At 41.2% G+C, this 217,779-nt stretch overlaps 3 protein-coding genes and 2 long non-coding RNA genes across 16 annotated transcripts; 1 reads left to right on the plus strand and 4 right to left on the minus strand.

The window, feature by feature from the left end:
- Positions 1-314: 314 nt before the first annotated feature.
- Positions 315-4,465, minus strand: LOC310746208. Its single transcript, XR_014540515.1, has 3 exons — positions 2,867-4,465; positions 1,371-1,428; positions 315-1,062 (listed from the first exon to the last, which is right to left on the minus strand). It is a non-coding gene; the product is annotated as an uncharacterized lncRNA (long non-coding RNA).
- A 367-nt stretch (positions 4,466-4,832) lies between these two features.
- WDSUB1 (WD repeat, sterile alpha motif and U-box domain containing 1) lies at positions 4,833-51,743 on the plus strand. 10 transcript variants are annotated; one of them, XR_014540455.1, is made up of 15 exons: positions 4,833-5,123; positions 6,765-6,881; positions 8,389-8,804; positions 10,275-10,459; positions 15,714-15,806; positions 18,750-18,843; positions 20,260-20,293; positions 22,023-22,063; positions 22,328-22,434; positions 23,328-23,507; positions 28,758-28,898; positions 32,690-32,911; positions 43,188-43,439; positions 45,280-45,479; positions 48,801-51,743. XR_014540455.1 is itself a non-coding variant. In XM_083579351.1 (13 exons), exons 3-12 carry the CDS (start codon positions 8,407-8,409, stop codon positions 32,866-32,868), a joined length of 1,452 nt encoding a protein of 483 aa, XP_083435477.1. In that variant the 5' UTR covers positions 4,833-5,123; positions 6,765-6,881; positions 8,389-8,406; the 3' UTR covers positions 32,869-32,911; positions 48,801-51,743. The 10 variants fall into 10 exon arrangements, 7 of the variants coding, with proteins under 7 accessions (XP_083435477.1, XP_083435476.1, XP_083435471.1 ...); XR_014540457.1 differs by lacking the exon at positions 4,833-5,123 and adding an exon at positions 5,243-5,608; XR_014540456.1 differs by lacking the exon at positions 43,188-43,439.
- TANC1 (tetratricopeptide repeat, ankyrin repeat and coiled-coil containing 1) lies at positions 34,003-163,518 on the minus strand. Of its 3 annotated transcripts, none has more exons than XM_083578475.1 (26): positions 162,679-163,518; positions 117,378-117,459; positions 97,211-97,411; positions 78,669-78,773; positions 70,055-70,185; positions 68,647-68,836; positions 65,732-65,992; positions 61,880-62,005; positions 60,480-60,764; positions 58,915-59,063; positions 55,977-56,208; positions 54,914-55,080; positions 53,222-53,829; positions 50,485-50,593; positions 49,821-49,943; positions 48,782-49,018; positions 48,242-48,424; positions 45,264-45,342; positions 42,636-42,769; positions 41,990-42,113; positions 41,550-41,725; positions 39,787-39,919; positions 39,032-39,123; positions 37,635-37,781; positions 37,169-37,269; positions 34,003-36,604 (listed from the first exon to the last, which is right to left on the minus strand). In XM_083578475.1, the coding sequence occupies exons 2-26, from the start codon at positions 117,436-117,438 to the stop codon at positions 35,176-35,178; spliced, it is 5,583 nt and encodes a 1,860-aa protein (XP_083434601.1). In that variant the 5' UTR covers positions 117,439-117,459; positions 162,679-163,518; the 3' UTR covers positions 34,003-35,175. The 3 variants fall into 3 exon arrangements, with proteins under 3 accessions (XP_083434601.1, XP_083434600.1, XP_083434602.1); XM_083578474.1 differs by lacking the exon at positions 162,679-163,518 and adding an exon at positions 162,160-162,228; XM_083578476.1 differs by lacking the exon at positions 78,669-78,773 and having other exon boundaries at positions 162,679-163,144.
- LOC310746324 lies at positions 82,592-85,853 on the minus strand. The gene is made up of 2 exons (XR_014540630.1): positions 83,137-85,853; positions 82,592-82,674 (listed from the first exon to the last, which is right to left on the minus strand). It is a non-coding gene; the product is annotated as an uncharacterized lncRNA (long non-coding RNA).
- Positions 163,519-183,297: 19,779 nt separating the features above from the next.
- DAPL1 (death associated protein like 1) lies at positions 183,298-196,270 on the minus strand. The gene is made up of 4 exons (XM_083579945.1): positions 195,716-196,270; positions 191,557-191,644; positions 188,983-189,043; positions 183,298-184,581 (listed from the first exon to the last, which is right to left on the minus strand). The coding sequence occupies exons 1-4, from the start codon at positions 195,774-195,776 to the stop codon at positions 184,468-184,470; spliced, it is 324 nt and encodes a 107-aa protein (XP_083436071.1). The 5' UTR covers positions 195,777-196,270; the 3' UTR covers positions 183,298-184,467.
- Between the last annotated feature and the right edge of the window lie 21,509 nt (positions 196,271-217,779).

A 217,779-nucleotide genomic window follows, 5' to 3' on the forward strand; every position in this document is an offset into this window, starting at 1 on the left:
ATTTCACTAGTAAAATGTCAAAGATAATTCACCTTTACTGGCAAAAGTATTTATAGCATCAAAATCAGAAAGCTTTCAGTGGTGCCCAAGCTCTAATACTACTAATGGAATGGTTTTTGTTGTTGTTGTTCCAAGGAAATCTCATAGTGATTTAATTTTTTCTTACAAGGCTTTTTAGAGACTCTTTAGATATGTAGCAGTAGAATAGCTTTATTTCTGTGTTGTATTGCCTAATACATGTGACTGGAGAGTGGATAATTAGTTTCAGTAAATTATTCAGAAATATTTAATTCTATTTTATCCAAATTAGAAATCAGTCTTTTATCTCTAGCATACAAAGGCTTACAAGAAGATTTGTTCTACTTGACTTACTGATATTTATGGCCAAGTTCCGTACTAGAAATTGTAATGAGTGCTTCTGAAAAGTGTAAAGTTGTTAATAGAAAGAAAAAAGTTATTATTTTTTTAATATCAGTTTTTAAAATTCACTTTTGCCATTTCATCTGGCAGAGTAGTAGTAGAACAGTAATAATTGGGTATTAGCAGCCACAAAACAAATTTTGATTATAGAAGCACAGAGGCAATTAACAATTGCAAATCCACCTAAGTAGTCACTGGGACTAGATCTCAGGGATCCCACTCCAGAGAGCAGATCCTAAGTCATATATATCCACAGAGGTAACAATATCCTTTGAGGTCACCAACAGGTCCATAAGAAAAGAAGGGAAACTGCAGGTTCTGCCAAAAGCCTGCCTAGTCCAGCATCCTATCCAGATGCTTATGAGAAGCCTGCAAGCAGAACCTGACTGCAACTTGTGATTCCAACAAGTATTCAGAAGCATACTCTTCTAGCAGTGGAAAAATAATATAGCCATCCTTCTGACTAGTAGCCACTGAGAACCTTTCCCTGCATGAATTTCTCTAATCCTCTAAAGTTGGTGGCTATCACTTGTGGGAGCAAATTCCATAGTTTATGCACTGTGAAGAAGGACTTTTGTTTGTCCCAAATCTTCCTATATTCAGCTTCATTTGATTGTCCCAAGTTCTAGTATTTGTAGGAAACTGTACAAAAAACAAAAAAGACTATCAAGTGGATTTCCTGCCGTCTACCCATACTGTAGCATAAGCTCTTGCTGTGAAAACAATTCACCTTGTTCTCTTTTTTAAACATGCACACATTAAACTTAAATAGATAAGTGCATCACTTTCCAATATACATAATTTATATATTCACAAATGTGTACAGATGCCCTTCCCTTTTTCTTGTTTCTGAAGCATATGTTGCCAAAGGCAGTCAATATGTACTAAGATTGCAATTCTTACTATACATAGTTCTAATGCTTTCACAATTGTTTGTTTTTAATTATTACTTTTTCTATAGCTGTTCTTACTTTTTATCTGTAAGTTCTTATTTTTTATCTTTTTTATCTGCTTTGAATCCCTGTCAGGGAGAAAGGTGAGGTATAATAATAATAATAATAATAATAATAATAATAAGTAGTAGTAGTAAATGCCACTGAACTCAGATGCATGAGTAGGATTCAGACTTTATCTACTCCCTATTGTGAATTTTAAAACAATTGAATGCATCACTCGTTGCTTTTCATTTTGCATAGAAATGAGTTATTTCTTTTGTTACCTGTGTATTTTATCTCTGCTTCTCTAGCTTCTTTGTCAAACTGGGGAGAACCATCTTGATTCAACTACCCATTTTTACCTACCTAAATCCTCATTTTAAAACTAACTTTAAAATTAAAATTCCTTTCATTTTCCTCCCCTCCCCCCTTGAAGTTTCCTTTTCTTATAACTAAACTGTCCCTGCCTGAGTGAAGGCAAGAGATACGTTAAGTTTTTATTGAAATCTGAAATCTCTCTCTATATATATTTATCTTAACATTTTGGTGTGTCTAAGTGGTGTATTGAAGACCCAATATAGTAAAACTAACAATGTTAATAATTCAACTGAAAAGCCTAATAGGTTATAAAAGTAAATGCCAAAATTCAACAGAGTGGGGCCTGCCTAACCTCAGCTGGAAGGGAATTCCACAAAATTGGACCCACATTTCATGGATGTGGTGACTAACCACAGTGCCTAAAAGCAACTTCTCGAAAATCTCAGTGATTGAGGGATACAAGGGATCAGGTAGTCCCCAGGGTATGCAGGAGGGCCTTGTAAATTAATACAGGAATCTTGGACCTGGTTCAGTAGCATATGGGCAAGCTATTGAGCACTGGAGATATGTGCTGGCATTATGCTATAGTCTATCCCCATCAACAGTCTAGCTGCAGTGTTTTGTACTAGCTGGACCCACCCAAGGATAGCACCACAAAGAGTGCATTGTAATAATCAAGACCATTCCCGCCCAAGAATGGCTATAGGTGGCATACCAGCTGTAGCTGGTAAAAGGGACATTGAGGCTTTCTGAACTTCCAAGAACAAAGATGGATCCAAGAGAAACCTCAGACCCTGAACCTGTACTTTCAGAGTGAACGCAACCCCATTCAGAATTGGCCAGTGTCTTGGACATGGGACCCAACAACCCACATTGGAGAACTTATAAAGAAAACTAGTGAAAAGGCTTGAACCACAATTCTGTCACTCAGTATGAGCAATACTGAATAAATGTTAACTTGGCAAAACCAGCGTACTTAATCAACTGATATTTACACCACTGTCAAGCATAATAATAATAATAATTTATTATTAGTGAATATAAAGAACTTTAGAAATGTATCGAAAACAACGTTGCTGTGATATAAAATACATTTATATTGCCATAAAGATGATATATTTATTCTACTGCATCAGCAGAGCCCAGATAAATAAAACAGCTGAAAACAAAGAAGGAAGCACTAGCAGTCAAACTAACCTGATACAGAGGGTATATTGTAGAGTATCAGGTTTGCATCTGTGTGGAGGTCAGTGAAAGTACTATAATACATTTTAAAGCAGCCTTATCAGTTTACGAAATTATTATTGGGCTTTGGTCCATGTAAGCTCATGCCATAATAAATATTAAATACAGTGGTACCTCGGGTTAAGTACTTAATTTGTTCCGGAGATCCGTTCTTAACCTGAAACTGTTCTTAACCTGAAGCACCACTTTAGCTAATGGGGCCTCCTGCTGCCGCTGCGCGATTTCTGTTCTCATCGTGAAGCAAAGTTCTTAACCCGAGGTATTATTTCTGGGTTAGCAGAGTCTGTAACCTGAAGCGTATGTAACCTGAAGCGTATGTAACCCGAGGTACCACTGTATTGAAGGAGCTACAAGACTTTTGGTTGTTTTTCTGCAAAAATATAATAAACCTGTTCCTCTGCAAGTTGTGTTGAAATGTATCACTTACATGGCACTCTGCCCACCTGGAAAACAGAATGTTTTCCCCAAATGCCTGAAGTGACACCACAGGCACCCAGGCAACTGCTTATTGTAGTTGTTTACATACATTGCGGGAACAAAACTTGTACTTGCAGCTCATGAAGTCTGCACAGCTTACTATTGCAAGGTATTGGAAGACTCTAAATGCAGACTTGTTTGGGATCTGGATCTTACAACTCTGGGACTTAATGGACAAACTTAGAACCCATGTACTAGAGTTGAACAAGCAAGAAGATCACTTATTTTTTAATCAGCATGGCATGGTTTTATTACAAGTGTAACACTGACAGAACATGGTTATAGGCCTCTGAGGTCCCGTGGCAATCTCTGGAATGATACCTTGGTTTAAAAACTTAAAATGATTTAAAAGTTAAATGTAATTAAAATTTTGGTGCTTCTTGGGGGGATGGGGGGAAAACAGCTGTGTATGAATAACTGGTGTGTATTACAAATGGTGGGGGGAGGACAAGGACAGACAAAAGGAAGCACTTCTTCACAGCACAAAGTTGAATGCCAACTTACATGGCTTTAAAAAGAGGATTAGAAAAATTCATGGATATGAGGCAATTGCTACTAGTCATAATCACTGTATACTATTCTCCAGGATCATAGGTAGCATATCTCTGTACCAGTTTGGGGAACTATAGTGCGATAGTGCCATTGCTCTACTTCCTGCTTGGGAGCCTTCTCTAAACATCTGTTCCACCACTGTGGGAAATGGAGATGCTAAGGCTCTTCTCCTGTTCTTAATCTAATCAGATCCTAACCAGCCATTTCTTTTTTGCAGATGTGTAACAATTATGCCAAGCCAAAAGAGCAACCCATCTAACAAAAACACATATTATCACCTCCGACAGTGACTTTGGTTTGCTTATTATTCTGTACTCAGAACAGCAATAATAATAATAATAATAATAAACCTTTATTGTCACTACACCACCTGTGTGCGGTGAAATTAAATGAGCCCCCCCCCATACACTCAGTCTTGTTCGCGCTCTGTGTGCTTGTCGGAAGTCAATTGCACCACAATTGCAAGACGCTGGGCAAGCTGGATAAAAGGCTTGAGAGGTATATAGAAAATCGAGTATAGCGGTATGATAGCAACTAGTAAGCTGCATGATGCAATGAATGGTTTTCGATCACACCTGTAGTCAGATCAAACGTGATTGCTCCCCTCCCTATGTACGCATATGGAAAACAACATGGCCATGTTATCATGTGAAAAATATTGTCCTGTATTATCCGGAGATGACAAACCTCCGGCAGGCTGCGCGCTAATTAGGCAGGAAGTTGACCAGGAATGCAATATTTGGCCTGTACGTTAGACTGGAAGACCTTGCATCCTTCTCTCCACACCCAGGGACCCCCAGCAACAGGCGTGAAATGGCGAGGTGGGGGCCAGAGAGAGCAAGGAAGGCGACAACCGGGGGGGTGGGAATGCTATTCCACCAACGCCCTCCTTGGCCGTGTTCAAAAGGAGGCAGCGGTGACATCACAGCGGTCGCCAACTCTCCCCTCCCCCCGCCTCAGTTTCCGCCTTCCAGTTGGAGGCGTGTCACGACGCCGCAGGTGAGCCGGCATTCCAGACACTGAGGCGGCGGGGGCGTGGAATTCCCTTTGCGTCGCGCGCGCGCACGTGACCTTCGCAGGGCCACAGTGGTGTTGTTGTTGTGCTCCGTCAGCTACAAGCTCGCGCAGGCTGCAAGAGGAAGACGCGGAGCCCTCGGCGCAGCCGCAAGACTAGAGGTAAGGAAAATGGGAGAGCGGGCGGGAGAAGGGAGCGGGGCAACTTCCAACCGCCGCCACCGAACGCTCAAGTTTGAAAAGGCGGGCGGGTGGCTGCGCGCGCGGCGTAATGACGGGGAGCAGCGTGGGGGGGGGGGAGAGAAGCCTGGCGTCGTTTGCGCAGGCGTCGCCTCTTTGATTCCCCTCAGAGTAGTTAGGGGCGTTAGGCAGGCGTCGCCTCACTCTCGTCTTCTACGCCCCTCTCCGCCAGGGAGAGGGGGAGCCGGAGGTTTGCGCCTCAGAGTCTCGGGGAGGGGGCTCCTCTCAAACGGATGGCTGTTTTGAGCCCTCTCAAAGCCTAGCCAGTCAGGCTCCAGGTGTGGGGGTTTTTTTGGGGGGGGTGCGCGGTAATGTTTCTATTGGGGTCACGCCGCTGACTGATACATATACTGAATACTGTATAAAGAAGTTGATTTGAGTATCAGCGCGCGTCACAGGTGCTCAAGGTTGGTGAGAACAAATAGCCAGTTCGCACAAAGCACGCTTGTTAAGGAGCTCAAAATGTAGAATGAAAAAAACCCCGCATATTCCTGAAATGAGGACACTAGTAAAGCTTTACCACAACCGGCACAAAGTTTTGTCGCTTGAGATTGTGACAAGTGGAAATCATAGGCTGCAGTCCTGGCCCCACTTATCCCCACTGAAATCAGTAGGATTTCCTTCTGAGTAGATAGGGTTAGGATTGGTCTGTAAAAAAAGTTGCCCATCAGCAGTTAAAACCCGGACAGCAGGTTGAGGGGGAACAGTCTTCCCCCACTGTGGTGGGATGTGTATTTCTGCTGGAATTGTAATTTATTTCTAAATTTGCATCCATCCATACAAACTATCATATGCACAATATATGGAACTCAGTACTATCTTTTTGTCTTTTTCCTCTCTGTGGTATATGGAAATAACCTTCCAAAGTTACCTTTAATGTAAGGTTACCCAGGACAGTCCCTGGATTTACAAATCAGTCCCTGACAAAATCCTATCATCCCTACTGAAGTTGAAGAGTGTCCCCGAATTCATTGAAAAAAAAATCTTACTGGTAACCTTAATTCAATGTGTTTCAGAGTCTTATCATATATTCCTTACAGTTACAGAAATGGTTTTCTGTTTTGTAATGGTAATTTCAAAGCACATGGCTCCTGTAACATAACTGAGGAGGAGGGAGGCTTAGGTGCCATGCAGTGCAATCCTAAGTATGTTTACACAACAGTTAAGTTCTCAGAGTTCCATTTGATTTACCTCCTAGGCTAGCAAGTTTTCTTAGTTAGCTTCAAGACTTACTTTGTCAACATTCATAGGACTGGGCTTAAAAAACAACTTTACTCACAGGTAAAGTTCTTTAAATGGTAGGTAGATGTAAATGATTCTATATGGATCATAGCTGAAACACAGTATTCATGATCAGGTGGTCTGATAAGTACTCATCAGAGTTTGGTATTCTGGTTTTCAAGTTTGATTGGTATTACTGTGCCATCTAAATGTTGATAAATGACTGTACAATTTCATCAGACATACAAGACGTGTGGAACACATGCTGAGTATATGTACAACTGGGTAAGGTACATGAGCCATAATTTGTTTTGAATGTTTATGCTATTTTTATTATTCCAGCAAGGCTTCTGTGACTAAATTTTAACAACATACCAGAAGAATCCAAGCAAATATTTAAGAATTATTTAAGAAGTGTGTGTACTCCAGCTGCTTAGAGGATTCCATTTATTGTCACAGGTATTGAAGATTAAAGCTGTTCTTTTTGTGCTACTGTTCATTATTTTAGACTCTTTTAAAATAAAAATTGTAGAATTGTGTACAGCCATAACTTCAATTCTACTTGCAGCATTCCTGTAAAGTGGCTCAATATTATTCCCACTTCTACAAATACAGAACTGAGAGAAGACCTAGTTATTTTTAGACAGTACCATTTAGGAATGTAAGTGGGAGGGACTCACCTGATTAAACACTCTTTCATACAAAAAAAGGGGCGGGGGGACTAGTATGTGAGGAAGAAGGCTGGGTAGGCAAGAATCCTTTTCCTTTGAGTCTAGGTTTTTATGTGGAAGGATTTTGGTGTGGCTGCAGCATTTAATCATGGCACATCTCACTCAGAATGAGAAATTGGCTTGAGGAAGAACAGTTCAGCTTCTGCCAAAAACTATATTATTCATGTTACTGTCTGTTATGGTTGAATTTAATGTAAATAAACATGTCCTTAATGAAGTCTTTAATTACATAATTCCACACTGTTTCAGTGTAAAGGCAATTTATTTTGATGGGGACAAAATTACAGAAAATGGGGGGAGGGGTGGACACAGTCGTTAATTATGTATCATTTCCAGGCTAAAAAATAGTCAATACTGATCATATTCACATGCCTAATATGTGTTCCTGACCACAAACATGCAGACGGCTGCAATTTCTGCTCCTTTGTCTGCTTAAAGTGGAATTTTCTGCTATCCCTATACATGATACAAAATGAATGAGAAGGAAGGCAAGCAAATTCAGTTACCAGCTCTTGAAATTTCATACTCTCAGCAATACGATCTGATCTAGGCAGGTAGTACAAATGCATAACCCAGCAGCCCTTAGATCAGTGTTTCCCAAACTTGGGTCTCCAGCTGTTTTTTTACAGTTCAATTCCCATCATCCCTGATCACTGGTACTGCTAGCTAGGGATGATGGGGGTTGTAGTCCAAAAAAGCTGGAGACCCAAGTTTGGGAAACACTGTCTTAGATAGATCCAAAGTGTGCTTTCCTTCTGTTCTGTAATTTCATGGCAACTGGAAGTTGGAGCTGAATGTTTTTTTCCTGGAGGGGAAAGTAAATTGCTATCAGCTGCTCCTTCTCTGCTTGATAAATGGGACCCAGCTGGTCTTCCTTTTGCTGTGGTGTTCCTCCTTGGAGGCAGGTGGTATCAGCGGCCCATGGATAGGGCAGGAGTGAGTTTCTTTTCTGCGCTGCAGTCCCAAGAACAAGGGTGTCTTTGCAAATAAGTATTCTGCATTGGTGACAGTGTCTACATTTAGGAAATAGGATTTATGCTGTGCACCTTTTGGAGTCACATGTTCAAGATTCCTTGGGCTGTAAAATACAATTTTTAAAGTGGTTTGTATCTTCATCTTTTTGAATTTTTTGTGGTAAAGATAAATATTTACCTTATAATCATAATGTCTGATAATAAAAGGGAACATAATCTAGACATTTATGAATGCTCATAACTTTTTCTTCTTTATTTCAGGTCACTTTATATGACCAAATGGTGAAGTTAATTTGCACCTTGACAGATCATAGTGATGATGTCAACTACTGTGCCTTCTCTTCTTCTTACTTGGCTACATGTTCCCTGGATAAATCTATCCGTCTGTATTCTTTAAGCAGTTTTGATGAACTTCCTTACTCACCACTAAGAGGCCACACATATGCTGTTCACTGCTGCTGCTTCTCTCCTTTGGGAAACCTTTTAGCTTCATGTTCTACGGATGGCAACACAGTTTTGTGGGAAACTCAAAATGGACTGAAACTGGCTGTGCTGGAGCACCCCTGTAGGCATCCTGTAAGAATTTGTCGATTTTCCCCTAATTCCACGTACTTGGTTTCAGGAGCTGCTGATGGAAGTGTAAATCTTTGGAATGTTCAGTCTTTTAAAGTATACCGGTGAGTACGTCAGGCCCCAGTAACTAGAAAAGGAGTAGCTAACCTGTGGCCTTCCAGATGTTGCTGGACTACAACTCTTTTCAGCCACAGCCAGCTTAGGCAATAGTTAGGGATGATGCACACTGTAGTCCAACAACATCTGGAGGGTCAGAGTTGACATCTGACAACAACATCTGGAGGGTCTGAACTTGACAGACATCACACAAATTTTACATTCTTAAAGTACTTTTAGTTTCCTCTCTGTCTTTGGAGGAAGCTATTAGACTGTATTCTACAGTAGTAAAGATGAAGTCGGTATAATTTCTGTTAATAAAAATGGTGATAACTTACTTTCCTTAAATAGCAATTTAGATATCCGCTACTGGAACAATTACAATAAGCATCCCATTGTGTTTATTGATGAGACACTGAAATTCACAGAGCAACAGGTTTTTTGTGAGGGCTAGCAGAGCCAGAACTTGGGAAAGTTTTTCTAATTTTTAGCACCAGCTTGATGTAGTTATTATTAATATGTTAGGTGTAAGTTCTGTATAGATTCAAAAACCATCTCGGATTCCTTGGTCTTCCCCTCAGCTGCTTTCATGCTATACTGTCCTGTAATTTGTTTCTAAATCCACAAGTCTCAGTACCTTCTGGTGCTTATGGGTCCCATTAAAATATAAATTGCTAGAAATCCTGCATTTTGGAATAATGCATTTATGTAGTTGGCATTTAGCTTGAATCTGTTTTTATTACGCAATTAATATATTAATGATCAGCTTTCTTCTATAGCTCATGTGATTCAGTGGTCTTGTTTAGATATAATGATAAACCTTGGTTCAGCATTATGAGAACAAACCACAGTAAGCCTCACACTTGCATGCTTCCTCCTTCTCTTCTGATGCATGTCCAAATAAGAATTAGGAAGTTTTCCCCTTTTATTTAGATTAACCACAACTTGCTATGTTACCTGACTCCTTAGTTAGTCTTAGGTATGATTTCTTGAATGAGGACAATTTCAAACCATAAAGCCAAACCATAAAGTTGGCTTGTCTCATTTAGCTGTAGCCAGGATTAAACAGCATGTTAAACAGACAACATGCTAAATTGGTTGATTTAAAACTGAAGTTGAAGCTTCCAAAGTCCTTCCAGCTGTACCTAAGGAGGAGAGAAGAAAGGTGAAGCAAGCTCAAGGCTAAGTGAAGCTCATTCTTGTAATACTAAATCATAGTTTAATGTTGCAGCTAAACACAGACATAGCCTACTGCAAGTAAATAGACAACAGGCAGGTCTTGATATTTCGTAGTTAGATGATTTATCTGTGCCTTTGTAGGTGCATGAGGTGCCAGCAAAATTGCTTTGCATTAGATTGTTTATATTCTCCTTTTCAGAATTGGTTTAATTCATGCTTATCTTACTTTATCAGGCATATGTAATATTTTATGTGATTTGCACTTCCAAAGTTCATGATCCTTTATTCTTGTCTTTCAGATCTGGCAGTGTTAAAGATGGCTCTTTGGTAGCCTGTGCATTTGCTCCTGATGCAAGTTTCTTTGTGACTGGATCATCATGTGGAGATTTAACTGTTTGGGATGAGACAATGAAGTGCTTGTATAATGAGAAAGCTCATGATCTTGGAGTCACCTGCTGTGACTTTTCTTCAAAGCTGGCTTCTGGTTAGTTAACTTGATATTTAAATACATCCTTTTAATATATTTTTTCTTCTCCAGCCCTACCTCTCATGCAAATTGGTTTTGTCATCAAGGCCTGTGGTATTGATGCTTCAGAGTGTTCCCCTTTCTCTTCAGTTGCCCTTTTGCTAGGCATGATAATGGGGGTAGGCAGGAGATGTCTGGGAAGCTCTGGAGAACTGGCATAGAACTGGACCATGTGTGAAAGAATGTGATAAGAAGAATTATTCTAAGAATTTATGGAATTTCTCATAGTGCTCAAGTTTAGTGTCATCTATCTCAACATTAATGTTGCAGTCGTCTGGTTCCTGGGAGAGCATCCCAGAAGCCAACAAATCCATTGGATTTCTCTGTGTCTCTGAGGCTGGAGAGAGATGTCTCCCACCAAAGAGGGAGATCTAACACAGCATGTCTCCTCTGTGAGAATTCAGAAAGTTCAGTCAATTCCTATTTGGTGTTGCATCTTCGACTTTGGGGAGAGTAGGGATGTGAAGAGGAGGCATTTTGAGGGCATGTCAGAAGAGCTCTCTTGCTCCCCCAACATGCTCCTGGAACGAGGGACAAATTATACCAGTTCTGTAGCTGGCACAGTTTAGATTCCAATGAGAAGGGAATTGCTTTAAGGGGGCGGCTGAGAAACAGAATAAAAAAGGGGGGAATACTGCCGCCACCCTTTCTGCCCTACTGGCATGAGCCCAACGTGGCATAGGAAAGGCGATTCATCATATTCTGTTCTTCCCGCAACCCCATTTTAGATTGCTCTCCCTGATTGCAGTCTTATGTAGGCATGCTTGGGAGTAAGGCCCACTGAACTTACTTCTGAGAGGTGTGTGTTTGTGTTGTAAAGCTGCAACATTGTATACTAGTATATTGAGATTAAATGACACAAGAGTACAGAAGCTGCATCTCCTGACACTGGAACCTTTTGTGAACCTTTGTGGTATTAATAACATATTGAAATTCATGATTGCTAGAACCTTTCCTTTATTTTTTTATTTTTTGAAACACTCTTCTGTGGAAGAATACCATCTGCCATATTTAAAAAAATGCTGCAAGCTGTAGTGCCCTGATAGAACTTGAAGTTAATGCAGGAATAAGTTGACTTGAATCTTGCTTGGTCTGTTTTGTTTTTTAGTTGGAATTTTCACCAATGTGTTTTATATTTACAAATACTTACTTTAGCCATAACTTACCTGTATTAAGTGATCCTAAATATACTCATGTTTAAGACTATAGTAAGTGTCATTCTGGGGTTTGGGCAATGTGCGGGGTAGCACAGAGGATTAGGTTAATAAATCAAAGAACCTAGGAAAAGAGAGAGAGAAGAATTCAGAGATTTACCTATACAAGAGAACAGGCATAGGCAAACTTGGCCCTCCAGACATTTTGAGACTACAATTCCCATCATCCCTGACTACTGGTCCTGTTAGCTAGGGATGATGGGAGTTTGTAGTCCCAAAAAACATCTGGAGGGCCGAGTTTACCTATGCCTGCTAGAGAGGGTGGGTGATGGAGAAACTCTTCAAGTGTTCATTGTGAGCCAGGGTTTCAGGGATTAGAGTGGATACCAACCTTCTTGGGGCTTTTTTTAAATAAACATAACAGGTACTGTGCCCAGTCTGTACACAAAAAAGTATGGTGCAATCTGGATTCTCCTTGAATACTCCTTAATACTCAGTGTAAAGTTTAGCTGAAAGGGGACAACACAAAGTTGTGTTGTACCCTTTTAGAAGCCTTACAAAAACAAACACTGAGATGAGGCATTGGCATAGAAGAGTGTGGATGTAAGGAAGAGAGGGGCTGTCTGTGGTTGCAACATCCTGGAAATCTTAAAGGTTCTGTTTCCTGTAGTGGGTGCTACGTAGAACAAAGAAATAGAAAATCATAAACTCTAGGATGTTTAAGATACTTTAAGGTGAATTCCTTAATCTCCCATCTGATTTGAACCTTGAGAACGCTTCATTAGTTTCTACTTCAATATTCATACTATTACTGTTTAAAAATGTTGGCAGTTTATCATGGGATCTAACATAGAAATTGAACTTACTATAAGTGAAGTTTGCATATATCCTGTTTTAGATCATATTGAAATGGTGGTAAATTGGTGTAAAGTGGACCCTGTTTAGATTACACCCCCTCCTCCTTCTTGTTGGGAAGACTGGAGGCAGTGCTTTTATATAGCAATGAAATGAATCTGCCTGTTCTCAAGGCATTGGATCAGGCTGCTGCCTGACCCAGCTCTGAGCAACTACTTTTGTGTGTGATGCATAAATGGTGAGGAAAGGAGTAAGCCTCCGCTCATCGTGTGTTGTAGTCCTAATGCAAATTGCTCCCCTCACCCAGGATTAAATAAAAGTATTATTCGATCTACTTTGGCCCTCAGTCTCATTGCATCTGTGGGATATACTTCCAGGTAGTTTGTATCGGATTTCAGCTTTGATATTCTGTTATTTTACAAAGGATTGCTTTTGTCATCGTGTAAAGTTTTATAGTTGTTCTTACAATCTAAAATAATGCTAATAGAATTGTTGGCATATTTACCAGTTATTAATTTCATAAATGCAGTGGTTATCAATGTGCTAAAAACATATAAGGTGTTATTCAAGTAAATAAATGCACAAGCGGAATGACATCTGCTTGTGCAATGGGACTTCCCCCTCTTCCCTGCATGCACACTGTGTACCACCTCAAATCTGCTCCAGAGAGTTGGAAACCCCAGAACGTATCCAGACCCCCTAGTGTTCCTATTTTCCAGGGACAGTCCCGGATTTACATGTCCCGCTTTTCCTTAGGATGTCCCTATTTTCATCAGAGAAATGCTTGTGGGTATAGAGTTATGTGACCCCCAAGCCAAGCAGATAAGTAACTATGCAATCTTTAGAAGACATCTGAAGACCCCTCTGTATAGAGAAGTTTTTTTTTAATGTTTAATGTATTATTATGTTTTTATATATGTTGGAAGCTGCCCAGAGTGGCTGGAGCAACCCAGTCAGATGGGTGGGATATAATAATAATAATAATAATAATAATAATAATAATTTTATTGAATAGAACATCCTTATTTTCATCAGGGAAATGTGGGAGGGTATGCATATCTAGGGAGAGGAGAAGGGGGGAAGTTCTATGGTGTGAGTGGAAGTTGCGCAAAATGCTACTTAGAATGCAACCCACAAAACTGAACTTGTATTTAAACTTTTGATTCAAAGTAATACAAAGATAATTCTTTTATATTATTTTCAATTTAGACAGTTTCCCCATAGTATTTAAATTATGTTAAGTACATATTCTACCCAACTATCTTTCCTAGAAGAGGAATATTTTAATTGCTTTAAAATACTATTTGGGAAGCTATAGTAAGTCTGCAATTGTAATGGCAGTGCAAATCCTGCTCTGCTACTGAAGAGGGAGGCCATTCAACAGAAAGGCATTTATGCTACATGATGCCCCCCTTTTCACCCACAGAAAGCTCTGTAGGCTTAGATATACTACCATCAGGTTTCTGGTGGAGTGGGGGCAGCCTTGGATCTGCGTGATCCAGAGCCCACTGGCATGCATATGATTGGCATGAAACCATGGTACACCTCTAGAACTGATGTAGTTTATTTCCTTCCCATTGGTACCATATCCATTTGACTGCTTTGTAAGTCAGTTATATTCTCTTTATCATGTTTCATTATCTTTGTTTGAAGACTTGTGTTGTAAATATCTGATTTATTATTTTTATTGTAGCTAAGAATCCCTGTATAATAATAGACAGATTTATTTGAGACAATTTTCTCTTGGATCTCCATTTTCTGTTGATAGGAATTTCTTGCTTTTTGCTTGACGTGTATACAGTCATTATATATATTTTTGCCTTTGATTTTGACAGTGATGCACTCACTAGAGATGTGTTTTTCTCACCTTTTGGGAAAACTACTAAAAGCTATTCTTCATTTTTCCATCTTGCCAGCTACAGCAAATCTTCTCCTTTCCCTGCAGTTGTTTACTAATTGGCTTTTTAGAATTTAATGTGTTCTATAAATAACTCTTTCTTCTTTTCATGTCACGTGTTGTGGTTCACTTGTGAAACCCTGTTTTGTTTATGGTCAAATATCCTCTGAAAAAATCAGAAGTGAAGAAAGGGTGGGTTGCAAATTGATTCCAGAAGTGACAAGAAAATCTGCAGAATAGGGCTAGTCACAGCAATTTGAGTACTGATAATGAAAAGTGTGCATAATATAGCCTAAACACCCCAGTTTTAGCTGCTTTCTAATTTGTTTTGAAGCTAAGAGTTATTTCCCATGGGGGATTACTGGAATGAAGTCTGTTTGCATTACAGACTTTCTGAGGAATATTTAAAAATAAACGGTAATCTCTTTCTAGTTGCAACTCTACAAATTCCTGGGACATTTTAACCTACAGAGGTGATTCCCATCCTACCACACTGAGTGGTACCCAACTAAGTTTTACTCAGAGGAGGATCACTGAAATTAATGAACGTGACTAAGGAACTCTGTTAATTTCAACAGGGCTACTCCGAATCAACCTTAGTTGAATGCCACTCATTGTGTGCTCCAGACCTATTTTTCTACAGTAGCTATAGGGCTATTGCAATAACCCTTTGCTGTTAGGCAGCTCTGCTTTCCTTCCAGGCAATCCTCCCAGTTGATGGTAGTCCTCAGTTGCACTGGTGTCCGTAACTTCAAATTCTCAGAAACTGTAGGAATCATGCATATATAGAACCAAGCCTCATTAAAACCAGAAGTTATTTCTAAGTGACAATGGTTAGGATTGGGGTGAATGACATCTACTTGTTCCTTACCATATAGTACTGGTGTATGCCCATTTCTGTGCAGTGTTAATAGTGTATGTGTGGGGGCTGGGAAGTTATATGGGTGAAGTTTCTGAAGATATGCTTAGCCCACATGATTATGAGCAAGCAGTTGGTATGACTTGAATTGGACACAACAAAGGAACTCTCCATATTCTCCATACAGATTACCACCCTTTGCCTCTTCATATACAATTTTCTAAGAGCATGCTTTTATTTGACTACAGACTTTAGGATCATAGTAATGGTACATATATACAGAAGTTTTAGAACATATTTTTTATTAATCCCTAGGAAACATTTTAAAGAAATTCTAACTGTGTATGTCCAATTTACATGTAGACATTGTTTTTTTAAAAAAATGAAATCTTGCTTGCTTTGCTATTTTTCTAATACATTTTTTTAAAAAAAAATTTTTTTAATCAGGTAATAAGCAAGATGTTAACTATTTCCTAATGGCATCTTCTGGTCAGGACAGCACAATTAAGATATGGCTTATTTCACTCGCTGATCATACAGGTATGTATAATAATAACAATAATATTAATCTTCTTACACTAAATTGCTAGCTTTCATGCTGTTTTGCTTTTAAATTGTTTTCTGCTCAAACAGTAAGAAATATTCAGTTAACAAAAAATATCAGTTTAACATGCTGTTTTATGGGATTTCCATGTTCACTCAAGCGCCAAAATGCTGGGAAATTACCGCAATTAAGGGCCATGCCATTAGGCAACATTGATATGGTATGGTATCCTGTGGTTAGTTCTAGCTTCACCACAGACTTGCATCTCAGTAGCTGACCTGAGTTACAAATTTGTCTGTCTGAGTGGAATAGATGCATGCTGTCAATGCAAATGAAGCTAACATTCCTAGTTACAAGTATCCAACTGGCAACCAGTACCATCCACATAGAATGAGAGCATTGGAAGGGACCTTGAAGGACATCTAGTCCAACTCCCTGCTTAGTGTAGGGTAGCCACAGGTGACTGGCTCTGTAATTAGAGTTATGATGGAGGCTACTATACGCACAAAGCTAAAAGGAAAGAAAGGGCACTTCCCAAACAATGGAAAGTCACTTTCTAGTGAACAATGAGTGCCCTAGGAGCAATTGAAGCACTGACTGGGAGTAGTTGGATGGAACTGAGGTGTGACTCTGTGTCTGAAGCCCTGCTTCTCATTCCAGCAAGTGGAGGGGGGGCAGCCATATTATGCTCCTCTCCAGGAAACAAGCTGGCTTTGGGTTCAGCAGCTCCATTGCTTCCCCCATAATGTCCCATTTGGGGGCCTTACTGCCACACTTTTAGTGGGTACAGCAGGGGCCTCTATGTTGGTGGAGCCCACTCCCCAATTCATCCAGCATGGATTGCAGGTTACAATTCTGGCTGTTTACCTGGAAAAAAACCAATGCTAAGTATACATTTCCTTCAGTAAAGGGAGTTTGCTTCTATTGTCTTCAACACCCTTCCACTGTAGCCACAGCGCTCAGGGCAGCTTACAGTGTTATAAAGGCACAAAATAATACCATACACCGAAAGCAGTAAGAAGCAATGAAAACAGTAAAAACAAGGAGGTCTTTTCTAAAGCTGTGTGTTAATGCTGCACCGTGTGCAATGACTGATTGAGTAGCATAATAGTCATTGTTCAGTGCACGATGTCTATTCTGTTGTTTCATATTGTATGAAGATAATTTGAGTCTAAAAAGCTTTCTTCAATATGTTTTCATATATTAAAACAGCTTTTTATATGTTGCATAAACATTAGATTTATAGCATGTGTATAACCATGGTTTACGTATAAAAGCTATGCTGAAAAGCATAAATCTTGTCATAACACAGTGGAAAGCCAGGAAGTTCTTGAAGCAAAGATTTGAATGGCTTTGTGCAATATATTGAAACATATTCAGCTAAACAAAGGATTGTTTGGGTTGTTGCTAATGTAGCTTTGCAGTCTGCCCCATATATCCCATATGTTCCTATTTTCTTTTCTTCCAGCATACTGAAATGTACTATGCTCTGCAAATATTTGCATATTGTTAATATTCTGATAGCACAATATGATTTTCATACCATAAAACTGGGTGTCTTGTGGCTTTAAAACATGAAGCAATAAAATATTCCACAGTAATTTAGTATTTTCTAGAATTGCAATGTGGGAGACTATTAAATTTTACTGTTTCGAGATCTTTGATGTGGAATTTTACAGTGTTTTCCCCTAGAAATAAATACTGTATTTTTCGCACCATAGGGCGCACCGGACCATAGGGCGCACCCAGTTTTTAGGGGGGGAAATCAAGAAAAAAATATTCCCCCCCCCAGCCCCAAAGAGCAGCATACAGGCTGCACACAACCTCTCCCTGCCTCTGGCAGTTGCGCGCAGCTATGGAACAAGCGAAGGCAGCGAGCGGGATCCATCCCGCTCGCTGTTTTGGCTTCCCCTTTAGCCCTGTGCAGCCTCTTCTTGCCAGGAGACGCTGCGCAGGGCTAAAGAATCCATAGCCCCGTGCAGCCTCTCCTTGCCGGAGGGGTTGCGCGCAACTATGGAAGAAGGCAAGGCAGCGAGCGGGATGGATCCCACTCGCTGTTTTGGCTTCCCCTTTAGCCCCGTGCAGCCTCTCCTTGCGGAGGGGTTGCGCGCGACTATGGCACAAGCCTGCATTCGCTCCATAGGATGCACACACATTTCCCCTCAATTTTTGGAGGGGGAAAACTGCGTCCAATAGAGCGAAAAATACAGAACCTGAATATTGTGTATTCCTCAGTCTTTAAACTATGGATACAGTGAAATAAATATTGTTCCAAACAAAACCACTGTAATAGTAAAACCCACTTGAGTGAATCTTTGTATACTCTGTGATACTGTGGAAACTTGTGAGACCTTAGTCACAAATAACGGCCTTTACAAATTGTCTAGCTACCTTTTTAATGGAAAATGTGAAGTGTTACAGGCATAATAATGCTTTCACATGTCTTCTGGATATGTCATATTTCCTTAGGCGATGAACATGCCTCCTGTCTGTGTGTACTAACCCAGCCGTAGAGCATGCTAATGTACCTCAGCCATTAATTCTGGAGAATTAAATAAGAGAATTTTTGTTAATGAGGAACCATCATTTTAGGTTCCTGCTAGCATTTTCCCTATGGTGTGGGGTTAGACTGCCAAGCCAGCACATATGCTTGCCTCTATTTGTTCCTTCTGTCCTACTTCATAGGGGTGTCAGATCCTTTTGGGTGAATGAAATCTGGTATTAAAGTTGGAATAAAAGGCTGCCTTCTTAAAATGTACTGTTTCCTTCCTAGAGGGGAGACTTGTTGCTTGTCCAGGTATGTGGGTCAAGACACAGAATATAGCCAAGCTGTCATAATTTTAAGTAGTTTCATATTTAAAGGCTGGGTGAATGGTAGTATCAAATGACAACCTTTCCAGACTTGAATTTAAAAATTATGTTCATTTTTAAATGTATAGGCCTTGAACTGAAATGTAAATATACGTTAAAAGGACACACTGCCCCAGTTCTGGCTTGTGCATTTTCCTGCGATGGACAGATTTTAGTCTCTGGGTAAGAATATTTGCTTCATTTTTATGATTCAGTTTTACATTCGTTGTGCTCTGTTCACTTGTTTTCTTAGTTTATTTTTGTTTGTAATTATATAGAAGCTTCCTATATAATTTAAAATCCATTCCAAATTAATGAAGATGGGCCTATATATGATGTCATAATGGCTACAGTATCACTTTATGAAAATGTAGGGGTCTGCATGGTGTCCCTGAACGCAGTTCATTTTAACATGTGCCACATTTTCAGGACATACACTATTTAAAATAATGGAACTTGCCATTCTCAATGTGTAGCATTTATACTGCCCTCACAACCACAACAATGGGTCAATTCCCCTACACTTTTTAAAAGGTTTGTAAGCTAAAATATACATACAAATGTCACATTTTTTTCTGGAGCTAAAGGCCACATTTGCACGTCACACTTAAAATACGTTGTGTTGGCTGCAGCCAGTCTCAGACTCATGCGCTCCCCCCGCCCATCTGCAATTGAAAGGAGGAATTTAGAAGTGGATCCACAGTTGTGGTTAGCAGTAACTTTGGTTAATTTCAACAAGCTATCTTCGAAGTTGACTTGTTTAATATTAACCATACTGTTAACCACAGTTGGTTGCTCCGGACAACATGGCAAACCACAATGAAACAAAAGGGAAAACAAAAAGCTGCTAAACTCTCAGTCATGGGAGTGGGGAGGGCTGTGGCTCTTGCACATCATGCTAAACTGAAATTTAGTGAAACGTGAATTCAGTCGACCTTGCTGCTTGAGCTACATGGGTGATACTTGCCTTAAGCAAATTTTTCGAGCTGTAGGTAGTGGATTCTTTAACAAATCACATTCATTCATGATGAAACATCATTCTCTATGCAGTAGTTCTGCACACAGTGAATTCCTATTATGAGACATTCTGCAGTATATTGAGTTGCTTTTGCCAAAATTTGGAGCACAGACATCTCTTTCACTACTCCTCTTCAGCTGAGGATCAGGTCAAAGCTATCCAGAATATAAGGCTAAATGTGAAGTTGAATAGGCAAAAAAGCATTTGGGAAATGTTGTTGCTTCGTGTAGCAGAGGTGATTATGCTTTGCTGATTATTAGCTACTCAGTTGGATCCTTAAGGCATTGGCATTTAGAACAGCTTGCTCCCAACACCGTTCTTATTCTACCAGCCTTTTTTCATTTTCTTGAAGTTTCAAAGGAAGAAGAGCTCCATATGTTAGCGTAAGGTGGAAAAAACCTGAATCACTGTCTTGAGTACCACAGTGAGTTCTAATATGAGTACTAGCATTGCAGCTTACTGAGTTGGTACACGTAAAAGCTGCATATAAAACTGTTGCTTATCTCTGTTGCGAGGCAAATGTTGCTGTATTTCAGTTACATTTCTCTTACATATACACAATTTGATTTATTTCTTCCTAGATCTGTGGACAAAACAGTAATGATTTTTGAAACTGTAAGTATTTAAGATATTAATCATAATTTTGCAAGAATAGCAATGTAGTAAAGGAATTGTGAGCTTTTTTCAGTGGTGCAGGACTTCTTGCAATTAGATGGACGCTTTACTCTTGGAGACAAAACAGGGCATAGGGTTGAACTGTTAACATATTTTTATTCATTTTGAGAAGCTAAGCAAACATAATAAAATGTTTAAATTACAGTAATAGCTCACTGTCTTGTTTACATCTTAAAGTCAGCATAGTAAATGGTGCTATTGTGACCAGCATATCAACCTCTGAAAATTATCAGTATGTAATTTCAGGTTTTTATTTCATAATTTTGTTTGAACCTGAACAATAAATATTCTAAAGGCACATCTTGTAATAATCTTGACCCAAAGAAATTCAAGTGAGGCACCTGATTTTTTCATGTGCTTTCCATAGAGCTGGGCTCCCAAGTATCTTATAATCCAATCAGCACTTGGAAAGATTGAGTTGGAGAAGGAAATACCTCTTATTTTTTTTTTTTTACTAGTTCACATGTCACACTAAACCATAATTTTAAACTTCTACTGCCTTGCTGTGGACATAACAAGCCAGTCTTGAGTTATTGTGTTGTCTGACCCTGGGCTCATGGTTTAGAATCAGAATTGGAGAGAAACAAACTATGAGTAGCAATTAAGATTTGGTCTTAATTGGGGAATATGACCCTAGCACCCAGCAATTCAATTATGCTGGGATCTGCTTCACCAGTGCATTCCTTTGCAGAGAATATGGTGGCAAAGCAGATCCCTGCAGCCAGGTGCATTAAACTGGTGAGTGGAGGGTTCAGTTCTGCTGGGTGCTGCTTCACTAGCATGTTCTCTATGGGGAAAAGCAGACCACTTTCCCCATAGGCCAACTTTGACAGTTGGGTGGGACTACCCATCTATCAGTCACCTGATGCCATCATAGCATCAGATGATTGACAAATGGGAGACTGCCTATCAAAGTTGATCTCTGTGGGTTAGAGGAAGATAAAAATTTGGCTTGCCTGGTCAAAAATGTTCCCCACACTTGTTTTAGAGGGTATGTTCATTAGTCTGTTACAGAAATAATGTTGGCATATGTAGCAACTTAGACTCACAGATTTATTGTGCCGTAAACCTTCATGGTTAAAACATATGTGAAGGCATCACTTAGGGAGGTATATGTCCTATGTTTCTTTTGGGAACTGAATCTTGTGACTTCTGAAAATACTGCTTAGAGATCCTATTTTTATTAAGAGGAAGGTAATTGTTATAAAACAATGTTAGATATGTTTGTGAAGGGTAGCATCTAGTGGCCAAGTATGCTAACCACAAGGTCTTTATTCTGTAGCATAATTCTATTAATGTTCCACTTCCTGCTTTTTCTCATGTGTGGCTTAATTCTAGATAAATAATCTTCAGTGATAAAATAAAATAAAATGTTAAGTGATCAGTTCATCTGTAATATTAAGTGGTAGAATTCTTAAGTGGGAAGATGAGGGATGTCTATGCATTTATAAAAATTTTCTTCTGCCACAGCTAATGATTCTATTGTAATTTCAGGAAAATTGTTCAAACTACCTTGTCCTTAGTTGTAAACATCTGTAAATACATTCCTTACATCTGTCCTTTTTGGGTTGTGAAACTTTCAGTAGACATTTTCCAGTAGAAATTTAGATTATTGCTTATAGTTGTATTTTTGTTTGTCTTAACATACACAATATTTTGTTGTTGGCAGAACACTGGGAGCATCTTACACATTTTGACTCAGCATACTAGGTAGGATATTAGCATAACAGTTTTCATTATATTAGCCAAGGGGAATAGTTAAAATTGTGGAGGGAGGAATGTTAAGGTATATAGAATTGTACATATGGTTGATTTGAATATGTTATTATTGATTATGTATACCCGATGTATCAGCTGCCGGGGGGGGGGAGGGTTTCACTGTTTGTGTTTTGGTGGTTGGTAAAAAAATAATTTTTTTAAAAAATGTGATATGTGAAATGTGAATTGTATCTAACAAGCTACTTTTATTTCTAGATATGTTACAACTTGTGCCTTTGCACCAGATATGCCACTATTTGCTACGGGGTCAATGGATAAATCTGTGAACATCTGGCAGTTTGAACCAAAGCAACATCTGAAAGGTTAGTAAAGGAATGCTTTTGTCATGTGCTTTATAAACTTTACATCAACATTTGTTAAGATACAATCTATATGAAATGTGAATAAACTTATATTGAGTCTGATAATTGGTCCATCTTGACTAGACTACTTTGGCTGACAGTGGCTTTCCAAAGTCTCAAGACAGGTCTTTTCCATGGTGCTACAAGAAATGTAGACTGCAGAAAATCCTTATAAATGTTAAATAAATTACCAATGCAATTCAAGTATAACTGTAATGCATTATATGTAGGGCTGCCTCTGAAGGAGGTTTGGAAACTTCAGCTAGTGAAGAATTCAGCGGCCAGGTTGCTCACTGGAGCAAGACAGTTTGAGCATATTACACTGATCCTGGTTCGACTCCACTGGCTATCAATTAGTTTCTGGGCCCAATTCAAAGTGCTTGTTTTGACCTATAAAGCCTTAGATGGCTGAGGACCGCAATACCTCAAGGAGCACCTTTCCCCATATGAACCTACCCAGACCCTGAGATCATCTTCTGAGGCCCTTCTTCATGTGCCTCCTCAAGAGGTGTGGAGGGTGGCAACACAAGAACGGGCCTTCTCTGCAGAGGCTCCCCATCTGTGGAATGCTCTCCCCAGGGAAGTTTGCCTGGTGCCTTCATTATACACCTTTAGGCGCCAGGCAAAAACGTTCCTTTTTAACCAGGCCTTTGGTTGATTTGATTGACATCCTATGCCCTTTTAAAATAAAGCAGCATTCCTCTCCTCTTCTAACAAGTCAAGGACACTATGTAACACTTTCTAAAACGTGTAAATGTACACTGAGAGTCAAGTTTAGAGCAACGTTTAAAGGCTGGGCTGTTTCACCTGAAATACGTTCTTCTTGTATAAAATCTTCCTTTGATTTGCTCCAGAAAGGTCAGCAATAGAGGAGCCAAAGATATTTGCAGAGAGCTGGTCAGAAGAAGAGGTTTCATCTTGGCTATGCACACATGGCTTACAAGACGTAGTTGAGATTTTCAAAAGGAACAACATCGATGGGAAAGAACTTCTTAATCTTACAAAAGAGAGCTTAGCTGATGATTTAAAAATTGGTAAGAATGTTAAGATAAATATTTGTTAATACTTTTAGGATTTTTATGCTAGCCTTGCCCAACATAGTGCCCTGCAGATGCTATTGGACTCTTAACTCTCAGGGCTAGTAGTCAGGGATGGTGGGAGTTGTAATCCAAAATATCTGGAGGGAACCAGGTTGGTTAATGCTGTTTATTCATCTTGTGAATATCACTCTTGAAAAATTATTTGGCAGTACTAGAGATAACATATATTTTCACACTACTGCATTTGGTGTTTTCCTGTTACTAACGATAACTATAATATAATTTCACGTTAACATGAGATCTCAAAAAAGAGAAAAAATGTTTTTTCTTCTCTTTAAAAAATATGCCAAGGAATCAATGCTGCACAATAACTCTGTGCTGTGCTAGCCATGTGGGGTTATTTTAATTAGTAAATTTGTATTGCAGTAGTGGTTTGACTCTGTTAAGCCCAAGTACACAAATTCACAGCCCAATTCATACATTTAGTGCTTTCTGTAAAAAGAGGCAGAGCTATCTGGCTCTGCTCTTCCTCTCGTCCAGCGGTTCTCAACCTGTGGGTCCCCAGATGTTGTTGGACTACAGCTCCCATCATCCCTGAGCTCTGGCCTTGCTAGTTAGGGGTGATGGGAGCTGTAGTTCAACAACATCTGGGGACCCACAGGTTGAGAAAGGCTGCTGTAGTTAATACAACTGTTTTAGGTGTGTTCAATGCATGTGCTCATTGCCACAACCTGGAAGTGGCCAGAAAAGGGGACGAGGCAGGCTTACACGTGCTCCACTGATGTGCGTGTGGGTCGGGAACGCAACCCCTGCACAAAACAGTTGTTGCCTGGTTTCCGGTGGCTCTGTTGTTCTTGAAATGACCATATAAACTGACCTTATCCAGGCTGTAGTATTAGAAACTGATTCAAATAAATGAGTACAGAGCTCAAAGTCAGGAGGCTTTTAGCTTTTTCATGAACCTAGGAGTTCATTCCCTCTATTCTCTTTTTCCAAGTCAACATAAATAGTTTTGCTTTAAATGGCCTACTACTAAGTGAGATTGTCTGAAGAACTAGGATTTCCCCCCCTTTCCCTAATTTCATGTGAGTGGCAAGAAGTGGGGTGGTGATGGGAGAAACCAAGGCAGGGTGGGGTAGCAGAAAGAGAGGAAAGGAGGTACAGTGGTACCTCAAGTTACAAATGCCTCAGGTTACCAACTCTGCTAACCTGGAAGTGTTACCTTGAGTTGAGAACTTTGCCCCAGGATGAGAACAAAAATCGTGTGCTGGCAGCGCAGCAGCAGCAAGAGGCCCCATTAGCGAAAGCACACCTCTAGTTAAGAACAGTTTCAGGTTAAGAACGAACCTCTGGAACGAATTTAGTAAGTAACTAGAGGTACTGCTGTAGTAGAAAAGGAATGGCCCCACCTTTATGGCTCCAACCCTGCATACTTTCAGCTTTGGTCTTGCCCATTGCCATCATGCAGACTCCCATCAGATTACCACCAAGGGAGTATGGCTATTGACAAGGAGGGAGGAGAAAGTTGTCCACTCATCTTAGTTGAATAGAAGATATATATATTTTAAGGACCATTCCTCATATACACACTGAGTTCAACATGGTTTGCATATGCAGCAGTGAGCTACAGCTGACTGCATGTTTGTAGTATTAGATCTGTATTTTCAAACACCCTTTTGTCTCTAGAGTGTTCAAGGAACATTCTCCAGTCTTGTGGCCCGTAAGTTTCATCTTACTCTGCAGCATATGATTTGTTTTGCTTGCTTGTATAACTTGTTTTGAATCGGGTTCCTTTGTCATATTCTACTTTAAGAACTGTTCTTTGATTTCCACTCTTTAAGTTTTATGAAATAGATTAAATTATGCGTGGAGAATTATGCCATAGGGTACAGCCTTCCTCAACCTGCTGTCCTCCACATATTGTTGGACTACAACTTCCCTTGGCCCCAACCAGCAAGGGACAGCTAGATGGGACAGGGGATGGGCCTATATGATTGCAAGTTGCTTTCACTTCTACTGTGCCATGAACATGAGGGTGGTGACACAAGTTACCAGACTGTTCTAATGTGCCCTTTTCTTCAGTGCTATAAATGTATGTGTGTATATAGCCTTTCAATGGTCTTGCTTATCTCTCTGGTTTTTGCTCTGCCTAGTAGTGGTGGCACAGCCACTGCCTGAGTGGGAAGCACAAAGCTGTTTGAGTGAATGATCTCATTAGCCTTTAAAATTCACTATTAATCCTTACCTTCTTTCTGTATGTCACCCAAAAGTCGGAACCCATAAAAAATTACATGCTGTATCAAACTCTTTTTTAAGAAGTGGAAGAGGAATTGCTTCTGTGTGCATTTATTTATTCAAGGAGGCCAAAAGTTTCCAAGCTTATCAGTTGAAACTAATAAGATAATGCTGATAGTTGGCTTATATGAAAAATAAAAGCAGTGAGACTGAAGATGAAGTCCCTAGCTGGGCTGACCTCTAGCGTACACACTACCACTGTGGAAAAATCAACATAATAGCTTGTTGCCTGAGTACTAGGACTTTTAATGACACCACTGAGAACTAATTATAAGCTACAAATAAGAAAATAATAGAAGATGTGGCAGAGCATGTCATAATGAGACGAGTTATGTGATGTACTGGGTAAACAAAATTTAAAATATTTTAGTTAGCAGAACTCACTGTCCTCCATAATTCATACAATATTAACATAATAAGACAATAGCAGATATTACTTAATGGACTTTCCCATAATGTGATAAATACAATATAGAATATATCACAGGAAGATACAGATATAGGCACATACGTGTGTGTGTGTGTGTGTGTGTGTGTGTGTGTGTGTGTGTGTGTTGGGAATGGTGTTCTGCCCAACCAGATGCTTAATGAAGTATCTGATTATTTAAGTTCTACCCCACATGAAAAAGCTATTGTTATAGCATAAATTATTTGTTTTAAATCACATATATGCCACCTTCCACATAAATGATTCCAAAGTGGTTTACAAAACAACCACCACAATATAATATAGACAGCCATAAGCATTAGGCAGTCTCCTTTGTGGACTCTAGTGGTGTTTGGAAATTAGCAGAGTTGTGCAGACCAGCTGCCTCCTGGCTTCATGGTAGAACAGGACACATGCTGTTTTCTCAGGTGCTCCCTGAGCTCATCTAATGACAAAATGCTGTGGAGAAACTAAAAGCTAAAATTCACGTGTAGTCTAATCTGCCTAGAAGGTGCACCATATTAGCTTAGTTAACTTTATTTGTAAGAAAAAGTATATACCACTTGTAAGAAAACCTCTAAGTGGTTTACAAAAATATTAAGCATTACATATCTGTTTTAAACTATTTAACAAGAATTCAAAAGATGTTCAAAAGATTATTAAAATCAACAGCATATAGAGATAAAACATGTGTAACTTCTACATGTTTGGCTAGGCTCGTCCTGTTACATTAGTTTTTTCTTTTTTAATTGAAAAGGTGACCAGCAGATGGTTTACATAGCATTTCATTAGTCTGTTTGATTGTTTTTGACACTTCTTTGGAACAATTTTTTATTACCATGCAAATAGAACCAGCCTCTCTTCTAAGCTAATTGCCATGTAACTACATAAACATTAGTTAAATTAGGACAGCAAAGGCCATGGAAATAAAGTACAGAATTTTCACATTCATTGAAATTCAATGTGGTTACACATTAGAATTAAGGAAAGGTATGCTAATACACCCACCAGCCACTATCTCTACCTCCTTCTACCTGTTATTTTCTTTCTTTCTTTCTAAAACATCACTAGAATATCAATTCCTGTACAAACATAGTTAATGAGTCCAGCTGCTCTTCTTTTGCACATGTGAAGGAGAATCCACATAGAAAGTAATAAAAGGTTCAAATAATAATGATTGTGGTGGGGCATCTAAGCAGTTTGGGAGTTCGTTAATAGTTTGCTGACTGAATTCTGAGCATTGCTAATGAGTTGTAATGACAACTTTGAAACAGGCTTGTTTTTTATTTGCTTGAATACCTTTATACTGCCGAAGTTGACTGCAATGTGATTTAAAAGGCTCTCCTGTCAGGTTCTTCACTGGATGATATTGGTTGAAAATAGTGTTATGCTGCTGCAGTATCTACAGTCACTCTGACAATATTTCAGCAATAAATCTGCTGGGGTGTGTGTCTTATTTTCCCATCTGCAAGTAGCCTTTTAGTCTTTGCAGTTACATTATTCCCCTACAATTCCCCTACAATTACTGCATTTTTCGCTCTATAAGACGCACCTAACCATAAGACACACCTAGATTTTAGAGGAAAGCAAGAAAAAAAAAATCTGTGCAGAGCGTGTAAGCGGCTCTCACTTTTCTTGCTTTAAAGCAAGCAAACCCGCTTTGCGCAACTCTCACTTTGCTTGCCCATCCCTCCTCCTGCCTCGCTGTAAAGCGCGGTGACTCCGGAGCAAGGAGGAGGTGACACCGGGGCAGGTGCTTTGCTTGCTTTACAGCTTTGCTGTGAAGCCAGCAGAGCAAGAGCCGCTGACAGGCTCTGCACAGCTCTCGCTTTAAAGCGACAGATGGGAGCCATGGCTCTGGCTGTGGAGGCATCCCTCAGCTCACTACTGTAGTGGCAGTCGAGGGATCCCTCTGCCGTCCAGTGCATTTGCTCCATAAGATGCACAGACATTTCCCCTTACTTTTTAGGAGGAAAAATATGCGTCTCATGGAGCAAAAAATACAGTAATTTATGGGAACATGAGGTGCATCAGAGAATGACAGAAAAAGAGAACTCCAGCCTACCCCTACCCTATCCTCACTCCGTAGTCTCAGGACATCTTTAAAGACTATACAACAGCAGCATTTGGGCTATTCTTCTAATATACCATAATGTTTGAAGGGGCAATGTGTGCCCAGGTATCACAATTGGTACATTTAGACATTTTTAGTGTTACAGAAAAAGCAGAGATGAACTTATACCAGAAGTGCTCCATGGCATTTGTGGAAAGAACACTTACAATTTGAATTGTAATACAATAAAATACAATTAAAAGCATACAGCATCTAGCACAGTGCATTACAATTGGTATGACAGACAGAAAAATAATTAAATTGTTCACCAGTGGTTTTAAAATGATCCAGGGGGCGAAAAGTTTGGGAACCACTGCTTTATGCAATATATACATAAGATAAGCATTTTCAAGTTTGATTGTGGCACTAAGAAGTCTCTGAAGTGCCATTATTGTGAATTCCTTTCCAGAATCGTTAGGTCTTCGCAGTAAAGTATTGCGTAACATTGAGGAGCTGAGAACTGAAATGAAAACTGCCTGTTTGGGTATCCCTGATGAATTCCTATGTCCCATAACAAGGGAGCTTATGAGAGAGCCAGTCATTGCTGCAGGTAGGTGTGACGAAAGTGATTTATATGTTTTTATTATTTCAGTTTAGATAAAAAGGCTCAGGTATTAATAATTTATCTTTATTATATAAAACTACTCAGGAAACTTTTAGTGCTCAATATTTTTATAGCATTGCCCCAAACAGCAAGGGAAACCTTTCCTCTGGTAAATACAGCAAAGTCTTGCATGCAGGCTCTTTATGGCTTTGCGTAGTCCCTGTGCCCAAGAATGCCATTTTATCTACACAGTCTAGTGGAGTTGTTCAGATGGTCAACAGCTTGCTGGATATGTCACAGGGACACTGCCATTTTGTCTGTTTTTGCCATCTACTTTCCAGACAAAATGGCAGCCCCAATGAGTTATCCAGAGGCTGGGTTTTGGTTTTGCAACTAAACATTTATGATGATATGCAACAAGGCGTATCTTAAAATGTTTCAGAGAATTCATTGCTGTGAAGTTTATAGTAACAAAACAATTGTAGAGCTGCATGTGAAATTGAAAAAAACGAATAATGTGCTCAAATTTTCTAAGTGCCAGTACAAGTCCCTACAGAACGCAATTGCTCTTATTTGAATGGCCATCATATAACGATATTTGGGAATAATGGGACAGAAAATAAGACATTTACTCTTCTGTTACAAAGTCTAGTTCACAAACTTCAGCTGCATTCCCATATCCACTTGCTTTGGAGTGTTACTGAACCCAATTGGACTTGCTTCTGAGTCGACCTATAGAGAATTGCACTATAGTGAGTGCATATGCTTGATTATTCTTGTGCTGCTGTAAGGTTGCGATTTGATCACTGGTAGATCTCGATATGCGGGACGCGGGTGGCGCTGTGGGTAAAACCTCAGTGCCTAGGGCTTGCCGATCGTATGGTCGGCGGTTCGAATTCCCGCGACGGGGTGAACTCCCGTCTTCGGTCCCAGCTCCTGCCCACCTAGCAGTTCGAAAGCACCCCTAAGTGCAAGTAAATAAATAGGTACTGCTTTATAGCGGGAAGGTAAACGGCGTTTCCGTGTGCTGCGCTGGTGCCGGCTCGCCAGAGCAGCTTCGTCACGCTGGCCACGTGACCCGGAAGTGTCTGCGGACAGCGCTGGCTCCCGGCCTCTTAAGTGAGATGAGCGCACAACCCTAGAGTCGGACACGACTGGCCCGTATGGGCAGGGGTACCTTTACCTTTAGATCTTGATGGCTGAAAGAGGTTGTTAATAATATACAGTGGTACCTCAAGTTACAGACGCTTCAGGTCGTAGCTACTTCTGGGGAGCAAAATTAGCTACTGTAAGTGCTTCAGAGCAGTATATTTCATGGTATCTTGCAATGTTTTATGAATTATCACTTTGCTCTCAGCTACAAACAAAGCAAAGAAGAACAGTGGCAATAGTTTTGTTGCCCTCACCCCCCCCCCAAAAAAAAAGTAGTTGTGGGAAATAAAGGTATAGAAGTGAAGCAGGCTGCTACTGTTTGAAAGCATAGATGTGAACTCTTCCATACACGCCTGCTTTCCCCGTTGTCACCTTTCATTTCTCGCACAATGGGAAGTACTCACTGTCACAAAATGCATTAGATATTACAACAAATGTTTGATTAATATTTTAGTGCCTCTTACTTTTTCTCACTTTGATATGAATCTTATGCTGGAAAGTGCTAAATGCAAATATTGTGATTCATTTCTTCCTCTTATTTCAAAAAGGAAGAGGTAAAGGCAACCAACACACATTTTTTTATGAGTGCTCAGCGAATGTCCAAATAAAACTATGTTCAGGCTTCTGGGGAAAGTGTATGCGACTTAAGCAGAAGTAAACAATGGCTTTTACAATAAAATGGCAATGCATACATTTTTTTTTAAAAAAAAGCATCAGTATTGAATGAGGGCTATTAAAATGCAGATTGTCAATGGCAATTTACTGCCTAGTCACGTCACTGTTTCGGTGCTTCTGTTTTATACATGAAAGGCAATGGGCACAAGGGACCTTGCATAGCAGCTCTGATGATTCTTTTGACAGCTTTGTGATGAACTTTGGGAAACCAATTTTAAAGCTCATATTAAAATAAGTAATATAATAGATGTGCATAGAATCCCAGCTTTCATTCAGCAAATGTTTGGAGAAGGTTGGTGGGAGAATGTTTTTCTCTACCAACAGAAAACAGTGGTTCAGTCTTATCTTTTTATTTTAATTGTAACCCCTATGAGGAGTGCAATTGCAATCATGGTTCAGGCAACATAAACTATGGGTGTAAATGCATCTAGTTATTGATCTTATAAAATAGCATTCATATCGCTTTGCAATATAGTGTCTCATATGCAAAATGAAAAGAAAAATCTAAATTTTACCTATACAGTGGTACCTCAGGTTAAGAACTTAATTCGTTCTGGAGGTCCGTTCTTAACCTGAAACTGTTCTTTAGCTAATGGGGCCTCCCGCTGCTGCTGCCACCGCCACACAAGTTCTTAACCTGAGGTACTATTTCTGGGTTAGCAGAGTCTGTAACTTGAAGCGTCTGTAACCCGAGGTACCACTGTAGTTGAGACAATAGAAAGGGGGCAAGAATAAGGAGTGGGGTCCGCTTTACAAGAATTGTGACTTGGAGAAGTATTTGCAAAAAACATCAGAGTTGCAAAGAGCTCCAGTGCCATATTGAATGTACATGCTGTCGTGATTTCAAGTGTGCCTCTGCCTGTTGTTGGAAATACGGTGAGGGAGTTCTGTATTCATGCTTACATTGTTTACAAAAGCCATTGTTCCCTCCCAATGCTGGGAACTACAGCTTCCATCATCCCTGGTGATTGGTCATGCTGTCTGATGCTGTTCTTGGTCGATTGTGTGATCCAGTTTGATCACCCCCCCACACCCCAAAAAAACTCAACAACTTTGGTCAATCCAATGGGTAGATCACTGCCAGTGTTTTTATAGTGGTGGTAGATCACAGTCTCTTTGAAGCTGGACATCCCTGGTGTACAACAATCTGGAGGGTAGAATATTGGCAATCTCATTTACTGTATCTTCAAGCAGATAGACCCAAGTGTCGTTTTCACTGCACGAAATAGCTTCCAATGTTCATACAGTAACAACCACGGGCTCCAACTAGCCCAGGATACTCTACTGCAGAAGTGGAGAATTATCAGCCTGCAGGGCTTCCCTGTTAGCTCTTTCCCTGCAGTAATTAAGATTTGATTTTTCAAAACCCCTGTGGGTGTGAATGGAAGCTTTGTAAGGCCTGTTGCTGGGGGTTGTAGCTGGGGGAAGATCATCTCTTGCCTTCCTTATGTTCTCCAATACTGCTACTAAACCCCCTTCCTGTGCAGCAATTGACTTAGAAGAAAGCCTTCCACTGAAAGCCTAATTGCTATGTGAGGATTGCAGCTTCCCTCCATATGCACTACCACCTTGCCCACAAAGATCACCCTTCTGGTACTTACACTTTTTTTAAAAAGCATCAGAACTTTTTTCAAGCTTAATTCCTGCATGAGGAGAGGCAAGCGTCTGGATGCATGTGAGGGTTGGCCCTGGCCACTGCAGGCATGCAGTCCCTGAATGGTGAGCCAAATTGTAATGCAGCCCTTGTGCTGAAAAGGGGAAAAGGATTTTCTCCAGTCTTCTGCAACTGGCAGTAGCTTTCCAAGGTTTTGGGCACCAACCTTGCCCAGCTCAATTATATATCGGCCTTTTAACTTTGTATTCTGCCAAGGCAATTTTTTAGAATGTCTTTAAGGTTTTTTTGTTGGTTTTTTTTGTAGGGCATGCATGCATATACCCTTTTCCAGTAAAGTTTGTAATTCTCTTTTCAGATGGCTATTCCTATGAGAAGGAAGCAATGGAAAAGTGGATCACTGAAAAAAGGCATTCCAGTCCCATGACAAATCTCCCTCTTCAGAGACTTATACTTACCCCAAACAGAACTTTGAAAATGGCTATCAATCGCTGGTTGGAAACTCAGCCAAAATATAATGAAAAGCAGTCTCCCTAAACAGTATGATTGTTCTTTCAAATAAGTGGGAATGAAGCTGAAGGTAGGTGAATACAACAGCAAACATCTTTGTGCCGTGGCCTCTCACTGTACCTCTGTATAAATTCAGCCCCTTGATTTAATCTGATCAGAATTCAAATTGCTACCTAACATAAAAAATATAACTTATAGGTGCAAGTATAAATCATGTTAAGCATGATCAAGTTAAAGTTGAAATTTTATATAGTTATCTAGTAACTTCCATTGATAGTTAATGACATGCATGTGGGACATCCAAATCCACAGCATTGTGTGTCCCATTAATTTCAGTAGGAGAGCCAAGCATATACTGGATTATGTTCAATAATATAATTTAGAAATTATGCAGCTGAAACAATTAAGTATTTCATTTTGGGGCCTAATGAGAATTATTGGAAGAAATCATTTTTTAAAATGACCTTTCCATAGGCTCTTGTCTATATCATTTAAAAATATGTAAAGAACTTTGTCAACAAAAGTTTAATTTTGGAGCATGCAGCTAAGTATACTGAGCACTGTAGGGCTTAGTATAAAGGATGAAAAGGCTGAAGAGTTTGCATGCCCTGATTAGATGTGGCATGGGTACTGGTCAGCAGTGAATGGCAGGATCATTTTGGCTAGGAGCCAACATTGACATCATGCTTTCTTAATTAGCAGTTGACTATTATATTCAGTGAAGCATGGTCCAAGAACTAAATGGCAAACTTCTCAAACTAAGGCTAATTAAATAAGCACATCATCTTCAGTGCTATTTTCTACAATTCTGATGTTCATAAATACTCCAAGGGGCTTGAAGATGCAGTAGCTACCTCAGTGAGGACTTCTGGAGAGCCAGCACTGTTGACAGTAGTATTTGGACATGTCAATAACTTTTTATGATATACCTTTGGTGCAGAGAGGTACCCATAGAATAAGGGTGTACTATAGGTCTTCAGATGCTGTTGTACTCCAACTCCCATGATCCTTGACCGTTAGCCATGCTGACTGTGGATGATGGAACATTTGGAGGGCCAGGTGGTTTCCTACCTTATTAAAGTTGCATTAGTGGTGACTGACTGGCACAACAGCTGGAGAAGGTAGATCAGTGAAAGGGTATGTATACTACCCAACCAGAAATTATATTAATAGTCTTTTATTTCATATGGGAAAATACAGTAGCTGTGCAAAAAATAGATCTACAGAACAAGAGAATAAAATAAGATTGTACAAATACCAAGATAAACAATAAATAAGCTAGAGTAGAGAATAACAATTCATTTTTTAAATTGAGAGTTTTTTAAAAAATCACACAAGAATGCTGTTATAATGTACCTACATACTGTACACATGGAAATCACTGTTAAAGGGCAACAGAATACTCCAAGCTTGTATAACTCCAACCTCACAGGAATGTCCTTACAAACTACCCATCTTGAAAACATCCTTGAAATTGAAAAGAAAGCTTTTCCACTGTGAAACACTGAGGAAAGTATTAGATGTCGTTCCTATAAAGTAAATGCACATGCTATGCTCCTCAGACATTTGTTGAGTGTTCTGTAAAAACGCTAGCAATGCTTGTATTCCTCTTTATCCTCCATCTTGTACTGACATAGCACCTCAAAAGGTGTTTGAATAAACTATGTAAAGTGCTGTTATATGTTGTTAACATGTCATAATTATATACTCAGTGCAATAACCAGGATGTTGGACAAAATTCATGCAAAATATCCTGTAATTTACCTCCTAAATTGCAGTAATGAAAGTCAACCTCAGTTGCACATTGGCTGCTGAATGATTTGCACAGAGGTGATAGGTTTACACCTGAATCCTTATGAAACTGGAATACTACTACTAAATCTTCCTGATAAAGAACATTCATGGACAGATTTGGATGTTCTGTGGATCCCACCACCTTGCAGGAATTAATTCATTTCAAGCAGTAACACATATACATGGCTGTACAAAATAATTGTATTTGCCTTTCTCAAAAGGACTCAGCTTGATTTACTGACCAGTCTAGTTAAGCAGGCAAGCCTGTTTAAATCCTCTCTTAGAAAAAACATATCCTCCTACATAAACAAATAGCTTCTTAACTCTATGGTGGCCACTCATCTCTTGATTAATAGTCCCAGGCATGCTGTGGACAGTCTTAGCGTTAAAGAAGTGGCTGGATGATCTGGTTTCTGTTATGCACCCTGTAAAATATTAGTGATTAATATCAGTAACTTATATGCTACTATGCACTAACTTTAACAACCAGGGAGATGGTTCATCACTATTATTAGTTTGTAATAAAATGGCTAGCATTATTCAGACATTAGATTCTACGAAAGATCGCTTTGGCTTTGTAGAAGTCACGTGACTCAAATGAATGTCTTTATTAAGCTGAGTGTGCTGTTTAGAGAGAACTTCCTGGTACAAATGAGCCACAGGCTTACCTATCCTGCTATCTTGTGAGCAGGCAGATGCTTGGCACTGTAGTTCCTCTAGTTCTTTAGGCTGAGTTCCGTTCTGGATACTCTCTCCTGGTATTGAAGAGCAAGCTGCAGGATTGCCATAGCTGCCTGCATGTTTGGCAGAGAACTGCTCACAGCTCAAAGTCAGTGTCGTTCCGGCACTTTTCAGGAACCCTTCTGCAGCTTGGCCATGCCAACTGCGATTTGATAGGTTCATCTGCTGCTGTTGCTGCTGTTGCTGCTGCTGCTGCTGGAACCGCACAGTTTTATCCATGATACCCATGAAGGGAGTATTCCGAGGCCTATGTTCTGCTGTTCCACTCTGACATTGACTACCTTTGCTTTCCTTCAGCCGAATATCTGGACTTTGCCCTTTTATACTCTCGCAGAAGCTGCTGCTTGAGGACAGGCTGCTTGTTGAGCTGGAAGCTACCATGCTAACAGAAAGCAGACCAGGACAGATAGGGTTTTGCTGCCTTAACTCACCAGTTCCTTGAGATTGTAATGGACCTATGTTTTCGATGTTTGCAGGAGCGTGGACAGCTAGCCTCTCATGCGTTTTGGACTTACTCATGAAGGAATGAGGCGATCCTTTATCACTATGCTGCAAGTAGGGAACCTGGACTACTGTCGGTCTTTCACTGAATACTGCTGAGCTGTTATTGCCCGTGGTGATATTTCCTGATAGTGTACTTGTCCCATCCAAATGCTGGCTTTTATTGTAGCTTGGATTTGTGAGGTGCCTGGAGGTCACAGGGCTTGGAGGAAGATATTGAAGAGGCTGAGTCTTTGTGCTGGACTGACTAGATCCAGTTCTTGCCACAGACTGGACGGAATTCAGGTGCTGGTTGGTTTTTACTATCTGTGCTTGTTTTGTGGGCTGCATAGTTAAGCCAGGCTCTCTCAGGAATTTACTGCCTGCTCTGTTTGGAGGGGATATGGGTCTAAATTTCTGCTGGCTGCCTTCCTGAGAGTTTCTGCTGCTTGATGTATTAGCCTGGGAAAGTGGCAGCCTCTGCCCAGACGTACCAGGCTCGTCTTCATGCAAAAGTTCCTCCTCTTCTATCTCTTCCAGACTGAAGTGATCCTGAACAAGAGCTTCCCCCTCATTGTCAGAGTCATTGCTCGGTTGGGCTGGCAGAGGACACTGCTGCTTTTGTTGCTGTGTTCTCTGGAGTTGTTTGCACTCCTCTTCAACTCGAGCTAGAAGCCTCTTTATTTCTTGGTTTCCAGGGCACAACTTTATGGCTTCTCGCAAGTCACCAAGGGCTGCATGAAATTGCCTAAGAAGTTGGGGAGGAACCAAACACAATTTTTTTTTCTATAAAAGATTACCTTTGGGGGAAAGTAGTATAGATGACAAAAATGCAAAAACAGTTTTTAGCAGAACTAAACGTGGTTACTTCATGGCCCTAGCAGAACGACTGCTCCCTTTCCTCTTTTTTAGCACACTTGCAAGCAATCTGATGCGAGGGGAAGGAATTGAATTTAAGCTGAACACCATAGACAAAGTGCTGGTCACAGTAATTGTTCCCTGTTCTGCTCTTGTGGAATGATACTTGTTTGTGTCATTTTTACCAAAAACCACCACCTTGTACAAAATTATCCTATTCCTGCCCCCATTCTCTCCAAAATTAGTGTTTAGGTAATCGTGAAGTTACCCCTCCCCCCAACAGAGATAATCATTTAATAAATATCAATATTTGTCCTACATCTGCAAACCCTTTCCTGGTATTCCACAAGACTGCAGTTTCCATTACCATAAATATAAACATATTGATTATACAATTATCATAAAGAAAATATTACTATGAAATAAACTGTTGCTGCATAGCAACTGTTGGTACCTGCTGTTCCTCTTGGCTCTTGCTCTAGCATAATACGCTTCATAGGATGTGGGTTTGAGATCAAGTGCCTTGGTAGCAAACTCCTCTGCCATGCCAAAATCCTGCCGGAATAACCATAAAACAGTTTCAATTTTAAAAATTACTGCAATGAAACATTACAGTGCAGAGGAACTGCCTGGCCCTTACACTTTTGCACTGGGCAAGAGAGTCCTCATGGTATCATCCTAATCAAATTTCTGCTAACTGCTCTTGAAATTTGTACTGCTGACATGTTTTGATGATGTGTAGTATTAATATTGCTTATTCACATCACTTTAAAAAAAAGTTTAGTCATGATAGCACACACTGACTGAAAAGCTATGTAAGCACTCTTTAGCAGATCTATTCACCTAAATTGGTATCATTTTTTCCTACAGTCTCCATGTAGTCGGTCACAATGCATAAAAACTTGGACAAAAGAACTTACATTTGTTTTTCTGCGGCACCTTGAGAGGTTTAGATATAAGGAAACTCTGAGCTCATTGAAAGCTTTCATTTCTTCTCCAAAACTCTCTCGAGGAAACTTCCGTAAGGCATACTGGTACCGCTGTGCTGCCTCTTTCATCTTCCCTTTCTGCAGGGTGAAGAGCATAGAAGTGTGACAATTTGATTCTTAAATGTTGCTTTCAAATGAAAAATAAACTGACATGTTAACAGGTGCCGCTGGTGAGATGATTAACAAATTTGAATGTTGGATTTCATGGTTTAAAAAAAAGAAGAGCAACGTTTTATTCAGCTATTTCCCTATGTTAGATCTGGCTCTTCTTTTGCAAATAGGACCCGCCCCTCCTGCCATAGCATATACAATGCATAACAGTTTCTTGAACTGGGACTTGGTGTGGAATGTATATCCTGGATACTAATTGTATATTCATTTACTAGTCAATAATAAAACCTAGTGCCTGACTCTGTGTAAGCAAAGATTTGGCGCATCAGATATATAGACCATGAGGGATATAGGTAAATGTATTATTGCAGAAGACGCTAACATAGTGTTCTGGATTTTCATGAAATTTACCTCATGCCACAAGTTTATTTCTTTACAGTTTAGACAGTGTCCTGTCTTGCACCTTACTGTTAAATAGCAGTAATACACAATCCCCTAATGTGCAACTTCCCAGTAAGATAATGTCAGAAACTACTTGGAATAAAATTTAAAGGAACTGTGGAAGTTTAGTTATTTAATGTCTCTATTCAGAAGTAAGTCCCACTGAGTTCCAAGAGTTGGATCCAACCAAGTTGCCCTGTTCACACAGGAGTTTCCACTTCTGCAGCAGAACTCAGTGCATAATTGTCCCCAGTAAAGATCCACAAATCAGTAGCTTTATAGACATTGAGTAAGTTAGGGGGTTCATGTGAATGTGTATGTGTATGGACAGGAACTGGTAAAAAGAGCTAAACCTGAGAGGAAGGGTCAGGGATAGCATACAGTATTCCCTTTCTTATTATTATAGTCTAGAACATTATGTTCTGTGGTGTGCACTTGAACAATTGCGGAGGTATCACTGCAGACACCACTACATGAACAACCATTACAGCAAGCAACTCTGTTCTACTTACACATGAAAGTTTGTTTTCTTTATTTACACCCTGCCTTTTCCTACATTCAGGATGATTTACAAATACAAATTATCATTTGCCCAAGATTACAATCATAAGCACATTTACATAAGAGTAATTACCATCCCTACATTTAAGTAAGCATGCATGGAACTGTGCTGCAAGAGTGGTTTGGCCCCTGAACCACTGGTGTCTGCCATCATGCAACAGTTCATAAAAAACTCAAATTCTTAAGGTTATAAGCAAAAGCAAGGATCCACTTACTTTGTACATCATATTTCCTTCCTCAATTAGCTTTTGTAGTAGGATAATCAAAATATCAGGTTTCGAAGTAGCCATGGCCCATGCTGCATTTCCTGGAATTAGAAGGGTTAACATTTAATGTTCTACTGGACTCTTCAAATGAAATTCAGCTGTGAACAACCAGATAGTTAATGATTTGGACTGAATTTCTCTTCTGTAACAGTGTCACTTAAATATAAATCAGTATTTATTGTGGCAGCACCTACACTTTGGAACTCCCTGCCTATTGATGCCAGGCAGGTGCCTTCACTATACTCTTTATCGTGCTTGCTAGAAATATATTTATTTAGACAAGCCTACTCAGATATGTAGAAGGTTGATTTGTGTTTTTAGTTTATTGAGGATTTTAATTTTTAAAAATGTTTTAAATAGTTGCTTTTAACTATTTTACTGATCATTTTATTGTCTTATTTTTATAAACCACTGTTAGGTTTTTTAACAATCAAGTAGTGCATAAAATTTAGAAAATAAATACTGTACATATTGTTTGTTTTTTAATAACTTGGAAGGATTTGTATATTGAAAGGTGAGCTATAAACAAGTGCAATAGAAAAATATTCTGTCTACACTATGGCTGTTAATATTTCAACATCTCTAAGTAAGCTTAAATTACTACAATTTTAAATAAAAACCAGTTTTGCTGGAAAATGTCAATGTTTTTAGATGGGCATTTTTATTAGCACTAAATGAATTTATATAAGTTATTTTCCACTAACCTAATTTGGCTCCTTTTCGAAGCAGTGTGACCACCACTGATGTATTTCGACATCCAATTGCTCTGTCCAATGGGCGCATCCCACTATTGTCAACATGTTCAATCACTGCACCCTTCTCTACCAAATACTGCACCTATAAATGATCAAATACAGAGAAATTACATTTAAAAATAAAAAAAGCGTTTGTGGCAGTGGCTGCAACACACCAGGAACTTCTCTTGCACAAGCTCTACTGCAATAATACACCCTTGAACTGCTCTTATTTTCCAGCCGATGCAGACGTTCCTAATGGATTATGTCCATTCGTATACCATCAATGTTTAAAGGCTTTTAGTGCAGCTCTTGAAATAAAAACAGTAAGAAAACACCACCTTCAAAGATATGCATAAATTCATACAGCTCAAGTTAGTTCCTGAAATCTGGGAAATCTAGTACAGTTAACCTATAAAGGAACCTTTCAGAATAGAGGGGGGAAGCTTCTGCTTGGCCCCTTGGCAGTTGTGCTGTGTGTGGCAGAGTGCCCATTTCCAGCTGTGGCCATTCCTAAATAGAAATAGTCTGGTTGCAGAGATCCATGCTTTAATAACTTCCCACTTAGATTTTTGCAGTTAGTGCAAAATGCAACCACTTAGGTTTTAGTTTTGACATCAAAAGGCCACATACTTCCAGCTCTTAAAGATATGCACTGATAATTCCTTTGCCATCAAGCCAGATTCAAGGTTTGGTTTTCGCATATAGAGCAATAGCATTCCAGCTGTGCAACACACTTGCTGCCAAAAATAGCCTAGTGTTAATACCGTACAACTTCAGGTGCCGGATGAAGACTGTTCCTATGTTAAAAGCTTTTTGGTTTTTTTAAGTCGTAATGCTGGGACTATATAGTGGGAAACAGGTTCTTGGTGTGATAATTCAATATTTCCTTAGTACGGGTCTCACATGTTTAGCATTTTTCACATTATGATTTTAATTATCCCAACAAGTGACATTCTAGTGCAATTTAAATGCAGGCCGTTGGGAATCTATTCATTAAGTTGTAAGTGAGCACATGTGAGACTACAGTGTAAATTATTGCTTATATAAGGTGCAAGGTAAGCCCAACTGATGGATCCTGTTCTACTTTGAGACAGAATCCATTTATAAGAGCTTTTAACTCTTAAACCAAAGATTTCTTACATTTCAAAATATATTAATACTTATCAGTGCTGAAACATCCCTTTACATCTCACAAATCTTCTTCGAGTCATAGCAGACTAATATAATTTATTAACACTAAGCAGTGTTTTTTGTGACAGTACTCAGTGATACTGAGCAACATCCCCCCCCCCCCAATCTCCTGCCCTGAGCAGCCATTTTGTGCTGGCACTCACAGTTAAGAGTCATTTACCAAGAAAGTAAGGCAGTAGAAAAAGCCATATGCATCTATGCTAGATTTTGATAAATTAAAAAAAAAAACCCACGGTGAAAGATTTTATACTTTGACCAAGCATTGGATATGTTTGTTTAATAGAAACTATTTAGAATCAAAAGGATCCCCCGCAGACTCTTTCTACACAGTGAAGAAGAACAGATACCCAGCATTAGGTATCTCTTACATTAAAAAAAAGTAGTTTTTTCTTGGTGAATCATCTCTAGTGACGCTCTCAAGTGCATGGAAAGGGGAGCTAGTTTGCTTAATTAGCATTCTAGTTGGCAAGATCTCAATGCTCTGGCTTAGTTTCAGAATGTGAAAGCTTATAGCAAGCCCAGTATTTGACTTGACTTACAATATCCGAGTCTCCATAGAAAGCTGCTAAATCCAAGGGGGTTCTTCCATTCTTGTCCGTCTGGTCTATTGTGGCATCTTTCTCAACCAAATACTGGACCACACTCTTGTGTCCTTTGAGGCAAGCCCAACTCAGTGCTGTCAGGCCCTCCTTGTCCAGCAATGAAATGTCTGCACCTAAAACACAAACCAAAAATACGTTATTTTGAAGGGGGAGACTTAAAATATGCCCCACATTAAGCCAAAAATTAAACACAGTGAAAAATTATTGAACTTTCTCTTCAATACTATTGAGATGATGTAATTTCAGCATTAACTCATAAAACTTGCATCAAGACACTTTCAATGTTGAGCTGTCAGGCTCGCTCATCTATCTTAAAAGGCATGAAAAGTGAATAGGGCAAATTAAAAGAAAAAATTCTTGAACAGCGCGTTCGTTACCTTTGGAGATGAGAAATTCAACAGTGCTTAGGTGTCCTTCACAAGAAGCTACCATGAGTGGTGTCCTGCCTTGCTTGTCACTTAAATTTATATCAGCTCCCTTTTCCAGCAGAAGTTTTGCAATCTGAAAAAAGTGAGTATATTCCTATCACAGTACTGTAAAGTCACAACCTTAGAATAAATAATGGCAATATGTAACCTGATCCTTATAAGAGCAATTCACACTTCGACCATACTCCATACCAGAGTCCCAATAACTGCAGGAGAATGCTTGTGGAGCATAAAACACATAGCTTCTTTGTTCTTTAGATTCATCTGTGTGGCTTTAACAGAGCAGCACTCAAGTCAGTACCGCATCTTTATTTGATCAACAAGACTCCTCACAGGCCACTGATTTCATAATCAAATGCCCTAGGGATTAATAGCCTTTTCAAAACAGTTCAAAAACTGTTGCCATCTAAAGCAGAGATGGCGAGCATGTGGTCTTTTAGTTGTCGTTGGGAATGCTATCCCTATCAGCCATGCTGTCTGGGTCTTACGGGACTTGGAATCCCACAACATCTGGAGGCCTGCAGGTTAGAGAAGTGTCCTTCATTTAACAAATTAAGCTGAAACTGGCCATTTTAATCATAACGTTTCATCCTACCTGCCAATGTCCCTGACGCACAGCACAAAAAAGGGGAGGGATCCCTCTCCGATTAGTTCTCATTACTAGAGCACCATGTTGAAGTAATAGTTCACATGCTTCCAGCTTTCCTCTCCCAGCAGCAGCAGTCAAAGCTAAAAAGAAATAAAAGGTTTTAGTTTATCAGATTTAAAGAGAAAACAAGTTTGAGAGAAGACATTAAGCTAAAAGCATTCTATGCATTCCTCCCGAGAGTTATCAGCAGTTAGTCCAACAACCAATAAATGTTTCCTCTTGTACAACCCCCCCCCCTTGTATTCCCAGATACTAACATTCATTAAAATGACATGGTACTGGATACTCAAAATTTTCCTACAGCTCAAGAATGGCAAGACGTCCTTTTAAGAATGTAAGAATAGCTCTCTTGAATCAGACCAAAGGACCATCGAGCATCCTTTTTTTGCCACCGCCCAGGGCCACATGCCAGAGCAATGAATGCAAATTTTACCCTTGTGCAGTAGGCTACTTTGTGCATACACCAACCCACCCACTTCCTCTCTATTATCCACCTAGGCAAACAAGAAGCAAGATCAGTTCAAGCATTCCAGCCAGACAAACCCTTGAGAGCACGAAGCAGGGTCACTGGGAGTCTCAAGAGCCAGGAATAGAGTCCCAGAAGACTATGTCTGACCCCTGGGCCCGAGGTTCCCAATCCCTGGGAAAGGCTGCAATATGCAAAAATCCCCCTAACTGCAACCTGCAATGCTAGTTACAGCAGTGGTTGGATAATTTATTCTCTACTCTCACAACTGTTTAAAAAATAATGTAGGTCACAATCTGTCATGGATGCTTTAGTTTGGATTTTTGCACTGCAGGGTGTTGAACTAGATGGCCCTTGGGGTCATTTCCAACTCTACAATTCTATGATTCTACAATTCTAATCTCTTCGTTTCACTGTAACCCTGGCAGCAAAGACAGTCATCTGCTGGTCCACAGGAAATAAGATTTTTGTTTAATGGCAACTGACACACAAGGTAGCACCATTAATTTAAGGATTAGGTTGAGCATGTAGACCCAAACAAGCGGACAGTTTTGTTTTTGTTTTTAAACAGATTTTCTATAACTGCTGAGAATATAATACGAAGGTTATAGCTGTGTTATAAAAACAAAAAACAGCCCTGTGCCTTATCTCACTATCACCCACAGCTCCTGGGGTCACTTAAGATACAAAAAGCCAGCGTGTCTCAAGTATACCATATTCGGAAATAAGCAGGACTGAAGAATAGCCTGCAGTGGGCTTAAACAAACAAGATCCTCAGGAAAGCCGTGTTAAGGAATGCAGACCATTCCGAAAAGGCCCATCTCTGATATGTCTAATGTACCCAACAATAGCTTGCCCCCGCTTCTAACTTTAAAAAGCAAAGGGGGGAAACACTAAATGAACAGCAAAACTACTAATGGAAAATGGAAAATATGAGGCCGGCCTACTACCCTATAGGAAAACTAATATGATCTTTGGCAGATCTTCGGTCTATTGTCAAAGATGTTGAGGAAAGTGCTAACAGGGGAAGAGAAATTTTGGAAAACAGGGCAAACAATGGTTGGAAATGTGTAACAATGTTAAGGTGGCTAATACATTTTGCTGTGTACAAGGTGATACTTTTAATGTGATTCTGTGCCATAGGCACTTTGTCTTTTGTGCACTGACATCTGTGTGAAGGATTTCTGTAAATCCAAAACACACAGTTTAGGAATATAGGAAACTGCCTTCTACGGACTCTTAGCTCCATATTGTCTGCACTGACTGACAGGGACTCTCTGGTTTTCAGAAAGGAGTCTTCCCCGGGGATTGAATACGGAATGTTTTTGCATGCAAAGCATCTGCTGCACCACTAAATGGCAGTCCCTTTCCAATCCTGGTCTATGATTAAAAATGTAAAGGGGGAGGGGAAACAGAGAGCTGCTTTCTGAAAAATCTGTCCCCAGATTGCAAGGCACAAATCTGAATTTATCAAATTTTCAGGACTTGTAGACCATTTTTGACAACGTGACAATTCATCCTAAGCAGCTCTGCTTAACTATAGGCATTGTGATCTCAGTGCAACCCTCAGCTAGCAATCTCTGCACTCAAAATGCCACTGTTGAGAGGGAAAGCATTCTGTCCAAACTGCCAGAAGGAAATGGCAGCTCAAATGTGTAGCTAGGCATGAACAATCCACAGAACAAGGGGACTACTAGCATTATAAGTACAAGAGGGGAAAACAGGAATATGCCAACAAGAACAACCAGAGAATGTACAGAGATAGAGTAAGGCAAGAGCGCAACAAAAGGAGAAAATGCAAAGGAGTCTACTCTGTATTAATGCATCAGAGACAAAGGGTGGCATCTAATGTTGCACAAAGGGTCGTCTTTGCGTGTCACTTCTCCCTCCTCTTCCCAGTGCAGCTCATTGTAACCTCTTGTATGCTTTGGCCAGAAGGGTAAACTGTCACAGAAGGGGAGGGATAATACAGAAGCCTCTGAAAATGGCTTTATTTCTGCCTCCAAAGAAGAGGAGCATAAAGATACCCCACTTGGTGATGTCCTTGTGGCCCCTGAGAAACCCCCTTCTGATGAGTACCAAAAGTTCTCTCTCTCATACACACATACCTGTTTCTCCCCACAGTGTGTCTGTTTCATTGATGTCAATTTTAGGCTCCTTTTCAATCTGCATCAGAAAATGAATCACCTACAAAGAGGAGGAAAATATCAATCAGCTACCATTTTAAAAAAGAAACCCATCAAGGAAGAACAAGCAATTACATAATTATGGACTTGATTTGCCTTAGCACTCTGTTGGTGGTGCACAATACATTCGTAAACACAGTAAGTTTCAGCTAAGAAATTTATGGTATGTCAAACTGTATGCATTTAAGGTAACAGCACAAGTTGGCATAGGAGAGACACTTTGTTATGTACAAGTCAGTTTCTCTTCAATGATCTAACAAGGAAATATACAGGTTCCATGGAATGGCAAACTATAACTAAATGCTTGTATATTTGCACATCTTCTGAATGCATCTTACTTACTTATTCAAACCTTTATTAGGCATTATACAAATAAAACGATAAAAGAAAAAGTAACATATAAAAGCCTTGAGATATATACAGAAAGGCAGCAGTTGGCTACATACATATATATTTATATACATATAAAATCAGTGGTTTTCCTTGTTAACCTGCTCCTTGGAGGACTGCTACCAAAAACTCGGCTACCCCCGCCGTTACCCTTTGGTCAACGTCGGATAGGCAGAATCCCACACATTCACCTTGTTGGGGCTCCAGACCACCCAAAAGAGGGGACAGCACGCGTTGACGGAGCGTACTGTACAATGGGCACTGAAAGAGAATGTGCTCTACCGTGTCCGGGACATTCATAAAACATCTGCAGAATCTCTTGTTTCTAGGGATGTTTTGATATCTTCCCCTGACAAATGCTGAGGGAAAAACATTCAAACGGGCCAGCATAAAAGCCCTACGTTGGGCTGGAATTATTAATTTGGTGACGTAATTGGCTCTGCTATCTAAGATATTTAAATCATAGAATATGGGCGAACAAATTTTGTTTACAGCTGCCATAATATTTTGCCTCTCGACATCCTTTAGTCTAGTTAGGATATTATGGAAAATGTATTGCTCATTAGAATTGTACAGGGGCTCCAGCTCGATGCCTAAAGATTCAATCTTTTTTTCGAGGTACTGATACCATCTTGAATGCATCAATACTACTAGACTATTTTGGATACAAATTAATTTTCTGTCTCACTCAAGACAAGAGATTAAATGAGTAAGAATGTGTTTCTGTCGGTTTCAATTTTTTTGTCGCAAATTATTTTAACAAGCCGTTACAAGACCCAAATGTGGTTGGGTAAATCAAGGAAAGTACAAGCAAACAAAGCAAGGCAATTCATATGAATCTTCTCAGAATTGTTTCTTTATCTATGCCCAGTAAACATTTCTAATGTTTCAACTGAAGCTGAGGAACATGAATGCATACTTCTTCCATACTCCATTTCTATGAAGAAAAACAGAGGCAATGTTTAAAATGTTGAATTGTAAAAAGGGGGGAATATTCCATTTATACAGGAATCCCTATCTGCCTTCATACTAGTATATAGTGCAGAATTTAACTCCCCCCCCAAACCGCTTCAAAAATGGCAGTAAAACATAATGGAGGCTAATGTTTGCATGCCAAGATTAATTGCATAAACAATAAATACATTAAGAGAGCTGCTGCAGTCTTGTGAGGCAGATGGAAAACAGTACAAATGTGGTTTCAAGGAATAAACCATCTTCTTGTATTCTATTATGGCCATATAATCCTTTATAGCCACATTGTGGAGACAGAAATCCTACTAGCATTTTTCATCTTAAACAGAGCTGCACTTGGCACAAGTACAGAGTATGCTAAAGCTTACAGTATCATCTTGTCTCAAGTACATGGAGCGCAAAACACCACCAAGCAAGTTGGGACCATTCAACTCCTAACCCCTTACAAGTAATCTTTTTAGTAGCAACAAAGGAAAGAGAGATTGGGAAGCGGTGTTTTTTTCAAGAAAAAATGGTGCCGGAATTCACGATGAAATTGTTACAGTTAATTCGCTGGGTGACTTGGTGCAGCCGGTTTGACAACAGCCGTGATCACCACCTGCAGGGGTGCTAAAAACTACAGCAAGCTGTCTCCCAGCTGGTTTGGGGGTCGCCACTGGTTCTGGTGCAGGTCAAATAAATGTGCCCCCGCCTCCCTCGTTCTCTTAAGATTCAGGCGGATGGCATGGGCATCTCAGAAGGGCCCTCACTCAAACATGCACACGTGCAACGGTAGAGGCCTGGCTGGAAAGCTTAAAGCCCGTTGCCACTACATGAAAGATGGATTGAAGAAAAGGAATTATGGACTGGCCCCACCCTGTATCATGGCCAGGAGCTAAGTGGAGTCATAGATCGGAGAAAAGTGTAGACTCGCACACACTTCCATTTTGACTTGAAATGTTCACTTTGGGCTTCTCAGAAGTATCTGAAGGCTATAAGTGGGTGGTGTGAGTGCCAGCCCACAATGGCACCCACCTCTGAGGTGTTGGTACTGAACTCCAGCGCTCTCCAGCTTAAAAAAAAAAGCACTGTTGGATTATATGGCAAGTGCCACATAATTTGTGTATTATAGTGTAAGGGGGTAGCTATTTTGTCTGATTTCCCAATAAAAGTGACATTTTCCTGAGTGGCATGATACAGCTATTCCCAGCTCTTTGGGAAAAATACATGATGTCTCATTTGTTTGAAAAGTACTGCCTGATGGCAGTGAAATTTGATCTTTATTCATATACTTGCCTCATGTTAAATGGGCTTGTAGTAGCCTGACAGACTTTGTTATTTATTAATTAAATTTCATCCGAAGATCACAGGGCGGTTTACAATATAAAAACACAAAAATACACAGTATGATAACAAATAAAAGCAGTATCACCACCACCACACAGTTTAAAAGGCCATCACTTAAAATGTAGACCTTTTTAATATCCCCTGAGGAATAGCAGTGCAGAAACCATTGAATTATTCTAAACACTTTCAAGGAGAGAGGTGGAGCAAGCTACCTGACAATGTCCCATGCTTGAAGATGCTGTCAGAGCCTGCTGAAGTGCCTGTCGCTTTGTCAGTGAATTCTGCTGCTGGGAAGTGCTCCAATCCATGTTCAGCAGATATTCAAGAATATCAGAATGGCCCCTTAGGGCACTATGAACCAAAGCACACTGTCCCTTTTTATCCAAGTGATTGATCTAAAAGGGGAAGCGCAAGGAGAGAAAAAGAATATCATTCATGATAAGCAGGCTGTTACACCAAAGCTTTTTACAAAGTACCAAATTGGCAGATTACTATATATAATTTGGTGATACTTAGTGTGATTCTGCATAACTATGTATTACCTAAAATCAAAGCAGATTCTGGTTTGTTTGTTTTTTAACTAAACCTAGGTAATGTATTTTAGTAATGTGTTCTAGAGTATTACTGATCCAGGACACGCTTCAGTATCTGAGCTGCATCCTCACAGAGAAAGGCGATAGCCTTTATTTGGATCCTTCTGTACAGCTCTATAGCACGCAAATGCTCCATACTGAGTCTGTTGTCAAGCTTACCTTTGCTCCTTTCTTGCAGAGTAGTGAAACTATATGCATGTGGCCTGCAGCTGCTGCACAGCAAAGTGGGGTCATCCCATTCTCAGACGCACCATCAATGGTGGCACCAAATTCGAGCAGAAGGAGGACCACTTCTTCATGATCAAGATGAGATTGAACACACAATATTGGAGCGTTGTTGAGAACTTCTGTCCTGTAGTTTACATTTGCACCACCCAAAATCAGCAGACGACTCACCTACAGGGATTTAAAAGAAAGGAAATATAACTCACCTTCTTGTTTAGAGACTGAAACAGGATCAGTTTGCATCTCCATTATGTAACAAGATTGTATGGATGTTGTCAGATTGTTTCTTAATTTACATAGAAAAAACTGTTTGCTCCATTCTAAATTATGAATACTTGCTCTGTACAGAGAATACATGTGGCTATTCACACATTAAAGAGAGACTTAAAAACTAATCATTTGCATCTCCCCTTGCTGATACCAACAGCCCTCTTTAAATCACTCTTAACAAATGTTTTGGGATTTTCTTAGAGACAGTGGCAGAGATTGACTATTGAATTTTGAAAGTTTGGGGACTTTAACTTTGATCAGTTTAACAGCACCATGAATCGACATGAGCTTTATAAATCGCTTTGAGATTCCTTCGGGTAGTGATAAAGCGGGATATCAAATCCAAACTCCTCTTCTTATGAATGTTATTGGCTAGTTTCAGTCCTTACATTCAATGGCTATAAAGCGCTTTTGGCTAATCTTGACTGGACAAGTTTTCAAAGCAGAGAAAGAACACAGAGATTCAAAGAGAGTGAGCATTTCCCTGTTTGAACACATTCTTGCCACTGTCAAGCCTCCTGTTTTTCCTTTCTTCCTTGTTATGGAACTGACATGCTGTTGTCCTTAGAGAAAAGTTAGTTCCTGATGCCAGCATATAAAACCCCACTTGCCCACAGCCTGTAACAGTGTGGAACTGCTTTCTCTTAGGTTTAGAACTACCACAGTGAAAAAGTGAAGTATAGCTGATACTTAGTTTTCTTACCTTTACATTGGGTGTATAAAGATTTCTCAAGGATGCAAGAGCTGCTGACAAACCATCAGTGCTATAGCCAATCCACAAGGCTTGAAGGTGGCTGGAAGAAATTCCAGTCTTTTTGCTGAGCCCCTAGAAGATACAACAACTAGAGATGAAAAAAGAGGAAGCAAACAGATTTTCAAAATAATATTACTATTTGCACACTGAAAATTGTGATAGCTTTTTTCTTCGAAAATTAAAATCCTCAGACCTTTGCTTGCATAGAAATACTTTAGCTGTGTATTTACATCTGCCCAAGATTTGAAATGTCCCTTACAAACTTCCTGCAGCAGCTCAAAAATACTAGGAAAGTGTGCAGCCTTCCTCCATACATAGTTCTACCTACTGGGCAATGAACATTTTGAGAGTGGCTAGGTATTAAACTCTAAATACAGTGTCATGTGACAGGAGATTAGTTCTGGGTTACTTAAAAAGCTTTAAAACAAGATATTAATAACTGCTGTGAAAATAACATTTATGCACATTGTGAACGTTTTCCAAAGCAAAGTTTAACTTTCCATTTTCTAAAGTTTCTGGATGGGGACAAAAACAAGAGGACATAATGATATTATGGCACAAAAAGAGACAAACTGAACACATACCAGAAGGCAAAATAAAATAAAGGTTTTACCTTGAATATATGTGCTTTCAGAATGTGATGCCCAAGCTCCATTGTTTGCTGACGGTTAAGCTTTCCTTCCTGCCTTGAGAACATGAAAGCCAGGAGTGCATGCCCATTCCTAATCAAAGAAGCAGAAAGCCACACAGAGAGGATTTAAAACTGTACTAATCAATGTTATGTCACCTTTTTGTCCTCTGAATACCTAACGTGACAGATTTCATTCTCTTGCCCCAAAATCTAAATATCAAAATATGTTGAACTAAGGAAGACAGAAGATATTTGCAATATCTCATTCTCAGACATGACCAATCCTTTTTGTGGAAAAGTGTGTGCTGTTCCTATTATGTTTAAATCAAACCAAGTCATGAGAAATGTAAACTAGTGTCTGGTAAGGTCAACCAAGGTCACAGACACAGAGTTTCTGGTTTTCATTATAATGGAGTACGGGTGGTGATTTATATGGTAAGAGTGCAAGATTTTGCAAAACCACAGTGACACTTCCGTACGTTATTCTGAAACAGTGGGCAAATAATGTGTTCAGATGCTTCTTTTTCTGTACAGCAGTCTTCCCATTTCTTTTAAAGTCAATAATGAACGCATCACCATCACAAACAAATACAGTGGTACCTCAGGTTAAGAACTTAATTCGTTCTGGAGATCCGTTCTTAACCTGAAACTGTTCTTAACCTGAAGTACCACTTTAGCTAATGGGGCCTCCCGCTGCCGCCGTGCAATTTCTGTTCTCATCCTGAAGCAAAGTTCTTAACCCGAGGTACTATTTCTGAGTTAGTGGAGTCTGTAACCTGAAGCACTGAAGTACCACTGTATAAAATAATTATCTTATGTTATCACAGTAACTAGAAAAAAGGTCGGCTTCTAATGCTTTTTAATGTATAGTGGTACCTCGGGTTACAGATGCTTCAGGTTACAGACACTTCAGGTTACAGACTCCACTAACCCAGAAAGAGTACCTTGGGTTAAGAACTTTGCTTCAGGATGAGAACAGAAATTGGGTGGTGGCAGCGTGGTGGAAGCAGGAGGCCCCATTAGCTAAAGTGGTACCTCAGGTTAAGAACGGACCTCTGGAACGAATTAAGTTCTTAACCCGAGGTACCACTGTACTATGTTTTTCTGCATGTTTGAAAGTGTAAATTAAAAACAGTGCACGTTATAATACTTTGTACACTAAAGAGCACTGGAGAAATTATTAATAGTAAAAATTACATGATATAATTGTAGGTAGCCAAAATAAATCTACCCAGCACAACTATTATGTATCTTTGGTTCTTTCAACAGGGATATTATTACACGAGTTGAACCTTACCGCAACATTGAAGAGCTTTTTATTATTTACCACTTTCTACAAAAAAATAAAATAGGCTCAAAGCGATTTACAAATCCATAAAATACACAATTGCTTACAGATATTTAAAAACATATGCATTAAAAATGCAATAAAGCCATTTTTATTTTTGGGTAAAAGTGTGTGATGTTGAATCCAACCCAGTAAATTAGTGGATGTACATGTATCTTGGTGGCTTACAGGCATAGAATGAAAACATCTAAAATAGTTTTAAATACAGTACAAAAAAAAACTGTTGACATGTGTAAAAACAATACAAAATGAACAACTAAGTGTGATGACACTCAATGAAGAACAACCACATAAAAAGCCTGTTAAGTGCTTTCATCCACTCAACGAAACTTTCACGGTTTTCCATTGACCAATAACCACCTCCCCAAGCCACATTACAAATTGCTCTTGAAACCAGCCTGTGTTTCAAAAGTTGCTCAAGTGTGTTGTGTCAGTCAGACTACAAAGGTCCAAAGACCCACTGAGTGCATCAAATCAGTCAAATTATTCTCTAGCTGACTGGTTTTCCATTAGTGGTCCCCCCTAAAACTGGATCTCATTCTTCCCATACTCCACTGGTTTTAACCAGCTCCTGCATGCAGTTGACATCTTAGCCTAGCACAATAGCCAAGCACTACAGCTGATGAAAGCATGTTTCCAGCAGCCAACGTATTCCTCTCCCTTGATTAAATTTTGAACTGGTTCTAATTTTAGAATGTCAAACTGCATGATTCCTTAAGCCTCAGATGCTGAATCTCTTCTTAAATTATATGAATGTCAGTGTAAACAGCAATAATCCCATTATAGGGCCACTCCCATTTCTACTTATAGGATTCCCAAATGATTAGTGGGGCAGGATAAAAGACACAAGTTACTGTTGAACAAACAATCTGAAATTTAAGAACATAATAGATTCCCTATGGGTTCCACCTACCACGTTATCATGTCTCTAACAGTGCCCATAATCTCTATAAGCCTGAGAAGGATTTGTTGTCAAATAGGGAGGAATAAGAATGTAAAGAGTTTCCAGGGCTGGATAGTTAATTCGTAAGGTTGCGCCTGCAGAATTATAAAGAAGCTTCATAGCAGATAAATAAAAAGTCACATTCCTCCATAGTGTACTCTCCTACCAAAGTAATGAAATGCTTAGCCCAAATGTTACTGAAAGTAGTAAATTCCGCTTTTTAGATATGCAGTCTCATTTCTGATTTTATTGTAAAATTTATGCTTCAGTGCTAAACAAAATGAAAAACCTTGGCTCTAACAGCATTTTTCCCTTAGCAATGACATGTCCGGTATCAGTACCATCTTCCTCATGTAGCACAATAAAAGAAACAAAAACCATCAGCAATTATTAGCACCCACAATATAATATATACAGCTTCCATTTACCTTGGTTCACACAAGAAGTCCGTGTTTTCACCCTCTGCTCTCCAGACCAGCCACTCCCTGAAGGATGGATGGCAGAACATTCGTGTTTTGTCTCGTCTTTTTATCAAAAAGCCTGAAAGGGACTCCATCCTCTGATGGAACTCTTCCCAGTCCTGTTCACCATATATCTGGCCAGCATTGATGGCCTGGAAAATCTGGTCATCTGTCATTGGGTGAAGTGATGCTAGAGCCACATTCAGCACCGGCAGAGCCCTTTCAAATGATGAGTTCGTCATGAACTTCATGTTGCACTGAAGCAAATAGAGCTCAGAGAGCGAGACCGGAACTACCTTGTAGCTTGCACTTTTGATCACTAGGTGACCCTTCTGAAAGAGATCCAGGGTCAGTTTCAAGTAGAGATAGGATCCCATGCTCCTCATGATCAGATGGTTGCTCACTTTCCCAATTATAGCTGCATCAGCTTTTCCATTCAGAGATATATTGTTTACAATATCCTGGCTGGCACCGATCCTGTACTGAATGTACGCATTCAGATCAGCCTGTATTTCTTTATTTTCAGGGAAATCATCCAGGGAGATTGTAAAGAAAGGATATGAGCTGATTATTTCCTGTATTATAAAAGAACAGAGAGAAGCACTTTACAGTACAAATGCCATAGGTGTACAGATGAAATTTGAGTTTGCAGGAACATCATATTAAAGGTGGATCAAGCTGGACTAAGAGCCAGCATGAATGAAACCTTGGTATAGATAGGTATTTACAGAATGAACAACGTAACTATTTGGTCTAGATAAAGGTAGTAAAACTGCTTCTGGAGAGTTTTGTTTCAGATTATAACCTGGGGTAAGGGGTGGAATTGCCCGGCTGAATGCTTCTCGTGTGTGTGTGTGTGTGTGTGTGTGTGTGTGTAGAACAAATCCCCTCTACATATAAAATTAGTACACCAGGAGGGGAAAAGCTAGCCTAGAGCTTTCCTCCCTGACATCTGGTTTTCTATGTGCAGATAATATTTGTAATATGCAACATTCAACCATACAGTCCCCTCCCTGTGCTCTGAAGTAATAGACTTTCACTTAGAAGGACTTTACGGTCATCACTGAATTCGTCCAGACGCGGCAAAAACGTTTTCTAAAATGTTGGTCAAGTGTCCGGCCACCCACAGATTAAAAAAGAGAGGGGCAGGACAAACAGGGAAATAGCAGCAGAGCCCTTTTGTTATTCACACAAGTAAATAAGTCTGACCTGGCGGCTTTTATAGGGGACAAAGAGCATAAGATGAACTGCTCTGGATACTCTCTGTTTTGTTCCCTCCTTTTGCCAGAGCTGGGAAGTAGTGTAGAGACTGAAATGCTGCCTCCAGTCTGGGCCTGATGGATCTTGACACCAAGTTGTGTTGGCTGACAGTGGTTTAAAAGAGTTTGCTGTTGCGGCTGTGCACTTTTACACCACACATATAGTAGAGCTGCCGCAGGTCTTCAGAGGAGCCTCAGATTACTACTACTTACCTGCCCCCACCCCAACAAAAATGTTTTATTCAGGTTGGTACCCCTGCGCCTGTCTAAGCCACAGCAGATTCTCCAGACTATTTTTTCCAATTAAAATTAAAGCATAAACAACTCCTTGAGACTCTTTCTCCTCAATGCAGCATTATTTCAGAACAACGTTTGAAGCTATACGTTTTCAAAACATTACCTGGAAGTTCGTTCTTACAGTCACAATCAGTTTTAGCCAGGGAGGAAATTTAGAAATAATATTTGTGATGAATGAAGAAACCGTGTCCCCATAATCAGGTTTATGAAATTCAGCCTCATTTAGGCCATCTATCAAAATGATATATTCCTCTTCTGGAATTTTCTGTTCTGAAAGGCAAGACGATGAAATACCAATGAAGTATACATTACACATACACACAGCCCAACTCTGAATTTATAAAGTGGTTTACAGGAATTGAATAGATAAACATAACCTTTCACTTTGTAATTTGCTTTGGATAACTTTTTGTGAAAAGATGACTAAATGCAATATTGCTAATAATGGTATTAATAATGACCCCTGTATTATCCTAAGAAAAATAAGGATAATAATGAAGACTAACAACAAAAGCAGGAAAATAGTGAACTATCTGATTGTGTAAAAAATTATGCAGCGGGAAGGTTTAAGTCCAGGTTTCCAGACCCATAATTGCTACCAAATGTCTAGTTTCACCTAATAAGTATTCTGAAATGCATGGATAGCAACTGCAGTTCATTATTTCTAAATAGATGCTACACTGCTGAAGTCACAGCTTGTGTAGAGCTGTTTATGTTGTTACTGAGCAAACAACATTTGCCATCACAGCTTCCATTAAAAGTTCCATTTTTGCAAATGGATTCACATTGCTTCATGAATAATTAATATATCGTATTATAGAATGCACTACAGATGACTTGTAAGTATATCAGTAAATGTGTACGATTATAACCTAATAATTTTTATTTTATTTTTTTTAAAAATGGAGCAGTTCATTATTTATTTAAGGAAACTACTTCAATATCTTAGCTTTTTCCAAGTGTGTTTTTCATCATACATATAAAATACAGTTGGATTAACACTAGTTTGCAATATTTTATTTTCTTGGATGGCTCTGATACCTTATTTTAAAACAAAACGGCAAAACACACCCTGGTCTGCAAGCTAACTTCTGCTAGGCACATCTAAAACACAGACCTTGTCTTGTAATTGAAGTCACTGTAGAGAAATTTTATTTTTGGCCTACCTTTCCTAAGATTTGCAAGTGGTTCCAGCACTCCTCTTCTGAATGCTGCTACTGGATCTTGAACGCAGGACCTAAGGCTAAGCATACTTTGTAGATGTGGTTCCCTTATCAAAAGTTCTCTGTATGCTGTTAACTGATGAGACCGGCAAAGAAGAGCAGCGATGCTATGCACAAATTCTGGGACAAGGCATGTATAAGTGTTGTCAGCTTGACAGTAGTGATAGGCAACAACCTTTTTGAAAAAGAAAAAGAAATGTTTAGTATTTATAGTAGATGTTTCCAGTTACATGAGTAAAAATAATGGGGTCTATTGAATCATTGTAGATTTAGAGCAGGTATGGGTAACATCTGTGTGGCATAGTGGTTAGAGTGTTGGACTAGAACCTAGGCGACCAGGGTTCGAATTCCCACTCCTCCATGAAGATCACTGGGTGACCTTGGGCCAGTCACTCACTCTCACCCTACCCTACCTCACAGGGTTGTTGTGAGGATAAGATGGGAAGGAGGGAAACTATATAAGCCACCTTGAGCTCGCTGGTGGAAATATATATATATATATATATATATATATATATATATATATATATGAGAAAAGAATTGTTTTTTTTTTTTAAAATGTTGACAGACTGCAATTCCCATCATTCCTGACCAATGACCATGCCAAACTGGGCTGATGGAAGCTGGGAGTCCAACAACATCTGGAAGGCACCAGGTTCCTCACACTTGTAAGGTAAAGGTAAAGGGACCCCTGACCATTAGGTCCAGTCGTGGCCGACTCTGGGGTTGCGGTGCTCATCTCGCTTTATTGGCCGAGGGAACCGGCGTACAGCTTCCGGGTCATGTGGCCAGCATGACTAAGCAACTTCTGGCGAACTAGAGCAGTGCACGGAAACACCATTTACCTTCCCGCCTATTTATCTACTTGCACTTTGACATGCTTTTGAACTGCTAGGTTGGCAGGAGTTGGAACCGAGCAACGGGAGCTCACCCCATCGCAGGGATTCGAACCACCAACCTTCTGATCGGCAAACCCAAGAGGCTCAGTGGTTTAACCCAGAGCGCCACCCGCGTCCCCTCCTCACAGCTGTACTAGAGCACAAAACTCAGGAGATGCTAAGACTCAGTTGTGTCAGTCAGGGCTGACACTGGTGAAGACGTAATGAAAACTTCAAAATGGAGAAGGGAAGAATTGGAGAAATTCACTACTGGAGAAAGAGAGAGAAGCAAAAGGAGAGTATGATCCCTTTGTAGCTTCTGATATGCAAACCATAGTTTACAGAGAACCTCCCTATCCTTACAAGGTATATTATACCTTCCCAAATATATCTCCCAGCACCAAACAACAAATTCTGGAAATAGGTAAACACAGATGTACAAATCCTGTAATTCACATAAATATACCCCTCTCTCATCAATAACTATATCACTGCCATATGCAAAGACTGCTGCATATGGCCAAAACTGGTGACTGTCCTTTGACAAACACAATGCTAAAGACCTTAGAAGACCCAGCAGTTCCAAGGCAGACCAGTGTGACACTATACAGTGGTACCTCGGGTTAAGAACTTAATTCATTCTGGAGGTCTGTTCTTAACCTGAAACTGTTCTTAACCTGAAGCACCACTTTAGCTAATGGGGCCTCCTCCTGCTGCTGCGCCGCCGCTGCATGATTTCTGTTCTCATCCTGAAGCAAAGTTCTTAACCTGAGGTAATATTTCTGGGTTACCGGAGTCTGTAACCTGAGGTACCACTGTACTGGCCTCAACAGAAAGGATTCCTGCCAACATGGCAACGAAACCAGAAAGTTTCAAGTCCATTTGTTAAACACAGGATGCTACAACAGTGCTGCTTACTCTTCTAAAAATACATTTCTTTAATTTAAAAAAAAAACCCCAAACCAGAATTTGTCCCACCTTGCTCCTTTTCTTTCTTTCTTTCTTTTTGCAGATTCCCAAACTGTCTGGCTATATGGTATAATCCAACTATGAGTTCTAGATCTGGAATGTTGACAAGTTACAGATCTGTATTTTATTTTATATTGCACTAGAGAGATAACTATCATGTTCCTCCTCTTGTAAAAGTTAAGTGCACTGATGAATGGGACATCAGGCTTAATTTTGGCAAACTGAGCATATGCAGAAGTATGCACCATCAAGCTCTGTGCAGCTTAATATTCAGTAAGGATTCATAATCTTAAAGTGGTTAGCGTTGACTTAATACATCTTTATTCTATCATGTTCTAAAAATAATAACTGCTTTGATGACGACAACAATATTAGGACAGTTCTTACATAAAGACTGTACCAAGTAATACTTCAATACCAAAGCAAATCCTCTGCTATTTACAACACTCGACAAGGCTTTCCTTCTTTCACAATCCTTCCTGCAAAAATAAATGCATTAGAATGTCCCTAGTGCAATTTGCTGGTAATTCCAGCTTATATAACCGTTAGATACATCAGTGACGAAAACACTGTAAGCTGCCTAGATCAAATGTTTGATCCCACTTCCTCCTCCTTGATACATGCGCTGCAGGAAGGTACGTTAAATAAACGAGCTGATGGGGGCAGACATTTCCTTTGGAATTAGAGATCGCCATCTGCCAAAGTCGGACAGGGGAAAAAATATTCTCAAAATTCAAGTAAAACTGCATCTTTGCCCTTATGCAATCAGGATAAAAAAGGGAAATAAAAAGTGGCAAACAGAAAGAAATCACCACAGATGATGCAATGAGTACCTCCTCACTGGCAATATGTAGATCACTGAAGTGAACTGTACCATTTATTAAAAGCTGAGAAAAAGAAATTAGTGGCACAGAAGCCTGGCCACTTACCCAGTGCTTCTAAATATTCTGAATTCTTGTAAGGGGGGTCAATACACAGGTAGAATGTGTGTGATTTGGATTATGATTAAGAGCTGTTAAATATTAGGGTGTTACCTTTGACGCAAGACGTCTAACAGATTCTGCCATTTGGTTCGGATGTTCCTGAGCTGGGGGGCAGCTGAATGTTTTGCTTGTACTGGTACCCGCCGAGGCAACAGAAGCAGGTATCTGGCTGAGAGGAATCTCTTGACAGGGGTCGCTGCCTGTGAGGAAAGAGACCAGCAGACAACAGAGTTATAACCAGCAGTGATCCATTTTGTGGTATAAATTATGTATCTGCAATGTTGGTGATGTTTAGTCTTCCAGGGAAAGTTAAAACACTGTTTGAAATCCCACAGCCTGCCTGCATGTGTTACCAGTTATGACTTCATCCATGTAGCTGCACATGCTCATCACTTTGAAGATCTGCTCGGCTAATTTAGAGATGCCGTAACAGCAAATGCCCAAATCAAAAACAGAAGAAAAACATTTAAAATTCCTTTGTAGTAATAAACACACCCTTCCAAATGTACCCCAAGGCTATATTTCGTTTCATGGGCCTATGGTAACAAAACGCTAGCATGGAATGACAGTAGGTCAGGATCTCCAAAGGGTTTGGTTGGGGTGAAAGCACCATAGACTCATAGAACTGTAGAGCTGGAAGGGCACAAACACACATTCCTTCCCAATTTCAGTACAGTAAGGCTATTAATTTTGAGAATGGGCACACACACATCACCTGTGCGATAAAATGGAACTCATGGAAGAGGACTTGGGGGAAAAGCCGTGGGGCAACAAAGCAACAGAGTGTGAGTATGTGGGCGAAAAACAGAAGCTGTGTAAGTTAAAGACATACTTACTGCCAGCATTGACGTCAATATAAACATGGAGAATTCAGCAGGGGTAGCCAACATTGTCCTCCAGGTCCACGCTCGCCACCATGACCAATGGTCAGGGGGTATGGGAGTTGTACTACAGCAGCATATGGACACCATATTGGCTACCCCTGTAGCAAATAAAAAAACCCCCAAAACTTTAAATGCAGCTGATTTTTAATCACACACCAAGTATCTGTTGAAACATGAAGTTCTCTGCAATTACTAGTAGAGTTTACTTATAGATTGCTTTGTCCCAAAGTGGTGAACATATTGGAACCATATGCACAACAGAGTAAAATAAAATGCAAATCAGCAAACAAAACAATGTAAGACAGCAAAATTAACAACAATGGTGGGGGCAGAGAATAGCCTTTCCAAGATAGAGGGTTAAATGGTGCTCTTCTCAACCCTACATCTAACGCACTTTGAAAGATGCCTTAGCATCTTTACCGCCAAAACTAAAGGAGTCTGATGGATCTTCTGAAGGGTATTCATTCCATAACATTGGCAGCGCTACCACCAAGGAGGCCCTGTCCTTTACACCTCCAATAGGCCCCTTGTAGCAACTGTGCTACCAAGCAGCTCATTTCCACAGTCTACCAAGAGAGCAACTTGGGAGTGGGGAAGAGGTGCTACCAATGTTAAGAAAAGCTAATGCAACTTATTTGGCAGTTCGTGTAGCACATATGCATGCAAATACAGTGTTGTTTACACTTTTCTGAATTAGCAAAAATGATCTACAAAAATTGTTTTTAAACCTACTTTTGGGAGAAGAATTAGAGCTGGTGGAAGCAATCTGCCTCATGCGACTTCCATGACAGCTAAGTGCCACAAGCTTTGAAATAATAGCAGTCTTCCCAAATCCCACATTTCCAACAACAACAGCTCCCCTGGTTTCTGCCTGCTCTTTATTATTCTTCAACTTTTCCTCTATTGCCTGAAACAGCCAGTCTCTTCCGACAAACACAGAGTCCGTTGTTATGCTTGGCACTTCAAACAATAGTGGCTTAAGCAGAATGTCTTGAGGCTTATAGGGGACAAAACGTGCTGAGAGAAAGGAAAAAACTTGTTAGAAGACAATATTTTAAGCAACGAAAGATCAATTTAAGGCAAAAGCACTCAAACTTTAGATAATGCAACTAATCTGTTTTCGAACAATTTATTGTAAACAAAGCCTTGAATCAATTTACCGTAAACATAGCCTTGAATCATAAGTACATCAGAGCAGAAGCACACAGCTGATTTCATAAAATCAGCTTCTAAACTTTAAATGGCTTCCATTCAAGATTCATACACAGCAAGAGTGTGGGCTACTAAAAAGAAAAATCTGCATAAATACATATTTTTAGAGCCTCAAAATCTGAGATAATAAAGGTAAGCCTGTGGAGGCATTCTATAAGACACAGACAGCTTCCAAAGTAAAGTCCTGGGGAAATGTTGTTTCTAAAAAACCAAAAGGCAAGCAAGAAAGTTAAGGAAATTGCAATGCACCCTACCTTATACCATGTCCCACTTGGTATAAGGTTAAATGCTCTGAGTGGAATTATTCTCTGCTTCCAAATCTGTAGGACTTGCTGGGTAATGTGAAGGGGAAGAGCTGTCTCCTTCCCCACCCTAAATGTCCTGGGGCTGCCACTGTCCTCAAAGCCATCACACCGTACTCTGGAGACACTTTGATCAAGGCTGAACAGACATAATGGTTCTGTGAGCCCTGGGAGAGAGGCTGTATCTCACCAGTAGGGCATCTGTTCTGCATGCATAAGGCCCCAGATTCAATCCACATCTCCAAGTAGTGGATTGAGTATGTCCCTTATCTGCAACCTTGGGAAGCCACTGGCAATCTGTGTTGAAAACAATGAGCTAGATGAACCAATGGGCTCCACATCTCTGGAGAGCTGCTGCTGGTCAAGTATATTTGCTAATTAAGGAACTCTTCAAAGTGTTCTATAAAGGCAGACAAGCCTCTAATCTCCACTAAGCAAGCACCAAAACAAAACACTTGCATCTTCCACTAGGGAATAATGCTATCTCCAGAGCAGGTCAACACATTAGTTATTTATTTCATAGAATCGTAGAGTTGGAAGGGAACCACAAGGCTTATCTAGACCAATCTTTTGCTCAATGTAGGGCTTGAGTCCATGAGTCTCGTGCTTTACCAATACCTTTTATTTCTTGCTGAACTCTCCCTCCAGCAGTATTGTGCCACGGTAAGCGAATTGAGGTCCTCAATGGTGTATTCCTCTGACCATCCAAATAGCTCAGGTCTTCTAGCTTGGTGGAGCTTGTTGCTGTAACAACAAAGAACCTTGTCAGATGGCTGGGCTGCAGGAGGTTCAATATTATGTCTCAAAACAGTAGCCAGTCACAGCTGAGTAACATGGAACAATGCAGAGGTGCACAGCAGAAGGTGTGCCTCTACAAAGCAAACTGTGGTGAACTTAAAAAGCTCTGCTGAACTCATTGGAGACAGAATGCGGTACAAACATAGTAGAGTTTTTCCTTTGCAATGCCACACTAGCTCTTACTGCAGCCCCATCACTTTAAAAAACACAGCATTGAGCTGCCATAAGCTTCAAGTTAGTTAAAAATTAATTTACTTTACCCTCTCCTTTGGATGTGTTAATCACTACACCCTATGGCCATAAAATGCTAATGATTGATTATGCTTCATGTGAATATTTCCCCCCATTGTTAAACATTGAAAATATCAACTTTTCAGGACACTTTCCAGTGTTTCTTAGAAATTCTTATATGAACGAAAACATTATGCAGTGGAAAATAACTCAGTGCATAGAAACAACCCTAAAGTGTGTGTGATTTTGTATTTCAAAAGAAAGACAATTTTTGAAATATCCTCCTTTCACCATAAACTGCCTGTCTCAAGGTTCCAGTCCTCCAATTAATTGTGCTCCTTTGTGATGTATATATATATTATATATGGGCAACAGAAGGATTTAAAACTGCTGATTTACTGTTGGGTAGTAGATAAGAGAGGACAAGGGTCACAATGAATTTTTATGACCAGTTTGGCAGCCAATTTATTTATTAAAGCTTCAATATTTCCATGTCAAAACACAGCAAGGTAGCTAGCATGAATCTTCTGCCCCAATGATTTCATTCAGAGTTATTGGCAACCCAAATCTTGCAAGCAGACACTGTCCAAATCTTGGAAGGAGACAAGCAGGCACTTTGTGCAGTATTTCACAGCATCCAGAACATCAACAATCACCCATTAATGGCAGGATTCTCAGCCTCCCTTTTTGCAAAGATATATACATGACTAGCCATAAAAGCATTTAAGAGGCTGTGAAATGTACTGAAAAATAAATCGGTCATCTCCAGAATGCATTAACAAGCGACACAGAAAGAGAGCTGAAGTTAGAAACAGTAATCCTAATACAAAACTGATGTGTAGAAGAAAACCGTACTATAGTCAGGAGTTTTGCTGATGTTTTTAGAGGCATGATCTGCATTTTAAACTAAAAACTGGCTTGTCTCTTCAGTCCTGTGAACTTATGCAATGGACACATGGAAGAAACCTATTGATATATTTATCATAACCAACCAGGAAAATCTCCCCAACATAACCCACCGAAATGCAAGGAAATAGGGGCTGAAGTGTGTGTGTGTGTGTGTGTGTAAAAATACCATACTTTTACAATACCTGGAAAGGGCTGCAGAACTGTCTACATTACTTTAGCTGGTTTTGAGAACATGTGTACTAAAATGGGGGTTTTCTCCCATTTAGGCCTTTTCCATGCACCCTACCGCTCCACATACCTGGCAAAATTTTATTTCTTAAAAATGTGTCCGATATAAAACCAGAAGCAAAAGTTCATGAACTGAAGAGACCTTCCACAATTGTATGGACACAGGGCTCTCTACATTCTAGTATGACTACCTTAACACAAAGTCTGGGTTCTTATGGCAAGGGCAAATTCCAGCATCCAGCCATTAGCAAATAAATATTTGAACCGAGTGATCTTCTAAATCTAGAGAATATTCCCCCCCCCCAAAAAAACCACACACATTATTCTTTTTATTAGGATATTTGCCCTTTTGAGTCAAATCAGTCATTTTGATCAACGTTCTGAAGATTTATATACTGCTTGATTGTAACAAAAACCAGACAAACCTCAAAGCAGTTTACAAAAAGAATAAAATGAATGTTAAAAAAAATTAAAATAACAATTAAAATTAGTGATAAGCTGGTCACTGATTAAAATACACGTTAAAAGTTTACATATCTGGATAGGCTTATCTAAACAAAAATGGTTTTAACAGGCACCAAAAACAGTACAGAAAGTGCCTGTCTGATGTCAACAGGAAGGGAGTTCCAAAGTGTAGCTGCTGCCACACTAAAAGATTGATTTCTCACAAATGTGGAATGAGTATGATGTTGCATCTGTAACAGTACCAGTTCCACAGCTTGAAGTGCTTCAGTGAGCACATATTGGGTAAGGCATTCTCACAGGTAAACTGATCCCAAGTGGTTAGGGCTTTATATACTAATATTTCATATAAGTGTACACATATAGTACACCTGTAGGCAATTGCACATGAGCATAGCAATTCCCTTGATCACTGAGGTGCCATTGAAGGAGAATGCCATGATCACAGGACTAAGTTTCACCCGTCTCAATAACCACCCAGATCTCACTGGCATTTGAAAAAAGGGGTTGTTCAGTGTGTACTACACTTTTAAATAACAACCAGTTGAGCCTCCACAATGAATTCCTCCCATCCAAAAATAGAAATAGAGAGAAAACTCCCTAAATATACTGAAGAAGAAAAACAGAAGTCACTCAGAAGAAGAAAGCTAAGTAGGCAGGTAGTTGTCTTTTCTCTCAAGGTATTTGCAGACAGGGACAAATCTCTCTGCTTAATAGGATAGCCAGCAGAACTTGGTCTCTGACTAAAGAGTTCTAGAAAGTTACAGTGGTACCTCGGGTTACATACGCTTCAGGTTACAGACTCCGCTAACCCAGAAATAGTGCTTCAGGTTAAGAACTTTGCTTCAAGATGAGAACAGAAATCGTGCTCTGCCGGCGCGGCGGCAGCAGGAGGCCCCATTAGCTAAAGTGGTGCTTCAGGTTAAGAACAATTTCAGGTTAAGAACGGACCTCCGGAACGAATTAAGTACTTAACCCGAGGTACCACTGTATACAGATGCTTTGTGCAGAGACCCAAGTGAAGGACTGAACAGGGACTACGAAGAATAACTGTAAAAATCAGCACCTTCCATACAACAGATAATTTGTTTGGGTTATTAATAATGGTCTTACTACCAAAGATCCATAGAGAGCTTTTCCAGATTTTTTCCTGCCACATAAGAATGAGTGTCTATGGAATATGGCTGTGCAAATATCATGGGGCCCCGAATGGATTATGTTCATCAAAGCGGTAGCAACACAACTTCCCCTACCCAATCCCCATGGGTTATGTTCAATGCTATGGTGAAAGTTCCATCAGCACAAGGATTTCTCCATGCACAATGGAATGTTCTCCCCGTCTCTCCCCCCCCATGCACCCAACCCCCTGGAACAGATTTGGAGATGGTGTCAGATGTGTGTGGGAGACAAGGAGTGAAATCCCATTGTACTGGCTCAAGTATTTAGTTGGACACTGCCCCATGTCTGCATCATTGTATATGCATTTAAAAGCTTAATATAGAGGCTGAGTGCTTCCTGCTATAATCCTTCAAGTCGATGGACTTATATAGCTCTTTACATAAAAAAGCAATGAGCACAAAGAACACTACACTGTCTCTGCACAGCAACATCCCTATCGCTTCGCAGACCTTTGTGCTTCAACTGCTTCTAAAAATTACTTCTGTTAAATTTCATGCACTCCCCTTAACCAGTGCTGGCTCTCTAGCTTGCATTTCCATTACGTGGCGATCAGACACAATTTGATGGGAACTGGTCCATGCAAGAACAGTGCCAAAGGAAAAGTATGCATTAAATAAAGGGCTGGAGCACACACAACACTTGCTCCCATTGGTTGCTCCCTACCTGCAACGGAATTGGGCCGAGGCATTACTAATGAGCCAGAGCTTTGAGTGTAAGTCACAGGGCCATCTCCAGAAGATGCTTCCACTTTTGGCAGACTTTCTGAAGACCCCACCGTCTCCTCTTCTGCAACTGGTGAGCAATTATCTGTTCTCCGTTCATGAATAATTCCTTGATGTGCACCAGCTCTGAGGCTTCCGTCTTTGCTCCACTCCAAACTGGATCCACTACGGTCGTCGTTTTCAGATGAACTTGTTACTGTCGCTTAAAAACAAATAAAAAGGAAACCAATGAATTCTAATGGGAAGAATGCTAGAATAATAAACTGGTTTGCAGTGCTCTTAGACTGAAACTTCGTTCAATAAGGTGATGAGCTCCTCCTACAAGGCACATTAAATTAGTGTTTCCTGGGCTGGTTTTAGCGAGAAGACAAAAACACTCATTGGGCATTGTAGTACAGCCACTACTGTTCATGTTCTTAGTTGCAACTAGGTATGTCTCTCAGAGCATGACCTCCTTGCTTTAAGAATACTGACAACTTAAATAACATAAAACGTCGTAAGGATTTTGATGAAAGCCTTGTAGTGTGCTTCTGTATGGCCAAATTATTAACGTTGATTAAAGGCAGGGGGCAAACTTGGGACTTTTGATGCATCATGAACTAAGCGTCCCTTCTGATTTACTCATTGAGGGGAGTGGGAGGGCCAGGAAAGATTTCCACTCCAGTTTCTAATAGCGAAAAGACAGCATGTCACCAGTCTGCCTCCCCCGTCCTCATTTTGGCCACTAGCCCAGACTTCTCTCTTACTTAGCTCACCGCAAATGATGAAAATCTGCCCTCACCCCCATTATGTCAACGGAGGCAGAGACAATTTCAACTAAGGCAATAAAAACTTTTTTAAAAAAAGAAAGAAAGAAAAGAATAAAAGCCTGACCCAGCAGAAAGTGCGGGTGAAGGAGAGGGAGGGGAAGGGCAGCTTTCCACTCAAAAAACCTACTGGCCCAGAATAACGTAGCAGGGATGGAAATTACAATGGAAGCCTACTTAAGTAGCATGGAAGAACAAGCTATTTTCACGGTTTGGCAAAGTCTGCCAAAAACAGTTACACAAAGAATAATACTCGCCAAACTGTATACTGAATGAGCATTTAATACTCTTCATATATTTGCATGCACACATTAAGTACACACACACGTTAAGGGATGCTTTAGGAAATGCAGTACGTACGCCCTCCAAACTTAAATCCTTCCAAATGAATGCAGAATGATTAGATCTATAAATAACTTGGGCGACTAAGGATACTTAGTAAGATACAAGTTCATTTTAATATCCATTCCATTCCCACCCCCCTTTAGATGAAGACAAATTTGCAATGCATGTGTACAAGCTAGCTTTCAAATTAAATGCTGTCTTTCAGGATTTGCAGGGGAATGCGTGGGAGGGAGTGTTTTATTTTAAGATGAGCATGTTGCACAACAGAAAATTCTATACATTTTCACAACAGCCTTGAGAACAGAAGGCACACAATTTCCAGATCCGTTATCCTAGCTAATGGGTTTCCCAGCGGTTTTCTTCCATGTGTCCTCAAGTCTTCATTTTACCCAGCTCTTTGGGGCTTGATTTCTCCTGTTCTAGTTTTCATTCCCAGTTATGAATTAATCATTCAAACCTCCACATAACACCATCATTAAACTGCAGTTATTATGAAACTTATCAGCCTTTCTTGGTCTAGAACCAAAAGCATTTCACAAATATTACCGCTGTTTGCCATCACTAGCATACCTTCTTCACCCTAACTGCTGTGGATCCATTTCCAGGCCCAACTTAAAATGTGGATCTTAAACTTCAAAGCTCTTAATGGCTTGGAACCAGGATATTTGAAATATTGCCCTTTCCTGCATATACCTCACCTGATCCTCAATATCTTTTTCAGAGGCCCTGTTCCAAATGCCCCACCAAGTGAAGTATGTTGGGTGGCTATTAAGAAGCAGGCCTTTTTAGTAACAGCACCTCAGCCTACTTGGAGAAAGTTGTTTGGAACCATCTCTGTGGTCCTTCCAGTAACAGGTGAAGGCCTTTTTTCCCACTTGGGCCTCTCAGTGTTTGGTTTGCGATTTTCTCTGTATCTGTGTTGCCAACTGGAGTACAGCATAGATCCGTTACTGTTGATTGAAACTCAAATGGCCTCGGTGGCTCTTTCACTCGCACCCCCCACACCAAGCTTGCCTTGTCTCCCCACACTGGAACACTGTGTCATGAACCTGTTTGCAATGAGACAAAAAACTGAAAACTTTCCAGGCAGAGATCTTTGTTTACAAGAGGTGGAACACTCCCCCCAAATGGTAGCACAATAAAAACACTTCCTCGTCCTTAACAAAGTTCTCTATATGCTTCACATGCATTATTTCAGTAAATCTTTAGAACAACCCTGTATGGTCGATCAGTACTGTACTCAAGGATGAGAGATAAATGTACTGCCTAAAGCAACCCAGCGAATTCATGGCTGTAGTGAAATGTGGAGCGGAGGCTTTATGATCAATTGCTCCTGCTCTTAATCACTGCATCCCATTAGCACTGCTATTCTCTTCCCCAGCAGAACTTCCCCAGCAAATATACACTGTAGTGCAGTGAAGAAACTCGGGGTTCCAGCCCTCTCCCAGCCCATGACTAAATGCCCACAGGAAAGACACAAAAGAACTACTGAGAATGACAAAATTATTTCAAGCGAAAGAGCACTTAAAAAATTTCTGGAGCATGGAGACTTTGGAACTGAAGCCAAGTACTAACAGAAATTAACACAAGAGAGTTTCAGAGCAAACTCCCTGTATGCCTAGTGGCTGTATCGGCTGATGCAGAGAAGCAAGATATAAGAGAGACAGCAGTAAGTCAGTGCATTGCTATGAGTTAAACTGCTTACCTATAATTCCACTATCCTTGCTTTCCAACGTGGAGCTTGGGCTGCTAATGGTCCCACAGGGACTACTTTTGTTGGCTGCTGTTTTGCCAGCACAGCTATTCAGAGTTGAGCAGGGGCTGTCGGTGCTTGGCGACGTGGTGCTGCTCGTCAGGGTAGAGCAGGGACTGACTCCTTGGCTAGCTATGGTGCACTAGAAAACGAAGGAAAGGAAGGATGAATACACAGAGCACAGCGCTATCCGTCCATGGCGGAATCAATACTAAGCAGGAAATCAAACAAGCCTAAAGTTAACACAACTTTCCAAGGCTGCATCGTAAGAGGATTCATTAAGCCCCTTTCAAGAAAGAAGCAGCAGCAATAGGACAACAGCAGATTATGGGCCCTTAGTATTTTAACTTGGACCTGTAAAGTTCACAGTCTTATGCATGGAACACTGTTTGTTGAGAGGCTGCAACACAAAACCCAGGACTTGTTTGGGATAATGATCAAATATGCTTCTCTGCAGATTCGAAAAAGAAAGGCGTGGACAAAATTTGGTTTAAAATCTTTTCTCACAGGTGGCTAGAATTCTCCTAGAATAGGTGCCCTCCTGTACTACAACGGAATGCACTGTCTCCTCTCAGCATCTCGCGAGAGTCATACAGATTATTTCCCACGTTCTTATGCCTCATAAACCAAGCAGTAAGGAATGCGCAAGCCAGAAGTGCCTATGGGACAAAAGGCATTCAGTTAAAAATACACATGCGCAAAAACAGATGGGTACAAGCGAGTGAGCCATGGCTGCTACATTAGACAACAGAACAAGAGAAAATGTAACAAAACTCAAATCTGATTCCCAAGGCCAAAAGTAGAAAAATGATCTGCTGTGAATTTTCACAAGAGGGAGATTTTCAGCTCTTCCCTGTATATCAATCAAGTGAAAAGCCACAACTTCAGTTCACTGTGGTGATCTTTATTGCCTAAGACAAGAGTGGGAAATATGTGATGTTCCATATGTTATTGGACTACAACACCTATCAGCTTTGATTACTGGCCCTGCTGGGAGTTGTAGTTCAACAACATCTGGAAGGACAAGGTTCCCCTACCTTAGGAGAAAAGAAGTATCCAAAAGTTGTTTTTAAATAATCCTTCCAGGTCACAACTGCCTGAAGCAGCAGCTGAAAAATAACCATTCCATGATTTTCTCACAACCCCATCCAATGTAAAGAATTTCCTTAGAACAGTGAAGATTAAGCCAAAGCTCTTTTTCTTTCAGTGCTTCCTACAAATGTGCACTGTGTACACATTTATGTAAGTGATTTTTGTTGTCTATTAGCATGTTTGCTATTAAATATATTGAAAGCACAGTACTTGCTGGCATCTCTAGTTTTAACAGATTACTGTTTACAAGTTGTTTCCATTAGCATACCATAGCTTCGCGCTTTTCTTCCACAGAGATATGGGCAGACGTTGGAATCCCTTCTCCCAGTAAAAATCCCAGTCTTGTCATCAGTTCCTGAGCCGCTGGTGAACAGCTTGATTCCTTCTCTGACTTTGTTTCTATGCAATAAAAGAAAATACTGTATGAAGGAGTACAGTGACTTGCTTTGCAAGAGTAACAACAAATTACAAGAAAAGAGATTCTGACTAAACACCAGGAAGAACTTTCTGACGGTAAGAGCTGTTCGGCAGTGGAACCGTCTCCCTTGGGAGGTAGTGGACTCTCCTTCCTCGGAGGTTTTTAAGCAGAGGTTGGATGGCCATCTGTCATGGATGCTTTAGCTGAGATTCCTGCACTGCAGGGGGTTGGACTAGATGACCCTCAGGGTCCCTTCCAACTCTATGATTCTAGAAGAACAAGGCTCATTCAAGTCTGAATTCATTCTTGGGCCAATAGATTTCAACAGAGAGAAACAACGAAATGGATTATCAGGGGATCTAATACTGAAGTTTTAAAACCTATGACACAATCCTGCCACCGTGGGCTCCTTTATGTCCCACTGATTGCAAGGGAGACGGGTCAGCACACATTTCACTTTCACACTGAAATCAAAGGGTCAAATGAGATGTGGCATGTGAAATGAGATCTGGTTCTCCGGTTATTTTCTTTTAAATTAAAAACTTAGAGCAGGGCTGCTTCGAAGATATGGGAAATGGTGATTGAGAAACTTATGTTCACTTGAAAATCTTGAACTAAAGCATGCAGGTAACACATACTATTTGAACAGGTTCTCAATTGGTGGTCTGTGGACCCCAGGGGGTATGCGGAACCCACCAAGGGAGCCTGTGGTACACACTCTGCCAACAGTCTAGGATACTCTGCAAACATCACACAATAGCACAGCGCCCCCAAACACACAAGATTGTGGCACCCAAAAATGTGTGGTTTTGGGCACCATACTCTTGCGTGGGTCAGGTGACTCTTCCGGAAGACACTCGTCCTGGTTTTGAGCTGGGACATGTTGGAGGGTATAGTGGCACCATTCACATAATAAAACCTACTACAGAGATATCAACATTTTCAAAAGTAGGGGGTCCATGGCTTGGATTTGAAAAACAGGGGGTCTGGCTAATTGGGAACCAGTGGAATAGGGGGTGAATATGACAAGTGCCTAAATAATACCTGCAAAACAACAAAAACATTCCACATGAAAATAGCAGGATTATTTAGATAGAATAAATAGCATGGGAAGAACAGGTAAAAAATACCTCCTCCTCCAGTCCCATTTTCTACAGGGCTATTATTAATGTTTAAAAATGAAACACCTGGGATCCATTCACAAATCTCCCATATTGCATCTAGTTTGTCTCTCAATATGCTTTTCTCTGGATGATTTATGTCCCAGGTATTTTCAGAAAGCTATGAAATAGAACAATCTCAGGGAAATGTCAGGGAAATGTATCAGTTCCTAAACAAATGTGGCACAGTATTAATTTTACTGTTGCTTATGACTACCTGTGCAACCATCCCAATTATCTCCCAACTTTTCTGCTTTTATGTTGCGTCATATACTACTTTTGTTGTTACTCTTATAGTTATTGAAAATTCAGTAAGTATTTTAAATTGTAAGCTGACCTGAGAACTTTTTGCTATAGGGTAGCCAATATAAATAAATAATATTGTTCTTTCAGTAGTGCCTTTCCCCTTTCACTTATTTGTGGGTGGGGGCACCTCAAGAAAAAAAAAAGTAGGAACATCAGTTTTTAAGAACCTGTAGCAAAGAACAGAGGTGCCCTTTAACAGGACAAGTTGAACTGCAAATACATTTGAACAACTGGCTCAGAAGGAATTACCGAAACACAATTCCACTAGCTTGTAGCAGACAAGACATCTGCTTAATCTTGAGCTGAACTAACAAACAGCCGCGGTCTTTGATAGAAAAGATTTAAGTGTTTTTCTCCAATATCCTTCAAATGATGAAAACAACTCTGTATTACTCTTCCAATGAGGTCTTCCGTTCAGAGATTTGTTTTCACGGCATCTAATCCTTAAAAGAAAGTAATCTGCCATTTATTAATGTGACTGTGATAGGGGATATTTGCAAGGGAACTATCATTCAAGTATCATTTCTCTATATTAAAGTTATTTGGTTCATACAAATAGCGGTAGCTGGCACTACATTACTCTTAGCAAATTTTCATCCACTTGTCTTCAAGAATATCTGAACAGGAGCAGTGTGTGTCTGTGTGTGTGTGTGTGTGTGTGTGTGTGTGTGTGTGTATGAATGAGAATCTGAATATGATACTTGAAATTTAATTTCCATATGCACTTTTAATAAGAGCTCTGCTATCTTCACAGATTTATAGCTGCTGGATATTCTGCAGTAATGACATTTCTAACAAGAAAAACTTGGGTTCACCTAAAAAGGCGATCGTGAATCCATTATTAATTACACACAGAGGATGAGGTGAACTGGTAGCTCATTTTTACACTGCTGTAACTTTGGCCTGTTTGTAAATAAAGACACAAGAGCTAGGGCATTTTATTCAACTTGAGTAATTGAAGACACCACAAAGTAGTTTGTCAGAATTTCCATATCCAAGCTTGTTTCCTTCCCTCATCCCAGTTCAGGGAGTTGGACTAGATGACTACTGGAGTCCCATCCAACTCTACAATTTTATGATTCTATGAAATAAATATGTGAATGTGCACAACCTGCAGTGGCACAGAGCAGGGCCTTTAGTGTTGTGGCACCCATTTGTGGAATTTCCTCTCAGCTGACATCAGACATGTGTCATGCTAAAAACTTCTATTTCCCCAAGCATTCCTGGGCTGGTGATTTAGTCACATTTTACTTCAAGTCACTCTGTCATTTCTGGCAGTTTTAAATTGCATTCGAAATAACTCATTGTTTACATTGTTGGTTTTTGTACTTGTTTTACAAACGTTTATGATTAAGTAGTCTATTACTATTGAAAAAATAAAATAGCATCTATATCTATACGCACACATAGAATTGGCAACCCTTGTTTCAGTAACGGAAGCGGAAAGATATCTCTCTGGACTTCTATAAAACTGTCAGTCATAAACTGAACAAACAGGCACTTTCCCTTTCTTTGTGATGGTGAAAACGCTAGTAAAAAGGGGAGGGTGCTGTCTACAGTCTCAGCTGTAAGAGCAGCTGTCAAATCATCCACAAAAAAAATCATTTTATAATCAAGATGCTTCGATTCAAAAGCATTACTGTAAATGGATGTTTCCCAACATTGGGAAGATGGATTCCAGGGTTTCTGCTACAGATGAAACAGTTGAGTGGAGTATTCCTATTCTATTCTTCAAACACACACACAAACTACAATACTACAGATGTTTACCTGGAGAAAGCCTTATGGGGGGAGGGAATTCTGAATCAACATGAAAAGTAAAGCATTCTGGGTTTGGGCTAGGTACTGTTATAATACTCCAGAGATTTTGTTCAGGAGGAGGCTGTGAGGGGCAAGTGGAAGCTTATTTGCATTTGTTTGGGAACCACAAGCATGTACAGTGGTACCTCGGGTTACATACGCTTCAGGTTACAGACTCCGCTAACCCAGAAATAGTGCTTCAGGTTAAGAACTTTGCTTCAGGATAAGAACAGAAATTGTGCTCCGGCGGTGCAGCAGCAGCAGGAGGCCCCATTAGCTAAAGTGGTGCTTCAGGTTAAGAACAGTTTCAGGTTAAGTACGGACCTCTGGAATGAATTAAGTACTTAACCTGAGGTACCACTGTATATGACAGGCAAGGGCAACTGCATGAGCCTTTATAATGTTTAAATGTATGATTTGCCTTCATAGAATAATAAAATTGTAGAGTTGGAATGAGGGTCTTCTACATCCAACCCCCGGCAATGCAGGAATCTTCTGACCAATGTGGGGCTCGAACCCACGACCTTGAGATTTGAGAGTCTCATGCTCTACCAACTGAGCTATCCCTGGTCGGCCCTGTGTCCCCCCAGAAAAAAGCACTGCTTAATACTATGATAAGCCTAATTCCAGAGACAAAAAGGACATGGCAGCTGAGCAGCTAAGGAGTTCCTTGTAACTCTGAGCTGATGTTCATGCATGTTTCTCATTTCTCCCTACAAGTACTAACAACAAACTACTTCACCAGACTACAATCCACACCCAAAACCTAAGCTTCCGTTTGGGAATTATTATGTTAGACTATTGAACAAAATTAATGTACAGAGGATGTTGGAACTGAAGCCTTTTAAGTATTTGAAATTTCAGATATTCAAAATACACATATAGGAATCCTCACTATATAAGAAATTGATACTTCCAATAGGATGTGGAAGAACAGAAACTACAGTTTGTTACTTTCCAAGAGCACTAACCCTTTGGGAATTCTGCCACCAACTAAGCAGAGAGGTCCAAGAAATTGCTTTTATAGCTAACAGTAGTAAACAACTAAAGCGCACTTTAAAAAAAAAGTAAACTTCTTCGAGTTTAAAAAATGTTCAGTACACACAAGTGATTATCTTAAACCGAGCTCAAAACATGAAACAGATGCTGTCACCACATTAAGAGTCAAATTCAGCATTTATACTGGTGATTTCTATATAAACAATTGAAAACAATGTGATTTAATGCCTTCAGATACATTACTGGAGTAGTTAAAGAGTTCACACAATACACTCTTGCCCAAGTCCCAACTTTCCCTACACACACATATGAAGACAAAGGTGATACATTATGAAGGCAGTGCAGCGTAATGGTTAAGAGTGTTGGACTATGACTTGGGAGACCAGGGTTCGGATCCCCACTCAGTCATGAAACTCACTGGGTGACCTTGGGCCAGTGACTATCTCTTAGCCAACCTACCTCACAGGGTTGTTGTGAGGATGAAATGGGGAGGAGGAGAACCATGTACACCACCTTGAACACCTTGGAAGATGAAGGTGGTATATAAACGTAATAAGTAAATTATTATTATTATTATTATTATTAATAATAATAATAATAACAATAACAATAATAAATACCCTGCCCATCTGGCTGGGTTTCCCCAGTCACTCTGGGTGGCTTCCAGTACATATAAAAAACATAATAAAATGGCAGACATTAAAAACTTCCCAATACAGGACTGCTTTCAGGTGTCTTCTAAAAGTTGCGTAGATCTTTATCTCCTTGGCATCTGATGGGAGGGCGTTCCACATGGCGGGCGCCACCACCGAGAAGGCCCTCTCTGCCTGGTTCCCTGTAACTTCACTTCTCGCAGTGAGGGAACTGCCAGAAGCCCCTCGGAGGACCTTAGAGACCGGGATGAACGATGGAGGTGGCGACGCTCCTTCAGGTATACCAGGCCAAGGCCATTTAGGGCTTTAAAGGGCAGCAGCAACACTTTGAATTGTGCTCAGAAACATACTGGGAGCCAGTGAAGATCTTTCAGGACCAGTGTTACTATAGTCCCAGCGGCCACTCCCAGTCCCCAGTCTAGCTGCTGCATTCTGGATTAGTTGTAGTTTCAGAGTCACCTTCAAAGGTAGCCCCAAGTAGAGCGCACTGCAGTTATCCATGTGATTACGGATATGGCCACCAAGAGACTCCATTCTGGAAGGCTTTCACATTATAGAAGTAGGAATTCTCCCAGCTTTTTTGACATCTGACTCTCCCATCACTGTATCCAATGCAAGATGGCCACAATGTGTGAGGATGCCAACAGTTTGAAGAGCCACATGCCCTCCCCCAATACAGCTAAGAAAGAGGTACAGTATGAATGAACCAAGAAACCACTAAACATCAATTTGTTTTTCAGTATAAATATTAAAATTTACCTAACCTGGAAGTCAGAATAATCTACTTTCTTGTGGCAGAAACATAGAAACTCTTAATGTGTGATATCAGGGTGATGTTCTGGGAGAATGCCCCCCCCCCCCCATTGCTAGTCATCTATTTGTGATCACTGCCACATCTTTCTAGTTATCTTTTAGTGCAGAGTATCCGTTCCATGTTGTATTATTAAAAATACAGATAAAAGGTTGAGCAGTTTAAAAGAGAAATCCACACATTTCACTTTTTGCTCCTGCAAGAAAACAATCATGTCATTTAGAGACCAAAGGAAGCTAAAGCTGCTCCACAGAAGCGACTTTTTAAGCCAATGTTTCTATTCACTCCCACACAACCACACTCAGCCTGCATTTGAACCTCACACTCTGATCAGCAACCATACAGCAAACACAGAGAACATAGCCTGCCAACAATGAGAAACCAGGGTGACACTTTTCTTGACAGATGCACAAGGCACGACAGTCTTTTTGCCTTTATTGGCCTCTGTGGAAAGGGAAAATAAAATGTGGGCTTTGGTAGCAGACAGAAGGGCCTCGAGTACATACTCTACCTCATTAGGAGGATACTGTAGCCTCTTCCAGCCTCTTCACACAATTGTAATTACGAGGAGGAGGAGGAGGAGGAGGAGGAGGAGGAGGAGGAGGAGGAGGAGGAGGAGGAGGAAGTGGAATAGTGGCTGCAGATCCTGCCCCCACCAGGCAGGGCTGGACTTCCCATAAGGCAGAGTGAGGCTCCTGCTGTAAGCAATAAATGTCCCGCCTAACCTGCCTCCTACTGCCCTCAGGTACAGCGAAGGAAGCTGTCAAATTAGCATTCAATTGCCTGCCTGGCTGACATTTGTACATGGACTCTCTTATGCCTGTCACTCTGCTGATCATCCACAGTGGGTAGGGAACATCTCTCAAGGGAAGCCTGCAATACGGACATGGGCTTTCCCCCAATCGGGAGAATCTATGTGCTTGCAGCAAGGTCCCTTTTAGAGAGGTCTCTTCTGCAAATGAAGGTAAGGAACCTGTGGAAGGAATGCCTGGAAAGAACTTGTGTGCAAATTACATCACCTTTGAAATTTGATGTATGCCATGAAGGAGTAAGCTGTGGCCTTTCTGCTTGTCTGCGACATGCCACAGCATCCATACAAATGGTTGCTGCTGTGCCCAAAAATACCACTTACTGATACATCTGCCATCTCATCAGTTTGCTTTAATCCATTCAGTAAGGATCTCCCTTAAAATTAGAAATAGTCTACTCCTTTCCTTCTGATAATGTTGATTACTGTGGAATAATCAGTTTTGTAGCCAAACAAGAACTATTTATTCACATGAACTCCATACCTAGAGATGTCATTTATTTTATGATTATATTTAGGACACTAGTGGCAAGTCTCATTTAGTCAGAAAGGGCTTAAAACGTTAGGGAATCAGTTTCTTTACCATCTCTGATGTTATTGTTTTAATCATTATGGCAATATAGTATGTGCAGGCTAATGGCAAAATGGCAGTGAAATTTGCCGCCATATGGGAGTGAGAGGATGGAGACTTAAGCCACCCAAACCAGTGAACAATGATCAGTATCTCAGGATTTATAACCTCTCTAGCTCAGAAAGCCTAGATCCACTTTGCTGAAGAGAGAGTTACTAATCAGTGGGGTCATGAGAGGTGATGGATGTATAAAGCAGATATAAAATGCAACCTTTCCACCGCAAAAAGGGGGCTTCCCTATTAAAAAACAAAACTGTAGCAATATTTGACTGTCAATCCTGCATGACCAGTATGCACATGTCTGAAGAAAATAACTGAGTGAAAATAAAATGTTGGAAGAAGAAACCATCCATACAACATGCATATTTTTAAGTGTTCAGCTCCTTCAATTTGAAACCTACGAGAGATGGAACATACTTGAACTTGTTGCTTTGGAATTTGAGGAGGAGGGGGATGAAACTGCAGAAAGACACAGAATTTAAGCTACAGAAGTTAGACTGGCTTGTAGAAGAAATAGCGCCATACACTTTTGTGTATATCCGAATCAAGATATGCACAAAAATGTAGGAAAGGTGCCAGGAAGGAATATTCCTAGAAACTTTCTGCACCTCCAATAAGAAGAGATGATGAGAACTCAGGTCTTAAATTCAAAGCACAAGAAAAACAAGGGAATATCCAATTTAACTTGATGTTATAGGTTGTTTCTGTTGGTGTTAATTAGGCTGTAAATCTAAAACATCACAGTGAATATGAAATCCTCATTATTATACAAATACTTACACAGCATGTTGATTGTCATTTTGCCCTGACATTCTCTGAAACTGCACTTTGTTATGTGGTAGTCAAATTTAATGAACTAGGAACTTTTCAAGAATACCAATTAACTCCAGGGTCGGGCTGCTACCAGCTTTGCCAACACAGTCATCTATTGTTATTGCTGTCTGATTTAGCAAGCATTTTAACGGCAGTGGCAAGACACAGCACTTCAACATGGCATCAGCATAACGTACTCCGTTGTTAAAACTTGAAAGCAAGTCCAGAAACAGAATTCAAACAGGCCTCTCACATTAAAAGTGACCCGCAACTCTCACACTTAATTTTGCTTGAAGACTGTGTATACATCGTTCAAGAATTTTAGACTGCTAGACATGGCACATAACGAACCTATCACAAGATCTGCAAAGCCAAGATCTGCACAAAGGGCTCAATTCTTACTTGTTTTTGTAGCCGCTTCGCTTTCAAGTCGAAGTCCAGTCATTAAGTCGAAAGGAAAGCACTCCGAACACACATGCTTACCATTCTGGTTGGGATCTGTCGGCTCCAACACTTTCCTCATTGGTACGGCGACTGCATCTCCTGGTATCCGGGGACTTTCTACATACTTGGGCTTCCTGATGGGACCTGAAATGCGGAAAGATCTCAAACTTGCCTTTTTCCCACACAGAACACAAATTACAGAGGACCAGAACAACTCTAAAAGCAGAAATGCACGTTGCAGACGGAAACAATACACACACAACACATGCTATAATAAAGACAGTGAACTCTCGTACTTCCACTCTCGCTGTCTGTTGTCAGGGGGAAAAAGCAGCAACAGCAAGCTTTAGTCAGGCTCACTTTTTGGAATGTAAACTGTGCTGTGGAACAAAAGCAGTTTCCTTGCTGCGGTGCTCTTGATTCAGCCTCCAGCCTATGTAAAGAGGGTGACTTTGACATGGTCAAAACTCGCACAGCTCTGGAGTTGGCCTCTCTAGGCAGAGCCTCTGTTTTTCTGCTTCAATTCGAAGATAACCCTGTTTACTAGTATAATCTTTGAAGCTGGGAGGCAAGGATTACAAAGCGGACAGCTTGCAACATTAACACTCTAAATACTCCAGTCCAGCAGCTTTATATTACTGAGTACAGTATTTTTACCCAGGCGAATGACGCACAACGTTGATTGTAAGACGGTGGGCAGGGCGGGAGGAAGAAAGGAGAGAAATATCTGTTCGGCTGCTACGGTAGCTCTTCAGTATTTTCAATAATAATAAAAATAAAAGAGGGAGAGATTTTGCTAACTGGTGGCTAAAATCAAACGTACTATGTAATTTATAAGCGCGTCGTTCACTTTTGAGGTTGGAGTAACTGTTCATCAAAGGAGTTCATCAAATGTAAGAGAATGAATTTAGTACTTTCATTCGACTATTTAAATTATTGATAGCCGTGTGCTTTGCTGAATGCAATTGCAGGAAACATTAAATGCACAACAGAATTTCTAGTCACCAAAACACCCCCCACAATGAGAACAATACTGCCATCTAAAGGTTCTTTAGAGAAACAGAAATTGCTTTTAAGTAAGCCAACAGGCCTTATCCTAGGATTCTGCTTTGCTGGGCCGACCCCAGGGCCAATACCAGTCTTAATGTATCACAGTTCTATTCACTCCTAGTAGCAGAGATTACAAAGGAACAAAAACCATCAGAGATAAGATCTAACACAGCATCAGCAACTATAACCCCTCACACAAAATTCCTGGCATCTCTACCACTACCCACCAATTTTGGCATTTTAACACTGAAAATTCCTCTACAGCACCATTTAAAAAAAACCAAAAAAAACAACAACCATAGACATAAGCAACAAACTGGGTTGCCATCACTACATCATGGGTCTCTGTCATGCTCCCTCACAAATGTAAAACCCTCCAAGCATGCTGCCAAGAAGATCCACCCCACAGGAGAGAACTCAGTTGCTAGCAGACTTGTGTGAAGAACCCATAGGAAGAGGCTCTGGATCTCAGTATGATGCTGATGGTTCCATATAGCTAATATAGTTCAATAGATCTACAGAGCACACACACACACATTTCCATCTGTATGCATGTGGCGGAAAGAAGCATTTTCCCATGGAGAGCTACTACAAAGTCATCTAAGGAAACAGGGCCTGACTTAGATATTGTGCTGCCCGAGGCAGGGACAAAATGGCAACTGTTCCCCATTCCTAACTAAACTACAAACTGAACCTGGACCTCCATTGCACTTGAGACAGCAGGATAGTTTAGGGGACCCAGCACAGGCCATACAGCACCCACAGAGGGGAATAGCCAGGTCCCACATTTTCTGCCCTAGGTGGTTGCCAAATGGTTGGGCCAATCTGAAAAGGAAGGATGCACATACCACAATAGTGGCTCACTGAAGGCCACAGAAGGCACTGGTAATTCAGTGGGAAAGGGCAGCACAATTGGGAACAAAATGCAGCCTCCACAAATCCAAGCTTAGAGGAACTGCTGGCAACAATAATTTTAAATGGAGGAGGAGTTTGGATTTGCTATCCCACTTTATCACTACCCGAAGGAGTCTCAAAGCGGCTAACATTCTCCTTTCCCTCCCTCCCCCACAACAAACACTCTGTGAGGTGAGTGGGGCTGAGAGACTTCAGAGAAGTGTGACTGGCCCAAGGCCACCCAGCAGTTGCATGTGGAGGAGCGGGGAAGCGAACCCGGTTCACCAGATTACGAGTCCACCGGTCTTAACCACTCACTACACCACACTGGCTCGACCATGGTCAGATCCTCCCCCCCCCCTTATTTTTACAGATTCTTCATTGAACTGCACTTTAAATGTAAAACTCTGTAACGGATTGGTTGTTATCATTTTATTATAATCAATAATAGACATATTTAAAGAAACCAGAACCAAAACAGTAATTTTAGATGGGGAAAGGAGAGGTAGCAGAACTGTAACAGATGATCTCATACCACACAGCAACACCCCTAAGCGCAAAGCCACAGAAGTATACAAAAAGAAAACTACAGTATACAAAAAGAAAAATAGGATGGGACTCTTCTAGGGTTCCAGCCTCACTCAGGTATTTGTCTGCAACAGTCCTGCCCTAGCACGCTTGCTTCCATTTTGCCCAGACTCCGTTCATTCATTAGATTCCCACTCTTAACTGTGCCAAAACAATTCTCTCTCATCCAGCTGGTGTAACTTGTGGTTTAGATTGCTCTTGAAATAATAAAGATACCCCACTTTCCAGTAAACTGTAGTAATAAAAAATTCAGCTGGCAAAGTTTGGAGAGCACAGCTTATCTTTATATGGCAAATGACGTATTACAGATCTGTGTGGAATTATAAGACAAAAGATAAAATGGAAGCCAAAGGGTTTTTTGAAGCACATTATAAATGTGTGTATGTATAAACAGAGGGGGGAAATAGGAGAGCTATACATATAGCTAATTACTATAAATCACAAAGTGCCCTTTAACCATTTTTGGATATACAAAGGCATAATACTCCCAAGAACATTTGAGGAACATAAAACCAAACTGGGATTAAGACAGAAGTGGATAAATTTATTAATTTATTAAGGCTATCTTGTCATTTTTATTATACTACCTTAGTTGTGGCTCACTGGATTCAGAAATCAACCACCCTCGTGAATATCACCTTATTCCTTCCACATCAGAAATTAGCAAAGATCAGGAATGTTAGATGATAAAATAAAGGAGGAACAAATCTACCAGTGGTACACGGCATCCTATTGTTAAAGTAAGACGAATGGAACAAGAAATGATAAATGTTGAAAATGTGCACAAACCAAATCTGCTGCCCTCCCTCCTGCCCGCGCCCCTAATGTCTGGTTCAACTGTTCATAGATAAAAATATATGCAAATACTATAGCCCATACAATTGAACTAACAGTAGATTATACCCTTCCTCAGAGTCCACTGCTGATATTACTGCTGCTGATAGTATGTGTGGTATTCGCTATTAAAACATTTATATCATGCCTTTGCCATTCAAAATGTTCCAGATCAAATCAGATAGAAATGAGTCAGGAATGCATCAAACCACGCAACACAGCAGGTAATCAGGAGCATAATATTCAGCAGTGAGATTTAGGAACCAGTCACAACACAAGCTTGGAGGAATAAAAATGTTTTGGTTTTTCATCTAAAGGCTACAAGAGAAGGGGGTGGTTCTGATTTCACAGGACATGGAGTTCCACAGCCTGGGAAAGTGGGCAGGCAGGAACTTATGGGAGGGGGACAGTGCTGTAAGTAACATGGTGCCAAGCTCTTTATGGCTTTAAAAAGGTCATATCCAGGGCTTTGAACTGAGCTTGGAAATAAACTGGAAGTCAGTGTAGGTAGAAAAAACGAGTCACATGCTTCATGTAAAACAGATTATTGTTGTTATGTCATTTATGTTTAAGTTTGGAATTAATAAAATATGGGGTTTTAAAAAAAGACTCTGGTTAGAACTCTTGCTTCCAAATTTTGGACTAGCTTATGTTTCCAAACACTTTTTAAAGGCAGCTGCTTGTAAAGACTTGTCAGGGAACTGCCATCAGAACTGGAGGGAGAGCGCAAAAGCCAGAGGGATTCCAGAGAGCGTCCAGGGATCGGGAGAAGCAGCCCATCTTCTGGGGAAGAGAATCAGCGTAGCACCAGTGGAGAAGGGGGGCAGGTGGGGGAAGTGGCGAGGCGGTCCCATGACTCCTTGCCTGGGACCAGCGGGGAGAGTAGGGGTCCTCCGTTGCCCACGCCCTCCCTGCGCAGAAGGCTTTCGTGCAGAGAGGGTAGGCGGAGACTACGCGTCAAAGAGCTTCTTTGCTGGAAGAAGTTTAAGAAACGCCCACTCACGGATTCTGCCAGCGACTGAGTCAGCCACGGGTGAGTGGCGGTCCGGACAGATGAGGTTCACTTTGGCAGCCCAGCCAGGTGTTTGCACCCAGCCAGGGAGATAGGCATCTGCTTACGCACGAGAAACCCCTTAGAAACCCTTACAAGACTGTTAACAGTAATCCAATTCTTGAAGCAACTATGGCATGCTTGATTACAGCTAGGTCTCACTTCTTGCGCAGCGGCTGCAGCTGGCACACCAGCCTAAGTTGGGCAACAGCACTCCTAGTCACAGCAGCCACCCGGCCATCCAGAAATAAAGCTGTATCCAGGAGCATTGTCAAGTTGTGGGCTCAATTCTTCAGAAGCAGTGAAACCATACCCAAACCAAACTGTATCCTCATCCCCAGGAACAGTAGTCTTGGAACTCAGCACCATTCGTAAAGATAAAGCACTTTATCTGTGACACCACATGGCGCTGTAGAATCCCCTCTTTCACCAACAGGACTTCCCTGTATGACGTTTACAAGGCGTTTAACTGAATCACATTTTTTGATGCGTCTTGATCCAGCCTTGCTCACCTGAAGCATCTGTTTTGCCCTGATTAAGTCTCAGTTTGCTAGCTCACATCCAGTCCACTACCAATTCTAACCACCATTGCAAGACCTTGGCTGCCTTTCTTGAATATGTAGGAAATGAAAGGTAAAAGTTGGGTGTTGATGATGACACCGCACTTCAAAATCCCTAGACAATCCCCTCCTCCTAGAAGTTTCTTATAGGTACACAGGAGACAAGATGGAATGTTGTGGGACGTTATAGGTCATGGTGCCAAGAAATAGATCCTCCAGTGTCACCGTCTCAAAAGCGCCTCTAAAGGAAAGACCAAGTCTATACAAAACAGAACCTCTCACCAAGTCCCATTGTGCCCAGACAGTCCAGAAGAATACCACTAGTCATTAGTTTCAAAAGCTGCCGAGGGGTGCCGCAGAACCAACATGGATTTCATCCTGTTGTGGCTCATCCACAAGTTCCACTAAGATTATCTCCATCCCAAGACCAAGTTAGAATGAGGCTGGGCCAAAAGTTCTCACGAGGGGCATTTTAGCTAAATCAGGGCCTACCAGTCCCCCACTATCCTGTTTTGCAGCTGTTGTGCTTTGCCTGGTAGCCAGTGGCTGTTGCAGCTCAAACAGCATCATTATTTGGGATGTGGAAGCAAAATTACCTGGTGGCTGCAGCACCCTTACTGGTAAAGCAGGGACTGCTCATCCCTCCCTTCCTCCACCCCTGAATGTTCCTTATGACATGGTGGCAATACTTCTGGAATTGGTACCGCTGCGGCAGGAAGGTAAACAGCATTTCCGTGCGCTCTGGTTTCCGTTGCGATGTTCTGTTGCACCAGAAGTGGTTTAGTCATGCTAGCCATATGACCCGGAAAGCTGTCTGTGGACAAATGCCAGCTCCCTCACCTGAAAGCAAGATGAGCACTGCAAACCCATAGTTGCCTTTGACTGGACTTAACCATCCAGGGGTCCTTTAGCTTTCACTGTAGTTATTTGCCGCATCGTGCTAAATAATCCCTACCTAAATCAGACTGACCATATCTGTTACTTCCTGTTTCCTTTAGCCTGTAGTCTATAGTTTGGCTCAATAATTTAAGGACTGTCTTCAAAAACAGCCAGTCATAAAATCAGGGATCTAATATGTTGCACATCAGAGGTTTGCCCTCTGTGGGTTGGAAGGCGACTGGAACAGTGAAGGATGGAGGAGATATAGTTTATTTTCTCCCCCCCCCCATGTGTGTGAAGGTTGCAAGATATCTGAACTCCTGAAGAAGACTCTGCTATTCTAGCATTCCATAAAGAAGTACTTAATATTCATAGTTCAGCTCAGGGAAAAAAAACCCAAATCCAAAACATAAAAGACAAGCTGGAATTAACCAAAGAGGATTTTAAAATTAAATAATCCATAATCCTCCTGTACTCTGAATTCATATTATACAGAACACTGTGTTCTTACATTCTTGTCTATGGCTTTAAAACACACACAGTGCATGGAGGTTTTATTATAACAATCTTCTCCTGCAGGAACTTAAATGTCACCCCCAAGGTGTAAAATAAAACAGCTTTATTCTTTGGGTCAGCTTAGCAGTCAATACAGCTTTATTAAAAAAAAGCCACCTCCTCATATTTCTTACGCAAGACACTAACTAGTCTAAACATAACAATTGCTTCTCCCCCCCCCCCCGACATGAAGAAGAAGGATCAGTTTACAAAAATGTAAGGTGATGCTGGTCACTGATAATACCTGTCTGCTTTGATCTATACATTTTTTTTAGAAGCTCTATAAAGTAGGCAAACTATTGACCCTCGTGCTCTCAACATACTAGTTCCCAAGATAAAGTGCTCAGATGATCTCACAAAAAGGTTTCTTTGGATGAAAACTTTTGTATGTCTTGTTTATATTATGCTTCATGCTATATGTAAACATTTCCGTGTTTATTTGAGGGTCTGTTATTCCAGTTGTATTTTACAATGAGTCTATGACAGGTATAAATAAATAAATCTGACCTGCCTTGATATATCACTTCATCCAAGTAAATAACGTATCATTGAAAATATGAGCATCTCTCATCTTTATCTACCGGAATTAGTGGCTGCAAGATCCACAGTTTTGCATTCTAAGTTTTCCTCTTGAGTTTCAAAGACTGCAGAAACTAAAATATTCACGTAATTTGAACAAGCTTCCTGACTTCACATGTTTTTTCACATGTTAGAATGCTCCTTGAGTCTGATGGTATATTTTAAACATCCATCAATTTAATTTTACTTGATGCAGAAGAAAGAGGAATCTGAGAAACATTAACAAGGAAGAATAGTCAGGGACTACGTTGGGGGGGGGGGGAGAAGGCCTTCAACATGTGGCAGGAACAATATGCCTGGCAATTTCCCAGTTGTACTCCTGGGACAAAACTTGAAGATGTTCTTTGGGACTGATTTGGACACGAACGCAGTAATAAGAAGATGATTTGAATCCCCCTTTGGATCTTGAAGTATGGGTTCCCCCAACAAAATTTAAAAATTTGGCTTTGTAATTTGGAATTTATGTGATGTGATTTAATTTGACGTGATTGGCCAGTTAATAAAAATTATTTATAAAAAAAAAACAAAAACTTGAAGATGTTCTGTATTCTGAAACATTTTAGAGTACTTTTCTCCACATCAAATCCCAAGAGTGCCATTCATTTAGTAATTAAGTCAAAACACAGTAGCAGAGCTATCATCACCAACATTACTACAATTCAATCTTGGGTTTAAGAGATTTTCAGAAGCATGAGTTGGCTTTACAGCATTATTTTAAAAGGACACTTTTTAAAAGTATGTTACTCATCATTCTAAGAAGAAGATATTTCGTAAGAGACTTGTTCGGTGTTTCAACTTCAGGCATCTGGGAAGGCAAAAAGGGGAAATAAACCCACCCCTAGGGTGTTAGCATCTCTCATCAAGCAACTGGCCAATGCTTCCTTTTAGACAGGTGGGTCAGAAGCTATGCAGGCCTGCTTCAAAGGGAAAACAGATCAGCAGGTTTATATACTGGGGCATATGACCCAGCATGCACTGTCCGACCCAGCATGCACGTGGCCGACTCTGGAGTTGCGGCGCTCATCTCGCTTTATTGGCCGAGGGAGCCGGCGTATAGCTTCCGGGTCATGTGGCCAGCATGACTAAGCCGCTTCTGGCAAATCAGAGCAGCGCATGGAAACACCGTTTACCTTCCCGCCAGAGAGGTACCAATTTATCTACTTGCACTATGACGTGCTTTCAAACTGCTAGGTTGGCAGGAGGTGGGACCGAGCAACGGGAGCTCACCCCGTCGCGGGAATTCAAACCGTTGACCTTCTGATCGGCAAGTCCTAGGCTCTGTGGTTTAACCCACAGCGCCACCCGCGTCTAATAGCATGCACAAAATGAGGGTTGGGAACCTTAGACTAGGGGCCAAATGCAGCCCTCCAGATATCTTTATCTGGCCACATCCTCTCTTCCCAGGCCACACCTCTCACTAGTTCTGCTTCACACTCTTAAGTGCTTTTGACTGGCTGCAATATTTCTTTAAACTGAAATAACACCTCTTGATTGTTTCCATGGGGAGAAATGGAGATGTGTATGTGGAAACTGTGACTGTTGTGTGGATGGACTGTAGCCCACTCACAACCACTACCCTGTCCACCTTTTTCTCAGGCTTCACCCTGGATGGCTGTCAAGAAAGAATGCAGCCTTTAGACTGAAAAAGCTTCCCAACTATTGAAATAACCTAAAGTAGCTTTAGAAGTGATGGGAAACCAGGGATCAAAGAAGGAAGCACAAAGCACTTGTGCCATTAACATTTGATGGAGAACGTCCCCAGAACAAGTTGCATGAGCAATTGTCAGGTCTCATTCAGGTTCCAGGTGTTCCAGATCTAGAACCAGAAAGGGGAGACATGGGTATACATCCAAATGGGCCAGAAACAGGTATAAAGGGTGTTCGAAACAGTCAGGGATTGGGCTTCAAGGTAGCAATAGAGGATCAAGAGGGGCACAGGCTAATGGGTTGTCAAAAACCAAGCAGGGGAGAAGATCCAACAGAGGAGCAGCTTAGGTAGTTTGCTGAACAATCTGAGATTGCTACTTAGCTTTCAAAGTGGAAACTCAAACTCAGTATTATTATTGTTTTTGCTTATATTTTGCATATAAATATGGAATAATTTGTACTGTATAGCTATTGGAGAATTTGTATGGCATTCTGTGGTTTAAAGCAAATGCCTTGTGTTTGTTTTATTTAAATATTAATAACATTCTTCTTTAAAGAAAAATAAGCCTAACTGTAGAATTCATGGCAGGCAAGAAGTCGGAAATTTAGATTTGCATTACCACAGTAAGGGGAAAGGGCTGTTTCATTTTCCCATCACTCAGTGTTAAGGGAACTGGGAAGATAACAGTACATAAAGAATGAGTTTCTGCCTCAAGCACAGTCCAACTCTGGCTTACTGCATCCCTTCCAGCTCAGGTGTTGACAACATGTTCCCCCTCCTACATGATGAGTGTCTGATGCTGATGGTATTGTTTATATATGGCCAGATTCTTCAAGATAATAAATCAAGGTGAGCAAATAAGTCTTGCGTTTGATTCTGCTCAGCAAAATTATTTTGCCCTTGGGTTTACTCTTTGATCGTATAAACAAAAGTTCAAGCTACACACATAAAGGTTTTAAAGCAGATAAAACTTTTCACAGAAGTGCTCCTTTATTTTGTAATACTAGAACTGTTTAAGTTAGCTGAGGCAATTAATGCCACATACACACTATCATATGTTTAATCTCCTGATGCAAATTATAATCCCCACCTTCATCCAAAAGCATACACTCTGTGAGCATGAAAGATTAAAAGATGTTAAGAGGCAAGTAATCTGCACAGAGAGATTTTTCAGTTGCGTATTTTCAGTATTTGGACATTCTGATGCAAAGAAAGATCAGTAAAGCAACTCGGCTTTGATCTTTGTACATTTTGCAATGCAATGAAAGACACATGCGAAAAAGACAGGATTTTATCAGCATAAAAAACCAGCAGAGGGTGCTATTCGATACTTATTAGAACATGAATAAAAAGCAGCAGCAAGGCCTGTTTAGAATGAAAGCAACTCCAAAATGCACTCCCTCTAAAATGCAAACCACATCCTTTCAAAAGACAATCGTTCTGGCCTATGTACGGCAAGTAATACTATAATTAGATGCAGTACACAAGAACAATGATGGGCAACCATTTTAAAGCAGGATTACATTAATAAGCAAGAGATGGTGAAAAGGCAATTCTAAAAATGAAAGAGTTGTGATTCTGTCATTTGGAGTTGCGTAGCTTCCCTTTACATGTTTTTCATAGCTGCAGAAACAGAGGAAACACAGTGCTGAGGTCACATTTTCCTTTAGTTTTTAAAAGCAGCCACTAGCATTCTCAAAGGAATGTATAAACACACCATACCAAGAGCTGCACATACTTGGGGACTTCTCAAAAACAAAAAAAGCAACTGAGGAGGCCACACTCTCACAAATGAAAAATCTGAGATTTCAGAACAATGGAGCAATAGTGAAGGGACCTGAATATACAAAAACTTCCAGAATCAGTCATTAAATTCCACCGCTCAGCTAAAAAGTAAACAGATCATTATATCCCATGTAGGATGTGCAAGCAGAGAAAGGTGAAACTTAGGAGCATCATGGCGACTTTGATTAAGCCATTTACTGTCAAGAAAAACTGGACATGTTCATAACTGAATGAACCCTGAGGACTCTTGGTCCTGCACTCTCCCCCTTCTTATGTGGCGATTCTTGACTTCTGATTCTGGTTCAGTGACAACTCAGTTTCTGCTTGCACACAGAGCAATGAATCGGCACAATTCAGTTCATCAAAAGGAAGTATCGGAAATCAGGAAAAGCCATATAAAATGACGAGAGGTGCAGGCAAAGAGGGAGCACGCAAGCACAGCTTAAGAGTTACGTCTGAACAGACCCAAACACCACCCATCACCAGAATCAATCTTTGTGGACTCCTGAAATTGGGAATATAAAGACCAATGGAGTGTGGGGAACTTTTGGCCCTTCAGGTTTTGTCCGAACTGCAACTACCATCAACCACTGGTTATGCTTTTAGGGCTCATGGAGTTCAGCAATATCTGGAACGCCAAAGGTTCCCTACTCATGCTTTAAAAACACATTTACTGTATTTTTCCGTGTATAAGAGTAAGTTTTCCCCCTAATAAATTATGTCAAAAATAAGGGGGCATCTTATACAGTCAAACCTCTTCTTATGTCTGCCTCCTCTTGCGTCCATTTCGCCCAACATCTACAGCAAGCCCGGAAGTAACCTGGAAGTTTGCCGCTGTTCGCACAGGAGCAGCGATCGCTGTTCGCACATGCGCAGAAGCGGGCAATCGCCACCCACGCCTACGCACAACAGCACCTCTCCCAGCGACCCATTTCAACCTCTGGACAGACCTCCAGAACGGATTATGGTCGCAGGTAGAGGTTCCACTGTACAAGGATAGTGCCGAGGCCATTTTCTTAAATCTGAGTCCCCAAAAACAGATGGAAAAATATGGTAACTCACTGTTTAGCAACCAAGTTAATGGCCTGATTTTCACACCATGGTAATCCAAACTATGGGTTACCAGGTAGATAGCATGAATGTTCAGGTTCTCAGAAAGGGTCTTGCAGCTGCCTTGCTCCTTCTCAGTCTTTTTTTTTTTTTTACTCCTGCTCCATGCTGAGCTCTGGTTTGGCTTAACTTGTCAGCAGAACCCTGATGCATGGTTAAGCTCTCTCCTCAACTAACCATGAGTTGGAGCCAAGGAGCAAATTAGCTAAGAAATCCTCTCTGGGAATCTGCATGGTGCCTAACAGTGACTTGTGAACCAGATCAATGAGACTTAGAAGTACTGTACTTAACTTTGACTTAATTAACAATGGGGCTTACTTCTGAACTCATGTATAGAACTGCACTGAATCAGTAAAGATTCAAATTAGGATTAAGATAACCTTACCAACATGGTGAACTGGTCATGTGATACATGTTTGCTTATGCATAGGAATTAATGCAAATAGGATGCAGACATTCTATCTGGTGCAAAGAATGGGAGATTTATCAAGCGGTAAGGTTTCTCCGCATTTTTCACTTAGAAAATAAGCTGTCTGTTATTAATACAGAGGAGACACTGAATGTGAAAGGTGTTCTATAAAGTACAGTCGTACCTTGGCTGTCGAACAAAATCAGTTCCGGAAGTCCGTTCAACTTCCGAAAACGTTCGGCAACCAAGGCGTGGCTTCTGATTGGCTGCAAGAGCTTCCTGCAGGTAATTGGAAGCCGCATCAGATGTTCAGGTTCCAAAGAATGTTCGCAAACTAGAACACTCACTTCCGGGTTGCGGCGTTTGGGAGCCAAAACGTTCGAGTCGCACGGTGTTCAGGATCCAAAGTACAGCTGTACTTAGCTTTATAGCTAGAGCAGTCTTTTTAGGGACTGCTCAGCTTCCCTGCTTTTTCCTCATAATTTTCAAACAAGTATTCAGGTTTTGGCTAGGCAGACAACAAGTTTTACAACTTCTTTTTCTAAAGAAAAAGTGGCAGCTTATTTACTTCAGACTGCTTGACAGGTACTACTTTCTGAAGAGTACACGGAGTGTCTAGTATATTATTTAACGTTTTAGAAATGTTTCTAGGTTCTTGTTGTCCAGTCATGCCACATTAAATGCAATGTAAATATAGTCTGAAGCTCCTAGTGTCCCTTCCTTGGAAGATGAGTTGGTTAGCTACAAGAGAAACGAGTCTTCTCTGTGGCATCCTAGTTGTGGAATACCCTTCCCAGAGAGGCTCTTTTATGATATCTTTTAGGTGCCAACTTAAATACTATTATTCTCTTTGGGGTTTTTCATGAGTGATAGACATAGTATTTTTGTTATTTTGCTGTAGCTGGGTCAATTTCTATCTTACTTTTTCTTTTTTTTACAAGTTGTTAATTTAAATGTTTTTTATTGGATATCATTCTATTTTGTTGTGAGGTGTCCTAAAGGCTTTGTAGTAGAAAAGGAGCAGTTTGGGTTTTGTTACGAAGTATATCTTATGGCAACACTTAATAACGCAAATCCAAATATTTTGTAGATGAAATTCAGCAAGGTTCAGAGACTTCGCCTTTTCCCGGACTGTGAAAGTATATCCTCGTAAATTTAACTACATGCACATGAGCAGTCCCTAATTGACAAAAAGGCTGTTAAGCCATGGAAACCTAAGTGCTAAAGGAAATATTTGCAAGGATAGGAACCCATAACACCCTGCCCGTTATGTGGGCTAGATCTCTCACATCCTGTTTGATTGCAACACAGACCAGTACTCCAATAAAAGCAGAAACAATTTTATCATACCCATGCGGGAAGAAAGGAAGAGTGAACACAACATCTTCCAAGCCAGCAAATGGACCCTTATAACCAAGCCCAGAATATTGCATACATTTTAGCCGGAAGAGTTGGCCAAAAGAAAAGTTCAGTTTTGCCTGAAGGCTTATGCACACAAGTATGTCTAAAAAAGAATATTCAAAAGCTCTTCTTTTCAGAGGTCTGATGCAGAAATAATTCTGCCAATAACGTAAGCATCACAATGAGCTAAACTTGGTGCAATATTAAGTTGGGTGGGGAGACAGCATCAGGATTGTTGTTGTTGTTGTTTAGTCGTTTAGTCGTGTCCGACTCTTCGTGACCCCATGGACCAGAGCACGCCAGGCACTCCTGTCTTCCACTGCCTCCCGCAGCTTGGTCAAACTCATGCTGGTAGCTTCGAGAACACTGTCCAACCATCTTGTCCTCTGTCGTCCCCTTCTCCTTGTGCCCTCCATCTTTCCCAACATCAGGGTCTTTTCCAGGGAGTCTTCTCTTCTCATATGAGGTGGCCAAAGTATTGGAGCCTCAGCTTCACGATCTGTCCTTCCAGTGAGCACTCAGGGCTGATTTCCTTAAGAATGGATAGGTTTGATCTTCTTGCAGTCCATGGGACTCTCAAGAGTCTCCTCCAGCACTAGAATTCAAAAGCATCAATTCTTTGGCGGTCAGCCTTCTTTATGGTCCAGCTCTCACTTCCATACATCACCACTGGGAAAACCATAGCTTTAACTATACAGACCTTTGTTGGCAAGGTGATGTCTCTGCTTTTTAAGATGCTGTCTAGGTTTGCCATTGCTTTTCTCCCAAGATCAGGATTGTAGGAACTGGAAAAGAGAATTTAACTCCTTTTCTCCCTTCTAAAAATCCCCCAATCATCAGGACCACAGTGGGTAGAGGGGTGCAGGAAGCCCTGATGCAACTTTCCCTCTCCCAGCTGCTACTCACATTTCTAAAAACATGCTCATGAATTGTGCCTTCTCTAGTTTGGCCTAAAAGAGCAGGAAGCAGACATGAACTCACACACTCTTTCCCCCTCTGTATTATGAATTTCCTCCTCCTTAACAGCTGTCCACTGAAGTCTGCAAACCCATTTGAATGGCTGGTTTTAAACTATTCTACTTTAAATTATTATTCTTCAGGAAGAATTGTGTATTATGCTATAAGTGCAGACAATGTAACTATCCAACATTTTGACTTCACCCCAAAGGCACACTCCTCTATAGTCTCCCGAGACAGACGGATGCAAACAATGAACTCAAAGTGAGCGAATTAAAATACTACATAAATAAGATGGCATCTTACCCAAACTAATATAGGTTTTTAAAAGACAAACATTATATTTAACTTGTAAAATACACAAGATGAGACTCCAACGTTGCACCAGTGGATCTCCTAGAACTTGCCTTTCTCCTCCTTCCCCGACCTCCATGTCCCCAAATCTACTCCAGAGGGTCCCCTAATCCTCTGGAGCATATTTTTGGGATGCATGAGGGTTGCAGGGGAGGAGCAGAGGAAGGGTAGGTGCAGTGTAGGTGGAGGTATGTGGTGCAAATGGAACATCGCAATCAAATAATATCTCTAGTATTTTATTATGGCCTAAATATAACAGAGTCAGGTATACTAAAACTCATTGCTTTAAATAGGTCTAATAAGCTTACCTCTGCGCTGGATTTAGGCCAATAAAATTAAGAGAAATAACAGTAAGGGTGATTTTTTAAAAAAAACACAAATTAACAAGAGGTGTGTGGGGGGGAATCAAATGTAATGCACTTTCTCTTGGGTGCACACATCAAAAAAGAGAGAGAAAGAAATAGCACAAGTTGGACTTGTCAATACTGGCACCTCAAGGGTGTTGGGATCTGATTTCATCACAGCTATAAATTCTTGTTGACAAGGCCAACTTTTCAAAAGCCAGCAGTTTTTTCCCCACTAAACCGCACCTAATTCAAGTGGGACACTAAAATACAGGTATTAAATATAGTGCTTCCCTTTCATCTTGACTAGAAAAGACCACTTTTATGTTTCAAAACTACATACTTGAATTTTAATATTTTTAATATAAGTGACATTTGCAAAAGTATGCTGATGTAGTTTGTTGGGAAATGCTGTAGAGAGAAGCACTACATGTCCAAAAGAAATAACAACTTATTTATTTCTTATAATAAGTGGTTGCTTAACAGAAATCAGATAAATGAAAATTCAGGACTATATTATGTATAGAGTAATGACTAAAAATTATGCAATCTTGTTAAACAGGGTCCTTGACCCTGGTTGAAAGTGTGAACAACATGAGACAAAGACTTTCAGGAAATCCCAAGTTGTTGGGGTTTTTTAAGTGCTTAAGATACAAGAAGACTCAAATAAGGTCAATAAATAAAATTGATATATGTATCCAAAAAAGTTTTATCGTTAGGAAAAGTAACCAGGGGAGTGAAAATATACTATTGTTAGTGCTAGCCGAAATACAATCCACAAACAGTGAAGGGGAAAAAAAGATTTAAAAGGACATGAAAAATATATAAAACACTATTTTTGAAAAGTCACCTACAGTCTCTTCTATGCATCCTTTCTCCGGTTTCACAATATTTTAATATGTATTGGCTACTTCCTTTCATCAAAACGAATTTATTAATCAAGCAACAAAACAGGTTGCAGCCAAACAGAAACATATGAGCATAAATTAAACCTAAGAATTATACACGGGGAAAAACATGCATAAAAAAACCAGAATCTTAGATCTTGAGGGAGGCCACATGGCCCTGTCTAAGTTGAGTTGCATTCACCGTGAATATAGCCAGACAACAGATATCTTATCCCTATCTCGGTGGGTAGCAACCACTACTAAAGATTGCTTAAAATATTTTTGCCTGTATGCTTCCTGCCACTTGCAGAACATCAAATAGCTTATGGTATCCTCTACTCACGGGCTACTGCAGACACAAAAGTGCAGACCTCTGGGGATTTTCTTAAATCTCCCCAAAATTAGACTTCATAGTCTGAAAATACGCAGAGAGTTGTGGGCACTTTGCAGAGAAAATGTGCGTTTAGCTCAGATAAGTGTTTCTCTTCCCCATGGTGTGATGATTTCAAAGTGGGGAAAGTGCTGGAAAATCTGTATAAAGTAATGGCATCCCTTCCTGTTCTGCAACAGATTTTGGAGCACTGCTTTAATATTTTGTCGGCTAAGTGGGATTTTGGTAGTGAAAAGGGCCTCTGGATCAAATCCGTATTTCCTCGATAATTCCTTGATAATAGTTTATTGTTAGCTAGCTAGGTGTTTGGGGAGGATGATTGAGAGTGTTCCGCCATACATTATTTTACCAGTTTATTTACCGAATATCTCCGTTTAAAAAATAAGAAGATAGTCCTTGAAATGAAATATGAAATTGGCACTAATCCCGCTTCTCCCCACAGGTACGCTGTGGATGTTACTGGTGGGAGACCCAGTAAAGCACAACTATACTACTTCCAACTGTGTGGACTCTGAAATGCCCCCAGATTTCTGCCCCATATATCAACCTTAGCAGCAAAAGCTTTTAGAGCTGGCAGCCCAAGATTCCCCACCCTTCACTCTGGCAAATTTCAACACCTACTGCATTGAACTTTGGGCATTCAGTTTATTTTCCTGCCAATGACTGTTCCATAGACCATTTTGGGCAAACAAACCTCCAGATAATTAAATCTATTAGACTTCTCCAAGGGATGACTGTCTAATTGCCATTTGTTTTTATCTGTTTTATCACCAAGCACCATTACTTTGGGCTCAGAATAGCTGACACATAACTGTTCCTTATTACTTACTTCCTGTCATTGAAAAATTTCCCCAAGGCTAGATCATTTGGAATAACCAAAACTACTTCATGTCTCTACAGATAGCACACACTTGGCAAAGTTCACCAGATACTCAGGTCCCAGGCCTGGTGGAGTCAAAGTGATGTTAGTGTACTGGAATGAGTTGCGCATAGCTGATAAAAAGGAAGGCAGTAGTCACACCTTATTTAGTAAGATATGTACACAGACATTTGCTTGTTGCTACAAACAAAAGCTTTCAGGAGGTGTTATCACAAAGTTGAATAGCCTTTTCCCTCCCTTACTATATCATATTACATTCAGCTTAGATAATAAATGTAAATCAATTCATCTTCAGAATGAAAACAGCGTCTTGAAACCATCTGTAAAACTACAAAGGGTTCAGTCTATTGAGCAATGATGCTTTGCAGAGTTTGCATGATATCAGACCTTAAATCAATAGGCCAAATATGACACTGAACCACCATGTTTCCCCAAAATAGCAATCAATATTTTAATATGTAAAGGTTCTACTCTCTGATGCTGCACACATTCTGTGTAGCAGTCACAAGTTCAATTATGTTCCCCAACTAATGGTGTGAAGGTAAGGAAGGAAACATTCAGGCAGTATCAGGTAAGCTCATCCAGACAATGGCCTGGTTCATACATCATGCTGAGCCAAATCATGGCTTAGCATGAGCATGTGGTCTCTGGGAGGGACGATTTCAGCTACTTTGCTCTTGATTAACTGTTCTGCTGCTAAGTTGAGCAAAACCATCGTTTAGCTTAGTGTGTCACCTGGGCTCGTGGTTTAGCAATCCCCATACAAACCACAAGACGTAGCCAAGGTTTGTCTCATGGTTTACAGCTCACAGTTTGTTCAAAGGAGCTAAACCATGTACCTGGGTTCAGGCAGCACACCAAGCCAAGCTTTGGCTAAGCGCGGTGCAATACTACACAGCAGAATGCCTGGGAAGGAGCCATGCAATTTCTTCTCCAGGGGCCAAATTCAGTCCTCCAGGTCTTTCCATCTGGCCCTCAGGAACCTCCCCAGGCTCCTCAAGTGCTTTTGCTTGGCTGGAATGCGCCCTTGAGCTATGAAAATGCCTCTTGCTTGCCAGGATGAAACATGGAAAGGCATGTTTATGTACAGAAACCTCTGTCTTTTTGTTTGTGTGGCCTTCTATACAAAGTAAGAATCACATCTATTGCTCCACCCACTTTGGTCTCTAATCCCACTCAACACCTGTATGCTGTTTCCCCAAAGGTTGGAAATGTGGTCGACTGTAATTTGGCTTAGCATGATGCTGTCTCCTATTACTTAGAGGTTACCCACATAAGCCATTTGATCAGTGATACTGTGAGCAGGATATCAGGGAAGCAGTTGTAGAAAATGGAGTCTAGAAGGAAATTTATCACTTGACAAAGAACTAGTCATTAACCAAGTAGTCTTTTACTGTACAAATTGAGAATTTTTTTTTAACTTACCTGGAGATTTTTTGCTTGCTCTTGATTGCATCAAGTAGGCGTGGCGAGGCAGCAAAGGTGATGATGGCAAAGACATTGAAACTCCTTTGGCCAAGTTCATTCTGTAGACATCTTCCGGTGCAGGCTGGATACCACTGGGGAAATCTGCATGGTGGCCAGATGTGGCAATTATCTGTAGTGCACTTTCTGAGCATGAATCACCTTTAAAATAAATAATAAAAAAGAGGGAAGGGGATTAAAGTTACACAGCAAATGAACAGAAAGCTGTATGAAAATACGAGAACAAACTCCATTGTATCAAGCTTTGCTGTGACAGCAATGGAGCAAAGGCTGGTTTAAGTGGCATTACAGACATTTGTTACAGAAAGGAAGCACAAACAAAAAGAGGAATAATGGATAAAAAAAGCACAAATGTTATTTTCAGTTATAACGCTACTGTGAAAAGAGCTGCTTTTGGGCTATTCTATGTGCTACTACGTCACCTCCAGTCCTTGCCTGGTGATTTGATATGTGGCCATTTTTTAATATTTTTTTTAAATGGCTTTGAAAAGGGAAGCAAGCAAGTTGTCAGTCTAAGTTCCCTACTGGGAATAGGGGTCTATGGCCCAAGAATAAAATAAATAAATAATGAACGACCCTTTTCTGCTGGACTCCTATCCTGTTCCACTTTAGTAGCCTCTGATGGAGAGAAGGGGAAATATTTAAAGAGACAGTAGGGAGAAACAAGTGTAACTTGCTATAAAATAAAAGTTGTAGATATTTGCTGGACCTTTAAATAAATACCAATATTTGCTGCTTTAAAATAATCTTGTTCCCAAATAGAAAGCCCAACTTTAGGCATAAGAAGTTTTATCCAAATATAGCATCTCGTATCATGTCTCCCAAAGTGGCCAAATCTGTGATTTCTCATAAGAACTCATGGTGGTGGAACCCTGTACGCTGCCTACTTCTGGCAGCTAAATGCCTCTATGTTCCCATTATCACCAGCTACATGCACACAAACAACTCTGTTTAACAAACAGTTTATATGCTTTACATCCTGTACAGTCTGTAACAGGGAAGTCAGACAAGGAGGGAGAAGTATAAACAAACAATTCTCTTAGGAGGATTACATGTTATCCTCAAATAATTCACACATAAATGCTACCAGAGTCAGGCCCTCTGCAACCTTTCCCAGGTCTTTCTCTAGAAGGAACTACTATTAAGAACTCTAAAATATCCTCATATATATGCTGAACGTGATCCTGCTTGAAGAGGGGGGTGTGTGGGGAACTGTAAATCTACATACAAAATATGCATCAACACTACAAAAACAGTTTTGAAATATATGCTTGCGTCTGAAGAACATAGCCCGAATCACATAACACTGTTCACCTTTACTTAATCAGTTTATTTCTACCACTTCCTTTGATCTAAAAGCAACATGCACTGACAAATGAACATGTAATAAGATTCTGCTGTTGCAGTATGTCAAAAAAGGGTGGTTTTGAAGACTATCACCTCATTTGAGCCAGTTCACACACAAAAATATTGTTCCATTGTTTAACAATGGTTAAGGAAACAGGAGCAGCCTATGAAATCTCCCCCAAAATCCTTCCCCTCTTCCCCCCCCTTTTCCGGTAGCAACAATATTAACAAGTTTAAACAAAGTTTACCAAACAAACAACTAGTTTTATTGAAGAAAAAAAGGGGAGTAAGATAAAAGAGGTGTATATGAGAGGTGTAACACCAAGTTTTTTTAAATGGCTTAGACCAATTATCCAAACAGAGCTGCTGGATTCATAAGAAGGTATTTGAGTAAAAACCAATGTGCTTTGACTATTTTTCAAGTATCTGATATCAATTTTGTATAAAGACTTTGAATACACAAAGTGCCAAAGATAGAAGAAAATTGACTTTTCCAAGTTTGAATTTAAGTACAGTGGTACCTCGGGTTACGTACGCTTCAGGTTACATACGCTTCAGGTTGCAGACTCTGCTAACCCAGAAATAGTGTTTCAGGTTAAGAACTTTGCTTCAGGATAAGAACAGAAATCATGCTCCGGCGGCGCGGCGGCAGCAGGAGGCCCCATTAGCTAAAGTGGTGCTTCAGGTTAAGAACAATTTCAGGTTAAGTACGGCCCTCCAGAACGAATTAAGTACTTAACCTGAGGTACCACTGTATTAAAAACTTAAAATACTTCAGAAGTTAGTATTAAAATCCTTCCCCTCTGAAGGAAATTTCATCCATTTCTAACTTTAGATTGGGACATTCCTGTTTATCACAGCAAATCAAGACAAATGCTTTTTCAGGCTTTTTCAATGAAGACCAGCCATACATTGTCCACATTTATATAATATCTTAATAAGCTGTGATGTGAATGAGACTTTTGTCCATGGATGCAGCCTCTTCTCTTCCCTGCATACAGAAACAAAATCTGGAAAACTTCAACTAACCATAGTTTCCTGTTTTGTTCAAACCAGAAAACTATGGTTACCAGGTTCAGAACATGCCAGGATCATAAACCATCTCTTATAGGTTCCATGCATGAATGAAACGGGAAAGTAGTTCCTGGCTAACTGTGGCACTACGAAGAACTAAATGAAAACGGGAGCAACACAAGAATGGAGCACATGGAAAATAAGCTTGTACATATCTCAGCTTATTAAGCAAAGATTTGATCGTTCAAATAGGGCCAATAACCCTGACAGCTGTAAGCAAGCATTTTATCTTCAAAATATAAACAGTATAGCTTGGTGAGATGTATTATTCCGAAAGAAGCAATAAGCCATTAAACCTACTGCAGATTAAACTTTCATTTCAAGTACAAGCTCAATAGACAGCCTTAAACAATCCTCCATTTCCCAACCTGAAAAAATCCTCCATAACTTCAGGACACTTGTGCTCCATGTAGGATTGTTGAACTTAACACGTAATGCATTTTGAGCATCACTGAAAAGCGCTATGCGAATATTAAGTTTATATGTGGGGTTTATATGTGATGACTATACTCATTAGAAAAAACCCTAAATTTGAAAAATACTGGCTCACACAAATGAAAGCGGCCATCCTATACAGAGCAATCCTATACATACTTCCTTGGATGCAAACTCCCTGAGTTTTTGATGTTTCTGGAGGTTTATGTCCAGTCCTTCCACTACAACTGCAACTGCAATTAAAACAACTGCAAAAAAATCTCACAGAAAAATTACAGGTCCAGGATTGCAGCCTGAGAAATACATCAACAATATATTGTCTAATCTAATTTATTTACTTCCTTTGTTTGATATGAATGCCTTTGTCCGCACCCAGTTTTGTCTCTGCTTGTCTGCCAGGGGATTTCCTGCAACAAATATTCACATGCATCTGTATTTGAGATGTTAGAAGAGCCTCAAAACCAGACAAAGGCATCTAAAATATGCCTTTCTCAGTATCTAAAATCACGTCCCTTGTTGCAATCCCCCTCTCGAGCAGGGGTCCAAGTGAACAGGCTATTTTCTGTCCGAATGTCATTTCTGTCAGTGACACTTTTAAATAAAGTGCTGAGAAAGAAGCAAGCTAGATTTGCAATTCTCAGGAAACAAACAGGCAGATTTAGCCGAAGTATTTGAGGGGAAGAGGGTGTTTGTATGTATATTTAATTCATTCAATATGTCTTGAATCTGGCTGTGCCTGAGTGCAGAAAGGCTCCTAATCCAGTGGCTGTGTCTACTAATGGTGAGGAGGGAAGAATTTTTTAAACTGATTTCCCCTTTCTCCTTACAGGTTAGCATGCCACACTCCTCCAACAACCTGGAGAAGGTTGGGAGGGGGAATGTGGAAAGCCAGATCCAGCAAAAATCGCCTCTCCTCCTCTTCTGTTTGTGGAGACAACTCAATTGAATTAAGTCCCTTGTATCTCACTCTTTAGTATTATTCCATTAGTATTCCTGTGGGAATCCCTTGCAGACAACCGCAGTGCCTGGAGACAAGTCAGTCAGGATGTGTATCCATAGCACTGACCATAGGAGGAATGACTGCTGGGAGGAGCACAGAGAGAGGGGAATGCCCTGGTGGGTCTGCAGCAGTAGAACTAGACGCCCCGGCTGCAGCAAAACATGTCTCTCCTGTATCTGTCTCTACAGCCACCGCAATTGCTGCAACCTTCCAACAGTTTGACTTTGCCCCCGGAGGTGCACACCTCCATTGTCTCCCGAGACAGTCGGATGCTAACAAAGCATCCCGTTCAGTTCAATTCAAGAGACTGATCGGGTTGCTTAGCACCAGCAGTACTAGAGGATCACGATATTCTGAGACCACTCGCTATTTTATGGGTAAAACTAGATATAAGTTAATTAATTTAAAAAACAAAACCTGTTCCTTGTAGGCAACGAGAAACATGCAGAATATTTTTATATTTGCTTTGACCTCCACTCCAAACACACACCCAGTTTCAGCCATGACACTGCTACTGCAATGATGGGGAAGGGCTGCACAAAGCTGGACCCGGGTTCAACCCTCAACCCTTTAGCGCTAGAGAACATCTGGAACATTAAAAAGCTTACGAAGAGAGCAGCTGAGCAAAGGTGAATGGAGGCCAGCAAGTATGACACAAAGGGGTGTTGCGTGTATTCCAAGCATTAAAAGCACCAGTGTTTGTACAGTATAACTTTCTAACTAAATCATCACTGACATGGGTTGTGATAACCCTAGCAACAATACCAACACTTTCACGTTACAAGTAGCCATATTGGTACAGTCATACCTCTACTTACGTATTCCTCTGGAGATGGAATCTTCGGGTTATGGCCACGGCAACCCTGGAAGTGCATACTTCCGGGTTTCATTGCGCACACATGCACAGAAGCACTCTGCACACCACACACGTGCACAGAAGCGCACCACTATTAACATTATTTTCAGGGTGCGAAGGGACCCCCAGAACGAATTAAGTTCGTATCCAGAGGGTCCACTGTACACTGCTTACTTGCTTGAAAGGGAAAAAAATAACTTAATGCAAGTTGGGTGTCCCCCCCCTTTGGCAGGAAATACATATGACTGGTCTTAAAATATGCAGGTATTTTAGCTAAAATTGCTGATTAAAGTTAGTCTCTCTCCAAGATCAGTTTTTTAATGGTTTAGCAGCAGGGGTGGCTAGTCGCTTTTTTCTTTTCCTTCCTTTTGCTCAAGGGCTGCATTTGCCCTTGGCCAACCCTACCAGCAGTGGGTTGGGGCCACCCAAGACACTCAGACGGGTGCAGGCAGAAAAGCCATCAGCCTTGACTCATGGTCCATGCAGATCAGGTGAGGAGGGAGGGTTATAATGCTCTTTCTGATGCACTAGTGACAACAGATGCTGAAATACTAGGTGTAATACAAATCATTTAGCAACAATATAGTTTTTCAAATTTGCAGGTTGCTCCTTCTGCTTATTCTGTCTCAACTATCTTACTAAACACATCCCTCCAAAATACAATAATACTCTTGGAAGGGCTACCACCACAGGACTACCACCCCATTCTCCATTCATAAAATGATTAATCTGATGGCTGGGGAGTGAGCAATTTGCATCCCTAACGACAGTAATGACCTCCACCCAACACAGCATAGTGTATACAGTAGTCCCTCGGGTTACAGATGCTTCAGGTTACAGACGCTTCAGGTTTCAGACTCTGCTAACCCAGAAATAGTACCTCGGGTTAGGAACTTTGCTTCAGGATGAGAACAGAAATCGTGCTCCGGCGGCGCAGCGGGAGACCCCATTAGCTAAAGTGGTGCTTCAGATTAAGAATAGTTTCAGGTTAAGAACGAACCTCCAGAACAAACTAAGTTCTTACCCGAGGTACCACTGTATTTTTGTTTTCATTTTGCTGCTGCTACAAAAACCAGAGGTGTCTAAGGCCAGGGGGGAAAGGGGGGGGCTATATCAGGCTCCCAAAATGGTAGTTAGCCACCCCTGATTTCAGCACATTTAATAATTTAGTTACACATAAAAAAGCTGCAACTGAGGAGTATTTTCCTGTCGTTCAGTGTTATATGACCCTTCTGAACCAATAATGAAGTGTCAGCAGTAGTCATAACAACTACCCTGGATGACTGGTTTAAACAAACAAAGCAGCATTTTCTGCAGGTTTTGCAACTTCTTCTCTGTGGCTATACTCAAATTTTAATTCTACCCCACACAATATTTAGAGGATTGCTTCCTTTCAAACTGGAAAACAGGACACAGCAACTGGCAGTTAACACCCAGTTGTAGTTTGGAAGCTATAGCTCAAGAGAATATTAGCTTAACAACGTTATGTTTTTCAGGTGTATTGTTCAGAAGATAGAGGCAGTGTTTGAATTACTGACAGGACAAAAGCTAATAATAGTTTCCCCCTCTTTCCCCCTAAACAGGCAATTCTATTAATATTCAGAATACTGGGTTTGGTTTGGTTTTTGTCCTCCCAGCAAATCTCTCCAGAGTGTCCCATGTGACGCTGCTGTTGAAGTTCTGTTTGGTTCCTGTCTCATCCACTGCATGAACCATACCACTGCCAACTGAAGTTGTCCCCTTTATTTTCTTGTTTTAATGCCTTTATTTTCAACAGTTTCTCCAATGAAGGATATTGTCAAATGAAATTAAGACGTTTTTGCTTTGTGTGTCCATCTTTTGATTCTGAGTTTTGTTAGGGTTGACAGATTCCCGAAAGTGAAAATCTGGACAAGCTTCTTTAGCTTTTTTTCCAGTCAAAGTTGTTGAGCTTTTGGTATTTTTCTTTGATTTTTAAAGATTTTAAAAATAAAAATAGCCCAACTTGCCATACCTTGCCAGGTTTTCCCAGACATTTTGCCGATTCAGCAAAAATCTGCACAGACACCATTTTTCCTAGCGATTCCAAGACGTGTTCTGGAAAACCCGGACGTATAATAGTCCTTGTTTTGTGCTACTGTCTGTCTTACTGCAACTAGGATGTCGTATTGGGGGTCCAAGTAAAAATTTTATATACAGTCATACCTCATGTTGCGTCTGCTGCAGGTTACCTGTTTTTGTGTTGCGTCCTGCAGCAACCCGGAAGTACCGGAATGGGACGGGTTACTTCTGGGTTTTGCCACTCGCGCATGCGGAGAAGCGCTAAATCATGCCGTGTGTGCGCGCTGACACTGCGCTTCAGCTTGTGTCAGTTCCGTGTTACAGGCGGGTCTCCAGAACGGATCCCGTCCGTAACACAAGGTTCCACTGTATCTGGGGAAATCTTGCAAGTCTGCCCAACCCTGCTCTGGAGGAACAAGACTACATCATACCCATTGAACTGTTCATTACCAATATACAAGTAAATTTGTTTCATAAAGCTATTATCTATATACACATTTACCTATATACAAGCGTATACAAATCTCCCAATGTCATTTTAACAGTTTAACAGCTATATCCTCTACTTAATGGTATGACTATTTTCCACCTAGTCATTCTGACACGCTGGCACCCTAGTTGCAAAATTGAACAGTTCCAATTTACAGACTTGCTTTCATTTATGCTAGATTAAACATACTGCCTTCAGCAGTACTTGAGGGCTGATTTCAAAAAATTCCGCTGGAAAAACACTTATGCCCACGTGGAGATGGCAGTATTGAATCAGTAGCTCATGTGCTGTTAGCTTGTACTCTTTAGAAAGATTTGAGGAGTGAAGTTATTACCCCTCTACTATCCATACCAGGCCGCTCAACCATTGCTACTGTGTCTTTTCTTTTAGCAGATCAGGATAATCAGGTGACAGTAAAAACTGCAAATAAATAAATAAATAAATAAATAAATAAATAGCAGAGGCAATTAGAAAAAGATCTATTATTTGATTATTGATGTAAACCTCTAGAATGTATTTTGTATAGCTAAGCCTTTAGCTCTATCTTCAGTACATTCTATTTTATTGCTATGGCTAGTGATTGGTGCAAATAAAGATTCTCCTGATCTTCTACTTAATTTTTGTTTATGCCTGAAAGTATTTCAGATCAGTCACTTACTATCTGGCACAGAGTCCCATTAACCTAAAAGATAAGTGGTGTTAAATGTATTAACACAGAGATTGCTTTATAAGAAGCATGCATAATAACAACCTGCTCAAGGAGTCAAAGGCTTTGGTAGCTACAAAATAAACAGCAAGAGTTGATGTCTGAATTATCTACACATACTCTGAAGTATTATGAATTCAGTTAATGCAAAATGAGTAACCAAGATATACCAACCAAGACGCAAAAAAATTAAGCCCAATATAATTATTGCAACTAAGCCAGAGCGAGCCTTGGCACAGACTGTCCACTTGTATCACTTTTATCTCCTGTCAGTTCACATGCAAAAGGAGAGCAAATCCTCCACTTCTACTTTTAATTAAGCCACAATGCTCCATTATATAAAACTTAGGCATCCATGGTGTGTTTTAAATTTAGCTGAGGGATGGCGAACCTGTGGCCCTCCAGATGTTGTTGGACTGCTGCCTTGGTCACATATGAAGGGCCTCAGGTTCCACATCCCTATTTTAGTTTGATAAAACAAACTATCTAGGAGTTAAAATAAGCCACAGTTACCAGAATTCATACGTAACAGGAAACTGTGGTTTAGTCAAAAGTGAAACTGTGACTCTTTCCTTTGCACGCATGAAGGGATAGAAAGGAGAACACACAAACCTGGGGCTCATCTAGACTATTGTTTAGTGACAATTGTCTAAACTATGCTTCAGAGTTTCATAACATAAGTCAACAACCTGAAGTGCTGAGACCAAGAGTGAATGTCAAATTCTGATTTAATATGCTATTTGAATTTATTTTAAGTGATAGTGATCTGTTAATACTTACATGCATTAAGAAATGTATTAATAAATTAAGAAGTTTGTTGATCATAAACAACCATTAGTAATAGAGATGACTAGAAACAGAAAATAACGGAGTATTTAAGAGAGAACTAGAAGCCTGATTTAGCTATTATTGATCCTCTGAATAAATATAGCTCTCCCACAACTGACCATACACTGAAATACATATTTGTTGTATTTTATGTACACGCTTATTCAGTCAATTATTTATCTGTAACAAAGTAATTATGAAGTGCCTAACATACTGTAAATCCATTTGAATATTCGCAAATATAAATTTTCATATAACTCCTTTATGCTACAATATTCTTTAAAAACCACTGACCTATAAATCTGATAAAACACCACCTCTCAATCCTGGAGCACCTTGATATTCCAGCAATATCAAATAAACTCCATGCAATCTTGCTTTCTGTTAACTTCTGATTTTCTATACTTTCACCATTTTATCTCTGGCATCCAGCATAACCAGTGAACCAGTGATGGCTCTAAAGAAGGGGCATGTCTTGAAAATGTAACTGAATTCCCAATGGCAAATCGGATGCAGCTAAAGGGCTTAATCAGATTAACATCTTTTAAAGAGAGACAGTATAATGATACTACAAATAATCATTCTGTAAGACATACAAGCTTGAAAACAGAACTCGAATCCCGTATCTAATCCATCAATTGAAAAAGGGATAAGCAACATGAGAAACTTTTAGAGCCTCTGTAGTATATGAAAATCAAACATGATGAAGACAACAGCTTAAAATTCACCACTGTATACAAGACCTGAATGCTGCTCTCAAGTTAAGGACATTAAAAAAATGTTCGGGAACATGCAACTCGAAATGCAAAGTCTACATGATTCTATGATTCCAGTTCTTCTAACCTTCAAAGTGGGAATCCAATTTACAGTAATGCACACAATGTCCAACCTATATAGTATTCATGATAAGAATCTATACAAGAGCATTATGTGCTCAAGATAAAATAAGATGGAAGGAGCCTAAGAGCAATATGAAACTGGGACACAGCAGCCATGAAGTTAAAGCAGACAAATGTAGTTGTGAAGCTTGTGGATTTAAATTTTACTTCAGTTATCTACCTCTGCCCCACATAGCTATGAAGTGGAGGGGAAGGGAAGATACAAAACTATTGTGCTAGAGAAGTTAACGTTATTAGCTACTTTGCCTTCATCTGCATGTCACTTTAAATAACAGTTAAACTTAACTATGGTTTAAAAGGTGAATGAAGTGCCAAACCAAATCATGGCTTAAATTCTAGTAGCAACGAAAGCAAAACACCCATGATTTTAGCAGTGTGTATGAGCACAATACAGTGTCACCTGTAAAGCACTGGCTACAAATTAGTTTCTGGGCCCAATTCAAAGTGCTGATTTTGATCTTTGAAGCCTTAAACCGTTAAGGACCACAATACCGCTTTCCATATGAACCTACCCAGACACTGTGATCATCATCTGAAGCACTGCTGTGTGTGCTTCTGCCATGAGAAATCTGAAGAAGGGTGGCAACACGAGAATGGGCCTTCCCCATTTGTGGAATGCTCTCCGTGGGGAGTTTAAGCTGGTGCCTTCATGATACCCCTTTAGGAACCAGGCAGAAATGCTCCTCTTCAACCAGGCCTTTGGCTAATTAACATCCTATACTCTTTTGAATTTTTTTTTTGGGGGGGAGGGGTGTTATTCTTTTATTTTGCTTTTGTCCTTGTTTCATTATGTATTTTTGTCTTGTACTTTGATGCTGAGAACCACCCTGAGACCTGCAGATGAAGGGCAGTGTCTAAAAAAAAGTCTAAGAAACACACACAATTATTAAGGCATCAGTTATTAGACACGTGTAAGGATGCACATCATCTATCTTGACCTGTAGTACAACACATCTCCAAATGCTATAATTAAGAGAAAGCCATATATTGTAAAGCAATATATGTCCATGCATGCATAGCTAAAGGCAGGACTAAGCAACATTTATTTATACCACTGAATAACAGAAGGAAAAACTATGTCCTTCCTTTTTATGAGATCCATTAAACACAAACCATATAATGAAAGAAAGACAAAACATTCAGTTCAGTACTCCCAGCAAGACGTTAGGAAATACATCCTTCCTGTGAGATTCTTTTTTAATAAAAACCATGATGTTATTTAAGAATATTTATCTTCTATCTATCTATCTATCTATCTCTCTATCTCTCTATCTCTCTATCTCTCTATCTATATCTGACATATGTACAGTGGTACCTTGGTTTATGAACTTAATCCATTCCGGAAGTCTGTTCTTAAAACAAAGTGTTCTTAAACCAAGGTGTGCTTTCCCATAGCAGTGGGGGACTCAGTTTACAAATGGAACACACTCAACATGTTCTGCTTCCAAGGCTAACTTCACAAACTTCTTAATCCACGTTGTTCATAAACTAAGTTGTTCTTAAACCAAGGTACCACTGTACAAGAATGCAGAAACAGTGGCCAAATCATTTAACGCACTTCAATGCTCATGATGTGCACACTAACTGTCTGTGTGCATTTTTTTTTTTAAAAAAGCTATATGCAAAGTCCAGAAAGCTCTCTTCCACAGATGCAGCAGCTAGAATTTGCCACAACCAAATGTTTCCATTCACTGTGACGTTTGAGGTTAATTTGTTCTCTTTAGTTAGACAATGTATATCATCTTCATTTTTAAAAATTATCCAAGCAGTGTACAGCTAAAGCACAAGAATTTCTGCTTGTGCAATGGAACTTCCCTCTCCCCCACCCTAAATCTGACATAGGGTTCCCCCCATAACCCTCTGGAGCAGACTGGGGGGCGGGGTAGGATGTGCACAGGAAAGGAGAGGAGGGAAGTTCTGTTGCAAAAGTAGAAATCCTTGGGCTGGAAACTGCCCATCACCATAAAAAACAAAGATGAAAATCTATAAAAATTTAAAACACATGTAAGTAATTAAATCATGCATCTCAGTAGGCTTGTTGAAACAGAAGAGTTTTCAGCAGACGTCTAAAACTACATAGTGAGAATGCTTGCTAATGCCAATAGTCAGGGAATTCCAGTGCACAGGTGCTGCTACACTAGTGTAACAACTCGTCACAATGCTGAATGGACAGTATTTTTAATGATATATATTTTATCATATATATATTTTTACACAAAAATTTACATTATTCAATTACCCATCCTGTTGTATTCCTTTATCTGCTGCCGAAACAGCCATTTTATTTCTTTTGCATTATAACTTATATTTCAATCATTTATTCTCTTTCCCTTAATGCTGAATGGACATTATGAGTACCGCAGATCAAAGTCATTGAACAGGCACATATATTAAGTGATTCCTATCCTCAGGAAGAATTTGGGAGGAGGGGTACCGGCAGGGATTTTAAACGTGGGCTCAGCCTACCTAGTTATTATTGCATACTAAGTCAGACCATGAATCCACTGACACCAGTATATTTTTTTTCTCAGACTGACAACAGCTCTCCAGCAACTAACTCAAAGATGTTTCCCTTCATCTGCTACCAGATCACCTTAAGTGGAAATGTCAGGAATTGAACCTGCCAGCTTCCACACACAAAACATATGATCTGTTGCCCGGTCACTCCCTAAAGCAAAAACACAGAGGCAGTTGTAAGGTTGAATCAAATGCGTAGACGAATTCAAGGAAAAAACTAGGGGCAAGGATGGGAAACCAGAATGCTAGCAAGCAAAATATGTATAAGTTAATGGAAGAACATAAACGAAAGGGTTTTTTGGACCCAACAGAAAGAAGTAGATGGAAGATTATTTGTTGTTGTTATTTAGTCGTTTCCGACTCTTCGCGACCCCATGGAAGATTATAGGAGTTGATTAAAAAGTCACAAAAATCAAAGGTAGCACCCAAGCTATTATAATATGGTATTGTTTTAAAAACAAAACAAAACAAAACAAGAATAGTGTAGATATCTGGGAAGTAAAAGTAGAAACTCAGTCTTATTTTGTCAAAGTAAGGAAACATTTAATGTCATTATAAGAACTGCAGCAGTAAAGTTAGAAATATTTGAAAGAACCATAGGTAAAAGTAAGGGATACATCTGCTTGCTAAGTCCTGATGTTATCTACATAATGTGATACTGAAAACCAAATGAAACAATAATTTTAGCGAAAGTGGAGAAAGGGTGAAATGCACAAAGATGATGACCAAGAACATAATCTAATGGTGACACCAACTGATCAAGAGAAAGAAGATAAAAATCCACTAACAGGAACTTCAAAGAAAGCATTAAGAATTAAACCAAGGAAGGACAGCACTTAAAAAACAAACAAAAGGATGATCAAATAAAAGAACAAAGTGATCAAACATAGAGAAAGCAGTGGAAAACTAAAGGATAACAACAGAACAGCAGCCCTATCATTTAGGGAAAAGATTATAATTAGAAATCTTAAGCGGTGAATTTTCAGTGGAACGTAAGGAACAAAAATTGGATCTGTGCATATCTAAGACTAAAGATGTCAGAAACTGAAAACATGCAATTGTTAAAACAAAATCATGACAAACTTAGAAGAAAAATGGGGTCGCTAGAAAAGAATGATCAAGGAATGGTGTCTTAAGAATGGACGTAAATAGTTCACTCCAACAATATTTTGATTTTTTGTAATTACAGTAGCTATATCCTGGTTCAAAGACAAATGGCATTGGCCTCTAGTTAGAAAAACAACACTAACACACTGCAGCTGATACACTAACGTGTTGCAACACAGAGTTTGGAAAGCTCTGTTCTAAGTGAAAGACAACACAAAGATAGAACTCTGAGACTTGTCTTGTGCAATAGGGCTCCCTATATCCCCTGAAAAGGCACTTTTGAGGGTCAAATGTGATGGAGCAAAGTGGGTAGCAGAGGAATGGAAAAATTGGGAGAATTTTGGCTTGTCCTGTCTTGCGCAAGCAGAAGTCTTCTCACTGATGCAAAACGTCTCTGGATCCAATGCCATAATTTTGCAACAGTATAAATTATTAGGCCTTCCAGTAGCACTTCAGAGACCAACTAAGTTTATTATTGGTATGAGCTTTCGTGTGCATGCACACTTCTTCAGATACCACAGAAAAGCTCATACCAATAACAAACTTAGTTAGTCTCTAAGGTGCTACTGGAAGGATTTATTTTTTTTTTTACTACGGCAGACCAGCATGGCTACCTACCTATAATTATTAGGCCGTTCTGAAGTAAATAATGCCTATGGTTCATTTAAATATAAAACACTAGCGTTGATACTTAAAGATCTCATTGGAGTTAAAAATATTCCCTAGAAACTGTAATTCCACACAAAATACCTACTGCTCAGCAGAAATGCCACTGTACTGAACTCTTTTATACTAACCAAGAACCACAGAAAAATGGGCACAGCAGCACGGAATAAATCAGAAACAGACCCATATATTCAGTATGAAACAAAGCATCTTCTGTTGAGGAATGTATTTAGAAGAATGACCAAAAGTCAAACTGTAACTTGAAAAGATTCCAGCCCAAGTTCAACATTTAAAACTAACAGATCTGAACTTTTCATGCCAGAAAGTTCTTTTCACTTAAAATTCAAAGTTTATCTGAGAAGGCCTACAAAGCAAAACAAAATCACCAACTGGATTAGCCTATTAAGCCTTAAGATGTCAAAATCTATTTTGTGATTTTGAAAACCAAGGCTTATCAAAAAGCATTGGAAGCATATCACGGAAACACAACTATTGCCTTAGTTGGCAACCATGCCCAAATACCTGTATTTAATCAGACAGCTTCAAAGACATGCAAAGGTGACATCTATGTTTCAAATTAGAAGTCTCAGACTAAGATACAATGCCTGGCCTGGGTTTGAACACAACACTAAACCATGGCATACCTATAGTGGTACCTCTGGTTAAGAACTTAATTCGTTCCGGAGGTCCGTTCTTAACCTGAAATTGTTCTTAACCTGAGGTACCACTTTAGCTAATGGGGTTTCCCACTGCTGCCACGTGATTTCTGTTCTCATCCTGAAGTAAAGTTCTTAACCCGAGGTACTACTTCCGGGTTAGCGAAGTCTGTAACCTGAAGTGGTTGTAACCCGAAGCGTTTGTAACCCAAGGTACCACTGTACACCAAATCTGTCTTAGTTAACCAGCTATGGTTGTTTGGGGCCAACAAACCAAGATCTGAAACTACGGTTTGAAGCTGATGTGTGAATCTTGGTTTGCATTGACTGGTTGCTTGGCAGTTGCAAACTGGTTTAATCCTAGTTGTGATGCTCTCCCCCAGATGCCTGCCTGGCAACAGATATATGAGGGAAGAGCCTGTAGAAAAATAACAGCTAATACAAGAGATGATTGCTGACACTTTCATAGACTTCCCTGTTCCCCCACCCTAACTCTGTCTGGCAAAAGGTAAATTTCCCTTTCTACCTCCTCAGTGATAAGCTGTCCCTCTCCAGCCTAGCTCCACAGCAGCCCTTGCATGGATTATATTTTTTTCTTTAGAGATGATGATGATAATGATGATGATTACTATTAGTACAGTGGTACCTCGCAAGACGAATGCCTCGTAAGATGAAAAACTCGCAAGGCGAAAGAGTTTTTCGTTTTTTGAGTTGCTTCGCAAGACGAATTTCCCTATGGGCTTGCTTCGCAAGACGAAAATGTCTTGCAAGTTTGTTTCCTTTTTCTTAAAACCGTTAATACCCAGGGTGCATTGCTTGAAGAGGTGCAGTTCCGTGCTTCGCAAGACGAAAAATTCGCAAGACGAAAAAACTCGCAGAACGAATTAATTTCGTCTTGCGAGGCACCACTGTATATCATTTAAATTTATATACTGTCCTTCTTCCAAAGATCATTGGGCAGATTACAACATAAAAATATAAAATGAGAAAACAAAATACAGTGGTACCTTGGTTCTCTTAATCCGTTCCATGAGTCTGTTTGACTCCTGAAACCGTTTGAAAACCAAGGCACGGCTTCTGATTGGCTGCAGGCGCTTCCTGCACTCAATCAGAAGCCACAAAAGCGGCGTCGGACGTTCCGCTTCCGAAATACATTCGCAAACCGGAACACACACTCCTGGGTTTGCGGTGTTTGGGAGCCGATTTGTTTGGGAGCCAAGCTGTTCGACTACCAAGGTACCACTGTACATAACATATCCCATGGATCAGAAGGGCAAAAACTCGCTTTAGGTGTAAATGTTAAAGGCACACATCTGTCCTTAGCAAGCTATACAGATGCCATTGCACCATTTGATCTAAAAACCTCTCCCAACCACAACCACTGTACTCAGGGGTCAGCAAACTTTTTTCAGCAGGGGGCCGGTCCACTGTCCCTCAGACCTTGTGGGGGGCAGGATTATATTTTGGAGGGGGGGAAATGAACGAATTCCTATGCCCCACAAATAACCTAGAGATGCATTTTAAATAAAAGCATGCGGATTCCCGGGCTGGATTTAGAAGTTGACTGGGCCGGATCCGGCCCCCAGGCCTTAGTTTGCCTACCCATGACTGTACTCATTTCCCACTAAAATTTGTTAATTAAACTCTATTTCGGCAGCAATTCATCCACTCTCTTTTCTATTCTAAGGATGCATTTGTCACTAATACCTATGCTTTTACTTCCTCTTTGGTACTCATTATTGAAAAAAACAGCTACAGCAAGGAGGAGTTTTGTTTAGGAGGTTTGGGTGGACTGGGTTCCTGTTTTGCTCAGGGACTTGCTAAGAACAAGTGATGATCTCCAAGAAAAACAGCATTCATTTTCTCTCCCCAAACCCTTATTTTTTTGCAGATAGCCAGAGGCAATGGAACTGGCAATGTAGTGAGATACCAGTCTTCAGCTGCCCCTTTGGTAAATGCAGGGAAAAGTGGAGTTTGCCATTTATTTTAGGGTATCTACTCCAACAATAGTTGGGTCCATAGACATGAGTGCATACTACACCTGAAATCAATGAAGCACCACAATCGTCATGCTTATAACATGGCAATAAGCACGACATGATTACCAATTAAAAAGACATTTTAAAAATAGTTTTTGGAACTCCCTGATAAATGATAAAATTCTGTTAAGTCTGGTGGTCTGGTAATTATTTAGCAAATCCCATAAATATTAGCCAAGTAACAATTAAGAATTGATAATTTAAATTACAGTGGTACCTCAGGTTACAGACGCTTCAGGTTACAGACTCCGCTAACCCAGAAATAGTACCTCGGATTAAGAACTTTGCTTCAGGATGAGAACAAAAATCGCGTGGCGGCAGCAGGAGGCCCCATTAGCTAAAGTGGTACCTTAGGTTTCAGGTTAAGAACAGACCTCCAGAACGAATTAAGTTCTTAACCCGAGGTACCATTGTGTTTGAAAAACCCGATCTTATGTAAACCACTTTATTAATGAGACCAGTATCATGATCTTAGGCAATTTTATTCAAGTATGAGATTACCGTGTTTAAGAAAGGGGGAATCTCTTACTTATGGAAGATATTTCAGGGTTCTCAGAATAGCTAGCCTTAGCAACTGTAACTCACTTTGCTAAAAACTAAGATGGAAATTAGAGACAAAATGATTTATGTTCCGAAATGAACTTCAGACTTGTCGGTTAGATGAGCTACTCCCTCTCAGAGAGAAATGCAAGGCGTGGTTACACACCTGTTCTGACAACACTTTTAACCACAGTGGGCGGAAGTAATATTTGACCTACGCCCATATAAAGGTCAGGAGGCCACGATGAGATTAGAAATTGACATCACCGTTCATTTCATTTTCATTTTTTTGTTTTAAATCATTTGAGGATCCCAGAGACAGCTGTGAGTGGCTGCCAAGCAAATTATGAGCAGCTACTGTGGTTTAAAGGGGAATGATCATGGCAAGCATTGGGACAATAAATTCTATGAACGGACTTCTTTAAAAAGCAGCTGAATGCTGGACCTTGATATACGTGGTCAAGTTATTTTCTGCCTTGTTTCTGGGGTAATTAAAAGACAAATGTGCTTTGACTTTTGACTTTAAAATTAATAAATTCTCGGTTAATACTTTCATTTAATAAGTCAGAGGTAGTCAACATGGAAGTGCTCCAGTGGTGCCCTCACCATTGGCCAAGCTGTGTGGGGCTAATGAGAGTTGGCAGTCCCAGAGTCTTGAAGGCAGCAGGCCCACTATCCCTTTGCTAAGTGATAAGGACAGTAACTTTAACTACGATATCCTGTGCATCTAAGTATTAAATTAGTGTATTCTCATAATTACATCTAACTTTCTTAGTCTATTTGAATTTGAATGGTATCATTCTATAAGCATATGTCTGTAAAACATGATTTGGCTTTTAGAACCATATGAGAATTATGTATTACATTTTTATCCCATTCTTCCTCCAAGCGGCTCAGCAACCCCTAACCATGCACCACATTTTACCTTCACAATAGTTCTGTGAGGTAGGTTAGATATAGAAACTGACCCATGCTCTCACTCCCTGTGAGTTTCATGAGTGAGTGGGATTCTCTCCCACCCTAATCTGACACACTAACCCAGGGGTCAGTAAACTTTTTCAGCAGGGGGCCGGCCCACTGTCCCTCAGACCTTGTGGGGGGCCGGACTATATTTTGAAAATAAAAATGAACAAATTCCCATGCCCCACAAAAAATCCAGAGATGCATTTTAAATAAAAGCACACATTCTACTCATGTAAAAACACGCTGATTCCCAGACCATCCGCGGGCCGGATTTAGAAGGCAATTGGGTCGGATCCAGCCCCCGGGCCTTAGTTTTCCTACCCATGTGCTAACCGCTACAACACATTTGTTCACATTTGGTTATTGGCATCCCTTGAAACTTAGGAAAGTTATCAAAAATTTAAAGCATTAACACTCCCAAAGATTGAAATCTGATGTTAAGAGATATTCTGCCTGGAAAAGTCTTGCACAAATATTTCGTCTATGCTGAACATTTCACATGTGCTGCTTTCTGTAACCTGCAGAAGAGCTCTCCCTATGACTCATAATCATGGGACTTCCTATCTTAATTGTTATTTGACATTTTAGACATAATCAGGTTGCTTTGCAATCTGCACTGGTGCCAAAATTCTGTGGCAAAGTAACTCAAATGCTGCTATTAAGCAAACCTGAATTCTGTGTACTGTCTATAAAGTGTGTACATTAAGGAAACATGAATCTGTTGTGCATAATTTTCCTGCTTCTGCAAGGAGCCTCAAACAGCATTGAAACCAATTCCCATGAATGGAAACACTTCTTTGCCTGAAATGTTGGTGGACATTGAGCTGGCTTTGGGTGCTATGATGAAGTATGGTTCTTTGTGATGGGAAAAAGCTGGAGTAAACCTCAGGTTTACACACCGCCTTCCCCTCTCAAATAATGGGTCATGAGGTTGGCTTGTTTCAAACTAACAATGGTTAAGATTGCCAGAGTATGTCAGACATGGATGAAACACACAGCTGTAGTTAATCAAAAATGGAAAGCAAATGTGCCCAATCTCCTCCTCATAGTCACTGCAGAGGAAGGGAGAAGTGGGGGAGCACATAATGCAAAGACTTGATCCTGCAGCACTGAATGATGCAACAACTGCAATGTAATTTCTTTCCTTTGAAACTTGGTGCCATTGTTTGACTGTGTACCACTACAGAGTTTTTGTATTACGTTTGGGTTTGTTGAAAATGATATCAAATCTATTTCCCAAAAAATAAATAACTGCTGGGTGCAGTTCATTCTCGTTGGTCATGGGGGTGTCTGAACTAGCCTACTGGGCATGTACATTCAAGCCTACTTTCACAGATGTAAAATCGAGACAATTTTTACATTTATTATAGAAGTGGCGATTCTTATGAAGCTGAATCCTGCCACCATAGTGCTATATCATATGCAAGGTACGTATAGCCTGAGATATAACAGAGCATTTGTTCTCCTACCACTCCCTTCTACTTTCTGTAAGTCACTTAAACAGAGTTCATTACTGGCACAGTAACACTTATGAAGTGGAGTTCAGAAACAATCTCCCACCATCAAATGGATCATCCATTAAAGTAGAAACCAAGACATAAACTGAGGAAATGGGAGGAGCAGAAGGTAAGTAGTGCTATAATGGAGCAGACAGTAGGCAGATCCACACCGTATGTTTAAAGCACACACAACACACATTTTAAACACATGGCTTCCCACAAAGAATCCTGGGAACGCTGGCTTGTTATGGGTGCTGGGAACTGTAGCTATGTGCAGGGAAACTACAGTTTCCACGAGTTGAGTCTTTGGGGGTAGGTACATGCTTTGAATGTGCATTGGATGTCTTTAATGTATGCCCAACATTTCTCAATCCAACCCTGCAGGTATTTTTGGAATCACACATTAATTAAAATTGGTAGCTCACCAACATTTAAATATACCTACCAGATTCCTTCTTGCTTGCCTTTCCACCATCTCTGCTTTTCTTCAAAACGGCTTTTAACATTTTAACACTGTTCTTTTTTTCCTAAAGAAGGGAAACAGAAAGTTCTAAATGACTGTGCATATACACCCAGACACAATGCCAGTGTGTGCAATTTTTGCATGTCACATTCAAAATGAACCTGTATAACAAAATATTAATTCAAAACATGTTATGGGATCACTTTTACTTTACACAACCATGTTGCATTAGTAAAACCAAACAGTGAAGCTGCAAGGAATGTTTTAATACCAAGTGACTAGGGGTTTACTGTCCTGTTATAAAGAAAAACAGCACACAACATTCTCTACATTCCACATATAATTAAGGTTACGAGGCTAAACCTGGATAAGTTACCGTTAGGCACTCTGGCACAAACATGTCTGGTTTTTGACCAGAGTTCAAGAGGAGGGGGAGATAAGCTATACCACCACAGTAGCTACCATAAATTGAAAGAAATCTGATTTGAGACACTGGAAGATTGAAAGAAAATGCTTGTGTGCTTTAGAACTCCTGGTGAAAAACAGAACTAAAATGCAGCCTGTATTAGGTAAGGATACTTTAAAAAATATATACTTTTTTTTGGGGGGGGGGAACGATTCTAGATTCTTAACAAATATGTAACTACTTGCATCATCTGAATGCAAGTCCTGCATAGGAGTGGTCCCTGGCTGGTTTTGAACTAGTTTTGACACCTTGGGAATCTTCTTTTGTTTAAATTTGGAGCTTTAAAATGAGTACATGCTTTCTTCCCTGTTTGAAATCTTAAGAGCTGCCATTTCCAAGCCTGTGGTATTTTACATAGCTCAACTGAGCCAAGTTCTGCCCATTTTTTCCATGTAGCTTTTGCAAATCTCTTGCCTTGCTCACTTCTTCCCCCTTCAATCCACTTTAGCCTGCCCTCATTTACAACATTTCACTTTTCATTGGGCAGCAACAATGCCAGGGGTATGAGTGTTCACACTTCTCTAACCTACAGACTTTTAACAAGGTCCTGTCCTAGCCACATGTCCTGTATAAATTCTTCATATCTCTAAATCTTTAGACATGGGGTGGAGTGAATAGCAACACCATGGTTGCTATTCAAGACATCAAAATAAAGAGTGCTTATCTCCTCTCAGAAAGTAGAAAGACATGGGATCTAACGAAAATGTCTAAGCATTTATTAAAACTTTCACTCTTAAGCATGTTTAATAAAATGAGTGTCTTACATGTATGATACATTCATGAGTATTCACAGAATCTGTAGTATTGCTGCAAAAAACCCCAATAACAAATGCGCAGGATAGCAAAACTTGCACCTTGGGGATACCATAGTGCAGAGGTAGACAATGTGGTGTTATGTAGAACTTGTGGACCACAACTCCCATCAGCCCCAGTCAGCATGGCAATGGTAAAGAATGATGGGATTTGTAGTCCACAATGGCTGCAGGGCACCACATTGCAACAGTGCTTCAGGAAGTTTCTTGTGCTCCCCTAAATTAGGCTTCTTCAGGCAGTATTTGGAACTTCTGGGATTGTCAACATATGGATGAAACTTAGCAATGAACTTTGAGCTCAGGGGCTCCCCCTGTTCCCCTCACTGCATGGACAGGAAGGATGGATAATTCAATGGTAGCCAACCTGGTGCCCTCTAGATGTTGCTGAAGTACAGTTTCCATCATCCCTGAACAGAGAGCGTGTTGGCTGAGGCGAATGGAAGATGGAGGCCACAACATCTGGTGGGCACAAAATCGGCAACCATGCTCAAATAATAAATTTACTCAAATTTACTCAAATAATAAATTTTATTTACTCAAATAATAAATAATAAATAAAGTTACTCAAATAATAAATTTTCTCTGAAGCCAAGATATTAAAAGTGGGTAAAACCAACATGCAGGGAGGCGAGACTGTTTTGCCACACAGAGAAGACAGCACATGGCTAAAGCTGTGCTGCCAGTGTGGTGTAGTGGTTAAGAGCAATAAGACTTGTGAACTGGGTTCGCTTCCCCACTCCTCCACATGCAGCTGCTGGGTGACCTTGGGCCAGTCACACTTCTCTGAAGTCTCTCAGCCTCACCTCACAGAGTGTTTGTTGTGGGGGAGGAAGGGAAAGGAGATTGTTAGCCGCTTTGAGACTCCTTAGGGATATCAAATCCAAACTCCTCTTCTTCTTCATAGGGAAAATATTGGGGGGTGGAAATAATGTCTAGTAAGAAATAATGTCTAGTAAGAAGAAGAGACCTTGAACTTGAATCTCAACTAGGCTGGCATTAGTTATTTCCCACAGAACAATTCCACCCATGTGTTGTCCAGAAAAGCCAGTGAACGAAAGGAGTAGAAAAAGGACATTTGTTCCATTATGCCTCAGGAGTCACCTATAAACTTCTGATGTTAATACAGAGAAACAATATCCTAACATTACTTGTGCAGCTCAGCGATAACTTTAAAAAATGCATATGCATGTACCCTCTTATGGGTGTTTGCCAACCTTAGTATTCTTAATTAATGTACTTTTTGTCCTACAATTATATGTTTGCAAAACTCATATTATATATATTATAATTCTAAATTACAAGAGGAGACCAAATTGTTCCATGTAGTGCAGTGCATATGTTCTCTGCCCAAAGTAGCAGCAGGCTTCTTTGATGTTTTCAAAGTCCCACAGCTGTGCAAGTACTGTAAGTTCATGAGACAGCTGTGATTTACATCTCTTACATTCCAGCCAAAACTACTAGAAGCCTTCATTGTTGCTACTTCCTCTTGCAAACACTGCATTCTTAATCCCCATTGTTCTCTTTTCCATGCTCCTGAACAACATTTGAGACTGCATGGTTCTAATTTTAGGGGGAAACCCAAGGCCCTTTTCACAAGACAGCACTTTTAAGTCAGCCTTTGCATTTTCCCACATCTGTAATCTGAATACAACCCCTACAACAGCCAAAATGCATATTCTGTGTTTTTGTTTTTTTAAGGATGTCTACCAGGTACAAAAGAACATTTAGCCTGCAATCCTAACCTCATTTACCTGGGAGTCAGTAAGCCTACTGAATTCAACAGGATTTACTTCTGAGCAGATTTGGAAAGGATTATCATGTGCAAAGGAAAAAGCGCCCTAAGTTTTCCTTTTGCACTGTGTAATATGAACCCAAGGCAGTACACTGTCCTCCCTCAGAAAAGTAGATTTGCTCCTAACGATTTCCTTCATCTCTCAAACAGCATTTGCAGGTTTGAGCTGATAGAGCCTCCCGCCTCCATTACAAATTTTTCACATGCTTCCAGAGGATTTTTCAGGTATCAGGTGAACTGTACCAGTCCCAGTGTTACTCCCTGCTAGTTCAAATGGCAGACTGGAGATTAGAAGGATCAGTGTGGGTGGCACCATCCAAAACAGCGACTTGTGCAAAAATCCCGGGTAAATCTTCCCAGATGGATTTAGCATTGCATCATGAAAACCAGAAGTGAAAGGGAGCGACCGCAAGCCCTTAATCATCCAAAAGTAAACAAGGGGAAGTTTTGTGCTTTGTGGAAAAATAGCTGGACTGATGACCTTAGAACTGCAAATAATGCAGAAACCTACACAAATTGCAACCAATTGCCCTGTAAAACATTTTCCTGTTGACTTGCTGGTGTTCAGTTCTAATTTGTTTCAGCCAAAATCTGTAACAAGCTGGAACAATATATATATTAGATATAGATAGATAGATAGATAGATAGATAGATAGATAGATAGATGAGAGATGATAGATAGATAGATGGAAACTATTAGTATGCAATTGGTACAGTCAAAACCACAGGGTCTTGCCAATGAATTACATGGTATACAGAAAAGCAAAATGAAAGACTTATGGTTGCTCTTGGGTTATGAATCAGGCTGGAAGAAAAAGGGAAGATTAAAGATGGCCTACAGGTTAGCTTTTTGTCTTCCAATGCTACTGATAGAAAGGAGAGGGGAAACTGCAAAGCATAAAGCAATAAAGAGACTTTATGAACATCAAAACTTCCAATAATCCTATCTGAAAAGAAATGGGATGCCAAGAGGGCATGTCCTAATGTCTGGAAAAATTGAAGCAGGAGGAGCGAACCAACTGGATCTGTAATGATATATCATGTACCGTATCAGCAGTCCTTTAAAATGCACACACAGGATATTATTTCCCATCTTTCCTTTTACTATTAATTTACCACAGGTCCAAAATTATGGGCATGATGGATGTGCTCTATTGGTAGAAAAATCTTTGGCAATAAATAGCATCTACAGTAAGGATATTTTGGAACTAAATGGGGCAGTGATTTATAGTTTAGCATGGAAATATTAACTGATCTGCTGTGAGATCAGGACATGTGGTGAATAATTAATTGGTATTCTATGCAGTGTGCACACTTGGAAGGTGACTTTGAAATAGCAGATGACAGCTCAGAACGAAGCACTGAAAAAAGAAGATGCCCAAATAAAGAAAACTTGGAGGGAGAACAAATATATATTGAGAGTTTAATATAAACAATAGGATAGTAACACTACTGTTTCAAAATGCATATCATAATAAATATTTTGGTGTTTTTTAAAGGAGTGTAAAATTATGCTAGGCAGAAGCTAAAAGTTAAATTAGAAAGCAGGGGTGTACTTATCGGTGCTCTGAACATTTAAAATGGTCTCTCATCCCAAGCCCCTCTTTTCCTCTCCAGGTTTCACTTCTATCGTTTGTTTTCCTGCTGTGAAAAATCATACTCCTGCCAACCCGGTGTGCTGGATGGTGCTGATGGGAGTTGTAGTTCTACAACTTGCAGCAGTCCTTTGCTGTTAGGAAGAGAACTGTCTCCTTCAGAAATGCCAAACCTTAGAAGTGTTCCAACTAGGGCAAAGCTGCCCTCATTTCGAATAGCTTTTATACTCCAAATTCTTTGTACAGTGGAAACTCGGTTGTTAAACGTTTCAGAGGTCAAACGGTCTTCCAGAACGGATTACGTTTGACAACCAAGGTTCCACTGTACCAAACTATTCCCCCATCATCATGACCCACTACCACCACTGAAAGTTTCTTCTTCCCCCCATAGCTAACTGCTCCCCAGAGCATAACTATATTAATAGTATGTTTTGTATATTTCATTGCTGTATCTACAGGCTTAGACTTTTTCTTGAATAAATAAGTGTCCTGAATACCACAAAAAAGAACTGTATTTCCCCAAACTCCTTTGCACTCTCACTCAGTTTGAAGCAATTTCTCCTACGGAGATATCCTTGGTATTTCAATCTCATGCTTTAGTTCTCAAATAGCATCAAACACATGCAACCTTATCACCAAATATAAGCAGGGACCAGAGACATGCTGCATCCACCAGCTGATGAGCCATGGTTGTGCTGACTGCGGATATATCAGGAATACACCACAAAAGGTAGAAGTCCCCAAAAGCACTTCGCAACTATTGGCCATTGCAAGTTACCTTATGAGGGTCCCCCTCTTTTCCCTTCAGTCCTTGGTTTTACCTAGTTGTGGTTCAACTTGACATCCAAATAGGCAAACTATGATTAGGACTTCTAGAAAATGACACCGACCATAGTTTGTCTATCTGAATCGCCGTGGCAAATAAAAAGCAACCAACACAAGAGAGGGGAAGAGGGAGAGTACAAGCCCATGGTACATTCTTGAGCCTCCAAACCATTATTTGGAGGATTAAGTTCCTATCACCTGAATTAGGCCTGTATGTACTTCACCTATTGCCAAAGGCTCCATAGTTAACTCCAAAAGGGGATAACGAGTTACAAGTGTGCTTATATTAGCAACTAGTATTTATCTCTCTTGATCAAAATAAGGATTTCTGCAAGTTATATGTGCACTGTAAAATCGTGGTGCTGTGCTGTCACAAAGGAAGATGGAGACAAAGACATTCATCTTTAATCATATTACCCCCATACTATTTATACACAGCATTACAATATTTACAATTTATATGTGTGCACGCACACCGTCACTGCAAAGAAGTATCAGAAAAAGAATGCTTTTGAATAGAAAATTAACACAGAGAGAAATGAGAGGCTCTTCTGCTCATACGTATATATATACTTCTTCAGAGAGTCTTGTCTATAGGTGTTTTAGCAAATGTTTATAATTGTTTATAATTGATCAAATAAGGTGGCAGTCTCTCTCAAGTTGTCTTTTTAAAATAAACGCCCAACCATCATTGCAGCTCTATTTTATTAAAAATAATAATAAGGAAAACTCGCTAGATAAACTGCTGGGTTAGGAGTAGGTCTCTATCTGTCGCCAGATCAAACCGCTTATTGGATGCCTGCCTAGATATCACTTATCACTTGGCAAACCAGACTGGGTTTAGCAGATTTAAGGCTATATTCTACCACTGACAAACTGATTGATCAATGTTTCCCATTTGAACATGCATGTGTGGATATGTGGGGAGCAAAGGGAAGTCCTCACTCTATCCAATCCCCTTTTCCAGTCCTATGTATGCTAGTGCAAAATGCAAAGTGGGCATACGTATGTATCTTTACAGGCCAGTGTTTGTGCATGCCTATGTGTGGGTGTGTGTGCATACATCTTGTCTGTGTGTGTGTGTGTGTGTGTGTGTGTGTGTGAGAGAGAGAGAGAGAGAGAGAGAGAGAGAGAGAAATGGGAGACTGCAGGCCCACCCCCCTCAATGTGCTCTTTTTCAATAGACAAGCATAAAAGAATTAAGGAGGCTGGGCAGTAGCAGATTTGGGAAACCTTTCCCTTCCTATACCCTTTGGACAACTGCAATTTTTAATATTGTAATGTCCTCTTTTGTATCCCTATTTGCTCCAGCCCTTTGAAATTCAACAGCAGCAATATTTCGGGCAAAGGAGTGACCATTATATTTTATTCATGTTCTCAAAAGAACTTGGAAGAGCTGCTGCTGCCACTGGCCTCTTTTCACGTTGCCTTTATCAAGAGAAAACTGGCAACAGGCCAAAACAGCAGTTAAACATTAAACATTCATACTAACCCCAGAAAAGCAGCAGTTTTACACTCCACTGGGAGAACCAGAGGGGGAAAGTAAAAAAACAAAAACAAAACCCTGCTTTTTTCTTTTTTTAAAAGAAAAAGTCTGCACCCCCTACAAGACAGCTGTCTTGTGGCTTATCAAATCATTTTTTAAAAAACAAAAACAAAACCCCAAATAGGGAAAGTCTAGTGAAGCCCTGGGAAAGTATACAATAACACAAAGGGAGCATCCATAAAACTGTGTTACATACTTCTGAAATCCTCCTTACTCTGTGCCACACATGTTGCCCTTTTCAAACAACTGGCCAAATACTCCTTTGGCAGAACTTTTCTACCCATCTGGGCATCTCCTGCATCTTTCTCTGGAGCAGCCAGTCATGGCATCTACCCTCCCCATTACACTGTGACTCCAGCTGAACATCATCTGCCAATGAATGGTCTTTAATTAAAATCAGAATGATGCTTCATCAGGGTAATGATGAGAACCTACATTTTTTAAAAGTCTGGTGGCCGTTGGAGGAGTGAAGGGGGGAGCAAGTTGGAAACCAGCCCCCTTACAAAATAAGAAAGCCCGTAATCAGTACCCTCAGAGCTATTTCTCTAGACAAAGAGGTTCCAGAATTCACCATGAATGCCTGAGAGGTTCCAGAACCCACTTGAGAGGTGCGAGAGCTGCGTTCTGGTAAGTTTCGTCGGGGGGGGGGGGAGCCCTGAATACTCCCATTTAAAATTAATAATGTATATGTAGTTTGCATGTGGATACATGACCTTCCCACCCTTCTCTTGATTTATTCTGAAAAGAAAGTGCAAGCGGGGCGGGGGGGGGGGGAGGATCAGCAAAGCAAAAAAAAAAGTGCAGAGGACTTTATTGCAAATGTCAAAGCAGTGGCCTTCAACTGGTAGTTCAGCACCCAAGGTGGGTCAAACAGAAGTACTACCACCACCACGCAAATATACAGTAAAACATCGGTAGGCAAACTAAGGCCCAGGGGCCAGATCCGGCCCAATCGCCTTTTAAATGTGACCCGCAGACAGTCCGGGAAGCAGTGTGTTTTTATATGAGTAGAATGTGTCCTTTTATTTAAAATGCATTTCTGGGTTATTTGTGGGGCATAGGAATTCATTCATTTCACCCCCCCTCCAAAATATAGTCCGGCCCCCCACAAGGTCTGAAGGACAGTAGACCGGCCCCCTGTTGAAAAAGTTTGCTGACCCCTGTTAAGTAAAAAGATTAAGCACTTGGTTGTATGTTTAGGTTAGAAGTTGGTCCTGGATCTGAAAAGGTTAAATAAACCTGCTTTAGAGGAAATGGAGAAGTGGTAATGCGCATGGAAAAGGGAGGGACAGCATGAAAGGAAAAAGTTTGCTATGTAAATGGTATTAAGTTTTTAACATATGAAAGCTCAGATACAGTGGTATGTGGGGTTACATACGCTTCAGGTTACAGGCTCCGCTAACCCAGAAATATTACCTTGGGTTAAGAACTTTGCTTCAGGATGAGAACAGAAATCGCGCAGCAGCAGCATGGCGGCAGCGGGAGGCCCCATTAGCTAAAGTGGTGCTTTAGGTTAAGAACAGTTTCAGGTTAAGAACGAACCTCCGGAACGAATTAAGTACTTAACCCAAGGTAGCACTGTATATAAGCCACCCACCAGTTTTCAAAGAAGGCTAATTTGGGAAGGTTTGCAACAAGTAATGGGTTTATTTAAATGGTAGTCAATAATGGGCTGTCCAGACTTATTTATTTTTTAATTTTCCAGGCTACAATTCTCATCATCCCCAACCATCGGCCATGCTGGCTGGGATTGATGGGAGTTGTAGGTACAACACTGGCCTGGTTTAATAAACCATTATCATTATTATAATCAGAACCCAGCAAGGCCTTTATCATATGCTGGTTGATGGCTACAGAGTGCCTGCCAAGGCTTTCTAAGACTGCCTGAGGAGTAAGCTTCATATGGAATCTGTCTCATTACTGAGCAGGTGTTAAGAGTGAAATATATCATTTCACTTTCCAGCACATCGTTCCCACAGTAGATATATGCCTGAAGCAGCAATTTTGAAATAGTATAGCAACAGCGATGATCTACTGAAGATAAAAATCTGCTAGAAAAGTCAACATTCAATCATAGGTTGTTTGTTTCAAGCTGAATTCTCGGGTTTATCAACATCTTGTATGTTGCCTATTGCACTGTTCAAAACTCTCTGGGGGAATTTTAGGAAGAAGAAGAACACTAAGAATAGCTCCACCAAAGCAGACAGGCAATATTGTTGCTCCAGACCCTTCGCCACCACACCCAAACAATTTAATTACAGTGGTACCTCGGGTTAAGTACTTACTTCGTTCTGCAGGTCTGTTCTTAACCTGAAACTGTTCTTAACCTGAAGCACTACTTTAGCTAATGGGACCTCCTGCTGCCGCTGCTGCACGATTTCTGTTCTCATCCTGAAGCAAAGTTCTTAACCCGAGGTAATATTTCTCGGTTAGCGGAGTCTGTAACCTGAAGAGTATGTAACCCGAGGTACCACTGTATTGCCAGAGCTGACAGTCCCAATAAATGGGCAGATATAAATCCAAATTTGGTTCAATGCTAAATGAAACACAAGGCATCAATATTATGTTTTCATATGTGAACCACCCTGAGACCTCCAGGTATAGGGCGGTATGTAAATTCAATAAACAACAACAAGGATATGAGTTCAAAGTGTGACTAGGTTGCAAAAGGAACAAAACACACACTATTCTTCAGAAAAGATACTGTATAAATGCTATTTCCGATTTACACGACAAATGTTTCTAGGATTAATTGACAGTCTTTGCAGGTCTATTATATGTAAACTAAAATTGTTCTAAGTGGTTGTGTGTTGGAAAACATTCTTACATAGATTTTTAAATGGGTTCACAGATTAGCTCTTTTGAAATTGTTCTCAGTATTCGCAATTTCTGTAATAGCAGATACTAAAAATAAGTCGTAATTCATGTCAAAGCTATTTCTTCCTAGCAGGGCTTGCATCTTTCATATTACACAACAGAAAATCACGGGACAGGCAAGAGAATATTTAACTTGGCCAAAAAAAGTGGTTGAACCGGTTAGGCACATTTCAACAAATTGTTATCTAAAAACAGCATCACTTTCTGAAATGCAACACCATGTTAAGCAGCTTTATTCTACACTTAATATAGCAGAGGTCCAATATAGTAACAATCCATTCAAGCTTTGCTCTTGCCTAAACTAGAAGTGAAGGAGTTCCACTAAGTGGGTCATATTCCAGTTTCTAAATTTTACTACAGATTTTGTTTATAGATTTTTCTGTCTTGTTATTACTGTCTTTTGTTCTTTCTTCTATCGGGCACTATTAAGGGCTCAAACAATTGCTCCCAAACACCCTCAACCTAGTCACACGGAGTCACATCAGCTTCTTAGTACAGTGGTACCTCGGGTTACCTACGCTTCAGGTTACATACTCCGCTAATCCAGAAATATTACCTCGGATTAAGAACATTGCTTCAGGATGAGAACAGAAATTATGCTCCGGCGGCGGCGGCAGCAGTGGGAGGCCCCATTAGCTAAAGTGGTGCTTCAGGTTAAGAACAGTTTCAGGTTAAGAACGGACCTCCGGAATGAATTAAGTACTTAACCCGAGGTACCACTGTATTCAGAGGAGCTGATAGTGATGAAAAAGTCTTGAGCAGAAATGGCTAGTGATTTGCAATAAATATGACCTAACACAGTTAAGAATCCAGCTTCTGTCTTATTCTGTGGTAGCGGCGGCAGCAGAGAGAGATCATATTTCTCCATCACCATTGTGTTTGCCCAATATCATGATATAGCACTTTTTCCAGGTGGTGAAGCTTTTCTTGGACCTGATCCTGCAATACACTGGACCCTTAAAAGGGCATTGTGACCAGTATGTCAAGACACTTTGAAGATATCTACAGCAGCATGTATGACATCGTAGTGACAGATGGACAGGACCAGTTCAGGCCTAATTGTTATGGGTATCTTTCAGCTTACGTTGCCTGAGGACATGGACAAGCTGCTTGGAGCTCTGAGGCCTAACACCTATCCTTTGGACCATTGCCTATTGCTGAACCTCAGGGCTGGATACATTATTATTATTACTATTACTATTATTATTATTATTACTACTACTATTATATGTGTTATGTGTTTTTATGTGTTATATATTGTGTGAGCTGCCTCGGGTGACTTTGACTCATAAAAGAAGGCCTATCAATATTTCAAATAAATATTTTCTCCACAAGTGATTTTGGGCATCAAACCTCAGACACCTCTTTAAAAAGCTGCTTTTCTCCAAGATAGGTTTTTGGCACAAGGAAGATAACAGAAATGGCATTCAGATGTATTTAGGCATCGTTTCTAGGACACAAGGCAGAACTTAAAATGCTCTCAATTTGTGGTAAAACAGTACTCATTTTCAAAGTTAAAAGCATGGTTCCACCCTCGTAGTTGGTGTGGCAATATTTTGAAGAAAGAAAGCAACCAGCAGATTACAGGGTTACCGTACCAAATTACTAGCCACTAATAACAGACTTGCAAATTATGGGGGATCCCGATACTGAAAAAAGGTCAGCTAAATAGCAAATCTTTTCAAATGATCTTGTTACACAGGCATGTTTTGCTCTACTCAGCACCCACAGATTAGTTCAATCTTTCCTTCAACTCAACAGCACTCAAAACACCAAAACCCTACAGAGACTGCTTTACAGACTGGTCATTTCCTTAAAGGATTATGGTTAGGTAATACATTAATCCAGCACAATGCTGAAAATGATTAGTCCAAACACAAAATTATAGCCTACTCCTACTCCCAATATGATAGCAACGAACTGAATGATTATTTTACAAACAAAAACAAAACACAAATTATTTACATAGTTGAATTAGCCGGCAGTGAATTTAAAAGTTGTGGAAGCATCAGTGATAAAGCTGGCAAGTGTATCAACATTAGAAACCTCATTCCCATGCCCCAGCCTCTAACAGTTAAGACCATATTATAAATACCTTGTACTGCTTGCACAAAATGTCCTGGTTTGGGTTTTGGTAGACTTTCAAAAGGAGTTCTACGGATGGTGGACAGAAACCAAAGGAATGCTTTATATGACCTACTTGAATTTGGTGCACTCTTAGGAAAATGTGTTCAGTTCCTCTTGGCAAAATAATGGGAGGTAAGAGAGGAGGCATTTGGTGTTTCTTTTCCTTTTCATATTTTTAGGAATCCACTCCCATTTATTCCCAGTAAGTAACAGAGTAAGAAATTGAATAGTATCAGTGACTTTTAGAAGACTCTAAAAGAATACTTTGGCATAAATGAAATTAAAACAAAGAAACTGGGGGTACTTTTACAAATTAAGAGACTTATTGTCACAGTCTTTAGCAGACTACAGCAATCACTGGGGCAAGATGGTTTCAGCATATTACACTGATCCTGGTCCAACTGCACTGGCTACCAATTAGCTTCCGGGCCCAATTCAAAGTGCTGGTTTTGACCTATAAAGCCTTAAACAGCTCAGGGCTGCAGTACCTCAAGGACTCCCTGCATCCATATGAACCTACCCTTCTTCATGTGCCTTCTTCATGAGATGTCCGAAGGGTGGCGACACGAGAACGGGCCTTTTCTGCACTGGCTCCCCATTTGTGGGGTGCTCTCCCCAGGGAGGCTTGCCTGGTGCCTTCAGTAAACCTTTAGGCGCTAGGCAAAAAGTGCCTCTTTAACCAAGCCTTTGGTTGACTGACATTCAATGCCCTTTTTAAATATGGGGGGGTGGGTTATTCAGTTGTTCTTGTTTTTATTTTGATGATGTATTCTGTGTTTTTATATCATGATTTTGTCCTGTGAGCTGCTTCGAGACCTGCAGGTATAGGGCGGTACACAAATTTAATAAATAATAAAATTTGACAAATACATGAAGTTTTATCCTTGAATGGCAGATTTTTCACAAACAAGTACTGTACAGAAAAATGTGTGTCAAAAGTGGGTAACAATGGAGCGAAGAGACCTTGATACAGGAGGTCTGCAATATTTCTATGCAAAACACATGTGGGCTGAAGAAATAGGTTCTACTCCACAAAAGTTTATGCTTTCTGTTAATCTTAAAAAAGGTGCCACAATATTCTGCAGGGGTTTTTTGATGCAACAGATTAAACATGGTCAACCCAACAGAATCTACCAGTTACAGACTACATTTTCCAACATAATAATCCATTTATCGAGATGGATTTTTATTGTGCTCATTCCTCTCTTTTGCATCAACACCACAATAAAAAAGACTTTCCCTTTTATTGTCTATTACCTGATTACATAGAGGGCTCCTACATGAAAAATTTATTAGAAGAATGATGCTCTTGCTCGCTTGTCTAGACATGGCATTTACTGTAAAAAGTGGGACATACTGTAGATACAGGAAAGAGCAAGGAACCCATACACAGTATATATTCAATTTTTTTTAAAATTTAAAAAATAATCTTAATGGAGACGTACATGAAAAGAACATTTTTTATTCCTTCCATCACCCTACACCACCACACTGCTAGTAGAAGCAGAAAGATAACTCCATGGACAGACAAGAGAAACTATTTGCTTTAGACTGGAATGCACATTCCACTTAACCCATCCTCCACTTACAAAAATATCTCTAAAACTACTCCAAAAGCTACTTTGAGCTTTAAATGGACTTTCTCTGGATTCAATACTTCTCTCTGATCTAGGCGTACAAGGCCATCATACAAATTGCTAGATGTTTGTGGTATTCTCAACAACAAAGGTATAAAGATTCAGAAGTTGAACTTCTGGCATTTAAATCAGGAAAAAAAGAACACAGTACATCTATTAAAAAGCCACTTCAGAACTGTGGCACAGTGCAGCTTTCCCCAGACATTAATGGAGAAAAAGCACCAGAAGAAAGAAACTACATACAGATAACAATAAACATTCTGGCTTTTTCATGAGTGATTGTGAATAACAAGAAAGTTCTGGTGCACGTTCCCAAATTGCCTCCACTTTGCTCCTTCCTCACCATGAGCATCCTAAACAAACCAGGATATCTTGGCTCTCCATTGCTAGCCCAACTTGAAGCCATGGTTTGTTCTCAGCTTGCTGACTATGGCTTGTCAAAGAAAGGGACAGAACATGGTCACCAGTTTGAAAGTAACAGAAAGCCAGGGCTTCCTGATTTATTTATCCCTCGTGCCAAGGGAAGAGCAAAACAGGCACTAGCATGCTGCTCACTCACAGTATTTAGTATTGTGTTAATTAAATCATTTATCTATGTATTTATTATTTTAAAGAATAAATATCTACGAATATAAACCTCTATTATATATTTATTATTTTGTTTATTAAATATACCACAATAAGCCATAATGTCTTGGTATTAGACCTATAACAGTTACAGGCTCGGGATGCCTAAGACTGGAATATAGCTGCAGAATTATTTATCTGTTTATATTTGGTTTTTAATTTGCATTAAAATAATAATAATACAGCCGTACCTCGGTTGTCGAACACCCTCGAACTCAGACGTTTTGGCTCCCAAATGATCAAAACCTGGAAGTGACTGCTCCAGTTTTCGAACATTCTTTTGGAAGCCAGACATCTGACGGGGCTTCCGTGGCTTCAGATTGGCTCCTGCAGCCAATCAAAAGCTGTGATTTGGAAGTCAAACGGACTTCTGGAACAGATTCCTTTTGACTTCCAAGGTACGACTGTAATAATAACAATAACAATAATAATGCACTTTTGAGATGAACAAGACAGCTTACGTCCTTCAATTTTACCCAGTGAAGAGTTGTATGTAGCTCAAAACATAGCAGGCATATAATTCTATAAGTTTGCCTCTACGCCCCAATACTGATATTTCTTTGATCTGCATTGTTTTGAGTTTTACTGTATTAATGGACAGACAACTCACTGGTAACAGATCCACTAACAGCTAAGATTTAGGACTTCTCCTGTGTTGCACGTAATCCCAATGGCACCGCTGAAATTGAAAAATGGCTTCTAAGTCTTGACTGCTGCAGTTTCAGTCAAGCTAGAGATGAAATGGCATGAGAATACAGGGTTTTAGGAAGTAGGGCAAGATCCAACATGCAGACTTATATACAATGAGATTTCATGGTGGAAAGGGAAGAGTTGTGTGCAGAAGATCTAGTAAGTCTGAGATGATGAAATTCAATACTTTTGAAAAACTCTTCACATAACCTGTATTATCTGAGCACCATAAGTCCCAAACACATCAACATTATTGGACTTTAAAAAGCCACCATGTATATAAAAAATAAAAATCTATTTTAAAGTAATAACAAATTGATGGCCAAGCAACTTATACTACAATAGTGTAACAATAAACTCTCCATATATTGAAATTTGAGAGGATCTACTAGACCTAGTGATTATGGAGCAAGAAGTATTCAAGAGAAAAGCTGCTACCATTAGGATATAATGTGTATGGAGATTTTAGAGCGCCTTGAAATGTGATTATGCTAAGACTAGCTCACCACATTGTTTTCTCTATTTGAGCATATTAGGTCAATAAGGGGAAAATGGCAAGACAGAACACAACTGGAGAGCAGGTGCTGATTTAGAATTGTTATGGATTTTGCATTAAATGGGAAAGAGATTTAAAGATATGTAAAAAAAAAGAAGTTGAAGTGATGCAGCTCTTTTTAAAAGGGATCTCTATGTTCTTTACATTTCCCCCCCATATTATCTTTTCCCTGAAAACAAGTTAAGATTGAAGGTATTCAAATCAATGTCACTTTTCAGAGTTTTGCAAAGTCTTTATTAAGGGAAGGTTGCAAAATATAGTCCAACTTACAGTTAAGGCAGAAATAATAAAAAGGAAGAAATCACAGTAGGCCTCTCTGAGTGATGCCAACTCAGATAATGTTGGGGGGGGGGAGAAAATCTGAAAGCCAGCTTCTTTCTGGCTTAACAATTGAATAACAGATGTATGTAGCAACAAACTGAACACTTGTTCATCCATCAGTAAGGCTTCAGGCAGGCTGCTCATTTATTTAAAAAAAATAAAAAGCATTAAAATGAATATCCATTTATATCTCTATCCTTCACATTATATAAAAGTACGAAAGTTCCCATAGGGAATGGTAAGTGTATGTATCCTACTGACATCACAGGTAAAAGTTCATCAGCAGGTTATGACTGACAGCTTCTCCTGTAAGGTTTCAGAATTTTCACTGTTTTTCAGTACTTGGGCCTGGAGAAGGAAATGTATGCTTGGACTGACCGCAGTGAGTACGCATTCAAACAGATCACGCTACTTCAAAACAAGGGAGAAAAGGGTGATTTATTTCTTGAACAGATTTTAAAGGAGGGAAATATTAAAATAACCTAGGAAGATGACAGAACACATCAAATGTATAGATTAACCCATCATTTAATCAAGTCATTCATTAATTTTAAATGTATCACTACCAAGGAGCATTCCAGACTTTTATCCATTCCTGTCTCTACACAAGGATGGTTGATAAGCTCCAAAATTAGTTTTCTAACATGCTGGCACAGAACAGATTCCAAGCTCCTACACCTGGCTTGCATTATAGATATGGGGGTATACTTGATTCCTTTGAGAAAACAAAACTTCAAGCGCAATTGGAGCATTAAATCAAAGAAAATTTGACCAAAAGCCTGTTTTTAACCACTTACATAGACCTTACAGAGACCTACCACAACCCTTTAAATGAGAGATCTTCATAAACAAATGCCATATTGTTTCTCAACTCAAAGATTAAATTAGCCAGAAAGATAGCCTGAACACGTGAACAAAATTACTTTCTCTAAGCAATGAAGGCTAGTTAATAAAAAGATTTGCCATGAGCTCCAAACTAATAAGAAATGCCCCTAATCAGAAAAACTATCTCCAACTACCTAGCCATCAAGGAGGCATAAATAATCTTTCATAAACTTTTGCAAGCTGTGACTGAAACTGCAGACTTGCAATAAATCAAATTAAATGATTCAGCTTTATATAGCCTAGTTAAGCTACTTTTAAACAAGAAAAATTCAACAGTTGAGCATGATATTTTTGACCAAAGGCGTGTGCACTATATCAGTTCCCAAGGCCAAGATGGTGAAGATACCACATTCCTGAGCATTTTGTTACACAATGAACCTCCTCTTCTAAAATGTGAAAAGGAGAAAGAACAAAATCTATTTAGAGTTTAAAATAAATGATTTAATATAGCACGGACCACAAAACCTATGTTGAGTATTTTGACCTATAATATTTTAGTATTCTTTGCCTTGACGTTTTCTCAATTGGGGTTTTAATAAACGACAAACCTGTTTGCCTTAAACGTTTCATTCAAATCCTAACATGTCTTTATTGAAATCTTAACATGGCAAAATGGTGGGGGAGAAACTTTATACAGGCGATGACCGTTTTGCCTGGGAGCTCTGTTCCTGGCCCCCACACGCATTAGCAGGCACCCCACACCCCTTCTTCCCACGCCACGCATCAATTGGACGCGCCTAAAATGGTCGCCGCCTGCACCATAATGTTCCCTTTCCAGGAACAGCAACAAAATAATCTGTAAACTTCTTGTGTTTCTAACTTCTTTGCTCAATACATGGGCATACCAGGCTGAACTATGACTTGCTTGCTCTGAATCACATAAAGCCCATTGAATTTTTACCCTTCTGTCTAATGCCACTGTCCCACTTACTGTTTTTAAAAAATCACAGCAGTGCAGGGATATTCAGCTTTTCTGGTAAACACCAAGATAAAAGCTTAAACAGAAGCTCTTGGCGATACCAGCCACCTGTTTCAACAACCTACTCTTGTTCTTTAGCAGCCCACTTGTCCTTATTTTTTTTACATATTCATGCTTTACGATGCGGTTTTAACACGGCAGCAGATACGCAACCACATTTTATCTGTTTGGAAAAACCATTTTGTTTTTAAAATGATAGTGGATGCCATAGTGCACACAATTTTCTGTGTCTGGTTTCAAGGTTTCATTTTTGCAACTGGCCTAACTAACTAACTAACTAACTAACTGTATTTCAGTCACAGACCAGCATAAGAGATAACATACGGATAAACTGAACACATAAGACTTAAAACAGTTAAGGGATAAAAACTAGTAATTAAAAGGTGATTATATCACACATACTTAAAAAGAAAGAAACAAGGACAACCAGTTAAAAGCAACTATAAGGGAGGGAGTGTGAAGGAGCACATTTTGGGCCTAGTTTGTGGCGCAAACCATCCTTCTCAGCCTTTTGGCTACGATCAAGTGCGACGTGTGTAACTGTGTTCATTAACTTTTGCTTCAGTTCTGGCTTTACAAAAGAATTATTGTGAAGCAGGATGACAGGGGATAGGAAAGCATTCCCACCTACTCCAACTACACCACTGACAGTTCTAGCCTAGAACCAGTGTTCGAAACTCCCACTGTCCTAGGAGCATTTTGCGACAGGGAATTTCATTAGCGCGAGCAGTTTCTGAGCTCTGGGGCACAGCACTGTGCCTAAGATTTCAGATTAAAACTGCAGAGTGGAAGGACTCTGCTACTCTCTGAAGACTGGAGAAGAGACCCTCTTAAGAGTATTAGGGGGGTGGGCAGGGGAAGGACTAGACCATGTGAAAAATGAACGTATTATTTTAGCTGCAGTTTATTCATTCATTCATGTGTTCTGGCCTATTTTTTTTTTAAGGCTTATTGCCATGAGCGATATCAGCTTTATATCCAGCTTATCAATGCACATGATCATTCAGGCACACTCAGTCCTAATTCCTACTCTCTCTCTCTCTCTCTGTTCTCCTTCTATTCCCCCCCCCCCCCCGTTACATCTACTATTCAGCTTCCCACCACCAGAACCAAATGAAACACTAGCTCCTCCAAAGCATATTGAATTTGGATTAGATTTACTGTTTTCAAGCCCTCCCCCATCAAGTTCAACCCCCTCCTCCCCCTGGTCTTTACAAACTACCAGATATCCTACAATTCTGCGAAATTTCAACCACTCCCTGACTCCCACCCCCATATTCTTCCTTATATACTTATATGCTATCTGATCTCATAAAGGTATAATGCAAATTCTGTGATACAATGCTAAAAGCAACAAAAGCGTCCAATGGGAAATTTCACAGAAACTTCCGCTATTTAATTAGAAGTCATGTGTGTGTGTGTGTGTGTGTGTGTGTGTGTGTTGTGTGTGTACAGTATAGGAAGAATTATTGTATGTTCTGACAACACCTTGATGTTTTTCTATTGCTAGCAATTCAACTAAAGAACCAAGGGATGCTTCTTGGGTTCTGAATGTGGTGCCATCAATAATGAATGGTGAACATGCTTAAATGGTTGGGCTTCTCTGAAAGAAAATGTGGAAATGGAACTTTGCTCCTCTCCTGCACTGTAACATCATTATTAAAGATGCAAACTATGAAGATGGGGAAGATTAATTCCAGCACAGGTTGACCTCAGAGAAAATGTTAAAGTGCATTTAATAGTTAGAAGGAGATGGCACAATTCTTCTCACACTTGTTTTTACAGCAATTTTGCCGATATAGAAATGAATTTGTGTGCCTATGTTTCAACAAAGTATATGAGTGCCATATTACATTGCTGCTCTGGACAGCCATGTTTCCTCAGATACTCTCCCTGGTCATCCTTGCATTACCTCTACCAAGAGTTTTCAAGGTCCTAGCTGCTTCCAGAGTCTGAAACAACAGCTGGCCAAGAACAGCAGCATTATCTGAGCTGTATGAAGTATATGGGCAATGGTGCCAGATACCTTGCTACTGGCAATCTTACTTTTTATTCACTCAGTAGTTCTGGTCCCCCTGCATCCCTTATTTCTAAGCCTTGTCCAAGTACAGGTCCCAGAAGCACTTGACAAAACAGAAGTCTCTTTGTTGGAATTGCTATAGGAATCTCAGACTTCTTAAATAAATTTTCAGGAAGCCACACACAAAATACAGTGTAAGAGAAAAATCACCAAACAGTGCAGAGCATACCCCACCCTGAGCATATTATTTCTCTAATCTAAACAAACTTCTGGTAAAGTCTCTCTCTCTCTCTCTCTCTCTCTCTCTCTCTCTCTCTCTCTCTCTCTCTGTGTGTGTGTGTGCCTGTATCAATGGTTTTGCACATCTGCTGTATATAGCATGACAGCTTGACAGTCCTGCTGAATTATTGCGAGGAGCAGCAGGTCTGTTTGAAGATGCCATGACAGACATCTAGACTGTTCCAGTATAAACCCCTTGTTGAATTGCCTGAATCGAAATAATCTTGTGGCACCCTGTCACTATTAATCTCTGTGCCGAATGGGTATCCCAACTAGTTGATATAGAATATTAAAGTCAGAGTTACAATGTTGTCTTCTTTGATCTTCATCAATTTAAAGTGTGCAGAAGGCAACCGAGTAGTAAACACCAAAGACACACACAAAAGGAGTAGGGCGGCAAAATCCTCAAGAAATTAAAGGGGGAAATGCTTGAGCCAACAGAAATGGAGTATTGTTAATTGTTGGAAACATACGTTGCTTCATTTCAAAACGAAACCAGATCCACATATTGTTTTTGAATAGCACTGCCATTGTCAGGATTGCAGAGTAGTCCTCCATCAGTATAGCCTCTCTTCATACTGCATTCTGGGCTTCCTCAACAGGGCTTTGAAATAAGCCGAAAAGGATTTCTACACAAAAGTCTTTTTGTGCACCAGAGGGGCAGAGAGAAAGAGAGAGAAATGCAACAGCAAGCATATGCCCTCCCAAAAGATGGGAGAAAAAGGAGAACTGGTATCAATGAGGGATGTAAACTCCCACATTCATTTTGGTGAATTCACAAGTATTCTACTGTACTGTAATTTTAAGCAGTAAAACTTGTATCCCAAACATGTGAAGTGCCATTCACTGAAGCATGCTCTAGGATGTGGTCTTTGTGCGCATGATGTACTCATTACCTTGCTGAAGCTAAGTAAGTTTGGGTCAGGTCAGTATCTGGATGGGAGAATGGCTGAGAACTCCATGCACTCTACTAGTATGAATTTCCTAATGGGGCAAAAGGCAGTACTAGATAAAGGAAATATAAATCTGTGTAAAGCACTTTCATTAAAGCCAGAAGCATCTCAGAAGCTGCCCTTCGCCGAAAATTATGGAACTGGCAGTGTAACTGGCTACAAGTTCATGTCAAGGTGCTCAGTGGCAAATTGCTGAGAGGCAGAGAGAGAGAGAGAGGGGGGGGTGCTGTGCTCTTTAACCACATATGAAAATCTCTGCTCTCTTTAACTGTATATGAAAACCTTTGCATTTAACCAAATTTGGACCTGAAAACTGTGACCTCAGTAATATGTACATTATTAATATTCAATGGGGAACTGGGGAACTAAAAAAACAGGGGCGAGAATGACTCAGGGATACATACTGAGGACAACAGATGGGAACGGTCACTGATTAAGCCTTCTCTTAAAACTGACCTCAGGTAAAATTCAGGAGGTGATATTAAAAGCGATGCAGCAGCACTCACACTAGACATCAACTAAACTGCATCATGTTAACAACTCTGTGTCTCCACAATGTTGGGAGTGGCTGTAATGAGGAGTGGTCCTTTTATCACATGTGGTGGAAATGTGCCACTGTGAAGGAGTTCTGGGAGCTGGTGTTTGCTAGGATTGTTTAAATAAGGGGACATCTTGATCCAAATTCAGCACTGGCATGGTTATCCTTAACTGCTGAGCCTGTTACCAAAGTGATTCATAAAGAATCTCTACGTTGGTGATGGCCAGCATGGAAGCTGTATATCACTGGAAGACCCTTGTAGAGTTGACAGGGCAAGGATGGTTGGAGAAGTCTGGGCTACTGCTCTGCCATAACTTCTGATTCAACATAGTAGAGTGATAAGGTTCTTGGGGAGGAATGAATACTTTCAAAGTACGGTACCAATTCCTTGGCTATATGAACAGAAACACTCTTCATCTATTCTATACACTGTTCATTAATTTTTCCCGTTAATGTTGTTAAAATTGATATAATATTCTTTCTAAAAACACAAGAACAGAGTCCTGGGGCAGCTTACAACTCCCGGCACAAGCTTTCATGAACTACAATCCACGTCATAAGTTACAGATGCATTTTTACCCGTATCCCAATCTCTGAGCATTGAGAGATTTCAGAAGTGCCAGAATACCTGAGGTTTTGCTTCCTTGGAATGAATGTAATTTGAGTCAATGGTGTCTTTGTGATATGTGGCTCCATTTACCCATATATACACAGGCTGAGCATCAGATGAAAGGGCTCGGGCATTAACACCCCAACAGATCTTCCTCCTTCATTAGGTTTCTATAAGAGATCTAATGCCATAAGCTTTACACTCAGCACACAGAGCATGCTAGGCTTCTGTGGCTTGCCCAGCCCCACAGGAAACAAGGCTAGTTCCTGGCCTGTTGTTTCCCTTTTACTCAGGATGAGAGGACTGCCAGCCAGATGAGGAGCAAAGTCCTATCTTCTTCTTCATTTATTTTATTTGTATGACGCTTCTCCACAAACACAAAAACCATGCTCGAAGCGACTTACAGCAAAGAAACAGGGATGCATCATCCAATAGCAAAAATAGCAAGGAAGCTTCACAGTTGCACCTTAGTCCCAGAAACACCCCTCCCATGAAGTTTGCTCACAGTCCCCCTCCTGCAGTAACAAGTTTTCCAAGAGCAAAATGTGAGGTAGCTGCAAACACCCCACCCATGAGGTTATTCCATCAGGAACCATCACTAGGCTAGTTGTTTCTATGGCAACACACCTTAGTGGACAACACTTTGCTCAAGAAACTTGTCTACAGCCAATATCCTAATAAAAAGAGTGGGTTGACCACTTCAGCAGTTCCTTCTACCACAGAATCCCATTTTACAGAAGGGTGGTAGAATGTGGAATGCCCTCCCCAGGGAGACTTGTCTGACTCCATCATTAAATTTAACTGGGCACCAGGCAAAAAAATTTCCTCTATAACCAGACCTTTGACCTCCTTTAACTATCTGTGGCCTTTTTAGAAGTCGGTGGGATGTTTTTAATGCATTTCTGTTTCCTCTTGGTTTTAATGTATATAATTGGGGGGGGGGGTTGTCTGTTCATCTGTTTGGTTGCAAACAAGCTTTGGGTTGCCCTGGGCAAGATAAACCGATGAACAAATTCAATCAATCCAACAGACATGGATGTGATCCACAAATGATATACAGTATAGACTAACTCTCAGACCCACATATCACTATGTATACACACACACACATTGTGCTTTTGTGGGAGGGGCGGCGGCGCTGTAAACGGTGAGGTCAGAGGAAAATGTAGAATGAAATGCAGAAAAGTACAAACAGTGATCATTTACATAACAAGCAGTGATAAGTCACAAAATGGTAGTTGATAACACAGAAAACTTGGCACTAGTAAGCCAACTAATACATAATGTGTTAAATAACATTTGTCTCAGTTCGAACTACAAGTTTTCAAATTCACTCCCCATCAAAATAACTGTGTTTCTGTGTGTGTCACACACAACTGACTGTGGCTCATGAAAGCTTGTGCGACCAACTTTGTCTATTTTCTACAACTGACTGATACCCCTCTAGAAATTACTAAAAGTACAGAAAGCGATGCCCAGATGGCAGCCAATCTTGTCCTACTCTCAAAGTAACCATGTAAAATTCCTAACATATCCTTTTTCCTGATGGAAAAAGCAGTGGAAACAGCTCCAAAAGCTTACAATCACTATTTTGGGGGGAGGTTCCCCCCAAAAAAACTCAACAATTTTGGTGGCTTTCTTAAGAAAAAAAAAAAAGCTAAACAATTTTGGTGTCTTTCTAAAAAAATTACTTTTAGAAATATGGCAACCCTATAACTATGACCTGCTAATTCCCAGGATGATGTTAACTCTCTGTTCTTCTTCCTAGTCAGTCATGCTCTGTTAGGTTTTAGGCACCGTGCCAAACTAGCTGCTTTTGTTTTCGGGGGAATGCTAGGACAAGATTGCAAGTCACAAAGCACTGACTATTCCCAACTGCAACCAAGTCTAAGCACGTGTAATTTGTTCATGTTCATCCTTTCCCTCTGTTTTCTTTCCAAATAGAGACTTTTAATTAAATTGGAAATTCCTTGGACGAGGGACCTGCCTTTTTCTTTTCTGCTTATGATATAAAAAGCACCATGCATACCAATGGTGTTTACGCCTGTCATTTTCTGAGTCCATCAAAGGAAGGCTAGCAAACTCATTTGAGGTATGGAGAATGTAACGAACCAAAGGTAACTGGTATGTCCAGCTATTCCAGGACACAGCAGAAGTGGGAAATGGGATAGCAGTCATGACCTACTTCAGGGGATGAGGTCGGAAGAAGCAAGTGGAAGAAGGAATTGCCCTCAGGGCCGGCCCCAGAAGCACCTGAGCAACTGGGAGCACCTCTGTAAGCCAAGCTTGTGGTACTAGCACTCTTCCAGCCACAGAACATCACATTGCACTTCTCTGGCTCAGAGGACTCCAGCTCAGAAGCTCTAGTACAACAACAGTGGCCTCCAATTCCATTGGAGTCAATGACTGCTAAAGCAGGCTGAGTGCCTCAACATTACAAGGCCCCACTTCAGTGGAAGAGCAGCTAGCTGCTGAGACAGCGCTACAGCTAAAGCAACATCCAAGTACAGCTCCCATGAAGCTTCCAGCCAGAACCCTGCATGGAGTTGTCCAAGGTACCCTGAATAACCTCTGCTGAGGTCAGCATAATACATGTGTATAATCCCCTGAAGTTCTGCAGTTGTGCAGTTCTGTGCCGCCACAGTCTCTACCTAGCTTTTTTTGGGATGGAGGATGCAAATGAAGAGTTGAGAATGTAGAAATGAGCAGGATTAATTCTCACTGCATTGGATCATCAGAGACAGGTAGTAAGCTGAACTTTTATTACATGTCTCAGAGCACATTTAACTATTCACTGTTATTGGGGGGGGCCTCTGTATTTTGGAGCACTGTTGCAGTGAGACAAACCAGGTAAGCCTGGCTCTTGTCAACAGCTACTCTTCCACGTAAGAATGTACACTACCTGACATAATGATAGGCATTTTACTAGTAACAACCAGCAATGAAAGCAGACCCCTCTAGAAGATAGCTCAATATGTACAATACCCTGAAGTGCATTTGTAAAGAACAGCAGGGTTGGGCAAGACAGACAACTATTTACCTAACATAAAACATTCTGCCACAAAGATTGTCTTACGCATTCATCAACCTTTCAGGAAGGCTGACCCATCTTTCCACACAAAAATCTGGCCCATTAACAGAGACAGAGTTTTTCCTTTTTAAAGCAAAACTATTCAGAAAAACAGTTGTTGTTTTTTATAGTACACAAGTGTTGGTGTTTTGACTGCACTTTTCATTTCAGGAGTTTAACAAATCACACCCAGCTTTTTACAAAAAGTTATCATACGGCATTTGTTCTTATATTCCAAAGGCAGTCTTTTTGGTGTCTAACAAATCAGAGCTTTTTATAAAATTTATCATATGAAATTTGTTCTTAAATTCCCAGGGTAGGCGGCACAGGTGTACCTTCCTTTAAATAAATATTATAACTGCATTAACACAGTCTCTCTCAAACACACACAGCAGGCAAGTTAAACACCCAGATATACACAGAGGAAAACCTGTAGATTCATTAGTGGACATACGATTATGCTCTTTATCAGACTTCGAAATTCTTTTTGAATTCTTTCAGGGCCTAAAATGAGTGATGCAGTCCAGCCCAACATAGGCTATGATGAATTCTCAAAGGAATCTGAAGGTGGAAGGTACCATTTATGGGAGCAGATTTTACAGTAAAAGAATCACACTTGATTCTACCCTATGGAGCACTTTCAGTACTCGTAATGAAGCGTGTTCCAAGCACTTCAAACATATTTATCACTCCCAGATTGCATTACTTAATGTCTTATTTAAAGACATTACCCAATACTAAGCACTCTTATCTCTGTGCCCATGTTATTTCCCTCCTTCTGTAGAAAACTGCACACATCTATCCTCAACAAATTCTCTCCAAAAATAATTTTGTTCATCAGGCTCTTGTCGGTGATAGAATGAGACATTAAGCAGAGCATTTTCTTGCCTAAAATTACAAGTATTCTCCATGCCTTGCAGCAGAAGAGTCAAGTTATAAATTTTATTTAACATTCTGCAAATATTTCACACAAGAGACATGAAGTCAAAACCTTTTTTTCTCCTGGGAAGGGACTCAGGCTTATTTTGTAAATGTTAAAGTTCAGTGTACAGAAGAGGCTGGGATATGGATTCTTCTTTTCTATTTTTTCCCCTTCAAATTCAGCTTTAGATTAAGACCTCAACAGGTATATATGACTTTGCTCTGTAGAACACTCAAAATGTAAATAAGTCCCACTACAAAAATTAAACTAAGCCCTCAAAACACTACTTTGACACAATATGAGAACCCAGATCCCTCCTTCAAATGGAATTGGAAAGGAAGGGCCACAATCACAGCAGAAGCTGACCGTTTATAGAGAACCTGTGGTTCTCAGGATATTGTTGGACTCCAACTACCCTCAGCACAGCCAATAGTCAGAGATGATGGGCACTGGAGTTAAGCGGTTTCTTCCGACTCCTGCAGATTCTAAAAGTATTGCTCATACAATCAGGCAGCTGTAGCTGAAAGAGGGGGTGAGGGAACCTTCAGAAACTCTTTTGCATGCACCTAAAAGGAATTCTTTGGATTTCAGCCCATGCACTGGGCCAAAAAGAAAAAGAAATCATAAATATATCAAGCTAATTTCACCAATTTCACTTTTTTAATTAAAGTAGCATTTGTTTTGTCAACAGCTTGTTCTTTGTTTTTCCTACAGTGCCTTGCACAAGCTTTGCCAGATATGTTGAGACACCTTAATTAAGTATTTCAAAGCAAAAAACATATAGCTGCATATGAAACTTTAAGAGGTGCCTGAAGGATATTATTATTATTATTATTAATAATAATAATACTGCCCTTCAGCTGAAGATCATGGGGCAGTTCACAATGTAAAAATACAAAACGAGAACACAAAATACATAATAAAAACAGAAACAAAGACAAAGCAAAAACATTCCCCCTCCACAAAATATTTAAAAGGACATAGTATGTTAATCAGTCAAAGGTCTGATTAAAGAGAAACAGTTTTGCCTGGCGCATGATGATATGTAATGAAGGTGCTGGGTAAGCCTCCCTGGGGAGAGCATTCCACAAATGGGGAGCCACCACAGAAAAGGCCCTTTATCATGTCACCACACTCTGGACTGGAGCAGACACATAAAGAAGGGCCTCAGATGATTATTATAGCACAATCCTATTACGTTAGAGCAGAAAGGCATACCACCATTAGGCTGGCAGAACCAAGCAGCTTAAGCAATGTGCCCCAGTTGAGGGGGGGGGGACACACACACACAGAGCCAGAAAATATAAAAATGGTATAAAAACAGTAGACCTATCTAGAGCATACCTAGAAACTCTGCCATTACCCACCAACCAGGAACTGTGCTGACACCAACACCCATATGCTGCCTCCACACAGACAGCAACAGGGACATGCCCCCCCCCCAGCACAAATCACTGCCCATACAACATACAAGACTACACCACAACACCCTCCACTCACAAGCGCCTTCAATCAGTAGACTTTGACGGACTTTTTTATTATTTCTAATATGCAACTCACAGTTGAAAGTATACCCGACTTGGAAGGTACAAATTTTGACAGAAATCTGTTGACGTTATTAGTATAGAAATAGGATACAGAGGATACTTAAATGGATTTGCCTGGATCCTTTATACACCGTTTACTATACACCTCCCCTAAAATAACAAGTCCAAAGTCCAAAAGGGGTGGCTGCCAATTCCATAACACGCAAATAGCAAACCTATCTGAATGTCGACATAGACATACTTCATCACAAGTAACAGAAATGGTAGAACATTAATCAAGCAATCTTGGCTATACTGGTTACAGAAAGTAGGTGGAGGATAAAGGGATTGTGGATAATGTGTCGTTTGTAGGTGTGTGATTTGTGGGGGCTGCTAGATTTCTCCAGCTTACTGGGAACCCAAGCAGTGAGAGTGGCAAAAAGATTTTCAGATATCTGTGGATGGGAGTCAAAATCTGATGAATTCCTTTTTTTTTTCCATTCCAGGAAAGGGTAAAATGCTTCCCTACTAAAACAACTGGCTGCTGCTCACCTTCTGAGCCTAACGGTTTGGATCCTGCTTACTCTGGTGTGAAACTTTTCACCTACTTAGATCCTGTCGAGGGACTCTCCTCCATTCCAATTCAAAAATAAGACTGGAGACTATAAGGCACAAGGCTTTTTAATGAAGTGTTGCTTTAGCCAACCCAGGTGGTGCACTTGTCACAATCTGCTGTCATCCTTAGGAGGTCTGTGAACATGCTGGGTGTTGCAATTTCAGTGTTTTTATACTATGCTATAATGAAGAAGAAGAGGAGGAGGAGTTTGGACTTGATATCCCACCTTTCACTCCACTTAAGGAGTCTCAAAGCGGCTAACAATCACCTTTCCCTTCCTCCCCCACAACAAACACTCCGTGAGGTGAGTGAGGCTGAGAGACTTCAGAGAAGTGTGACTAGCCCAAGGTCACCCAGCAGCTGCATGTGGAGGAGCGGGGAAGCGAACTCGGTTCACCAGATTACGAGTCCACCGCTCTTAACCACTACACACTACGCTGGCTGAATACAACAATTATGTTTATAGTGTTGTAACTAATGGCTGCTTTTATAAATTGCAATCCAAGTTTCGATCCACTGGCCACATTCACGTATCACAATAAGCCAGGCTTTCTGGCTAACCATGGTTTCTTGAGCACAAACACTAAACTGTTGCATGCTGCCCAACTGCTCCCAGTTCCCTTCCCCAGTAGCTCAAGCAAAAGAAAACAAAACAGGAAGCCACAATGAAGCTTGGTTTCTTGTGACTTCCAAACCTAGGATCATTATCGGTTCCCTAATAAGCCACGATCAGTAGCCAGTTTGTTGTTGGCTTACATAACCTTACTGTGACTTGAGAACAAGGCCAATATATGAAGAAAGGTAAATAAAAATGTTAAATTAACACCTGGGTTCCTAAAACTAAGACTGGAAGTCGAATTTTATTTTTCCATTCTTTGTCTCTAAACCCCATCTCCAAGTCCAACCTTCCAAGGGAACTGGCAAAGAAACCACACACTACTGGCTGTTTTGAAGGCACGAAATCAGCCACTGGTGGCAAAAGCAGCTTTCTCGCAGCTCAGATGGGAACATGACAGTCCAGCTGACATGTGGGTGTTCTTGACAGAGCTGTCGAGGCAGAATGCAGCCTTATGTTTCTTTATGTTCATTTTTCTCCCCCTTACAACAGAATTCTTTTTAAAATAGGCACACAATGTACCATCTCAAGTTTAACCACAGTTCATGGTAATTAGAAAATATGCAAACCATCTGAATTAAGAGATGCTGTAACTGTTCTAACTTGTAAGCAAGAAACATAGGACCAGAATGGTGAAAATGGGGCCTGAATCTCAAGGAAGTAGCATCCAAAACAATACTCCACCACCACCTTCAGTCTGATTCTTCATCTCCTCGGTAGCATATGTGGCTGTAAATTATGTATGCTTGTGGCTGAACATGTTCCTTCAACTAAGTTGGCAGTGAGGTAAGGTCCAGTGCTGTCTGAGAAGAAACTCTGAATTTACAGTGACTCCACATAATTCCCACCTTTATACAGTACTGAGAAGATACGGGATTGTACTATTTGGGGGAGCTCCTTCTCTTTCACCACTATTCTATCTATTCCCACCTAGAACTCAATCTTGAATTCTGTAGAACTGACTCCCAAGTGTGCCTTAATGCCTTTGATCTCAAAAATTCTCCAGGAGACAGAATCTTACGCAGAGGGAAAAGATTCCAGATTTCATGTATCTAATCTACATATATAACTCACATTCCTATCTTCTGTACTGTGAATATCTCCCAAAGAATAGGAAATGGAAAAGTACTCTGTTATTCCAAAAGCAAGTAGAGTTTAATATTTATTTAACATTTCCCATCATGGTGTTCGGAAAATAATAATGTAAGAGTCACATACCCAACTAGAGGAAGGGATTAAGTGTTACATTACAGGTTTGACTAGAAACTTGAAAACATCTGAAACTTGAAAACATCTTTTAAACTGTATTTATCATCTCAAGCACAAGACTTCACCCTCAACATTTAAACATGTCACTCTGTAGGCTGGTTCAGACAGTACTTTGGGCTGGATCCAGGCTGCTGAATGGAGCGGAGTAATATCCTGCCCATCAGCTCTGCACATTCTACATGGGTCAGCCTACATGGATGAACACAAAGGCATAGGCATGTAGTCATTTACCTGGACTTTACGGGGAAATCAGCTGAGCAATTAAAAACTTGTGCATGTTGGATTTTATGTATGTGGGACAACTTACATTCCCATATAAACAGCAGGGCAAGAACAAGCAAAACCTTATTCCATTCTATGGGATGGCCCCAATCAGCCCCAAAATACTGTCCAAAATCTGTAATTGAAGCAAAAGTACATTATTTGTGGTTTATTAAATACCTCTTCTAATGTACTGATATTATACTTTGAGAGAGCTTCCTTTTCACATGAACACTTACCGTATTTTTCGTCCTATAGGGCGCACCAGCCCATAGGACGCACCTCTTTTTGGGGGGGGAATGAATAACACCCCCCCCCAGCCACGGCTGCCGCCCCAAGCCTTGCGCACACCTGCCCGAAGCACGGGGAGCCCTCCGGAGGGCTCCCCGTGCTTCGGGCAGCAGGCTGCCGCCCCAAGCCTCGCGCGCCCGGCGGGACCTCCCACCGGGCGCGCAAGGCTTGCGGACACCCGCCCAAAGCACAGGGAGCCCTCCAGAGGGCGCCCCGTGCTTCGGGCTGCAGGCTGCTGCCCGCAAGCCTTGTGAGCCCGCGGGAACTCCCGCCGGGCTTGCAAGTTTTGCGGATAGCTTCCTGAAGCCTGGAGAGCAAGAGGGGTCGGTGCGCACCGATGCCTCTCGCTCTCCAGGCTTCAGCAAAAGCCTGCATTCGCCCCATAGGACGCACACACATTTCCCCTTCATTTTTGGAGGGGAAAAAGTGCATCCTATGGGGCGAAAAATACGGTAACTTATGTAAGAGGATAAGGGAGGAGAAAAAATGGTCAACTCTTACCATATGACAACTTAGATGCTCTCCAACCCTTTTGTTTCAAAGGCCTATTAAACCTTTTATTTTAGCCAAAGGCAGAAAAGCAAGACTTCAGATTGGAGAATTTTTTTAGAATTCAAAGCAAGCACCACAAAGCTGAAGTAATTCATACCTAATCAAAACCAGCAAGTCTTTCATTTTTTTAGTAATTAAAAGCTCTTCACAGCTGGCATGCAAAATAAGATACAGACCTATACTGGCAGTGCCTTTAAACCGACTTTTGATGTGAAATTGTTTTCTCCTCTAAACTGAGGTAGACTTCCCTATGTTGGAAATGCAATGAACACACCTTTCTTCAGGTTGCAACATGCCAGAGATGTCTATTTTAAGTTTTGACAAAATGCAGTGAGTGCTATACAAATAAGAAAGTTGGAGAAACACGTCTCTTGTCTCCAAGATCCTTGTGACAGGACTTGTGCTAAAATGTCATCACATACCACACTGTATGGCAAATTTGGAAGGCACATAACAATGCAAAATGTTTCGACCTAATGAAGATCAACACCACGCATGGAATGAGAGGCCCTGTAACTTCATCCACATTCCTTCTGACCTTAGAGGTGCAAACAGAAGACTCACAGCAAGCAGCTATGTAACAGAATGCCATTACCAGGGGTGGGCATTCTCTTAGTTGTCAAAAACCCAGCAGGGTGGGTGACACGAGGGAGAACCCAGAAATAGACAGGCAAGGCTCAGACAACTCTGCCCCCTCCAATTTCACCTTCCTCTTCCTCCAGCAAGTTGAAATTGCTGAAGAAGCAGCCTGAATATGCTACATACTTACATGAACAAATTATTGTGGGGCATGTTCTGCTATATACACTAACTGGGAGCCAGCCAGAGCAATGAATTCAGGAGGTGCTCCAGAAAAAGGTTCTGAAAAATATTTAAAGGCCTGCATTTTTGCTTGTAGGTGTTGGAAGCGGTAGGCCTCAAAGGAGGGTTTCTGGCAGTCAGTCTCCAATGCTACAAGTTCGGCACCACTGCATTGTGGTTCCCTAAAAGGCAAGGCAAACCAGGCCTTATGGCTAAAGGGTACCTACCAAGCTGGCTGCAGTTCCAGCAAAATCCAGGTAACAGCAAGGTGGGTGGCACATCTACAGGATCCATGCCCTGTCCCTTTGGCCCAGCACAAGGTACAGACCCCCAGAACTTGTGCCCAAACTTAACTGGGCTCTTGGTGCAGCTTGCCTGTTGACCTTGCTTGGCCATTGCGTGGGTGTTGCGAAGGGCCAGTTTCTGTCAGAGAATTTCAAAAAGGGAAATGTGGATCCTCATGCATTTTTCCCTTCCCTTTAAGGCCCTTATCAAGGATGCTTTTCATCTTACTGCAGCTACTAAATCTGGTTTAAAAATAATAATAATAGAAGAAGATGCACCATCTGAATTTCAGAAGTAACACAGCAGCCCCAAAAAGTCGCTCATAATGTAGCCAGAAGTGGGTGCCTTCAGATCACCATTGTACACTAGACACAATGAAGGAAAGCCATAGCTGAGTGAGCCTAGGAAGCTCAACCTTGTTAGTACTTCTGCTGAGTTTTTCTATGAAAGAAAAACAAACACAACATCACCAATGCTGAAACCTAAATACAGCAACAGGTGGACGCTAGCCAAGCACAGTAGTGAAGAAAACTTTGCAGATGTATTTTTAAGGCACATCATTATGGCTGTCAGTGCTTCCAGTCTGGAATCGTAAGGCAAATAATCTTTTCTTCCAGCACACTGCTGTTGAGAACAAGGAAGCCAAAGAACAAAAGTTCATGTTTGCAAAATGCCAGAAAACTTGAAACAGGCTATGTATATGCTGCACAGCCCATCCTGGCCTCAACTATCTACCCGATGGGGCACGGACAACGACCATGGTGTGAATATTCTGAGAAGTTGGATTGGGAGACTGGAAGCACTATGGGCACATTACATAACAGACGTGAGATGTTCCTTATGTACACAATATACCTTTTACTGCTTCCAAGGTGACTTGAAAGCCTCCTCCTCCAAGTACACAAGCCACTAACCAGTCAAACCAGACTTGTACATACTTGCCAAGGGAACCAGAAAAGTGGCTAAGAACTGTGTCTAGAATAGGAAGCATGATAAAATAGGGCAATAGTTGATTGTTTTTCTCTAAGAATTTTAAAATTTGGGCTTATTAATTTCACTTACATTAAGTATCTCTTAAATGCAAACTAATTCAAAATAGTTGACCATAATACAGTTACAGTGGTACCTCAGGTTAAGAGCTTAATTCGTTCTTAACCTGAAACTGTTCTTAACCTGAGGTACCACTTTAGCTAATGGGACCTCCCGCTGCCGCCATGCGATTTCTGTTCTCATCCTGAAGCAAAGTTCTTAACCCGAGGTACTATTTCTGGGTTAGCAGAGTCTGTAACCTGAAGCGTCTCTAACCTGAAGCGTCTGTAACCCGAGGCACCAATGTATACTGCCAACCTACTCACAAGTTGCAAACCTATATTCACTTACCTGGGAGTAAATTTCACTGGACTTATTCCCATGTAGATATGTATAGGACTGCACTATCATTCTCCTAAAACCAAGTCCATAACTTTCTATAAAATATATTCCCGCTCTCATTGCACATGCCTGCCTGCATTTAGATGTGTATCCAAATGCACATCCAATTTAAAGTAATGCACATAGATAGGCAGCATTTACATTCAGATGAAATTTCCTTCCAATTCGTGCAAGCAGATGCCTATTCATATGCAAATCTTACTTCACTTGCCATCAGTGCATTACTTTCAGCCAGATGCAGACCTACATTACATTACTGGATATATTACTTTCAACACAGACACACAGAGCCAATAACAAACTGTATTCCAGCACAAATAGACACGAGTTCATGCAACCGAATTAGAGCCTGCTTTGCTATGTAAAACAAAGCAGGAACAATGTTTTGAGCTCGGGCATTATAAATTATGTGCAAAGTATCAATATTTAGTGCCAAGTGGGTTTTTTTAATTAAAAAATCATCCCATCATAAGGTGCATCTGGCCAGCCACTTTGTGGGTCTGACACTACCACAACCTGAGCTCTAGCAGGAGGCTATATAGGGAAGAGGGCCTTCTTTGTGGTGGTACCCTGACTGCCAAAGACCTTATTTTATCAAGCTTTTAAATCTGACCTGTTTTATCTCAGCTGGCCATTCTTATGCTACTTTGTATTCTTTATACCACTCTGCATTTCTTGTATCTGAAGCTGCATGTTTTTACATCACACTTCAAAGCTTTTAATGTTTTGGCTTTAATCCGATTTCATTTGCAAGCCACCCTGAAAACTGGTTAAAGGCATGCTGCTAATTTATGTGAAATTACTGACAAAGCTGACCCAACATTCCACTGAAGTAAAAATGAAACCATAAACTGTACTAATTCAAACATACCTCCTTCTTGCTCACCTATCCAATAGATGACACTTCGCCTGCGTGTGCTTGTATTATACATGCATACACACACGCACACTTTCTTTCACAGATGATAGCAACAAAGTATTTGGAGAAAGTGCACCAGAGGAAATTTCCCCCAAATATGTATCTTCAGAGGGTAATATTACCCATGTGAAACCAAAACCCAGAGGAGCAGAGTTATCACATACTTATATGAGGAGGCTAATCTTCCCCTACACAAAATGCAGAGGGTAGATTTAGGAGCTGCAGTTTAAGATGTCTCTATACAAACACAGCTGTATCAAAAGGGTTAACAAATAAATTTTTAGAAACAAAGGGCTGACAACATGTTTGGCACCCTTCCAATGTGCTTACACTACCTATAGTGCCTACCCCTATTAACAATAGGGAATATTCTCTTGATCTGGTAGACAGTTTAGTAGGGCCGGTTTACACAAATAAGTGATATTTAATTTCTCCACAAAATTGTGCACCCACATGAAGCAGCTTTAATATGGACCCAACACTTATACACACACAGCCACAACCATTTCTGAGATCACAGCTACAGTGGTACCTCTGGTTACAAACTTAATTCGTTCCGGAGGTCCGTTCTTAACCTGAAAACATTCTTAACCTGAGGTACCACTTTAGCTAATGGGGCTTCCCATTGCCATTGCGCCACCGGCGTGCAATTTCTGTTCTCATCCTGAGGTAAAGTTCTTAACCCAAGATACTACTTCCGGGTTAGCGGAGTCTGTAACCTGAGGTGTTTGTAACCCGAGGTACCACTGTACTGGGGTTGGGGTTGAGGTTATGACTACTGTAAAAATACATAGGGGTGCCAAGGGGAGATGCACCAATTGCTGCATTATGATGTCACCAAGCCAAAGTATAGCTTATTTCACAAATATCTGCAGTGCCGGAGAACAGATTAGTCTATAAGTGGGGAAACCATTATAAAGAAATTACTTATATTTGGCTATTTAGGCAGCCAATATCAAAAATGTAAAATTGCAAAGCATGATTTCCAGAGCCTGTCAAAACTGTGAAAGAGAAAATCAGAATGTGCAGGCTGTTAAAGTAAGCTATGACTATAAAATTCTGAGATAAGCAGATCAATTGGGGGAGGGGAGGATACAGGGTTTTTCTCTCTCTTCTGAATCAGCCCAGAAGAACAGATAACCTGTCACAACATTTTGTGTCATCACTCACATAAAGGTGCAATTCTGTACTTAAGTTCTGCTGGTTGAGGGGCTGCAGGTTGAGATGGCAGAAGCCCCATAATGCCAGATAAGCTGATGTCACGAAACATACACCAACAAAATACATTATATATGCTGGCAGAATGGCTGAAACGGGACATGGGCAGCCCAGGACAAGGGTACATTTACACCAAATCCAATGCACCTTCAATCTATGATCACACACAAGATTTATCCCACACCCAGTTCTATGCCAGCTAGGAGGGAGACCCATCCTGTGACCAGCCGCAGTGGGGATGTTGTTCACAGCTGTACCTCCGTGGTGTTGAAAACCTATCTGCTCCAGACAGGCTCTGGTACTTTACAAGCTGCATGAGTTATACAACAGATGAAAGGGCCCTAATATAGCACTGGTTCCTTTGCTGTGTGTTCAGCCACTGTAGAAAGTGCTTGTATGTTAGATTATGGGCTGTGAACCCTCACCTGGAGGAATACCTGGGCAGTAGCAGGGTCATTACTGATTGCAGCACTGAGGGGGCTGGAATGGCAGCACTGTTGTCTTGTCTGTTGTATGCATGTTGATGTAGGTAAGACGGGTGGCACTGTGATCTAAACCACTGAGCCTCATGGGCTTGCTGATCGGAAGGTCAGTGGTTTGAATCCCTGCGATGGTGGTGAGCTCCCATTGCTCTGTCCCAGCTTCTACCAACCTAGCAGTTCAAAAGCACACCACTGCAAGTAGATGAAGCGGTACTGCTGTGGCAGGAAGGTAAATGGTGTTTCTGTGCGCTCTGGCTTCCGTCTCTGTGTCCCATTGCGCCAGAAGCTGCTTAGTCTTGCTGGCCACATGACTTGACCTGTCTGTGGATAAACGCCGGCTCCCTCGGTCTGAAAAGCAAGATGAACACCGCATCCCATAGTTGCCTTTGACTGGACTTAACCATCCAGGGCTCCTTTATCTTTTACCTTTACTGATGTAGGGGTGCATCCTGGGGGACACATTTCATGACTTCATTGACTCCTTTCATGTGTGGGTTTGCATACAGGCATCAGTGATGGAACAATCCTCAGTTCCAATGACATTTTAACAACAATTCCTTAAGGTGTTGGCTTCCCCTTCAAGACTGGAAAAGGACGGGATATGGCAGTCGTTATGCTAGCATAGATAACATTAGCTTATCTCCAGTTCCAGCATAAGGCTAATATAGGATTTCTCTGTGAACTCTGTTTTGCAATTCCTCCACACATTGGTATGCTTAATGTTGGACCTTTCAGAGTGTCCAGCCATGACTCTCAAACTCCCCATCACCACACAAACACACAGATCACTTGCAAATTGCTGTGGTCTTGGCAGACCACTTAATAAGCTTTGTCGTTCTACAAACCAAAGGACATACATAAATCACATTTTAATAACATTTCTTCCTTCAGCACTAACATCATTGTCAAAACTAGTGCCACATTATTAAAATCATTGGCCCTAAGCCAGCTGGAATTGAAAGCCCTTCTCCTAATAAATTTTTAGGGGAGAATTTGGAGACTGTACCAGTTTCATAATATAAAAACCACAAGACCTTTATCCTGTTTGATAATCCATCCCTGATCAAAACTGCCTCCTTCCTTAGAAAAAAAAATATTGTTCCTTTTCATGGACCATCTGAACACAGGATTACTGTCTAAAAAACTCCAGTATACCCAAATAATTTAGATTATTGAATCCTTCAGTACAAAAGAACACTCTATATTGTAAAGATACAGGTGTTTTCATTGAAAACTTTATGATGAAAGGGCTGCATCCATCAAATTAAAAAAAAAAAAGGAAAGGGATAAAGAGCCTGGAGGGGAGAGAAATCACACACTTAGAGCAGGACTGTTATAGAGGACCATTATTAATCTGAAATTATTAAAGCTGTCAACCAGTTAACAAGGTTTAATCGAATAAATCCCCTGCTTTGAAAGTTGTTCATACCAAAACCACAATACAGTATAGGTATTTCAGATATATTTAAGGAAGTCTGAAATGTATAGAATTTAATAAATGAACTCTCATTCATTGAAACAACGGAAAGCCATCTCTGCCCTCATCAACCAACTAAAGCTTTAGGTATTTGCAGCACAAATGCCTATTTACTTTGAAGTATTACATCCAACGAAAGTAACTCCCAAGTAAGTGCGTTTAGGATTGGAGCCTTTGGTTATTTATTTATAAACTTTCTATCCTAACTATTTCTTCAAAGAAATGCAATATAGCTACAACACAATCCCCACTTACCTGGGAATAATCAATTAGATTTCCTTCTGAGTAGACATATACAGGCATGTAAAGGACCCCTGGACAGTTAAGTCCAGTCAAAGGCGACTATGGGGTGCAGCGCTCATCTCGCTTTTCAGGCCGAGGGAGCCGCCGTTTGTCCACAGACAGATTTCCAAGTCATGTGGCTAGCATGACTAAAACGCTACTGGCGCATGAAGTACCGTGATGCGGTGTTAATCAATTAACTATTTCTGCCTTACAAATCACGTACATCCATTTAGAACGGAACATTAACAGTAAGTTACGTTGTTATCTAAATACCATTTTTAAAATTACGAAACAAGTCACATTATTCAGCAATGAGCCGCTTGTTCAACAACTGGGCAAACACCAAAAGGATTTTTCACCAAGAGGATTTTGATATTCAAAGCCTGTATTAAATCTGCCTATCATCTGCAGGAACACAATACGGGTGGCAACCATTTTAGACGCGTCCAATTGATGCGCAATTGTTGACATGCAGGTCATTTGGACCCAGAAGAGGGTGGAATGGGGCAGGCTTATGTGTGTTCCGCCAACATGCACTTTGACCTGGAATACAACCCCTGCAAGAAACGGGGAGTTGCCTGTAGGTCTCCTACGATAATCAGTAATGGTTAACTCCAAATAAATAAGCACCATGAGCAGCACTCTGTAACAACTGGATATTTTAGCACATAGTGAGCCCAACTACGAAGCAATCTTTCTCAGAATTCACAGACATATAGGGATAGATGCGAAAGTAAGTTAAATAAGTTCACAGAAGGAAAATTTCCTGTGCCCCCGTCCCCCACTTGAGCTCCTTGAGCAGCTTTTCTGAAGGTGCTATCAAAGGGCATGGAAGAGAGAAGACATACACCTGATTTCAGGAAGTTCAACAGACCCATTCCAGGAGGAGTCCTGAGACCCTCTGGAGAGGATTTTCAGGGGTCGACAGTGCAGAGAACTGGATAGGAAACTTTACTACTTCTGTGAACTTCCTTATTTTAGGAACCAAGGCCTGGGTATAAAATAAACAAGGACCAAATAGGCTTATTATATTCACGACCACGAAAACTAGAAACTTTTCATTTTGCATGCTGTGCTTCCCACATAGATCACCGTTAGAAAGGCTTTCCACTAGGCAGTCATAATACGCAAAAGCCACTAACTACATCTCCATCATGTGATATTACACTGTATGGCATATGATTATGGTTCCTTAGGCTGATGCCTACAAACATCAGCTTTCTGTACGACGCTGCAAGCAATGCCTTTAAAGCTAGTCTTGGGAGTTGATCTCTGCAGCCAACAACTTACTTCATTTCTGGGCAGGATAATGCCAGAGTGGCGGAGGGGGAAGAAATCTGTGTCCCACCAGGCTGCTAAATACCTTGGCGGGCATGAACCCCCTCCACTGTTCATGCAGCATAAAGTATTTCAATCCTAGCATGTTCAGGATTGGGTGGCTAACTTTACTTTATACCATGTAAGACAGGGATAGGAATGATGCTTTGATATCCAATTGTTTTTCTTTTTATTTCTGAGTATTTATAACCTGCTCTTCCTTGACTATTTTAATCCCACAGCAGGGATCAATGAAATAAAGCAATAAAAAATTACAGAATCCATAAAAAGGTCCAATCAATAACAAATTATTGCACTGTTGTTCCTTCTGCTGTGAGCCACTTTGGGCACATTGACGCAGCAAAACAGCATACTAATTAATTAAGAAACAACAAGAGGGACCTGAAATAAAAGGTTGCAGTGTGTAACCAACAGGCATTTAGTTAGCATTATGTGGCTATGAATCATGCTCAGTCCTCACTGGGCTGTTTGGGTCTTTTTTCCTAAGGATACTTTGTGCTTCTGCAAACCTTAAGCTTCCGCCAAACCTGCTAATGCCTCCTGTTTGCATATGGATCATGCTGTTTTTGGTTGGATTGGCCTTTATGTGATGAGTTCTCTATTAATATATATGTGATAATATGTAAATGGATGTCACTAACTTCTATGCAAGGTAAAATGCTGTACCAAGAGACACTAGAAACAAGGGCAGACACTTACCCTCTAGGCCCAGCAATGACAGGGCAATCCTACAGAATGTCCATATTTGTGCAGAATACGCAACATACACACTATCCCTGGCCCATGCTCCTTAGAACATACACAAGTTCTCCCACCTTTACAATAACTGCTAGCCATATACAAAAGGTTTGTTTTCCCATTTGGTCACAGCTGCAATGACACCATCACCTATAAAAGTCTAATGGAACAGACGGTCTTTTTTAGTCCTCTCCTTTCTAGACTGCCTGTGAAACAGTGTTTAAAACGTAGTTTTTTTAAAATAAAAATAAAAAGTCATGCTCTATTGACTAGTAAATGGCTTATCCTATATAACCCAGAAAGAGAGATTTACACTATATTAAACTCCATCTTAAACACACACACACACACACACACACACACACACACACACATATCAAGAGTTCAGATTCCTCAGCTGACTTTAAAGTGATGCCCTCCAATTCGGAGTTGCCATGGCATCGACTGTACAAGACTCTAGTTAAAGACACAAAATGCCTCTTTTCCTAAAGGCAGTTATGGGAAGTTAGCAAGTTTGGAAAAGAACCAAGTATGCTTTGGCTCTGCAGTGGACCTAATTTATCATCATTTGGACATTCCAGTGGTTAGCTAAACCAAGAAAGCAGAACAACTGGCATTTTATAACGTCAAGCAAAGTAAAGCTCCATAGGCACTGCCAAAGTTATAGGCTTGCCCTACATACCAACAGCAATTTTCACAACTGGCCATTTGCTCTCCGATAATAGATTTAAATAAATATCATGACACCCAGTTCCCCACTACTGATACTCAAATCTCCGCAGTTAGGAAAGACTCGGCATAGTTATGTACATGGAAAGAAGAAATAATGTTATTTTTTAAAAATCACAATCAATTCTTCAGAGGAAGTTCTGAAGGATGTAAGATACCATATTTATTTCCTTTACAAGCTGGATATTATGCTAGGGTTTTATTGTTTAAAAAAAATGCAAACAAAACATCTGGCTGACAGAAAACTGTGCAAACAATTGACGTTCACTGTCAAATCTGCTCCCAAGACTTTTCAAATGGACTTGTTGAGTAAAGCATTTTAGGAGTACTATAATGAGTACCTTCATAGCAACTGCAAGTTCCTTTGCTCCTAGCAATCAAAAGAACCCTACTATTAGAAAGAAATGTCAACTATCCTATTGGTATAACAGAAATACTTTTGCCAAGCAGCAAAGTTTTCTTCTCCCAAATATATTACTGAACTGCTGCTTTGTCAGCTGTCACATGGCATAAAGAAATGGGAAGACAGCAGCAAAGGCCACTGAATTAGTCAGGGGTATTTCTCAAGCTTCAAGGCTATTTGAAAATTTGCATCAGTATCACAGAAGAATGGTTTATGCACCAAACTGTGTTGTTTAATGATCCACGACAGTTGGATCCATAACGCAGTTTGTACGGATTTTGCACTGTTGTCTAAAAGAAATTAAAATTTAATTTCTCAACATGGGGTTTTTTGGGGATATGTAAAGGTAAAAGTAAAGGGATCCCTGACTGTTAGGTCCAGTCGCGGACGACTATGGGGTTGCGGCGCTCATCTCGCTTTACTGGCCGAGGGAGCCGGATTACAGCTTCCGGGTCATGTGGCCAGCATGACTAAGCCGCTTCTGGCGAACCAGAGTAGTGCACGGAAACGCCGTTTACCTTCCCGCCGGAGCGGTACCTATTTATCTACTTGCACTTTGACGTGCTTTCAAACTGCTCGGTTGACAGGAGCAGGACTGAGCAACAGGAGCTCACCCCATCGCAGGGATTCGAACCGCCGACCTTCTTGGCAAGCCCAAGAGAGTCTGGACCACAGCGCCACCTGCTTTTGGGATATATATTCGGCCTAATATTAGCAAGTTTATGGTGGTAAGGAATATGTTGTCTGCCCTCCTGGTTACTATCTTAGGTTTTAGGATCAACCTTTGGGTATCAACAGATTTGGATGCAGCAGGTTGAAGAGCAAAACTAATTCCCCTCAAATAGCCTCAAAACTTGGGAAATCTGTAAGTAAATTGCAGTCCCCTTCTTCTGACCTTCATTAACTTCATAGTTTTAGATACACTTACTTCATATACAAATTAATATTAGGAAACACCCCTGGTGGCTATCTGCCTCTTAATTGGCATGTATACATAGACAAGTCAATGAATGGAGTCATAGTTACACACGAAACAGCCCTATTATGTATGATAGAACCATTAGTATCACTGGTGATACACAGAATTAGGCAGGGGGAAATTCCCTTACAAAGGTTAATACTACAGGTGGTATGAAAGCTAGTCACAGGCTGCATTCAGACAGCACTTTGTTCCATTCTGCTGGCATTTTCTTACCTGGCAATCTTTGGGTTTTATTTGATATTACACATGGAAGCAAAAGACACTTCAACTTTATTCTCCTAGAATTCCAGAAGTTTAGCACTCATTCCCACGTTGTTCCCACACAAAAAAAGTTTGCAAACCCATTTTGACTTCGCTGTAAACTGCAAAGTCTCCTGTTAAGCTCTCACTAATGAATTCATGAGGTAGCCTTACACACAAACCATTTCCGCTCAACTCAGACCCTCATCTGAAAACTAGAAGCAGTACTAACCTACCCTTCAAGAGCTCATTTAAGGATTACTCAGGTAATAGATGGGAAATGTTTTAAAGGTTCAACTTGTGCAAACACAAATGCAAAAGATGATTATAACCTGTTACATGCTGCTCATTGGCTACTAATGGTACGCAAGCACATTTGGCTGTGAAAAGTTTTCAAATGTGGTTCTTACTATGTTTCAAAGTGGTTGCTACTTGTGTGATGCTCCATCGTGAATATGTACACAGAAGAATTTAACAACACTAGTTTTGTGTTTGTGCAACAAAAAGCAAGAATGGCTGGGAAAGAAATCCTCTGCAAGATAAGGCTGCCTCTCCCTTTCCCTCTGGCAAAACAGAGAAAACAGGAAGCGATGTTCCATTTTTTAAAAAAAGATCAAAATGAGTTACGAAAAGTACAAATCAAGTCAGCACATAAAATAATATTCTTCTTGTTTTATCCAATGGTACTTGAGATCTTTATACACCATACAAATAAGGGATGAAGCACTAGGCAAAGAAGGCTCATAGGGTCTGGAAGAGGCCTCCGAATTATCTTATTCAACCCAGCTGTGTGCCACAAGTACAGGGAAAGATTAAACAAAGTGGACAATCTACAGCAGAACTACACATTCAAATCATTCAAGGAAATGGGTTATTCACCACCACAGAAGAGCAAATTTTCTAGATCAGACCTGGAAGAAAAGAGAACCCACCAACCAGTTCTAAGCCTGTGAGAGTGACTAACTTTTAACAGCCCCACACCTTTTTACAAAATGTCCCAAAAAGTCTACCTACCCTTTTCTGGGAAATTCTGTCACACCCAATCCTTCCAATTGTTAAGAAACAAATCAACCAAGGCAGTAACATGTCATCTGACTCTTACACCCTGTTTTTACCTCTCTCTTTCAATTACAAATGACATGCACTTGATGAAACCAATGCTAAATGGTTCATGTGTCGCAAAATGAAGTTTCTGTCTCTCATATTTCCACGCCCACCAAGCCCTCATTTTTGCATCAAGTTTCTTTCATGCAAAAGTTATCCGGGACATTCTCTTTTAAATGCGCCCAGCTCCCCCCAATAATTTTTCCCCATACAAAATTTTCAACTATTTCCATTCCTAAGCGGTACAATAACTTAATACTTCCCTTCTTTGGGAAATCTAGTATTAGCTCCCCAACTACAGCAAGCTTGTGTTCCTCCAAATGTATATTTTTTTGAGGATAGATAACCCCATATTCTTTCTCCAGGTTAGATGGGCAGTCCAGAACCCAGCCACCCATAGGGGCCAACTCCTAGGGGCTAACGGGCCAGCCCCCCCAATTGATATGCATGGTGTGTGTACCGTGTCATGTGATTGATTATGTGGGGTGGGGCTTACCTCCCCCTCCCATATTTTATTCAAGTTGACACCCCTGCAGCCACCAATGTTCGGCTCTGAAGCTTCTCTCACAGATTTTAAGACCCTGCCCCTTAACCCTGTCTTCTTCTTTTTGGGTCTTTTCTACACACACGCCATTGCAGTCTTGAGACTGCATGTTTAACTAGTGAAAGGAAAGACACTCTGCACATGTTCAGACAATCTTTGCAAATTTCAGCACTGAATTAAGACTATTAAGACGATATGCAAACTGGTTTTTCGCTATAACAAGACATCCCTCCTGTGTCCAGGAATACACATGCACACGCACCATGTGCGATCCACACACGTCTATTTTTCCACAGGTATACCTATAGCAAGAGGCCACACGCGCGTCTGTCACTCCCGACTGTATCCCATTTTCCTACAGAGAACCGTCGCCCATGCCTGAACATCATCACCACGTGTGAGGTGACCCATCCTCAAACATTACATACTCCTCCCTTTACTTTCCGAACAAACACATTCCCAGACCCAGCGGCACTTTTTAGGGCTCTGGCCGCCCCTGACAACACCCTCCTCCATTGCACCAGCCTTACCTTAGGCCTCCTTGACAACATTCAAAATTCCCCCTCAGAGTGACCCTCAGTTTCACACGATACCCGGTGCGTGCCCTGTCCTTCCCACCAAGGCACGACCCCGGGCTGCTCTTTCTTTGCTCCCGAGTGGCAGGCAGGCTCTCCCTTGCCCCTTCGCAGGCCCTTTCCCCCGCCGCCTATGCCAGCCCTCGGTGCCCACGACCGCCTTCGACGTGGCTCGGGGGCAGCTTTCCCCCACCTCCTCCAGCACCAACACCTAGTGCCCCCCACCCGCCAGACCCTCAGTGGGAGAAGCAGCTCGTGCAGCAGGGAGTCAAGGCTCCTGCGCCAAACATGCCCATGCATATTCCCTAGGCAGAAACTTCCGTCTCGCACTTTTGTTTCCTCTTGCAGCGTCCTTTTAAAAGACCAAAGGGGGGGCTGCAAAACCTAGGGCAGGCGTGTGTGGGGATGCGGCGGAGGGAGTGGGGGGAGACTACTACTACCACCACCACCTATCTTCTTCCCCGGTGCGCTTACCGTTTCTCCGGGAGTCCAGCGCCTCCGAGGCGCTTCAGGGTCTCTCGGTGTGTGTCCCGAGCGGGACTCTTCCAGCAGCGCCAGCCAGGCAGGATGAGCTCATTGGAAGCAGGCGGGCGACAGTCCCCGCCTCCCGCATTTCTCCCCTCAGGCCGCCTTTCCCTCGGAGCAGCCAGCCAGGCTCGCGCGGGGGGAAGGGAGGGAGCTTCCCAGGTTGGTTGCAATGGATGCCTGGCAGTTTCGGCCCGCTTCCTCCCGCTCGCCCTCCACACACGCCGTCTGGTCTGGGCTGAGCGTCCTGCAAAGCGCGCGAGCCAAGCCCTGGACTGGGCGCGGCCAACTCACCGTGGCAACCTCCCCCCTCTTCCCTTCCCTTTATTTTTTTGCTTCTCCTCTCGTGTTCCTGCCCGCAGCTTCCAACAGCACCACCCCTCCTTCTCTCTCCCTCCGTTTCCCTCCACCCCCTCGAGTGGCCGAAGTTCCTGTTGCTTTGGAAAGAGGCAAAACCATCTGGGACCAATTAGCGGGAAGGGGGCTCAGCAGGACTGCAGGGCAAGCCAGGCTGGGGAGACCCGGCCTTTGGCATTCCCGCGATCGACAAAAGCAAACCTGGAGTCAAAGGTGGGGGTGGCGGGGTAGGGTGGAGTAAAGGGCATGGATCAGGCCGCCTCCGCACGGAAGTGATCGGATAAATATAGTTGCAAACGCCTGGCGGACAAGTGCTTAATCAATGTTGCCTTGCATGGCTGCTGCTTTTTTTATGTTTGTCCCTCCTGCTTTCCGTGCTCACGAGAAAGCTGCTCTCATACGGGGCTTGTTGCAACGGCGTCCTCTCTTGCATCTGTGCAGTATATTGTTACCTACTTGGGTTGCGTGTTGCAACCGGTAACGTGGCTTGCATGCTATATATGCTGCTGCTGTTACGTGTTAAGAGTTCACTCCTTTAGTCAGTCGCAGGATTGTTTGTTGCCTTTTTTTTTTAACCTGGGGGGGTTTACAGTATCACAGGACTCTGTAATCGTTGGGATTTAAAAGCAAAGGGGATTTTAAAAGGTTTTATTGATATATAATACAAAAAATAAAATCTTTATTTGGTGAAAGAGGAATCTTCAAACGTTGTCATAACATTAAGCTCTTATTATTTTTGTCTGTGTTAAGTGATTGATGGCTGTTGGGTTTCTTGTCCTCAGGCTGCTGAGCTAGGCACACTTGCTTGGGAGTAAGTATTCTTCAACTCTCTGAAGAATACACTGTATTTTGAGTAAACCTGCACAGATTGTTCTGTTATTACACTTTTTTTTTAGAGAAGGCACTTGTTGAAATATTTTTGAATGCAACCTTGCAAGTGAGCAGTATTTTTGACACATTCCCCCGCCCTTTTAATTCTGTGTCAAAGCAACCATAAAGTTGTTCCTTACTAAGCCATACTCAGAGCATAAACTATTGATCTCAGTAGGTCTGCTCAGAGTATGACTAAGGCTGAAATCCTAACCCAATTTACCTGGGAGTAAGCCCCACTGAATTCCATAGAACTTACTTCTGAGTAGACTGTTAGGATTGTGCGGTTTGTTTGATACGACTTATACATCTTATCATTTGTAAAATTGGAGGTGCTGTAACTTACACACATTTTCTGATGAATGGAATGCTCATCACTTATAGCAGCAATGGGAACAATACTAGTGCCTTGGTATTTGTTGGTTTTAAATTCTCTTCCGGGATACAAGGTCATACACATCGGAAATAGCCGATTACATCTTTAAAGTGAAGCCATTATCCAAAATGCCTGTAAAAATTATAGCACAGAAACGTATCCCTCCTGCATTCAGTTACTTCCTCCCCTCAGCTCCCAATAATTTTTATTACAATTCTGAATGCAAGTCTAACAGCACAGTTCTGTCCATGTTTATTTGGCTGTAAGGCCCCCTTGGGATTAATAAGGCTCACTCCAAAGGAAGTGTGCCTAGGATTGCAGCATGAATCTCTTAGACATAGAGTTCTGAATTCTTAGGCCTATTGAGCAGTACAAACTAAATAATTTGTACATTTAAAAATTCTATTGCCACAATTTGCCAGATATTTAAAGCAAGTTTCTGGGCTTGGTCACTTTGCCACACCTGATAAGACCCAAACAGTCTTTGGTACTCCTTGCAGTAGGAACAGCATCAGCTTTCTACCATCAGCAATGACTCACACCTTGCTGCAGGCACTTCATTTTCTAAGAACTTTTACCCAGGGAATCGTTGCCTCCCTGCAAATCCTATGTGCTGCTGTTGGAGAGACCCTTAACATGTAGTTCCAATGTTGTTATATTGCATGGGTAGGCAAACTAAGGCCTGGGGGCCGGATCCGGCCCAATTGCCTTCTAAATCCGGCCCGTGGACGGTCCGGGAATCACTGTGTTTTTACATTAGTCAAATGTGTCCTTTTATTTAAAATGCCTCTCTGGGTTATCTGTAGGGCCTGCCTGGTGTTTTTACATGAGTGGAATGTGTGTTTTTATTTAAAATGCTTCTCTGGATTATTTGTGGGGCATAGGAATTCGTTCATTATTATTTTTTTCCAAAATATAGTCTGGCCCCCCACAAGGTCTGAGGGACAGTGGGCCAGCCCCCTGCTGAAAAAGTTTGCTGACCCCTGCTATATTGTTATTTTAATTGATTGTAAACTACTTTGGCACTCTTTGGAGTAAAAGGCAGTATTGCAAATAGTTTTGCTAATAAAATAAATAAGCGTTATTAAAAGCAGTTTGAACTCAGAATTCCAAGAGTATCAAATTAAGTGTCCGCTTACAAGATAATTTACCTTGGAAAGAGAACTCATGCTAACTTCTGATATGCTTACATATTCCTAGGGTTACTTGGGTTGAAGTGAATTGGAAGAAGGCAAGATCAGAAGCTCCTGACTCATCTCCCTTTCATCCTGTGCTAATAGACCATGATGTAAACAAAAGAAGAACTGTTATCTCAGGGTGGGAGAGTTTACATATCTGTAGACCAGTGAGGACCAAAGAGACTGAAATACTTGGGAATTTCTTGTTCCTGTAATCAGGGAGTGGTAATCTCAGGGTAACCCTGAGATAGCAGCTTGTTTCATGTGAAAGGGTGTTTGACGGAGTTTGGATTAATCTATCAAGAACACCATCCACAGGAGAATAATTCATTTCTCTGTTGTCTGAGCGATCAAGACAGTGTCTGGGTTTCCTTGCATTTTTACTGCACAGACTTTTGTCTCTGACACCTGAGGCTTGTTAACAACAGTGTTTCAAACCCAGCAGACAGATCAGGAAAGATCCTGTAGGTAGGTACCTCTCAGTAATGAAAGAGTCTTCATAAGGTGTCTAAACAAATGAGACCCGGGGGTATTGTCAGTATACAAGACATCAATTACATTCAGATCCACGGGAAAGCAAGGAGTCTGGATATTTTTCACTATAAATGAATTCTGCCTTCTATAGTACTTCAGCACTTTCAATGACATCAAGTGGAGGGGGGGTGTTTACTGTCTTCAGCCTCTTCCCCTTGGGAGGAGCCAGATCCACAGCTGTTCTTTCACTTAGGATTTCCCCCTCTTCTCCCTCTTCCACTGATTTATTCAGATAATTTGTCTGAGCCAGAAGGCTTTCTGAGCTTTCTTTAATGGGAGTCATGTCTGCTTCCAGATTCTCAAATTTCCCTTGCAAAGATTGAAAGTTTTGAGAGATCTGTTCAAGTTATCAACAGACACAGCTTAAGCTAGGAATGACAGCAGCAAAAGGCAGCTCCAGCTTTGGGAATTTAGAAATCTCCCCCCTCCCCTCCCCTGGCAAGATCTTTGTTCCTGGCCATTTATTTTCACTAGTTTCTACTATGGTTTCTGGTTACACAACTATAGCTGCTCTTTTAACAGGCCCTTGTTAGGACTATTTCAATTAGAACTAGCCATTTGAATGAACCCCTCTTCTTGTGCTGAACAGTCTGAAAAAATCTCCCTTTCTCCAGTAGAGTGGTCACTTTAATCAATTTCAACTAATAGCAAATTACTGTCCATTTTGGTCCAGCATAAGCAATTGCTCCTATAGCTGCTGTGGGTTTTTTTTAAAGGGTATAATAAGTAGAGATCATAGGGACGCAGGTGGCACTGTGGGTTAAACCACAGAGCCTAGGACTTGCCGATCAGAAGGTCTGCGGTTCGAATCGCTGTGACGGGGTGAGCTCCCGTTGCTCGTTCCCTGCTCCTTCCAACCTAGCAGTTCGAAAGCACGTCAAAGTGCAAGTAGATAAATAGGTACTGCTCCAGCGGGAAGGTAAACGGCGTTTCCATGTGCTGCTCTCGTTCGCCGGAAGCGGCATAGTCATGCTGGCCACATGACCCAGAAGCTGTACACCGGCTCCCTCAGCCAATAAAGCGAGATGAGCCCTGCAACCCCAGAGTCATCCACGCCTGGACTTAATGGTCAGGGTTCCCTTTACCTAAGTAGAGATCATAGCCTGGGGCTTTCATTAGATACTGTTGCTTCTTGGAGCGTGTTGGCATAGATGCTCGCCATACTCCTTGATTTGCTTCTCTGGTATACAGCTGAAAAAATGGGAAAGAGTAGCGAAGAGAAACTTTGGGAAGGCAAAACATTGCTGGTTCCCCGCTGCTGCTGCTACACAATCTCTTTTTATCCATGTTGAGGCTGTGATTTTGCACTACTGTTTTGTGGACCACTTCTAGGGATTGATATATGGAATGAGACCCGAAGAAAGACAAGTCTTGAAGAATCATGCTTTTTTACTCTTGAGACGTGCCTGAAACGGAGCCCAAATCTCCACTATGTTTTCACCGGCAGGGCCGACCCTGGACACCTTTAAATCTTTAGCAGATAGATATCCTTGTGACAAATTGCTACGAATTGTGGCAGGACGTACCACTGCTGTCAGATCATTGCAAGCACTACATTTTCCCTACACAAATAGGGGGAAAGCCAAGCTCTCATGAACATTTTCATGTATGTGGGAAACACCCAAGGATATATTTTGCTACAGCATGCATTTGGAACAACCAGGGTCCTCTGTACCACCATCAAATCTGTAATTCCCATCTCTGGTAGGGCAGTGAATCTTACCGCTGGTCTCTGAATCAGAGTTCAGGAAGGGAAAGAGCAGAAATGCCACCATGCCATGACTCTTGGAGCCACTTTGCACTGGCAAGGCCTGTAGCCCAGCTTCTGCTACCTTCCTTGGTCCTCGTAACCCACGAAGCAACTGAGTGAATAGTTCCGCAGCAGGAGCAGGAGGAGGAATTGCTGAGCAGCGACATGGATCGCAGGTCTTTGGTTCGCTAGGTAATTCCAGCTGTCATATTTAATCTCTTCTGGGGCCTCCAGCTGCCCTAAGCCAAACAGTGACAGGGAGAGAGCACTTTACGGCTTGGTGAGTAAGCAGGCAGTGAGGATATATATTCGCTCCATGTCAGAATTCCACAAAGTGGCGGAAAGACATTAGCTGCACTTGGAATCTCCTGGCCTCCACTCCTGAAGCTTCGGTTGGATTTAACTTCAGGCATCAGCTGTCTTGGATCAGCTCAGCCCTGCATTTAGCAAATAGCTTTTCATGAAGAAAATATGTGAAGAAGTGGTCTTGGTCTTGCTGCAAAAAGAAACCCCCACAGAAACTTAGCTGCTTGATTTTTGACTGTCATATTAATGGTAGAAATGAGCAGTTTTCCTTAGAGAAGTAAGGAGCTGCTTCAGATATACACAGTTCTTGTCATATGATCTTCCTCCCAAGTAGTAGCAAGAGTACATTTTAAACCACTTACACACACACACACACACACACACACACACACACACACACACACAATGCTAGGGAGTTTATTTTTCACTTAATTTTTCCTTCTGCCATTTTTTTAAAAAAAAACCTCCCTAAGGTTTCTATTTTTTATCTACACATACCTCTCTATTTTCAGTAGGTATAGGAACACAGGAAGTTGCCTTATTCTGAATCATACCGCTTGGTCCATTCAGCACAGTATTGTTTATACAGTACTAGTCTCCGCCAAACAGGTGCCCTCTTGATGTTTTGATGTACAGTGATACCTTGGGTTACATACGCTTCAGGTTACATATGCTTCAGGTTACAGACTCCACTAACTCAGAAATAGTACCCCAGGTTAAGAACTTTGCTTCAGGATGAGAACAGAAATTGTGTGGTGGCAGCGTGGGAGGCCCCATTAGCTAAAGTGGTGCTTCAGGTTAAGAACGGACCTCCGGAACGAATTAAGTACGTAACCAGAGGTACCACTGCAGTCCAAAGGAGCTTGAGGGCACCAGGTTGGCAGTGGCTCTGAGGCATTTCCGGCAGGAGTCTCTCCCCCTACCTGGAGACAGGACCTCTTGCTGCCACTGAGAGCTGCAGGCCTTCCACAAACATGCACACAAAGAGAGGGTTTGTGCATCATCCAAGTGAAGCTTATGCTTTCCTTCGCCATTACCACTGTCATGTCATTTTTAGTTGAGAGACGCCCTCTCTGCACTGTGCTGGAATCAATAGCCAGTTCCTTCTCTCTCCTCCCTCAGGCACTGCTTCTAATATCCAATCTCCATTTTGCAACATTTAACCAGGACTGGTTTCCATGGTTTGATTCTTCACTGCCCTGGCCCACAGCTGAGGCAATCAACAGCCCCCTGTAGCTGTGGCCTTTTCTTAAAGGCTCAGATGACTAGCGATGGCCAGGCAAGAGCATCTTGCACATGCCTTAACTAGCATTTGTTGTCATGGCAGCAATGGTGGCTTGCCCATGCTCTCGGATTAGCTTCAGGAGATCCCTGGAGATAGGTTATTTCCTGGAGAATCTGGGGCAAACCTGGATGGTTGGCAACCCTGGTGGTGGGGCAAGAATGATTTGGGCTAGCAAAGGGGGAGAACGGTGGTATTAATATGGCCATGCATCTTTTGCAGCGCACTGTTTGGCTCATAGCCATTATGCTATGCTAGTTTAAATTGTTTGGTGTTCAAATATGAACAGATCCTACTCATTGGCTTTTGGTGCTCCTAAAAGTTTCACTTTGGTAAGACTCATGAGATGAGTGCACAAATTAAAAGACCAAAACCTGCAGTCTTAAACAAGCATCTGCAGTTCTTGTCTACAGTTCCTGCTTCCCAATGTGGGTTCAGCAAAGCCAAATGACTTTAATTAGCAGGAAATTTCAATCTTTCCTTCCAGAAAACCCACAGATGTAAATAATAATGCCGATAATCCTTGATGTTTCTGCCAAGTTACAAGAAATGGAAATGCTGATCTTATGGAAAACTGTCCTTACAGTAAACAACTTTGTTAAAGGGGGCAATTCTGCCTGGGGAAAATTGGCTGAGTTGCTCATCTTCTTTTTACTGCTAATTTGCAATTAGCTGCTGTTATGGCCTAGGCCCATGTGGCTGTGGTATGTCTTCACATTTTTGGAGAAGTCTGCAGAAAATAATCATATATATATATATATATAAACTCTAATGCTGCTCAGATGAATTTTCAATATCCTGACCTAGGAATTATGTGTGGGAAGTTGAAAGTGGTGCTACTAAATTCCCAACTTTAGAACAAAGAAGGCTCACAAGATCTTTCTTTACTGTCCAACTTGGGATAATTGAGAAAGAGGGACATTTGAGACTTATGAACAGAAATAAATGTTAAGTGAACAGGAATGAGTTAGTACACTAAATTTTAAAACATCCTCCATTTAATTTCTGAAGTGCCCAGCAATAAGAGCAAATTGCACCATGTAAGAAATCATTTGTCTCCAGCACCAGAAACCCACAACAGGGTAGAATTTTTCAAAAGGTGTGTTTGTGGGGGAGATAAATTTATTGTACATAGAACACAGGGAGGACAAACTGCTGGTTTGCTTATTTCCTCCAACTAGGCTATGCTTTGATGAATGAAATCTTACTCCTAGATAATTAAGTAGGCTCTGGTCCGTGGAAGCTTATGCCACAATAAATCTACTGAGTTTTTATGGTGCCACAAGGCTCTCGTTGTTTTTCTAGCAAGAGCGTAAGTGCTTGCCTCCAAGGGATCATGCCCTTAAAGGGGGCAGGGCCACAGCTCAGTGACAGAGCCCATACTTCGAATGGGCCCAGGGTTCAGTCACTGGCATCTGCAGTTAAAAGGGGCCTGTAGCAGGTGGTGATGGGAGCACCCTCTGCCTGAAACCCTGACGAGCTGTGGCGAGACAGAGTAGACAGCCTGATGTGGTTTAAGGCAGCTTCCTATGTTCCTGAACATAATAATTACACTACAAAGGATCGCTGGTGGTGCCCCAGCAAAGATGGTTGTGATCAAAGCTCCATTCTTCTCTACACCTACCCTAGGCCTCTCCAGTCTGTTTTACAACCTCCTGGTTGCCCAAGGACAAGAGACATGCACTAACATCACAGACAGAAGCAGGCCAGACTAATAGTTGAATCTTACTTCCAACACTGGTGACGGAGTGGTATCCTCCACTGCATCTGAAAGCAACAGGCCAAGCCAAATGGCACAGAGAACTGTCCTCCAAAACCCCACCTCTGCTCCCTGCCCCTAGCATTTGCTTCCTGAAACAGGCTTTGCCTAATGTTTGGACTGCCTTGTGCCTACTCTCTCCTAACTCCAGCAAGCACCTTCTTCGCAAGATTGCTTTCTAAGAAAAAGTGTTAGGGAAAAAACAGGCTTTTCCAGCAGTATTCTTCAGTGTAACTCAAACTGTGGTGGACTATCACAGATTAAAGGGACGCGGGCGGTGCTATGGTCTAAACCACAGAGCCTAGGGCTTGCCAATCAGAAGGTCAGGGGTTCGAATCCCCGCGAAGGGGTGAGCTCTCATTGCTCGGTCCCAGCTCCTGCCAACCTAGCAGTTCGAAAGCACGTCAAAGTGCAAGTAGATAAATAAGTACCACTCCAGTGGGAAGGTAAACGGCGTTTCCGTGCACTGCTCTGGTTCGCCAGAAGCGGCTTAGTCATGCTGGCCACATGACCCGGAAGCTGTACGCCGGCTCCCTCGGCCAATAAAGCGAGATGAGCGCCGCAAGCCCAGAGTCCGCGACTGGACCTAATGGTCAGGGGTCCCTTTACCCTTTATCACAGATTAAATCCAGCTTCTTGCTCACTCTCATTTCTGCAACTGCCTGGCTGTAGGTAGCAGGTCATATGCTTGCTGTTCAACATTAGGGCACTGCTCCTTTTAATCAGGAGAAGGGAACCAGTGGATCTCAAGATGCTGTGGATTCCTGTTCCCATCAATCTTGAACATTGGCCATCCTGGGTGCTGGAGTCCAACAAATTGTGGTGTTCCAAGGGTTCCTTCTGCTTTTAATATTTTCAGACACAGTTTAAATCACACTGCACTACTATGTGAATCAGTCTGGCTGTTCTTAGCTGCTTTTTTAAATTTATGCATAGCAGCACCTGCTGATATTTCCAAAGTCAGACGAATGAGCAATACGGATTCCTGGTACTGGCACTCATACTAATAAGACCTCTAGCCCCTCTCTCTTTCCTTCTTCCTCTGGCGCTAGGAAGATTCTGGCCTCTGGCACAGTTGCAACATTCTACCTAGCAGAGAAATCTTTTAACAGCAGAGCATGAGAAAGATTTTCAGTACTTTCAAGTTTTTGCAGAACTGTGGTGCTAAAGTGAGGAGGAGCTGCAATAAGCAAAGCTGACTGTTTTGTGAAGTGGCGGACTTTCAAACCCTTGCCAGCTAGAATTATGAGCACTGATGGCTTCACAGAGCTCTCTTGATGATAAGAAGACTTTGGAGGCTGAAACTGCAAACCCCAAACACAGCCTGCGTTACAAGAGCAGCACAATAATATTCTTGTACTCATAGTCAGGGATTGTGCGATGGTCTGCTGGAGGGGAATGGCTAATTTATCTGGAATCCTTTGATGAAATCTTCAGACGGTTGCACGAGTACTTCCTGAAACAATTTAAGTCTAAGGACTATCCTTGGATCCCTCCATCGCTTTCCTTCCTTCCCTTGGTATTTGTTATCTTTTCTTTTCCCCTGCCCCCAACTCAATGAATTTAGATGCTTGCATTTGAGAGAGAACAGCTTCTTTGCTGGTGTGCAATCAGTTCACAATAAAACAAAAAACTGTAAGTATATGCACAATTATAAGTAGACACCGCAGACATATCTCCCTTACCCTGAAAACCTTATCCCTCTGCCATTAACTTTGACGTGCTCCGGTTGGGTAGCATTGCACCTCGGATCTGATAAGGCAAGGATTAACTGTGCCAAAACTGGACTCTGCTACTTAATAATTACCCAAGGTGTGTAGTTTCAGAGCATGTGAAAGGCAACCATTTCAGAAGCCAGGCTCAGACATACAGCATATCCATAAAGGTGAGAGGAGAATGAATAGGGAATCACAATTCATCCTTTCAAAAACACATCAAAGTAATTTATGGCCGACCACTTTTTAAAAGGGGAAGCAGTTTTTCATCTTTGTCCAAACATTAACCTGATGTACTAATTGCTATGAGAGATTGTGACAGCTAATAGTCATAGGCACCAAAGATTATTCAAATACGTGCTTAATGGGCCAATAGTCTACTAGTCAGGGTAGGCATCACATTAATACTCACTCAAAATATCACACCATTATCTTTCTTTTCTTTTCTTTTTTAACCAGGTAGGATGGGACAGAATATCAGTCTATATGTTCTCCAGTTTATGGGATATTTCAAGTGATGCATCTGATCAAAGCCATTGACACAGAAGGCAGTTTCTCAACTAGGAAAATAGTAGCCTGTAAATGCTTATGCTTGGGAAATAGTATGGTATTAAAGACCCTGACACAATAAGACACAGAAACAAAAGTTCATAACGTTGGCTATTTCAGTATTTTCCAAAATCCTCATACGACACATTTCAAGGCAGCACTTACCATTTTACTTCATTAGACTGTTGCGGGGGACAGGGACTGTGGCTCTCCTCCTGTTGCTAGAGGCCATCTCCCATCAGCACCAACCAGTATGGTCGATATCAGGAATGATGGGAGTTGTAGTCCAGAAATATCTGGAGGGCCACAGCAGGTTTCCCAACCCTGATCTAGGGTGGGCAGATGGAATGCAGGAAACACCTTCCAATACCAAGTGTGTAGGAGAGAGTTTGCTGTTTACTATGCAGGGTTGAGAAAACATTGATATTCACTATTTACAGATAGGTTATGGGTATGGTAGACCTGGCTCATTGCAGCTGGTCACCTTAGTTATGATGGCTTGGAAAATGTTAAGATATCCGTTCATTTCTTCTGAGGTCCTATCATTCCTAAAGTAGATGAATAGTGCACACGCTGCTCTGGTTTGCCAGAAACGGCTTAGTCCTGCTGGCCACATGACCGGGAAGCTGTACGCCGGCTTCCTCGGCCAGTAAAGCGAGATGAGCGAGCAACCCCAGAGTCAGTCACGACTGGACCTAATGGTCAGGGGTCCCTTTACCTTTTTAAAAGAGGGAGAAGCAACTCATGCATGGTCACAAGGCTCTTCTACTTTGTATGTGCATCACCTAACTCTGTCAATAAAAAGGAAATCAGAATATTGTTTGGTAAAACTGTAAATAGTGAATCCCACAGAAAAGCAGTAAGGCAGATTGATTTAACTCGAGCAACGTTGAACAAAAGTGCACGATTGTACTTTACTAAGGACAACACACTCACTAGATGGGACAAAATTGGACATATTTGAAGAGCTGGATTCTTGATTTAGAGTAGGATAAGAATATTTTCCTGTACGTGATTTATGAGGGTTTTTTCTGTTTTTGTGGCCTGCTGCTTGAGGAAAATTGCTATCTGCTTTTGATTATTTCAGGCTGCTGGCTGTCAGAGTTAATTTATTTGTCAATCAGTTCTGATGCTGCTGGGTGGTTACTGTGAAACTAATTATTGTCAGGAAGCTCATGGGATTCCACAAAGACACGTTTTTTCAATGTCACTTTAAAAAAAAGCAGAAGCAGCATACAGACAAGATTGAACCTGGCCACACACAGCATGGAAGGGAAAATATGCCATGCATTCTTGATTGCTCTCTTATTAATTATTTGGATTTTCTTAGAGGATGTCATATGAAGTGTGTGTGTGTGTGTGTGTGTGCGTGCGTGCGTGCACATGTGTGTTGAGGGAGGGAATCTGCATTTGAATATAAGGCACTTTTGCTATCTTCCATATGATGATACCGAAAGGCTAAATAGGTTTGTCAATATCACTTTTGTCCTTTGTAGCTTGCGCTTGTCTGTGTTTCCATTCTGCCTGTCTGCACCAGCCTATGATATGAACCAGGCATAGGCAAGCCTCTGCCCAAGGATGTCAGGTGTTGACGCTAGATCTGGTATATGCTGCTCTGAGGTACCCTAGTTTGCACTGTGACCATGTTAACTCTGCTCTTGTATGGTTCATAATAGGCATAGGCAAACTCAGCCCTCCAGATGTTTTGGGACTACAACTCCCATCACCCCTAGATAACAGGACCAGTGGTCAGGGATGATGGGAGTTGCAGTCCCAAAACATCTGGAGGGCTGAGTTTGCCTATGCCTATTATGAACCATACAAGAGCAGAGTTAACATGGTCACAGTGCAAACTGGGGTACCTCAGAGCAGCATATACCAGATCTAGCGTCAACACCTGACATCCTTGGGCAGAGGCAGGGGCTGCTGCTATCTGCCCCAGACACCCCTTTTCCAGTACCCCTGTGTGTACTGTGGGGCTTAGAGCGTCGTTTAAATTTCCTACAGTGCCCTGGAGTGCTCCTGATACAGCGTCGGTATAGTGCACTATGAAAAATTTAAATGGTTCAGTCATTCAATCAATCTTTCCATGGAAAAAAGTCCTGAAGCGAATTACAGCCAAAGTAAAAAATACAATAAAAACCACATAAACGTTATTAAAAGCAGGTTTAACAGTGCAATATAATGTAACGGGTTTTGCCCAAGATATCTGGAAAAGCAAAAGCATTTTTGGTGCCAAATCAATGGCAAGATTGGTGCTAGGCGGGGCTCCCTAAGGAGATTATTACACAAAGAGGCTACTACAGGGAAGGTCTGTTCTCTTGTTGACACCTTCCAGACCTCCCTCAGAGGTGACACACACAGAGAAAGTCCTCAGATTATGATCTTGGGGTCTGGGTAAGTTCTTATGGCAGTCCTTTTCATATAGAGGTATAACGTTTTAAATGTCAAAAAGGGCTTTGAATTGGGCCCAGAAACAAAACGGTAGCCTGTACAGTTGGGCCAAAATCGGCGTTCTATGTTCACACCTTCTTTTTCCAGCTAATAATCTAGACACCGTATTCTGCACTAGATGGAGTTTCCAGACACAGCCCCATATATAACACATTACAGTAGTCTAACCCAGAGGTTACCAGAGCATAGACGACAGAAGAAGAAGAAGAAGAAGAAGAAGAAGAAGAAGAAGAGGAGGAGGAGGAGGAGTTTGGATTTGATATCCCGCTTTATCACTACCCGAAGGAGTCTCAAAGCAGCTAACGTTCTCCTTTCCCTTCCTCCCCCACAACAAACACTCTGTGAGGTGAGTGGGGCTGAGAGACTTCAGAGAAATGTGACTAGCCCAAGGTCACCCAGCAGCTGCATGGGGAGGAGCGGAGACGCAAACCCGGTTCCCCAGATTATGAATCTTCCGCTCTTAACCACTACACCACACTGGCTCCCGAAAGCTTGACTATCCCAGCCAAAATAGAGTTGCAGCTGGGCTGCAACCAAATAAAGATGGTAGAATGCATTCCATGTCACTGAGGAACCCTTGTGTTGAATCCAGGAATACATCAAAGATGCATACCTGCTCCTTCATGTTGAGTGTAATCCCACCCAGAACAGAATGCCTTCCTCTCGAGTGGATAGAGGAACCACCCACTCACAGTGTCTCAGTCCTATCTGAATTGAGCACTGCAGTGGGTCAAGGTGAAACTCATTAGAACATTGCTACTGCTCCCCTCTTCACCACCACCTGTTGCCACGTTAAGTCATGGAGGGGAGCACTGACATATGAAGGAGACCACCAAAGGAGGACACACCATGCTAAGGAAGCCTTCGGACCTAGCGCCAGCCTTATGAAGGTTCCAACAATCCCAGATTCCTTGTATTCCTTGTTTAGCACACAAGCCCTGAACTGAGAGCCAGGCAGTTGTCTTCTTTATGCAGGAACTGCAGCATCTCCTTAATCACATTTACACTGCCAATCCATTGTTGAAATGTTCTTACAAATCACATCAAGCTCTCCCACAGCTTTTCATTCCAGGCATGCTAGTGTTTCTGCTTGCATATGATATCCATATTGATCTATGTAATCAACAGTCCCTTGCCTATCTCTCTCTAGAAAAGGCTCGGTTATCTCTAGCTGCTGTATATTGTTCTATTGAGCCAAAGCTAGGGGTGGGTTTATTAATTAAGGAAAGGGTGACCCTCTGAGTTGCTGACACTGGCCTTCTAAAGTGATCATGTGTGTTACTGTATGCATATTGCACCGAGATCAATACAGTATTCTCCCCAATTCACCCGTGAAGCCTTTAAAACCACTGAACTGGAATTATTAATCCTGCAGAGCATATAAAACCCTGAGAATTTCACCACCACTTTGCAAAACAGAGGAAACAGCTGTCCTGACCTAGGAACTGACTATGTAAATAATCTCTTTTGCATGCATTTAAGCAGCTCTGCACATGCAATCAATCAAGAAGTTAAGGTGCTTGTTTTACAGGCACCTGCCCAATAAAGCCAATGTATCTGCATTTATTACTTATTCAGTTCCTTATCTGCTTTGACCATTAGGCCCAGGGCAATGAACATTTGTTTAAAAATACCAGCAATGCAACTTGTGTGCAAATTTAACATGTGCCAGTACTATCAGAAAGAGCCATAGCTACGGAGGGGGGGTCCCAAACTGCCCCCCCCCAGTGAAGCCTTCAGAGAGGCGCCATTGAGGCTGCCAGCCTGTATGTGTCTGTATGCAAATGTGTATGGGGTGTGTGTGCTAAACTGGGTCTTTAACCCTGGGTGAAATAAAACCTAGTTTCACCCCTGCTATCAGGGGATGAGTCAGAGCTTCTGCTACCAAAATCAAACACTTACTGGAGCTCACACAATCTCCAGGATCTTATATTATTTCTCTACTATCACCACAGTGGAGACAGAGGACTGGCCAATACACGGCCTTCTCAGATCCTTCCTACCTCCTTAGGATGAGTTTTCCTTCCCAAGTAGTAAAGTTGAGCTCTGCTTACCATGTATCTGGTTAGTCCATCACAGGGAGAGGTCCACCTAATATCTCCCTTCGGACACCAGTGCCAAAGGGCTTAAACCAACTTCTTTATGAAGCTGACTGGTCCCGGTTGTAATCAGCTACCAATATTCCCAGAGCAACAGAAGTCAATTATGCATTAAGGTCAATTATGTTCTCACATTCTCAGGATCACTTCATCCCTTACATCACTGTGCTGTGCAAGAGAAGGCCTTATCATCTTATCAGGAGGTCCCTTCAGCATAATGTCAGAATTGAGCCTTTAGTGAACAAGTCTTCTAAATGGATATTTTTTCCCCATGTCAGAATCTATATTAAGATTGTTTGTATTGATGCCAACAAGATCATAGGAACTAATTCATAAATGAAACAAGATCACCTTCTTTTCTTGCTCTCCTATCCCTGGCTTCTGATCCCTCGGCCCAATCCTCATTTCATATGTCTGCATTCTGCTTCTTTCAGTTATTAGCACTTCCATCCACTCTGGCAGCTCCCCCAGATTTGAACCCTGCTGGATCAATAGGAACAAATCCAGTTCGGACCTGGATGAAATCACTTTTCAGAACATATCTTGTTCTGGGCTGTGCATATTGTGTTTGAGCACATATACTTCATATAACATGCATATGCCGCATCCTTTATGAAGGGTGCACACATTTTCAAATGCAACTTGTGTTTTTAAAATACAAGTGTCAGGGAATCAGGAGCAGGAGCACTGGGGAGAGAGGAATTGGAGAGCGAAGGGGAAGAATCCGAGGGCAGCGTAGGGGAGTATGACAGTGGCCCGAGAGATTCCATGAGCTTCTCCAGCGAATCAGAAGATTCCCAGAAGGGGGCGTCGATGGTCAGGGCAAGGGGGGTCCCAGGGGGGACGCACCAGAAACAAGGAGCCAGAGGGGAACCCCAAAGCAGCAGTGGAGGACCGGGACCAGTTTCCCCACCAGAGCGTAGTGGGGGGGAAGAGTCACATGTGTCAGGGGCAGTGTCTCCTCCAGCGGGGAGAGAGAGAGAGTCAGGGCTGACCACGCCTCCATCGGAGAGTGGGGGAACGGAAGGGAGGTCAGTTGCAGCTAGCCCCCCCGAAGGGGGAAGCAGTGACAGCAGCAGTGAAACGGTCAGGAGGAAAGCTGCTGGCTGGGCGCACGCGCCAAGTTCAAATGTGCAGGCGCGCGGAACAGCAGGAGACCCGGATGGGGAACCAGCTCCTAAAGCCCGCCGGAGGGAGGGAGAAGGCTCAGGGGAATCAGCGGGAGAAGAGGCTAGAAAGGGCGGAACCCCGGCGGGCAGGCGGACCCAGAGGAGGAAGGAGCAGCGGAGAAGGTGGAGCAAGGCTAGAATCTTAAATTGGTGTCAAGGGGGAGGAGACTCAGACGGAGCATCAGCGGTCTGACACTTGAGACGTAGAGCTGCGCGCTGCGGCTCTTGAAGTGAAACTGAACTTCAATAAAGACTTTTATACTTAACAACGAAGCAGCGTTGGTCCTTTGTGAGCTGGGACCTAGGGTAGCTCTGACAACAAGTTAATGTGCTGAAGCATTCCCACTCATCAGAATTACAACCTGAATAGTCCGGTATAGCAAGAGATTCCAAAGCTGTGTATCCTGAGTGACCAGGAAACACCATACCTTGTCGATAACAGGTGCCCCCTTCTAAAGGGCATTTTTACCTGTAACTGCTGCCATCGTTTTTAAATGGGTTTTTAGTGTTGTATATTTTACATACATTTATTCAGTGCTTTTTTTTCTCTAAAAAAATGTTTAGGGGTACTTTCATTTTGACTCAAGAAAATCATCATTTTATAGTTCAAATCGGGAAAAATAAATACAGTAAATGGACAAAAGTACAAAGAGTCACAAAATGTTTAGGGGTATGTGTCCCCCTGCGTCCCCCTAGAAGAAAAAGCACTGCTTTTATTGTTCTATTATTTGTACCTCCCAATATTTTTATTGTCCTGAGTGGTGCATAGGTGTTAGAAGGGTGGCATAGATTTAAAAACAAAACAAGCAAACAAATAATATATCAGATCACAATGACGGCTGATCATATTTAATTAAGCTTTGTTTCGATTCCACTGTAAATGGCTATACTTAACCCATTTTTTTTCATTTCAGTACGCAGCCTAATTAAGATAAGCATCACATTTTAAACTATTGCAGACATTGTAGGAATTATTCTGTGTATTTCACCGTACCTGTACAAACTGTGAAGTCAAGTAAGTTAAATTAGGGTGCTTGCATTTAAGCTGATGTAGTTCAGCAAGGGCAGGGAAGTGGTGGGGGTGGGGAAGGGCCTGCCCTATACACTGCCAATTCCCATTTGCTGCTATAACACTAACCTGGGAGTGCAGCAACAGCTGTTTCATTTGTGGGTTGACAACAAATTATAAAGAATGCACAAAGGAAGGAGCATCTCCGGCAGGCAATTTTAGCTGTCTTGAGACTGTGTATGTATTGTAGATATATACTACCCTCTGCTGGCAATAAAAGAAAATAGCCACCACAATAGCCTATACTGTACTTAATTCTGAAGAACCAAAAAACCCACCACTGCAAAGATAACTAATCTGATCAGTCTGTCCCTCAAATAATGGTGCATTGTTTCTTGGCTGGTTAGAAAGGAAGGCTTGGTAAAGGTCAGATGTTTTAAAACTGAAACGAGCTTTAAATGAATGAACTGGTATACCCTTGAATTTTATGGTGCCATGCTAAAAAAGAAGAAAAAAGAAAAGATAAACTAAACTGAAGTATGTTTTGATATATTCGCTTTCAAAGACTTGGGATGCATTCCAAAAGATCTTGAATCCAGATGTCACTCATTATCATCACATATTTACATGCTGAACGTATGACATCTATGTGGCAATTATGAAGTGCTGTGGGAAAAGCGTTTGGCTAGATATTTAGATATGGTGAGTAAATACCACTGTCCTTTCATATGCAGATACTGTTCAGTTATTCAGTGGAGTGCAGCCTCTCTTCCTTCAGTACTTACTAATTAGACGGTTTTTAATTAAACTGGCAACAAGCCATAGAGAAGCCACATTTCAGAATGTGAAATATGATCTATTTCACAAGCGTGTAAGGGCTTTTCTTAAACTTTAAAGATGGGTAATATTCTACTGATTGACTAATTACCAAGTAAGACAGTTAGGACTATAAATGTGGTTAGACCAAATGTTGCAATTGCTGTAACCCACACTGGACTCTTAGGGTGAAGGGCAAGTAATAATTGAAAATAACAACAACAGCTTTTGTATAGCATGTTTAGTATTAGATGTTCAACCAGTTCTGCACAGGGCATTTCATCTTTTGGACGGGGTTCCTACAAACCTGAAGGAGCTCTGGAGGAGCAAGTGGCTTCAACTACACTTTACATTTTACTAGGTTTTGTTAGTAGGCGAGACACACCTCTAACTTTGCTTCAATAGTCTGATTAATCTGTGGTTAGATTACTGCAATGCATGGGGCTGCCTTTGAATACTTTGAAAACTGCAGTTCCTGGGAGAATTCTGCAGCTGGAGCAATAACTATCATGTAACAATACTTGCTGCGGGACGCGGGTGGCGCTGTGGGTAAAACCTCAGTGCCTAGGACTTGCTGATCATAAGGTCGGCGGTTCGAATCCCCGCGGCGGGGTGAGCTCCCGTGGTTCGGTCCCAGCTCCTGCCCACCTAGCAGTTTGAAAGCACCCCTAAGTGCAAGTAGATAAATAGGTACCGCTTTATAGCGGGAAGGTAAACGGCGTTTCCGTGTGCGGCACTGGTGCTGGCTCGCCAGTGCAGCTTCGTCACGCTGGCCACGTGACCCGGAAGTGTCTTCGGACGGCGCCAGCTCCCGGCCTCTTGAGCGAGATGAGCGTGCAACCCTAGAGTCGGTCACGACTGGCCTGTACGGGCAGGGGTACCTTTACCTTTACCTTTAACAATACTTACAGCCCAGTTTCCAGTATATTCCTGTGTCTTATTATGCTCTTGCAGAGAAGCCCATGGGGCAAAGCGGTTAAGCAACTTGCTTCTACAGAAGCTAGAGATGGACTGAGGTCTTGTCAGCATCTGTCTCCAGTCCACTGCTCCTATGTTCAATCCCCTTTTTGACTTGCACAATTCTTAAAATGGTCAATTCCCTGGCCAGCCAATGGGCATGTTTTCTGAGCTCCCTGGCCTCCTGCCGGATTCTTTTGAGACAAGGGAAGGTGCCCATGAGACTACTGGCCTCATCTCTATTGGCCCTGATAATCGGCAAGTAAACACCCTCAGTCTGGAGTTTTCACAGCTAATTCATGCTTCAGTCTTCCTTGTACTACCCATCCCCAAGAACACCAATATATCTTTGTTTGTTAGTAACTGTCAGTTCAGACACCATTGGCATATTTATGAAGTTAGATTCTCCAGCCCAATTCTTCCCACTGACTCATTACAGCAAATGTCATTTTGTTGCCCAGTCATCCAGTCTGGAGAGAACCTTCTAGAATTCTTTGCAATCTGCTTGGAGGAACAGACTTCTTACTTACTTCTACTGTAACTGCTCGTTTTCTGCTTCTTATTTCACCAGACAGCAATCCGTACCAGGATCTGTCTTCTTATCTAGCAACTGTTAAGTTTAATTCTTTCGTGAGGGACTTTTGCCGAAAGCTTTTCAGAAGCCTAAGTATTTAAAGTCACACCTATTGACGTTCCCCTAGAACTCCAGAAGATTGGGGAGACGAGACCTTTCCTTTTAGAAATCATTACATCCCCAGCAAGGCTTGTTATTTCATATGGTTGCTAATTCTGTATCTAAAAATAGAATTTTAAGCTAACTGGACTGTAAATTTCAGGATACTTTATTACCCCTTTTTTAAAAATACCATTATGTTGGCACTTTCCAAGCCTATGGTATGCAGGCTAATTTTAGGGGCAAGTCACACTTAGCTGTTTGAAGATCAGTAATTTTATGAATAACTCTTGAAGGATGTTATTCAGCTTTGGTAATTTAAGTTTTAAACCAAATTTACCATTGTCATGTACATGGTAGGTCACAATACATGACAAACCAGGCCCCTTGTAGTAAGTTGTATAGGGCTCCTACTTTTCCTATAATATACTTCCTTTGTTTAAGAATCACCAGTTGTGTCAGGATCAGGAAAACAAAATGGTCCAGACATGCTTATGCAACAGTTTAAATAACAATAAAGGAAAAAAGGAAAAACCAGCTTTTTTATTGAGCCTAAACGTATCTATTTGTTTTGTCACCTCTGTTTCAGGTTTGTTGAAGACAGAAGAGCGCTTTTATCAACTTGCACAGATCAGGTCGGCTGCAGGCTGCTAGTAAATTAAGTAGCATGTAGCACTGAAAGCAGCACAACAAACCAAGTCTAGAAACTAAGGAGTTAAGTAGATAAGTAAATGTTCTTTATTGCATGTGAGTATTAAATTTACAGACAAGCGACAGTGATGGATGTGTCACACAGAACCCCAAGATTCACACCAAACTCTTCATGCTGTAGATGTTTCTATAGCTTGGAGGTTCTGCAATGGTTATGTCAATTAATTGTTCCTCACAAGACAGCTCCCATACAAGGCACTATGTAGCTGTTACTGGGAATAAATTCAGCTCCTAAAGTCTGTAAAAAACAAGTCATTGGCTTTAACAGTATAGGAAACAAGAGTTACCTTGCAAGCACTTAACGTTGAACAGAACAGAATTCTTAATGGTCTCTCTTCTATTTTCTAACACTGCTGAAATACTAGAAAACAAAAAACATAGTGTCACCCCAGATGGATAAGTATTTATCCATCACTGACAGCAAACTGCATTCTAGTTGGCTAATGCAATGGCAACCCCCCCCCAATAAAAATGTTGCATTACATCTTCAACTCAAGAAAAGTTTAAACACACACCAGAAGAAAAAAGAAATACAAAATTGACTTAACCCTATATTAATGAGCCAGTGCTTCTTCACTGCTATCCAACCACAGGTTGTCCTCACAAATCTGGTATTAAGATGTGCTTTCAAAGGCAGGTAGGGTGGTTTTCCAAAACAGGACTGAACCCTAGCGTCATTTTTTATGGGTAAAAATGACCCACTTTATCCGGGTGCTCATTAATGTATTGTACCAGCAAAGATCTGCTTCATCAGAAATTCTAGTCAATTAACCTACAGAAGTTAGGAAGACAGCAATCCTACTTTTTTCCAATGTGTCCACATTCCCAGGAGTGAAAGGATAAAGAGGCAAATAACATGACTACCTTGTCAATGTTATGCCTAGAGAAAAACTGCTTGTCTGTTCAAAGCAGTAACTGCTGTGATAAGATGGTTTGGGAATGTTAAAACAAGGGTATTGTGGCCAATCAGAAGCTATGCAAAAAAGCAAAGAAAAGTCAAACAAAATTTCAAGACATGGGTGGGATGAAAAACTGAACATAGACAGTTTTTATTGCAAGAGAAATACAAAGTAGATATTGCTGGAGCCATTTGGTCCATTTACTGCTTCCTTAGCTAAGTGCTGTTATGTTAAGAGCAAGTCTGTCAAATATATGAATATTTTACTCTACATCTTTAACATTTCCGAGGCTGTTGAATAATGCACAGTCTTTTGGGCAGTATAATCTTCTCCAGAGTGGGCTGCGGCTTTTGATGTTGTGAGGCTCTTGCTGGAAATTTATGCCTGAGCTGTAAGATTGAAGAAAAGGGAAAAGTTAAGAATATGAACGAAAGAATACCTGACTACAAACCATCAACATTAAAATTCAACTGGGCAGAAGTGGCTTATTAGTTCTGCACAAACACCCCCGCTTTTTTTTTACGTCTTACAACGTTAATAAAACACAACCATTTCAGCAGAAACCTTGCAATTTAAACATCAAAATGATAAAAGAAATAAAGACCCATTAAGAGAAAACACGGGTGGTGATGGTGGGAAGAATTATGAAGCTAACAGATTGAAAAACAGAATTTTGATACCGAACAAAAAACACACACTAAACAAACAAAGAAACTTCCCACACATGAAGAACATTTAGTTCCTTTAAATAACATATGGTATGGAAGCAGCAGATGATGAGGGGAACAGACATGTGATGGTCTTTGCCTACCCTCCCCCCTCTCTCCTGGTTTTCCCCTTTCAGTGCCTGATACAAAGGCACATAAACACTACCTCCCATCCTAGACCTAGGACCTAGCCAAGGTCAACAATAGGAAAGGAAGCCTGGGAGATGGCCGCTAGCCTAAAAGATGCATTCACACGGCAGTTTATTCTGTTTCCCCAGTGTTTCCCCACCTGATTCCTGAAAACTATACAATCCATTAATCTGATTCCAGAAAAAAAATCTGTTTGAAGTGACAAAATTTGGGGCGGTATACCAGTATGCAGTTCTTCCCTGCCATTTTCATGAGGGAATCATGGGGGAACATAAGCAAGCATGTGCAGAAAGTGTCGGGGAGTATCATGATGTCCAATGACATTCATTGTTGGTCAAACCATGCCCTCTGGTGTGAATGAAATTCAATGTGATGCACCATTATATCAGTCAAAAAGTCACATTTCTATAAGAGAATAAGTCAGAGGCACCAAATTGTGCTACAGATGGGGGGGCCTGCAGCATCACGACACACATGTATGACATCACATGCACGACAATGCGATGGAGCTGGGGCCTCTTTCCACGGCAGAAGGAGGAGACAGCCACAGAAGCTGTGCTATGCTTGGCTCTGCAATCAGCCTCCTCCACCCCCTGATCTCTTGGAACATTGGAGGGACCTGCCCCCCCAAAAAAAAGTTATTGGGGGGGCCAATAATAGCTTGGCCCTCATGAGATGGTGCCCCTGCAATAAGTACTGCAGTGTGAAAGGAACATCAGAAATTGGGACAGAGCCACTAGCATTATAATCAGAAAAACTAACACAATGTTCACCACATCTAAAAGCACCCTTAATGTTTTCTAATTCTTTTACTATGCTCTGGCTACACTGTCAGCTAAGTGGTATCCAACTCCGAAACCAAAAACAAGTGGAGTTAGCTCCTGCTATCACACTTCTAAGGAGAGGCACTTGTTTGTTGTGTGTGCCTAGCAAAGCCCACCATAATAACACTGGCAAAGGTTCCCCCCACCTTGCTTTTGACTTGCGACCAGTCAAGGTTCAGCTTCCTTAAAAGCCCTTTATTTTCTAGCTAAGCACAAGTGTTAGGGTAAACAAACAATCAATAATAATAGCAAGGAAGAAGATACCCGACAACTCATTTCAGATAGCCCTCCAAGATCAAATGATTCAACTTCTTATGGGAAATAATCACATTTCCCCAGGAAAGTCAGTGCTATTTTTCTAGAAAAAGAGGTGCCGGAACTTACCATGAATGCCTCCCTTGTTCTCTTATAATGGCAATGCCACCTACTTGTGAGGTGCCGGAACTGAGTTCCAGCAAGTTCCGGCGGGGGGGGGGGAGCCCTGAGCAAAGCTATTGCTCCCTGAGCACTTAGAAAAGTGTGATATGACCAGAAAAGATTTCTAAGTGAAGGTGACTAGATCCTGCGCAAATAATATGTAGCAACTGTGCAGCATTTGTTGAACTGCAAGACTGCTGCCTAGAAATGTTCTAGTCATTTCAAGTCTGGTGAGGGGAGTAAGGCAGTAGAGCAAGCTGTGCCACTTCAAACTGCAGATGGGAAAACAACGATTTTAAAAGTCACCAAGAAAGAAAGAAAGAAAGAAAGAAAGAAAGAAAGAAAGAAAGAAAGAAAGAAAGAAAGAAAGAAAGAAAGGACTACACAGCAGACAGAGAGATGCACTACAAACTCTCTTCCTCCTTCTGAAAGGATGCTTTAAAACCAGCACATCCTTCCTGAAACATATGCAAATGATAGATTTATGTGGTACACTGATCACTAGAGCATGTGCCACTGACCAACCCCATAGCAAAAAGACTTACTGCCAAAATACCAGCCTTCAAGCTGTACTGAACTTTCTCATTTGTAAAAAAAATGTCAAAAAGAAATTGTCAAAAACACACAAGGAACTTAGCTAGATGAAAAATGTATTTGCTGTTTGAAGCAAAACAAACAAACAAAACCCCAAACCCAAATTAACCCTTCTATTTATGTATGCTACTACTGCAGCCCGTGTTTTGTTAGTCCCAAAATGGAAAACGAGTGAGATCCCAACTGAAGAATGACAACTTAACTCAAATCGCAGACTTAACATATAGAATAAGTGAACAAGAACATATATTTAAAGAAGATTGGAAAATGTTGGTTGAATGAATATATGGGAGATAATTGTGTGCAGCTGAAAACGCTGGCAGCATAAAGATAAATTCAACAGTGTAAACAAGTTTTGATGCAATAATGGAATACTGAATTGTATAGTTTTTGTAAAATATGCAGGGATTTGTGATATGTAAAATGAAGCATGGAAAGAGAAGGAGGGAAGTCACTGATATCTTAAAAAGGTAAAGGGACCCCTGACCATTAGGTCCAGTCGTGACTGACTCTGGGGTTGCAGAGCTCATCTCGCTTTATTGGCCGAGGGAGCCAGCGTACAACTTCCAGGTCATGTGGCCAGCATGACTAAGCCGCTTCTGGCGAACCAGAGCAGCGCATGGAAACGCTGTTTACCTTCCCACTGGAGCAGTACCTATTTATCTACTTGCACTTTGACGTGCTTTCGAACTGCTAGGTTGGCAGGAGCAGGGACCGAGCAACGGGAGCTCACCCCGTCGCAGGGATTCGAACCGCCGACCTTCTGATCGGCAAGTCCTAGGCTCTGTCCACAGCGCCACCCACGTCCCACTGATATCTTAAGGATGTAAAATGAGTATTTTAAAAACAGAAAACTTAATAAAATTATATACAAATTAATCCTTCTTGCAATGTACTAAGGCTTCAAATGGCCATACACACACAAAAAGATCAGTTTGTTCATATTTAGCAAGCAAACATCATGCAGTAGGTCCAAGTGCAGAGCGCAGTTTGAGTGGTGCCATAATTATTATCAGTCCTGTCTTCTCAGCAAGTTCTCTCCATCTGATGAGACCACATTTTGCTGTGTTTCAGACAAAAGAAGCCATGGGTAGAAGGGGCGATCCTTGATTCTCCCCCTCCCCCATTCAGCACCCATTCAAGATCTAACAAGCAGCTTTGTGATGTTTTAAAACCCAACGTATTTATTGTGGCATAAGCTTTAATGGGACTAGAGTAGACTTCATCAGATACATGAAGAGTTACCCTCAGTTGGAATTGTGTGTGCATGTGCATAAACCCAAAAAAATGGTGAACAATTAAGCCCGAAATACAATTGGCCCAGTTTGCACATGATGATACATCAAACCATATATAAGTGTGAACAAGCATACAGGTACTCACAAAAAGAGTCATGACCACTCTGCTCCTCCTTTAGCCCTGCTGCTGACACACTCCCCAAAGCCTATCCATAGCCTGGAATAGTGCTATGTTCAAACCCAGACTCCTAGTTTGTCTTCCCTGGACAAACCATGAACCCAGGACTGGATACAATGCTAAGCCAAACCATGGCTTACCTCTGGGAAGTTCAGCAGCAAGACTGAGGAAAGAAAAACGTTGCTGAAATTTTTGCCACATACTTGCCTGTTCACATTCACCCATGGTTTGGCTTAGCAATACCATGGTTTGGTTACAAGCGCACAAGTACAGTGTCCATTCACAATAGCAGTAATTCACGAGTACAAATTCCTGGCTAGTGCGTATTTGCAAATAATCACTGTACCTACCATGTGTATGTTTAAGCTTTACAAAGAATTGTAAGAGAGTATACCTTCCCTTTCATGGCCATTTGGTCCCACTGCTTCCTCTATACCCATGTATTTTATATATCTGCCAGTTAAGGACAACACTTCATGCATCTGGTGAAGTGGGCTCAAGTCCACAAAAAATCTGTCATGCTTTAAAGGGTCTCGAGGCTCATGGTTGATTTTGCGACAACAGATGAAGACTGCTACCTTTTTTTTGAAGGTTTCTTTTTTAAAAATAATCATTGAGGTATAATTAATAATGAGAAATCTTGAAGGCAACTTTGCAATATGTCCTTTTCACGTGTACTTACTTTATCCAGTGCATCTGAAAGCAGAATACTCATGCTTTGCATTTTTATGACATTGAGAGAGCTGTGGAGTAAGGAAAAGAAAGTTAACCAGGGCTTTAATCTTCCCAGAACCCTTCATGCTGTTTGTTAAATTCTCCCCCACCCAATCCTAACCTGCAGAGCACTTTGCTCTGCTTATATTAATTTAGCGACAACCTAGATGTTGCATTAAGCGCACGTCTGGTCTTTGTGGGCTTGTATCCTGTTTACTAAATAGCAGCTGCAATGTCCACAATCCAGAATGAGACTGATGGTAAGGGAAATAATTTAAATCCCTCCTTCCTGGTCTCAATCCAGACCCCCACCCCACAACAGCTACTACATTGCAAACAAAAACCAAGCACACAAGAGCTAACCTGTTGCTAAATTTGACCCTCAATCAAGTCATTGCTAATCTTGCATAGATCACAGTGTATTGACTTTGGATCAAATAGTGCCAGAAGAGCATGGGGAAAAGATAGGTAACATATTCAGCGCTCCTTTGGATACAATCAAGGTCTAAATCAGAGGACTGATCAAGCTCTGAGATGAGCAAGTCAAGATACAAATACAGTTTTTCACCACAGGCAGGACGCAACCAAATCTATACTTCTACTGCAAGTGTGTAAGAACCAAAAATCACACGTGCATTGTTCTTACTTCCAAGTATTCTACATAATTTATATGTAATATTAACCGGTTCTTACTTATGTAGAGATGGAACAGACAAGTACAAGGTGCAGCTGATCTCTCATACATGTGATTGTATTAGGGCTGAATGATTTCTGGGATGCTATTTATTTAAAGCATTTTTATCCTGCTTTTCACCCCACAGCAAGATACAAATGCCAGTGATGAGACAGTTAGGCCCTCAATTTAAAAGACATGACACAAAAGGAAAAGTAACAGAGTAATGAAGGGGAGGAAAAGAAAACACAGGCACTGTCTCACTGTTAGGGAATTATTCTACGGACAAGCTGGAAATCAAAGGTTGCAAGAGGAGGAAGGAGCCTGAAGTTGCTGGTCTTTCTGCAAAGTTAATGGGAGAGGCTCTGCAGAACCATCTCTCTCTCTCTTTCCAACAGTCCAGTGGAATGGCTGGGGTTGTTGTCCCAGGATAACAAATGGTGTAAACAGGCTCCTTTTGTGCTGTGAAGCCAGAAGATTAAGCTACAATGGAGCCCCTGACAGATTTCAGCAAGCACATCTTAAAATAGTCCCCCCCCCCCATTTAATAGCCACTTCCTAGTGGCAGCAGGTTGTTTTATAGACTTTATGTGCAGAGGAAGTGAACGTTATCAGCTCAGTTCCAGGAATAGTGTTTGCAAGGTGAAAGGAAGACCACAATGGGGCTTTTTTGTGCATGTGTGGTTTTACTATAAATAATAAACTTTTGCCCCAGACGAAAGTAAAAAGACGATTTTCCACACAATTGCATTACTGGCAACTTCTCAAGGCTGCCAAAGAATTTTACAAGCACCTATTTCCAACTTTCTACGCACCTCATTTTAGATAAAAACAAAACTGTATGAATTTTGCCTCATGTATCATATAAGCCTTCACTAAGCTATCCCACCTTTGTCACAAAAGTCTGCAGGGCTAGTTATTTATTGTGCTATTATTGGAAAGAGGAAAATGCAAAACAAACCAAGAGACTATTTTGTATTGGTTCTGGAATTTTAGGCAACAGGCTTCATCCTGATGCTAAGGCTGCAATCCAAACTCCTTATTTACTGTGCACAGGAGAGAGGAGATGGGATGTGGCCAAAGTCTCCCTCCACTAGGCCTAAAACAGCTCCAACAACCTCTGCCTGTGGAATAATGCCAGTGTCACTCCTCTGGAACAGAGCTTCCTGTCCGTCAAAATGGCATGTGCGCACAAGTTTACCAGTTGGATTCCCACTGGTATGAGCCTAGAAGATGCCCCCAAACGGGGTGTTTGGGGAGCATGGAGGGTCTGAACTGGCCTGAGATCCATTAGATTCTAAGCTGCTCCCACCGTCATCACTTAATAGTATCAGATCTCATTGCTATTGCAGCTCCAAACTATTGTAACACAGAGCAGGGTTCTTGCTATCCCCTTCTGCCCCAGTCACCATGAAGAGCAGGACTTCAGATACAGATACACAATTCTGCCATGCTTCACTGCTTCCTGGCCAGGGTTAGGATTGCCCTACTCTGATGTAAGCTTCTATTGGCTGTGCAGACACAAAGTCCTCTCAAGAATAAAAGTTGAACATGATTTACACTGTTAATTTTTTTTGGGGGGGTGTAAAACTTCCTGTGCATGATTTTTCAGCACTGAATATATTTTATTTTTTATCAGGTTTTCTTTGCTTTACCTTCATTGCTTGCTTCGACAGTATTGTTGCCAGTAATACTATTTATAATTCAAGTTGATATATCTGATATTTTTATGATATAGTTGTATATTCATTCATTTTTAAAAATAGATAATAAATAAATAAATGGACATCCTCTTTCCCACAAACCTAAACTTATTCACTCCCTAGTCATTCTAATTAACACCGTGACAAGTCACCACCGCACACATACCTAGTCTTGTCTCTCGCTGGGATTTTGGTACTTTTTTCAACAGGTGCATTCTCCAGCTTCTTGGCAACTCTCATGCCTCCAGCTTTGACTGCAGACGAAAGCAGTGATAACATGTGTGACTGGCAGATAACCCCAAAGCAATTGGTCTGTTTCACATTATGCAAGACATACGTTGCCAAATACATATTTAGAATGGCGGGCAAGATACAGATTTTAATTCACAAGGCACTTACTCCAGAGCACTTGCATTCCTCAGGGACACAGGAAGTAGCCTTGTACCAGGTTAGACCACTGGTCCACCTAGCTTGGTATAGTCCATCACTGACTGTCCAAGATCTTTCCCAGCCCAATCTGCCTATGTTACAGAGTGAACCATCTAACCTACATGTACAAACCATGTGCTCTTCTTATCATTGAACTATTGCCCAGGTATACAGTGGGTCTTAAGCTACACTGTTAACATGATCACTTTGATTCTATGAACAGAACATTCATGAATTTGTTTGTACTGTTGCCATGATGGTGCAAGCTGAGATGTTTACATGCCATTCACAGCTATGATATTAAGCCACTTTTACACCCATGCACAAACAGAAAGGTGTTTCTTTTTGTTTGTATCCCACACAGCTGCAGTATGGGTCAATACCATAGTCACTGCTGTCCCACACATTTGTATTGCGGCTCCCATACATCTTAAGAAAGGGCATGTTGCAGTTATTTAGAAAACTTAACAGTCCTTGCCATCAAGCATGGAAAAGTTAAATCTATCCTTGAAAGGGTTTGGCTAACATTGCAAAATATGGAGAGAGAAGATTTATCTTTTAGTGTTTTTGCCTTCAGTCTCAAAGTTTCTTTGCAACCAAAGGTTAGATAAATCATATAAAAAGTAGTAGTAACCTGGAGTCTTCGGGGTTCTAACAAAACCTTTTGTAGTCTAGATTTGGCCTCCAAGTAGCCACCTCTGCCCATCTCAGATCTGAGCATAACCCACAACAAATAATGTTTGCATTTATCTATCACCAATAGTTCAGAATAAAGAGGTACTTCTTGTGCTGGTATGATGCATTTGACTGTCTGCATTCTCCCAAGTAATAATTATGCTCTGTTAACGTGCCTGTCAATTATAAAACCAATTAGCAGTAATTAAAGCTGAAGATGACCTGGCAACAATAATTTCAATGTTGAGCAACGTCAAACAAACTCATCTTTAAAAGAACTTAAAGATATTTCAGATATAATGGTTGAAATAAATTACTGTTTTCCCATGTCTTACAAGGCATTACATCTAAAAACTGCCAGATTAAGCAGAGACTTAAATTTAACTTTGGTTAAATGCCCTCACATGAAGGCATATTTGTAACCTTGTAGCTCTGCTGCCTAGACTTGTGTTTTTTGGGAACCAAATAAAGTCCTTTTCATTTGCCTTTTTTTTTTAAGGTGTCTTATCTGCACTTTTCAGCTTTAGTTTTAAATGGAACCTATTTCATTACATATTTTATTTGTGTGAGTCACCTCAAACATTTCTGTGGAGAGGCAGGGTATAAATTTATTAAGTAAATAGTACCTGGGCTGCTTCAGAAGAAAGAGTGGGAAATAAACTGAATTAACAATAAACAAAGAAACAAAATAGTCCTGGATATGAGCTTCAGGCACAAGAGTGGTTAAAAGAGGTGAAATGCAGTTTTCATTAGACATTCAGATATGGAAGACTTAGATTGATTAGAAAAAAACGCTGCAATTTTTACAAGCTTTGATCGATTCCTGGTGCAGCTAGGAAACTAATGCTTATTTTCATCGTCATAACAACCCTGCAAGATAGGTCAGGATGAAATTTATCTACTGGCTCAATCTTCATTCTTTGAGCGGGGTTTTTATTTTATTAAAATATTTTATATTAAAGATTTTCTTCGGTTACAAAAGTACTGTATGTGCAATTGTCTCTTTTTGAGATTGCCTTGCACCTAATCCAGTCTTCTTCACCACCACAATCTCACGCTCTTGTTTTCAATCACAGCCCTATTATTATTATTATTATTATTATTATTATTATTATTATTATTATTTATTGAACTGATATACTGCCCTATACCCTGAGGTCTCAGGGTGGTTCACAGAATAAAATCAAAATGTAAAACCACAAACCACATAATCAAAATAAACAACAACCCACTAACCCCCCCAAACCCCCACAATCTAAAAGCGCATAGGATGTCAATCAAAGGAACCAAAGGTTTGGTTAAAAAGGAACATTTTTGCCTGTCGCCTAAAGGTGTATAATGAAGGCACCAGGCGAACTTCCCTGGGGAGAGCATTCCACAGACGGGGAGCTGGTGCAGAGAAGGCCCGTTCTTGTGTTGCCACCCTCCATACCTCTCGAGGAGGAGGCACACGAAGGAGGGCCTCAGAAGATGATCTCAGGGTCCTGGTAGATTCATATGGAAAGAGGTGGTCCTTCAGGTATTGCAGACCTGAGCCATTTAATGCTTTATAGGTCAAAACCAGCACTTTGAATTGGGCCTGGAAACTAATTGGTAGCCAGTGCAGTCAAACCAAGATTGGTGTAATATGCTCAAACTGTCTTGCTCCAGGGAGCAACCTGGCTCACCACTAATTGGTGGGAACCAAGAAAAGTAAAAACACTTCAGACTTTTTAACTGCTTAGTGCTTTGATTCTTAGCTAGAGGAAACACTGGTTTTTACACACAGGGCAAAGTGATGACTGGGCAGCCTCGCTTTCATATTTTTATCTAGGACGTTTTTGTTAACCACCTTGATTTTCAAACACCTCATCAACAAGTCGCCATACCATTACAGTGGTACCTCAGGTTAAGTACTTAATTCGTTCCGGAGGTCCATTCTTAACCTGAAACTGTTCTTAACCTGAAGCACCACTTTAGCTAATGGGGCCTCCTGCTGCTGCCACGCCGCCGGAGCCCGATTTCTGTTCTTATCCTGAAGCAAAGTTCTTAACCTGAAGCACTATTTCTGGGTTAGCGGAGTGTGTAACCTGAAGCATATGTAACCTGAAGCGTATGTAATCCGAGGTAACACTGTTACAGGGAAGCAACAAATTTCAGGAGTCACTGCTGTGTCCACTACAGTACTAACCAGGAATAACCAGTGCTATTTTTCTGGAAAAAGAGGTGCCAGAATTCACCATGAATACCAATGGCACCCACCTGAGAGCTGCCAGAACCCACTTGAGAGGTGCCGGAACTGAGTTCCGGCAGGTTCCCCCTGAAAAGCCCTGGGAATAACTACAGTACAAGTTTGTTAACTACAAACAACAGGCCAATAACTCTGAAGCCTGAAGGTTTCCACGTGTGTTAGAGAAGACGTCTGAAGTTTGAAGCAACTCTTTGAGGGGTAAACAAGCTCTGTTACAGCCGAGCTTCCAAATGGGAGCAGCTCTAGAAATGCAGAACTGCCTGTACTGAGAGAACACCACGCGTGCACGTTCCACTGTTAAGGCTTGCTAGTTTAAGCGCTCTTTAAATCACACTCGATGGGAGAGCCGCCTCTTTTTTTTTCGTAGATCGCGCTCTGGAGCTTTCCATGAAACTCGCCTCCGCCTAGGCGCATTGCGCGCCGCCTCCCATTCAGCGCAGGGGGGGGGGCCTGCCGTAGTTTCTAACTACCCACTCAGCCTCGTGCGCAGTTCGGCCCTCGTACGCATCTGGGGAGGCGGGGAAGAAAGCTTTTACCACAGGCTGACATAACAACTACACTTCCAGGGCAGCGAGAGAAGCACACGCCCACCAAGGTGGGCGGAGAGAAGGAGCATTATTGCGCCACTGTTTACAACCTCGAGGCTCTCATCTTTTCTTCTCCGACATTTATTTTTTGGGGGGAATAAATACCAGTTAGGCGACACACAAAAGATCAGGAGCCAGTAACACCCTGCCTCATTCCTAGCTATTGGTTCAAGAAAACTACGGTTGTTGTTGTTGTTGAGGGAACAAACATCTCCAAAGAGGGCGGGATTTTGTGCTGAAGCGCACCAGTCTTAGCCCTGCTTACCTAGCCCTGCAAACCCGAATGCATTCACTAGCCCCCTCCTGAGTAAGCGTGGTTGCTATACGGCTCTCCAGCCGCAGAAAGGTCCCCGCCAACTCGCAGCTACGCTTCCCGCCCTGCCTCCGAGGACCTGCCTGCTTACCTGCAGGGGAGCGCCCCACTTTCAACGGGGAGGCCGGCGCGGGCATTTCAGGCTTGGTCATGATGGCTAAGCAAGCGGGCGATGCTACGGACTACGAACTGCGTTCTGCTCCCTCCGTCGACGGCTCCTCCTTTATGGGGAGGAGGCAGTGCGAATAAGAGGGGCGTTGCTGCCAGCGGTGGAAAGGGGCGGGGAAGAGGAGAGAGAGCTAGAAAAACTTTTGCCAGCTTCGAGTCTAGCGGCTGGAAGAAAAAAAGAAAAAAAACAAGAGAAAAAGGAGCTGGGGTTGCTCTGAGTTTGGCCTCGAAGGGCTCTAAGTCCACAGCCAAGTTGGTAGCGCGCAAGCTCTGAGAGACATAAAGGGGCGTGTGCGTCATGCATCTCCCCTCACAAAGGAAAAAGAGAGAAGCACAAACGTATCACGGCAGCTTAAGTGTCAGTGTAATGGAAATATTGGTGTTAGTTGTATTATTTGTGCTTGGGTTTGTCTCTCCAAGTTGCCCTTCCCTCCCTCCTGGTTTCTGTTCAGAGTTGGAATGCCAGCTGTGCTGGGCCAGTTCAAGGCCACAGGCTTCTGGCATGACTCATTCCCACACTTTCTCAGAGAAATGTGTATGTGTGTAGACAGATGAATAGCCACCAGCATCCAGCAGTTGTTGTTGTTTTTTTTTAAAAAAACAACCACAAAAAACATAATTTTATTAATATAGATTTTCAAGATAACCTACAAAAGATAACCATAAAACAAATATAAAACAGCAGTCTTGTGTGAATTTATTCCCCCCCAAAAAATAAACATTGGGGAAGGAAAGTCTTCAGTTTGAGTCTCTCTTACCATTTTGATCATGAGCCTAGCCGGGGGTCGGCAACCTATGGCCCATGGGCCACAAGCGGCCCACGAGGGTCGTTTAACCGGCCCATGAGCTGCCTCCGAACTGAGCCACCCACTCGGCGAGTCCCCATGCGGTTCGCTAAACCGGCACAGTGCAGCGTGGGGACTCGCTTCCGTGGCGCCAGAAATCGTGCATGCGATCCAGCCCACAGAGGGATCTCCGCTGGAGTGAACCGGCCCAGGCGAGGTAAACCTTGCCAACCCCTGCCCTAAATCAAGTAAACAAATAGAAATAAATAACTAACCAATCGCATCACAAATAACTCGGTTCTGTGCCCCCCCCAACATAAAACCTGGCTACGTCCATGATTTTGATTACAACCTCCTAAGACCAGGTTTGTTATTACTGTAGTGTATAGCTTATGATGCATGAGCATCTCTACATTCATGTATTGTCTTGTGACTCAAGGCAATAAAACATTTTACTTTGAACCATGTGGGCAAAGAGTTTCTCTTTACTGCCAACTCTCCAGTGGCTGAAGGGCGAAGGTCCTGGAGGTGTGTTACTCTGATTGTGTACATTGCTATAGGTGTGATCTTAAAATGTTTTTGCTAAGCAGACAAAATAGCCAAAATAAATAGGAAATTGTATAAATGAAAATTTGGTAGCATCACTGTGGCCCTTATTTTAATGGCAGCCACTAGAAATTTTGCTATATTTGCTGTTACCAGTTTATTTTGCTCCCCCATCCCTGAAGTTTTTATTGTTGCTAACTTTGCTGCAGTAAATGTGCATTCTGTAGCTGACCTTTCGTTTTGAAATCTTTACGATAATATTTTAGTTTCCTGTTTATTATGTTGCTTTAAATGTATACTTTCTTGAGTAATGTTTTATTCTCAAATGTTTTACTTGATGTTTTAATACAGGCTGTAAATCGCTTTGAGGGTTTTTTTCTAAAAAATATAAAGCAGCATAGAAATGAAAGGGGGGAAAGTCACCTAATAATAAACTGTATGCTCTGGATGAGGTAACAATAATGGAGAAATAACAGTAATTAACTCTTTATGCAAATATCTGTAAAAAGTGAGCCAATGTTTTAGTATTGTGATCCACACACACAAAACTTCAGAATGGAGTTCTCTTGAAATGACTCCCAAGGACTTAAGGCTGTGCATTCAGTTGTGCAATTGATAAAGTTATTCTATATTTTAGAACAGATTTTGTAGGCAAGATGCCATTGTGTCAAGAGAACTGCTTGGAAAACAGTCATACCTGTGACACAGTTTTCTTACTGCATTGAGAACCACAATATTTGGAATAGGGGGAAGTGCTTATGTGTTTCAAGAGGCTGAGATCCAGACAGGCTCCCCCTCCTTTTCTCCAAGGAGCTCAAGGTTTTGTGTATGGTTCTAATCCCCACAACAACCCTGTGAGGTAGGTTAGGTTGAGAGTCCTGGAATATTTGCCCCCTGCCTTGCAGGCCTTTCCCACCTGGTCAGGGACAGCGGGACCCTGACTGACTCTGGCTACAAAAGCTGAGGCTACTGAACAGACTGTAGGGATGGGGAGAATTTTTTGTTATCTTTATTTTGGATCTCACTATGATTAATGTGGAAATTGCTCAATTTGGTTGTGCATATTTTTTTTAATGTTTGTTATGTTGTAATCATGTTGTGAGCCACCTTGAGCATGGCTTGAACTATGGAAAGGCAGCATACAAATAAAATTATGTCTGTATGTCATCTAGTGAGCTTCAATAGCTGAGCGGTGATGTGAACCCTCATCTCCCAGGTCCTAGCCCAACACTCAAATCAGTACTCCACACTGGCTCTCTGTTAGGGTTGCCATACGTCCAGATACATACTGAATACTGCAGCTGCAGTGTCCATGCCAGCAGTATCGTTTTTGCTCAACAACTTTTTGAAATATGGTTTGGTTTAGAATTATATGGAAATTGGTTGAAATAGTTTGTCTGTTCTCTCATATCCTACTTCATTCTTGGGTCCTCGTTTATATTCAAGCAATTTCCTTTCATTTGTTTTTCTTTCTCTGGTATTTTTCTCTTTTTTCTCATCTCTCCCCCCAGAGCCTCTATGCAATTCTTTTGTAATTTGTATTTCATGGGAATTATTTGGAGAAGAGAGTCAAGTTATGCATACTCTCTCTCTCCCAGATCCCTCAGAACTTTTCCAAGCAAAGCAACAGTCTCACATGGATCCAAATGCAAGCTGTCCTAAAAAAATTGAATAACTATGTGGCACTCATATGCTCCAGCTGCTGTTACTAATTAATTGGGGCTTTCCCCCGGTGAATGACTGCTCTCTCCTTTGGGGACTTTTGAGAATGCTTCAGAAACACAATGCACATCCCCTGCATAGCTGCCATCGAGAAAGTAACAATCGCTGCGTGTGTTTGAGTGGCAGATATTCTATAATAAGCACAACTAGGTCTGCTATGAGATTCGGCATTCTTAATTTTTTAAAAGTGTAAGGCCTTGTAAAGCACATTCATACAAATTTTAAGTAAAAAGCAAGTTCCACTGGGTTCAGTGGGACTTAATCCCAGGTATATCTTGTATGGGAATTCAGCTTTAAGGTGTAATCCTATACATGTCTACTCAGAAGTAAGCCCCATTCAGTTCAATGGGGTTTACTCTGAGGTTAGTGTGTACAGAGTTGCAGCTTTAATTGTATATTCCTACTTATAAAAAGAAAATTTTCTCTCTCCCACTGGTTTGATTAAGGAACCTAAGATCCTCCATGTGCCTTTATAAATATAAGTCTAATGCATGATGGCAAAGCAGGATACAACCTGCTTTGCACCCCACCCCACAGACAAAGATACCTCACATTGACACAGCCTGCGGGTGCTTGGCTCACCAAACACATTGAAGGTAATGTGTAATCGGTGCGTTAAGGTATGTGAAAATGGGATTTAGGATAATAAATAATAGCTTAAAGTTACTACAATCCTTTTATAGCCAGGGAACAAATAATGTTCATGCTGAAACAACCCCCGTCCCCTGTAATTGTTATCTTAATTAAAGGACAGCATTTTATGGTTACTGACGCCCTGGCTTTCTGCCAATTTTGCAAGCAAATGGCTAGTTGAGAGATTGTTTTAGGATTATCCAGTAATTCTTGTTTGAGGAAGAGCCTTAATAATTTAACCTAGCAAGAGGAATCTCAATGCGTTTTTGTCGTGTCAGTACCTGTCCTGTGAGTGCGGTAGTCTATCCTAATTCTGAAAAGTTATACAGCGGCAGGCGTTAAGCACCACAGGAATGCAAGAAAAGGCAAAGAAGGCTTGTGTGTGTGTGTATTTGTAGTGTACACATGTGCAATTTATAGGTTCTCTTCCTTCCCCTTCCACTGTACATAGTTGAGACATTATTTAAATAACTAGTGGGTTATAGCCTTGTTGCTTTGCTTTTATCTATTTACAGTGACACCTCAGGTTAAGTTATTTAATTCCTTCCAGAGGTCCATTCTTAACCTGAAACTGTTCTTAATGTTCTTAACCTGAAGCACCACTTTAGCTAATGGGGCCTCCTGCTGCTGCCGCCGCACCGCCGGAGCACAATTTCAGTTCTCATCCTGAAGCAAGTTCTTAACCCGAGGTAATATTTCTGGGTTAGCAGAGTCTGTAACCTGAAGCGTATGTAACCTGAATTGTATGTAACCCGAGGTACCACTGTACTTATGTTTTTACCTTATATTTTATCTTGAGGTAAACTGCCCTGAGATCTTGTAATGAAGGGCGGTATATAAATTTAAATAATAATAATAATAATAATAATAATAATAATAATAATAATACCAGTAATTTAGGAAAAAATAAACTCAATTGAAATCAAGGAGATCTATTTCCATGTAAGTGTAAATCTGTAAGACTTATTACCATGTAAGTTTTATGTAGTACTGGAAGGTTAATATTTTAGCAAAATTTATTGATTAAAAACTTTTATGTTTGTGTTATTTTAAAGTTCAAGCCTGTCCATGCTAATTCACTGGGTCTTACTCTTTCTTGGATGCTGCAATTATAACCCCTGGGAAACAGAAAGAGGGCTGTCTATCTCTGTGTCTTTTTCTCACTCTCACACACTTCACTTTTCCAAGGAATCTGGGCAAAAAGTTGCCTCTAGTAGAATCAGAGCTCTGAAAAGCACATACAGTAGAGATCAAGGAGGTGTCACTCTCCTCCCCTTCCTCCTTCTGCTTTATGTACTTTTTGAGAGAAGTAACCATTCTCACTACCTCATGACCAAGGGAGCAACTGAAGAGATTCTGTGGCTGTCAGAGGGGAACGATTTATTGAAGCTAAGAGCCTCATCAAAGTGTATATGCTGCTTGTCTTTCCTTCTCTCTCCAAAACAGGGCCAGCTCCTGGTCCCCCTCCTTTGTTGATAAGCTTTGCTAGCCTTACCGGTCAGTAATGGTGAGGAGCAAGGTCCAGGTACCTTGGGCCTTGCCTGTCATTTACCTTTTCCAGAGTGCCATGGAACTACATTGGGGGAGGGGATTGGGGGAAGTAAAATAGCCACTAGGAACAGAGGCCCCATGCTGCTGGAACAAATTTAAAAGTGGGGTGAGGGCGGGCATCAGTAGGTTCTGCTAGTGTGCTATGGCCCTTGCAGCTGCCCACGGATACCAGATGATGATGCCAGCTCTTCTGTAAACACACATATTTTTGGGGTGGTTTAACTTCAGTGTAGTAGGGCCTACTTTTTTCTTCTACCCAAATCTCTATGGTCCACTGGTATGATTTAAATTTACAAAGTAAGAGTGCATACTCCCTTGTGAAGCCATATCTAATCTGTGTCAAGTTAGCCTGCATATGTTTGATTGCTTAAAAGCAACAGAGATTTTTTTGGACCAAAAGTCTGTCTTTTTCCTTTTTTTATATTTTTTACACAATGTCCAGAAAGTATTGTACTGTAAACAGTTATCCAAGTATTCTCTTGTTTCAGAAAACATCTCTTTCTATATGGTATTCTTCAATCCCTGAGATAGCAGGGTGAGGCTCTCTGTTCAGTGTTGTGTACGCCCAGTCAAACAATTAAGCTTGCTTTAGCAGAAATTGCTCAACTTAGTGAATACAAAATACTCTATACCCACACTGAGCCCAGAGAGGTATTTAGCTTTCATAGCCAAATTCATAGAATCGTAGACCTGGAAGGGACCACAAGGGTCATCTAGTCCAGCCCCCTGCAATGCAGGAGTCTTTTGCCCAATGTGGAGCTCCAGCAAACAACCCTGAGATTAAGAGTCTCATGCTCTACCAATTGAGCTCAGAGTCCTTCTTTGAACAAAGTCCACAAAGCAAGTACAAAGTCTATTTGCCAAACTCCACAATTCTTTAAGTCCAGTTCTCCAACTGTCTTCAATTTTTAACTTATACTCCAATTATTTCTCTCCAGCAGTTTCTCCACTCTTTGTCTTCCATGTTTTGTCTCCAGAAGGAATGATGAAATGTGGGCCCTCTTACATAGGCTAGCTCTGCGTGCCAGGCTGCATAGCAACAGAGATAAGGAATTACGAGCACTTTGCAGCTGCACATTAGGGAAGAATATTATTTCCAACTTATGGAGGAATTAACACTTTCCTCAAACTCTCCTCCATATTTCATCATTTGATCAAAGCATGTCAGTGTGTGTGTGTGTGTGCGCGCGCGTATAAAATTTCAGAATTCATTTATTGGTGGTTTATATTACAGAATATGCTAGTTATATGCAGAGTTAAAAAAAATTGTTTCCTGCTTTAATTGTGGTACTAATTTTTTATCATTGTTGGTATTAGTGATTTTATTGTCTGTGTTTATGGTTGGTGTGTCCACTTTGGTGAACTAGTGCTTGTTGTTGTTGTTGTTATTATTCTGTTTTGGTATTTAAAAAAAAATTTTTTTAGAGGTTTCTGTTTTTATTTTTCTCCCCCTGCTGCGATGTTTTTAGATTGTGGGTTTTTAATATTGCACCAGGTGCCTTTGGGCTAGGATTCTATTACTGTCCTCCTTTATTAAAGTTATCAAACAGACATGTGACTACAGTGCCTTAAGCTTGTCAAGATAATGAAAAGTCGAGAGCAACATAGAATCAAGCATTCTCAGTGTTGATGACTCTTCTCTCTCACAAAGCATGGTCACATCCACACCATACATTTAAAACACTCTTATACCACTTTAACAGCCAAAGCTTCTCTCCTGCGAACCCTCGGAACTGTAGTTAAATATGCTGACTTCACATTTCAGCCCTGCCCACTGCTGCTATTTGGCCATCTGAAGGTGGGGCAGAAGGGACTGTGACCCCTTAAGATATTTTGGGTTCTCCCTAATGTTTTTATTTTATTTTTTTATTTCTGCAAAACTTGGGGGGTTCAGCAAGCCTGCAAGTCTTGTATATACATCAGAGTTTTTCAAACTTTTCATGCTGGTGACACACTTTCTAGACATGCATCATTTTGCAGCACAGCCTTTCAGTTTTACTAGGAAACCGGAGGTTAAACTAACCCCTTTCCAGCGCTAGGAGGAGTGCGGGGAGTGTTTGTGCAACACACTGCAGCTGACACACTAACATGTCGCGACACAGTTGTGAAAGCTCTGGTGTACATGTTATTTTGGCTACATAAATATATATACACTCAGAAATTTTTTTTTTGTTTGCTGTTAGTATGTATCCACAAAACCCTATGCTACAAAAGTGACATTTGGTGAAATGATTCTGATGGATTTTGATTCCTGCATTTCAGGGGGTTGAACTAGATGACCCTTACGGTCCCTTCCAACTCTACCATTCTGTGATTCTATGGAATAGATTTTTCCTTGCTTAAAATGTAGATAGTTATGCTTGTGCAGGAATAAGATGCAAAAATATTCATTTCCCTGAATAAGTGGGAGAATTTGTTTACTTTTTAGTAACTAAATGATATGCCGGTTGGACATGTCCCATTAATTTAGACAAATTATCCTTAGTCTTCATTTAGATATGCCATAAATGTTCCACCCGCACATTATTTATTGCCTCAGTCTTGGTCCAAAGAGTTTGTTCTCATTTAAGCTTCAGGCTATCTAGGTTGAGTTATTTTGTTAATTTAACCAGATACAGTCACTTCTCTATTAATTGCCTAGGTTTTACATCATGTCACAGCTAGAAAATTATCTCTGTGTTCCTGTCAAGTAAACAAATCTACAATTATCTTCTGGAAGGAAGAAGCAAGGATTCTTAAAGGCATCTAGGTTCCTAGGTTTTGGGGACCTGAATAGAATGAATCACTGCTGGGTATGTTTTTACTTTTTATAAAAACATCTTTCCATTAAATGATTTTCAAGGCGACTTACATCCAAATGAAACATTAAAAGGACATAATCCTACAGTCACCACACAGAATTAACAGGAAGACATGTCTCCTCATAAGTAAGCCCTATGGAGTTCAGTGGTACTTTCTCCTACTTAAGACTGTATAGAATCACAGCCTAAAACTATTTACAGTACAGACAACTCCCCATTCAAGTGTGTTCAAAGCATGCACAACCGCGCACACATGTATTGCTACAAACCCGGAAGTAACACAAAAAGGGGCAAAAACTGCAAAACTGTGTGAAAACAGCATCTAGCAATCCCATGAGCCCTTGCACCGACCTTTGAGGATTGTAGAGAGTTTGAGTTTGAGCAAGGAGGTTTGGAGGGAGCGATTGTGGTGTTTGCAGGCATTTTCAATGGTGTTTCCAATATTAAATGTGCAGTGACCCCCATGTAAATGAGGAGTTGCCTGTAACACATCCCAAAAGGCCCTGTGAAAAAGTCTTTCACATTCAACAGCACCTTGCCATCTAAAATAAATAAATAATAGTAGTGATATATTATTTTGTTATGTACGGAGCTTGTATATTTCATATTTACCGTATTTTTCACCCTATAGGACGCACTTTTTCCCCTCCAAAAATGAAGGGGAAATGTGTGTGCGTCCTATGGGGCGAATGCAGGCTTTCGCTGAAGCCTGGAGAGCGAGAGGGGTTGGTGTGCACCGACCCCTCTCACTCTCCAGGCTTCAGGAGAGCCGCAGCACCAGCCCCACAAGGTTGGGGGACAGCGGGGAGGCGGAACGCCGCCATCCTGCTGTCTCCCGATGTGGTTTGGAGGCTGACGGCGGGGAGACGCGTGCTTCTCCCCGCCGCCAGCCCCGCAAGCTCCGGGGACAGCTGGGAGGCGCAGCGCGTCTTCCCACTGTCCCCGGACCTGTTCTGCAGGCGGGCGGCGGGGAGAAGAGCGCTTCTCCCCGCTGCCTGCCCCACAAGCTCCGGGGACAGCTGGGAGGCGCAGCGTGTCTTCCCGCTGTCCCCGGACCTGTTCTGCAGGCGGGCGGCGGGGAGAAGAGCACTTCTCCCCGCTGCCTGCCCCGCAAGCTCCGGGGACAGCTGGGAGGCGCAGCGCATCTTCCCGCTGTCCCCAGACCTGGTCTGCAGGCGGGCGGTGGGGAGAAGAGCGCTTCTCCCCGCTGCCGGCCCCACAAGCGCCTGGGGGGGAAATAATATTTTTTTTCTTTATTTCCCCCCCAAAAAACTTGGTGCGTCCTATGGGGCGAAAAATACGGTATATCCCGTTCTTTTCCCTGACAGGGACTCAACAACTCAACAAATCCATCAGCGAGGAAGAAAGCCAAGTTTGTCTCACAGAAAGTTCCACAATGGAAGCTGCCAGGTGTTACACTATTTCAGGTTTCTTCTACAGCTGTTGCTACTCTGCCAGATGTTTAAATGACTAGACCAGAAGGACTCCAGCACTGTGGATTTCCACTTGTGAGTGGCCCAACCATCCCATCCGCCTTCCCTCCCTCAGTGGAGCATAAATGACTCCCTCATCTGCCAGCCTGGGGAACCCAAGGAGGAAGCTAAGATAACATTGGCTAGGGGACAGGGCGTATCACCTGCCTCTACTGCTGTAGATACTCCAGGGAAAGAGTGGGCAGAGAGCCTTCACCATCTTAGTTATAGAATCACTGTAGAGCTGGAAGGGACCACGAGGGTCATCTAGTTCAACCCCCTGCAATGCAGGAATCTTTTTTGTCCAAAGTGGGGCTCAAACGCACGACCCTGAAATTAAGAGTTGCATACTCTACCAACTGAGCTATCCCAAGCTACTAACATAGGATGCTTATTTATTTTATTGCATTTAAAAATAAGGAACTCATGTCAGCATTCTGCCCCCTCCTTGTCTCTTCACAACCCTTTAAGGTAGGTTAGGCTGTTAGCCAGTGAGCTTCATAGATTTGAACACAGGTCTCTCCAGTCCTAGTCTGATGTTTTAATTGCCAGAGCATTAAGAGGAGCAAGTGGAGAAGCAAGGGTATAGCCAGGATTTATGAGGGGTGTGTGTGTGTCAACCTCAGTTAAGTATTTTTGTTTGTTATTGATTTAGCGGGGGGCAGGTCCCCCCCATTGGCTATGGGGAGAAGCCAGCACAGCGCTTGCTGTTATGATAAGGCCTTGCTATTCAGAATTTAGCATTATAGCACTGCTGGTGAATTCAGTTGGGCTTACACCCAGGTAATGTTGAGAAGACATTTTTTTAAACTTATTTTAAACAGGGCATTAGCTATAGATTCTGTCCTAAACATTGGCTTGATACCTTATATAAAAGCATAAATCCTTCCCATAATGATTTGATTCCTTGTTGAAATGAGAGATATTAAGAAAGCACATTTAAGCTACTCTACTCTAGGTGAAAGGGACACGGGTGGCGCTGTGGGTTAAACCACAGAGCCTAGGGCTTGCAAATCAGAAGGTTGGCAGTTCGAATCCCCGCGACGGGGTGAGCTCCTGTTGCTTGGTCCCTGCTCCTGCCAACCTAGCAGTTCGAAAGCACCTCAAAGTGCTAGTAGATAAATAGGTACCACTCCGGTGGAAAGGTAAACGGTGTTTCTGTGCACTGCTCTGGTTTGCCAGAAGCGGCTTAGTCATGCTGGCCACATGACCCAGAAGCTGTACGCCAGCTCCCTCGGCCAATAAAGTGAGATGAGTGCCGCAACCCCAGAGTCGTCTACGACTGGACCTAATGGTCAGGGGTCCCTTTACCTTTACCTTACTCTAGGTGAATGTTATAAGAAAAAACTGAAACAGTGGACATTAAATTTAGGAGAAGGGGAAGTGTTCTTTACTCAATAATTTTCCTGATATTGGCTCCTTCTACTTATTCCACATGACAGGGGAAAGCGCTGAAAATTATACAAAGTCAAACACACTCGTGGTGCAGGTCTTTACTTTGAATTCAGCTGTTACAATCAATTGGGTTGGATCCTGGATATTGTGCCCTGCTAAATATTTATAAGACTAGGCCCTGGTCATAACCCATAGAGCTTTGCAATCCAGCAGAAGTGACAATACAAATAATTTTTGCATTTTAAAAAATTGTTTGCAGAGGTTGTGGCTGGGGAGGACAGAAGCATATCAGAAAGAAAGACTACATACACAGTTCCCGCTTAAAATGTGGTGAGGTTGTTTTTCCTTGTCATGTTTCAAGTCACACACCACAGAGGGGGCACCAGTGTCTTCGCCTGATGCTACTTGATTTGTTTCCCACCCGCCCCAAACTCCTATTCAGTAGCTGCCATCTGCGCACCTCAACTTAACCACAGATTACATTTTCAAATCAGATGGAAGCTAGTTTGAGGGGAAATGCATCAGTTCTCAATAAACTACAGGATATCTATGGATTGTGGCTAATGCCATGTGTGTTTTGGCTTAAAACACCAGCCATGGGAGTGCGCTGGAGCCAGAGTAAATGGTAATGTGAACATAGCCAAAGACTCAAAAGTCCTGCTGATGCAGACTTTTCTGGATCTTTGGGATTTCCAATTTACACGGTCAATGCTTTACTCAATTGTTATTGCTTTAAAGGTAAAGGTATCCCTGACCATTAGGTCCAGTTGTGGATGACTCTAGGGTTGCACGCTCATCTTGCTCTATAGGCTGAGGGAGCCGGCGTTTGTCCGCAGACAGCTTCTGGGTCATGTGGCCAGCATGATTAAGCCGCTTATGGCGAACCAGAGCAGCGCATGGAAACACCATTTACCTTCCCGCCGGAGTGGTACTTATTTACCTACTTGCACTTGACATGCTTTCAAACTGCTAGGTTGGCAGAAGCTGGGACCGAGCAATGGAAGCTCACCCCGTCGCGGGGATTTGAACCGCCAATCTTCTGATTGGCAAGCCCTAGGCTCTGTGGTTTAGACCACAGCACCGCCCGCGTCCTGTTATTGCTTTACTACAGAGCAATTTATAATGCAGTCTCACTCTCCTATATTGCAAGCAATCAGAGTAAAAAATTAGAAAAAATAGATAAGAACAGTTTCTATAGTTTGTTCAGTTTGTTTGGACAGCTGAACATTAATAATAACCAGTTTAGATTCATAGCTGCTTGCATGATGATGAATTCAGTAGCAGCCTTTCCCCAGTTTTGACAGTAACCATTTCATACATTGAAAAGTCTATTGTTTTGAGCTGGGAGGTGTGAGGGGAGGAGAGTATTTTACATATATTATGAGTAATTAGGTGAGAATCACAATCACATTATAAAATACATAGAAATGAGAATGCACATTCAGAGACATGTCCAACAGGTAGATTGCGATCTACTGGTAGATCATGGGGTGTTCCTGGTAGATCTTTGGCTCCTCAGCAATCTCCTTCCCACTGTGAGTAGATCACAGTCTATTGGGAGTTGGACGTCCCTGGTCTAGTCCAAACTTTTGCAATGCAGGAATAAGCAGCTTCCCCATACAGGGATCGAACCTGCAACCTTGGCATTATCAGCACCATACTCTAACCAACTGAGCTATCCAGTAAGTGTGGAGTATATTGTTATTTATACTCAACTCCCAGCCCAAGTCAGCATGACTAACCAACAGGATTATGGGAGAAACTCTCATCTGCCCTAGCCAACATGGTGAATGGTCAGGAATGATAAGAGTTGTAGTTTGGCAACAGGTTTCCTTTCCCTGTGTTATATGAACAGGTATGTATGAACCAACTATTAGATGGGCAACCTTTCAAATTTCACAGTGACTTGGAAAGACTTGTGTAGCTCTTTTTATCCTATTTGTACACTGCATAATCTAAAAGTAGACAGTGACTATTTCCATCAGAATTAATGTGTGTGTGTGTGTGAGAGAGAGAGAGAGAGAGAGATTTTTTTCAAGACCGCATATGTTTTTTAAGACTAATGTACAAAGGCAATCGTTACAAAGGCAATAGAAGTGTTGGCCTTCAACAGAGTTAGATTTCATGGTTAACGGAATAGAAAAAGTATCCTCTCAGTTGAAGGCCGAACTAGATGTTCTACATGTGTGTGTCTGGCCCTTATTAAATCTGAAAAGCCACTTCTAGAGGGACTATCAGGATTTCAGAAGTGGTATCTAACCTTGTCCTTGTTTTCAGTTTCAGTGCTCCTCAAGCAGATGTCCTGCAAACAAAGTTCCAAATGAGTGGCATCTGAAATTAGGGGAATAAAACCACTCAGGTGGGGGGGGGGTGTATGTGTGTGTGTGTGTGTGTGTGTGTGTGAGAGAGAGAGAGAGAGAGAGCGCGAGAGAGAGAGAGCGAGCGCAGTAAAACTGCATGAAGGAAGGGGGGAACCTCTGTTCCCACCACTTCTCACCACCTAATCACCTTTCAGGAAGCAAGCAGTACTTCTGGTTTTAAATAGTTATTGGGAGGATGATACACATTCACACCTAACATCTTTTATCTTGCTCACTTACTTCATAGCCATATATATGGCTAAAACAATGGCCGAATATCCTACTCAATCCTTTAAGTCTGCATTTCAAACATATTTCATTTCAAACTTACTTCAAACATGTGCTGAGTCGGCACCATGTAAACTTTTAATTTCAACTGTGGATATGCGTCAAGTGAAGATTCAGGTGAGAAGTGCCTGTAAAAGAAGTGGCTTGAATAAAAAAGGTCCGCACAGGAACAAGGTTATTTTGGGGGAGCACTTTTACAAGAGTAAAGAAGAATTATAGCACTGTGTTCCTTAGTTTTGCAGCATTTAAACCAGGCATAGGCAAACCTGGCCCTCCAGATGTTTTGGGACTACAAGTCTCATCATCCCTGAGCACTGGTCCTGTTACCTAGGGACCATGAGAGTTGTAGTCCCAAAACATCTGGAGAACCGAGTATCCCTACGCCTGATTTAAACAGAGCTGCAGGATCAACATGTATACTGTATCTTAATCTGTCTTGAGATCCAAATATAGCAAAGGCCTAGTTCAGATAAGCATGAGTTGATGACCACTGGATGTATGAACTGATACCACTGTGTATTGCTTTTGAGGTGCTTTTGAGAGAAAGAGAACATTCATGCTTTTAAAGACTAATTTACAAATCTTTACAATGGCAGTAAAAAAGTGTTGCACTTCAACAGTCAGATTTCATAATTCACACTTTAGTACTTTCAGCTAGAGAACTGTGGAAAGAGGGGTCACAAGGCCCTTTCAGAAAGGTCGGCACAAACAGGTTTGATGTGACAATTCTGCTTCTGTTCATTCTTCAAAAAAAATACCCCTGCGTCAGCAGAGGTGAGACACTGAAGCTGGCAAATGTGAAAGGTCTTGAAATGTTCTGAGGGATTTTAATAGGAAGGTAGACTTTTAAAAGTGTCTCTTCTGGAACCTGAACTGCAGCACAATTTATTTGCGTACAATAGTAGCATTGATAAATTATGTGAGAACTACTTCCAATGCCACTGTTTTCACTCATGGGAGCACTTCTGCAACGTAACCAAAGTATGTGGGACCTACAAAAATGTTTCTGTATGAAGTGCTCCTGTTCAGGATTCCAACCAGCCAGCCATGCTCCATTCCACTCTTCCTCCCCCAGGTTTTGTCCCCCCCCCCCCCCGCATAGTATTCTGTGCACAAGAGCACGCTCAGTGCTCAGCTGATAGTTCTTCTAACCTTGAAGCTCCTCCAAGCTGCTTATAAGCTGTTTAGCATGTTATCTGAACAAGGCTATTATTTCTAACAATGTCTGTCTTTTTAGTTCATCCAAATCACCATAGCCAAACCTGCTTACACCAATCCATCTGCATGGCAGCAATGAATGTGGATCAGACTGCTGTTCCAAAAAGGATATGCAGGCTGGAGTCTATGCAATTATATTTAACCATATGCTCAAGCTGCTTAATTGTCGAGGTTGTAAAATCTCTCTCACTAGACACTTTACGGTGTGATCGGTGCCTGTTGTGATAGGCTAAAGTTGCAAAAATATCCCTCCCTCCAAAAATAGTATTACACAGGTACAGAGCAAAGAGCCCCACTTGGCTCAATTATGCTTTAATTGTGCATGGGTTGATGGAGATAAATGAGATTATTACTCTTAAACTACATAGAGCTTTGAGAATCCTAGTACATTTGGAAGGGTGACTTATGCCAGCAACATTCCATCTAATAGTTCACACTTCATGCTTATTATCGATTATTTCCTTTGGCTCTATTACACTTCCAGCCACATAATTATCTCGCACGTTAACAGTACGGCAGATCTCATAAGAAAGGCAAGGAACGTAATGAATTTAATTCAATAAAAGCTTAATAAAAGTTTACAATACAGACTTGGTAATTGAGTCACTTTATTATTATCCAATTGATATATAAAAGTGCAGTGCAAGACTCATTAAATCAAATAGTTTTGCAAGTGACTTCAGTGGGATGTATCTTGCACACATTTAATATTATTTATGATTTTTGTCCTGCTTCTCTGTCCATGGAGACACAAAGCTACTTACAAAACTAAACACGGCTTGACATTAAAGCCGGCATTAAAGCATCAATAGTCAACCATCATCAAAAACAATCAGTTCAAGATACCAAGAAAGTTGTGGAAGTTCTGGTTTCATGTTTCACTAAGATAATACACAGTGTTATGCACAGTTGCTTGGCAGGAAATCCTACTGGGACTCACTTCTTAAAAAAATGCATAGGATCAGGCTGCACATAATTTGTGGATATTGTTATAATTTTTTTGGGAGGCAGACCCCCCCCCCCTTAAGCACACTAAATTAATGAATGTCAGCTAATATTTGGAGGATTGAAGGGAAGATTCCAGGCCAGTGGAAAAATAGACTAAGCTTCCTTTCCAAGCAAGGACCTCACTTGGGAAAGAGGTGTTGATGACCCACATCAAAGAGGAATCCTTGGATCTGGGCAAACAAGGGTTGTCACTGTGACAGGAGGGGGCAGGCTGTGCTCACAGGAAAAATGTGCCTCTAAGAAACTAGGCTTGGGGTAGGAGCCAGATGGGAAGAGTTGCTTGGAGCAGAGGGGTGCTGGGAAGGCCATGCGGTTGAAACCATATTGGATGCTGACTGAAGAACTGCAACCCAGAGATTGGGGACCATGGCTGGCTGCTCTGGACTCAAGCTGGCTGAAGCTAGGAGAGAAGCAAGGAGAGACACTCTGGAAATGTAATGCTGTGAACTCTCTTCCTCTCCATGCAGATCCAGGTGTATATAGGTGTAAAATAAACCATGTATCTTCAAAAGCTGCAACCTCTGCTGTGCCCTGAATTCACAAAGTAAACAAGCCCCTGGGTAAATGCCACAGACCCCTAGAATCTTGTTCCTGCTTGGCAGAGATTGGGGTGGCATGTAACACTTGGGATTTAACACTTGGTACTGAACTTGTATGAAGGAATATTTGGTTGGGGTAGAGGGGAAATAGGAATGTCATAGAAAATAAGACCATTGCAGTTTTCATGTGTAAACAATGCATGTTTTAAACATTATCAACAAGAATATGTGTGCACACCAGACAATCAAATAATAATCTAATCAGTTTTTTCTTGAACAACAAGTGGATTTTTCATCTATACCACCTCCACCAAAACTGCACTTAACAAAAATAGAATCAAATTGCAATAACATGGGCCAGTGCTTCCTTTTTTTCCCTATTTCACATTTCCTTTTCAAACCAGAACCTTGTAGATATCTTTGTTACACTGCAAGCAGCTCAGAATAAACCCGTTTGTTTACTTGTAATTGGTTTTATCCAATAAAATTGCAGCTGTCAATATTCTTGTCAGTCTCATGCTGCACAGAAAAACCTCTCTTTTTGCTCCTTGCATTCCCTTCCAGTGCTATATACTACTTGTTTAGGGCTAAAGAGATCTCATTACTTCAGCAACGTAACCAAATAAATTGCAAGCCTGTGGAAAACTCAAACTGCTTATCAACGTAAAGTTGTGGGAAGTGACAAATGCTTACTAGCAAGCAAATGACACCAGTAAATTGATAAATGGGCACGTTATTTAGAGCACGTTACCAGTGGCTTTAAAGAAAAAACCAAGTTAGGGCAGCAGGTTTCTAACAGAATGAGACTATGTATATACAATTTGCTTTTCAAAAACTTGGAGGCAATATTGTAGAGCCATCCTTGCCCATAGTAGTTTCTGCTCAAACTACTTGTTCGGTTTGGTTGGTGGTTTGCAGTGCTTTGCACTTTACTTAGGAGTTTAGAACACACTGTTATTTCTGTGGAGCAATGAGCCACCTTTTCATTTCCCTCTCTAATGAGACTAGGGCTGGTCATGCATGAAAATAAGACGGAATCAGAATTCTCAAGAATTAGTTGTGTGTGTGAAATCTAAGGAAATTGGGTTTAAAATAAATAAATAAATAAATAAATAAATAAATAACCCAAAGCTTTGTTGTAGGGGAGTCATAGTGCATGTGTTTTTTAACATAGTTAAAACTTGGTCAAAGCCTTTTAAAACTGTTCCAGACTCCCCAAGCTGAATCTTGGTAAATCCTGCCCTTCACAGCAATCAAAACACTCTCATTGGTACCAGTGTGGGAATAGCATCAATGTTTCCCTAAAGCTAACTGCTGAACAGGGACAGGAGCGATTTTAGTCATTAACTCCCTATATGCTGCTGACCACTCAAGCCACCCTGGTCTGCTATTAAAAAAAACAAACCCAACCTATGACATAATTGCTAATCATGTTGTTAATGTAACATGTAGTGTTGGGCCTTAGGATAGCATGCAGAAGACAAAGGGTGCTTTCAGAATACGAACCCAAAAGCAATTATTTTGACTAATGCACTAGCTGCAGTGGTCCGATTCATGTATTTCCTGGCTTGCCAAAGCAGAGTTTAGCAGCTGGAAGCAGCATCAGGACCACACAGACTTCCCTTACCTTGGCTCTTTCCTTCCTCAGCATGTTCACCATTTTGATTAGCTTAAACCGGGAATGGGTAAAGCTTTCTCAGCCACAGGGCAACCTTCCTTTTTGGGATTGCATGCCAAGGGTGGGTAGGTGGGGCCACAGGCAAAAAGTTGGTGTGATTCTTATCTTTGTTCAGTAGGCTATATTTCAGCCATACAAAATCCAGAGGTTTATACACACACATCCTCCTGGCAGGAGGGAGGGATGTGATCTGGGCATCTCACAACAAGCTGAAATCAGCCTTGTCAATTGTGTTGGAACAGACTGGCCCATGTGGTCATGGGTGATATTATCATAGGAGGTGATCTTAAGTCTTTAGCTTTTCACTGGAAATACTCCAAGAGACTTCCTGTCGATGACACAGCTGATGTGTCAGTTTCCTCTAGTGCAAGCAGAAGCTAAACACGTGATCTCTCCTACCCTAACAACACCATTAAAAAATTGATGTGGAACCACAAAATGTAAGACTCTGCGAACCAATACTATTTGTTAGGGGAAGTGTAAAAGTAGGGAATGTGGATGAAATAGTAAAGTAATCTGGAAAAGGCTTATTACTTTCTCCTCCTCCTCTTTCTTTAGGATTTGTAGAAAAATATTACTGACAGATGATGTGGCCTTAGAAATACTAAAGTTGTATTTATATTATTATTTTACACATCCTACATTATTAAATATAATTGTGTGCTGCTGTACACATTTGTATGATCTCATCAATAAGAATTAGATGATAGATAGATGATAGATGATAGATAGATAGATAGATAGATAGATGATAGATATAGATGATTCACGTAAACTAATGTTCTAATGTACCTTAAGCAGGAACTTCCTATTCAATGGGACTCATCACAGGATCTTACCTGCTTTTTTCCAAGGTATAAGCAGAGCAATAGTCTCTCCCTCCACCAACCCATACATTTTCTGGACTGTAACTTTCACAATCTTGTTTCAGGATTCCTGTCCTAGCTATAAGCCAATAGGTTTAAAGAGAACTTGAGAGTGTGCACACACATTTTTTTTTTTTAACCCAGTATTGCCTCTGGTCAAACATAGTTTGCAGGTTATTGAAACAATACATAAACCTGAAAGATGTGTTTGCCAGAGGCAAAAAGTGCGATGGTTGTTACACCACAAGTAGTGATATGTCTTTCACACACCCCTTAACTCTCAATCCTACATTGCTGCTTTTGAGGCTGTTGTCTGACACTTTAAAAGTGAACTCTCATTACTGTTTTCTTAAGTGTCAGGTGATACATCTCCCAATGGAACCAGTGCTGAGCTATTCATCAGTGTAGCAGGGATGTAAAGGGAACTACATGTCATTATAGAGATTTGACAAAGCTCACTCTTGATGAACTGATAGCTTGTTTCCTTTCACAGAACATGTTATAATTTAGTTCTGTCTGGTGTGTTTGTTTGTTTGTTTGTCTTAAAAAAGCTGTGCTGTCATCATAATAGTTAATAACCACTTAGCTATATATTATCTTACTATACAATAAAAATATAACACTGTCACCATGCTGCAGTTTGCTTGGCCACAGACAGGTGGCACTGCAAACTATAGTGTGACACAAAGTGGTGGAGGGAGAACCCAGGTGAATTGAGGATGGGTTGCAGCAGCACCCAGCTCTGCTGGCTCCTCAGCCTGCCAACCACAGGGACCTTGCCTCCAGGATCCAGAACCCCAAGCCAACCAGCATTGTGGCTGGCTACCTTCTTCCTCCCCAGCCAGCCTGAGGATTCACTACTTCTGCTGCCACTGCAGCGGCTGACCTTGGGCTCTGCAAAAGGTGGAAGCAGACGAGGAAGGCACCCAGTTTACGTGCACGCGCCTACGTCTTCAGCTGCGCCTGCATGGGCTGGGTGATGGGAGCACCTTCACCGACCTTCCAATCACAGGAATACAGGAACAGCAACACAGCATTCCCGAGGAATAGGTCCTGGTGCCGTGGACTCACATTTGCTCATGTGAGCACCTCAAATGTAGCAGAGTAACGGAAGCAAAGCTATGGAGGTTTTGTAGCATGCCTAATTTATTTCTACTGATTAAACAAATAAAAGAACATAACAAACATGTATGGGAGAAACAGCTCTCATACTGCCATTCTGCCTCTAGACAGATCAAATAAAAAACCTCACAGTACTGGAGACGGAAGTCTGGAAGAGTAGCTTCCGCCCCCTCCTTTCTCACAGACAGAAAGTACAGTGGTACCTTGGGTTACATACGCTTCAGGTTACAGACTCCGCTAACCCAGAAACAGTGCTTCAGGTTAAGAACTTTGCTTCAGGATGAGAACAGAAACCATGCTCCAGCAGCGCAGTGGCCCCATTAGCTAAAGTGGTGCTTCAGGTTAAGAACAGTTTCAGGTTAAGTATGGACCTCCAGAATGAATTAAGTACTTAACCTGAGGTACCACTGTAAAACAAACATGATCTGGTGATCCTTGCAATGGGAGGGATGAAAATACTGACACCCAAAGGTGGCCAGCCAGCAGCGACGGCAGCATAAGGTGGAAGCAGACAAGGAAGGCACCCAGAAGAGGTGGCCAGCCAGCCTCTGGATCCATAGCAGCAGCATGAGGTAGAAAGAGCCCAAGGTTGAAAGAATGAGAATTGTAAGCCTTCCAATGTCTCTACCTACACTCTCCCGTGGTTGCTGCCACTGGCATAGGGGAGAAGAATGAAGAGGGTAAGAAGCAGCTTCTTCTCTGTCCCTGTGCCCCTGCTGCCAGCATCACTGCTGTTGTGGGAAGCCCAAGAAAGAAGTCTGCATTTTAAAATGCAGCTATGGTGGATACAGGTGGAGCGTGGGAAGGCTTACAATGCCTGCCCTGCACTGATTCTCTGAACATCAGATGATTCAGATCCTCAGTTCAGCCGTTGGTGCTACTGGCCACCTTCCTCCTCCTGCCTGGCTGCTGCTGCCGCTGCCAGCTGGCTTATTAGGATGAAAAGCCAGGCAGGCAGGAGGAAGAAGAGCACAGGAATGAGAAAGGCAGTCAGAAGCAGGGGATAAGTAACGCACTGCTGTAGTTGCTGATGCCCAGGCCAATTGGGCCAATGTTTCTGGCTGCCTTTCTTCTTCCAGTGCGCCTCCTCCTGCTGGACCGATTTTTCATCCCAATTGGCTGGGCAGCTGTGGCAGCACAAGGTCTAAGCCTCTGTGGTCCTCCCTGCCCTTCTCTGACATGGCCAGGGAGGTGGGGCTGTAAAAGGCTTTTGGTTAAGTTCTAAGTGTTGGGAGAGTTAGGCACGCTATAAGGAGAGAGTGTTGGTTTGGGGGAGCTCTAATGGTGGTTTTGGTGAGGGGAACAAACAGGGCAGCAGTCCTTAGTATTCTTAAAAACTCCTGCCCTCTAATCTGTTTTGGGGGGTTCCACATGTGAAGGGAAGTCCTCTCCTGCTAGCACTCATTCTTGCACTAGGTGCAATCATTTACTGGAATACTGCCCTCACACTTTGGTATCAATGAGACTCATGGGAGCAACATCCTCCTCATTAGGTGCTTTGACCTCTGAAACAAAAATAAAGTTGATCACCCTTCACTGTTCCATAGGTAGAAAATGCATACAGGAAACCAGCAGCAAATAGCACCGATAGGCCATTTTTACCCTCTCCACTTTGTTCACATTTTGTGTGTGAAAAAATCAAAACTTTCCACAATTAGGCATAGCTTACACATCAACCTGGCATGCTGTATTTCAATGTGATACACAGACTGGGTCGCTGTATTAAAATAACTTACTACAGAAGGAAACCAGTTTCCTGACATGTAAGTAATGTGACATTGCCCAGGATCATGCCAAATGATCCATAGCTAAGAAAAATAAACGTCAAGGAAGAAGAATCCTTGAGGGCTGTACATTTGAAGCACGGCTTTTCAGCTGAAGCAACAAAGAAGCCCAGAACTTTACATTACATGCAGATATGCCCTGTCACTAATACTTAGCACCAGCTAAACACATGAAGGCACTATGGGAAAAGCCCCAGAGCAGTCGAGCAGACACTCAAT

Source organism: Podarcis filfolensis (genome assembly GCF_964270895.1).
Source record: "Podarcis filfolensis genome assembly, chromosome: 1".
NCBI lineage: Eukaryota > Metazoa > Chordata > Lepidosauria > Squamata > Lacertidae > Podarcis > Podarcis filfolensis.

Bases quoted from the DNA above. Each gene is read 5' to 3' on its own strand.
- DAPL1 (XM_083579945.1), bottom strand. From the start codon at position 195,776: ATGACCAAGCCTGAAATGCCCGCGCCGGCCTCCCCGTTGAAAGTGGGG. The intron at 191,645-195,715 runs GTAAGCAGGCAG...TTTCGTCTGCAG, and splicing joins AGTGGGGCGCTCCCCTGCAG to TCAAAGCTGGAGGCATGAGA. The intron at 189,044-191,556 runs GTATGTGTGCGG...CTTACTCCACAG, and splicing joins CCAGCGAGAGACAAGACTAG to CTCTCTCAATGTCATAAAAA.
- TANC1 (XM_083578474.1), bottom strand. From the start codon at position 162,180: ATGTTGTCAAGGAGGCCTAAG. The intron at 97,412-117,377 runs GTAGGTATATTT...TTTATTTTAAAG, and splicing joins GGCAAGCAAGAAGGAATCTG to GTGATTCATGCTCAGAAAGT. The intron at 59,064-60,479 runs GTAGGTTTAAAA...CTTTCCTCACAG, and splicing joins CTCTAATTCTTCTCCCAAAA to GCAGCGACCCCTGTCAAGAG.
- WDSUB1 (XM_083579351.1), top strand. From the start codon at position 8,407: ATGGTGAAGTTAATTTGCACCTTGACAGATCATAGTGATGATGTCAAC. The intron at 8,805-10,274 runs GTGAGTACGTCA...CTTGTCTTTCAG, and splicing joins CAGTCTTTTAAAGTATACCG to ATCTGGCAGTGTTAAAGATG. The intron at 15,807-18,749 runs GTATGTATAATA...TTAAATGTATAG, and splicing joins TTCACTCGCTGATCATACAG to GCCTTGAACTGAAATGTAAA.